This window comes from Aythya ferina (assembly GCF_964211825.1).
Source record: "Aythya ferina genome assembly, chromosome: 2".
Taxonomy (NCBI): Eukaryota; Metazoa; Chordata; class Aves; order Anseriformes; family Anatidae; genus Aythya; species Aythya ferina.
The window spans coordinates 47849154-48137511 of record NC_140297.1 but is presented as its reverse complement, the minus strand read 5'-3'; the positions used below and the strand labels follow the sequence as shown (position 1 = coordinate 48137511).

Here is a 288358-nt window from a genome sequence, read left to right as displayed (position 1 = left end):
TTATCAAACATTCAGCACGCTTAAAGATATTACCACAATATAACCCTCAGATCATAATGAGCAATCTAATACAAGTTACCTGTCATACATGAATCAACAAAACAGTTTAATTGGCAACCAAGCACTTTATTTGTGTTTTACTGCTTGGGAGCAAGTCCCTCTTGATTGAGAGGCACAAGACAGTGATGCCATATATGTCAATCAATATTCCAGCAAAATCCTCTGTGAAATATGAATTCTGGTGGCCTGTTACATAGAGTTTCCATCTTCTGAACTGTGAGGACTACGAGTTGCCATGAGAGGCTTCCCATGATGAAGAAAGCCAGACTTGGAATAGCACATCAACAATGCCTCATCCCATGGAAACTTTAGAGGGAAAGAGTGGTTTTAAAAATACACTTTTAAAGATTTTTGTTTTCCCCTTGCACAAAGTTTCTAATGTATTTTAATCAGACATCTGCATGGACACTTTAGCTCCACAAAAAGTTTGAGTAATGTGTTAAGACTCCAGGCAATAAGAATTTTATTTCTAGGTCTGTGCCACCAGTGATAAGGAACTCTCTGCAGCTCAATTATAAACAGCATCCAATCCCCTCTGACTGCAAAATGATCTAAAGACAAGTACATACATAGTATTTACTATCTTGCAAGTTTAAATCATGTGACCAAGTTGCTTTTTGGTATTTGCTCCAGGGATTTGCTCCTAGCAGATTAAAGAGGGGTTCTTGCTACCTGAATCTGCTAATAGTAGAAGAAACAAAGCATCAAACCAACCCAAAGACAATCAGAATCCAATGGCTGCTTTCCCAAATATTGCCTCTTTTTTTCCCCAGCAGCTAGAGTTCATCATGGTGATATGGAATAAAAATCTTGCTCTGCTTTCTGGGAAGTTGAATGGCAAATCATTTAGCTGGTGAACTGTGCAGACTACAGTGATGAATGCAGTGTAAAAGCCAATGATCGACCATTTAGTGTTAGTATTGTTCTGCATCTGATTATTTCACTTCCAGAAATTCTGACAATTTGTTTTAATTTGGACTGTTTGGGTTTTTTTTTTTGTGTGTGTGTTTGTTTGTTTTCCATTTTACTACTTAATATTTACATCAGGTAGACACTGCTCTCTCCCTGCAATATAAACAATTAATGCAGTGCTATATTTGCATACTTTCATATACCTCTAACAAGGTTGCTGATCTCATCCTAGTGCAGTAACCTTCTTTATGTGAAATATCATTGGAAGCATCTTTTCTGTCTGTGAGCTGTTTCAACCAATTAAAAGATTAAGGAATCTACAGTTGAATAAATATCAGTGGAAATATAAGAAGAACAGAACGGTAGGTTTCAGACGGTTTCACAGAAAGTCAATAGATATCTAGAGGTCCAATTACAGAAAATGATTTTGCAGTTTGAAATAAAATTATAAGAAATAGAGAAGTAAATGAGGATGTTACAGGCACCTAGCATGCTTTTGGTCCTGGCATAATGAAGTAATTAGGAAGAATCGGCATTAAGTAAAAAAGATGAAACTCTGCCATGAGTCGCACTTCCTTAAATCTGGCATAATTTCTAAGACTTCACAGAAATCACACTATATATATGTGAGGAACACAGAAGACTCTCAGACTATCAAGCCAAAATGTATCATCTCTTTTGACCTAAAGCCCACCACACCCTGCCTATTTAGTGCAGTTCAGGGTCTGTTGCAGAAGCCAATGCCCCAAGTTCACACTGAGCAGAGAGATAAAGGACAACATATTCCCACTAAGCTACTTCAGGGTGTCTGAGCAATGAACCAGCTTCTTTCTTTAACTGTGTTTAAAAAATAAATAAATAAATAAATAAATAAAATAAAGCAAGGAGGAAGCCTGCTGTTCCTCTCCTAAATTCATTTTGGGCCATATAATCTTCCTGGCTTTATACTTCTGCACTTTCCTCTGTTTTCTTGCAGACCACATGCCAAAAAGCCCAGCACATCTGGGACTGTAGGGTCACCCTGCCTCTCTACCTGCTGTTTCCCTCATCAGCACCATAAGTGCTGTTTGCTGTTCAGTCTCTGAGTAGCACACTTCTAGTGCTGCCAGATGTGCTCGGTAAAACCTACGGAGCCATTCATTTAAATACTTGTTAAACAGGAAACTGCTGCTGGAAAGTTGAGCACTGTTTCATATTTAAACAACTAGTAGGAACAGGCATGGGTGTCATTTTGTGATGTAGTGGAAAATTTGAATGGCTAACATATCTCACAAGTATCCCCTTGAAAACAAGCCTGAGGGGCTGTTAAGGACCTGCTCCAATCTGTAAACTGATGGGGCTTTTGCATTGGTAACAGCAGTGACAGGGTTAACTCGTGCAGCGTTTTCACTGCAAATGTAGGCGTTAAGGAAAAGTGCTGCACACAATGGTGTAGCCTTAGTGTTTCCCTTGTGATTGAAAGCAAGTACTTAAGGTCAGCTATGCTTATTTTTGGCTGATGTGGAGCCCTTTTCAGCCTGAACACTCCTAAGGAGTGTACCTAAGGTCAAGACAGTTGCATATTTTGCAAGTGAACTAAACAAGGGAAGCAATGGTGGTGTGTTAGGTACCTCATTTATATTGGCTTTGTAAGGCTAAAGCTCAAGATTTTGGTTTAGCCTCTCTCTCCTGCAAAGCTGGGTACAGGTATCATGAAGGATGCCAGCAGGATCTGCTAGCAAGATCGGCTACAGCTGTGATGTCTCCAGACAGTCTGCAGCAGCCGCTGAGATGCCAGCTTACAGAGTTAGGAAGCTCAGAGATGCAGTTGAATGGACTGTGGGTAAGAATTGTTTGGGTCCTCAAGCAGACCTTTTCCTCCTCAGTTTCCAGTGATGGTGTGATAGCAATTCCAGTGGTACCAGCAACTCTTGGGCTGTGGGGACTCCCTGGAGATCTGTAGCCTATTGTCATTCCAGTCCCCAGTCCATGCACAGTCACTTGTGAAGCAATACATCTCTTGGTGGGCAGAAACTATTGAAACGACTGGCAGAGCAATCCTCCTGAAATTGGACTGGAAGAGGCAGAACAGTCATGTAGCTTGCTGCACTGCTGGCAAAGGGGCAAGCATAACACTCAGGCATCAGACAGGCTGAACACCTTTGTGATATGTGGTACTGCCTTTCCTCGCTCTCTTTCAGCTGTCAGAATAGAGAACTATCCCAGAGTGTGGTGTTCAGCCTCAGAGTCAAAGCTGCGTGCTTACTCCTTGACAGTGATGGTCACACTATTTTGCACAGCTGATGGCATCTACTGAACTTACAGTTCTTCTAAGAATGTATCCGGAGACATACATTAGGCTATCATGGAGGCACATTTTTAAGGTCAAAGTGGGAGACAGCCTTACATGTCTCCCAAGCAACCAGCATGACTAGCAGTTCTAGTCAGTTTCCAAGATATATCACAGTATTTTTCAAGTTGTCATCATGCTCCATTTTTCATAATCTCCTTATTTGCCTCTGTCATTTCATGCTGGCAATTGCCACATAAGCTATCTTACTATTAATAGAAATATATATGTGTGTGTATTTTTATAATGCACATATTATATAATTTATATATATTGCATATAAATTTCTATTTATAATTTAAGCTCCACAAATGAAGATGGTTATTGAGGGTTCAATGCCAAGAAAATAATTTCAATTCTAATCAATTCTATTCTTCCCATTTTTTTCCAATCATTACCTTTTTCACTTGGGCATGCATTATGATGTTTTGGAAGTATGCCCTTTTCCTTCTGCCTTAAAAGTATTCATTTGACATTTCATGTATTCTTTCTTGCCTTTCTTTTTACCATGTTAGCCTGAGTTCAGAAATGCATTGCAAACTACAGGCTGAGATATTTCATAGAATCATAGAAACAGAAACATAGAACCATAGAATGGCTTAGGTTGGAAGGGACCTTAAAGATCATCCAGTTCCAACCCCCCTGCCATAGGCAGGGATGCCACCCTCTATATCAGGTTGCCCAGGGCCTTGTCAAACCTAGCCATGAACACCTTCAGGGATGGAGCATCCACAACCCCTCTGGGCAACTTGTTCCAGTGCCTCACGACCCTCTGAGTGAAGAATTTCCTCCTAACTTCTAATCTAACCCCCCCACCTCTTTTAGATTAAAACCATTCCCCCTTGTTCTGTCATTATCTGACTGAGCAAAGAGCTGTTCTCCATCTTTTTTACAAGTCCCCTTTAAGTACTGAAAGGCTGCAGTGAGGTCACCCCCTCAGCCTTCTCTTCTCCAGGCTGAACAGGCCTAGCTCTCTCAGCCTTTCTTCATGGAGGAGGTACACCAGCCCTCTGATCATCTTTGTGGCCCTCCTCTGGACCTGCTCCAACAGCTCCACATCCTTCTTGTGCTGGGGCCCCCAGACCTGGATGCAGCACTCCGGGTGGGGCTTCACAAGGGCAGAGCAGAGGGGCACAATCACCTCCTTCCCCTGCTGGCCACCCCTCTGTTGATGCAGCCCAGGATGCAGTTGGCCTTCAGGGCTGCAAGCGTGCACTGCTGGCTCGTGTCGAGCTTCTCATCCACCAGAACCCCCAAGTCCTTCTCTGCAGGGCTGCTCTCAGTGAGTTCTTCTCCCAGTCTGTTCTCCTATCTTGGATTGCCCCAATCCAGGTGCAGCACCTTGCACTTGGGCTTGTTGAACCTCATTCAGTTCACATGGGCCCACTTTTCTAATTTGTCCAGGTCCTTTCAGATGGCTTCCCTTCCTTCTGTTGTATCAACTGCACCACTCCGCTTGGTGTCATCTGCAAATTTGCTGAAGATGCACTTGATCCCACTGTCTGTGTCATTGATAAAGATAATAAACTGTACCAGTCCCAGGACAGAGCCTTGAGGGACACCACTCATCACCAACCTCCATTTGGACATGGAACCATTGACCACCACTCCCTGGGTGTGACCTTCAAACCAATTTCTCCCATTATTATTTTTCCCATTAGTGCTTTACAGCACAAAAAATATTTTTCTGATCTTGAAAATCTGGCCTGAAAAGGGTGCAAAATATTCCTTTATGGAGCAGGAAAGATGTAAAAGCTCGCTGGTGGCATGCTTCTGCCGGCAGCCTGAGCAAGTGCTGATCACTTTCTACTTCAGAGCCCACCCTGGTTCTGAGATAGTCAGGTGAGATGACGCAGCTGCATTTCATGATTGACCCACAAAGGTTAGTCAGTTGGTTTTTGTTGTTGTTGTTGTGTGTGTGTTGTTTTTTGTTTTTTTTTTCCTAAGATTTTGCCAGAACACAAAGTCAGAATTAGTGCATACAAAACACATCTGAACAATGGAACACATACAAATTAGAGTACCCACCCACAGCGCCTAATGCATAACCAGTGAGTCATGCCCGGAGCCCAGTGTGAGAAATCTGTGTAGGTGGGTTTTATTTAGTTTTCTTTTTGATTGCAGTTAAGTTTCTCTCCAGCTAATAATTATTGCACTCTAAACTAATAAACATAAGGATCTGAGCTTTCCAACATGTTCAAGTGGTAAATATTTCATTTGTGAGGCTTAAAATTTGACCCAAATGGAAATGCAGGTAAATTATGTCTTAGGACCCTAAACAGACAAAACAAGTTTGACACTGACAAAAACTCTCCTCTTCTCTTTACACCTGGCATAAACACCTGAAGGCATAGTCTTGCTGAATGTTTGAGTTGAGGGATTAAAAGTGAGATATTAAACTGCAGGAATGGACTCAGTCCAAGGCAGTAGTGACTGAAACAGTCACCACTAGGAAGTTGTTCAATAATGTATGCAAAATGCGAAATGAAATTAATGGTGATAGTCTCCCATGGATAAAAGTACACATCAGAAATATCACCAGCAGCACTGGCTTCTTTTTTATTCGATTCAGCAAAGATGCCAAAGTTTTCAGAGGTGTGGAGCCTGAGCTGCCTTCTCACGCCCGGCAATGGCCCCTCCAGGTCAGGGCTGGGGCTGGCTGGCAGGGCAGCACGGGAAACACACGTCACCACTCCCTCCTCTCTGATCAGCCTCCGATAAACAAGGAGAAGCCCAGTCTGCAGAGACACAAATTTGGATGCACTTAGGAAACCAGAATAATGAAAGGGTGCGTATAAGCTTAAGCTGTTTTCAACTGCAATTTGACTTTTAGTGATTTCATTAGAATTATTCTCAGAAACCAATTTTTCTAAGCTCCACAATAAAGGTTTGTGGGTTTGTTGTTGTTGTTTTACAATATTTAAAACAAGTAAGTCTTCTAACCAGGCCTCAAAAACTTTCTGTGTTGTAATTGTCACTGGGCGCCCTATTGCCACAGATGTGAAGATTTCCAGGACATATAGTAGACTATCACTATAATTTAGTAGCCACAAGTATTGCTTGACATCATTGTTCCAGGAGAAGTTATAAGAAAGCAATGCAATTCTAAGGTGAGATTTTTTTGTTAAAGTGCTCATTACTAGCCTAACTCTGCTATTTCTACTTAATAGCAGTACTTGTTGCCATCATCAATGGGAAAGTAACTACACCTTTTTGTGGCAGTGAGGCACTTGTGAAAATCCTGCCCTTAATTTACTGCTTCTGCAGTGCTTCCACTTCATTTTTCCACTTTCTTCTTTACTTCTGGTGTTTCATAAACATTCACTCCATCTCCACTTTGATATCTTCCTTGCCTTTGATCTTATTTCTTACTGTCTCTCGTAGTACTGTCCCAGGGCAGTTCTCCTATTGCACTTGTTATTGTCCATAGACAATAAGGTGACTCATTCTGACCCATCATCACGTTGTGACAAGCCACAAAAACCAATACTTCCCCCCTCACTTTGAGCCTCTTTTCACATCCTCACTTAACCTTATATTTCTGATCTTATTAATTGTTCATGTACCCATTACCAAAGCCAGAAAAAGCAATGCATAGCAAAGATGAAATTTTAGAATAATATGAAAAGTTGCTTTCTCAAACACTATGCACTCCAAGGAAACTTCAGGGAATGGATGGAGTCACAGCTATTCAATACTTAATGAGATCAGACTAAGTTCAGTGCTTTCTGATCTATGGAAATGCTCATGCAAGGCACACAGATAGTGTTTAGGACCCCCACAGTTCATGTTTAACATCTGGGTGAAAACAGACAAACTTAACTGCTAGTATGGCAGATGCTGAATGGTATGAGTCACTTGGTCCATGCTCCCCACCCCCAGCCCGACACTGCAAAAATGCACATTAGAGGGAAACCTTTATTTAGTTATTCAGTCTCTTGGACTTGTGTAGCTTTCCTTTCTTCCATTCTGAATAGGAACACAGCCAGGGCTGACTAGTGTTTCCGTGCAGAGTTTCCTTAAGTCATGGTCTAGACTCACTAGTTTTGGAATGAATTGTAAATTATCCTTTACTACTCAGCCCAAAGAGGACACCACAGAAAAGAACTTGGACTTGGGAGTTTTAGTTCCAACTGAAATTTTGATATTCCAGAAGGACAAAAATTATTCCAGAGCAGACATCTTGCATAGCCATAGCTCTGTACTTTTTGCACTTTTTTTAACAGAGCATATGAGTTCAGTGGAAATCTGATAACTCATTACAAGCTACAGAAGCTCCCTCTCATTGGGACACCTTTTGTGGCCAGTTTATAACACTTTCTTCAAAGAGCAAATGCATTTTCTTCCCCTATTCCACTGTAGCTGTTGTACGCCCTCCAGTCTTTTCTTGCAGTGGAAGTGTCAGGTGAAGGAAGATAAATGCTTGGCAACTTTCTCTCAGGCCATGAGAGAGAGCACTTCTGTGGACTCATACAGCTTTTTTATTTGTGACCTGATGCACGCTGTGCATTCATAGCTATGTCTGTTGTAAAAGCAGAAAAGCAACATATCTATTGTACTGAAAATGTCTGGTTTTTGTTTGTTTTCTTTTGTTTGTTTGTGGTTTGTATATTTGTTTGTTGTTTTGTTTTTGAGAGGAGAAGATATTAGTGCTGTCTGGAAATCAGAAAGGCATAGAACCAAAAAAAAAACACAATGTGTATAACTACATATGCCAGGTGTAGTCCACAAGTACATCCTTTATTATCAGTTGTCCTTTCAGTAACCTCTCCCTCTTGTGCACAGAGGAGTGCACACAGCACCTGCTGCTCTGAAAACAGCAGGTAATTTAGCCTCCGTGGTAGTTTTATGAAGCTCTACAGCCAATAGGAAGAGACTTACAGTCCCAAGAGTCAATGTCATCTGGAGCACAAGTCACCTTAAAACGAGGTGATAAGTGTAATGCACTGTGTATTAGACACACACACACACACGCACACATGTGTCTTTTGCCCCACATCAGATGTTTTTCAACTGACCGCAGGAGCAAATGAAAGCAACAGGCCCCAGTGAGATTATGGAGTGCTACCAAACTCTTACAGTGAAGTGTTTTCCAGATGTGCTGAATGAGACTTTCTTTGCCACAAGCTGATGATGCAGAGTTCAGCAAGTTGTTTAGGTTCTGATGCTGCAAATGCAAAAGTCAATGGCAGTTTTGCTATTGATATACAGGGAAACAAAGTACGTCCATATTTTCAGACCACATTCAGCTTTCAATCTGCCTAGCAACATTACTGGGTTTTAGAAGTAGTATGTCACCTGAATAATACTCCCTCTAAATCCAGCCCACGGGGACAGGGTAGACCTGAGTCGCATTTAGGAAGAAAAAAGTAGAAGCAGTAAGTTCAGAGTATAAACCACAAGATGCCAGTGAGGGCTATTAAGAGCTACTGCTGTGGCAAAAATGTAAGAGGAGGCAAGTAGAGGAGAATGAGCGTATCTCTAATTGTGGACGATTGTATCTCTAATTGTGGGTGTCTGTATCATACAGTGACTAGTGGCAGGAGTAGTGGTGGATACATGTAGCTCTTCTGGTGCAGGACTCAGCAAAACCAGAAAATGGAAAGAACTATAAAGGTGGGTGTTGGTATAATGTCATGTATGTGATCACTAGTGAGGCACAGAGCCCCAAGTCCAGTAGTGCTACATGGGATGTTTGCTGTGGGTGTCACTGATGTGGCATAGCTTCTCAAAAAGGCACCAAATAAAAGGTAATAAGCAGCACCAAGTACATCTGGACTGCAGTTATCTGAAAATGAGATGCTCAGAAAAGGATCCATGGTTTTAGTAATGTCACTAGGGATATGTGATCGAACCTCTCTGTGGACAAATGCAGTTGGACAGTTCATGCACAGTTTCAGTTTGTCCTCTACCAAACCATCTTCTGATCTCTTGCACCCTTTCCAAAACTGCTTAGGTGTTTCAAGCATTTTAACATTTAGCTAGGGGAAATTCTATACTCTGCCATTGTAGTCTGTCACTTTCTGTGACAGCCTGAGGTCACTTTTATTTAGTTTTTTAAATCACATGAATGCCCTGCAAAATCAATCAATCAATAAATAAATAAATTAAAAGTTATTATTTAATACTCAGTTAATTAAGCTTTCCAAGAGACAGTGGCATAAAGTGAAAAGTCAAATATGTTGCTCTGCAATCTGTCCCTTTTTAGTGTTTAGGTGTTCTAGGTAGCACAGTAAACAGTGATCAGTCCAGTAGGGTTATTCAGATTGTGTCTGTCTGGGGCTGCCCTTAGAGGGAGCTGTTCCGAAGAATCTACCCCAACCACGGTGTTGAGGCAGTCTCTCATCTGTGATCCAGTGATGTTCAAGGTTGGTGTCTGAGCTAGATGGCTGTCATAGTTAGCTACAGAAAAAAAATAAAATAAAATAAAATAAAATAAAATAAAATAAAATAAAATAAAATAAAATAAAATAAAATAAAATAAAATAAAATAAAATAAAATAAAATAAAATAAAATAAAATAAAATAAACAAACAAAAACTCTTTTAGTCCAGAACTTTGGTAAGTCAAGATGTCAAGATGATACTCTTCCTGATGATCCTTAGAGAGAGGTTGTTACCTCCTTGTTGTGCTTCATCCCATGACCCTGCAGAAGCAATTTTCCTAAAATTATGGAAGAAGTCACTGATATTCTATCAGTGTTGACAGACAGTCTCAGCATCTAGCAAAGGCTGGTAAATCTGTAATGTGTAATGTGTTCACAGCACATTATTTGAGCAAGGTCACCCCTTTGGAACCTCTAAACCTGTTGCCTCTACCAAAGGGAAAGATACAGAGAAATTCTGAGTTAAGTTTCTTTGATTTTTCAGCCTGCTGCCCCTACCTTAGAGAAATACCACTCCTTAGTTCAGCCCTGATGGAGCAAAATTGGAGTTAGACCTTAGGGCTTAAAATGGCACCTGAACAGGTTTACCTGAAAACACAGGACCCTTTTATAATGTTCTTCCAGATGTTAGTGACCATACTCAGACTTGGCTGATCCTGTTCAGAGGAACCCCCTATTAATCTGGTCACTTCCCTTCCAGGGTCCAACCAGGAGAAGTTCAGTATGAAATGTGGAAAGAGCTGGGATGAGGGAGAATTTAAATATGTCAGTGTTCTACATGTACATTTTCAAGAAGACTCTCAAGAGCTACTGAGACGCCTAGACGTCATAGGAGGGAAGGATTTTCATTTCCTATTGTAGTGCAAGAAAGGAATAAGAAATAGACAAAAACTAAGGTGTGATCACTCAGTGAGAAAGTTTGGTGTCCATTGTCAGTCAAGTGAAGACTAAGAGAAAATCCTGCCACCTTTCTTGTCCCAAATCAACATTGCACATCAGGCTACCTCAGCCAGCTACATTTGCCCATGTCATGGGCATGAGGTGGCATGTCTTGGTTTTTCTCTTCTCTTTCATCATCTCAGAGGTTTTAGAAAATACAGCATTTTCTAGGTTTTCTACTGATAAAAAATGTTTTTCTTCTGCTGCAAATTAACTAAACTTCTTGTTTCTTTTACAACCCAAGTCAAAATATTAAACAAGTCAGATGCTTCCTGGAAATTTTAGCTTGCATTTTGCTTTCAGCTGCACTGTGTCCTCTGCTGGCTACTTCAATGTCATTTCTTCTAGACCATGAGTCTCAGGTGGTGGCGAAACATCTTCAGTTAAATGCCACAGAATTGGTTGCTTTTTAACCTATTTTATTTCTTTGCTTTCATGGCTGTTATTTTTCCAAAATGATTATTATTCTAGAAAATGACAATTCGTGTAACCACTGAGGGCTGGAAGCTTCTTATTTGGACAGAGTTCCTGTTCTTCATATTTAATGGAACTTTATTTAATCATGAAATATAGGATCAGGCCTGCAAAGAAATGTGTCTCTACTGTAAATATGGACTCAGTTCTCCATTTAGGACAAAACTAATATTTGCCTGAGATGATTTTCACCTACAGAGAAGCTGTAGGGTTGTATTTTCTATGTAAAACACATAAAAAGCCCCTTTTCCCTCTTATTTAATTAAAATTATTACAGTAGTCTACATTCCTTTTATCTGTCTGTTCCTCCATTGAAGGTCATTTTTTTATACATTTTTCAGCTGAAATACTTGAAGTTACTCTAGATAAACCTCCAATATTTTACTGATGTTATGAAAAGTATCTCAAAGATGTTTTGGTTGTTAGAACTATAATCACATAAAAAAAAAAAAAAAAAAAAAACAAAAAACCACTGTACAGAAACAGTTGCTAAATATAAAAGAATGGGTAGTACCCTGTGTTTGGTAGCCATGCAGTAAGTAATATATGATTTATTATTAACAAGACAAGTACAAGAGAAGACTGTCATCCCAAGTAGTCTCAGGCCAAAGTCTCTGTCATGAGATTTATTTGTTGCTTCTTTCATGTTCCGAAGGGGTGTGCAGCCTCAAGTCCTGTAGGCATTTTGCTTGCACCATGATGAGGTGACCAAAGTGCCCCAGGAATGTGGAGTAGAGAATTTCTTCCTGCCACAGCCCTGCTCAGATTTTTTTTCTCTCAAAAATTACTAACTAGCACTTCTTAATAGCATGACTGTACGCAAGGAGTATGGAAGGGGGCTTTCCATGATATATTATTTCCTTCTGCACACCTTATAGGAGAATTCAGTCCATCCTCACATTAGATAAAGTGATCTTATTAAAATTCCTGCTAATATTTATAGTAAACTTCATACTGATTTTATGGGATATGGATCAAGTATCAGAGGCACAAGGACCTCGAACTAGCAGTAATATGACCATACACTATTTTTGTGGTTTTGTGCATGTGTGTAGATATAAGACAGCAGAGACGCCTGTTAGTCATAGCAGATTAGTTCAGTCTTTACTGACACATGAAATACAGAAGTGTAGTCCTGTGGTGGTGAAGGTTATTGAAAACTCCAAGACAGGCAAAATGAAAGAAAACACAAATGTAGAAAAATAAAGTCCTGGTCTGCGAGATGACTGAATGTGCATTAAGAACAACCACAGAGCACTGGAGAGCAGAACTTCCCCAAAGCTGAGGAGCAAAACACACAAAAGCATGGACAAATGCCATAAATCACTCTGACAGGCCTATCATTAGATTTGTAGGAAAGACCACCTAGAAGGCCAGAGGGAGGGACTCAACAGGGCTGCATCTTCTTCTGCTGGAAAGCATTATGGCTGGAGCTACACTCCTTGCTGTAGAACTGCAGCTATTTTGAAAAGTGATAGTAATGTTTCTTTACAGTTAGTATAAAGTGGGAATTGTTTCTCATGTGAGAGTAGAACTATTTAATTTATTAGAATGGCCTCATTTATTAGAATTGGCTTTTGAAAATTCTGTTTATTAGAATAACCCAAGTGCAAAGAATTATGAAGTCATTTTATTATCACTTCAGTATCAAACTATCTTGATTATCCAGTAAAAATTATTCAATGTTTTTTCTCACAGCTTGAAAACATTGTGTTTATTTTCTTTTCAAGGAGTTGGTTTGGCCTAGAGTAGAGATAAGAGTTTTCCCTGATGAGGATAAAACAGCTTTGTTAAGTCATGTATCTCAGCAGCTTTCCAGCTGAATATTTAAACAGTACACTTTGGCAGAGAGAGATTCTGCCTTTTTCTTCTAGTGGCAAAGAGTGTATCTGACAAATATGTAATCCTCTTCTCCTTTTGTTTTTCAGAAGGACATCTATTCTAAGTTCAGTTTGTTTATTTTCTTGCTTCTTTACTTACTTCACTAGTAGGAGTCATTTATCAAAATGTTCATTTAGGAAAATTAAAACTCTTGTAACTTGTTTATAAATGATCTATTGACAAATGGTCCTGCTTAAATTTCATGAATCATCCTAACACACTATAAATGACATGCTAGAGTGTGCCAGGAGACTATCAAGCATGAGCCGTCTTTTTTTCTTGAGGCATTTCATAAACCTTGTATTGGTTTCCCATGGTTCTTGTTAGTGGACCATGCCTGCTTATGGACACCTTGCCTCTCTTTGAAGAAGAAAACAAACTGCAAAATTAAGCCAAAGGAAATTTAATGTTAATCTGATCACTGAAAACTCTAACATCATTCTTTGTGCATGGGTCATTCCTGATGCCTGGCAATAAAATTCCCCAGACCAGACTCTATATGGCTGTGCTGAATTACACCCAACATTGATGCACAGCAGAGGATGAGGCAGTGCTGAGTATTTCCAGCATCCTAACAAGTGCATTACTCAGCAATGTCTTGTCCTAGAGCCTTGTACTAATGATGAACTGAAAGAAGGGGTAAGGTAGTGTATGTTGGCTTTCTGAAGCATCAGCCTACTGGTTTAACTAATGTTTTTCCATTGTACTAACTTCTACATTTCCAGAATAAAACAGGAATTGCATGTGACATATGTATCAAGCAGTTTCATCTAACAGTTTTACGCATAACAAGATTTTAAGGACAGCGCTTCATAATAAAGAAAGGCTACTTTTATATTTCTTTCACCACGAGTATTGAGGGTTCTGTTTAATACCGGACATAAGCTTCCCAGCCAGTGCTGAGCCCCATGCTGCTGCAGTTCAAGTGCTAATGCTGTCACACCTATCTAATTTAAAGCTGTCTCAGGTGTTGCTGTGTTACACCAGACATCCATAGAGAGGTTAAGTGGCTGGCAGCTTTTCATGCAGGAAGAGAACTGCATCCTGCAGTCTGTAACAATCCATTTAACACCGGTATTGTGTTTGCCACTGGTTTCTGCTAAAACCGGGACACTGGGTTAGATGAAAATTTTTGTCAATAGACTAAAAAAGAAACAAAAGACACTGAATGGTTGAGTAAAGCAATTTCCAGTTTAAAAAGAAAATCAATATGTGAAATAACCTCTGTTGTTGTCCCTCAGTGCTTAAAATAATGAGAATACTTGTAATGTTAGTATCATGTTGGAGAAAAATGGGCAAAATATACTAGCTTTAAGGATGTAATACCATGAAAGAAAAAAACAGGACAGAGCAGCTTAGACTTGGGGATCAGTGGACCAAGATGTGTCTTTTTTCATCTCTGCCACTAATCTATTACGTATACCTAAACAAAACACTTATGTGAGCTATCTGCTTTTAAAAAAGAATTGATAAAACTCTCATTTGAGACATGTAGAATGCATTAAAAGGAGCTCTGTACACCATAATGATAATTTCTTGGAAGTATTTTAAAGTTGCTACCCAGTTTGATGCTGTGTAATTTTAGTTGCGTCTGTCTCAAGCACTAAAAGATGCCATTTCTTTTGATCAAAGATGAAAATGACAGATGCTGAATTTATTCAGGCAGATTTTTTTGGTTTTTTTCCCCCATCTACTTGTATTCTTTCAAAATTAATGGTGGGTCTTGTTTGTTCCATACTTTATATCCATTCCTATTTATCAAAGCAATAATTCGAGCTGGGGAAGGGCTGCTCTGACTTGGGCAACCTATAACACTTTTCCATAGCACATGATTCCTTGAATCAGATGAACCCCTCCTTCTGTTCCATTAAACTTGTACCTTAAGCCAAATTCTGCACATGATTAATCTCTTGTCATATGGACAATGGTTCAGATTTTCCTCCAAGCTTCACAGATGCAAGGAAGATAGGATATATCTATTTGGCATGTTTGATGGCAACAGGGTTGAACGTGGCTGACCTGTGCAGCAGTACTGCCTTACCAGTGTCATCAGCCCTGTGTCTACCCAGAAAGGACCTCCTTCCATGCCAAATTCAATCACCTCTTTCTGTAGTGTCAACCTCTCATAATATGTTCAACAAATTCACCTGTCTTGGACAGTTGCAAAATGGCAGTAGAGTGTAGAGGTTGCTACTTTGAAGTAAAGGGCAGGGCAATATTAGAAGCTGAGTGTTCATTGCTTTAAATTGCAGGGAAGCAGCTGAAACTCCTTTTTTTTTTAAAAAAAAAAAAAAAAAAAAAAACTTTTACTTCAGAGAGCTATCGTTGTGAGGGTTTTGTACTCCAGAGAATATCTGTTGCCAGCCACCACTTCCTATGTGTATAAAGTTAAGCTGAAATTGTCCACAGCTGCAAAAATGTGTGTTAGTGTCAGCAGGTAAGGGGAAGGAAGGAAGGAAGGAAGGAAGGAAGGAAGGAAGGAAGGAAGGAAGGAAGGAAGGAAGGAAGGAAGGAAGGAAGGAAGGAAGGAAGGAAGGAAGGAAGGAAGGAAGGAAGGAAGGAAGGAAATTGGCAGGGATGTTTTGCTTGTGACTGCAGTGGCCATCAGTTCACGCAGACTGAATTCAGAGACTTCAGAACAGCATTGAACAGCACATTCTTCTTTCCTCCAATCAGTCTGTTGCAAGAAGTGTCCTTCTTCTCTGTATTTAAAATTTTCTTCATCAAAATAAGAGCAATTTGAGATTTGCATTGGGCAGCACTAAAACTATGGAGAATGTCAAATTTAAGACCTGCTGTCACAAAACGAACAGTAGCTGGTGAAAAATATTTCTAGCAAGTACGTAGCAAAGCTTCCCTTTCCATGCAAACACAAAGCATTTTGTTCTCTTTCTAGACCAGACCTCAATTGCACAGGGAGAATTTTTATTCCCCTCTTTTGCTTGCAGGGAGCTTTATGGCACATGTTCCACCTTTGTTCCCTGGATGTTAGATTTAGCACATTAACCCTATAGCTCAATTTCCAGCTCTGGGAAGCCAGAAGGACACGCAGTGATGTGGCATTTGGGCGTAGTAGGCTCTCCTGCCTAAACTATTTGTGGCTCCAGCATTCTTGAACAGCGTGGGCTTTCCCAAAGTCCTGCCAGGAGTCTTCCCACCATCCATCCCTTCTTGGATGCGCGCTCACGCTTTCTGTTCCTGCTTTCCCCCACAACACTCGTTATATATGCTATAGGGCTGGCAGCCGAAAGTGTTTATCTTTGCGTACTGATCGCGGCTCTCCTCGCATCATTTTACCGCTTTCCCATCTCCGGAGCCTGTTACCCGTTGGCTGCCGGAGTGCCGCGGAGCGCAGCGGGGCCGCGGTGCGCGCAGGGCCCCTGGCGGCCGCCCCCCGCCGCTGCCACCGCCTCGGCAGCCGCTGAATCTCTGCTGCGGGAACTCAGAGATTCAGAAATCGCCTCCCGACAGTTTGTTTTTTATCTTTTTTTTTTTTTTTCGTTAGGTCTGATCTGCAGAAAGACATCAAAGCCGACAATGAGGGAAACCGAGAGCAGAGGGTAACGCGGTGCCCAGCAAAACGGTAAAATTCACTGCCGCCCAGCCGAGATATGCTTCTGATAGGGAACGGCAGACACAAAACCTCACAGCTTTTCATTTCAACAGTTTTTGAACAGCCAAAAGGTAAAACGTTTGAACCCGAAGCCCATCTTCCTTGAAGTTAAGAAGTGGCCGGTTAAAGCCCGTCTTTCATGTCTGAAGCCTCGCTGATGTTTTGTTTAAAAAGTTTGGTTCAATCTCATCAGCTGCTGATCGCTGCAGCCAGACCCAGCAAATCGTGTAAGTGTGTATATGCTTAACTGCAGGCACATACGCTGACCCGCAGCTGGCAGCAAGAGTTTCAGAGCACACTGCAGGTTTGACACATTGGTGCATCAGCAGGCTTATTGCAGAAGTGGTGAAAGACAGGAAAAGAAAGCTAGAAAAAGGTACTGGAAATTATTATGCAGTGAGAGACAGTATTAAACTATTTTGTTTCCTGTTCATACCATAGGTTTTAACTGCTAACACTGTAAACATTTGGACATATCCTCAGGTGAAGGACACAAAAGGACAGAGATCATACAGTTTGTACCAATGGAGATTATATATTTCCTGTAAATATATAATCTGCATCTTGTTTTCTGTTAACTGGAAAGCAAACTTCAGAATGAGAGGTAGCACCACAGGAGAGTGTATTGAACTTTGAGGTTGTCAATAGCAGTTTAGTTGTCCAGAAGTCTTGCTCTGGCTCATCCCACTATTTCCTTCTCTGGTTGGGCTTTTCTTTTTTTTTTTTTCCCCTGACATATTTACTTATCAACTCTATTCTGAATCCCTGATCCAGGCAGATGTTCCTGTAGACAACAAACTGGAAGCCCTGAAAAAAATAAATAAATAAATAAATAATAAATTATTCTTCCTAAACAAAGCATTTAAGTACGGAATTGATACTGAATGCGTTACTAATTTCATGGGAATCAGTTCATCAATTTAGAAGTCGTGTCCATGATTCAGCAATGTTTCTGCCTTCAGCAAAACATTTAAACACATTCTTTAAATTATATGGATTTCAATGATATTTAAGTAGCTACCTAGGAACCTAGACATTTAGATAGGTTTTTCCTTCTTTCATAGCAGGAAAGACTGATGTAGCCTTTTAGCAATTTAAGATGGAAAAGGCTGTATGGTTATCACAGTCCATCCCCACATAGGCATACAAGAGATTAAACTGGTAGGTGACACAGAGCTAGGATCTAGAGTGAACTCACCTTTATTTCACTGTGCTCCAGGGGCAGGAATCTGAAACATCCTGAGTCTTTGTCATCCCTTTATCACCAAAACACCCCCATTTATCAAAAGGTTTCATGTGTCTCCTAAGACCTTGTAAGCAGAATTTTATTGTTAAAGCCATTTAAAGTTGAAGAAAAAATATCTCTCACTTTTTTTTTTATTATTATTTTTAAGAGGTAGATCTAATCTTTATATGAATAAAAGCAAAAAGTATTTTCCCTAGATACTTTTGAAGTTTCTAAAAATGGTCCTAACTCTTGGCAAAAGTCACTGTTGCTTAGCTTCCCCAGGAGAGCATCAAGACATGGTACTGCTATGTGAAATACTCTCACTGGCAGTTACATTGGTGAGAAACTACAACATCATAGAATCAGTAAGGTTGGAAGAGACCTTCAAGAACATGTGATCCAACCATCCCCCCACTACCAATGTCACCCACTAAACCATGTCCCTAAGCAACATGTCCAAGCTTTTCTTTAACACAGGGACAGTGATGCCACCACCTAATCATATTTTCGTGGTTTTGTTGTAAAATATTTTGTGGCTTGGCCCCTAATTCTTACCTTATTTTTAAAGAAAAGGGTGTTAGGGTGAAGTGAGTTCACACAACCCCCCCCTTTTTGGCATTTATTCATTTTGTTATTCTTTTTATGTTAGAAGTATCTTTATTTTGAAGTTGCTTCTGCCTTCCTCACATACCTGAATAATGCCACAGAGCAACCAGGTAACAGAGTAAAATCCATAGTGATGGATTTCATATTTTTGACATAGTTAGTCGTAACTAGATAGGAGAGTCATTCTTACAAATGCTAAGGACCAGGGGATGCATTCGGTAATATCTGCTTATTTTCTGTAATGGAGAAACTATTTACAAGACAAGCAGTCTTTAATGCTGAGTATTGTAATGTGGAAAAATATTAAGTAAATCAATACAGTAAAAGAAAAGGAGATCTCCCAGGCAGTAGTATCACTGCCATCAATTTCTTTTGAATAATGTAACTTCTAATAGTAGGTAATCATTGGGAAAACTACCTCTCTGTGGCTTTATTTTCAGATATCATACTTATCCACTCCAAAAAAGTAACTTTATGAATCCGTGCTTGCATGTGAACATATAGTTATTTGTTAAGCAGATTTTTTATGCAATTAACATTCTAGTGTTTTTAAAGCATGTCTTTAACATACTCATATAAGCTTCTGTGAATATGTAAAAATAACTTTGATTATTTGTCCATTTATTTCACCGAGCAAAGTAAAGAACAGCAGTGTTTCCTCTTTATAGAAAATTCATGATTATTTTTTCACAGACATGATGGTCACTTAGGTAGGAGTCAGAACAAGAACTGCATATCTCCTTAGTCTTCTCAACACACAACCTGAGACAATGCAACTCATCTCCTTCAAACCATCCATACATCTTCTGAAATTGTTTCACTCTTCAATTCTGCTTCATTACAAATAGGATTTTGTTGCTTCTGTGTCCTGGTTTAAGCTGGACTAGAGTTAATTTTCACTTGCATCGTATATTCTTTTATTATTATTATTATTATTATCATCCATCCTTATATGCCCTATTAAGCTGTCTTTACCTCAATCCACAAGCCTTTACCTTTTCTTTTTTTCATGATTCTCTCCCCCATCCCTTTTTTGGGGGGAATGGTGGTATTTAACTGCCTGCTGGGTTAAACCACAACAAACTTCACCATCATAACTAGGTGCCACTGCATGCTGCAGCATGCAACTGCAACTGCACTTTGTCATTGAAGAAAAGCAACTTTTAGGGGGTAGAAATCCCCATTATTGCTGTCAGTTTCTGCCCCATACAATGTCCTGAGAATTGTTTTTAACTCTGTTGCTACTTCATATTCAGGACTTTCCTTCAGTAATATGCATCAGTGCATTTTCTATTAGCACTGTGGATGGTAAAATCTAGTAGTATAGCTCAGGTCACTTTACTGCCAACATACAGATGCTTGAGTGTTCAGCCATTTCTCGTACCCAGGAGAAAACACAACGTTATTACTGGACTTTACGTTAACTAGCTTAGGTTCTGTTTTTCCACAGGCCAGGTTTGGAACAAGCACTCAGTGCTTGTCTCTTGTGTCCTGTTGACTTGATGCAGACATTTCTCACTGAAGCACAGTAATTAGATTTGCTTTTTAGTACTTTGTAAGGTAAAACAGAGGTTCCACTTAAATTAATGTGTCAAGCCTCCAAGTACACTAAGCCTGCATCTCAGGTGCTGTCTGTAGGCGTATTCTAATCTCTTTCAACTATTGCGAGCTTATTTATTAAACATGGGGAAATGAGGCACACCTATACTAAGCTTTGGAATTAGCTCATAAAAGAGAAAGACAGTCCATCCCTTGGATCACCTTTCTTCAAATTCTCAAGAGAAAAAAAAATACCACCTTAGCAGCATGTCTGGCAATTTATTGCAGTGAACTGCTGAGCCAGGGTGAAATTGGCAAACCATGCCCTGCTGTCCATCTTTGCTGTCCGTTGAGCTCCCACCCAAATGCCTCTGCTGATGGCTGCCTGGTAGCATGCTTTATGGAGAAAGCCTGCATCCAGAGCTTTAAATGTCAAAACCAATACCTTGGATCCTGCTGGCTGCCACCACAGGTCAGAGAGTGCTGGTGTTACGTGCGACCAGATAAGCTCTGATTAAAATGTGACTGCTGCATCTTGGGCTTGCTTTGGATTCTGAATGATCTCAAGAGATAGCATGAAGTAAAGCATATTACAGGAGACTAGTCTTGAGGTGACGAGATGGTGAAGAATCATAGCAAGTTCTGTTTAGAAGGATTTTTTATTATTCCATCACAAATTGTATCACAAATTGTGGGGCGGAAATTAAAATATGCACGCACCTTTTGACCAGCAGCATGTGATGACAGTTTTTGTGCATTGACATGGTCTGATGTTAGACATACTGTGGTTGAAATGAATAGCCTTTAGTCCTTTAGTTTTACAATAATCTGTACAAGTTAGCCCTGACTGTATGTGTCTACAGTTTCTTCCTCTTACTTTCTGATTCAGTGTCAAAAAGATTCTGATTCATGCTCAGGATGATTTGTGAATGTATTGTTTCATCTTTCCTGTCTGCAAGATGAGTATACAGAGATTTTGTTTGTATCCCAATAGTAGACTGCTGCTATTGTTCCAACTAGTTAGAATAGATGCTCAGAATATGTATTAAGTCCACTCTAATAGTCTTTCATATTTCTCACAGCAGTAGATGAGTTGCATATAAAAATGTGCATCTTATGTTACACGCAGCTTTTTTGGAATATAATATCCCACTGACGTTGGCTCAACTCCCATATTCATCAAAGGCCCCTGACTTTTACAAGATAAATGGGGATTTAAATTGTAGGAAGCAATTTGCTGTGTTGCATGAAAATTAATGAAAATCTCACTGCCACTTGCTTCAGCAGTGGTAGGAAGAGTGGTGGAAAAATATTTAGCTCTGGGACTAATTAATAAACCAAGGGATTTGAATGCATTGGGTAGAACTGAGCCAGAGATTAATATGGCCAACGTTACACAAATGAAGTGTGCATACTTTGTGTAATGAAGGACATTAAAATCCCTTAAAATACAGTGATGTAGGATTCCTACACACTCAATATACAGCTGCACCAGTTTCCAGTTCTCAAACTTGAGCCTTTTGCAGAGCTCACAGCAGAGGTATGGCACATCAATTTTGCTTTGTATTGAATTTTGTCTATGGTTTTATTTTCCACTATAACATAATACTTTATGGCCAGAATCTGCTATTCTTTCTAACAATGAGCAGTGTCTTGCTTTACTGCTTTCAACAGAGCATTACACACAGCTATCACTTGAAGACGGCACTGGTGACAGAATGTAGTCCTTAAAAAGGAACTCCAGTTAATCATAACTTAAATGTTGTTAGAAAAATTGGCAAAATGCCATTGCCAGTGCTCTTTGTCTTGTTAGAAGTGAGTTGGCGGGATAGTAACATGTTTGTTTGCTCTCAAGACCGGCCCCAGTGGCAACATATCCTAGCTGAGTTGGAGAGGGAGAGGATCAGAGGCAAAAAAGGAAAGGGGAAGTTTTCACAAAAGCAAAAGATGATGCCAAAAATGAAGTACAGCGTTATAAACCAAGCTCTGCAATGTAGCGGTTGCATGGCCTTAGGCAAGATCCTTTGGTTATGTCTGTGCTCATAAACTATGGGCCAAGGCATAATGCAAAATTATCTGTGGCACTTTTGGACCTGTGCCAACTAACACTCTCCCAAGCAATTTGTAAGCATGTTTTGGATATAAAAGACTAGGAACAGTTCTTAGTAAGTAATTTGAAAGTGTCCACCTTGTTTTGGCTCAAGTCTCTTACCATCTGTATGGATGCAAGATATGTTGTGTCAGTCATCCTGGGGCCAAGAAATGGGCAACGGCACATTTTGTCATTATTTTCTATTAGTATTAGTATTATTGTATGCTAGTCATTCTAAGTCTATGTTAATCGAATAATTAGTATAAGCATAGCCTCAAAGCCCATTCTGTCTCACTTCATTCATTCTGTAATGTAGGAATAATATTGTTTGTCTACCTAACAAGGATGCTGTAGGAATTTGTACTCTTATTAAGGGTAAACCATGTGGGGAGGAGAGGGGGACAACCCACATGGCAGGTAGGTACAACATCAAGTAGAAATTATTGCTTTTCATTAAACTTTGGCATTGCTTATAAGTATGCTAACAGCATCCCTTCCTGCCTAGCACCCAGTAATTTTTGTTTTCCAATATTAGGTGAAGGGGAAGAGCTGTGCTTAATCTTAAATGAGGGGCAATCCATTTAAGAATTAGCATTTTCACCTTGCTGCACAGCTCCTACAGAAATGACTGTCTCCAAAAAAAAAAGGTTGTATGACGGATCTGCCTCTATGAAGGATCTAAGACATCCCATGGGCAGAGGGATAGACACATAGATATTTCAATATGCAGAAAGACCTGCTCATGGAAAGGTCAAATAACAAATATTAGCTATACAAAATAACAAGTTGGCTATCAACTGTCCCTAGAGTCTACATTCTCCAAGACCTTATGAAATCAAGTTGGCAGGATATGAAAGGTACATTGTTGCTCCCACACATCTCATGCAAAACTTCAGGAAATTGCATTCATGTTTCTTACACCAACACTCACAAATGAGATTCACTTTTTCAGTGCAAGGACACTCAGAATTACATATGAAAGAGCTGCTATCCTCATACACTCTGAGATTTTGTATTATGAAGCATAGTCCTGAACAGTAAAACCAAGAATATTGGAAAAACACCAGGAAGAAGAAGAGGAGAGGGCAATCTGTCTGCTGAAGATGAGAGAATAAGAAGAGGAGTGAGGCAGTAGGTCAGACACTCCACAGGGACCGTGCAGACAGGCCCAGAAGAAAAGCCCTGACATTGTGCTTTGTTAAAGAAGAACAGGGCAGGGCCTCTCCAGGAAAAAGAAGGAAGGAATCCTAATAAGAGAAATGGTAAGTGTGTGTGCTTTGTGTAGAAGCTGTGAGGGGAGAAAAAACAAGATGGTAACATTCTAGAAAAGGCATCTTAATTTCCTATTATCATAGGAGTGCTTGAATGTGCTGTGGGCTTTGTGGGTTTTGGTTTTGGTTTAGTTGTTGTTGTTTTCCCTTTACAGCATCTTATATCTACACATACTAGAGCTTCAAGGAAGAGCAAGTTGAACATTTCCCCTTCCCTACCCCCACAGATATCACAGACAGTGTGGGGAAGAATCCCATGCATGTACAGGATTATGTAGAATGGAAGATGCATTAAATCTGATGTGTGTCCCTTCTTTCAGGGAATCAATGCTTTCATTAATTTAATAACCATAATTTATCAAATTATCTAATGCTGATGCCACTTTGATTATGTTTTTTATTTTGCTCTTCTAATCTAACCTCTCTAGGTATCTTTGATGGTCCAGTAAGTGAGTCATGTATACTCCATTTTTGGAAAGCACTGTCTGGAAATTATTAATGTTATGATTTTGTTCAGCTGTGGTGGTTTTTTATTTGTTTGTTTTTTGTTGTTTTTTTTTTTTCTTTCATACTGAAGAAGTCTCAGAGTCCTCACATTGCCAGTGATGATACTCAGATGAGGAGCAAATGGGTGTAGAAGTTACAAACAGGTGAAGCAGGGAGGAGAGGTTAACTTAAACTGCTCAGCTGGTAAAGTACATACACTTAAACTGTGTGAAAAAAAAGCTGAGTTTTCCACATGAAGGTTGGTTAGAATATGGTTAGCATGTACTCAACTGAAACCGCTGTCCCAGTCCAAGGCCAACTTATACACAAGAGAATTTTATGTCTGCGACTGTCTTCTGATGTTGAGGTGCCAGCAGCTGGCATAGTGTGATCTGGAGCATGATGTGTTCTCCTGCTGATGCTTGGAGATCTCTACATACTAGAGATGAGGTCCTAACAGTAAATGGATACTCAAGTTCAACTTGACAACATGGAGCATAGATGAAATCTGAGATGAGATGATGATGATTGTTCCATTTACCCTTCAAAAATCTATGAACTGTAAAATTTTTCAAGCCCCTAGAAATGCTTTAAGAGATTGATTTGTCATGCAGACTCTGTTTAATGCACATGAAGTAACACACACCTCCCTTTGCTGCCATATGTTGATTGCTCAGCTCAGTCTATTGAATTGCCCATGTCCTAAGAGAGTGCACTTCTTGTCCAGAGCATGGGTGCTGGGACAGCCATGCCCAGAAATTGTGTTTTTTGGTGGTCGTTTTGATGCGTGGAGTTTCTGTTTGGTTCATTGGTTGTTTTTTGGTTAATAAAAAAAAAATAATAATAATCTTACTGATTCAAATGCCAGGTTCCAAGTGTCACACAGATACCTGGTAATAAAATAAAATAAAATAAAATAAAATAAAATAAAATAAAATAAAATAAAATAAAATAAAATAAAATAAAATAAAATAAAATAAAATAAAATAAAATAAAATAAAATAAAATAAAAATACTGCTTTATACTTGTCCTTTGCTGATGTGAAAGCTATGAAACAAAGTGACAATGCTGGGTGTTCAGCCAACTGCTAACTACAGCCACGCTGAAAAGAGGCTGAACCACAAGAGCCAGGCTTAATTTGCACACTGAAGGAGACAACTGAGTAGGGTCTGAGTGGAAATCAAGAAAACAAAACTCTATGATTTCATTTCACAGCCTCATTGTAAAAGAAGTTTAAGAAGTCACTGCTGACAGTCAGCTTCACCTAGTGATTTTTTTGTTGGTGAACCACAGGCATATGTAGCATAGGGCCTGAGTGACAGGAAGAGGAAGGTTTGAAAGGTGACTCACTATCTTGTTTGTGAGCAGAGGCAAGCACTCCGTAATTATGGGGAATATGAAATTAATACCTAGACAGCCTAGTTGCTGCCTTTTAATAATAAATAAGGGTTATCTTCTTGTGGTATAATACTGTATATAGAAATAAGCTGTCCTATAAGAAGTCTACGCATTTCCCCAGTGTTGCAAAGACACTGTATAATGACCACGTAGCAATCCATGCTCTGAGCCTCTGTGCTTCCTGCTCACAATAGACACAAAAAGTACCAACGTGGGCTAATTATTACTGCTAGGAATGACGAGATTCGTGCCTAAAGGCCTCTGAGTGCTTAGGTCAAATATTATTAAAAACAAAATTTAAAGGAAAAAAAAATCAGTCTAGTCCAGTAAGCAGAATGATCACAAATTTATTCTGTACATCTAGGTAGACAAAACTTTTCCAGAGTATCTGGGAATGCTTAAAATAACACCCTAGTAGCCTTACTACTCACAAACACCCTGCATCTTTCATAGGGAAGGAGAAAGGAATCTGGCTGCTCGTACATGTTTGAAAATGCACAGTTAAAAATCACTGGAAATCAACTGTGTGGCTTCAGCCTCCTGTCTTCTTAGGGTGACAAGGTTCCAGGGCTGGTTCATCTTTCAACATAGCTGATCTTAATCATCACAGCAAGAAGTAGGTCAATGGCAACACCGCAGATTCATTGGACATTATTTTTGGTTTTACATGCTAAAATGGCCGTGAACTGTGTTGGCTGGCAACACTATTGACAGCAGCTAGTTAGCACAGCTTTCCAAGCAGTGTTGGCATTGCTGATTCATGGCCAATGTGCTGCACATCGTCATCCAGCCATGCTCTGCACTACCCATGGTCTGCAAAGACATCTCTATACCCAGTGTGTTGTTCACATACTTTTGAAATTATTTACCATCTGCCACTTGATTGCAAAAGTAAGAAATAGTTAGCACTTTCAAACCTGGTCATGGATTCTATAGTAATAAGTGACAATTAGCATGCTTTAGATAATCTGACATTTTGTCCTATCTAAAGAAAACGTGGTTTGATAGATTTTAAATTTTCAAAATATTGGAACATTACAGAGACTTTGTAAAGTCTTTGTAAAGACTTTGTGAAGGTTCCTAACTGTGATCTTTAAAGTGCATATTTGCACTGTTGGAGTATTTGCCTACCATGACTAACATCTTGTGGCCCTATCGAAAGTTATGGAGTGTTTGGTGCAATATTGTGAATAAATTTCCTTGGAAAAATCTCTTTTCTGGTTCTTCCAAAGTCCTTTTCAAGAACCTGTCAGAAATCTGTGAGAAAATTAGATGGTGCTATAAGAGAGATCTCCCAATAGCATTATTGACATTGTACTGTACCGTGCATAAACAAAAGATCAGTCTTTAATGCTGTTAGCTTCAGTCATTAAAACGTTATCTAGAGGAAATTAATGTAATTGGGGAAAATATTTTTAAGAAAGAAATTTCTTGCAAATGATCAGTTCGTCTGCTGGCTTATATGCATGTATGTGTCTTCATTTCCTGTGATTAAGCACACCAAACGATGTAAAATTATACACCCAAATAATCACCTGCATAGCTGTTCTCCTTGCCTGATTAATACAGTTTCAGATAACTCAGCTCCGCGTAAAAATGTTTCCTTTAGAATGTACATTCGCAAACTACTTTACACACCTCCATAGACTAGACTAACATGTGACATCTATGTAGTCATTAGATCTTTCTCTTTTTGTTTAATTAAAAAAATAATAATAATAAAAGGGTGTTTAAAAACCACCAGGGACTTTCCTTGTCTGAGTATTGTTTCTTCTTTTACAAAGATGTTTCAGCAACCACACAGAAAGCTATTTAAAGAAAAAAAGGAAACAGCACGTTTAAAGCAAGCTGCAAATAAGCATGATTGATCTGAACTTCTCTTTTTTTTCTATTCAAAAGTTTGTCCTTCCCTTATTGTTCAGGAAAACAGGCCTGGGTGCAAAAGTATATGATGCCTAATTGTTTCTGAAAGTGGAGTTCATCTGTAAACACTTCAGTGGGAGAACACAATGACAAATCTCTCCCGTTACTCATCAGGAAAGAGCTCTTGCTGATCATTAGTGCACAGTTTCCTGAGGTATCACAGTTCTGTTAGTTAAAGCTGTATTTCCAGAGTACCAGGTATCTGGCTGTTTTTTTCCTTAATTTAGTCCAGAATATTTACTGCCAGTGGATGAGTATAGTCTGAGAGTGCATTTTCTTCTGCTGGCACAAAATTAGGAAAACACGGTTAATTAAAATAACTATAGCATTTAAAATTATCTAAAGAAAGCAGATTTAATTATATCTTTCAAATACTCTGGAAAGTCAACAGGATTGCAGTATGTATCTCAGCCATTTTGGAGGTAATTCTGTTCTAATAGGTTTTATTATAACTCAGGCTCTCTCATTTTCCCCACGTTCACCAGAAGGAGATTAGTCTGGGTAGTGCAAGGGAGCTGACAGATGAAGATTGGCCCTGTATTAAGTTCAACTCAAGGAAAAATTGTGTGATCCAAGCTCTTGTCTGTCTAAAGATGGCTCTTACATCCAAACTTTCTCCCAAAACTCTAATTAGTGTCATAACTTGGGGGTAATATGAGTACAAGAAGGGTGGCTTCTTTCCATCTTTCCTTTGGAAATGTTCCATTTCATATAAATTATTAACTACCACTGGTCCAGAAATGGAAGTAGAGGGAAGAGAGAGGGGAGAGACAAGATGCCCTGACTCTCTAGCCCATTAGTTGGGAAATACAGCAGAGTTCAGAGTTCAAATACCTTCTCAAATAAGTACTTAATTATTGATATTAAGTGGAACACCCTTCACAGGAGAAGACAGAAGATTTATCCCCTATTAGCCAGTAGCCTGTGCACCTACACTACAAGAGATCAAGTTCAATGCCCTATCTGAGGCCAAAGATATGAGACTGTGTGGGTGAGAGGGTCCATATTCACCTAACTTCGGTTACCTAAGTTAGGAGGCTAAGTTAGGATCTAAGGGCTCTAAGTTAAGACTAAATGAGAAGTACCTAGGTTAGCAGGCACCCTTGAGAAGCTAAGCTGTTGGCTTGGTTTAAGATAGGTCTTGGTGTTATACTAGATCCTTAGCAACTAAGTAAAAGATTACTTAGACAAATACACTGTGCAGTACTAGAAACCCACTTTTTAAAACACATACTGTATGAAACATATGCAACATTAAAAATGTTAAAATGAATGTTAAATAGTACTAACTACTCTGGAAAAAAAAAAAAAAAAAAAAAAAAGGTTCAATGGGTCAGCCAATTTTCCTGCAACTGACATCTACTAATGCTGTTCAGGGTATTCCCCTGGCATGAGGATGTAACTGTCATCTTGCTACTAAGGATGTATTCATCATCCTCACTGACCACAGAAGTAAGAGTAAGACATCACTTGGTTAACTTCATAAGGAATCTTTGTCTGGAATAACTGTATATGTATATATGTGTGTGTGTGCATGTGTGTGTATACTTTTTTCACAGTGATTACAGAATAAACATCTATTGAAATACTTCCAAGACATGGTACTTAATATATGCAAAAATTCAGACAACTGCGTGCAGATTTTAGCCTGTGAATATCTATGAGTAAGGTCTGTTCAATTGCCAACCAGTGTTCTTCTGTTAAAATATCTTTATTTAAAAAAAAAAAAAAAAAAAAAAAAAAAAAAAAACATAAATGTAAAAGAGGTTGATGGGATGATGTAATGAATTTCTGCTTAATCCCAGTACTGAAAAAAAATGATAGTTACAAAAACCTCTTACCTTTCTCCTCGATGTGTTTGAAATTTAAGGTTAATGTAAAGAATCGGATTGCTATTGGAAGGAGACAAGAGATATACATGTTTCAGCTGATCTACGCTTGCACATAAGAAGAAAGATGAGCCAATGATAGGGAAGAGAATGAAGCTATTAGTGGATTGTCAAAGGAAAGGAAGTGCTGGAGAAGAGGTTTTGGAATTAGGAGACTGATAAACATAAATTCTGGTCAGAAAATTTGGAGAAGGGATTTCCCAGAGGAAAATTGTCATCTTTCAGCAGAGTGACAACTTCAAAATTGTGATCTATAAACGTGAATGCAGAAACTCATTACATGCCAGAACTACCACTTTTTCAATTCTAATCAACATTTTCCATGGCAAGCAGATACTTTTTTCAGGTCTATGCAGCATATACACAAAAAACAATTTTCCACTGAAAACAGACTTGAAAATTTTCAACCAACAATCAGGTCTAAAAATTAAACTTGATAAGAAATTATGAAGTACTTCTATTTTTCAGATAATGTGAAATTTTCGTTACACAGTCAGAAGACCTCCTCAGGAGTTGAATCAATGACATTTCTTGACTTTGTAAAAAGCAACAATCTTCATAATGACTCCTTCAGATTAGTCAGTGAAACCAACTTTTCACTTTCTGATTATCTTTCTGCCTGGCACAGAGAGAGGACAATCCAGAATCTGTCCTTTAAGTTCTTCTGTAAATTGTGTGTTTATCCCCTAACCATCACTCTAATTACTTTAGAGCAACTATGAAAGAAACGGTAAAGAAAAGGCACACCTTTTTTTTTTTTTATTAACTGAAGTTTTTGTATATATGTCACCTATACGTTTAATATCATAAACTTGCCATTGGATCATTTAAACTTATACTTGTTTTTCATGATTTGGAGCTTTGAAAGTCTCAGTGAGAAAAATTATTATCTCAGAAGTAAGCCTTACCATTGAATCAGTACATGTTGCATGGCATGTTTTGCAAAAATGTGGCTAATGTGGGGGTGGCAGGAAGGGGAAGCAAAGCTGATATTGGTTTCTTTAATTTCTAACACAGCTCCATCAAAAAAGCCATCTTGCTCTAAAGTTTCCCCTGATGTTAATCTCCTAATAGCTTGGTTTCCCTCCCCCCCCATTAATTCATTGGTCCAATCTTTCTTCAGATTTGTACAAAGAAAAAAAAAATACATGTTTTCTCATCTGCAGTAGAAATTCCTATGTTGGTTCTCTGCCTCTTACTATCTGAGGCCTATGGGTTAATACTTGACAAAATGGAAGAGGTAGGTATTTGTCTCTTGCCTGGAGAGAAATTCTTTGCCTCTTTGCCAGGGAAAACATCTGATCCTGTTGCAATGATTTTTCTTTTAATTGGAATGCAAAGATCTTATCTTTTTATTACTCCTTTATTGTTGATAACCACTCCACTTGCTCACTCTCTGCAAATGTCCAGCTTATATACAACCAGGGAAGCAGTTCATTTTTTCTCCTTTTTAGCTTTAATCATTTGCCTAACAGCCGAATTGTGCCGGAGTGGTTCATATATCCCTTCCTGTGAAGCAGACTCTTTCTCAAATGCCTGTTCTGTGTCTGCCTCTCTCTAATTTCCAGGCACAGATCAGCCTGGTGACTACCTTTCTCTAATAACTGCCTGAAGTGTGAGAGACCACTTTATGGGAATTCAGTCACACAGGTCTATGCAAAAATAACAGTAAATGAGAAATTTGCAGTGAAAAGGGAAACATTACACGCAAGTCATACGCCCACTACTCTCTGAATTTAGTTTCTTTGTGGCTTTGCATTGCCATACCTTCTGTAATGTCAGATTATTGCATGGGGAAGTGATGGGCTTGTGGATAGACTGAGCACAGGAAATCCGGATTTTATTCTCAGCTCTGCCTGGCTCCTGCAGATGAGCTGCCCAACTCACCTGCTTGCCATCAGCCACAGAGATCTTCACCAGCAACCACTCTCCTGCTGCTCTGTGTTGGTGCTGCAGCTGAAGGAAGCTCCAGGAGTGCAGCTGTGGACACCTCCAGAACCTCTGTGTTAAAGTATCATCTCCACAGGGTGCAGATCACAAGGTATTTGGGGCCTTCTTGTAACCAGGATGGCCACAGATGTTTTAACCCTGCCTCTTGCTCTGTGAGATAGCCTCCCTCCTTCTAACATCCATTTTCCATCAATTCTGAGATGTGTGTGAACAAGTGATTGTGAACAGGTAATACCACTTGGTCTGATGCTCTTTGATGATTGTTTTTCTTCAAGACCCATCCCCATCACTTATAGGTCTTCTCTCAATATCTTATCTCCATATAATCTATGTTTCCTGCCTTCCTCCATTCTCTTTCTTCCTCCTTTCTATTTTCCTCTTCCCTTTGCCCATTTTCAGTTTTACTTTCAACCATCTCTTCCACTCCCCTATTCAGCCCCTAGCTGCAGCTGTCAAAGGAAAACATTAGGAGACAGGCACTGCTACCTTGCAACTTTCTTCTGTAGCACCCTCCCTTCCAAAGGGGGACAACTCAGCTCCAGCTTAAGTAATTAAAAGCATTAGAGGCAACTGGCAGTGTTTGCCCATAGTCGCGGTCTGCCTCCATCTTCACTGTTTACTATCTGCACCTTTCTGACCTGGTGCTGCTGGCTCATCTGTACTGCTGATACCTATGTTGCAACCCCCACCTGCACTACTGATCTGGGCTCTATTATATTGAAAATTCTCCAGAGGTAGAATAACTACTTGCACATATGTTTGCAGGACATCACGCCTAGGGGGATCCCTTATCCTAACAGTGATTTACAAGGAGGCTGCCCCATTCCTCTGCTGCCCCCAACTCTTCCATGTAGCACCCCACATCTCCACACATCCTGCAGTGGTGGCTATTTGCACAGTGGTTTGCATGCGGCAGAACAGCTCCCTGCTTCCCTGCTCCTATGGTGCCTGCAGCCAGCCATGTTCGGCTGCTATGGAAATACAAATCACTGCCACCAGGAGTCAAAATATTTCCATGTGCCACAGGTTTTTGATGAAGCATAGTTCCTTACACGCTGTGTGACATGCTGAGGGTCTGTGTAGTTGTGAAACTGCAGTGTCTCTGTTTTGGGAAACTGCATCTTGAAACATATGAGAGTATTAGCTGTACCACCAAAGGTTACAGTTATCTCTATATCATTAGAAAAGATGGAGAGAAAGGTCCTGGGGAAAAAAAAAAAAAATCTTCTTTATAGACATAACTGAGATTTTACTTGAAGTTACCTTGCAGAAAAAAATACTGTATTTCAGAGATGTTTCTGATACGAGATAAAGTGTAAGACTGACAGTGTAAGAGTAGCTCTTCTCTCAGATATAGCTAAGAGTGCTGGGAGCTACTAGCTATAGAAAATGTATTTTTCCTCCATTAAGTCTTCCAGTGTACACTCCCACTGCATACAGCCTGGTACCGGAGACAGCAAGATCATATCAGTCATCCCAGAAACTGTCTGAAACATAAAACTGCCCATTACTGAGAAGGGGAGAAAGCAGAAGTGCTGCCCTGCTGCAGTTATGTGAAGACGTTATTACACTTCAAACAGCACTGCTGAACTGTACATTATGTTTATCTTTCAGGGGACTATTGGGACCACTAAACACATGTACATAGGCTTTAAAAAGTAGCAACACTGACACTTGAAGAGCCCCTTAACATCAAAACAAAAGCTCAAACTGTCTCTCTCCAGCAACAGCCTGAGCAAATAGGTGACAAAAGCTCATTCCCCCACTTGTGCCTTTCAGAGCTTTTGCTGAATAGAGACCAGAGCTGAGAGTGCCGGGCCTTCTTTTGTCTGTGTTCAAACTGAGATCCAAATGTGCCAAGGGCAAGGAAGAAGACCCTGACAACGACAGGCCTGTCAGTCTCACATCAGTGCCTGGTAGAAATATGGAGAAGATTGTCCTGGGAGTTACTGAAGCACACCTGGGGACAATGCACTCATTGGTCCCAGCCAACATGGGTTCACGAGGGATAGGTCCTGTTTGACAAATTTGATATCATTTTATGATAAGATCACCCATCCAGACAATCAAGGGAAACCAGCTGATGTGATCTTTTTGGATTTCGGTAAAGCTTTTGACACAGTATCCCATAGGATCCTACTGGACAAAATGTCCAGCATTCAGCTAGACAAAAACAACATCCGATGGATGAGCAATTGGCTGATGGGCAGGGCTCAAAGGCTTGTGGTAAATGGGGCAACATCAGGCTGATGGTCAATCACCAGTGGGGTCCCCCAAGGCTCCATTTTAGGGCCAGTGTTCTTCAGTGTTTTTATAAATTATTTGGATGTAGGAATAGAAGGTGTTTTGAGCAAATTTGCTGAAGACACAAAACTTGGAGTTGTTGACTCTGCTGAGGGTGGAAAGGCCTTGCAGAGAGATCTGGACAGATTGGAGAGCTAGGCGATCAACAACCTCATGAAGTTTAAGAAGAGCAAGTGCCAGGTCCTGAACCTGGGACAGAGCAACCCTGTCTTTACGTACAGACTGGGGGATGAGACACTGGAGAGCAGCCCTGCAGAGAGGGATCTGGGGGTTGTGGTTGACAGCAAGCTGAATATGAGCCAGCAGTGTGCCCTGGCAGCCAGGAGGGCCAACCGTACCCTGGGGTGCATCAAGCACAGCATCGCTAGTCGGTCAAGAAAGGTGATTGTCCAGCTCTACTCTGTGCTGGTGCAGTCTCACCTCAAGTACTGTGTGCAGTTCTGGGCACCGCAGTACAAAAAAAGACATCAAACTGTTGGAGAGTATCTAGAGGAAGGATACGAGGATGGTGAAGGTGGTGAAGGGCCTAGACAGGAAGATGTATGAGGAGTGGCTGAGCTCACTGGGCCTGTTCAGCCTGGAAAAGAGGAGGCTGAGGGGAGACCTCATTGCAGCCTACAGCTTCCTCACCAGGGGGAGTGGAGGGGCAGGCACCGACTTACTCTCTTTAGTGACCAGTGATAGGACCTGAGGGAATAGCTTGAAGCTGTATCAGGGGATATTCAGGTTCCACATGCTTTGGAGTCTTACTGGCAGAGTGTACATTAGCACACAGGCCAAGGATGCAATTAGGACAGTAGGTCCCTGAATTCAGAAGACACTCAAGATATATCATCTTTGGAATACAAGTTGTATACTGAAAAGTAAAAAAAAAAAAAAAAAAAAAAAAAAAAAAAAAAAAGTGTAAATTGATTAAATGCGTAGTCAGCATAGAAACAAAGCTGATGTGCATTTATGAAATGTGGTATTTATGGCAATACCTCACGCACAGCATTGTTTTCATATTGGCTTTGTGTTTTCATAATCCAGTTCTAGTTGACAGGAAACTACTACATCTTTGTTTTCAAAATGGAAAAAAGCACTACTGTTTTTAATTTTCTGCCTAACTATGCTGTCACACGCACAAGGCGTGCACACACACATCAACAGAGGCTGAAAATTAAAATCTTGCACTGCCACCATGTGTTGAAAGTTAGGAGAACATGAATTTGTCTAGCTCATGGATTGCAAGTTATCTTCTGTGAAATCTGACAGCTGTGCAGCAGAGCTGGCAACAGCTCAAGTACCAGCTCTGTGGTAATGGTACTCGGCGTTTCACTTTCTAGGAGAGGTAGAAAATTCTGTAAAGATGACACCCTTAGCTTGATGGTTGTGTTCCTCACAAGCAGTGCCTCCCAGGCCTTTCCAAATCTTTGCTAGGGTTACAACTTTTCTGATCTCAGGGAGATTGCTGTGAGCACCTTCCATATACCCCAGGCTTTTACTGACACCCTCGTTTCACTGCTGTGCCAGAAGTCTGCTGGCTTTCTCAGAGTTACACCAGGAATTGCCCCAAGAAGCAGAAAGTAGAATATCAAATACTGTTCTTTTGCATCCAGTATCTTCTACAGAAGACACGTTGTCCATCTCCAGGAATGTAGGTTCTTAATCAAAAGAAAGGGAAAATAGTCTGGGTGGTCAAATGGTGAATAATAGTAGCTGTGGTATGGCAGGCCAGGTGAGGAAAGTACAGATAGCCTGGAGCTGAGTCCTTGGGGATCACTTGCAACTAATGGTCAGCTAAAAGACAGTCTGGGGATTCTCCTGATGTTGATTTGGGCCTATGAAAAGTATAGTGAAGTTCACTTGTAAATAGGTCATAAATTCCTGCTCACTGGCTAAATGGATTTTTTTCCAGTGAATCACCACTAGGCATAAAAAGGAAAAAATGGACAAGCCAAAAGGGCATGAAGTCAGCCAACAAGGGAAAGAGAGAGATTTCATGCAAATAGTGTGCAAAATATGCAGTTGAAAAGTAAAATGTTTGCTAGAAAGTCTTGATTGTACTTGAACTCTGCATGAGGATGGTTCTGATAGGTGCTTTCACATTGAAGGCTTGCTCTTTTTACTAGACTGTGATTTCACTACAATAAAAAAAAAAAAAAAAAGTGAAGTTGGTATACTGAGCACTGTCTTCACCCTCAGCAGACACATACCCTATTCACTTGCATCTCTAAAACAGAGACTTTTTGTCAGACTGAGATGCATACAATACATACATTTGTCTAAAAACCAGTGACAGGGTACCCTGGGATACTGTGGGTTCTTAGCTCTCAGTATGTCTCCCTTAGGAAACACATAGGAGTCTTGTAAAAGACTGCATGATCCAGGACTGTGTTAATTCAGAGCTGGCTTCTCCATCTGTGTAATGTGTCAAAAGCTGTAAGAAATTGGCCCATAGAGCAATGTATACTGACTGAGGCTCCTGCCTGAATCACTAAGACCTTTTTTTTTTTCTATTTAAAAACTGTCTATCATCAGCATCAGGGTGAGTCCAAATTTTGCCATAAAGAGGACAGAATATCTCTCCCACAAGATATTCCTGAAGTAATGAGAAAGAAAAATCTCAGCACTATGTAGAAAGTTTTCAGATAAAGAGGGAAGAAGGACTTAACCCTCATTTTGCACACCCACATTGTTTCTGAGTGTCTCAACATATGATTATGGGTTCCTTAGCAATGAGCATGGAACTGCACTTCCACCAAACCAGGTACTTACACCTAATGTTACTGCCATAATTTATGGTTGGTTAAGCTACCATGCTTGTCTCTTATGCTAATGCAGCATATGGTATGTCTTCTTTGATTGTTTATGCAGCTGTACCATCTTCTCCCCTCCATTTCAGATGTACTTGTTTTCATCCCTGCTTTGAAAAAAAAAAAAAGTGGTGCCTGCCTCACCCTGTTCTCACCTGTTTGTGGCTGTTCTGTTGCCAGGCACATCTTTCCTCAGCAATGCACTATACCAAATGACTTTTTGTTATCACTTCTATTGGCAGCTCTGTTCTAGGTCACTTTTGATTTGGCCTATCTCTTTGCCGTGCTATGTTTTTTTCCTTTGATTAAAGATCACTGCATACAGCTTATTCTTTTTTTTACACCTTTATCCCTTCTTGCTTTTTTTGAACTTTGCTTGATCCACCACAAGCACGAATGTGTTACCTTCAATCCTCTTCTAAACTGGTTTAAATTCTACCTGATCCGTTTTACCTGCTCCTATGCAGATGAAAAAATATACTTCTTATTTCCCAGTTGAGTGGATTCTTCCCTAGTGTTCTAAATAGGCTTGTGGAGATTTTTTCTGGCAGAAATAAGAACTGTTACACTCAGTATTTTCAACTTTATTTCTCAAAGAACACGGCGGCATTTTGCTTAAGGTAAAGTACAGACAAATGTATGCCACTACCGCTGCAGAAAGCAGTCCGGCTGTGCCACCTTGTGGGCACGGTGCACAGCACAAGCAGCGCTATCCAGCCTCATTGCTGCCACCTGCCCGTCTCCAAAAGATGTTCAAAACCTTTTTTTTTTTTTTTTCTTGGGCTGAAGAGTCGTGGCAGTGGTTTTAAAGGGAAGGGAAAGGTAAAAGGTTTTGGTCACAAAACATTTCTCACATCTGTTAAGAAGGGCTTTTCAACTATTTGCTGTTTTTCATCTCTGTACGTTTTCCAGTGGAGGTAGGGACCCCCTAGGACATTCACACCTGTAGATTATTAGGCAGCAAAGTGTCTTTGTTAACCACCACCAATGGACCTCAACAGGTCACAGGAGTCTGCTGAACACAGGCTGCAAATAACTGCTCTAAAGTTTTGCAGTCACAAACAGCTTCAACTGCCTGACAATTTGTCTGTCCTTTCTGGCTGATGGTCTGCTCTAGAGCTTGAATGAATTTCTGCTCTTACGGCACAAAAATTTCTGCTATTAGCTTCCATTCACTTTTGTCCCAAATGAATCAACAAGAAAATGCCTTGATATATTGTCCTTCTGCAGAGGAGGGAAGGGATGTTGAGTTTTACATATCCCTGCTAAGGACAGGGAGAAGCGCTTCCAAGTCACACATTTCAAAAATCTTTGAGCTCCAAGATGTGAAGCCTGACTGTCATGGCACCAGGGGAGTAGCCTCAACAAAGTAAATTATGGTTTACATTATGACTAAGGACAAATACCTGAAGGGTTTTCAAGGGCAGGACCAAAAGGATGTGTCTGTGCTGAGGTATGTACGAGTAGCCATACTCATGTAGGTGTGTATGTGATAATCTCTTGTATGGATGAGCTGGCCTGAGCCAGTTTGTATACTGACATATAGGGCCATGCAAAAATTTTCTGCACTCCTAAAAATATACCTATGCAGATTCATCAGTGTAAAACTAACTCCTGTTGTAGAGAAGGGGCAGAGGGGGAGGAAAGTAACAAACTTTTCTTTTTTTTATATATCCTTTTCTTTCAGGTTGCCCAAGAAAAACAAAAATTGAGAAGCTAAATTAGCCTCTTCTATATTTCCACTGAAGAGCACAGAGCTTTGCCAAATGTATTTGCCAGAAATATCTGAGCATGAAGATTGCATTTTTTCAAAAAAGAGCCAGGTGATGTAAAAGTTGGTGAAAGCACACATTTAAGCTGCCTGCAAATTGATTATTGTGGTGCTAATAATTTGTATTTTCTCCTTTTGAAGGCAATTAACAATATTCGTAATAGTTCAGTGTGAGTGAGATCAAGCCCCAGATGTGCATTTTATTGTATTCTTTGTGTTAAATTCATTCCTTTAGTTGCATCTGCAAAAGCCAGCAGAAAACCTGGCAGAAGGTCCTTGGCTGAGCAGTCAAGAAACTAGAAACAGGAAAGGATTGCCACAATGGAAGCAACCCAAACCTCTTTTACACAGGGTGTTCACATGGAGCAAAAGCTGCTATGGCTTCTGATGATAAGTCCTCCAGGCTTTTCAGGAGGTTAAAGCTTAACTTTCTACTGGAAACTCTCAAAAAACAGGATGACGTTATTTCACTTCCCCAAGTGAAATCTGCCACTGGTTATCACAGTGGGTGCAATGAGGTGTCTGGATGTATATAGCACAGAAGAGCTGTGAGAGCTTTTAAATATCTCCATAATTTCTTGGAATATATCAAAATGCAATACCACCTTACAAACTTCTTGCACTTAGGATGTAAATGACTATTAACTCCCTGCCATAGCGACTGGCTGATCTGGGACTCTTGAACAACCTCTGTGTAACTCCTGAGTAGTCCAGGAGTTAGTCCAATCGTGTAATTGGCAATGGGATTGTCTAGCACCAGGGTAGCTGGTTCATGCAAATCCTCACCTACAGGCAAATGAGGAGAGTGACTTTGCTCAGACACCCTGCATTGCAGCTGCATACCCCGGCTTTGGGATGGAGTGGGGTCCTCAGATTGCTGTCAAGCTGCTGTCACATCCTTCTGCAAAGCAAGCCACAGCTCTCCTGGGAACAGTGAGGTACACACTGTGTGCTTTGTGGCTCTTATCCATTTGCAGATTTCAGTAAGTACATAGAATCATAGAATATCCCAAGTTTAAGGGACCCATACAGATCACCAAGTCCAACTCCTGGCACCACAAAGGTCTACCCAGAAATTCAGACCATATGACTAAGAGCACGGTCCAAACGCTTCTCAAACTCTGACAGGCTCGGTGCCGTGACTACATTCCTGGGGAGCCTGTTCCAGTGTGCAACAACCCTCTCAGTGAAGAACCTCTTTCTGATATCCAGCCTGAACCTTCCCTGCCTCAGCTTGACACCATTCCCATGGGTCCTATCACTGGTCACTAAAGAGAATAAGTCGGTGCCTGCCCCTCCACTCCCCCTGGTGAGGAAGCTGTAGGCTGCAATGAGGTCTCCCCTCAGCCTCCTCTTTTCCAGGCTGAACAGGCCCAGTGAGCTCAGCCACTCCTCATAGATCTTCCTGTCTAGGCCCTTCACCATCTTTGCAGCCCTTCTCTGGACACTCTCCAACAGTTTGATGTCTTTTTTTGTACTGCAGTGCCCAGAACTGCACACAGTACTCGAGGTGAGGCCGCACCAGTGTAGAGTAGAGCGGGACAATCACTTCCCTCAAAAAACTAACAATGCTGTGCTTGATGCACCCCAGGGTACGGTTGGCCCTCCTGGCTGCCAGGGCACACTGCTGGCTCACGTTCAGCTTCCTGTCAACCACAACCCCCAGATTCCTCTGTGCAGGGCTGCTCTCCAGCGTCTCATCCCCCAGTCTGTACCTAAAGACAGGGTTGCCCCATCCCAGGTGCAGGACCTTGCTCTTCATGAGGTTGTTGGTTGCCCAGCTCTCCAATCTGTCCAGATCTCTCTGCAAGACCTTTCCACCCTCAACAGAGTCAGCAACTCCTCCCAGGTTAGTATCATCAGCAAACTTACTCAAAATACCTTCTAGTCCTACATCCAAATCGTTTATGAAAACACTGAAGAGCACTGGCCCAAAAATGGAGCCTTGGGGGACCCCACTGGTGACCAGCCGCCAACCTGATGTTGCCCCATTTACCACAAGCCTTTGAGCCCTGCCCATCAGCCAATTGCTCATCCATCAGATGATGTTTTTGTCTAGCTGAATGCTGGACATTTTGTCCAGTAGGATCCTATGGGATACTGTGTCAAAAGCTTTACCGAAATCCAAAAAGATCACATCAGCTGGTTTCCCTTGATCGACTGGATTGGTGATCTTATCATAAAATGATATCAAATTTGTCAAACAGGACCTATCCCTTGTGAACCCATGTTGGCTGGGACCAATGACTGCATTGTCCCCAGGTGTGCTTCAGTAACTCCCAGGACAATCTTCTCCATATTTCTACCAGGCACTGATGTGAGACTGACAGGCCTGTCGTTGTCAGGGTCTTCTTTCTTGCATTTCTTGAAAATTGCTGCATGTTGCTTGTAGACTCCAGGAGGTTGGCCAACTTGTACTTTACATCCTCCCAAAGTTACTACATAACAGATATTAGTGTGGTTTAAAGATGCTGTGACAGGATTACAGCATCAAAATCTGAGTATGAAAATATTCAGCCAAGTCATCTTTAAGAGTCATTATATAATGCATTTTGAATATTTATTATAGCAAGAACACCCAAAGTAAGGTAACGTTTTTTAAGAGAAATTTCGCTAAGCATGTTTCAAACATAGAATCACAGAATGGTTTGGGTTGGAAAGGACCTTAAAGATCACCCAGTTCCAACCCCCCTGCCACGGGCACAGATGCCATTCACTAGACAGGGTTGCTCAGGGGCTCATCTAACCTGGTCTTGAATACCTCCAGGGATGGGGTATCCACAGCTCCTCTGGGCAATCTGTAAGTGCCTCACCACCCTCTGAGTGAAGAATTTCCTTCTAACCTCTAATCTAAATCTCCCCTCTTTTAGTTTAAAACCATTACCCTTTGTGATAGGTCACTACACTGTCTGGTAAAGAGTCCCTCAACTGTTTCCTGTAGGCCCCCTTTAGGCACTGAAAGACTGCTATAAAGTCTCCCTGGAGCCTTCTCTTCTCCAGGCTGAACAGCCCCAAGTCCCTCGGCCTATCTTCAGAGGAGAGGTGCTCCAGCCTTCCGATCATGCTCATGGCCCTCCTCTGGACTCACTCTAATAGGTCAATGTCCTTCTTTTGCTGGGGGCCACAGAGCTCAATGCAGTGGTCCAGGTGGGTTCTCACAAGAGCAGAGCAGAGGGGGAGAATCACATCCCTTGACCTGCTGGCCATGCTTCTTTTGATGGAGCCCAGGATACGGTTGGCCTTCTGGGCTGCAAGCACACATTGCCAGCTCATGTTGAGCTTCCTATAAAGCAACACCTCCCAGGTCCTTCTCATCAGGGCTGCACTCTAACCATTCTCCATCCAGCCTCTATTTTGTGTTTGGGACTGCCCTGACCCAGATGAAGGACCTTGCACTCGGTCTTGTTGAACTTCATGAGGTTCACACAGGTCCAGCTCTCAGGCCTGTCCAGGTCCCTCTTGATGGCATCCCTTCCCTCTAGCACATGAGCCACACCATATCGCTTGTTGTCATTGGCAAATACGCTGAGGATGCACTCAATCCCACTGTCCATGTCACTGATAAAGATGTCAAATAGCACAGGTCTCAATAGCAACCCCTGAGGAACACCACTCGTCACTGATCTCTACTCGGACATTGAGCTGTTATCTGCAACTCTTTCAGTGTGACCATGCAGCCAATTCCTTACCCACCAAGCGGTCCGTCCATCAAATTGATGTCTCTCCAATGTAGAGACAAGGATATCACATGGGGCAGTGTCAAATGCTTTTCACAGGTCCAGGTAGATACTTAAGTAAACAAACTACCAAATATCTCCTTTACCTCCTTAGAAGTAAGCTGTACTGAGTGCATGTACTTTTTAAATTGCCCATCTATCACTTTCAAGAAATGCTTCCCTACAAGGCTTTATCTAAAACCCCAGTGCTTTCACTTGGCAGTTATATGAAGCTGATATCTACAGCATATGCTTTTGTTCACACAATGTATTCAAATGCATAGGCGTGTTAGAATTCTGATGTTCTTTTTGAACGGAAGTCTGGGAAAAACATCTGCCTCTTGATGGAAGTCATCTAGTATTACCAGACATGAAGTCAAGCATTTTAACACAGTGTATTCCTTAGCATTATACTTAAGGGAATTACAGATTCTTCCCCTAATGTTCTCATTATACACCATCTCAGAAACTTTCCCTTGCACCTACCTAGGATTGATCAGTGCAATTATTTTGTAAAGCTTTGCCTCAGTGCATTCAAAGTAACCAGAAACAATAATTATTACGTAGATTTCATTTGTTACTCTCCCAGCTGAGATTTTTGTCTGCACAACTACAGGTGAAGAGAAAATCACAAAATAGTTTCTGTGGAATGAGAGGCTGCAGAGGCTTTCTGAGATTAACATTGCTGTAGAAGCTGCAGTACCCCCTTGCTTTGTTCCAGAGATAAGTTAATGGATCAGTGTTGGTAAGGCAAAGTAAGTTCTTCTTACTTCATTCCTTGCCTATAATATCACCTATTCTAGCCCTGTGTGGCTATGCACTGTTAGACTTCAAAGTCACTGAATTCTTACATACATCAAGCCTGTCAGTAAGGGATCGAATATTTTCTATCCCTATGCAACCAAGGAGGTCTGATTGGATAGATATGATGCTGAAATACAAAGAAGCTGTGTGGTAGGCCACCTTTCAAAAAAGCACAGGCGTTCAGAAAGCTGCATGAGATTAAATGTGAGTATTGGGTGAGGGAGATTAGCAGGCAAAATGGAAGCAGACTAACCATAGGTCTGAGATATTTGTAGGGCAAAGTGACATCATTTTTATGACATGGCTCTTCTCTGCTGCCAAGACTCACATCACAACATACAATAAGGGGACATTCAGTACCGACAAATACAGTTGTTGTTTTTGTTTGTTTGTTTGTTTTGTTTTGTTTGTTTTTAACTGAGGTCATCTTCAAACAAAGGGCAAAGATGATTATGCTCAGGGAATCTGGAGATAATCTGCTGTCTTTTCTGGTTTCTCTAAAGAGGTTATTTCCTCTGGCAGAAATAGAAAAATAAATATATGTATTGCATGAACATGAAGCTGGTCCTTGATGCTTTATAGTATTTTAGGAGGGTCCTGCCAATAGTTACTCATTCACTGGTGGTTTGTCCAAGGGTCGACACTACGGCCAGTATTGATGTCAACGATGGGACAGAGTGCACATTCAGCAACTTTCCAGATGATACAAAGCTGGGAAGAGTGGGTGACAGTCCAGAAGGACTTTGTTGGGCTGCAGAAATCAGCAAATAGGAACCTCATCAAGTTCAAGCCAAGGAAATGCCAAGTCCTGCACTTGGGGCAGAACAACCCCATGTACCAGGACAGGTTGGGGACCAGCTCTGGAAAGCAGATCTACAGTAAAGGCCCTGAGGACCCTGATGGACACCAATCTGACCATGAACCAGCAAATGTGCCCTTCCAGCAAAGAAAGCAACAGTATCCTGGGCTGCATTAGAAAGAGTGCTTGCAGCAGGACAAGGGAGGTGATCATTCCCCTCAGCACTAGTGACACCACAAGGGCTGTACTGTGTGCAGTACAAAAGAGGCATGGGAATACTAGAGCGAGTGCAGCAAAGGGCCACAAACATTAAAAGACTTGGAGCATCTGTCACATGAGAAGCAGCTGAGAGAGCTGGGACTGTTCAGCATGGAGAAGACTTGAGGGATCAATGTGTAAAAACACATTGAGATTGTGTTTGGGGTGGAAAGGAAGGTTGATAAAGAGAACAGAGTCAGACTCTTCTCAGTGTTGTCCACCAACAGGAAAAGACGCAATGAACACAAAATGAAATATGAGACATTCCAGCTTTTTTCGCTATGAGGGTGTTTCAACACCAGAACAGGTTGCTCAGAGAGGCTGCAGAGATTACCATCCTTGGAGATACTGAAAATCCAACTGGACACCCGTGAGCAACCTGCTAGTTATCCTACTTTGAGCTGAGGGATGAGGCTATTGATCTCCAGAGGTCCCGTCCCACCTCAGATACTGTTCCAGTCTTTCTTTGACTATCATGCCTACCAATCTTGATGGAACAGGTTTTTTTGCTAGACTTGGAAGTCTACAAAGGCTTTAAGAATAGGGAAATACCTGATCAATTCTCCTACTCCTTGAGACTCCCCCTCTTCCTTTGCACTCCTTAATAGGAGCAGTCCCATAAGGCAGGCATGGAATAATTGCCAGAGGTGACTTAGAAATTAAACTTATATTCACATTTTAAAGAAAAGGGACAGGATTCAGGAAGCTTCCAGGGTGGAGTGTAGTTGCATTCCATAGAAGTTTGCTAGGCCGCCAACCCTAGATGTTGACCACCCCAGAGGAACTTGGTGTGCTGACTCTGAGAAGAACTATATGGAGGGTGGAGTGGAGTGAGGAGTGGAGCCAGGCTCTGTGATAAGATGGGAACTTGGTTGTTCTTGTGCACACTGAAACCAGTAAGCTCTGTATTTATTACCCTGGGCCAACAGCCTGTCACATTTTTGACAAAATGCTGTCCTTTTGGTGAACTTTGCCCATTATAATACCAAAACACACCTCTGTCACAAAGGCTACCCACCTCCAAGGCGTAACCACACCTCACTGTGCTTGAGCTTTAATTTTTTTGTCTATACCTTTAAAAGCAAAGTGAGAAAATTTCACACCAATCATAACAAAGGTATGCATGACTAGAGTCACTCAAGCTCCACCTGACAGATGAAAAGTGATATAAATTAGCTTAAGGGAGAGAGGATGTTAGGGAAGATACCCTTGTGAAAGATACCTTCTGACTTCTGGGATCAGTTGATGGGTTGAGCCTCTCTTCCCCACCCCTATCAGGAGACCTTTGGGTAAGATTTGAGCACTTGGTTATGCCAAGGACCTCCCCTACAAACTTAGAAATCTCTATAGACTCACTTCGTATTTTTTAATGCGTTTGTAGCCAGGCTGTGTTACTCATACTCTAGGTATTTTCACGTGCTTTGCAAATGGTGAATTTATCACTGGCAATCCAAAGCACCTGTGTAGCTGTTTCTTCAATAAATTGCACTACTCGTTAATCTAGCCATGGTAGTTCTCATTGAACATGACCAAACTCTTTATGTGTGGCCGTGCTAATTCATGGAACGTGACAAGACTGAGGTTGTATTGTTATTTGTGCACCCATAATTGTGATAGTTCAGTACCCTGAACGCGACCAGACTTTTAACGATGAATTGGGCATCACTTTTAACATGGCAGCAGACCTCAGCCTGCTGCCCCTGAGCAGGACATTAACAATCCACCCCCCAAAAGGAAAAAGCCTGGATGCAAGCTAAAACATTGGCCAGGTGAGAGCCAAGGAGAAATGCTGCAAGGCAGCACTTCCAGGTGGAGCTCCCAGGTGAGCTCTAGTGACTGCCACTGGCCTCATCAGCGGTCACCGGTGGTGGTATAGATGCCAGTTTTCATGTGCAAAAGGACAATGATACGTTTCTTCAGGGCTGATTATTTTTATTTTAGATTAAGAAGTAGAAAATAGAAACAACATAGGTTGTAGAGACTACCAGACTCCCCAGTAAGAATTGTTTGGTCTTGTAGAGGAAGGAGTGGTAGGCAAAAAGGAAGCAGCTCATCTTTTATGAGGTAGCTTTACTGCATGCACGTGACAACATTAAAATAGTATTATTTAGAAGTTGAGGAATTAGGAAACAGCAGAACTAAGGCTCTAAGGCTACTAGTCCAAGCAAAAAGGACGAGGGGGAATGGGCTTAAGTTGTGCCAGGGGAGTTTTAGGTTGGATGTTAGGAAGAACTTCTTTACTGAGAGGCATTGGAACAGGCTGCCCAGGGAAGTGGTGGAGTCACCATCCCTGGAAGTCTTCAAAAGACGCTTAGATGTAGAGCTTAGGGATATGGTTTAGTGGGGACTGCTAGCGTTAGGTCAGAGGTTGGACTCGATGATCTTGAGGTCTCTTCCAACCTAGAAATTCCGTGATTCTGTGATATCCAGCGTTCAGTTTTAACTCCAGTGTTCAGTGTGTGGCCTTATTCTGCGCTGAGTTTCCTGTGCTCAAGTTTTCTTGTAACTCCCTAGAACACTGAGCACTGCACGGCTGGGACGCCATATTCCCCCTCGCCCTGAGGCAGGAGGACTACAACCCCCATCATGCCCCGCGCACCCCGCCCCTCAACAAAAACCCCGCAGCCCACAGGTGCACGCTGGGACATGTAGGCCGGAAGCGTGTTGCAAACGAGGCGGGGGGGGGGGGCCGTGGCAGGAAGGGGCGGGCACGGGCAGCGCGGCGCGGCGGTGCCTTTAAGCCCGGCGGGGTTCACCCCGCGCCTGCGCACGGCGGCCGCGACCTCGCTGCGTGTCGGCGCCGCCGGTGTGTGTCGGGGCGGCCGCGGCTCCCCCGCCGGGCGCGGCGTTGCCATAGCAACCGCGAGGATGGAGGGCGGCGGCGGGGAGGAGGCCGCGGCCGGCGGTGGCGGAGGCGCGGAGGGCCCGGCGGGGCTGGTGACGGAGATCCGCGCCCCGGGCCCGCGGCCGCTGCGGCTGCTGGAGTGGAAGGTGTCGGTGGGGGCGGCCGTGCAGATCGGCTCGGTGCTGGCGCTCTGCGCCCCGCTGCCGCCCGCCCCGCGGCCCGCTGCCCCGCCCGGTGCCACCGCCGCCACAGCCACCGCCACCGCCGCCGGCAGCCCCAGGCCGCAGCGGGCCGCGGCCGAGCGCAAGCTGAAAGCCGAGCGGCCCGGCGTGGTGAGGGAGCTGTGCGCCAGGCCCGGGCAGGTCGTCGCGCCCGGGTGAGTGCCGGCGGCCCCTGGGGGACGGGGGACGGGGCAGGGGGGAAGGGGGCGGGCAGGGCTGCCGGGCACCGCTGTTAGCGCACCTCTAGGTGGAATCGGGCTGGTGGGTTGCTGCCCCGCGCTTCAAGCACGTTTATTTATGTTTTTCCTCAACAGGAAGCCATCAGAAGCCTGCACTTCCTCTGTTTTATGGCAGCAAGCTGTTTTGTTTTACTGCAGGTCTCTGGTTGGTGGGTGGCTGCACCCAAACCCAAACTCTACCAATTGAAAAATAATTCCTCCATGCTAAACCTCTGTGCTTTTTCAAAGGGCCAGGAAAAAGCAATTGTTTTCTTATCAGAGGTTGTGGAGTCTCCTTCTCTGGAGATATTCAACACCCATGTGGACGCTTACCTGGGCAGCCTGCTCTAGGGAAGGTGCTTTAGCAACGGGTTTGGACCCGGTGATCTCTTGAGGTCCCTTCCAACCCCTACAATGTTGTGGTAGGCTGCATTTTGCTTGCTACAGAGAGCTTTATTCTTTCTGAGGTAAGGCTGTGGCTTTCCCGTTTTGCTGCATCAGTGCTCAGCTACCACATCTGCCGTGAGATGGATGATCTTTCAACCTTCAGTTTAGCACAAAGGTGCCGTAAATGCTAGGTCAGAATAAAAGCATCTGGAAAAATGCAGACCAGGATTTTCAAGCAGTGCATGTGTGATGAAATTCGTCTTGATAATGCTGAGTGGAGGGGGAGATAAAGTTGTCTTGTGTGTTTGTTACGTTAGCTAAGCGCTTGAGGGGGGAAAATTGGACCAAGAAGATGGTTAATATGAATGATTTAAAATACGTGGGTCTGATACAGCAGCTCTTTAGGTTTAGCTTTGTGCAATGTAAACTTCAGGACTTGAATGCACTGATTTTTGTGCGCTGCTTATGTTGGTTTGTTCGCTCTTGATTCACTTGACTGTAATTAGCAAGTGCTTCCTTTTGAAACAGTTAGATAATAAATTACTGTTCTTTAGTACTGTCGTTCCAGGTTTCCAAAATTGCTTGTTTCTGAAACCGATAAAAGTTAGGTTTTAGTATTGGCTATTGTCAGCCTTTACTCTTCTGGAAGTCTGAGCTTTCAGCATTATTTCTTTATTACATGCTGTAATGTTAGCTACTGAGTAAATATAAAATAAAACTTCAATTGAAGAGGTGGAAAAAGCGTGACCTGAAGGGAGTAGAGCTGGTCAACAATTGGAGACATCACTGCTTTTGTTCAGTAACTTAAAAGGTTTTGTTTGGTGCATATTTGATTTCTTGCCTGTGACTTGTCATTTTGTGGAATGGAAATGATAACATAAAACTATCAGCAATATTTAGATGTATATTAAGGTTGTTTGTTATTAAAGTACTATAGTGATTAAGGTAGGCAACATAGCTGAAACTTTTTTGTTATTTCCAGAGGATACGCTTTTTTGTCCTTTCCAATCCAAGCTCTCTGGCTTCGCAGGTGCTGTTTGCTGCTTTCAAACAATTGGGTCTGGCCACTTTAGCCCTGAATTCTCTGCAAACCATATGTGCAAATATTTGCCAGTCACTTAAATGCTGTAGGACACTTAAATGCTGTAGGACTCTTTCTAGTCCAAATGTTTTTACTTTTATTTAGAGCATGAAAATGTAAATTGATTAAATCTTTTTTTATTTGAGGATAAATAACATGACTAAGTTCTTACCATGTCGGTTTAGCCATCTTTATTTATGAAAATAATTGTTTTACAGCACAGTTCTCTTAAGAAGATGCATTTCTAATGTTTGGTTTGTGTTTTTTTTAACCTGTCAGGCACAAGATAAAATCTTTAGGCATGTGAAAAGAGCACACCACGTATAGCACTTAATTTTTTTTGTTACTTGGTTTGCTACTTGTTGGAATAGGTCGTGGCTTTAGCAGTCCTCTTCAGTCTGTGTCATCCTCTCTGAGTGTTCCTAGTGTGCACTGTGTTGGAAAAAATAGTTAAAATGACTGATCTCTTGAACTTAAGAGGAAGCTTCTTCATCAGTTTTTCAGCAGGCTCTAGTCCTTGATCCAGTCTAATATATTGGCGTGCAAAGAGGTGTCATCACAGAGAAAGGGGATGGTGCAGGGTGACACCGACAGCCTGAGGCAGGCAGGAGGTGGCTGGTGCTTATACAAGCATAGCTAGGTGTGCATCAAATGCCAAGGCAGGGCTTGAGAGACCAAGTATGACCTGTTGGAGGACTGTAAATAACATGACAGCAAGCAGTTAATGGAAGGTCTTTGATGTTAACAAAGCATAATTTACACCAGTGGCAGAAGCAACAAATAAAATGCCAAAAAGTGTTGCACTGCTCTGTGTATAGTTAGTGCTAGTTACCCGTCAAAGTTAACCAGTTTGGAGCTGCCACTGGCACGTCACAATTCTGGGCTGGGTCAATATTTTATGTATTTGTGTAAATGTTTGTAGTGTGAAACACTTGACCCCTTTCAGACCCTAATGATGGGATGGACTGCTGAAATTCTCTTGCATGGTTTATATTAACAGAATCTTCCAAAAGATTTATTAGCAGTACATTTAAATTGGACATTCTTCTGTCTTGCTGTATACCCCCTAGTAGGTAAAATGTGTTCTTTTACAAATAAGTATATGAGAGTATCAAAGTCATGGTTAAATGCATGTGGATTCTGATCAAGCCAAGGTTTTATCTTTTTGGAGAAGATAGTAGGAAAGAGGTGGGAATGTGTTCTCTTATTTAAAAAAAAAAAAAAAAAAAAAAAAAAAAAAAGGCCAAGTAACAGCACAATAATCTATAGTTTTTAATCTAAGAAAATCTTCCTTTGGTTATCTAATGTTACAAAGCCTCAGGACTTCATTTACCACACAAGATGAGAAGGACTTGTAACCCTGGACCTCAATACCTTTAATTTTGCAGCCTTCAAGAGGAGGAAAATACAGATGAATTATACTTTTTGAAGTTATGGGACTTGTAACAAACTATAAGAAAAATAATTTGCTGTTTTGGTCAGATGCAAATTTTTTCACAATATCCTGTCAAATATCTAATGAGCTTATTAGAGCCTGAAGAAAATCTCGTTACTCAGTACGGTTGAATAATACTTAACTTATTTACTATATTTACTTAGTTCCTTTCTATATTTGGATTCATTCAATTTTTTATAGTAAGTTATGGTATGCATTCTTTGCCACCTGTGTTCTGTGCATCCTTTATTTCTTTCTTATACTGTGAGTGCTGATATTAGGGAAGCTGCTTTTAATGCATCCGTCTGGAGTTTGGCTGAAACTGATATTGAAAAAGGTCCAAGCTCAAAGCCAGGGGCTTCCTTACTTTCTTCTATTCCTAGTTCTCTGGTATCCAACAAGATAGGAGCTCACGTTATAGCGAATGCCATGGGAGGGTCCTGCAGGAAGGTTGAGGTTTTTTCTTATTGTTTTGTTACCATCTATTTTCACAAAATTTGTAGGACCTTTGTTATCTCAGCGAATCGACCTGCTCAGTGATGTTTGGTTGGAATTGGACCTCAGGCGCAGAAGTCACCAGGAGAGAGGCAGGACAATGCACCGTGTGGTTATAGTGGTGTTGTGCGTGTAGTTCTCCTCAGCATGACTTTCTTCGGCCGTAGTTTCAGGATTTTTTCTGGCTGATGGGGGAGGTGGCTGGTAGGCATGCTCACATTTCTGTGTGCCTCCAGTTTGCACCGAATTGTGTGTTGGAAATCATGTAGCTGAAGCTGGCTTGCCCTCCCTTCTTGCTTTTCAGCCTTCCAACCCAGCCTCCTAAATGATCTGTACTCATCAGTACCCTCATTTAGCTCAGTAACTGCTGTAGGAGTGTAGTGTGGGGAAAGGGAGGGCAGAATTAGCTTTTCAAGCAGTAACCAGCATTTAGGTCACATCAAACTGGTTTTGTAAAAGCCATTGCAGTCCTTAAGGGGTTTAATAATACTTTGAAATCAAGAAATAATGTTATTGAGGTTGTATATGTCCCATACTGCATTTCATATGATGGTCTTTAGTAACACGTTGCTTTTATGCTTATAGGGTTTCTCCCAGACCAGGGAAATGTCTGTTCTCAGAGTTCTCACTACAAGTTGGTCATCTTCGTTGGGTGCAAGGACTTTGCCAGTGTGTGTGAGCACAGGCAGAATCCTGTGGGTCAGCAGAGTGACATAGCTCATTGGACTATTTTATGCATTTCAGTGTAGATCTATAAGATGAATGTAGCTCTTTTCTTTTAAATACTATGTGTTTGTAGGTGTCTGTGCTGGAAATCTGTTTTGCTTTTTCCTGGGCTGCAGTGGATTTCTATTCAACTGCTGTCTAGGTAGTTTCTTAGCTGTATTTTTGAGCTTTGCTTCAATACCATATTTGTTCAGAAAACCAGGGTCTTTTCAAAGGCAAGCCTACATGTTGTTTCTTTCTTAATTACAAGACAAATAGTGTCCTGAAGATAAAACGATGACTGTGCGTTTGGTGTTAACCTAAGGTCTGACCCTAGCAGGGACCCTAGCCTTTCAGATCTTTTTAAGTCAGTATTACCCAGTGGAAGACTCTTCTTAGCTAATTTGATAAACCAAGATTTGAAGTCCATAAATAAAAATAAATATGGGTTGATGGTATTGCAAATTCTTAAACACTACCGAAAGTGTACATAAATATTTCCAGCTGGGACTTCATAGCCTGAAAGTTCAGGAAAAGAACTACCAGCCTTTCATTATGGGATCTCTTTTTCGGAAGAATGAAAGATAATTCATAGCAAGTTGTCAATAAAATATTTTTATGAGAAGTGTTCTTTGTTTTGTGTAGTTAAAAATGTTAGTTTTTAATGTCTTCTAGCACATGTGAGTAGTTTAAATATGGAGAGGATGCCTTAACGTATAGGGGAGCATAGTAGAACTTCCTGAAAAGCAAGTGGTATTGTGTTACAGGTTACAGTTGAAGGATCTTGATTGCACATTCTGTTCAGGTATTGTTTTGCTGATCCCAGACCTACGGAATTGGAAGTCTCACCATTGGACAGTAGTGAAAGGATATTCTTGCTAACAGGAGACATTTTCTGGTCTGCAAAGTTTGTTGGAAAGTAGAAAGGCGATCACTTTGTTGGTGTGGAGCAGTTAAGTACTGTGTGTGTAACTTCTACTATGAAACTTGGGGTGAGAATGTCTTGCTGTATCGCCTAGTATGGTGAAATGATACTCAACAATGATGTGTTTTATCCAGAACCTATATTCACGTATCTAATGAAGAAGTGCTTGTTATCCAAAAAGATGAACTCTTTCCAGTTAGTAGAAACTACTTCTGTTGACCTTAGAGTAGCCTTTTGGTGAGAAGGAATTAGCCTGAGTGAAATGCGTGAGAGCACACTGTATCTTTTCTGATGCTTTCTTCATCACTGGCCCTATTAAAAAGAAGGGGGGGGCGGGCAGGGAAGGAAAGAAAGACAGAGGGTGAGAAGAAAACATTAAAGAAATAAAACCAACATACCTTCAAAACCAAGAGTGAAGGCTTTTGTGATCTTTCCAGTTGTGGAATAATTGCCAGAGGTGACTTAAAATGTGAATGTAAATTTAATTTCTAAAGAAAAGCTACAGCATTCAAGAAGCTTTTGGGGTGGAGTATAGCTGCATTTCTTGGAAGCTCCCTAGGTTTCCAACCTTAGATGTTGCCCACACCGGGGGTGCTTGGTGTGCTGACTCTCAGAGGAACTATACAGAGGGTGGAGTGGAGTGGAGACACCACAGCCAGGCTCTGTGATAAGATGGGAACTTGAAGGTCCATCAGAACTGATAAGCTGCATACTTGCTATCTTGGGCCAACGGCCTGTCATGTTTTTGACAAAATGCTGTCCTTTTGGTGAACTTCGCCCATTATAGCACCAAAACATACCTCTATCCCAAAGGCTACCCGCCTCCAAGGTGTAACTACGCCTCACTGAGCTTGTGCTTTAAGTTTTTCTAGTCTATACCTTTAAAAGCAAAGCGAGAAAATTTCACACCATTCATAACAAGGGTATGTATGGCTAGAGTCATTCAAGCTCCACCTGATAGAATTTATATCATTTTTTCATCTCTTAAGGGAGAGAGGATGTTAGGGAAGATACTATTGTGTAAGGGAAAATACCATTGCGAAAGATACCTTCTGACTTTGGGATCAGTCAATGGGCTGAGCCTCTCCTCCCCCCTCCCACCCCCCCCCCATCAGACCACCTTTGGGTAGGATTCAAACACTTGGTTAATTGGGCATTGCTCCCAATGACTAATCTTTAACGTAATACAAGTGCAATGGGAAGGGGCTTTTACTTTAGTCATCTGATGTTATTGAAATAACAAGTCTAGGATAACTTGGCTGATGTTGGTTGACTTGTACAAGATGTCATTCATCAGCATTGTCTGCATCCAGAAGGACTCTTTCTCTTTACACACACTGTGTAAAAAGCTTGCAGTATACCACATAGATTTCTTCTTATAGATGTGTGAAAATGTTTTTCTTAGTATGCTTTTTAAAGTTAAAGGACAGATGGGATACTGACAAGGTATTATTTTGCTCCTAATCTTAAAAAAACAAACTGTTTTTTCTTGCCTTCCTGCAAGTGCTTTGAGAAATGCAGTCGAATACAATAGTGGCATCAGACATGCAGAGTAGAACTGAATAATGCACGTGTTTGCATTGTAGTGCTTCCTTGTTTAAAAGTTGCATCCAAAAACTTGTAGCATTCAGCTGGTGTGTAAGGCAAAACTTCTTGGTCCGAGGTTAGCGAAGTAAACTACATGAATTACCGTTCTCAGGAGAGGGAGTGGATGAGTGGTCCTAGCCAAAGAAGGCATTTTTAAAACAGGAAGGGAACTTAACCTTCTAGGTAACATATCTGTAGATATATATAGTATTTTTCCCTTTTTATGCTGAATACCCTTTTAAACTGTTGCACTCTGGTTTTGGAGTATTTGTCAGAATTTGGCACTTCCATGATGCTGTTGGTTATCCCTACAGCATAGTAAGGCACACGGGTGTTCCCAGCTTTGGAACTGCTGCTCCTTGCCTTGAACAGTGCTATGTAACCCATGACAGTTTTGTTTGTAAACCTTTTTTAAGGGTGTTAAGAGTAATTAAATTTTCCTGTATAGGTGTGTGTGTGTGCAGAAGGATGTATCAAGATAAAAGAGTATCCAAAAAAAAAGGAAAGGAGGAAGCTTATAGACTTGAGGATTCTGCGTCCCGTAATAAGCTTTCTCCTATTTTGTTTGTTGTTTGGGAATAATGGATGAAAGGACCATGATAGCTTAAGTGTGGCCTTCTTGAGAAGGGAGAAAGTAGTCAAAAGTTTGGGGATGATGTAATGTTTCCTTTTAATAGATGCAGCTTTCTAAAGTAGGGGGAGAGGTGTCAGAAAAAAATCTGGGATCATCCTGTGCACTGGAGGTGGGATAAGTCTGGGATGGTTGCCACTTGGCTTTGCAGCAGTTTAGCTGTGACTTACCATTGTCTTGTAACTTACATGAAAGTCAATCGATGTGTGGTTCAAGAAAACCCTGTACTTGTCATCCAAGGTATTTTTAATTGATTGTTCAAGGTCTTTGCTTCTTGGCAGATATTTTCAAGAGTTTAAAAAATAAAATCTGATGGTTAAGTATCTATGGAATTAATCTTTTGTGGTTGTTTCAAGGTGATTAAATACTTGAAAAATCCTTGCTATGAAACTGGAGTTCTATATAATGGAAGCTGTGGTTGGATGTTACAGTGAGTTGGGCTTGAGGGCTCTTTGAGGTGCTGCAGCCACATGCCACTCAACACTGTTCTGATGTAAGCTAACAAGAACATCAGTTTTTCACAAATTTCAGTGGATTAAAATGTAGAAACAGGCTTTAAGCTGAATGAGACTTCAGTTACATGCCACTTTAGTCTTACAACAGCTAAAATACTGTGTATTACTATGTGGTCTACATCAGCTGGATGATTGAGTAATACCTGGTATTAATAATCATGAGTCTGGTGTGTATTTGCTATTTTTACCTGCTCACAATTTGTTGATAACTTCTTGAGCATGCTGCAGGATGGCGCGTGGGGTGGGGGAAGAGTTTGATCAGTTGTTCATTGGAGTCTTCTTTTGATGCATTAGTACAGTTTTACGTCTGATACTAATTGCAAAATCATATGGCATCAGATAGAGGACAGCAGCTTGAAGTGACAACATAGCGACAACCGAGGAGTATGGGACACCTGTGGTATTTCTTCATACTGTAGTGATCCAAGGAAACTCAGAAATTCCTTGGCTTTTGATAGATGGTAGTGAAGTACAAGCAAGTATAAGGTGGTAGCTTTAGGACCTGTAATTGTCAGTTTTCCCACTTACACACTTGACAAATTGCCCTCTTTTTTTTTTTTTATGCCAGTGCTTTGTTCATTTAAAAAAGACTTTGTGAAAGGCACAGCACAGTCTCCAGAGCATGAAGGTGTTCCAGCTAGTCCTGAACAAACAGGGGAGGTAAATGCTAACAGCAGTGGCCTGGTCACTGTCAGGGGACAGTTTCAGGAAGTGAGGTGCTGAATCTGCCTGCATTTTATCCATGTGTTTTGGTTTGTTTACAAATATTTGCATCTTTTCCCCATCAGCAGCCCTTGCTGGATTACTCTGTTGGCTGCTTTGATACTAAACTCAGCAGCAAACCTGGACAGGGTTGACTGGTCTCCCACCTCCCAGGTTAGTGAAGTAGCCATTTCTGGATGTGCTTTCAAGAGGAAACTTAAGGGTGTGGTGAAGCAAAGCATCACCTTTCTTTGACAGAAAGCCATTAGATCAGTTGCCTGTGAAAAGGGTGCCCTGGTATAATGAAAGGCCATGGCTAACTTACTCTCAAGTTGGAGGGGTTTTGAATAACTTAGGATAACCCATCTGTTACCACATCATGCTAAGTGGACAGACCCTTAAAGTACGGGTCTTCATAAGTTTTTCTTAGGAGAGCTGTCATGGCCATAGCCTTCCTGTGCTGGTGTTGGATGGCACCTCCACACCCCACATTACTGCCTTCAGTTTTCATTGCTGGAAGTGTAAGATCATGCTGGGGGGAAAAAAAGAAAAAAGGAAAAAAAAAAAGTAAAACAACAACAAAGCACAAAGCAAATAAAACCTTTGGGGGTTGCTTTTTCTTTGTAGTGGGCTTGCTTCAGTGATCTAGTGAACTGTTTGAACTGAGGAGTAGCAAATTGATGAAAGAACAGATGCAAGAACCTTATGTGCTAACTCTCCCATTGAAATTAACCTACCTGGATCTGTAGCTCCCATTGCGTTTGTTACAGACTGCTGTGTTTTTGAGTCAATGCTAGTGACCAGGCTTTACAATTAGCAAAGGCATTGACTTCCGCTGTTAATGAAAACAAATGCTCATATCAGATTTCATGAAAGCTTTTTTGTTTTTCTTCCTCATGCTTCTGATTAAAAGCAGATGCACTTAAAAGGGTTGTTTTAGAAACAGACAAAATGTAGTAGTGTGGAAGTGCTGGGAGAGCAGTGATGGGCTTGAGGTCATCCAGTGCATCCTGAGGCCATTTACTAATGGTTGTCCCTGATCGTGATTGTTGCAACAAAAATAAAATTTTGCTATAATGGCACACCTAGTGTCTGTTTCTTATTTACAAGCATAAATGGAAAGAATGTGAATAAGATCTTAAAGCAGGTTTCCTTATTTACTTATTCAAGTTTTACTTCACTCACGGTTTATTTTTTTCACTTAAAAGAATCAGTGTGAGCAGTGCATACTGCTGTCCTGTTGCAGTCCTTCCTATTTCAACTTGGATATTGCAATGATCTACCCCCCTCCATATTCATCCCCCCAGTTTTATCTGTTAATCATCTTTGATCTTGGTCATTATATTTTGAAAATCCATCACTTCAATGGTGAAGGGAATGTCTTCAGTTCTGAAATTCACAAAAGCCATTTTTCTTGAGTTCTGTGGCTATTTTTATGCAGTATACTTTTACTAAATCTGCTTTTTTAGAATACACTTAAAACATATGTGCTAAAGTTTATATGGGTAAAATATTTGGATGTGCTTAAGCCTTAGAAGAACGTGGAGGCCTGGCAGTTGTCTTTGAAACATGACAATCTCAGTTGTACAGTGCTCACAAGTTCACAAGGGCAGAGTTCTTCCTCTGTCCTTTGACTTAAACATTATAGTGGAAATGGAATTAGGGAGGGTTTGCTATCTGACTTCTTGGCTCTAGCAAGCATCAGCAAATTAGGTGTTCTGCTCACGTTTAAATGTGCAGGGTCAGAACTGTTATTTAGCAGTGTGTTTGAGTATGTGACGATTTATAGAGATGCTAGTTAGAAAAAATATCAATGAATAATTTAGAACTCTCATTTTCTTATAAGAATCTCTGCTCTGTTGAGATCAAAAGTTCACGAGCTTGTGATCAGAATTTCTTGCATATCCTAATTTAACTCTTACCTCAGTTGAGGGTTACACCAGCCCCTCTGGTAGTAGGCTTGGAGTGTGATGTTACCTCATGTGCCAGGTAGAGAATATCTGAAGACATTTTTGCTTTCTGAGGTGTCATCAAGAGTTTTTGGTTTTTTTCCTGAGTTATTGAAAACCAATGAAGTTGGGGTAAGCACCAATACTCCAGTCATTGTAAGGTTTTTACACGTATTCCCATGGCTTCTGTTGTGTTTTGGTTTGGTTCAGTTTGTGGTTTTTGGCTGTTGACGTGTCTGTATAATTTCAGGTTCATGCACTGAACGCAGGTTAAAGATGAGCAATTCCGGCATGCTCATTAGTGTGACCTGGTAGCCGAGGGTAGGTGAAGAAGGAGCTTAGGGATGAACCAAGGCAAAGGAGAGCAAGGCAGGGATGTTTGTAAAATGGGGAGAAAGAAGGATGAGTCAAATGATGAAGTAATATAAACTTGGGGGGATGAGAGGGGATCTAAGTAAACAAACAACAAATTGCCAGTAGTTAAGGACCACAAAAATTGCTTGTCTCTTGTGCTGTTCCTATGCAGATCAACTGTCCATTACTGTTTGAGATCTAAGAATACATAGACCTTATTTATGCTTGTTTATATATTTGATTTCTATAATACTTTTATGTTTTATAAATATTTAGATATACTATACGTACTCTATTTAAAAAAAATGTAAAATGCTTACAGAGGAAGAGAAGGTGTAATTGGCAAGAAGTTGATGACTGCCATTGCAAAGGGACTGAAGCTGCCCTTTTGTAAATGAGAGTACTAGCAGTATGGTAATTTATGAAAATGTTTATTTAAATACGCCTGATCAGAATCTATCTTTCGCTTTCAAAGACAAAAATAATCCCAGCGTATGCATTAACTGCACTGCTGTTAGTAAGTAATCTCATCAAACTTTTGGTCACTAAGAAATTTGTGAAGTACTGGAAGCAAGCAGCTACATGCGTCATCTGAAGAGTGGATTTCTTCTTGGAATCCTCAAATGCCTAGTAGTCAAATCAATAAATGAGAGACTTGAACAAATGTGGAAGTTTCTTTCCCGGCGTTCTTTTTATTGTAGTGTAGATTTGAAATCTAAGAGAACACTACAACTAACTTATGAATGAAAGAACTTAATTTTTTTTCTACTATTTTTTTGTATTTCTGAAAAATTAGACGTTGCAGCCTATGGTGTTGGAGTTGGGGAAACTTTGTGGTGGCTGAACTATATCTGCCTGTTTTTTTTTTATTTTCTTCTTAAAAGTCTGTCTGAAAGATTAATTCCTTTAACTGTATTGAAGAAAATGGGAGGAGTCTCTTTCGATGACTATTCGGGTACTTGAGAGAGAAGAGATGATGGGTGTTTTCAAGACTGAATTTTGAGAACTAAATTTGAACAAAAGAGTACTTCAGTTGGATCATTTTACTGACAAGCAGATTTATTATTTTCTAAGCAGTTTAGAATAGTAAATATCACACTTACCTGAAGCATTTTGAGTTCTAATTTCTGGTTTGTTTTAGACATTGGAAGAAAATAAAATGTAATTTTGCCTGTCTGCATAAAATGTGACAACCTGAGGCTTAAGCATAACAAAATTAAAATATTTTGTTGAGAAGTCTAAAGAAATATGTTTCTGCCATGACACAAAAAGATAAACTACAACAAAATTGGTGTAGAACAGAAGAGTTTCCATATTTGATAGTCAGTAACATGTTAATGGGAACTGAGGCTAACCGAATGTAATCTGTTTCTGTGCTGTTTAAGCAATGCTTGTTTTGTTAATGCACTGAATTTCTTTGCTAAATTAAGGTTAGAGACTGACCGCTAAATATTTTAGTGACTTTTAAAGGTAGTAAATTGAGTAATTCAAACCAAATATTTAGTGTTGTATTTTTTTTCCCCCCCCTCTCTGTAGGGGGCAAGAGCACATATGTTAGGGGGACAGCATTTGAATCATAACCAAAATTATTTGAACTCTCAGTTTCCAGTCGGTAATCTAAGTGTCTGAAATCAACAGTAGAATTAATATGCTTGTGTTTTTTTTTTTCTCCCCAGGGGTGTCTTGGTGAAACTGGAAGGATGTAGCCATCCAGTTGTTATGAAAGGCTTGTGTGCAGAATGTGGCCAGGACTTGACTCAGTAAGTGTTCCAGATTTTTTTTTCCAGATTATCATTGTTTGTGATTAGGGCTTCAAGCTCTTCCTTTTCTCCTTTACTTCGCTTCTCTGTTCTGAGACTTAGTAGTTGTGAATCATATCTGTAAGTGGAATTGTGGAGGTATAGGTAATAGTAGGGAGGGAGGACAGTATTCATACTGCCTAACATAAGCAGGTCTACTCAGAGTACTCCTGTAAAGCTGAGAAGGAGTTTGCTCTAGAAGTTAAATTTTAGCACAAAGCATTCTTCCTCATTTGATTTTAAAAAATCTGTTGAGAATATCTTATGAAATTCTTGCTTAAAGTAGAGTGTCCTGAATATATTAAGTCATGATCACGTTATTAATAGTATAATCATATATTTCTAATGGGAAAATTGATATATGTAAGTGAGAATTGGTGTTCCTTGTGGATAAAACCAATGTAAAAAGAAATTGGCAAGATATATGCCATTGTTGCAAGCTGCTGTAATTTACTGTTTACACAAGGCACTTATTCTGTTATCCTGAAACAGACTTTCAAATGTGACCTCTTTCTCCTTATATGTCACTGTGTTTGCAGACGCATTGTTTAGTACTATATTTACTTTTAGCTATTACAGAGATTAATAACTAAGAATATGGGTGAATAAAATGCCATGAGGGCCCTTGGATTGCAGTTCACATTACAAATTTACAACTCTATTAACTGCGTACTCTTTCTGTGGAGATAACCTTAGGATAACTTACTATCTCAGAAAAAGTAAAGAGCGTGCATACAGACATGAATTCTCATCACACTATAGTCAAATTTGCTTTTTATGTGTTTATAACTGAGGTTGAGAGTTGGAAGCTGTGAGTGTTTTATCTGTGCAGGTGTAAATAGCTGTGAGGAAGTATCAGTATCATTCATGTGACCTTTCCTCATTTAGATGTCTGAGTGGGAGCTAGTTTGTCTCTACTATTTTCAGTTTAAGGCTTCAGAACTGTTTTCATTTTTTGTAAAATATTCTGCCATGAATCTGAAGGAATTTAAGCCTTAAGCCAAAAAAGCAAATTTGAAGGATGATTTTATTTTTCTTTTGCTCTCATTAGTACAGTTGGTAAAGAGAATTTTCTTGTGCATGTCAAATTACTAATTCAATATCTGTTTTCTAAAATAGACTGAATGATAGATTGGATTTTAAAAATTAATGGTGCATGATCATTCAATTTGGAAGGAAGTACTTTGGTGTCTTTTTAATTCATAGTCATTATTAGGAATTATTTTGTGAACAGCATACCATAAACGAGATAAAGTGGACCAAATATTTAAATTTTTATGCTTTGCATAGCCCAGTTAATGGAAGGGTGTAACTTCTAATGAAAAGTTGATTGTTAATACTTTATAGATGAGGATTTGTCAAAACAACAACCCTAACAAAAAGGTAGAAATTGCAATAATTGCAAAATAGGGCTTTGCCTGTCCTGAATGGATATTGTCATATCTAAATATTGGTGTACTGTTATTATTTCATAAAAATCTACATGAATTCAGGGTTTGCAGTGTATTCGGTGTATTTCTCAGTTAAATACTACTTTGCTTCAGAGAGCATCCTCATTTTATACAAAATGGCTTACATATTTGGTATAATGTATTAGGTCTGCTGAACCTACACATCAGAAGGCAGTGGAAAAGCATCAATGCTTTTCTTGCTTGAAGAAAAGTGAGTGTAGATAGTTCACTCCCAGCATGCCAGGTGTTAACCAATGGGGCATCCTTTCCATTACACAATTCTTAGGTTCATTTGTATGGGCCAAGTGAAATACTACTCATTTCTGGATACAGGTAGTGCTTCCAAACACTACAGTACAGTAGAAGCATATCTTCCTCTGACTGTCTTTTTCAAGCCCCTACATGGCTGAAAAATACTTTCTTCCTCAGGATCTTGTTTGTAAACTATGTGGCACTATTTTCATGAAGTGATACATGCTGGAAATACAATACAGCCCAGAGGAAGCAGTCTAGGAGGTTCTTGGAGTGTGTGGAAGATAGCTTCCTGACTCAGCTGGTTACTGAGCCTACTGGAGGGGTGCCCCGCTAGACCTGCTGTTCATGAACAGAGAAGGACTGGTGGGAGATGTGGTTGGAGCTGTCTTGGCAGAGTGACCATGCAATGGTAGAGTTCTCTATTCTGAAGTAGAAGTATTCTGAACTATTCTATTTTCCTCCTGAAGTCAGGAGGGAGGTCAGTAAAACTGCTACCTTGGACTTCCAGAGGGCAGGACACTGGTAGGGAGGGTCCCTTGGGAGTCGGTCCTGAAGGGCAGAGGGGTCCAGGAAGGCTGGATGCTCCTCAAGAAGGAAGTCTTCAAGGTGCAGGAGCAGGCTGTTCTGTGTGTCGTAAGATGAGCTGGTGGGGAAGAAGGCTTGCATGGCTGAACAGGGAACTTTTGCTGAGTCTTCGGGAGAAAAAGTTTATGTCTGGGAAGATGGGACAGGCAAGTTGGGGAGAGTACAAGGAAGTTGCCAGCGTTTGCAGGGAGAAAATCAGGAAGGCTAAAGCCTAGCATGAGCTCAACCTAGCACCTGTGGTTAAAAAGAGTTTTTTCTGAGTATATTAACGGTAAGAGGAGGGCCAAGGACAACCTCCATCCATCCTTCACTGGATGCAGTGGGGAACATGACTACTGAGGGTAAGGAAAAGGCTGAGGTTCTCAATGCCTTCTTTACATCTGTCTTTACTAAGTCAGACCACTTATCCTTGGGGTACTCAGCCTTCTGACTTGGAAATCTGGGACGGGCAGCAGAATAAATCCCCCACGATTTAGGTGGAAACAGACCTGCTACTCCTTGCTTACAGGTCTGTCAGCCTGACCTCAGTACCAGGAAAGGTGTCGGAACAGGTCATCTTGAATACAGTCACACGGCATATGCAGGATAACCTGGGAATCAGGTGCAGTCAGCATGGGTTTATGAAAGGCACGTCCTGCCTGACATTGAATACTGTGTTCAGCTTTGGGGCCCTCACTACAAGGAAGACATCGAGGCCATGGAGCATGTCCTCCAGAGAAGGACTACGAAGCTGGTGAAGGGCCGGGAGCACAAGTCCTGTGAGGAGCAGCTGAGGGAACTGGGGTTGTTTAGTCTGAAGAAGAGGATGTTCAGGGGAGGCCTTATTGATCTCTACAACTGCCTGAAAGGAGGAAGGTGTGGGCAGCTGGGGGACGGCCTCTTCTTGCAGATAACCAGTGGTAGTAATAGAAGGAATGGCCTCAAGTTGTGCCAGGGGAGGTTTATGTTGGAAATTAGGAGAAATTTCTTAGAAAGAGTAGTCAGGCATTGGAACAGGCTCCTCAGGGAGGTGGTGGAGTCACTGTCCCTGGGGATGTTTAAGGAAAGGTTGGATGTGGTGCTTAGGGGCATGGTTTAGTGGGTGACATTAGTGGTAGGGTGATGGTTGAACCAGATGATCTTGAAGGTCTTTTCCAACCATAATGATTCTATGATTCTGTAAGTGAAAACTGTTTCCACTGGCTTTTATATTGAATCAACAGCCAGAGATTAAAAGAATTTTGTCCTTGGTTGGACAGGTACATGGAAAAATTAAACGATGCCTGTCACATGCTGCAAAACTTGCACAGTAGTATTTTTAGTGTAGATGAACCAGAAATAATGTCTTGAATTGGGTATTACTTTGCTACAAATTTTTGTGTTAGTTGGAAGCTAGTAATACTGAAGCTATATAGAGTTACTTGGTCCATTTTCGAGGAACTTCATATTTGCATGTACATGTGTGTATAGATAGACATAATCATGTATATGAATACATATCCACTTATATATCATTCAGATGTTCATATGAGTGTGTATATATAATTCACACATAGTATACCATTCTGTGCCAAAGGGAGGCATATGTATAAGGTTTTTTGGCTGCTTTTCTTGAAGCAGCCAGTCACATGTAAGTCACTCTGCTACACATAAAGAGTAACGTTGCCTATCATTTGCATAGATTTATTTCACAGTCTGTCTTGGAGAAGAGTAGGCAATAGTTTGCTGAATGATTATGAAAAAAAAAAAAGGAAAATAAATTTTAACTTTAGTAGTTACACTTAACTTATAACTTTTCAAATACTGAATACATACTGCCTTTTCTTTAACCTTAGTGTCATTATACAAGGTTATATGAAGCATAACTAATTACAACGAATTTTTTGGCAAGGTTTTTATGGAGAGCTTCTTTGGTCTTTTCATCTTTTTTTTTTTTTTTTTCCCCAATAACCCACATTGACAAGAATTTGAAAGAGCATATTAGTCAAAGTAGCTCTTTTTAACCTCTTTTTTTTTTTTTTTGGTGGTGACTGGTTTGGTACTACAGGTTTTAGTGTGTTGAACTTTTCCTTCACCAAAGTTTTGCTCTTTTGATGTCTGTTTTCCCTTTATGATTAGGATACAAAGCAAGAACGGAAAACAGAATGTACCGTTATCCACAGCAACTGTGTCTATGGTCCATAGTGTCCCAGAACTGAAAGTGAGCTCTGAGGTAAGTACTGTCATGCTTTCCTTTAATCATACCTTTCATTGTAGCTCCACTGTTGAGAAGCTTAGTTATAGGAGCTTCTTCAATGTTGTATATCTTTATATAAAATATTTGGCTTCCTTTTGAAGAGAAATTTGGTGATGAACATCCGTAGCCCAGGGTTTTTGTGTGTTTACCCTAATGTAGACTGATTGTATCAGGTTTTACAGTGTTTTTTTTAGGGCTGTGCAGTGAAAAGATGGCACTTCTGCGATAGTAGGTAGAAAACTTATAACTTTAATATTTCTGTGTTGAAGAATGGACAGTTGGCAGAAAATTGAACATATTTCAGATAGTGGAAACAAAGTTTGCAAAGTCTTTAATCAGGGTGAACACATGTTTAACTGAAATTAATCCTTGAATACAGTCAAGATAGTTTGTTTACAGTTTACCTCTATTTTAAATTTATTTCATTACTTTTCAAATATTTCATTTAGATGAGTTACCAAAATATTCATGTCAAATTATTTAGAGGAAAAAGTGTGTTTATTTTTACGATGGGCATCCCATTCATCTTTCTTACCAACATGATGCAGACTCTTTTGTGGTGTTTTTACTTTTTATGTTGTTGGCTTTAGCTAGTAACTCTTCAAAGCATGCCAATGAGAATAAATATGTAGATACAAGCAGCTAGAAGCCATCCCCATTGTAGAGGAGTCTTTCAAAGGGCACTTTGTGCTTGACCCCTGCTTCTTTAGAATGCTCCACTTTTATGTTTAGTTGTCTGGTGGCTAGTACTGCGACTTGCCATTAGAAGTGTCTAAAGTGAACATAGAGCTTAATGCATTACTTTGAAAGTTTCAAAAAAAAAAAAAAAAAAATCAAACTTACAAGAAAATGCTTTTTAATCAATGCCTTGCTAGAACTACATGATTAAAATATTTGAAGATACATATACTTTAGGTTTAGAGTTATGGTATCTGTCATTAGCACCTTCAGTTTAAACCTCAACCTAATGTTGTCAACAGCATTATACTTAATGGATATTATGTTTGGCTATTCTTTAACAAAAAATTTTCAGAACTAATGATGAACATGTTTTACCCCAAAGCTGCTAGTCTTAAGAATCTTGGCCTTAAATGAATTTGGTGATTACTTATTATATATAGAAAGCTACTTATTGAGTTAATCAATTTTAAAAGTTGTTAGTATCATATAGGTTAGTATAGACCTTTAGGAATATTATTTTTATAGGAAAAATTGCAGACATGGCTGCGATCATTTATGTTGAAGCATTATTTCTTTTGTAGTTAGCTTGTAGCAACACTTCTTCTCAAGTTCACAATGTACAGACATTTTTATTTCTTCAAAATTAAGCTTAGCCTGTGAATATTTCATTTTAGCAAGCTGAACAATTAGGAAGAGAAGATCAACAGCGACTACACCGAAATCGAAAATTAGTGCTTATGGTTGATTTGGACCAAACATTGATCCATACTACTGAACAGCACTGTCAACAAATGTCCAATAAGGTATGCATTTGGTATCCGAAGAATAACAGAAAATTAAAAATATCTTCTGAAATACATTCCTTTCCCCCAACCCCCATTTAAATTGACAGCTTTTTCTTCCATTAATGTGTCACTTTTCACTTTTCCGTTCTAGTTGCATAAAGCAAAAAAAAATTAAGGTAGCTATTTCTAATCTCAGCTTTCCTTCCTGTACAGCTCAGACTGAATACCTAGTAATAAGACTTTTTTTTTGTTCTTCCAAGTGTGAGATGTATATAGTGAATTATCATCAGAAGCCCCTTTCTGGGTAATTCTGTGTTTTAGTAGGTCTGTCAGTTCTCCCTGAATGTGTATTAATGCTTTTTTTTGTTCCATGTGTTTTGTTTGCTTGCTTTCTTGGGTGTTGCTGTTTAATTTCATTAAACACCTATCATTGAATCGATAGGGGCTCTTACTGTTTATAGTATTTCCAACGTGGAACTTTAAAGCAAGAAGCATGTTGGAATGTGTCTTCAGTGTCTTGTACAGAAAGATGCCAATCCAAAATCCAATTCAGTGTTATGCAACCTGCGGTTGCTTCGTTCATCTCTTTTCTCCTGTCATTCTCTCGTGTCCAGTAAGTTCAGCACGTATTCATACCTGCTAGCAAAACCAAACTGTAAATGTACTTAAATGTAATTGATATGAAAGAGAATAGTGAGTATTCAGTTTGATAGCTCAGAACCCTTGGGTATTTGAAAGGTTGGGCCTTTATATATACAAGTGCTTGGTTTTAAGAAAAGCATTTTTAAAAAGATGTTGAGATTTTATCTGAGACTTTTTCTGCAAAGTTCCTCCGTGGTTTGCTACCTAATGGTATAATTTCATAGATGTAGTATTTGTCATCCAACTAAGTCTTTCCGGAGCTCTAAATTTAATTTAATTAATCTGAGTGAAGTCCATGCAGTAGTACGAATTAAAGTGAGATTGTGAACTTTCTGAGAAATTTTTCAAGGTACATTTTTGAGATTGATGTGGTATAACTAAAACTTATAAATGAAAGTTATTTTGATCATAAACATTTCAACAGTGCAGCTTCCTGAATTTGCAAAACTTTATATTGGACTGCTTTGTCCAGAGCAAAAATGTGGTTTGGATTTTTTTTATTCACATAATCTTTGTGGTAGAAACTTGCTTTAGCCTAATCAAACAGAATAAAAGTAGTGGAAGTCATGAGAGGGGGACATTTCTGTGATGTTGGCATTTTTGTTTGGTATTTTGATTATATTAAACATGCTTTTTCTTTTAGGGAATATTTCATTTCCAGTTAGGTCGAGGTGAACCTATGTTACATACTCGTTTGCGTCCACACTGCAAGGAATTCCTGGAAAAAATTGCCAAGCTGTATGAATTGCATGTTTTTACATTTGGCAGCAGACTTTATGCACATACAATTGCAGGTGAGTAGTATATTATGTTCATCAGTAGCTCAGTAGTCTGCCTTTTATACTCATATAATTCATTGTCTTCCAGTGTTTGTTTTCAAGTATTTGTTCTTTGGTTTTGTGAAAACACTTCCTAAATAGTCTGTCTCTAAGCAGAATTCTTGTCTTGGAATTTAGGCACTACGCATGTATGGCCAATAATAGTCTTTTTTTTTTTTTTTAACCAGACATGCTTTTTATTACTTCCCTGATTAGTTAGGGACAGATTGTAGCACGACAATTACTGCCTTACTGTCTTCCTATTGAATTAAGTAAGATATTTTGTTGATGGAATTTAATAATTATATGCAACATTACTTATCTTAGAAATCTAAAACTACAGTTCTGTGTTGAGATTTTTATGGAACTATCTCCTTCAGGGGAGAGGGGGAGCAGGGGAGAAACCTACTGTTTCCCTTCACTAGAGGAAGCTTGCTCTGTATCAAGTTAAAGAAGTTTTGTTTGTGTCCTGGAGTTGTGATGCACTTAATAGAGGGCTAAGGGAGGGATCTAAAGGTATTTTCATGTATTCTCAAAAACTCACGTTTTCTCCTTGTAACTGAAAATTTCCACTTAAATTCTAAAGTTTATAGCAGTAATAGTCTATGGTGTGGATCATTGCATGAAATGTTTTGCTCTTCCAACATACATAAAAGCAATCTACCCTGTTACACAAGTGTATGGATCAAGGTAATGTTAGGGGTGTGACCACATTTAAACTTTTTTTTTAAAAAAAAAAAAAAGAACTTTATCTTTAGTCTTCTTGATAGAACATCATTTTCACCTCAGATTTCTCTTTATTAACAGCCTGTAACTCAGACAGTATGATTAACAATGTTTTTAGGTTGTGGCTCTGCATGTCAACCTATACTTGCTGCTCTTCAATTTCACCTAGCTCACCCTACCCATCTACTTCAGTTGTCTTTAACATCTTTTCTTTTTGTGTGTCATTTTGCCATGAGTGCTGTAAGCAATACTATCACAATGAAAAATAGCCATTTGGCAAGAAAGCAAACTTTCAAAATAGAGCTAACTATCCTAGTTAGCTTGTCTTAGGTCTTAGTAAGGAATTGTCTAATTAGATAATTCTTCACGCATGTTAAATATGCCAATATAAGAAAATGCTTATAATAACAAATATAAGAGATTGTTATAGTCAGAAAGTGATTCCTATTTGTGGTCTCCAACTAGTTCTCCTTCTCAAAACAAAGTTCAGGAGAGTCATGTCCTCTCCTGCCCATCCAAGTGGATGTTTCTGTTATTCAATATTGACTGAGTTGTTTGAAGTTCTTCCTAAAGCTTTGTCATTCTCACTGATGGATTATATGTTGTGTACTGCTAATGCACAGCACTGTTGCACCTTAGTGTCTTCCTTAATGTGGAGTGTGGTTATTTCTTTTAGCAAAATTGGACTTAGTTTTTCTTTTATAATAGATCTAAATAACTGATATTAAGAAAGCGGATGGCCAATCTTCTTGAAATGGACTTGCTTGGCAAAATTTGCCTATGGCCTAAAGTCTGAAGATGCATACCACATATGCTTCAGACTCAGGAAAAAGAATGAAGTGTAGAGATAAGAAAGCACTTACTATTAACTAATGATTGCTGTTCTCTGAATGTGTGATTTGGTTCTGTTTGCTTATTCTAATCTCTGAGCTAAAGTTTTGTTTATCCTACAGTCCCCATGCTTAACTGCGTGACAGGTCTCTTTGAGGGAATCATACTTGACCTGTACCATCTGCTTCATAGAGGAAGTAGCTAAAATATGAGCATGCTAGGCTATTACAGCTTCCTGACATCTCCAGGCTTCTGCATGCTTTCATGAAGTTGTCTAACCTCATCAGAAGCATTTGAAACACAAGTGGATTACTTTTTTTGCAGTGATAATGATACTTTCTGCTGAAATATGATGGTATGGAGATACAGTTAATACATCCTTGGGTCCATGTGCTCGCTCACCTGCATAACCAAGATGCAGTGAGAGAAATATATATATGTTAATACATATGCAGACCACCTGATGGCAGTATTGGTTAAATGATTTCTCATAGGAAGTTGTAGGCTTGATATTTTACCATTATCCCCATGCTACATAAAGGAAGGACTTGTAACAAAATGCCAGGAATCTTTTTGTGAGGTCCATACTTGTTTTCTCAGCAATTCTATATACAGTCTGTTTTTCTGTGAAATCTGTGAACTGAGCTACTGCTTCCATGTCCTGGAATGCTTTTCCCTCATTTTTAAACTAGATGACATCAAATCAGTCCTTTTCTACTACCCCCATTGACTCCTGTCAGCTGTTAAGTGGGGTTAGCAGATATTTGTAAATACGATTTGTCTGAAGAAGTCATTTATCATAAGCCCTTTCTTAATTTGACGTACTTGCAAAGTGGTATCTTGTACATCCATGAAACTTCTGGATTTTCAAATCCAGAAGTTCCTGTAGTATTTCTCTTCTCTATGATTATTTTGACCAATTTAATTTTTTCTTCTGCATATGAGAAGTTAATTATCTTTTAATAATGACATCAGCAGCATGTAAAAGTTTATGCCATTGAATTTTGGGTTCTGTGTTGACTTCACCCCAATGCCATAATGGGTGGCTAAACTACACTACAAGTGCTCCCCGCCACCTCCAGCAAAGGAAGAGGGGGAGAAAATCTGTTGAAAAAGAGGGTTCAAGGGTTGAGATGAGGACAGGGAGATGACTCAAAAATTACTGTCATGGGCATACCACTCGACATAAGGAGATTTAATATAATTTGTGTATTGCTAAAAGACTAGAGCAGTAAGAAACTAAAAGCAAATTAAAAACACCTTTGCCCCCACTCACCTGCTTTTAGCTCTCCCCCCCCAGTAGCGCAGAGGAGCAAGATCTGAATAGCAGACAGTCCATAGTGCTACATGATCTGAACATCTTAAATGCTGTTGAAAGATCAACAGTTCCTTCCTTGTTCTACCATAGGACCTAAACAGAATGGAAAGTGACTAGTTTCTTCAAAAGTTCTAAATAAGATGATTTTTTTAAAAAGGCTTCTTCAGATTTATATTGGATCTTAGTGTTACATCACTTCTATTTGGAATTACTATTCATCTCAACCTTTCTCTAAGATTTGATACTTCCCCAGAATGAGCTACTTAATTTTGAAATTGTCTTGTATGTTGGGATTTGTTTATTTTTAACTTGTTTACAAGTCTGGTTTTCTGAGGTTTATACAAAATGCAGCTTGATAAGTCTGTATATACAGTCTGAGGTACTCCAAAACAAACAATTGGGAGGAATAGTCTTTGCTAGGTAAGTCTACTGAATAGTCCCAAGTAATATGGTAGTCACAGGATAATGACAGGGTCTTCAATTTGTTTTCAGGAAACCTGAGACTATTTAAAAGCACACTTCCTCTATTTATCAGAATAAGTAGAAGGTGTCAGTTTTGATTTGAAACAGCAAGTTTTGACCAATCATTTTGACTTCTACAAAAGTTTTTATTCTTCTAAGCATGCTTACAAACTGTGAAATTAATTAACATTTATCCTTCTGCTGGAATGAGTCGAGCAAACTGATGCTTCTCCAATTAAATAAAATTCAGAACTGACACTAAAGCAGCAGGCTGTGACTATAATTTTATTTTAGGATGTGGTGGTGGGAAAAGGATAGTAATAAATGAAATGAAGTTAATAGCACATCTTGGAAACATTTCTGCTATTTCTGTGTATTTGATAACGTTTTATCTTTCCCAAGTCATAGAAATTTGCAGCAAAATGCCCCCACAAAAAAAGTGGCATCTAAAAACTTTTTTGACAGTCTGTATTAACATTTCTTAAAGAAAAACACCAATACTTTGCAAAGTATTATCCATTTGAAACTTGCAGCTTTAATAATAAAGGTTAACACCCAGTATGCTGTCATCAAATTCTAAATCTTTTCACACTGAAATGTTGAAAGACTTGTATTTTAAGGGTGCTAGTCTTTCATAATGGGGGTTTCCCAGTTCTTTTTGTTACTGAAAGCAGTATAGCTTTTTTTCTAAATAAAACAATAACTAAGACTTAAGTTCTTTATCTTAGAGGGCATGTCCACATCTACTTATTTTTAATCTAAAGTTTTTATTTCTTCAGACTTGTGTTTTAATTGGCTTATGATTGCAAATAGAAGTTAATACTTTAAATGACAGTATATGATCTAGCCACTAGGCATCATTTGCTCTTGCATAGAATAGCCAGTGTAGCCCATTTAAAGATTTAAAGCAGATATTAACATTCTATTGGGGGGAAAAAAAAAGTGTGATAAATGTTATTTGCCATTTCCATGAAACATGAAAACATTAACATTTGTGTCTATTGATTTGATTTGTTAAGTAACATCCAAAAGAAAACAATTTAAGACATTTAAAGAAGTTACTTACAAGACCAGTACTATCTGTTCATATTGGTATTCAAATATCTTAGTTTTGAAAGACCCACCTCTTTTAAGATGGGCTTAGATGTTTGTGGGTCTCTGGTTACGCATATCCTCAGTGTATTTTCAGTGAATTGGGAGGTGAGGGGAGGCAGAGGAATTACTACATTTGGCAAGTCTTTACTAAAGCCAACCTGGATAGCTCTAGAACACTATTTCATCTGTAATCCGTAGCAGTAAGAAGGGCTTCTGTGTTTGGAATTTCTTATTCAATTTCCATTTTTTTAAACAGTTTTTGCTAAACAACACTGCAGTTAAATGCCTCATTTTGGTTCTGCCATTTAATCAGTACCTTCCAGTCCACTTTACTGTAGGGACTCTCTCTGTATTCAGATAATTAGCAGAAGAGAATCTGGCTGGGGAGAACAGCAACTTGTATGACAGCTAATGTAGTTTGTCAAAATATCTGTGTTTACGGCAATAAATCTTTGTAGCTAATTCTCTCAATTCATTATGCCTAGGTACTGCAAGGGTCTCACTACAGGGGATGATTCTACGAGTTTGCAGCAATTCTTAAGCATAGTCGGGTGAGTTAAGGTTGAACCTCTGTCCTTAACTCGGAATTTTCTTGCTTTTATGGGTTTTAAGTTATTCCAATTCCACAGTAATATTAAATACATACAGGATCAACCTTGCAGAAGTGACTACTTTTTTTTTATTATTATTTTTCATTTATACCTTCTGTTTCTGAAGACCCAACTTAACATACCCCTTGGGAGCTGGACTTCTAAAAAGGAGTTGGATGTGTGTGGAAAATCTCAAAGCTCCCTGAAAGAAAATGTGGGTCCCTAGAGTCAGTAGTCATTCTGAACTCTGCTTCTGGCTATAAGATGGCCACCATTTAATAAAATAAAATAAAAACTTAAAAATTGTTCCTAAGTAAGTATTGACTGCCTTGTATTTTTATAAGAATAGTGAGAAGTTAATGCTTGCTTCAGAGTAAATTTGGTGAAATTACAGATCCCAGTTAGCATGCAATTATGTAGCTGTGACATCTGTTCGTGAAGATAAACTTCATTATTTGAGGATAGGTTCAGAAGCATGTGCATGTGTGTTTGTACACCTAAGTCACCATTCTCCTAAATAATGGTATTTTACTTTACTTTAAAGTCTGCTAGCACAGCTTCTCTTGTTTCTTTTTTCCTTTTTTTTTTTTTTTTTTAAGAGTATAGTCAGACAAGTAACTGCAACCAAGCCTAAATATTTCAAAGAATTCTGAGATATATTCATTATATGTGAATGTATTAAAGTAGCATTAGAGGTACAACTTAAAACCTACAAATGCTAGAGCTCCAGCTAAAACCATCCCTTAACTTGCCCATTGTGCTTAAGTATTGCAGCACACTGCCAAATCTTGTGAGACGTCTCTGCAGTCCCTAGGCATAATGAGCTAGGGAGAGCATTTAGTTTTAAAGACGAGCAAAAAAACTACTCTTGAGGTCTAAATGTAAGTTACAAAAAGAGTGTGTATCTATCACCTGCTATATCTTTCAGCCTAATCTGTTTGGATGTCACAAATTAGTTATTTTCACATCAAATTTGTTGCTACATTGAAAGAAAATGAAATGAGATTTTTAAAATGAATCCCACTGCATTAGTGGGAATATATGATGCACTGTATTTACCTTTTACTCTCTATATAATCTCTTACCTTAAAATTGTCTGATTGTTAAACTGCCTTTGCACAGATTAAAATAGGTGAATTATATAGAACAGTTACAAAGGAACAAGTGTCTTGAGTATTGACCTTGTGCCATCTTCTTCCAAAAGGATTTCTGGACCCTGAAAAGAAACTATTTTCCCATCGGATATTGTCAAGGGATGAATGTATTGATCCATTTTCTAAAACTGGGAATCTTAGGTACGTATATGGGTCTTATGTTTTAAACATAACATAACAAAGAGAGAATACTGTCAGTTTAATTAAATTTACTCCCTCTGTACTTAGCTCATTTATAGTGCTTCCTTATCTGCCTCTTAAATATCAACACTGCCTCAGTAAAACCAAGATGTTATGCTTTGCAGCATTTCATCTATTTAATGTATTCTCTGGCACTGGAACAACAAGTATGTGAAGCAATTGCATGTTATTTTTCACTTAGTTTTTATTCTTGTAATAACTGTATTGCCATTTTATTGCTTGTAGACTTGTGTAATGACTTGTATATTGCATGTTTTTAATTACCTCGAAATTCTCAGTTTGATGTTAGTTCAAACATGCATAGCTAGTCTTTTGGCTTTAAAATATGCTGTACATTCTGTTCTGCAGTGGTGTTTTCTTGTTTGTTACTTCCTTTGAAATTAGGTCATCCATTCATACTCTAGTCTAAACTCAGGTTCTAATCATAGATCGTTATTATCTTTATTATAGGATAAAGACTTTTTTCTAAAAGACAAATATTTATTTCATGAAGCTAGATTAAAAACAGTTGTGTGCTCCTCATCAGACTGTAGCAGATGAGAAGCTTCTTTCTTTTCTTGCTATGTTTTTTCATATGCATTTATATATCTTGGTCACTACTCCTTGTGGTTGATATAAATATTAGTAACTTCTTGCTTCTTTTGTCATGGATTGAATGGCTCTACTCTTTTAAAACTGTTCTTGTCTTTTTTCTACTTATATAGATAGTGTATTATTTGTGTGATAGTTGGCTTGGGGCTGTTTGTCAATGTAAACTGTGAAAACTAGACTGAAATGTAACATTTCGCTCTTGCTCAAGCTTGTTGGTTCTTGCTTCTGGCCTTTGGGATAAGGGTTTAAAAACAGCTGTTTTTATTAACTTTAATTAGCTTGACTATTGTATTTTGATGTCTGTAATTTTAATATAGGTGATTTGTTTTGATAGGTTCGTATATCTGCACATCCTGCAGACATACACATAATAAACCAAAATCTCAGCAATAGTTATTTTAAGCAATGGTATTTATTTCTAAACTGTATTAATTTTATCAACTATTTTGTCTCTTAGAGATCTCTTCCCATGTGGGGATTCCATGGTTTGTATCATTGATGACAGAGAGGACGTTTGGAAGTTTGCACCCAATTTGATAACCGTGAAGAAATACGTATACTTTCAGGGGATAGGAGATATTAATGCACCTCCTGGATCAAGAGAAATTCAAGTGAAGAAGAAAAGTAATTAAACAATTTGTAAATTTTATTTTTTTTTCCACTTTCCAAACATGATTAGTGTAAGTCATTGTGGTGGTCTTCATAGTGTCACTGTTTCACTCAGGTGAATAACTGTAGGCTTATTGTTGTTGACAGACTGAGTACTCGTGCAGCACATATGCAAACAGCTCAGTAGAACTGGACTATTGTTAATAGCTTTCCTCTTGGTGGGGCATTGCAGCTAAAGTGCAGTTTTGGCAGTCCTATTTTGGATATTGGCAATAGTATCATAGACAAAGTTGAATTAGCATTTGTTCTGGGGGGAAAATGTATTTGAAAGGTGAAGTCTAAGAAATAACTGCTTTTTGACCAGTTTAGCCAAGTTTTTGTGTGTTTTTGTTTAATATTATACGATTTTTCATCGTTGAACTAGAAATATCCAGTATGGAAATAATAATAATGTAATGCAGCTGAATCAAGGCGTGGAACTTCTGTCCTTGATGGGTATCATTATTTAAAGGGCAGGGACACACAGAAAAGAGGGACAAAGTGGGATGACTTCATCCAACATTCCTGATGAATATATGAGTGCAACTGTTTGGATGTCTGCAGCTTCTTTAATTATCTCTGTCTTCAGACATCTGATGAAGACATCGTAAAACTACTTTTCTGTTTTGAGTTCATTATACCTTACTTGCATTCCATCAGAACCTCAAATGAACTTTGAGCAAGCAGTATCTTTGTCTAGCTAAAATATTACATCTTTTCAGCTCTAAAAATGCAGTTATTTTGGTTATGAAAACAGGAAATGATGAAAGCCATGGAGTTCTTGTAGCTGAGGTTCTAGACCAGGGCCATCTCAAGTGAATTCTGCCCTTTTTTTGTTGTTTGTTTTTATCCCCTCTGCAGTAGTTTGATTTCCCGTGAAATGTAGTCCAAAGTCATGCTACAAGAACATGTCTTCAATGTTTGCAAGGTTGAAAAATGATTTATGACCTCTGTGATTAATAATAATAATAATCTGCTTAAATAGCTACCTTACAAAAGTGAAGTTTGTTAGGCTTGCTGGTTCTAGTAATAATTGATACATGAAATACCTTAAGAGCTTTGAGTAGTTGTCAGTTGTTATTACTGAGCGTAGCAAAGTCTTAACTTTGTGTGTCAACTGTATGTTTAAGGCAGAAGGAAAATTTAAATAAAAGCTTAGTCAAGATTAAAAAAAAAACTGAGAAAATATGTATGTCCTTTTTTTGTCTTAGTAAACCACTCTACTAAACCAGAGGCACAGGATTCAACAGTGACATCAGCAAAAGATGCTGAAGAAGTGAAGAATGTTACATGTATAGAAGAACAAAGCAATGGTCTCAAGAAAGCTACAAAGGACACTTGCACTGCAAATGGAAATACTTCTGTAAGCAGTGAAACATCTGTGTTAGATTTGAGTTCTTGTGATAAAGTGAATGCCCGGGACTCCTTAAATGATAGCACTGATCACAAAACAGACTGTGAGGTCACTAACAATTTGTCAAGTACGAAGGAATCTACGAATTTTTCTGAAGAAGTTGATAGGACAGTGTTAGAAAAACAGCAAACCCAAGAGAAAACAACAAGTGATTTAGACTTTGAACTTTCTAGTGACAGTGAAAGTGATGGTGGATTGGATACCAGAAAGTCGCCCATTTCTGTATCAGATAGTGAGAACGAGGAAAAGAGAAGTTGGAAGAAATCCAAACAACCTCTGCAGGATGAAAATGTACAGCAAGGAAGTTGCCCTGATGCAAGTGAGAAAAAGGATGGTCAGGTGAACCACTCTGGGGACACACAATCTCTACCTAGTGAAAATATTCATGACAAAACTGATCTTGAAGCACAAGAAGAAAGTGAACAGGAAAGCATTTCTGATTTAGGAAATGGGTGTGCAGACAAGAAAGAAGCAGAAACAGAGTCTCAGAATAGTGAACAGTCTGGAATTACAATGGGTGAGTCCTTAGACCAGAGTATGGAGGAAGAGGAGGAGGAGGATGATACCGATGATGATGATCATTTAATATACCTCGAAGAGATCCTTGTGCGGGTTCACACCGATTATTATACCAAGTATGATAAATACCTGAAAAAAGAGATTGAGGAAATTCCAGACATCAGAAAAATAGTACCAGAGCTGAAAAGTAAAGTTTTGGCAGATGTGACCATAATATTTAGTGGACTATACCCAACAAACTTCCCTATTGAGAAAACACGGGAACACTACCATGCTACAGCACTTGGAGCTAAAATTGTGAAGAATCTAGTACTAAGTGCTGATGATCCTGACAAAGCAACACATCTCATTGCAGCAAGGACAGGTAAGTAAATGAGACACAGGTTTTCCATCAGCTTTTTTCCTGTGAGAATCCATTCATGCTGTATGCTCTTTTTTGTGTAAGCTACAGACTTTAATGTAAGTGATTAAATTTTAAATTAAAGAATAGATCTTAAGTTGGCTTAAAAATTATTGAAAGGCTTTTTTTTTTTTTGCTGCTTTTTGACCAAGTGTGACTATTAATTGTTGAAGGGCAGACCATCTAAATTATCTCTGTAGCATTTCTATTCTTGGTTAAGAATTGTTGATATCAGGATCTTGACTGTTATGTACATTGTATAAAGCTACAAACTTGTATCTGTCACAAATATTAGTGGTCTTGCTATAGTGTTATAGAGGTGGTTTCTTTCTTAGTTTCTCAGATTTCACCTCTAATGATTCAGTTTTGTTTTGTATGGAATACAATTTATCTTGAGTCAGGGATCTGATGATATCCTGTCACTCTCTGTATCATAGAATCATTAGGGTTGGAAAACACCCTCAAGATCATCTGGTCCAACCATCCCCCTACTACCAATGTCACCCACTAAACCATGTCCCAAAGCACCACATCCAACCTTTCCTTAAACATCCCCAGGGACAGTGATTCCACCACCTCCCTCGGCAACCTGTTCCAATGCCTGACTGCTCTTTCTGAGAAGAAATTTCTCCTAGTTTCCAACCTGAACTTTCTCTGGCACAACTTGAGGCCATTCCCTCTACTCCTGTCATTGGTTATCTGTAAGAAGAGGTTGATCCCCAGCTGCCCACACCTTCCTTTCAGGTAGTTGTAGAGAGCAAAATGCTCTGTTCCCCTGAGCCTCCTCTTCTCCAGACTAAACACCCCCATTTCTCTCAGCCGCTCCTCACAGGACTTGTGTTCCAGCCCCTTTACGAGCTCCGTAGTCCTTCTCTGGACATGCTCCATGGCCTCGATGTCTTTCTTGTAGTGAGGGGCCCAAAGCCGAACACAGTACTTGAGGTGTGGCCTCGCTAGAGCAGAGTACAGGGGGACGATCACCTCCCTGGTCCTGCTGTCCACACTGTTCCTGATACAAGCCAGGATGCTGTTAGCCTTCTTGGCCACCTGGGCAAACTGCCAGCTCATGTTCAGGCAAGCATCATTCAGCACCCCCAAATCCCTCTTCTCTGCACAGCTTTCCAGCCACTCTCCCCCAAGCCTGTAGCATTGCATGGGGTTGGTGTGACCAAAGTGCAGGACCCAGCACTTAGCCATGTTGAATCTCATCCCATTGGCCCCTGCCCATCGACCCAACCTGTCCAGGTCCCTCTTCAGGGCCTTCCTGCCCTCCAGCAGAGTGACACTTCCCCACAGCTTGGTATCATCTGCAAACTTGCTGAGGGTGCATTCAATTCCCTCATCCAAATCATAAATAAAGATATTAAAGAGGATGGGCCCCAACACTGATGCTTGGGGAACACCAACGGTGACGGTTGCCACCTGGATTTCACTCCATTCACCACCACTCTCTGGGTCCGGCCATCCAGCCAGTTTTTAACCCAGCAAAGAGTGTATCTGTCCAAGCCATGGGCTGCCAGCTTCTCCAGGAGAATACTGTGGGAGACCATGTCAAAGGCTTTGCTGACATTTAGGTAGGCTACATCAACAGCCTTTTTCCCTCATCCACCAGGAGGGTCACCCAGTCATAGAAGATGAGGTTGGTCAGGCAGCACTTGCCTTTCATGAACCCATGCTGGCTGGACAGGTTAGGGTTGGGGAGCACCATGTGTATGTACAAACACATCCTAGCTTGTAATTTTAAACAAATTCCTCACTGCCTTGAACATTTGTAGTGAATTGTTCACTGATATAGATCTTAGTATAAAATTTGTTTTAACTTTAGATTATGATTGTATTCATGTTTTACAGTATTTGAATCTAGTTCATTAATATGTGGAAAACTATTTTCAGTGCTGTTTTGAATAATAAATGAGTTGTGGCATTGCTCATATTTTTTCCAACTGTTTCACCAAGACCCAGACTCTTGTTCGGGATATTAACGTAACATTGGTCTTGCACCTGAAACTCAACACTGGAAAATCCATTCAAATATTGCAAGCTTTTAAATTAAAACTAAAAATCATCAGAATACTGCTATTCTTGAGTTGTGGGTATGAAAAAACTTTATTGTCAGTATTTAGAAGCTGATCTGTGTCTTTTGTAAGAAAATACAAAATAAGTAACTGGGCAGTTTTTTCTGCCTAATGAGAAAGACCGTTGTCAATTTTCATTGGCACTCTGTAATTATTTCTGTAACAATGGCAGTGAAATAGGAATATTTAGAGTGAAAAAGCTATGTTCTTTGATTCACTTTCCTTGTAAGATTTTCATGGATTGCATGTGGTTTTGGTTTTGCAAGGGAGTGGTTTGTTTTGTTTCAACTGAAGACCTCTGAGACATTTGGTTAGATTGGAATAATTTTGCTGTATCATTCTAATTTCATGAGAGAATCTCTGATGTTCAATCAGAGATTTTAAGGATGTGAATTGTCCTGTCACAGCTGGATTTGTGATAATTCAACTGTCAACATGACAGCGATTCTTGTGGTGTTAGGAGGTAAATTCTGCAAGTCTGTCATTGCACGTAAGCCACACGGATGTTAAATTTCTGGCTCCCATGGTAAACACGTGATGCACTGCTTGATGTCAAGTTGCTTGTGAAAGGGTGGAAGTTTGGGGTTTCATTCACAAATAAATTTCTGAGGTACTGAAACCAGAACAGTTGTGGGGCCAATCCTACCCCATCAGTATGGTGCTTAGCTGTCAGTAGGGTGCTTCTGGATGGCAACACTAAGACTGGCAGACTTAGGACTCAGACCAAGTAAGTTAACTTACAAGATTACTGTTCATTAGTTGCGCTGTAGCAAAATGACGTGTTCCTCATGTGCAGCAGCTGTGGGGGGTGAATAGTGCTAGCTTTTGAATTTCAAAGAAAATTTGACTTCCTTTCATTTCCTTTGCTAATGTGAAAAGAGAGCATCCCCTCAGACTTGGAGGGATGGGGGAGAAGGTCTGCCGCCACCCCCCACCCCCCCCACCAAGTGAACACATCATAGCTTGGTGTATGGAATGGACAGTTAATTAGTACCATTTGGGATTGTGTTTGCAGCATCTTTGCAGCCTATAGCAATAAATAATTTAAATTTCTTTTAGTGTGTTGGTGTGCATAGAAACTTGTCTGTTTCTATGCAGACAGGCACTTAGTTTTTCTGCAGATACAGATGCATCGAATTCTAAAATAAAGAAATCCTTGTTCTTAGAGAAAAGTAAAATTTTAATTTTCATTGTATAGGGGGGAAATACTATTTCCCTGGAATACTTAGATTTAAGAAAGCTGTTCAAATGATGAGTGACTGAGAAAAGGCTACCATGTAATCCTTCCTGCTCTACCCATATGACATTTCATTTTTTGGAACATCTGTACTTTGCTTTAAGCAACAGCAAACCACGCTGAATGATGATGTATTTTAGCCATATACACACTTGACCAAACAGTTGCCACAATATTTCATAAACCTTGTTAGATTCCTTCCCAAACTAATGAAAGATACTGTAGTTGGTTGTGTTTTTGTGTACGTGTGTTTGTTTTTACTACATTTTTGCTCTTGGAGAGCAAAGATAAAGTTGTTCAGGTCGTTCAAAAATTTTTCTACTTGGATAGAAGGGTAAAGTTTTCAGTCAAGACCATCGATTTTTCTATTATTTTTTAAAGTATTTCATTCTGTGTCTTTTCGCATACTTTGAAAGCTATATGGGTATCACTGCCTTACTCTTGGTGACTTAGCATATGTCAATTTCATTAAATATCAGGTTGCTTAAAATGCCATTGCCCTATGAACTACAGCTCCCATTCTTCACCCTTATTTCTGTATTTAATGCTTATGCCAGAGTCTAGCTCTGAGATGCTGAGAGAGAAGAGAAAGCTGCCAGCTATTAGGCTAACAAGACTTCAGGAACGCTGTCTTATGAACTGGTGCAGGAACTCACCCAACATAACAGTAATGTATCTGCAGATTTTTTTCCCGAAGAATCTTTCAAATGCTGTGCCAATAATATAAAACTGAAATCATTGCACTGCTCCACATGTGGGCACTAACCAGTAAAGAGCTGTTCTTCTCACTGGCACAGCACAGTGCAGTGTTCAGTCTGTAAATCTAGGCCTGTTCTCCTAACAGTGTATCTATCAGCACTTTGTGGTCAGTTAATCCTCATAGGGCAAAACCCTGATGTCTGTCTGGCACATCTTAAGTCAATGTCATTGCAAATGAACACTCTGGTTTGATCATGAATCAGGAAGGTTTATATTTTTTTAAAATAAATCTGAAGAGAAACTTCTAGCAGTCAGGTTTTCCAAGTGATGTTCAGTAATCTGGTTACAAGCTGTAACAAATCTACATTGCCTTCATGGTGTTGGAAGCAGGAGGGTCATGAGAGCAGATCTGGTCACTCCCTTCAGTGTGTTTTGGCTCATCCCAAAGCAGTCTCGAGCATGCACGCTGGATTCCTTTTGGATCAAAGTGAATTGGAAGGTGCAGCCAGAGAGCACTTGCCAGCGTTCAGTCCACAGGACCAGGCAGGGTTAATTTAAAGCAAAACACCCTGAAATTGTTATGAGGCAGACATCAGTCCTTCAGCACCTGATCAGCGCTGCAGATCTCTACGTTGGGCTAGGCTATTTGGTAATGAGAACGTATCCAAGTATGCAGTATAACACTTACTAGTCTTCATAAATGTACAGCCTAAATCTCATTTATCTTTGTTGCTTAAGTGCCTTCATACTTCAGAAGTGCCTTCATACTTCAGGTAAGAGAAGATAAACTGTTAGAATAAAACTGTCTCCTGAAGAACATCTGTAGAAGTTTATTTTTACATTGTTGATTTTATATACTTTTAAAGTAACAAATTGTCAAGGTTAGTAGGAGGCTTCTGTTTTTTTTTCTACCTTCTGTTTGTAAGTTCAGTAGTAGAGTTGGTCAAACCCTTGCTTCAAAATAATCTTCTGCCAATATTGTGTGTTTCCAGTTGTACCCGTACTTAGCTGTTTCATATGGCAGGGCATGTATGCCTTAACTTTTTGAAACAATTTTAGACTGGAATTTTAAGTAAAGAAAGGTGATTACAGGAGAATTGGCGGGGGGGGGGGGGGGGGAGGTAAGGAGGTAAGTCCAGAAAAAGGGGAAAAAAAAAAAATCTCTAGTGATTTTTAGCTGGATGATTCAGATATTCCTACCTGTGTTGGAAGTACTGTTGTCTGAATGGATCAAAATCCTTTTTACTAGTCTAATTGTTTCTTCTTAGTAAGCGTGCTTCTGAATGGTCAAGCTGCACCAGTGAGAGGGAGAAGGCAAGGATATTCAGCATTGCAGTACTGTTTCTCCTATCCAGTTAAACTTAGTGTTCTACCAAGTCTTGCTCAAAGAACATCATATGTGTGAAGTTTTATTTTGTCAAGATGCAGAATTGGCAGGCTTCAATTAGTTTATAGTGGGGAAGGGACTGCGTTGTTGTTGTTTTAGAAATAGAAACTAAAAGTAGCGCAATAATTTATTTATAGATGCCCGTGCACTAAGATAATATGTACAAATGAAGGAATTGCTGTGTATTTTAAATAAGATGACATTCTACTTCTAAAGGGTGGAGTTTGTTACTTATATGCTGTGTTGCTGATGGCTTCATATGGACTGTGTAGTAGCCTGCTGTGTTTAATTTTACATTCATTGTTCCCATTTGGCACTAAATAATTCATTTGTCTACTTTGAAGGTGCATCTGTCAAACAGAGGTTGAGTGAGTGGCTGGCTGTCAAGTGATAGTGTACTCTGGTATACAGACTGTGCATTAGAAAGATAGTATGGCAAATCAGTCCTAGGCTATAACAGCATTGAAGAGTCATTGCTGCTTAGACTCTGACAAATATAAATGAAGGAGTTGAAATACAAAATTTGTGTGTTACTTATTTAAAGTAGACATGTAGAGGTTTCCATACAGATTAATTTTAGTGGAATACTTCTATGATGCCAGTTCCTTGTCTAGCTTGAATGGGACAATATCATGTGTTATATAGTCTTATTTTAATCAGTTGGAATTGTTTTGGTGGGTTTTTTTGTATTTTAAGTTTAGTGGCAAAAATGCTTTTTCCTAAAACAGTGTGTGCTTAAAACTGTCTTGTGTATGTATTTGGGAACACTGTTCTGTTTGACTTCGTAATAGGCACAGAAAAAGTACGACAAGCTCAGGACTGCAAAGACCTCCATGTTGTAAACCCCGACTGGCTGTGGAGCTGCCTGGAGCGCTGGGACAAGGTTGAGGAGCAGCTTTTTCCCTTGAAGGATGATTACATCAAAACACACAGGTAAATGGAAGCCTGGGGAAGTAGAGACCATGAAAATAGATTATTCATACAGTTACTTGAACCTGTTAATGCAGCTATAAAATTAGATTCTGATAAGCTCAGTATAATGTCCAATGAAAACTGTTTTTTGTTTATTTCTATGCTTAAGCTGAAGACTGTTAAAGGACTGATACGCAGTTCAGCAATTAACAGAATTAGAAGAATCCTGTGGTACTGCTAGTTTCTTCAGCAGTTGTTTTTTTAGCCATCTTCAGTTGGAGCAGTTGACTTTGCCAGTTCATCTACATGCTAATGAAGAGAATGCCACCAAGATGCAGGAGTAATAATACCAGCAAATTAAAAAAATATATAAATAAAATATACAATACACTCTCACAACATGACACATTGAAGTGTTGCATATTTTTTTCTAAGGCTTGTTCAGGAGGAATGGAGGAACAGAAAGCTAGAACAGAAGAATCTAGTGCTGGGTGGAAAGTGTAAAGGTAGAAGGAAAAACTTGAAGAAAGGGAGTATAAAAGAGAGAGAGAAAGAGAGAATAAGTTTTGGGGATGACTAAATGTGTTGAAGGAGAAGGTGTTATAAATAATCAGTGAATTAGGATGTCAGCAAATAGGAGGAAGGAATAGCCAAAAACTGTATTAACATGGGAAGTCAAAAGGCTGTCAAGGGCAGTCTTCTTTAGGAAAGTGCCATGACTAAAGTAACTTCCAACAGCATATCATAGTGCCAGCCTCTGTGTCTTGGCTTGATCAGTTCAGATAGACTTGCATTAATTAATAGCACCTTCCAAGCCTATTGGAGGACCTTCCCTTCCAGGTTTAAGCAGGAAGGGGCATAGTATATTTTATTTTCTGTATTAAAACAGTATTAGTGTGATCAAATGACTGAACAGGCTAGAGATTTGCTTTCTGAGGGCAAAACATGCCTGTGTAATGTCAAATGCCAAAAAACAGCAGAAGTAAAAACATCGAAAGTAAGGTCACTTATCAAACAGGAGATTAGGTGGAAACCCAGGATCCCTAAAACTTAGTAAAAAGACATAGCTCACTTGTGGCTTGATTAGAACACTTTAAAAAAAAAAAAAATTGCTGTCAGTCTTTTTTTTCTTTAAATAAGACTTTGGAATGTTGATACGTGATGTGTAACTTGTCACAGAGGCCTGATTCTACTAGAAAACTTGGTGCCTGGCAGTGGACAGGAACGTGCAAGGATTGTTCTTGACGTCTAAGTGAACGTAGGACTTCCTACCTATCTAAATTTAGTCTTTTATTTTATTGAAACATGATAATTTTTTCCACTTTTGTTTCAAATTAAATATATTTTAATATCCTACTTTTTCCCTAAATCTTTAATGAGTTAGACATCTATCTTGAAGCAAGTACTTCATTAACCCAAATTGTGCAACTTTTTTGGATGAAGCTGTCTGAAATAGTAATTACTGACCAAGAGCTATAAACTAAGTGAGGGATATACTCTGAGAAAATATTTGAGTATAAATGAGTTTACTTCATCTTTCTCCTATTCTTAAACTTGCAATTGGTTGACCTTAAATATTGATTCTACATCCAGATGACTTCAGAGATGTTATACATGAAAGCCTATGTTAAAAGGTCCTGTGTGGCACTGCTAATATTTGTTACTATGTAATGTAATTTTTTCTATAGTATTGGTTTCATAGTGTATAGCACACTACTTCATCTGATTACTTTTTTTCTTTAATGCTTCAATTTGCTTCTTGTGGCACATAATCATAATTGGATAGTTTGCCATAGTAGTTGTTTTAGTCTCCAGAAATGTTTTTACTAATGCTTCTAAAATTGTTCTAAAATGCAACAGGGTGATCAAATGTGATTTGGTATTTTAACAAATGAGTTTGGATGACTGGCAAATTAATGTATGTGTTTATTTTGTCTCAGGGCCAAGCTGAAGAATAAATATTAAGATATGATACAATAGCATGCTCTTCTCTTTGTGATATATATGCAGGTTATTGTGCTATTCTGGTTGTGTAGTTGTTCCTACCAGGAGGCAATTTCAGTGATTTTAAAACATTTCTAAGGTACATATACTATTTTATTTTTTTTAGTAATGTAAGTATGACTTTGTCTGTCTTTGCATCTTTGTTTTAATCTCAGTGAAACTTTAATGGGGGGAGAAAGGGAATGTTTCCTCAGAAATCTTCCAAAGCATTTTCTTTTTCTCCAAAATAAATAAATACCCACTTCTTATGTTCTGCTTCGATAGTCCATTTCAATTTCTAAAGCAATTTTTTTTCTGAACTTCATCCAACAGAGAAAATAGCCCTGCCACGTTTCCTGATACGCACAGCACATTTCAGACAGCTCTGTTTCACCCAACACCCATCCATCCCAAGTCTCAACCTGGTCCTGAAGTTCGACTTTATGATCCTAACACAGGAAAGCTGATCAGGAAAGGTTCTCAAACCTCTGGCCAGCCTATGTACATCCAGTCTCCAGCTCCTCCCATCACCTTACCAGTCCATGGTGAACACTCGTCCTTCAGGTACATAAAGCATAGCTAAGAGTCACATCAACTGCATTTTCAGATGATATAGTAAATTTAAGTCATTATTTTTGCTTTTGATCATTGTCATCTTTGCTTAAGTTTTTTGTTTTCTAAAAAGAGTGGACTGTTTAAATAATTAGCAAAAGGAAATGAGTGAAACTGAATGAGTGAAAGCTGAAGTGAAATTGGGGTCATAGAATTCCAGATGCTTTTTGTGCTTCACATAGGTGTGAGTAGAAACTTAAAATAAAAAATAAAATAAAATAAATGTAGTGTGTAACTTGTGTGCTCAAAAAGAATATTAGAATAACTCAAATCTAAAGTGAGGCATCCTCATTTTTAACAAGTTTTTGTATACTGGATTTGTTTGTGTTTTGTCTAAAATATATCTGATGACATTTGGCTTGCGTTTGTAAAATTTTCCTCTTGACTAATAATTTCTTCAGTTGTGGCATTAGTCCTGTTTTGTTTTGAGGAATGTAAGTAGTGATGGAAGAGGAGTGTAGCTAATAGTATTTTAAAAAGACTATATTATTGGGTACTAGTTAGTAATCCTTAGACTGTTAAATCAAACATGTGGAGGCCTGCTTTTTGAAGTGTGAGGCTAGCATCTGGACTTTGTCAAAACTCATGGATTTGGCAAAGGCAATGGATGCATAAAGTATGTAAAATTCATTCTTAAGTACCTGTCTAAGACACCCAATTTTCTGGAATACTCAGTGTTCTTAGCAAGTCTTGTGGAATCCAGTGGTACCAAAGTATCCAGCTGTAGGCCAAGCAGTTTTTGTAAACCTTGATTAAAATTCTTTTGTACAATGTAATCAGAATAACACAGTTACTATCAAACAGTCTGTCAATCTGCTACAAAAATACAAATTGTAATCATAAATGCAAACTTCCTATCCTATCTCCTGCTTTTGAGGTGTTTCACTTGAAAATATTTTGTGTATTGTCATAGCTTGTTATATTTCCACTTTCTTGTTGCTAAATTATTTTGGCATACTTGTGTTTTTTTTCAGTTTTCAAGTTTTTGTAGATTTTTACTTACTTCATCTTCATTGTTTCTGTCAACACAGGAGTTTAAGTCTCTTGTTTGTGATGGCGTCGTTTTCAGTTCTTTTTAACTGTCTTTAAAGTCTGTTTTTTTCCCATTCATTTAACATGGCATAGTGAAACATTTTAAATAGTCAAGATGTAAGATGTATCCAGAGAAGCAAAAGCTTTTGTTTTTTTTTTTGTTTGTCAGATCTTGTGGAAAGAGGGGTCTAGAAATACTGCCAAGAACAACTATCACGACGGTTGTATACACACAACCTGAGATGCTTCAGCATGATCGTTTATGTTGATCTTAATCATTCAATGCTTTAAAAAGTATAGTTCTTGATGCTTGTTCTACATTTGTCCATCAACAACTTGATGAGTAGTTGTGTCCATGACTAAACCTTTATTCTTTAATGCAGAGGTTTTTCATTTAATCATTTTATGGAAATGGAGAGAAACAGAATTGTAGAATCATATAATGGTTTGGTTTGGAAGGGACCTTAAAGATCAGCTGTCATCTTAACCAAGTTTTTTCAAAACCCAGATAGGTTGTGGGGGTGGAATGAGATTGTATCTCCTTCCCATGCCCTTATTTAATTTCATTTCAGCATTTTTGACTGCTAGTGCTTGAGGCTGACATGGCTTAATTAAAGGAAGTGGATCAAGTTAGTCACTACTGTAACTTTACCACAAAACTAAGCAGCTATAAGAAAGATTAGTGTTAAGATGTATGCTGGGGGGGGAAAAAAAAAAGGAAATAAACACCACAGTATTTTCATAATGTCCTGGTGATTTAGTTCTAGTGATAAAATTACTGTCTTGTAAACACTGATCCCTGAATTAGGGCATGTCTGTGTTGCTCAGCGCAGTTCATCTATCTTCGATTATGACTATAAGGAATACCTTGATAAAAGCTGAGAGGAGAGAATCACCAAATGCTACTTTAAGTACTTTTAATGTATAGAATGTACAATACAGGCCAAACACCAAGGCTGTAAGTAACAGAAGGCTGTATGAACAGCTATACTGTGTTTTAACTGAGTGAAAGCTGAAGCAGAAGTACGGTATCATCACCTTTCTTTTTGAATACATCAATGCTAATTTAAAAAAAAAAAAAGAAAGCTTCAGATGCAATTTAATACTTGACTTCAGAAAATACTACTGTAGTGCAGCAATTTCTTGGTAAAGGGCAATGTGTTTTGTGTCCTTACAGACTTAATGTGTTAGTATGTTCACATCCGACAGAAATATGTGAGTATTTGTAATTAAGCTATTGAATTTAAGCACAGATAAAATTGTTTTCACTTGCAGCTGCTACTGTTGTGAGGGAGTAGTTAAAGCCTGCAATGATTTTTGTTAATTTCTAAAGATCTTATCAGATTCTGAATTCTGGACAATGGGTAACAAGGCTGCTCTGATGTGCAACAAAACCACCGAGGAGTTAGTAGCCGTGTACAGTATAGCAGTGATACTTAATCATATTCCCTATTCTTCAAGAATAGACCTCCTTATGCTTAAAAGATAACCTGTTACAAGGCTACTTACTGAAAAGTGCTGTGAGTTATCTGAAAGCAATTTCATAAATCTTTCAATTCTCGCTTTTTCTATTTGGATTTTAATATTCTTGTTTTAAGTTTAATTCTGAAAAGAAACTAATCTGAAGTAGGACATGATTGGTTTAAGTATCTACAAGCAATTTACAGTGAACTTCATGTGGTTCTTTTAGTCACTGTCATCAGTGATAGGTATAGATCTTGACATTGTGCTTGGTTCTGTGAGACTCGAGAACACCTGCTTTTTGTCGTAGTTGTTGCAATCTAAATAGAAGGATAGAAAAGAATTTGTGGCTGTACTGGAAAGGATCGGAACTCTTGTTGATTGTTCCTGAAAGCTAGCAATGCTTTTCTTCCTGTGTGAGAACAGTAAGGATAGCTCTTTAAAAAAAAATAGGCAAAGAGCTTTGATGGTGCTTATGTATCTCAACAACTTGCACTTCCATAATGGAAAATGTTCTACAAAAAACATAGGAAATACTGAAGTTGTAATAGCTTGTGAGATAAATAATTTAGTGTTGTCCTAGAGAAGAAATGCTGTTGACATCTTGTAATATCTTTTCTTTATTCTTGTCAAAGTTATTCTAGTGAACACTAATAATACATTCACAGGTAAGGCAAGGCTTAGAAAAAATAAGTGTAACTTATATGTGAGAAGTTAAAATCATCATTCTGATATCAAAAAATGCAAAGATTCACCAAATGTTTGGTTTGAAATGGTGGCTCAAGTAGATACTGATGGCTGAAGTAATTTTGGGGGGATTCATATAAACTTCAATTCTGAAATTTCTTGTCTAATTTACATACTCAGTATTACATATTTTCATATCAGTTTTTACAGCAAAAATACAAAAAGTACAAAATTCAAATGATGAATGGAACTTTTTAAAAACACTTATGATAATATTGTAGCTTTTGGCCCTGGTGCACTGTCAAAGGAAGTATTAAAATGTTTGTTACTTCCACAAATGTTGAACCCAGCCAGCATGCAGAGGGCTAACATATTTTTGTAATTGTGCCTGTAAGACTTAATAAGTATCAACCAACCTATACTGGGTTGAATATTGTGTCACTTCTGAAAAAGTACTCTTGAATCTCATCTCATAAGAAATAAATGTAAATTCCTGCATTTTATGTCCTTAAATTTTAGTCTATATAACAAATGAAAATGTAAAGCCTGAAAAATGTCTTTAATAATAAAAAAAAGTTTGTCACAAACCTCAGAGAAGTCTGTTTTATATTGCTTTTTGGAGTGCTTTCTTACCTAGTGTTTCTTACCTTATAGCTGTTGGAAAATACTGGAAAAAATCTGTCAGAAGCCTTGAAGCTGTTACTAGTTACTTACAGTTAATATTTGTGTGTAAAATGATCTGATCAAGCATGACCTCACCCTGTATTCTTGATTTAATATTTTTAACCAATGGTGAAGTCTTCCAAGACTAACCTGAGACTTGTAATATTTTGGCATTATTATTACTTCAGAATAAAGAGCTTCATAGCTATGTCAGCTCTCTGGAATGCAGTAGCTCCTTTATTAAACTGTCCAAAATAGTTTTCATTTAATAATGATGGAAAATAATTCCTGCCTTGCCAACATTTGAGGTGAAGGTAATGTTCTCTAAAGTACTCGAAGTATATACATAAGAATACAATGATGCAGAAACTGCAAAAAGAGAAGCTCTTTCTGTCATCAGTATATGTTTCTTAAAAATAGACTAGATTTTTCTTCTAGTATAAGAAAATCTGCTTGGCTGCCTGCCTGCTACATATAATTAAGCTGTATAATAGTTGGCATAGTCAAGCTTTTTTATACAGTTCTGTAAGATACTTATACCTTTTTGTTTTGTCATTTGCTGTTTTACTAAGAATGTAAATAGCATCACCACCTTTCTTCTCTTGGCTAGGGTACCTGTTAAAAAGACATGGAAATCATATTATCAAAGACCCTTTTGGAAAATACAGTGGGGTATTGTATTTCTTCCTCTCTAATGAAAAGTATTGCCCAAGAGGAGTTTAATACCAAGGGAAAAGCGTGTAGTCTTGTAAAACACTATTTATTTATTTTTTTGGGGGGGGAGGGAACTATTAAGCTGTGATTAAAATCCCTTAAGAATAAAACAGGTTTGGATAGTTCATTTCTAGAACATCCAAGTCTTTTTTTTTTTTTTTTTGCTTCCTAAAAAATTCTAGTATATAAAATTGACAGAATATGAGGCATCTGATTTCTGCTGTGCTGCTAAGTAGTGTTGAGCTGATGTGAACCTTCTGTAACATGCAGTGCAATTCTTGGCAATACAGCAAATGACTTGAGTTTCTTACCTCCACCCGTAACTTTAAAAATTAATTCACATCTCAAGTATCTGTCCATGGGATCTGACAGGAATCAGACTCCTATTTAGGAAATAAGTCCTCAAAATGAACTCTATTAACAGCTTCAGCTGGCTTTCAGATTTCATGCATTCTGGGACTGAAATACTGATCTGAAAGAAGTCTTGATACTTAGGATACTTAGCCTCATCAAGAAGCTGTTAAGTTCATGACAGAAGAAATGATGCTGTAGAAAATTACAAGTGACTGGATTTACAGTCTTAATTAACCTTTAGTACATGGTTGTGGTGTTTTTTGGATGGGGCTTGTACTTGTGCTCTAAAGCTGCTGCTTGGCAATGCAAGCTCAATAAGAAGCAGTCATGCTCCACTGAGACTTGCCAGCAGACAATTCTTCTCCTTTCTGAATTGCCACCACTGTCAGAAACACCTTGATAATGGTGTCTCACCTGGCTGCTACAACTTGAAACAGTTCCTGATTTCAGATACGCACCTACTCTTATACTTTCTTGTGCTAATCATTCTCCACACACAAGGTCTTGTAGCTAACATAAAGAATTAATGACCCATAAGCTTTTTATGACCTTGAGATCTTTGAATAGGATCCTGGATGGTGCTGAGCTGCTGTAATGTGTTTGAAAATACTAGTGTGATGATAATACCAATATTCTTAGTTAAATGTACTGCATAGCAGTTTTAGCTTCTGCAAGTCTTTATTAGTTAGGTAACTTTTGCCCCCACCATTATTACCTAAGAAAGGTGGAAGTCTTCTGTTGTTATAGATATTGTCAAGATTTTTTATTACAATTATATAGCAATTCACATGAAGTTATGATTATTTTATCTATTCTTATGAATATTTTGAGGTTTTTTAATACTTAAATGTATGGTTTAAGACAGTAACTAATGAGATGATAAAACTCAAATTAAAAGAAAATGCTACCATGTCTAAATACACTAGCCAAAAAGAAATATGGTCTGTTTTGTATCTCATCTAGACATCTAGGAAACGTATGAAGATCGAGGCTGCATATTAGAGCTTTCTACTTGCAAACCTCGTGTTTGAGAGGTTGAGAATTAGAAAGATATACTTTAAGACTGAAGAGTACAAGCATAACATAGATCAGGAAAACTTTATTAGAATATAGGGATTGTTTTATAGATAATAAATGTGTCAGATAGACAAACTTTGAAGTATTTTATGGGAAACACCTCCCCAGCTAATGAAGCTCTTAGCTTCGTGAATGGTTTGATGCTTAAAAGAACAATGAGAAAGACAGGAGAGTACCTTGTCAATGGCAGAATAAGACCTTAAGCTATAAGAGTGAAAATAAAAGCAGTGTCATTGGAAGACTTCTTCTGTTGAAGAACCCTGAAGCCTGTTAAGTAAAGTCACCAATAGTCAGTAGTCATAAAATGTGTGTAGGATTTTATTTCTAGGAAAGCTATAAATCAAGTAAATCTTTCTTATGTGGGACCCCTGAAATTTTTCAGAGTTGTTCAACCACACCAGCAGCAGATTTTCGAAGAAGATGACCTACCAGCAAGTGGAAATGAAGAGCAGCCTGGTCCATCTAAGCGGAAACGCCAGCCAAGTATGTCTGAGACGATGCCCCTGTACACCCTATGTAAAGAGGATTTAGAGAGTATGGATAAAGAGGTGAGCTTAATTAATTGTGACAAGTTTCTAATGTAATAATTGTTAGTTATGCATAAGTTTAGCTTCTGTTGAATTATGCATATATGTGAACAGACCTTATATGCCACTATAGTAACGTGAAACAAAAGCTGTAGCTGACTAAGAAGTACAGTTTGGTTTAAAACAAAACTATGTTCTACAAAGCAAACGTAACTTCAGGAACTGGAGTACTCATATGTGTAAGTAGGCCTTGAAAGCAGAACTTCATTTTAGTATGGCTTTTTATCAAGAAACAGCAGAGTTGCTGTGTGTTAAGTTTTGTGAGGTGTCACTTCAAAATAAATCTTCAAATAATTTGGACCAAGTCAGTGGCAGGATGGGAGAAGAGAGGTCAGGATATAAAGGGCACGGGCTGTAGGGAGTATCAAAGAGCCAGAGAAGAGAATGGGGTCTCATTATCCATTAATCTGTAATTGCAATGCTGTTAAATTACAGTTGTCATAGTTCTACAGATGACGGGAGCTTTCTGTTACAGAAATAATTTTATTTTTTTTTAAACACTACCACACTGTTTGAAAATTATTTTGGCCCTCTACCAGCTTTTTTTTTTTAGTTATTTTTGTGTGCACTTCCTTCAAATGAACTGCCTTCCTGTGTAATACCAAATGATACATAGAAGGGAAAAAAATCCTATCATTGCATGCCATGTTTTCATGAATTCATTACAATGTACGTGACTCTACTATAAAATCTAGTGACCCTGGAACTTTAATTCATCTGTGAGCCTAGATCGTTAACTAGGGCTGGAGACAGGAGTGGATAACTTGCTGGTTTCTGGCAGTAAGTTGCTTATGAGGTTCCGGCAACAACAGGCCTTCAGAGTTATCTTCAGAAAATATAATAAAAAAATGAGGAGAAGACTGCACACTTTGTCTAGGAAAGCATTTATGTATATAACATACTGTAATTTTGAGACATGCTGTTGTTGGAGAGATCCTGGAGGAACTTCAAGCTGATATTTTAGGGGAAGGTCCAATAACTTTTAACTACTGCAATAATCTACCATGAATTTCACATCAATGCTGTTAAAGCTGTTAACTCTACCTAGTAACTCCTGGAGTTGACAACTTTTGATTTCTCTTGTTTATTTGTTGCCTGTTTTATCTAAGACTTTCACAAGAAAAAAATATTTCTTCTTATCATGGTGCCAGTTCCTGAACCCAACTGTTCCTTCTTTCGGTGTTTTCAGTGGCACCTAAAGCACCCTGTTATTATGGGTAGTTTTTGTGTCTGAGTACTAATGTTTTGTAATGGTGTGGCTTTTGGAAAACATTAATGAATTGCTGTTGCAGTGTATGCACTTAGCCAAAAGACAGTGTGCATGTTTTTCATAATTGCTGCAAAAAAAATTTTTTAAGATACCATTCACGAATCTTGATAAAACCCAGAGCTTCTGCTACTGTTTGTTTTGTAACTCATTACTCTTTATTTTGCTACAGACCAAAGGAATTAAAGTTTTTCAACCTATCCTACAAATATAAACATTTTAAACTATGATTTATCTCAAGTTCTCATTTTATTTAGCTTGCATATTTGGAAAACTAAACTAGATGAACTACAGAACAAATTAAGCTTGCTTTCCAGGGCATTGTTTTCATAGTTGACTTAGCATGGGTTCCAAGAATGTGATTTGAGGTTATAGTTGCTGCCAAAAGGTTTTCCTTCCAATGGTCTCTGTTCCCACCAACAATGTCTTTGTATTTCTCTGATCCCCAGGCAGCTGAATCAGAAGAAACTTTGTTGTTGTTGTTGGGCCTGTATGTTTTGGGTTTGTTTGGTGGGTGGCGGGGTGTTTCTGGTATTTTACCTCCCCAGCATGGTTTGATCAGGGAGCAAACGTTAACACTGAGATGGAGAAAAGTGCATTGAGGATGTATAACGTGGAGGCTGAGCTGGAAGTAGTAGTTTTGCTTCTCCCGAGAGCTGACTAGAGAGCCAGCCAGGGGAGACTAATTTTTCCAGACTAGTTTTGTGACTGTTACCTTCATCCTGCTGAAGATGCGTTCATGAAGAAGAAATGTAATTTAAGTAATAAAATAGGATGTAATGGTGTCATGTGGGAATATGCTTTTATGAAAAAGGAGGAATATGTGTGGTAATGTAGTCTGTAAAATGTAAAAAAAAAATAAAATTAAAAAAAAAGCTTATACAAGGTAGTGTGGAAGCTGGAGAGACTTAATTCTCCAATCTAATCAGTTTTTCATTTTCAGTTTGAAGCATTTATTTTCAAGTGGCTTAAAGCAAGTGACAAACTTTAGTCTTGCTGGGTTTCTTCACTCTGAGGTTAGTTTTCTGTAGAGAAATGATGATGCTGTCATGCTAGGAATCACTGTGCTGGTGCTATTTATGTTCGTAGAGCACTTGTTCTGTGAAGTGGCTGGCAGATGCAACAAGTAAAGTTACTTGGTTTTGTAAATAACATGTTCAGTGTTCTGTCACCCTCTCAGTAAAGAAGTGCTGTCTGCTGTCTCATATGCAGTTTGTGCCCATTGCTTCTCATCCTGTCACTGGGCACAACTGATTCCATCCTCTTGACACCCTCCCTTCAGATATTTATATGCATTGATGAGAAAAGGTCAAGTTATTGCAGCAAAAGACACAAGTCTACTGTGCCCCTAAGCCTCATCACCTTACTAGATGAAATGATCATGAAAAATAATGTCAGCATTCTGTTTTCTCAACGTTTTAGGGAAGACTGAGGGCCACTGCGTTTTCTTGTTTCTAAATCAGTATCTATCCCACATCTCCTCTTCCTTTCACATCCCACCTCATGGTTTGTTTGTTAGGCTACCTCAGACATCTCTTTGTCAAGCATATCTTGAGCAAATTTTTGCAGCCACAATTGTACCTCCATTTCCTTGATTCAAATAGGGTAAATCCTGAAACATGTCCATGTATCACTCTTTCCAACTTGCTTATCTTCCTTTGAGTGTTGTCTGCAGTTTGCTACAGTGGAAGGGAGAGAAGAAAGAAGGGAAGTCAAACATTCAAAGGAAACTGGATATCAGTTATTTCTGCTATTTTGTATCTTGCTTTAAAGAACTTAATTTCCATTGAAAACAGAAACAATTCTAAAAAGTAGCTCTGCATTTTTTTCTTTATTTCAATTTTCAAAAGATGTAATATTTATTTTAAATCTTCATCGGTAGTGGTCAAGTTGTAGGTATGCCATCCTGATTAGAAATATTGAGACTGACTTTTATTCAGGCAGTTGAAAGAACTCTAAAAATGTAGTGTAGCTAAAGCTAGTGGAATTAAATTATCAACAAGCGAAACACTTACTTGTCTTTTTTTCAGTCTGCTATTTGTCTGCAGAGCCTTGGTTTGCCCACTAATTGCATAGAGCTGGCTGCCTGATACTTTTTATGTTTATTAGAAGGACGTCGTGGTCTGAACTTGTTCTAAATGTAGCAGCTTTAAGTGTTTGTAAATAGTTCTGTTTTTTGGGTTTTTTTTGTAATGTTTTACATGGAGATAACTGATTACTGAAGTAAGAAGGATTATTATCTACTTTCATATTAACTCAAGTAGACAATTGATTTTGGACTGCTTTTGTTTCCAAAGGTTGCTTAGAAAACATAATTTAAGCTCGCTTTCCCAGTCTCTGGTGTACTTGGACATCTTAGTCTTATTCCCCCGTGCAAATAAAAATTCATTAAAAAATGAAAAAAATATATTGGAACCTTTTGGCACATTCAGACAGCATACTATTAATATATTAATTTTGTAGCTAAAAATTGGATCTACCTATATGTAAGAAAGTGTTAGATGGCACTCATGAAAAAGCTGATAATTAGGTGCTACTCATTTTGCACAAGATTCTGTATAATATGATTACTCAAATTCTTGGCAGGTCAGGCCATTGTTAAGAGAAAATATAAATAATGTATGATTGAGGTTGATTCACTTGTCTTATGCTCAGATATCTTAACAGGTAATTTAATCAGGAGATAAGTACAAATGGTTATGCTACAACAACAGTTATTAATGGGCTGTACTAAACAAACATTAACTGAAGAGGCAGCTGTGCTTGCTTCAAAGTTGACCCCTTTGAGGAATCTGATAAACTGTATGTATAGTAATAAGACTTTGCCTGAGTTTTGTCTGGATTTCCCTGTTTATTCTATTGACAATCAGTCAATGATTGAATGGATTTACTTAAAATAAAAGATATTCCTGCCATCTTGTATGTTTTTCATACTTTTCTGATGCAATCAAAATATTGTTCAGATCCTTTGCCATTCTTCAAAGCTGTTCTCAAAATCGTTTTTGTAAGGAGTCTTAGCATTTCAGAGGGTTTACTTAAAGTACTGAGAAAAGTAGCTGCTTCTTATATATCGCTATCATTCTAGCACTTCTGCTAAGCATAGAGTAGAAATTCTTATGCAAATGAGGTCAAATCTAAGCTCTTAACGTTTTTTAGATTTAAACAACTTCTATTGTCCCTTAAAGTTTTGCCTGCTGTGTAGCAAATATTTTATTCTAATGTTACGCTATCTGAAATAGAAACTGGATCTATTAACATCTACTTACAGAATATATTTACAGAGTGTCAAAGTGAAGCTTGAATATTCTGTAGAGAAGAAAGCATTTCCATACATTGTGTTTGATTTTTCTGGGCAGTGCTGAATAGGACTTTATGTATATGCAGCCTTCTGTGTTTTGCCTTAAAGAGAAGCCATAAATGTTTTTCAACTGTCTGCTTGTTCACTGAAAATGGGGCTAAACTTCTCTAAATGTAGCTCAATAACTTCACTGAAACATATGCATCTAACTCCATATTCTAAATCAAACACAGTTAGGCTGTCAGCGCTACTTGGATTTAGTTAGAAACGAGTGGTCTGAGCAATATAAACAATTTAGAAGCTGATCACTAACATAATTCTGAGCATTCTGTGTATAGGGTCTAACTGAGCCTCATCACATATCTGAGTATGTTTCTACACTAAAATTTTAGTTGTTTTTCCTCTGAATAAGATTTAAACTCTTCTGCTAAATTCTTGGTCCAAGTATGAACTATTTTTTTCATGCCTATTACTTTATAAAGATTTTCTGATATTGGTATTTCAACATAAGAAAAAATATTAGGCAGTATAGCATAATATATGCTAGGTATTGTGGAATACTTTTAGAAATGTGCATATTTGAGGTAAAATAGCTTTACTTTGCTTTTGTAGAGTCTTATATCAGCTGCTGGCATCAGACAGCAATTATATTCCCTTATTGGCTTATAATGGCTATAAGTGAATATAGCCATTCAGTTCTCTCTCTGTGTGCTAGTCTTGCAGTTGCAAGTGTTCTAGCTACTTTGTCAACATTATCAGGAATGTTTGCACTCTGTGTACAACCTTAACAGACTATAAAAAAAAAGATGCAGAACTATAGCTCCCTACTGATGGAAAAGATTCCATGATGTGAGACAGTGACAAATTCAATAATTACCAGAATAACAATGTTGCTCTAAGTTTTTGGTCTACCATAGTGGTATTAATTTTAGATTTTGAGAGAATGTAATTGGTATTGTTCTGTTTTTCATATATGAGCTTGCACCTTTTCATAACAGGGATTATAGTCAACTGTAGACCATGTTCTCTGTCACTCCGCATAGCAAGTTTAATATTGCTTTCTTTGAGATGAGCACAGGCAGCTGCCTATCTCAGATATTTTAGTGCTCTGACATCAAACTTCTTTCATCAGAGGTATTGAGAACTGGATATAGCTGACATACCACGACACATCAATCATCTCAAAACTCGTGTAGCATGCATCACCTTCATATTGAGCCCACCACTTTTGAAACCGACCACTGCTTAGTGCCTGGACTTATCTTTTTTTGTGTCTGTGTTTGGTGGGGTTATTTTTTTTGTGTTTGGTGTTTTTTTTTTTATAAATATCCAGAACTAAGCATGGAATGAGTGGTCTAGCTATGCAAGGCACTTTTTGCAGATGCAGTGCCCATATCACTTTACTGCTTTGTTTAAAAACCCCATGCTTTGATTATACAGGTCAGCAGGAACCATTTGAAAAACAGCTTAGCTTCACTATCTTCTTTAAGCTTCCATTAAAGCTAATTTAGAAATAGTTTTCCTCAATATTCATTATTTCAGTGGCTTTATTAGCTTGAATGCTGTAATAAATGTCTGTTGGCTATTACGATAATGAGACCAATCTAATAAGGTATGCCGAAGAGGGAGGTTCACTGACAACCAGGTTCACTGACAATGCTTCATGAAGCCAGCTGATATCTGGTAATGGTAATGCTAACCTCAGGTAAAATGAAGTCCTGACCCATCCAAGCTGGTTATGCTTATAGATAGCTTGGATCAGGGAGGGTGTACTGGTTGGTTCATAGTATGTGGGAAAAAAACTTACACTGAACACAGCATATCTGTGTTTATGGAGCATGAAGTTTTGGAGCTCATAAGCCGTACCATGTCCTAGGGGATTTACAAAGTGATAATTTAGGTTCATTTGAGCTGTGATACAGAAAATCTGCACTTGCAGATACAGGAAAGCTGATTTTTGCCTGTCTTGTTTTCTTATCTTAGTATTTTGAACTTCTCTTCTTAGACCATGACTTTTGAATAGCTCTTTATGATGCTGAACAAGAATATGGGGTGTGTAATCTCTGAAATGTAATAATGCTTATTTTCGCCAAAATATGTATGTAGTGATGAACATCTCCAGCTTCTGAATGAAAGATACGCTTTCAGTATATCTTAGAATAATAAAATCTAGAACTGGTTTTAGTAGAGATTTTAAAACCTCTTGTAACAAGGATTCGTTGTAAGAAACAAGTAAAACATATGAGAAGCAAAAATATACTGTTTTCATATACATATTGTATATACCAGAAATTTTTCATTTATACCTGAATATATTTTTAAGGTATGGATTATTTGGGTTCTCATACCTATTGGAGTAAAGTCCACAGTTTTGACTATTCTTCTACAAAAGCAATGTTTTCTGGTTATTATACTGTTTAATAATGGACTGTTTCTTTGGTTGCAACATTTCAGGAAGTGTTTGTCTCCTGTGCTGAAGCACATTAGAGCCTTAAATGCAATCTAAATAATCTGTAGTTCATGTTAGAGTAAATTAGTACAAATCAAGTTACCTCCCACCCTTTGATATCTTAAAATAACTGAGTAAATCACAAATGATTCTCTCAGAAGCTTTCAAGGATAATGTGCTAGGTAATAAGTGTACTCACAGCTTTATTTACAGTATTAACTAATACCTTTGCTGATGAATTGAAAGAGAATACGTAGGTTAGTGTCCTGGTGCATTTTTCACAACAGCTGAGAATTTGTTTAGAAGTACAAGCTGCAAAAACAACTTTTCACATTTTTTTTTAAACCTTCTTCCACAAGTTCAGCAGATATTGCTATATAAAACAAAATAATGAGTGCATGGAGAATACTGTAGAAGACTGTCTTGTTCTGTTTTTAAAACCAATTGGACAGACAACAAGATGGATTGATGGTAGAAACCTACCCACACCTCTACAAAACTGCCTGTGTTGAGGAACATAATATCAATTGGACTAGAATGGTTGTGACTTTCAGCAATCGATTATACTTCATTCTAGTCTTTGTTATCTAGGAATCCCATTGTTTGTTTGTTTTTAATTTGGGTAATCAATATGTTGTCCTCTACAAAATGCTTGTGGACGTAAGCACCATAATAAATGTAGTCATTGTCTATGGATTTTGTCATCTTTGTTTTGTTTCTTGGTAGAATTTCAGGAGAATAAACGCTGTCAGAAGGCACTTGAACATTTTTTGTTGATCAAAAAATTGTTGTACAATGAAGCTTATATCCAAAGAAGAAATGCTTTGAGGGAATGGTTGGAAGCAAGACAAATAGAATAAATAATTTTTACATTGATTTGTTCTTTTTTTATAAGATAAAACCAGAATAGGAGCTCAGAAAAAGTATGATCCATTAATACTAAAGTCCTGTTACTGTACTGCCTTCAGCACTTCATTAGCATCTTACTACAAGTGGCTCCCTTGGTAGTGAAATATGTCAGAAAAGATCACTCAGAGCTGAGAAGCTGTGTCCCCTCAAATTGCAATGTGTCATTTTTAGTAGTATGTTATGATATCCAACTTTGTGTCATGTTTTGGTTGTATTTAAACTCCTTTTGCAAGTGTTCTTTCATTAGCAAATTAGATTGATTTATGTTAATAAAAAAGTCATGAACCCTAGACTAGTTTTGCATGTCTCTTGGTAAATGTTTATGAACAAGAAAAATATTAAGACTTACAGCAGAGCTATGCCTTAGGTAATAACTAGATTGTTTTGAAGTTTTGCAAGTTTGTCTCATCAAAGCTTCATACTGTATGTCTGCAAAATACAGTTTAAGTAGGAAGGGTAGCTTTGAGAAAAAACTATTAACAGGTGTTTGGAAGCATCAGCAGACATCTCTGTAGATTTTCTAGTCTCTGCATGTTTAGATAATACGTTTTTTGTATTTAAAAAAAAAAAAAGTGCAATGGAATTTTCTACAAAGACTTCACCTGTAGATTCCCTCACCAGCTCACTCCTCTAAGATGTGGATTAGTCTAAAGTAAAGTCAGGAAGCTTGGTAAAGTATGGTTCTTAAGGGCACGCAGCTAAGGCTTCTGTTCCTCTGCAGGTTTTGGGGGGTTTGTTTAAGATCTGTAGATATGGGAAAGTCTGAAAGATTACCCAATGGCAAAAATTTTGCTATCCATAACATAATCAGCTGATAATGTCAGTAAGTTGCAAAAAGAGCAGATGGTTTGGTCCACCAGTTTATCAAATTCTAAGTTGTTTGAGAGAGCATGTGGCCTCTTCTTCTTGCAGATAGCTAGTGATAGGGCAAGAGGGAATGGCCTGAAGTTGCACCAGAGAGGTTCAGGTTGAAAATTAGGAGAAATTTATTCTCAAGAGGCACTCCTTAGTTAGGCATTGGAACAGGTTGCATAGGGAGGTGGTTCAGTCACTGTCCCTGCAGGAGTTTAAGTACCAGTTGGACGTGGTGCTTAGGGACATGATTTAATGAGTGATATTGGTGGTTGGGGCATGGTTGGAACAGATGGTCTTGAAGGTCTTTTCCAACCTTATTGAGTCTGATTCTAATGCTTTTAATGTAGGTTTTCCAAGATACTGGTCTGCTTCCTGTTGCAGATATCCACTATTCAAGTTCTGGCTATGCATTTAACATAGATGCTTATCCAAAGTCTGTAAACAGTTGTTTGTTCCTGGTGTCATGTATCATGGCATGGATGCTTATGTAGACATAACATAATTGTGAAATGGAACAGGGAACTTGTGTAGGCAATAACCCACCTTAAAAAAAGTACTTAGAGGTAATTAAGCTGTTAATACCACTGAAAGTTGTTAATACCATTGAGACGTAGCTTATCAAGCAATGAGATAATCCAGTCCAGCAGCAGGAAACTGAAGGTGACAGTTCTGATTGCTTCTGGAGGTCATCTTACAAGATCAGAAAATCTGTATTTAAATTTAAACTGATTATCTAGTTGCTGAATGTGTAGTGATTATTTCACTTGATAATAGGTAGTGTTACACAGGGGAGCAGAAAAAAAAAAGGGGGGGATAAAGCAAACTAAATTCCTCCTCCCTTTTGATGCAGAGTTTTCATTCAGTACTTTTTTCTTTGGCTCTCTCACAAACACTGTATCAAACACTGAAATGGTATTTATGGTGTAAATACTTCCAAAAATGCTTCCAGTCATTAATTTAAAAGGCATGCATTTTCTGTCCTGTTGAGAACATGCTCTAAATCGAAAGGCAAAGTATCTTCTCATCTTCTGAGCTCCTTTCTTCTTGCACACTGATTCCAGTGTAGTAGTGTTAAGATTGGAAGGGATCTCAAGAAATCATCTAGTCCAACCTTCTGCTCAGAGTGCAGACAGCATTAAATTAAGAGCAGGTTGCTTAGTTCTTTGTCCAGCTGGGTCTCGAAAGCCTTGAAAGACAGACTCTACTTCTCTGTGCGTAGCTTGATCAGATGCCTGACTGATCTCATGATGAAAACATTTCCGTTCTGTCATGCTGCAACACCCCTGTTTCAGCTGGCGACTGTTGGCTCTTGCTGTGATGTGCTTCCCTCCCTAAGGAGAGCCAGGCTTAGTCTTCAACAAATGTTGTCTTTGGTACTGTAAGGTTGGTACCATAAGGTTGGTCCCTCTTCTCCCCTCCAAGGTTTCACTTCTCCAGGATTAACAGGCTCCAGTCCCTCAGCAAGTGCTCGCTCCCCCACTGTCTTGGTGGCCTTCAGCTGAAATTGCTCTGGTACAGTCACTGTTCTTCCTGTATCGGGGAGTTTGTAAAACTGAATGGAGCACTCTAGCTGTTATCTAATAAGCGCTGAAGAGGGATAGGGACAAGATGATTAATCACTTCCCTTAATTTGCCAGCTACACATCTGTTAGTGTAGCCTGGTGTGTCTTCATCCTTGCTTGCTTCCAGGGCACATAATCAGTGTGATTCTTCCACTTTTCAGACCACATGTCTGATTTGTAAAATGTTTTGTAGTATCATGAGGCAAATACTAGAAACTTCTGAATGCAAAAAAAAATGGTATTTGTGTGTTACACAGTAGACTGATAAGCAAAAAATAAAAAGCATATTAACATGAAAGGAAGAGGAATATGAATTTAATACTACCAAGACTTTTTAAATTATGGGTGCCAAACCACTTTCTTTTGAGGTAAATACAGGAAATATTGTTAAGCGTAGAAACATGCTATCTAGTAAAGTCATAAGATCTTAATTTCTGGATTTGGAATGGTTCAGAGAACATCTTCAATGAGGGTACAGATCTGTTCCTTCAGAGAGGAAGGGAGAGAAAGGATTGGCTGAATCTTCCAAATATTTTTGAGTCCTGATCTTTTTTTCCCTTCTAATGAGGGTGAGGAGGATGACACAGATGGGCTGTGTACAAGTACATCATAGCTTAGAGAGGACAGAGGCAGACCTTTCCCAAAGGTACCTGGTACTGGGACAAGATGGTGTTGACATGAATTGCAATATGGGTTATTTTGACTATATATAAGGGAAAACTTTTCTAGCAATGAGGGTGATCAAACTTCAGAAAAAGTTGCTCAGAGCAATTGTAGATCTCCATATCTGGACATACTCAACGTTATTCTGGAATTCCCCTGAGAAACCTGATATTAACTGGAGTGGCTTCCAGCAGAGTGACCTGCAGAGTTCTCCTCCAACCTAAATCATTCTGTGATTCTAGTTGGTTCCAAACTAACAAACTCTAATGTGTCCTGTAAGGTCTTGGTTTTAAGTAGGGTAAGTGAAATTAAAATAAATAAATAAAAGCAAGATTAATACTTTGGTTCACAGATATTCTGAACACTCAAATGGTTTCCATTTCCAGCTTTTTTCCTTCAAACTCTTGAGATTGTTTACCAGTCAAATCCTGTGATTTTCAGTAGGGAAGCTAATAGAGAAGATGATGCAGTTCATGACCATGTATTAGCCTTTTCTCTAACCTGTTTTGATTTTGCCAACTATTTCAGCAGAGTGCGTTGAAGTTATATGTAGTGATCCAAGACATGAAAGTCAATATTTAAATAAACTACCTAGAAAAAATCTTATAAGATATTTCATAAGGTTTGGTGATATTCCTTAAAATGTCTACATGAAATTTTCTGAATGAGCCAATGGTAATTGTGTTGGACAACAGGAAAATCTGCACATGAAAAAAGAAAGGGATGTTGAATCACATGCATAAATATACATGATTGTATAAATCAAGTCCAAATCTACTTCCAACAATTTAACCTTCCAGTGACATCTTCATAGAAATAAATATTTTATTTCAAAATACCATAAGTCTAGATCTCTTAATACAGATTTTCATTAAATTGTAGGAAAGTTTTATCATTCACACAGTGTTATAATATCACCTCTACAAGCATCTTAAACTCCTATCTTTTCTTGAAGGTATGGGTAATACATGTAAAGTCCTGCTCAAATAATTGTTCCTAAGCATAAGAGTTCAGAAGAATATATATATAAAAAATCTAATCAGTTCATTGAGACAAAGTGCAAAATCAAAAATTTTCATAAATAAAACATTTTAAGATCAAGGGTTACTTACTAGAGTAGCTACCATATTTGGGGGCGGGGGGGGCGAGTTCCAATGTCAAAATTTTTCAATGTCTTGTGGCTAAATGATACAAGTGGTGCAGAGTATGTCAAAGTATTCTAGTCCTGAGGTCTCAGTCTCTTCTGCCGTGCTTTCTGTGGTCACTTGACTGAACTTGGACAGGAGGAATGTGTCTTACTTGACTCTTACTTCATTTTGCTTAATGACTGAGTAAAGTAGTAGTGGGGAAGCAATGAAGGTGGTGTTGCAAAACTAAGCATGACAGTATAGGAGAGTCGAACAATGTTACTACACTGACAGTGTGTTTCTTCCTGAGGAGGCAGCGTTCCTCCTGTGTTTTATGTGAGGAATGGTTGCTTTCCAAGGACACAAGGACAGCACTCTTCATACCAGTCTTTTTTTTTTTTTTAACTGAAAGCCAAAACTTTAAATGAGTAAGGGTCAGCAACAGGTTAAAAACACATTCTTTCTTTGAAGTATAGTTGTAGATCACTTTATTTATTGTCTTTTAATTCATGTCGGTGAAGATTACTTTCTGGAATTTCGGCCTGGATGTTTTCAGGAGTCTAAATTGAAGAGTCATTGCATTTAGAAGCCAGGGATCTCTTATCTCTGTTAAGGTATTGTTGTTTTGGAAATGCTGTGACCAAAGAAATAGAGGGCTCTATCCTTTCTGCCTCTTGTAGACTCGATCTATTCTTCCTCTCCATCACAATCATAAGATAATGTGCAGTCAGAGCTGAACTGAAATGCTGGTCTTGTTCATCAGTGATTCCTGACAACAATATCCTGCTAGGATAGATGAACAGCTGTATTCTGGCCATAAGTATTGCAGTCACTTTTATTCTTAGACTGCAACATTTAAAAAAAAAAATAAATGATGTAGTTTACAAGGTTATTGCAATTTAACAACCTCTTGTCAGAGGATTTCTTATGAAAATAGAGTAAAGAAAAGGAAGATTACAGGTATGAATGGCCTTGTAATCAGATAAAGCAGTAGTTTCCAGGCTGCAGATGTGTTGCTGACTCAGGAGACTTTGGAGAAGCTATTACACTATCTCTCTGGAGACATTTTTTCTTTGGAGACTTTGAATTAAAAGATCATTGTGACTTCTACTGTTAGTAACTCATAGTCCATGGGAATTTGTGTTCCAAAAATTGGTAGTTAGGAAGGGTTTTTTTTCTTTCCAACATCATGAAGTGTTGCTGCTTCAAAGCAATTTCATTATGCTAATAATAATGTTGGTGTTTAGAAGAACTGCACAGAATGCTTAAATCAGCTCTTGAGGCACCCTAATTACCAAGGCAAGACTCAAGCTCATGTTTCTTTCAGTGGTTTCAAGTGTTTGCCCTTAAGATCTCAAATTTTTACAAACTTTCTATTCAAATGTAGACATCGCTTTCCAGCTGGGAAATTCAAAGCCATTCAGGACTTCTGAATGGCATTCCTTAAAGGGCTTATCATAAACTAGGATGGAGAATCGTTACTAGCCTTGCATTTTACTAATAGTATTGTTGTGTAACCTCTGGGTAATATTTTATTTCCTTTCCAGTTTAAGTGTTAATTGTGGAGTAAAAACCATGCAGTGAATTGTACAGTTCTAGTCACAGTTATGTTACCTTTTCATTTGCAAACATTAAGTTGTCTGGTTAAAATATGCAACCTGTTTGTTTCCTTAGTTTTTTTTCCTAGCGGTATCTGCCTTGTAGGAGTATACATTATTGCCCAAGGTTGCAATTAAAATGTATGCAGGTTTTATAGCCAGTGCTGTGCATCAGTACTGTGAGCTACATCTGTTGGGACTGCTGTTGCCACTGTTCATTCCCTAGCAAGATCCAAGTATAATCTCCAGTGACTGCCAATGAGAGCTCCTCTAAGTAACTTTTCCATAGTGCTTCTAAGTTGTTTTTCAAATTTAATCATAGCAGTAGCTGCTTTCAGCGTAGAGCAAAGGCTTAAAGCTTCTTTTCTGACATAGTTGCTTTTCATCCTAAAACTGATATGTCTTTTACTAAAGGCTGCTGGTTTCTATGTGTGCAATTTAATAACTTTAAATGAAAGGAATTCCACACCACAATGGATGGGAAGCACATGTTACAGATTCTTTTGCTCTCATTGTGAAGGCCTTACTCTTAAAGTAACTCAGAAATCTCTCTGCTACTTAAACTAAGAGAGCTATCTAGGGGTATCTACAATACTCCTTCACAGAGGAAAAAAGGCAACAACCGCCACACAAAAATATTATAGAATCATATATCCTGAGTTGGAAGAGACCCACAAGGATCATTGCATCCAACTCCTGTCCATATATACAATAGGATATTCAGAAGAAAAAAAAAAAAAAGGTATTTTAAATATAATACGTTTTGAGAAAGAAGATTGCATTTATTCAGGGACTTCTGCTACTGAAGAATAAGATGGTGATGGATGGAGACTTGATTACTCAGTTAATATTGTTGTATTCAAAAAGCACAGTAAAATGTTTTAATGGTACCATGATTGTTGATGAAGAAATTAATTCTGGGGCTGGTTTTGTGGTGTTTGGTGGTGTGGGCTTGTTTGTTTGTTTGTTTTTTAAAGGTAGAGAATCTGAATCTCAGCATACAAAGGTGACCCGACAAATATTTGAAAAGCATAACAAAAAGTGTATTTACATGTAAATATAAGAACCAAGAGCAGGAATAATTAACCACTATTAATATCAAGAAGAAAAAAGTATAAATACACCACAGTTCTATTTCTTAATTTTATACCATTCTGTATAAAAAGCCAGAATATCAACACTGATACTCAGTAACTATTCCTGTGTTTTGTTTTTTTTTCTTTTGCATTTATTTGGTTTTAGACATGGTTCAGTACTTAACATATGTGGGCCACTGTGGGCCACAGGTTTTCACCTGGAAATTTAAAGACTTTTGAGGTTTTTTAACCTCTTATATAAAGACTTTATGTGCTTATTTTTGAGAATTCAGGTGTATAAGTCTGTCCTTTTTTTTTTTTTTTTTTTTTTTTTCTTTCAGTATTTTAGGGAAGCAATACTTCTAGATAGCTTCCAGCTTTCTGGGTTTTCTAGCAGAATGCTGCCTACCAGAAGACTAATCATAGCTTTAGCATCTAGAGCCTGCCTCACTGGTCTTTTTCTTCCTTCTCCCAATCCCTTCCTTATGTTGAATATTTTGGATGAGATGTTGTTTGATCCTTCTCCCCTATGTTCTTATTAACCTGTTCTTATTTTCCCAATTTTCTATTGTGATTTGATATTTACACTTTGTATGTAGTTCTGTTTGGTCTTTGGTATCTAATATGTTTCTTGCTGTGAATTAACTTGTAAATTTATTTTGAAACAGTTGTTTTAATTCTAAAACCAGTTAAACAGTGGTAGGAAATAAACTAAGGAAGGCTTCTTTTTCTTTTTAGTGCATAATTTTGCATTTTTTTTTACAACTGCTACTCTAATCTGTAACCTGAATGTAGAACTCTGTGTTTTTTAAAAGATTTACACAGATGGGACTCACTATTCAGGAAAAAAAAAAAAGAATATCTGCTTGTGAGAGACATCTGTAAAATACAACTTCTTGGAGAAGTATTGCTTTCGCAATGAGGGTATGCAATTTTAAACACAAGACTTGCTGGAAAGGAGTTGGTATAGCTGTAGATTTCTTCTATCATTTGACTGTCAATATGTGGACATGTTAGTTACGATGAGTATCATTTTAATAAAGATATACAAACATTGTGTTCCTGCCATCCCATCTCAGAAACTGTAGTACTAGAGCACTTCAGATTTTGCATTTTCTATACACACCACTTCACACACTTCGGCAGGATTCACTGTCCACTTATCTCTAGCAGTCTTTCCAGTCTCTTTGATCATCAATTTGCAATCCGTGGTTCCGTATGTGTGACAACTTCTGGTCATGGGAAAAGCAATTTGGATTAAATGAGCTGCATTTTGTCTAATACATGAATACTGATGAACTGTATCTCATCGATAATGAGATCTGTTAATTTGACACAGCAATTCTTGCAGTTTCTACCTGAAAATGTCATCTGTGTTCAGATGCGCTAAGTTGGTAGGTGGTTCTCTTTTATTATGTCTTCTCCACAGCCCTCACAATGAAAGAGCTGAGTATTAGCAATGTTTCATGTAATAAAAATGTATCAAGACAAGGGCCAATGGAGAACTGGATTATACCATAGCTCAAAGAACCTAGTAGATTACTTTTCATTTTGTTTAACAATCATTCCAACCCAGGATACTATAGCATTGATTTTTAAAACCAGTTTGTAAAGCTTGAGCTGCATATCCCTGAAAAAATTAAATGTTTTGAAAATAAAGTTTTGATGACTATACTTTGTAACAAAATGTCTTTGCTTTCTCTTATGCTGGTGAGTCTCAAAATCATCATTCTACATCATTTCTAACGTGTATCTATATAGATGGTTAGAATCCTCAGTGGAAAGTAGCACAAGGAAGAAAAATGTTCAGTCAAACAGGAATAGCTGACTACTACTGCCTATGAGAAAGATTAATAAATCCCTCAAATATGTTTGTTTAGCAGAGGACTGAAGACAAATGCTACATATTTTATCTTTCTGAATTCAACAGGAGAAGTATGGTAGGAGTCACCTACGTGTTTGAAGTTGCCCTGTAGAGCACCTTCATTGTCTTGAGTCATGTGTCTTGTCTCTCTCATAGGACATCGTTTAAAAAAAAAAAATAGGTCTTTTGGTGATAACAAAAATGTATTTTCTATTTCCTGTTCAGTCTTGCTTGCAAACTCTCCCTTGAGTTTTCTTTGTTAAAAAATGGTATTTCATTTACCTCTACCGTATTTGCGATGGAATACTGGAAAGGCGTTGAATTTTGCACTTAGTTTGAGAAACGGAGTAGCTCTGAGTTTCCTGCCGTGCATATCAAGGTAAACAAACAAAAAAATGGAGGTGCATTTATGAAGCACTAGATACAAAGTGACCTTTCTTATTTCATGGCTTTTGTTTGTCTTTTGGAATTTATCTGTTGCAAACGGTGTAAAATCTTTTGGTCTGTGTTCATACACAGAGGTTTTCTTTGTCTTCAAAAAGCAGATGTGGCATTAGTCCCTCTGACTATTAGTCCCTCTGACTATTACCCCCTTTTGATAGTCCAGGCGGGCAGTGATAACATCGAAGAGAGAAGCCTCAAGGCTATCAAAAGGGACTTTAGGGGACTGGGTCGGTTAGTGGATGGAGCGGGAGTGCAGGTGGTGTTTTCGTCCATCCCTATGGTGGCAGGGAGGGGTTCAGAGAGGACACGGAAAGCCCACCTGTTAAACACATGGCTCCGGGGCTGGTGCCAACGCAGAAATCTTGGGTTTTTTGATCATGGGGCACTTTACTCAGCACCTGGCCTGATGGCCGCAGATGGGTCCCTATCTTTTAGGGGAAAAAGGATCCTGGGCCAGGAACTGGCAGGGCTAATTGAGAGGGCTTTAAACTAGGTAGGAAGGGGGATGGGGCTGAGGCTAGGATTGTTGGGGCTGTGCCAGGGGGAACAATGGCAAGGCCGGAGGATAAGGCAATGGCCCAGCTGAAGTGCATCTACACCAATGCACGCAGCATGGGTAACAAACAGGAGGAGCTGGAAGCCATCGTGCGGCAGGCAGGCTACGACTTGGTTGCCATCACGGAGACGTGGTGGGACCAGTCTCATGACTGGAGTGCTGCAATGCCTGGCTATAAGCTCTATAGAAGGGACAGGCAGCATAGAAGGGGTGGTGGTGTGGCTCTCTATATTAGAGAGTCTTTCGAGGTTGTAGAACTCGAGGCTGGGAACGACAAGGTCGAGTCCCTTTGGGTTAGGATCGGCAGGGACAACAAGGCTAGTGTCCTGGTCGGGGTCTGCTATAGACCGCCGAACCAGGATGAGGAGACGGATGAGGAATTCTACAGGCAGCTGACAGAGGTTGCAAAATCATCAGCTCTTGTACTCGTGGGGGACTTCAACTTCCCTGACATATCCTGGAAGCACAACACAGCCCTGAGAAAGCAGTCTAGGAGGTTTCTGGAGAGCGTGGAAGATAGCTTCCTGACGCAGCTGGTTAGTGAGCCTACCAGGGGAGGTGCCCCGCTAGACCTTCTCTTCACAAACAGAGAAGGACTGGTGGAGGATGTGATCGTCGGGAGCTGTCTCGGGCAGAGTGACCACGCAATGGTGGAGTTCACTATTCTTGGCGAGGCCAGGAAGGGGACCAGTAAAACCGCTGTATTGGACTTTCGGAGGGCTGACTTTGAACTGCTCAGGACACTGGTTGGTGGAGTCCCTTGGGAGGCGGTTCTGAAGGGCAGAGGGGTCCAGGAAGGCTGGGCGATCTTCAAGAGGGAAGTCTTCATGGCGCAGGAACGGTCTGTACCCACGTGCCCAAAGACGAGCTGGCGGGGAAGAAGACCGGTCTGGCTCAACAGAGAATTGTGGCTTGATCTTAGGAGGAAAAAGAGGGTTTATAAGCTTTGGAAAAGTGGGCAGGCCACTAAGGAGGACTTTAAAGAAGTAGCGAGGCTGTGCAGGGACAAAATTAGGAAGGCCAAAGCTCATCTGGAGCTCAATCTGGCTACTGCCGTTAAAGATAACAAAAAACGTTTCTATAAATACATCAACACAAAAAGGAGGACTAAGGAGAATCTCCATCCTTTACTGGATGCGGGGGGAAACTTAGTTACAAGAGATGAGGAAAAGGCGGAGGTACTCAATGCCTTCTTTGCCTCAGTCTTTAGCGGCAATACCGGATGTTCTCTGGATACCCAGTACCCTGAGCTGGTGGAAGGGGATGGGGAACAGGATGTGGCCCTCACTATCCATGAAGAACTGGTTGGTGACCTGCTACGGCACTTAGATGTGCACAAGTCGATGGGGCCGGATGGGATCTACCCAAGGGTACTGAGGGAACTGGCAGAGGAGCTGGCCAAGCCACTGTCCATCATTTATCAACAGTCCTGGCTATCGGGGGAGGTCCCAATCGACTGGCGGCTAGCAAACGTGACGCCCATCTACAAGAAGGGCCGGAGGGCAGACCCGGGAAACTACAGGCCTGTCAGTTTGACCTCAGTGCCAGGGAAGCTCATGGAGCAGATCCTCCTGAGAGTCATCATGCAGCACTTGCAGGGGAAGCAGGCGATCAGGCCCAGTCAACATGGCTTTATGAAAGGCAGGTCATGCCTGACGAACCTGATCTCCTTCTATGACAGAGTGACGCGCTGGGTGGATGAGGGAAAGGCTGTGGATGTGGTCTACCTTGACTTCAGCAAGGCTTTTGACACTGTTTCCCACAGCATTCTCCTCAAGAAACTGTCTGCTCTTGGCTTGGATTGGCGCACGCTTCGTTGGGTTAGAAACTGGCTGGATAGCCGGGCCCAAAGAGTCGTGGTGAATGGAGCCAAGTCCAGTTGGAGGCCAGTCACTAGTGGCGTTCCCCAGGGCTCGGTGCTGGGGCCGGTCCTCTTTAATATCTTCATCGATGATCTGGACGAGGGCATTGAGTGCACCCTCAGTAAGTTTGCAGATGACACCAAGTTAGGTGCGTGTGTCAATCTGCTTGAGGGTAGGAAGGCTCTGCAGGAGGATCTGGATAGGCTGCACCGATGGGCTGAAGTCAACTGCATGAAGTTCAACAAGGCCAAGGTCCTGCACCTGGGGCGCAATAACCCCAAGCAGAGCTACAGGCTGGGAGAGGAATGGTTGGAGAGCTGCCAGGCAGAGAAGGACCTGGGAGTGATGGTGGATAGTCGGCTGAATATGAGCCAGCAGTGTGCTCAGGTGGCCAAGAAGGCCAACGGCATCCTGGCTTGTATCAGGAACAGTGTGACCAGCAGGGCTAGGGAGGTGATCATCCCCCTGTACTCTGCTCTGGTGAGGCCGCACCTCGAGTACTGTGTTCAGTTTTGGGCCCCTCGCTACAAGAAGGACATCAAGGTGCTGGAGCGGGTGCAGAGAAGGGCGACAAAGCTGGTGAGGGGCCTGGAGAACAAGTCCTACGAGGAGCGGCTGAGGGAGCTGGGCTTGTTCAGCCTGGAGAAGAGGAGGCTCAGGGGTGACCTTATCGCTCTTTTTAGGTACCTCAAGGGAGGCTGTAGCGAGGTGGGGGTTGGCCTGTTCTCCCACGTGCCTGGTGACAGGACGAGGGGGAATGGCCTTAAGTTGAGCCAGGGGAGTTTTAGGTTAGATGTTAGGAAGAACTTCTTCACTGAAAGGGTTGTGAGGCACTGGAACAGGCTGCCCAGGGAAGTGGTGGAGTCACCATCCCTGGAAGTCTTCAAAAGACGTTTAGATGTAGAGCTTAGGGATATGGTTTAGTGGAGGGCTGTTAGCGTTAGGTCAGAGGTTGGACTCGATGACCTTGAGGTCTCTTCCAACCTAGAAAATTCTGTGATTCTGTGATTCTGTGATTAGTGAGAATTAAGACTAATAAGTTGTATTTCAATTTATGCTGAGAAAAGCTGCTTTTAGGAAAAAAATATCCATAATGGAAGGTGCACAGTTAGCTTTTTTCCATATCCTCCTGTGGGATCTTCACCTATATTTTCTCATGATTTCTTATTTTTCTGAAGGTTGAATGCTAACTAAAAGGATACAAACCTTTGAAGCTCAGCAGGGTGGATCATGAGTATGATTTGCTTTTAGTGTTAGTTTCAGCAGTTCTGGACCTGACATAGCAAAGTAACATGGATTTCATACTCTTCCAAAAACAATGCTAACTTCTTAGAAACAAAGGCCAAATAATTGCTTAATGAAATACATAACCATATTCATAAATTTTCATTTATTAGCATAAGCAGACAAATTGGTTACAGCAGGATTCATTATGTTCAGTTCCATTAGTACTGTAGTATTTAGGAATACACTTACTTAAAGTTACATATCTATCTAGAAATATCTGAAAATATAAGAACAGTTATTAGCTAGAGACTTGAATTTGCCTTGCACGAGTGGTTGTTTATATATGTTATAAATTATCTTAGAAAATATCGATCCCTTTATGTTACAAATACTGTCAATTTGGAAATTAATATAGTTTGTTTACAGCTTCAGTATTACTATAATTAACTGCAAATGCCTTCAAATGTAACTGTATCATGTATGTGAGTGTGTATATATATACCTATCAAGTTAAGCAGACAAAAAATATTTAATTTGAATAGAGCTGTTACAGAAACTTAAAGCTATTTGTGTTTAATACGAATTTTCAAAGAGAAAGTCAAAAATTTGAAGCATATCCTTAATGATTACCTAAGAGCTATCTAGTAATTACAGAACAATAATTCTAGTCTGTTAGAGGATGCATTGACTCTTTACTCTTTGGCAGGTTGATGACATCTTAGGAGAAGGCAGTGATGAAAGTGATAGTGAAAAAAAAAAGCCGGAGAAGGAAGGCGAAAAACCTCAGATTAGTGCAACAGAGACTGTAGGAATGAAAACAGATCAGAGACCCGGATCATCATCGTCGTCATCGTCATCATCGAGTGAAAAAAGCTTAACAAGCAGTGTACCCAGGTATGAGTTTTTTCAAGTGTAAAAAGAAGCGTTAATGATGTTTCACTGTTTTCCTGCACTATTTATTGTGTTTTTTGACAATAGAATCTTTGTTGTTAACCTCAGTGTGTAGGTAACTTGTCTTGGTAGCTAGTTGAAATTGCCCTGCTGATTTCTGCAGTACTTGGGGATTGTTTTAAAGAAATGGTTGTAATAAATATCTATTGAGAACCAGCATCTCATCTGTTTTGAAAGAGCTGAACATCACTAACCTGTACTTATTTTAAAGTAGTCTTGATCTTGAATCAAATTTGGGACAATGTGCTCTGTAGAGTTAATTTAAATGAAATATTAAGTATGGTTTTGGGAAGCTATGGCTTTTTGTTTGTTTGTTTTTAATTCTGAATTTTTGAGATTTTTTTTTTTTTAGTGGGAAATTCATAAAAATGAAGTTAGAAACTCATTTAAACTTACTAGTCCCTTTTGCAAAAATTATGTTGATGTCCCACCGTTGATGGTTTCATAGCCATTGTTCAAACAAATTTGCTGGTAAACTAGAACTTGATGAAATAAATGCCTATTTTAAATACATTGAGGAAAGGTACTCAGTCTGCAACTCCTTAAGTTTTTAAGCCTGATAATATATAGAAGACAACATAAGATGAAGATCATATCAGTTTTAATTTAGAATTGCTGGGATCATCATCCTGTACCACCAAGTGTTAAAAATAAAAAGACATGCACTGTAGCTTTTCTGCTTGTTTAACTGTATAACAACATATTGTCTTCTGTTGTAAGAATTTAAGCTCAGGAGCTTAAATGAACTAATAGTTTTACTTTAATAGTGGGTAATGTACGTAGGAGGACGTAAGCGATTTATTTACATTATTTTAACTTTTTTGACCTATTCATGTGATAAGTTGGAACCACCTGCTTAAAGATTAAAGCAAGTACTGCAGTCCAAGTTAAAAGTTACTGCCTTCTGAACAGTAAGATGTAACTAAACATGAGATCAGCTCACAAAGTACTGATACAGTTGTTGATATTGTATGCTTTCTAGGCAGGAAATTCTGCTTGATAGAAAGGAGTCTGTCATCCTAATTCCATTTTAAGTTTGAGTTTTGGATTGATGTTTTCATGGTCGATCAGTGTTATATGTGGTAATGGTTCCAGAGAGATGATGTAAGAACAGTCATTAAACAGCAGGATTGAAATAACCCGGAGCTTCATCCATTCCAACACAAATAATGGTTACAGTTTCTGGGGGCCACGTTTCTAAAAACTAAGTGCTGTACAACCATACAGAAAGATCAGAAGTTTCTGTTGTGAAATTTGGCATCCTTGAGGTGTTAGGAGCATAACAAGGCTGAAATTATATTTAGTAATTTTCAGTTATTTCTGTTCTGTCACACATGTATAGTCTGGTGTTGCATTTTATTTGTTACCATGAACACCATCACCTCTTGCCACATTGAAAAAACAGGCCTATTGCAAAGGCCCGCCCCAACTATTAATTATGTAAATCTAGCCTTGGATTTAAATCATTGTTTCACAACTTACTTTAATCTCCCTCACGTTCCTATTTTAGCTATTAATGTGTCCAAAGTCTATAAAAGAAAAATAAATTTTCAAAAATCATCAAGAATTGAAGCTTTTACCACCTTCCTTTTTGACAAATGTGTGCATTTCAGTATGTGTATTCCAAACTGGAAAATTTTGGTGTTCCCTGATGGTACAACTTAATCTGAATATAACTGTAGTTCAGACAAGCTAAGAGTATGTTTAAATGGATGAATTTCTTTGCATTTCTAACACTCAGAAAGTAAACATTCTTTGTGTGTAGTGTACATAGGCAACTAAAAAATTACTGCGGCTTCAGCTAGGTTTTTTTTTTCCCAGAAATAATGATGAAACATTCCAGACTGAAGTCCAGGATCAGCTTCTAACGACAAGTGCTTCTGTTGGCAGCACAACTTGCTGTTCTCACATGAGCAGGATGTTCTGCAGAACGTTAATGTCACTTCTGTTTGGAAGTGAATTTGAAGGCTCTGAGAAGGAAGAGGCCTCTGGGCATGCAAAACAATTTATTTATATACTTGACTATCAGGGAACTACCGTTATTGAATGAATTTCCAATGTAAACATTAAGTATATATTTCTATTTAAGAACATTTACTTGAAAGCTGTCGTTATCCTTTTTTTTTTTCCTTAGCTCAGAAATGTGTTTCTAATACACACTTTCTCATAAAGAAAACTTTCTATTCAAGGATCTATGCCCTATCCCCATCTTCACCCCAACTATTGACGTTCTTTTGTACTAGTATTCTCAGAATAACAGTCCTAATTGTCCCTATTTAGACTTGTAATAAAAAACATATGGCTATAAAACTGCCAAAATATTTCCTGATATACATGCAGTTATGTCATGTAACCATGTCTAGTAGTGTAAGGAGGTAAATAGCAAAAAGTTGCTGTATAATTATGAAACTGCAACCTGCTTTTAAAAAAAAAAAAAAAAAAAACTCTTTATCATGTGGGGCAAAGATCTAAAATACTCATCTACCCAAACATTTTGCTGTTGTACTAATTAAATACACAATGCAGTCATGCCTAAAAGCATGACTTAGATTCCCAGTCCTTCTTAGATGCATTTAGCTTAAAGATCTAAAAAGCAAACTGGAAAGGAGGGAAATTTTTGGAAAATAATAATTATGATTGAAGACATTTGTCTTTCCAGAAATTGTCTTCAGATAGCCATCTTAATAGGTGGGATCAGTCGCATTCAGTTGCCTAACACTTTTTTCTTACATAACTCCACTTCAGTGGCTTGTATCGTTGCCAGTCATAAACTGGTAGAGCTAAAACACATTTAGATTTTTTCTATATTTCACACTTCATTGCTTTTGGAAAAATTTAGTAAAAATGGTTCAGCCTCTTGAATTGAGGAGAGAAAATTCTATTTAAACTTTAAATAAAAAATAAATTAAAAAAAAAAAAAGCTTTTCATTATTTGGAAAGAACTTCTTGTGGCTTGTTAACCCTTTATTTTGGAGTGTTGGATCTCAGGTAACAGGTAACCTATGGATCAAGTCCGTACTTTTTTGAGTCACTGATGGAAGTTGACCAAATACAGTCAAGTTCCAAGTATTTGTGTTTCTCCAAAAAGTTTGTTAGGCACATGTTAGGCAATCCTTATTAACACTTCATATGATTAGTAAAGGATTTCATACCCAGTATTTCCTGCTGGAAAAACTTATAAGTAGTCTAATTGAGAATGGACTAGGATTCTAGTGATTCTGACCTAATTTGAGTGTCTACATATACTAGGGTAAATCTCACTCCTTAATACTTCTTTGCTTCAAGGTGCAAAAAGTTATTACGAGAAAACTGTGCATAGGATAGCTATACTTGAAGAATGTAGTTACAGCCCATGCTCTGTTTTGTCTCTTGTTTTATGAAAAATAGATTTGATCAGAGTGAAATGCTCTCCAAACTTCTTAAGTGATTTCCTTCCCAGAACAATCTTTATGGTACAGTATATACTGACAAGTTATTTTAATGGTATCTTTACTCGTTTATTTTAAAAATGAATTACTTTTGTAGCAGGAAAGTTTCAACAATATTAGAATATAATTGCAAATGTCTAGACAAGGTGGGGAACTTAAAAAGTAGAAGAAAAATTTAAAAGAAAGCTGGAAGTCTTACTCTTAAAATTGCATCCACCTGCATGCATGCTTCTGTTCATCATCCATTTTACTATCTTTAAACTAGATTTCTTTTTCATTTTAAGGATGCCATTTGACCACAAACATACTTAAAAAAAAAAAAATAATAATAATAATAATTCTTGTGTTCCATTCTTAGAAAAAAATACAGAATAGATTTTTTCATTTGCAAGTGTAAGCAATGTTGCAGTTGGCTAACCCAGTGCTCCTTTTTGCAGATCTATTTGAAGACTTCTAGTGCAGAAAAAATGACTGTTCAAATGTCATAAGTCTAAATTTGTATGCATGTTTGCCCTAAAATATGGCTGTTAAAATCCCATTTTGATGATATGAAGGGTTACATTATACCTGTGTAAAACAGAAAAATAATCATACTAACTGCCTGAAAGACTTTTGAATTTCAATTTTGCAATATATTGCTCAGTAGACTTGAGTTATTGTAACAGCAAGCGTACAGCCTTCTTAACAAATCAAGAATTTCCTCTTTTGAAATGATTTACATCACTTAAAGCTTTTCCTTGGTTTTACTTGTCATTTGTCTCTTATAAGACAGTTAATCTTTCAGTCTGTGTCTATTTAAGTATCATAACCATATGGAAGATCCAACATGAATTTTACCCTGAAGAATAACAATATTCTTTCTACTTTGCTGTGCCTGAAATGTCTTTTAGCTAACTCATTTATTTGTCTTTTCTTTGTTAGATGCGCAGAAGGAGTTGTAATGCTTCATAAATTTCTTTTCACACAAGAATTCAGAAGTGATTTCTGTGAACAGATTATACCAAATTTGCTGTGCTGTGTTCCACATAACCTTCCTAGAAAGTTTTTGCTAACAGAAAGGTGATAGTCTCTAGAGGTCCTTCTGTGGCAAATATTTGATTTTTCAAATTTTTCTCAATATTAAATTAGGTCACAAATCTGCTATAAAACTAGACAGTTTTTTCCTTCTTCAAAACTATGAGGTATAGCTATGGCATGTTATATCTAGGGGGCTAACTAAATCATACAAAAATGCTGGGTTGAGAAATAAGTACAACCTGCTTTTTTTGAGGTTTTTGCATCACTGTTTTACCAGTATTAAGTGAGGGTGCAGAGGATTGGGTTTTCTATGCCTTTGTAACCCCACAGGTAGATGAAAAGATGCTGAAAGTTATTGGTAGGTAGATGTAGTGGTAGATGTGATCTAAGGAACATAAATGCGTAGTGCTGTTTTATTTGATATCGAAGCTACCCATCAAGAAAAAGTCAGGCATGCCTGACTAAACTTCTTGCTTAAGGAGTGTTAAATTCCTTTAAAAATAAATAAGGAAAGAAAAAGCTAACAAAATTTGAAAGAAATTATCTTGGAGAACTGCCACAAATAGTGTTGTTACAGGTTTTTGGCACTGAACATTTATTTTCAGGAAGACTGAGTAGAAAACTATAATAAAAATTAAGTCTGAGTTTTGAATTTTATTTTTTATTGTAAGTGAAAAATACCTTTCTTCTTCGTTTGCTCTTATGTACTGTCTGAGAATACTGTTCTGCAGGAGGATATTTGAGATATGAGATTAAGACATATATTTTGCATGTTGTTTTTTTTAAGATAAGTTATCTTGCTATTAATATCTTAAAATTTCAGAACTAGTTTGTGTGCTCCTACCCCCACCCCCCATCTTTATTTTTTAGCTTTTGGATTTAATTTTCTTCTGTTGCTGTGGTAAAGTTTTTCATTCTATTCCTAATTTGAAGGAATTAAGTTTTATAAACTTGTATGGAAATTTTTTTGTGGGCAAGTCTAAAAATTAATAAATCATAGTTTAAAATACTTCAGCTGTTCAGAAAAAAAATAGCAAAGCATACAATAAAGTTGTCAGTAATGGGGCTATAACTCAATCCACAGTTGGTTTTGAAGAATCTTCTGGTTTATTTCTATATGCCATTCAGCTCCAAAAAAAGGAAAATTTTGTACCACTGCTGCTTGATGAGTTATCACTTGATCTGTGCAGAATTAGGCTCTTTTATATGCCATCAAATCACATTTTCAACTGTGATTTCATTTATATAATAATCTGTATTCCAAATGTACTAACATCATGACCAGCCAGCATTATAAACAAGTATAATAGCAAAATTTTGCTTTGCTCGGAAATTTATAATAGCCTTCTCTTTGTAAGGGACATTACAAAATGTAGGTTCCTTATCTCTGTGGAGCTGTTGGTCGTTTTTCATTTCACGCATAGGTAGTCTCAGATGTAGTGATTTTTCTATGGTCACTCTTCCAAGTTGGTGTAATCCAGAGAAGGATTAATGATGATGATGTGACTGGGTGGGGAGTAGGGATTCCTGGTGAATTAAAGTGGTGATACCAGAGTTGTGTGGATGTATTTCTTTCATTCAAATTTCTTCAAAAATAAATCAGAGAAGAAACTATAGCAAACATTTGAAAGAAGTAGTAAGAAATGAAGTAACAATCTCTTTGTATATGGTAGGCACACAGCTCTCAGGAGGAGCAAACAGTGGTGGCAACAGTGTGCCTTGGTACTTAAAGGTCTTATCTACATTGATATTTTAGCGCAGGTCAGGAGCAGCGTGCCTTTGAAGCAAGTGGTTGTCACTGCTTACCATGCTTTGGTGTGTATCTCAAAGGGTCTGTCCCGTGCACAAATCAGCTCCTTTAGGTGAATGTAAACTGGGATTTAGCTGCAAGATCTTACCTGCTGTGCTCCAGCTGCTAATGCACATTCAATCCACAAGATGGGAATGTGGATTGAATGATAGTCCAAAGTAAAACTATTTCTGTATTTTCTGTCTTTAATCAGCTGTAAGGTTCATATGTAGCAATGCCAAATGTATTTCTTCCCTACGTACAATGTCAATAAGGCAACAGTAAGTCAACTCAGATACTCCATTTAAACTTAGCTATGTGTTCAGAGTTGTGTCCTAGTTTTATCATTTCTGATAGTTACTATCAGAAGTATACAGTAACCACATTTTTGTCTTTATTTTTTGATAATTTAAACATTGGTACACTGCAGTAAATTGCTTTATTTTAAAATTTATAGTGGGAAATTACTTAAATTATGAGAGCATCACTGAATGGTAAAATCAGCTATATAATGAAATATGCATATGGGTTAGTTTTTTATGAGTACTCAATTCAGTAGATGAGATATTCATATCTGCAAGCTTGTTAATGAATTTAATGGCCTAAATTTTCAAGCTGTTACTAAAAATATATCTACTTGCAAGTTCTGTTAATTTCCAGGTTAAGTTACAGTTGTTTCCAGCTGCTGATTAGTCTTGTTGGTATACAGTGTGCATGTGGGTATCAAGTAAATAGTGAGAGAAATATTTCAGAAAGTGAATCTGAAATAATCAGTAAGTTGGAGTTACAAGTGGTTGCAGTTGGCCTCATGGCTTTTTTCTGAGCAGTGCTACGGTTAGCTTTACTCCTATAACATGTTGTTTGTAAGAATTTTATTATACCAAAAAGTAGAGACAGCCTAGATCTTTGTACTTGAAAATATGCCATAGTTTCTTTTTTTAACCTTTTAGTTGACCGAACTTGAGCTTACGTGCTTTGAGGTTCTTAAATAAAAAGCATATTTACTGTATTTTCTTTAGCAGCTCTTCAAGTAATGAAAAATAGAAACTTCTTGGCAAAAATATTTTGATGGAGAGGCAAAAATTAGTTTTTTACATGACATGTTTGTCAAGCATGTGAGCACATTACTTGTCTTTTTTAAAAATGTTTGGATTTGACATAGATAAAATAATACTTTTTCTGTTGTTCTCAGAAAGCGATGACAATATTAACCTCAAAGCATCCAATTACACTGAACAGATAATGTTTGTTAAAAAGCTTTCTCGTGGCTACCTGTAGCAGCCTTCAGGAAGACATAAAGGTGACCCAATGAGTTCTCAATTATTCAGAAAAATGCCACATTCAAAAGTCAGTTCTCAGTAAACTAAGTTCTTGTTTAGGATGGTTGTCTGGGAAAACAAGCAGCCCAGCAGAATTTTGATGTATAAAGACATGCTTTCATTTTCAGTTTTAATTTTTGAACAAAGCTGAGTTAATCTGTAAACTACTAATATTTTCTTACATACAATATTGTTTTATGTAGGTAAGTCAAATGTTGACTTCAATATTTCATATATATTAGGTTTGATTATAATGTAGTCTTAAAAACCTATCTGACTGCAAAGCTGCATTTTATATCTAGCTCTGAATCAGCTAGAATATAGATCGTTCCAAGAAATTATAGGTTTGGTTTTTGGAAGGATGGTACTTCGCTAGTAATAAATTTACAGCTGAGTGCCTTTTATCTGGCTCTCTTATTACTTCTCAGGCAACTGTTACTGTGACTTATGATTTCATGGACAGCAGGAATACTATGAGAACATTCACATAAGAACCAAGAACAAAGCAGTTCATAATCATCTTCAGTTTTTGGTATGTGAGCTGCAGCTACACTGGGGAAAAAAAAAAAAAAAGCTGGAAGTATAGTGATTCATTTATTCGCTTCTCTTACTGTAGTGTCATAGTCAGACTCAGTTATTACAATAATCTCAGTGTTTTCGGTGCTGTATGTTCTTTGAAATTTAGTTTTATCTGCATACAAAAATATGGGCCTGAAACTAGAAAGATGCTAGAGAAGTCCAGATGAACAAAAGGAATGTTTCACCTAGAAGTAAAGCCAGTGGATGTTTGTGTTCGTTGATTTCTGTAGGACTTTGATCTGGAACTTCAATCAGCCTTTCTGCCTTTTCCATGGTCTACTGGTATGGAGAGTTGTGCAGGGAGAAGCGGTTCAAATTTTCAGGAGGTTTACAAAGATCTATCTGTTAGTATCACATCTTCTTAATTAATAGCCCATGTTTGTTTAGCTGTGTTTTTTTTGTTTGTTTGTTTTTGTACTGTGATTGCTGATGCATCAGTCTGTAAAACACTAGAAACTATGTGATGATTGATTATGACTGGTGTCTCAACATCTGGGAAGCGTGTAATTGGTTTACCTTGTGCTTTTCCATGTCTAGTTGAAAAGATAGTTTTGCTTCTCTCTGTGGTTGCTGTCACTGGAAGGATATGAGCATCAGACTAGCAACATATTACAAATGCCATATATCATAAAAGCTGTTTCCTTCTTCCAGAAGGAGGCTGTGGTAGCTCAGGAAAATGAAGGGGTACTAGAAAGATCTGGAAAACAACAGAAAGCACCAAATAATTTTGAGTGATATTTAAGGCAATGGATGATGAAAAGGATAGGAAGAGTAAATATTTTAGCAAGTGATTTAACTGTCTGCCCATCGTTGTGCTCTAGTACTGTTGTAAACACAGGACCAGCACACAGCTGTTTTTTTTCCAAATGATTTGAAATGTATTTGAGAGGAGAAGAGGTAAGGACAAGGAAGCACCACAGGTGAATACTGCCTCCTCAGAATCTGCTGGCTCTCAGATGTGTCCCAAGGTACTTACCACTTGGATCCCATAACAGGGAAATTGTGCATGATTTCATATCTTTGCAGGTCTAATCTAAGACTTGTTCAGCATCAGACTTTTCACTTGATCATAAGATTTCCGGTAATTATTTCACGAGGGTGCTGAGGGAGCTGGCGGATGTGATTGTCGAGCCACTTTCTGCCATTTACCAGCAGTCATGGTCAACCAGAGAGGTCCTGCATGACTGGAGACTTGCTAATGTGACGCTCATCTATAAGAAGGGTCATAAGGAGGATCTGGGGAACCACAGGCCTGTCAGCCTGACCTCGGTGCCAGGAAAGGTGATGGAACAAATCATCTTGTGTGCAATCACACAACGTGTGCAAGACAACCAGGGGATCAGGCCCAGCCAGCATGGGTTCATGAAAGGCAAGACCTGCCTGACCAACCTCATTGCCTTCTGTGACCAGGTGACCTGCCCGGTGGATGAGGAAAAGGCTGTTTAAAGCAGGCAACTCTTTAGATGTGGATTTTTATTTAACCAGAAAGTAGGGTGCCGGAGAAGTACTGTAAATGATGCGTGTGCATGATTAGTCCTCTAAAATGCCACTGTCTGTGCTGTGATGGAAAGGGCTTAAGCTCAGAATAAACTAGTTTTCAGGGAGTAATACAGCTCTTAGATTTAGTATTTTTTTTCTCAAATCCCCTTTTGTTTTAAATATATATATATACTTGTATATATATACACACACACATATTACATATACATATGTATATATATATACATAATATAATGTTTGTCAGGACTGTATTCTGTTTTTTTTCTCCTTTGTAAAATAGTTGTTCTGTGTAGAAATTTAATCAATGCCCAAGAGAACAGGATGGAAATCCATTGTGCAGGGGGATGTTCCAATACTCGAATTAGTTCCCACTTACAACAAAATCAAACTCTCAAAATTATCCTGAAAGATTACTGAGAAATGCAAATATACCTTGTTGTATGTTGAGAGATGCATAAATCAATAGGAAAACAAAAGCATGTTTATTCGTCTGTTTAGCTGAAATTCCTTGTTCTAAGGCTGCAAGCACACATCACTGATATGTAGCACAAGAGATACTCTCACCTCAGGAGAAATCACAGAAGGACATCATTTACTTTGTCGCTGCTGCCTATAGATTCTGAACGATCAGAGGCCTGGAGCATCTCTACAGTGAGGTCAGGCTGAGAGAGTTGGGGTTGTTCAGCCTGGAGAAAAGAAGGCTCTGGGAACACCTTTCAGTGGCATTCCAGTATTTAAAAGAGGCCTACAGGGAAGCTAGAGAGGGACTGTACCAGCAAGTGTAGTGGTAGGACAAGGGGTTTTAACTAAAAGAGATTTAGATTGGATATAAGGAAGAAATTCTTTACTATGAGGGTGGTGAGGCATTGGAATAAGTTGCATAGAGAAGTGGACACCTCCTCCCTGGAAGCGTTCAAGGCCAGGTTGGATGGGACTTTGAGCAGCCTGCTCTTAGTGGATGGTGTCCCTATCCATTACAGGGGGAGGGTTGGAACCAGATGATCTTTAAGGTCCCCTCCAACCAAAACCATTCTAGGATTCTAAATACTTTGAGCTGCTAATCAATGAGGTATTTCAAAGGCCTAATACAGTATCTGTTAGTTAAAGAGAAACATGCATTTTGGAAAGCATCAGATCGTTAACTGGATAAGAAAAAAGTTACAGGAGAGAACAGCGAGAGTGTAAACTTTCACACATTTAGACTATTAAGTAGAGCTAAAATTAACTGAGGTGCTGGTTCACATTTAGATCATGAGACTGAAATGGGTCTTCTACTTCTCTGTTTCCTACAAGGAGGAAGTGCACAGCTTATGCATGTTTGCTAAAAGTGTCAAGCTGCTAAGTTTCTATTGCAATTTTTTTCTCCTCTAAAATAGATATCCTTATCCTTGAGTCTTTTAGAAAGGCTAATTATACAATCTTAAAACTCCCTGTCCCTTCCAAGCAAGCCTTGGTGCAGAATTAATGCACGAAGCAACTAGCTTTATTATACTGCCCAGGGAAGTGGTGGAGTCACCATCCCTGGAAGTCTTCAAAAGATGTTTAGATGTAGAGCTTAGGGAAATGGTTTAGTGGGGACTGCTAGCGTTAGGTCAGAGGTTGGACTCGATGATCTTGAGGTCTCTTCCAACCTAGAAATTCTGTGATTCTGTGATACTGAAGACTGCCCTACTGCCTGGGTTAGCCTCAAGACAGCTTTATAAAGTGTAGATGGGCCACTCCAGCAACTGTAAGTGACAAATGTGCCCAGTGTTGCAGTTCACACATCATATATCCCTGGCACTTGTCCTCAGAGGGCTGGCTGTGCTCCCTAGCCTGCAATGTCAACGCTTCCTTGGCCTCCAGGAGCAGCCTGCTCATAATTGCAGCCAAAGAATGAAATTAGCATGGGAGTATGCTGATGATTATTATAGTGTGGTCTGTGACAATGTTCTCATCCTTACAAACTTCAGTATTATCACTAGTTCTTTTTTTTTCCCCCCTGAAATCTTACATGACAGGTGCCATAGCTGAATTTCAAGCGAACTGGCAGTATGTCACTGGGTTTTGCTGGCTTCTCCCAAGACGATTCTTTTTTGAGAGAACGTCTGAATTATTTCTGTTAGATGGTATTCTTAAACAATTGTATATACGTTGCTTCTTGGTAGAATTCATATCCTTAAAACATGGTGTGTTTTTTTTTTTTTGTTTGTTTGTTTTTCAATTCAAATCTATCAAATTTAAATAGCAGCAGGATTTTTTTAAAAACTTTTCTCATTTTGCTGGGAATACTCTTTTCCAAAGCAATTCTCTCTCCATATGGGTATGATACCACTTTTGCCAAGTTTCTGTAGAACTTGGTGGTTTAATAAGCAAGGTATTCTTCACTTTAACTATAACCTAAATATGGTTAATATTACATTAAGAACAAAGTATGCTGTTACAGTTCCCTAAATATTTTATCATTATTCAGTAAAAAGCTGAACACTGGTACTTTCAACTTGTGCAAGGCATTTTAACATGATTCTGTGCTATCTTCACATTTCTTTCTACAATATGAAGGGTTCACATCACTGCAAATTGCTAAAAGGCATGTCAACTATACAGCACTGCTTTTCTTGCAGTGCAGGCAATTATCAGTCATTGCTTTGTGTTTGTATTAGGTCACATCAGGTAGAAAGTCTGAAATCCTTTGAAATAATCAGGTTAGAGTGACCATTTGCCTCTGGCTTATTTTACTCCCTGTTGTAATGCCTAGAAGTCGTGTAGATACATTTTGTTCTTTGTTGATACAAACTTGTTTAGATGTATTATACAATAATGCAGTATTATCCAGCAAATGTCTGTGTCTGCAGATAATATAACCGAGGTTACACCTGTTAGTAGGTAATGATTAAACAGTTGAGATTGGGAAGAGAAGTTTCTTTGGAAATGTGAAAAATAGCATAAACCTCTCTTATACTTAGTGTTTGCAGTAACAAATTTTAAAACTAGTGTGTAACAAATTTTAAAACTAGTATATAGAGAAGTCATTAAAATGAACTAAAACATCGATGCCATTTTTTCTTTATGGGTTTTCCTACTTCAATACTATGCCCTATCCTTGGGAGTCTGCACGACACACAAGTACTAACTGCCCTAATCCTTAGGGGAAGACGAGGTGATCTGAAGTCTTCTATCTCTTACTAGAATTAGGGAAGAGCTGTTACAAGAGATCCTTATTTTCTTGATTACTTCAGTACTAAATAGGCTTCACTTAGACATCACGTAAGAAGTGTGCTAGTATTTGGAAAATGAACTGAATCTAAAGTATTTCTTTTTTTCTAGTTTATAAAGCAGCAGCAGTTTGGAACTGTAATGTAGGTTGTCAAGATTTAAGAGTATTTACCTTCTTCTCCTTTTCTCCTGAAATGTTCTAATAACTGCTAAAGCGTATACAGGAATTGCTGTTATTCTTATGTTTTCTTTTTTTCGAACTCTTAACCATTTGTAATGATTTGGTGAATCTGTGTAACTTGAGTTCTGGGTGAAGTAATGAAATTGATTTATCATTAATGCTTCAATGCATTTGAAGTAGAAGTCTTTCTGTAGTCAGTGCCTTTTATCACAGCAGAGCCATTAACTAATAGCTTCTACCCTGGGACAATGGAGTGGCTAGAGCCTGAGGAAAAATAATTTTTTATAATGCATCTGCAAGAAGCACCAGTCCACAACAGCTGAATTTTGTAGAAGTAGACTATAGAAATCAAGTATTTGTTATTGTCCTTTTAGATAGAAACAGTGAGGCCTGAAAAGTGATGAGAGACATTCACAAAATCAGAGAAAAAGGACAGAGAAAAGAGATGTGCTTTTCAGCAGAGGATTCTTTTTTAACTATGGAGCTAGATGAAAAAGTGCAAAGCATTGAAAGCAACACTTCTTCAGTTTGGAGAAGAGTCTGTGCACAGAGAGGAGGGTCTCAGCCACCTTAGAGGACCCCAACATAGAGCTTAGGGAGCATTTTAGACTAATGAGACAAAAAAATCAGGTGAACATGCCTGATTTTTATCTAGCTCAGTTTTTCTTTTGCTTCTGCAGTAACAATGAGTTTGTCGTAGAATCAAGAGCAAGTCTTTTGTTTACTTTAAGTAGCATATCACTGTTAAATGAACTGTAAAATGAGCATCTTTGGGATCAGAGTTGAAGGAAAGGGTACACATAAGCTACCTGGGAGTCAGAAGAGCCCACGACAAGGACTTAGAAGCCTGCAGCAGGCGTGCATGAGGTGAAAGAGGAGTAGAACGAGTGCTGATGAGATCCCAGCGTAACCCTAACTTAAGGAAATCTGGCTATTGACACTGAGCAGCTCCCACATAGGTGGAATCCTTAATATGTAACACTACCCCTTGAGAGTCCTGTCTGTGGGATTGTTCAAAACAATCTTGCAGGTACAAGTGGAGAGTTTTCGGAACAATACACAAAGAGCAGTTAGGTGATACCGGCTCTGTAGCCAATCTGGGAGAGGTGCTACTGATATATTACCTATATCAAAAATTTGCCAAAAGTACTGTTTATGTTTGAAGAAATGAAGGCTGCAAGAAACAAGGAAATGAGTTGGGAGTTCCTAGCTTTGTCTGCTTAAGGTTTTATTGTGTTACTGTTCTGCCATCTAGTATTATCCACAGCTCTACCTTGGCTTGCCAGATTGCCGTAGGAAGAGAGGGAGGACTGGAAATCTGAGTTAATTTGGAAAAAAACAAAGCAAAAAAGAAACATCTGGCTTGGTGGTGAACAGCTAAAGCCAGCCAATTAGACATGCTGGGGAGGAGGGCAAGGGAAGTGAAGATCTCTTGTAATACCCTCAAAATATGTTACCTTTTTTTTTTTTTTTTATTAAAAAAAAAAAGTATTAATTTCCGACCAGTTCTCATAACCCACCCTGAGCTCTTAATGTCTGGTCCCTTTTCACACAAGGGGAACAATAAGAAAACCATTTCACTCTATCTTATACTTCAGAGCACTTGTGCCACAAATAGTGCTCTGTTCCAGTTCTTCTGGCTGATGGTAAAAACCTCTAAGTATCAGATGGTTTTGGAGTTGGAGTTATTTCTGTTTCTCCACAGGAGCAATCAGCTGTACCAGTCTCTGGTATCCTGTTCCCCCTCATCAGTGAAACAGCTCCCCAAGCACTGGGCAAATATTTAAGCACTTATTATTAGCACCACCCCCATTTCAGCCATCTGCGAATATTAATATTCGTGTGCAACTGTGACTTGAAAGGAGTGGTGAGAGATAAAGGAGGACATAAAATTCACGATGAGGAAAACTGGTGACATACCGCTTTAATTTACATACCAGTGAGAAAGTTGACACGAAGCCTCTGAAGAATTGCCTGGCCATAAAGTAATTTAGCCAGCATTTTTCCCTTTAGTGAAGATGAATGCTTCACTGCAATTTATAAGCTATTAAACAATTAAGGTTTTTCCTTAGTAAAATATATGGATATTTAAATATCTCTTGAGAATAAGGAAACCAAGAAGTACATTAACAACTATTAGCAAAGGTTTTTAATCCTTCATTCCATGACACTATTAAGACCTTGGAACATTAACATGAATATTGTGAAGGCAATGTTGTTCCAATCAGGAAAAATAGCTAATATGTTACAACCCTCTAGTTTCCCTAAAGAGTTCTAAAAGTACTTTACATTTCACATAATAATTAATGTACATTAATCTTGACCCCTGACAGACTGTAATGGCTGCTAAACAGCAGTATATATCAACAACTAAAATGATTACTTAAAGCCTGTTCTGAAAACACTGAGAGAAGAAAGGCAGTGCTGTTTCTTAATGCAGGGGATAAAAACCAGAAATTAAAATGGACAGATCACCAACTTGTGAGTGGCTTCTTAATCATACGAACTCCTACTAGGCTTTTCCATTTGGAAAAACATAGTCAGGGTTTGCAGAAAACTTGAGCTTAACATAATGTACTTCTGAAATACGCTGATTGCAGGGACTCGTCCTTGCATTGTTATCAGCCAAGCATGTGAAAAGTAAAATGTAGATGATTTAAGTCCCCACTCCACAGAAGTGTCTTTTGCTATGTGCCTCATGAGTATTGCAACCACATTGTACAGAAGGATTTTTTCTTCATTGAAAGGAGCGTCTCCCTTTCTCATTTTGCCACTTTTAAACTGCTAGTGTGGCTTATGTGTGCCTTCAGCTATCCCAGGAAATATACACTGAGAAATTGAATTTAATAGATGACAGTATTTGATTTGCTGGTTACAAGGAAATAGCCCTTGAGTTACTGAATTTGAATGTTCATAAAAATACATTCATGCTAGACAGGCAAGCGTGCTGTGTTCCTCTTCTAGTTGCTTTGCTTATTAGATGTTTCTATTTTAATATAGCATTGTATTTCTTAAAAGGGTTCCATTAAGATGTTGAACAGACCTGACAGAATCTGCTTTTCAATTAACAGAGAGAAAAAAAGTCCAACACTATTTATTTTCAACTAACTACAAACTAAGGATGACAGAAGCAACAAATACTGAACTTCCTTTCACTGCTTTGTTTCTTATGACTCTTCCAGAGAACTAAATTTGAGTAAAAACTAAGAGAATGGAATTTTCATTTGACCTATAGTACTTTGCAATCATATTGTAGTGATCATTCTAACAGTTCTAACAATGCATTTTTATTTTAAGCATTTTTTCATGGTTTATTTTTCACATGCGTACACAATGTTCAATTGCAACTTCATACATGTAGTTTCTTCTATTCCTTTCTCTACTTTTGGAGTACCACTAAGTGTATTTAGGGCTCAGTAGCATTCTGTAGATTAAATTTTCCTAAAAATAACTTTTTTGCATTTATAATTAAGTGTTTTATATTTTAATATCATCACGGATTCTACTTGATGTTTATTTAAATATGTTGCTAATTCATTTAAATACTTCTTTTCTGAAAATGCAGTTCTCTTTTAAACTGATTTCTTCATCCCAGATAAGAAAAATAAAATAATGCCTCTTTTGGTATGATTTAAAGAAAGGAGGTGAGACTTGAGAATTCTGGCTTCAGAGAGTTTGAGATGAACTGGGCCATAGGAAGGAAAGCTGTAGTCTAGAATTGTATATCTGTGGGCTTCCTAGGACTGATTATACAATGGAAAAATATTTAATGCATAGGCAATGGAAATATGACTTGTACAGGTTTTTCACAGAGCTGTCAGGTATTTAAAGTTCCAAGTTTAGTCTTTTGGAAAACCTAATTGTTTGTGAAGTTAATAATACTTAGTTATTTTGTTGTTGTTGTCTAATAGAAGTCAAGCAAAATTGCATTTAAAAATACAAATCAGGCTAATGGAAACCTATAACGTAGAGATGAATCATACTTCCTAAATATTAAGAAGGAATTCTTTATGTGCATAACTTTTGTCACACAAAAGTGTTATGCACTATGTCTTGGAAGCTTGAAATAACAAGGAGTGGGCACAAAATAATGAGGAAAACATACATTTTATATTGTTTGTTCTCTTAATAGATATGCTGCCATGGGGATATACTGCTTTACTCTGAAGACAGTAATCATTGATATGATGTTATTGCTCTTTACCAAATTCAAAAAAAAAAAAATGCAGCATTATATTATTGATGTTATTACTCCATTTTTTTTTTTTATCAGAGTTAGCTTTGCATTTTATTTCAAAATATGTATTTAGATACTTTTGGAATAACTGTACAGCTGTGGTTTACAGTACACAAGTAGTGAAAGGTTTGTATATCTTAATAAGAGCAATCATTCTGGAGAGATTTTTCCTTTCTTACAGCAGAGGATTAACTCAGATGTGTTTGTTTGTTTTTTTTTTCTGTTATTTTTTGTTCTTTTTTTTTCTTTTCTCCTCCCAGACAGTGAAGAAGTTCTCATATCTAGACTGAATAGAGTTGTCATTCTATGCTTTCAAAAGAACAAGGACTGACAAAATAGCATTCATCTTTTGCATTTCCAAAGGTGATGTTTAGTACAGCTGAATGAGGGATGGAACTATGTCAGGACGTTCCCTTAAAGTTTTCTGGAAAGTCTTCCTGTAGACTTGTACATCATTCTTAAAATTAAGTAGTTAATTGAGTATTTCAGGTCCCTGTATTTTGTTGATTGTCCTCAACAAAATGTAGTTGCTATGGCATGGATTTAAATAAAAAGGAGGGTTTGCTGCAAAGACTAGTAACTTCAAATGCTTTTCCCTTAATTTTTCAGTAAACAGTTCCTAACATCTAACCTAAAACTCCCCTGGCTCAACTTAAGCCCATTCCCCCTCGTCCTGTCACCAGGCACGTGGGAGAACAGGCCAACCCCCACCTCTCTACAGCCTCCTTTAAGGTATCTGTAAAGAGCAATAAGGTCACCCCTGAGCCTCCTCTTCTCCTCTTCTTTGCACATATTTCTGCTTGAAATTTGATCAAATGACCAAGAAAGGATTTTTGAAGGTATTTCTACATCTCATTATGAATTCTGTAGAAAGTCTTAACTTTTATTTTTGCCTCAGAAGTATATGTCTGATATAAAATTCCCTTTTGGCAAAGAAAAGAGATTTTAGGATTCCACAAATCCAAATTCTTTTGCTTATGGCTATGTCCCAGTTGAAGCATTAGATCTTCCTCTGAGATCTTTCACAACCAGCAATATGATTCTTTCAGCAGAGTGTGGTGCACATAAGGTTCCTGTTTAATCTGGTTAGTTCTCTGGAGATGCGAAGAAATGTGTTGTTCAGACCAGCAGTGCTAATTCAAAGAGACATAAAAGAGAAGAATCAGATCCCAGGTTTGCAAGCGTGCAAGTTTAGATGCTAATGCAGTGAGAATGGTTGATCAGTTAAGGTTTTTTTGTTGGTGGTGGTTTGTTTTTGTTTTGTTTTGTTTTTTAAAAGGAAAATGTTATTTTGTCATATGTTTTTGAAATATATATTTTGGTATTCTCTCATTCATATGGTATATTTTTCTTTCTTTTAGTATGTGAGAGGAAAGTAAATCAACTGTGTTGGGTGGTCTTTTGTTGTTGTTTGGTGTTTTTTTTTTTTGAAGCATTATACTTTGTTTTCATTCTTTGTTTGGAGAAATGGGAGAAATAAAATTAGCAAAACTTTGTTTGCACCCACATCAGACAGTAACTAGCAGCAATTAGAAAATCAATTGTGGAGGTAGTAATTAGACCTCTTAAAAGTAATTGCTTTACCTTTTTGTCTAGCCCTGGAAAAAAAAAAAGTGGAGTCCTTTCGTCCTGTTTTTTTTGTTTTTTCCTCCTGTCATATAATAATGGTCTGAAAGAGCAATCAGATACCTCAATTCACAGACTTTCTCTCCGTCTACCCTTCCAGGGGTCACAAGCGCAAACTGGATGAAGATGATGCTGCCAGTGAATCCAGTAAAGAGTCTAGCAATGAAGATGAGGAAGGAAGCAGTTCTGAAGCAGATGAAATGGCAGCAGCACTTGAAGCTGAATTGAATGACTTCATGTGACATTCATGCAGAAGACGGAGTTTGTATTTATATTTTACTTATCATAAGCAGATCAGACTTCAGATGAGTCCCTTATGTCAGTACTCAATGTTTTTCCAAAATATGTGTGTATATTTTGCAAAGCAACACAAGAGTTGACACATTATTTTACAAAATCAGAAATAGATGTTTTTAAGGTGTTTTACTAAAGGAAAATATCCTTTTTTTAGACAAAAAAAAAAAAAGTATTAAATGGGACTTGGTGTGCTATGCCAAAGACATGTTATGAGCTCTGCAGAACCTTCATGTACAGTACAGTTACAAAAAAGTAATACAAAAATTTGTGATTTAACATGCAACAACGCAACAACTTTTCAAAATATTGCAGTTTGTGGTTTATTGGTTACAATCTTCAAAAAAAAAAAAAGGGGGGGGGGGAGGGAGATAAAGTAGATGGAATTGTCTGAGTAATACAGCAGGAACCTGATGAGCTGATCGTCGTTTTCCATGAATAAATGCTATCAAATATAAGAGGATTTTTAAAAGAAAAAAAAAAGAAAAAACAATTTATATTTGTATAGAAACAGAGAATGTGATATGCAAGCTTTGTGAACTCTGCACTTGACCCACCTGTCATTCGCTTCTAAAAGAGTACATAATGATCAGAAGTCATGTTTTTAAGTTACTTTGTGAAATAGTTGGGTTCATTAGGGAAACACTTTAGTTTTTTAACTTGTCTTCTCTGTAACCAGAAATTTAGCACAGCATACTGTGTGATCCTGTACTGCCATAAGAAGCATATTCACCCATTTGTGTTCTTGGAAAGAACGAGTGCTGCTTCAGTCTAGATAGGATTTAATTTCTTTGAAAAGAGATTTGATGTAAAGTTTTTGTATATTCTATTTCATATTTGACCCACAAAACAGATTTTCTTTCATTTAATAAAAATTCATTTTGTAGATCGTTTCCCTTTCCTGCATCACAGAAGTGAGTAACAAGAGTTCATTTGCTTCTGCCAACTACAATGCCCCTTTGCACATCATTTTTCCTGTACTGTGCATGAAAATGATGAAAAACACTGAAAGTGAGTGTGAAGTTGTAGATTCAGGGAGTTAACTGAGCCAGAGAAGAGAAACACTACCTCTGAAAATTACCTTTTCTTTGGTACATGAACTGTTACATTATGACACTTTCTCCTCTCTCTTTGGTTGACCTGTGAAGATACTGTAAGAGTCACTACTGTGGCGTGGGGTTTTTGAGGCTAGAACTGTGGTGTATTCTCAATGGTTAGCAACTGGAGAGACATTCTTTTAAAAGTTGTTAGCAAAAGAATGCTCATTAATTCACATGTTATGGTTAAAGGTACTTTCTGGTGCAGAAATGCTTAGTTTTGCCACTTTAACGGTACAACTGAGAGAACATTTCAGTAGACTCTGCTGGTTTACAAAGAACAGGCTAGTTCCTAAAGCTTCATAATGATGATAAAAGGATGAGAGAGAAAACAGGAGAATCTTCTCAGGTTAATACTGCTTTTCCACTTCAGAATGCAAGGTCAGCATCCATGAGATAAAAATGTTCTCAGTAATAAAATATTAAACTTCCCGGACATTTACATAGGTACCACATAACTGAAGCCTACACTGACCTGTTTCCTAAGCTTTTCATGAAAACAAGCAGGACTTCTCCAAGTGATCTAAACTGTATAACAGAAAACAAACAAAAATACTGCACAAAAAAAAAAAATCTAACAGAAGTCAAAACATTTTTTTCAGCAACTTTAATGCAGCCTCCCCAGATAGCGGAGGATGATTCCCTTCCATTAAACTAAATGTCAGGGCTGGTGGGTATTTTCTGTGTTTTCTTAAATTTCTAGCTGAAATAATGTGAAGTAATACCAACTTTGGGGGTCACTGTGATGCTGCAAATGATTTCACAACATAAATTTCAGCAGGGAACCATTTTGGCTGATGGTCTCTGCCAGTGACACAGCTATGAACATAAACACAGCTAGGGAACAAAATCGGTAGATTGCTATGACTTCGGTGATGTTCTTATCTTGGTTTAAGCTGCTCGTTGGGTACCACGTTCCTGCGCAGCCAGCTGTCTCAGTGCTAAGTGGAGCAATTCCATACGCACAATTTGAAAAGCTTTTTGGTGTGAAAGGCTGTATCCTGTTTCCAGTTTTACTTTATGGCTGCCACTTTTGCTTTAACTACTATTTGCGTCTGTCTGGGCAAGAATCCTAAAAACGACCAGCCCTCTGCTAGACCCAGTATTGTCTGGGACCCTTGTGTAAACACCAAGCAAGAACTCTCTTCCAGACTGTGATAGACCCCATCTATCTAGGGCTCTGGTACCAGCAAAGACTCTTCTGTCTCTATGGATTTTACAAAAGACTACAATGAGTACCATACCCAGAGGCCACAGGGAGCAGGCAGCACACTGCCAGGATTACAGCCTAGCAGTTCCCTAATGACTCTTGCATCACAGACAATGCTTGTTTTGACATTAATTATTCAGGTAGCTCTAATAACCCCAGCTCTTTAATCCTCAGGGTGTTGGGGGGCACCAAATATGTTTTTTTTTTGAGAGGCATTAGCACTGTTCACTGCCAGATTAATCCAGCAATTCAGCTTGCTTGCTGTTTAAAAGTAGAATTGTGCTCCTTTTGGTACCTGCTTTGAGTAAACTGGTCACCAGACTCTGTACAGACAGGGGAGAGAAATGGAAACTGAAAATTGAGTAGATACAAAGCTGAATGCCATGGCCAAAGTCCCCAAAAGAAGCCTTTCAGTGTATGAAGTGGCCACTCCCACTAACATCTTGAGAAGCAGGAGTATCCTAGGAAAGGCAATAAATGCGCTTGTGGAAAACCTTTTAATTCTTTATTAAATGACCCACATCTCCTCACTAGTTGTTTTATCTTACCTTCTTGATCATTGTACTTGCATATATCTATCATACATATCATTGTATCTGCGTGTTAGCTAGCTATCAAGGACCTGCTGCCAGAAAGGGCTCTCTCAGAGCAGACCTGAAGCCTGGGCTCCTGTTGGATTTACTGAGCACTGCTGTTTTCTAAAGGGGTACCAGGCATGGAAGTGAGTATAGAAGAGGCAGACAATGCTTCATTAAGCTTTCTGTAGACATACTAGCACTGCTGACTAGGAAGGATGGCTTCTGATGTCTGACAGCTGTTTAAGAACAGGTAAAAGCAGTCAGTTCAATTTAAAGACTGATAGTTTTGCTTTTTCCTTCTAGATTTGCCCTAAGCAGTTCTTAAGAGAATGGGAAGGCATCCCAGCTCTGTGTAGGGATGTGTTGAGGACCTGTGATGAAAGCAAAAAGCATTGGGTAGTGGCCTAAGCTTTTTTTCTTTGTGCATAGGTGCTGGAGGAGGGGAAGGTGATGGAACTTGTCACTTGACACTGAGATGTGAAAAAACAAGTACGCAAATACTTCCCCTGTCAGGTTTTGTGCATATGTGGAGCGGGCCCTGGAGTCTTCTCGGTGTTAGGTAGTAACATCCTCTGCAGAGGGTGCAAAGTCTCAAGTTTCTTTCTTGGCACTACTGCTTGTAAAATAGGTGACTGTCTTACAAGTGTGAAAATCCACACACTCAAACTCGGAGCTGTACCTAAAGATTTCTCAGTTCTGCCTATTTTTACTACAGCGAACGCTGCAGTAGATGACAAGTCAGAGAATGAATATATAGTAGTCCTGTTAAGGAAGTGGATAATTTCATGGAGTTGAAAATTCAGCATGAGAAGTCTCCCATAAATTATTAAATCAAGCTTATCCGAAATGTAAACATTCATGAACCACTTTTAATTAAAAAGCAAAAGCACAAATTCAAAACAGGGTTTTTTTTAGGAGAAATTTTCCCTAGTAGCTAAGACTGCTAGTCAAGCTGATGCTATGAAAAGGTATGGTTATGGGCATGGCACATCAGGAGGGAGAAGCGCGGCAGGGTGAGCAGGCAGGGCAGAGCGCTCCCCCCTGCCCATACGAACACCTCCTCTAACGGCGGTGTACACCGGGCACAGTGCTCTCTAGGAAGTCTGTACACACCCAGACTGACTGCCCGCTCCAAACTGCGGCAGTTCAGGTATCCGGGTGCAGGGAGTGCCTGAGCCTGCTGCTACCACCTGCGGGGGGCAGAGAGACTGTGTGCATGAGGTGCGAGCAGGTGGATGACCTGGTCTGCCTGGTGGCAGAGCTCAAGGAGGAGGTCGAGAGGTTGGGGGATATCAGGGAGTGTGAGCGGGAGATAGACTGGTGGAGCAACTCCCTGCGGGGCCTGAAGGACAGGTCCTGGGGTGAAACACCCCAAATGGGGGTGGACCCCTTGCCCTGCTGCTGTTGGGCAAAGGGAGGGGACCTGGGAGTTGAGGAGGAATGGAGACAGGTCCCTGCTTGACATCGCAGGGGATGCCCTCCCCTACCGGCCCCACCTTCCCAGGTGCCCTTACACAACAGGTTTGAGGCCCTGGAGCTTGAGAGACTGGTGGGTGAGGAAGAGGTAGAAAGTGTACCCAGGAGGATGCCTAGGGCAAGGAAGTCGACTCCACGCCTCAGGACTGCCTCCACCAGGACAGAAAGAAGGGTGATTGCTGTGGGCGACTCCCTTCTCAGGGGAACAGAGGGCCCTATTTGTCGGCCTGACCCTACCCGTAGGGAAGTCTGCTGCCTCCCTGGGGCCAGGGTCAGGGACATTGCCAGAAAGCTTCTCGACCTGATTCACCCCTCTGACTGTTATCCTCTTTTAATAGTCGAGGCTGGCAGTGATGACATTGAAGAGAGAAGCCTGAAGGCTATCAAACGGGACTTTAGGGGACTGGGACGGTTAGTGGATGGAGCGGGAGTACAGGTGGTGGTTTCATCCATCCCTACAGTGGCAGGGAGGGGTACAGAGAGGACACGGAAAGCCCACCTGATAAACACGTGGCTCAGAGGCTGGTGCCAACACAGAAATTTTGTGTTTTTTTGACCATGGGGCGCTTTACTCGGTACCCGGCCTGATGGCCGCAGATGGGTCCCTATCTCTAAGGGGAAAACGGATCCTGGGCCAGGAGCTGGAGGGGCTCGTTGAGAGGGCTTTAAACTAGGTAAGAAGGGGGACGGGGCTGAAACAAGGCTTGTTGAAGCTGTGTCAGGGGGAACAATGGCAAGGCTGGGAGAGAAGGCAATGGCCCAACTGAAGTGCATCTACACTAATGCACGCAGCATGGGTAACAAACAGGAGGAGCTGGAAGCCATCGTGTGGCAGGCAGGCTACAACTTGGTTGCCATCATGGAAACGTGGTGGGACCACTCTCAGGACTGGAGTGCTGCAGTGTCTGGCTATAGGCTCTTCAGAAGGGACAGGCAGCACGGAAGGGGTGGTGGTGTGGCTCTCTGTATCAAAGAGAGTTTTGATGTCATGGAACTTGAGGCTGGGAATGATAAGGTTGAGTCCCTATGGGTTAGGATCAGTGGGAAGGCCAACAAGGCAAGCATCCTGGAGGAGGGTCTGTTATGGACCACTGAACCAGGATGAGGAGACGGATGAGGAGTTCTACAGGCAGCTGACAAAAGTTGCGAAATCGTCAGCACTTGTTCTTGTGGGGGACTTCAACTTCCCAGATATATCCTGGAAGCACAACACAGCCCAGAGAAAGCAGTCTAGGAGGTTTCTGGAGAGCGTGGAAGATAGCTTCCTGACACAGCTGGTTAGTGAGCCTACCAGGGGAGGTGCCCCGCTAGACCTTCTCTTCACAAACAGAGAAGGACTGGTGGGAGATGTGGTGGTTGGAAACTGTCTTGGGCAGAGTGACCATGAAATGGTAGAGTTCTCCATTCTTGGAGAAGCCAGGAAGGGGACCAGTAAAACCGCTGTCTTGGACTTGCGGGGGGCCGACTTTGAACTGTTCAGGACACTGGTTGGCAGAGTCCCTTGGGAGGTGGTTCTGAAGGGCAGAGGAGTCCAGGAAGGCTGGGCGCTCTTCAAGAAGGAAATCTTAATGGTGCAGGAGCGGCCTGTCGCCACGTGCCCAGAGACGAGCTGGCGGGGAAGAGGACTGGCCTGGCTGAACAGAGAATTGTGGCTTGTGCTTAGGAGAAAAAAAGAGGGTTTACAATCTTTGGAAAAGAGGGCAAGCCACTTGGGAGGACTATAAGGATGCTGCGAGGCAGTGCAGGGACAAAATTAGAAAGGCCAAAGCTCATCTGGAGCTCAATCTGGCTACTGCCATCAAAGATAACAAAAAATGTTTTTACAAATACATCAACGCAAAACAGAGGACTGAGGAGAATCTCCATCCTTTACTGGGTGCGAGGGGGAACTTAATTACAAAAGATGAGGAAAAGGCAGAGGTGCTTAATGTCTTCTTTGCCTCAGTCTTTAGTGGCAAAACCAGTTGCTCTCTGGATACCCAGTACCCTGAACTGGTGGAAGGGGACGGGGAGCAGAATGTGGCCCTCACTATCCATGAGGAAATGGTTGGCGACCTGCTACGGCACTTGGATGTATTCAAGTTGATGGGGCCAGATGGGATCCACCCGAGGATACTGAGAGAACTGGCGGAGGAGTGGCCAAGCCACTTACCATCATTTATCAACAGTCCTGGCTATCGGGGGAGGTCCCAGTCGACTGGCGGCTAGCAAACGTGACGCCCATCTACAAGAAGGGACGGAGGGCAGACCTCAGTGCCAGGGAAGCTCATGGAGCAGATTATCTTGAGTGTCATCATGCGGCACTTACAGGGCCACCAGGTGATCAGGCCCAGTCAGCATGGGTTTATGAAAGTCAGGTCCTGTTTGACGAACCTGATCTCCTTCTATGACAAAGTGACGCACCTGGTGGATGAGGGAAAGGCTGTGAATGTGGTCTATCTTGACTTCAGCAAGGCTTTTGACACCGTTTCCCACAGCATTCTCCTCAAGAAACTGTCTGCTCGTGGCTTGGACTGGCATACGCTTCATTGGGTTAGAAACTGGCTCCCCACCTGAAGCATTGTATAAGAACATACAGCTCACGTAGTGCCTCTTCTTGTCATCACATCACCTACCTGTTCTCCCCATAGAAACATCAGAAACAGGCCTATACATAAAGGTTTCCTCCCTCAGCACAGCCCCATCAGCAAGATCCTCCTCATCCTGGTGTACTGCTGCTCTCCCAGCTCCTGGTCCAGCATTGTGATCCCCAGCAGTGAACCCAGCAGATACCAAGGCAATTCTCATTCGTGACCATGCAGGTAAGGTACTCCTGCTTGGGAGCAGCAGGAGGATGAAGTCCTCAGTGCTCCACCTGTTGCACACGTGGTCACTTCACAAAGCTGGTCTAGGTAAGTCTCAGTTTCTTCCAGGTGGGCAAGTACCTCCCACAGTTGTTTTTAATGAAGAGTCTTAGACTATCTTTATTTTATATGTATGAACAACAGCGACAGCAGTCCAAACGTTACAGATTAGTGGAACCACTGCCTCTCTACAAATTCCTGAGCAGGGGAAGTGGAAAAGGAGCTGCTGGTCTCTCCTCCTTGGTGACCAATGACAGGACACACTAGGAACGGCACAAAGCTATGCCAGTGGAAGTTCAGACTGGGCATTAGGAAAAATTTCTCTTTTGTGAGGGTGGTCAAACACAGGAACAAGCTTCCTAGAAAGGTGGCTGATGTCCCGTGCCTGTCAGTGTTCAAGAGGCACTTGGACAATACCCTCTGTGAATGCTTTCATGTGGAGGGAGGAACGTCTTTATTCCTCAGTGTCATACACATCATTATGACAAATGAAAAAACTCACCTTGCTTCTGGTCTACGTGCCCATCCTTCATCTGGCTGATTCCCAGCAGCTGCATGGTCATTTTCACCAAAAGCTAGGACAGCTGCTTTCCTGGAGCTCCAAGGGGAACACATGTACTGCTGTGATCTTTCTCCTCAAAGGACAAAAACTGTCTATTGTCATCAATATGTGCATATACACAGAGAAAATCACTGAACTGTAGTCGTGGCTGAATTAGGAAAGGACTTCTGGAGTTCATCTAGTCCACGCCCCCTGCTCAAGCAGGATCAGCTGGAGTAGGTTGCCAAGGACTCAAAACCAGGCAGGTTTTGAGTAACTCCAAGGACGGACACTCTGCAGTTTGTGTGCAGCCTGTTCCAGTGCTCAGACCCCCGTCACAATAAGAAAGATTTTCTTTTTTCATGATTAATGAGGGGATGTGCAAGGGAAAAAGAATGAGCAAGATTGTTATTGCATATATCACATGCATCTCTTAACACATTCCAGTATTTCTTCCAAAGAGGAATTATTAAGTAGATTTTAGTATAATTGTGGTGGCATTTTTTGAGCCACTTGAAATTTCCATATGGGAAAACAAGTTTTGAGAAGGTTGCCAAGCATTTGGTTGGAGGGCAGAATTGCTAGAACGGTGGAGAAGCAGAAATGAGCTAAAAGCTTGTGTTTTTGCATAAGCGCTGTTTCTGGTACAGCCAATTATCTATTTCACGGTATTGTGGCACTTTCTCTTTTCACTAGAGGAACAGAGAGAACCTGTGACCTGATCTCAGGGCACAATGGCTTTGTTCATATACCCCAAGCCCAGAATATTAAGACCATTTACTTGGCAAGGTGGGAGCTGATGTTGACACAGATCATGTTTGTTCATGCAGCAGGAGACAGGTTTGATGTGTTTGCATTACTCTGCGTTGCTGAGATGCTCTGGCACTGTTTAAACCCACTGGAGTTCTCTTACCTTGTAGTTTTCATGCCCAAAGTGCCTGTGCTGTCACAGTAATGAGTTGTGACTGATTTCCATGGGAAAGAGCTCCCTTGTCAGAGGATGGTTCCTGTGTGACGAATTCTCATTCTCTTTCCAAATTCTGTTTCCTAACAAGACACGGAGCCTCATCCAGTAGACATAAGCATATATGGCATTTCTAAGTATCTCCACCCCAAGAAGAAGATGGAATGATTTAGCAATCGGATAGGTTTGGAGGTGCTTTAAATATTAACCTTTAACACGACAGTGCATTTTGTGGCCACATACATGGGATGGACATCTATGTCTGGGGCTCGTTATGTGCTGCCCTGTTCCACTGAGCTGCCAGCTGTGAGTCAGTGTGTCTCACGAGGGGGGGACTGGGAAGAGGAAATGGGATGAGGCTTTCCTCCTCGTGCATCCTTTCTGCTTCCCTGTTTAGTTACCCACCTTCCCGCTGGTATCTTCCAGAGCCAAACTCTCACCATAGCTGGTAGACAGCAAGTGTGTTGCAAAGTCACATTGGTTTAACACGGGGTGACAAAACATTAATCTTTTTCTGAATTTGCTGCAGGACTTCAGCAATGCAGGCATCTCCTCTCTGCTCCTCACAGGAACAATAAGAAAATGCCCTACTTATTCCCAGAACACCCCAGAGAGCTGAGTTCCCTTCTACGTCCCTTCATTACAAGAGACCAGCACCCCCAAGAGTGTTTGCCTGCCTCGTCTCTCAGATTTTGGATGTTGTCACTCTTTCACAACAGCCAAGCTGTTCTCACCAAAGCACCGCCCACTGTTGCTATTGATCAACTGTCAGCAGCAAAGCCTGGAGGCAACAGCCTCCTCCTCATCGTGCTGCCTTCAGACCAAGTGCCGGTACTTTTTGGCAGGGAGTATAGAAAGAAGCCATAAAAGCTTTTTATATTTTCAGATCTACTGCTATGGATGTGTATGACCCTTTCAGGACAAAAGTATTAGATGTGCCACTTAGTGCCTATATAAATGGTCCTTGGTAAGTTCTCTGTTTTAATTAAGAGGATATGTTTGGTCCTTGGAGAACTCAGCATGCACTTGGGTGAATAAATGTTTTAGTAACTCATCTTTGTCTCGCCTAATCTTATAGCTGCAACCTACAGCAAAAGCTTTCTTTTCCCTGACACAGAATACCAAATGAAAAATGTCCCATTTTATTTCCCCATTTCTTCCTTTCTGGCCTTGAATACAAATCCTTAGCCAGCCCCTCAGACCACACAGAAACCCCAGTGCAGGGACAGGACCCCATGCACAGCAGCTCCCTGCTGGCTCCAGAGGCATCCTCCCTGGCTTTCACTCGAGGGACTGCTCAGGAAAACAGTGGCACCTCCAAGCACATCTGAGAGCAGTGGCTGCGTGTCTTCAAGCACTGCCCAAGACAATTGCTGTCTGCTTCACTGACCATTGTCTTTTTCTCAGTGGTGGAAATATCATTTCAGCTGGTTTGTGTGACACGGTGAGCTTCCCCCCCCCCCCCCCCCTCCACTGGCTCCTTCTGTCAGTAATTCACTGACAGAAATTCTGTCAGTAATTCACTTTCCAGCACTCCTTTTTTTACATTACACTTAAAAATTTCTCTTGCATTTTACACTTCAGAAGTCAGATAAGAGGTGAAAGCAGAGGCCCCAGGTGGACTGTATGACTTGAAGAGAAAAGCAACTCAACAGTCCTAAAGTTACGCATTGTCTAAAAGAACTTGTCTATTGCAACAGAGGCTGTGCTTGGCATGCATTTAATCTGAATGTACAAACCAGGCAAGGGAAGATATCAGTCAGTCATTTTTCCAGCTTGAGGTACAATCTACAACTATTTCTGATAACTATGAGCTGTGCATTGGATTTAGAATTGGGATTTTGTTTAATGGTTTTATTCTGTAAGATTGTAAGATTGTGATTTAAGGTAGCCTGTCCACACAAACAGGCTAGGTGTGATAAATGTCTGCATGTCAGAAACCTGGGATGCTTTTAAGGACAGGAGGAGGAGAAATCTGAAGCAGTGAACAAAGGCTGCACACTGTTTCATTACACAAGAGGGTTGTTGATCCATGAGAGAAAGCAGAATGGCAAAACAGCAGTTCATTGGACTAAAAATTGCCCTCTGTAGCATGTGCTCATGACTGCAGTTCAGCAAGCCTGTATTGGCCCAGCACCTATTACTGTCATTGTCACTTGAGCCAAAGTCTGTGATTAGGCCCTCCAGCAGAGCCTCCTGATTTGGTTTATCACTGGAAAGCAGCTCAGCTCATCTGTGCACACTCTGCCCGAAAATGGGTACAAACCAGTGCACAGCATGGGTTAATGTCTGCTGTGACCTTTCATTACTTTTATTGTAACTGCCTGCCTTTGACAACTGTGAGGCTAAGGCACTAGCGGACACAGCATCAGTGCTGAGTAGTCTGTGAGTAATTCTTGTGTTCTTCCCATCTTGTATCATGTATGTCACTACAGCATTGCTTGGTGCCTTCAGCTGCTTTTTGCTCACTCTGAGCTAACAGGTTTCACATCCAATAGGTGCCACATCCTTCTCAGACAAGCCAGGTCTCACCTTAGGCACAAGGAACTTGCCCCTGTGTCCAGGCTGCAGTGATTCTGGTGGTGTGCAAAGCCAACCCAAGAACTCTATAACCGTGGCGCAGCATCTGCACAATGAACATTTAAGATGTTCAAGGAATATTACCTAGCCATGTTTCATTGTCGTGACACTTCATGTGCTGTGGCACTAACAGCAGCACAGAAACAGTTGATGTTTTCGTGCATCCTTCAGTAAGCAAACACTAAAAATGCTGCTCATATGGGCGAGGAATGGTTTACTGAGCTACAGCTTGTTCACCTCTGGTGCACCTAACCTGGTGCAGAGTGCTCACCGAGGACCTACAAGCTCCCTATCCTTATGTCTTTGCAATGGATTTGGATTTGGATCCAGTTTCCCAGTGGCCACATATGAAACTCAGGCCTTGTTATTAGGTCTATAAAAATGTCTTGTTTTTGCAGGTTCCTCCTATTGCTTGTTGTCTTTGTGATTACCTCTAGTGCTGCAGGATGTTACAGATTTCCGAAGGGGCAGATCCTGCCCTGTGAAAACTGCCCTGGCTCCCTTGACATGAGCCCTGAAGCCCTCCAGCAGGGTTGTGCTGGCTGAGAAGGTGCTCTCTGGCATTTCTGGAAGCTGTTGCACACTGCTGCCTGGACAAGTGGAAGAAACTCAGAAGTCAACTCAAGAAAGATTGCTGGGTCACTGTGGAAGAATACAGCATCTTGAGACCTTGAGAGCACAACAGAGAAAATACCTTCATTGCTCAGATTTTCCTGTTGTGACATTAAAGGCTCGATGCTTTTAGTTCTTGTGTTTTTATATTTGCTTGGCTTTGCTTGAAGGTACTTAGCTAATCAATCTAATTTAGCATATTTGTATCTATAAATGCGGCTCTGTAACTCTTGCAAGACATGCTTTTGCTACAAAGCCTCAGGTTACCAACTCTTTTTCTAGCTAGAACTGTGGTTTCTGGAGTCCACTAACTTTAAGAATTTCAATTTGCACTTTAAGAAAATACATTTTTTCTTCTGTCTCCTTCAGGTTGTGAAGCAAAGTTTGAAAGTATGACTTGTCTGCATAGCAGCAACATATATACCTGGTCATTCTGAAAGCTAAGTTAATGGCTTTGTGAGGTTTTACTTGCAATTTTGAATGTGAGGGGCTATGAATTGTAGTCTTGAGGCAAGGGGTTGTAAAGGTATAAACAAATTTCCCAGCTGGGCTGAAATGAGACTCCTTCAAGTCTTTTGTGAAATCTCAGCACAGCTCAATAAAAAAACATATATATGTGCAGCATGTGGGATGCAGTGTTGGAAACAGGTTCTTCAAGTGTTAACAAGTAAGCATCTTGCCTCGGAAATTACATTCAAGCATTTTCTTAGCAGAGGGTCTTATAAATATATTCTTTATGTTCTGATATGTGAGATCAGGCACTGGTGGATGCATCTGTTTTCCAGCAGAGAGGATCTGAACAATATAGTTTGAAGAGTAGAGCTAGGGCTCAGAAATAAAGTCTAGCTGTGTATTATCCTACAAAATAACAAAAAAATAGACCAAGATTCAGAGACATTTGGGTTTAAAGGCATGCAAACCACCCCAGATACTAATGACTTTGATATAGAGGCATGGATATAGGTCTTTTACAAAATTCATAAGCATTCTTCATGATTTAGGTCATTTTTTTCCACTGTAAAGACTACCTGAGATAAAGGCTCTGATCAAAACTTGTGCAATTAGCCAAATTCTCACTGCCTGTTTGCTATACATTACATAGGCATTTTGGACCAAATATTTTAAAATATTTTTCATGTCCCGTCTTGTTTGATTTAATATGCAGTTCTTCACTGGTTCTTTCAAAAGGTCCAAGTTCAGCTATTTAGCTGTTGTGCACACAAACTGACTAATTCAAGCAGCAGTATATTCTTGTTTGCACCTGCAACCCCTTAGTCTATTCAGGACCCAAACTGAAAGTCCAAAGTGGCCGATTGTGTTACAAATATCAATGTCCTGAAGTTGAGCTGTGTTACTGAGTTGATTCAAAGCCCAAATTTTGAAAACATAAAAATTGGCTTTTAGTAGCCTGCCTGACAGAGGCAGAGAGATTATGTTGGCAAGATGACCACTGTGGAACAGTTGTAACGAGTTGTACTTCAATAATAACAGTGCTGAGAAGTTCCCTTAGTAAAGAGTGATAAGCAAGCTTCATCCTCTTCCTCGCTGAGATCTGGGGCAGCACTGTGTTTGGTTAGCTTTGGTGCATTATCTTTTAATAGCTAAGCAATATACTTCACTTGAAGTATGAATAATAGAGTGTTTTCTTCCCCTCTCTTATCCCCCACTCTGCCACTTCACTTTCAGTATAGCATCTTCCATTGTTGGTTATTGCCATTATCAACTAATTTTCCAAACCACCGCTTTAACAATCTTTTCCTAGCTCCTAGGCATTAAGCAAAGATTGCTGCAGCATAATTGGATTAATTTAGAGACTGACTTTGAACAGCATAATTGATTTGAATTTTATTCCATTTCCTCTAGCCACTTATTTCACTAAAAAATCACAGCTTGGCAAAGCCTATGAGCCCAGGCGTGGGCTCAAGCCTTCCCCTGGCAAATCGCTGGCCGTGGGGCACTCCCTTGCCAAGGGGTACCTCCACCCATGCTCTGTGCACCCCAGCTCTGGGAAGGGGTCTTGAACAGGCTTGCTTCTTCCACATTGCTGAGGAGGAAGTCACTGCTGCTCACGGGGGAGAAACTGAAGTGCAGAGAAAGCAAGGCTCATGGCCATGGTGGGCATGGCCCTGTGACAGTGGCTGCCTCTTTGTGGAGAAGGCCATGAGTCAGCTCAGAGTCCATAAGGCAGGCACCCATCCCAGGCATAAAAAGGACCAGCAGGAGCCGTTCAAAGTCTCCTGTGCTGGAGCATTGCCCCTCACAGCACTGTTTTTTTTCTGCCTGCATCTGTGTAATGCACATCACTTCTCCAACCTGGATGGTAAGGGCCTTACAAAGGCCCAGGGGACAAGGGGCACCAGAAATGCAAGCAGTAGAGCTCACAATGGGAGGAACGCCAGGCACTAGAAATGATGTTTTTTCATCTGCTGATAAATACCACCAAGTGTCTTGGAATGAGGAGGTGTCTCACCAAGGCTCATACAGCCCTCTGCGGGTCCCAAGGGCTCAGAGGTACCTCCCACAGGGACCGTCCCACTGCTGCCACCCCATCACCATCACCACTGCTCTGCAGGTGCCTCACCAGGGTCCTGAGGCAGGGTGTGCTCCATGGGAATCCCCAAACACACTGCCTGGTTCACTCTCAGTGCTTCCTTTGTGCAGCATCTGCTCTTCATTTTGGTGACTCATCTTCACGGGACTGCTAGAGAGAATGAAAAGCTTTGGGTTTTCAATTATAAAACAGAATAATTACAAAAATATCAGCCAAGCAGTGTGGCTGCAGCCCATCCTCCTGTGTAGCTCTGAGTTCCCAGTGCCTCGTCAGCTCCTTTCAGAGCTGCACTCACAGAGGCATTTGGCATTTGCAGTTCCTGCTAGGTGAAGGTGCTTGTCTGGGGCATTACAGCAATGCCTACCTCAAAGGTAGATTTTCCCAGTGCTAGGTAGGATTCTAGCGTGAGCTACCCAGTCTTGTGTATAGTACCTGTCGTGACTTCTACACAGTGGATGGGATGTCTGAATTCCCCACAAAAACTACTTGTCATAATATTTCCAAACACATTACAGACAGTAGGGATGGCAGAAGTGCACCCTTCCTGCCCTGGTGCCTGCAAATGCCACCAGACAGGAAGAAGACTGCCCTAGTGTCTTTCCTTACCAAAATGCATGTGGGCATTTACACTTTGAAATTGTGTCCAACAGCACACAAAGGGGAAGATAGCTGTAGAGACATTCATAAAAATATGAGGGTGATGAGGCCCTGGCACAGGCTGCCCAGAGAAGCTGTGGATGCCCCATCCCTGGAGGTGCTCAAGGCCAGGCTAGATGGGGCTTTGGGCAACCTGGTCTGGTGGGAGGTGTCCCTGCCCATGGCAGGGGGTTGGAACAAGATGGTCCTGAAGAAAAGAAGAGAAAGGGGGACTCCCAAATCTATACAACTGGACTCTTGTAATTCCCCTACGATAACTCCTCCTCCAAGTAAGTAACGTGGCTGTTTGTACAGCCACACTCATGGTGCCAATTTGCAAAGGCAGAACTGTGAAGGGTGAGGTGAAATGACTCTCATCTTTCCCTTAATGAGTAGGCTGATCTTTCAAGCACCTGGCCTAGCCTTGGCTGTTGCTTTTTAACTTCTTACTGCACTGCAAACCTGCTCAAGCAGCTGCCCCCTGGGTGGGCCCTGCTGCCATTCAGTCAGGCTGTGGCTTACATGGTGGTTTCCTCCTATGGTATCACCTCAGCTGAATGTAAGGATCTAGCAGTAGGTGAGGTGGCTTGTGCCTTTTCCAGTAACTGGAGAACTTTAGTGTTCTTCCATGTATTCCCTCTTCATTGTTCTCTTCCTTGATTAGTCATTCTCCCCTATTCAAATGCAGGCTCTTTCCATGCAGATATTATGATTATATACAGTGGAACACGCTGGAAGACTTATTTTCCCTCCTCCACAAATATCTAAACTTATCCCTAACTACTTAGCTAATCTGTCTATCCAATCCAAATTGTCCCAGCATTTGGGGGTGTTTGGGTTTGGGATTCTGATTCAGACTTACAAAAAAATAAATAAAATAAAAATTGAAAGGTCACTGCATTTTATTTCATCCAGTAAATGAAGCTGAAAGACATTCAGAGCTACTGTATAAATGTATCTCCTGAAACATATATCTACCTGCAAACAGTGTGACTAATTTGGGTCTGGAAGAGTTTTATGTAAGTATTGCTTTACTTTTAATGCTCTCTTTACTTTACATTGCTTCTTTAAATCTCATCAAAGGCAAGATTCCTCACAAGATGATGTCTTGGCATTTTCACTCAATGATATTGTCTTTTTAACGGCAGTGGGGGAATAAACTAGTAGATTAAACCATCCAATCAATTGCCCTCCTGCCTGTATTATGCGTATTATTTCCCACAGTACGTATTCAATGTTACACTGTATGATCATTAACACAGTGGGTGCTGTTAGACAATGAAACCCAGCAGCGTGCTAATAAAAGATTTAATGAATAACACGATATCCTTTCCAATAGCAACAGAGAATTTGTTTTAGGAAAACAGAAACTGTGAGCTGGGGCACATTGTACGTGAAGCAGGGTTGTCTGTGCTAATGAGACTCCTTTATCACAGTGCTGGTGTGAAATGCTGGCCCAGAGAGAAAACAGGGTTTGAGGGAAATATCCACTTGGATCACAGAGGTGGGCAGAGAAGACATTACCTCCCAGCAACTCACTTTTGATGCTGTGCAGCTTAACTGCTCATCAGAACATCAATGCCAAGAAATTTAACAAGCATTTTCCAGTTTCAGAATTACCAGGTTACTGAGCCATGACATTGCTCTTAGCTCCCCAGATTTGTAATTCTAATCCTACCTGCTGGTCTCCTCTGCTTTGTGAAAGAGGACAAAATGTTGTACCTCTTCCCAAAGAAGACCACTCCTGCAGTTGCCAGAAACAGCCTCTTGTTCCCAGCTAACACAGTTTCCACTAAGTCTTGTACTTGCCACGCTTAGAAATGCCATTAGAGTATGCTGGACTGTCTTACCTGGGCACAGTTAAATCTGCAAAACAAACATAGTACATAGTCCAAAGCAGTGTCTGTGCTAGAATTTAACTTATCTCTGTCAAAAAGGGGCAAAGAAAATATCTGGGTTTAACACAGAGACTGTGCTGAGGGAGGGTGGGGTATCAGTCACTGCTAGCCCAGCAGCCAAATCTGCTCACTCCGTGTTATTTTCTCTAGCATATTTTGTTCTTGGGTTTTAAATGGGCCTAGTGACGTTTCTTTCATTATGTCTCCTGCAAGATCACTGCAAAAACACAGAATTTTCTGCTAGGGAAGGGACTGTTGACACCCACTCCGAACTCCTCCTGTCTTAATTTCACCTATTAATTCTTATTTTAACTTTGCTTTCAGTTTGCTAGCTATGTCCCTTTATCTACACTATTTATAGTTTTTGTATATTTCAAGACTCTTCTTTTGTTTCCAAGCTGTATTTGTCTCTTAATCTAATTATAGGTTTTGAAGTCTTTTCATTCATCCTTATAAATCAGACTTACTTTGGACTTTGATAAGTATGTTTGCTGCTCTTATCTGAATTGTCTCCTAATATCAGATCTTTTTCATCTGACGCAGAAATGAACAGATTATTGAAGGTGTGACTGTGAAAGGATTCTATTTGTATCTTCCAGTCTCATTATATGTTGCTCTGGCTATTTTATGTTGCTATAGGCTGCACCGATGGGCTGAGGTCAACTGCATGAAGTTTAACAAGGCCAAGTGCCGGGTCCTGCACCTGGGGCGCAATAACCCCAAGCAGAGCTACAGGCTGGGAGAGGAATGGTTGGAGAGCTGCCAGGCAGAGAAGGACCTGGGAGTGATGGTGGATAGTCGGCTGAATATGAGCCAGCAGTGTGCTCAGGTGGCCAAGAAGGCCAACGGCATCCTGGCTTGTATTAGGAACAGCGTGACCAGCAGGGCTAGGGAGGTGATCGTCCCCCTGTACTCAGCTCTGGTGAGGCCGCACCTCGAGTACTGTGTTCAGTTTTGGGCCCCTCGCTACAAGAAGGACATCGAGGTGCTTGAGCGGGTGCAGAGAAGGGCGACGAAGCTGGTGAGGGGCCTGGAGAACAAGTCCTACGAGGAGCGGCTGAGGGAGCTGGGCTTGTTCAGCCTGGAGAAGAGGAGGCTCAGGGGCGACCTTATCGCTCTTTTTAGGTACCTCAAGGGAGGCTGTAGCGAGGTGGGGGTTGGCCTGTTCTCCCACGTGCCTGGTGACAGGACGAGGGGGAATGGGTTTAAGTTGAGCCAGGGGAGTTTTAGGCTAGATGTTAGGAAGAACTTCTTCACTGAAAGGGTTGTGAGGCACTGGAACAGGCTGCCCAGGGAAGTGGTGGAGTCACCATCCCTGGAAGTCTTCAAAAGACGTTTAGATGTAGAGCTTAGGGATATGGTTTAGTGGAGGGCTGTTAGCGTTAGGTTGGAGGTTGGACTCGATGACCTTGAGGTCTCTTCCAACCTAGAAAATTCTGTGTAATTCTATTCCACATTGCAAATAAAATCCCCTAACATTTTTTCCATATAATTTATTCGCAGGTTTATCTGATTATTTGATTGTGCGTGTCTTAGATTGTTCTTTCCCCTTGTGAATAAGAATAGGTTTTTAGGTTTTTAGTTTTATTCCATAAATGGTATCACATTTTCTCACTTTCTCCTTATATTTATCCGGTTGAGTGCTTTCCTATTTTTCATGTCTTTTTTGTTTTTGTTTTTGTATTTTTTTTTTCATATTCACAGTTTCCTTCAATTTAATATATCTGGAACTTTCATTAATATGTTCTTTACTCTTTACTTTAGATCATTTGTAAAAGTATAAAAAAAAAAAAAAAAAGTTGTAAGTTATTTAACAAAGGTCTCTATAGTGTTCCTGCCACCCTTGAAGATATTACTTCAACCATTTGTTTAGAATGCTAACTTTTATCTTTAAAAGTTTTTATCTTTAAAAGTTTTATCTTAACCCTTATAAATGATGTTGAGAAGGAGATCAATGAGAGTCTCCTAAACAAAAAAAACTATAAATATTTCCAAATATTACAGGAGGAGGTTGAATAAGACCATTTATCTGACCATCTCTTTTGTCTTCATATTACATATGTCTCCGTATTACATAAGTTGTATTACTGTTTCTGATTGTTTTGCAAATTTGGTTTGTAACATTGAAAAAAAAAAACGATGCTCAAAAGACATGAGATTTCTGTTCTTTGCATTACTGACTCTTTTTATTTTTATTTAAGTTCTGTGGCTCTGAAAGGACTTTAACTTTCAAAGGAAAAATAGATTATCTTTCTTCTGTGACAAAATGACATCAAACTCATAGAAACTTTAAGTGACTTTTTCTGACTTCAGAAGCTCAGCAAAGCTTTTTCATGAATAATCTATTTCCAGTGAAATCAGTCAAAACTCTGTCTCAATGCTGACTATGACTAGAAATCTCACTCATGAAAGGTAAAATCCTGGTGGGCTTTCTTTTTTCAGTGTAATTCAGTTTTTACACCAACTTCTTGGAAAAGTATTAGTTCTCTCTGTGTTTTTCTTTGTTTCAAACCCTATATACAAGAATAAAAAAATGTTGCAATGCACTTCAAGTACACTGTCCCAAAACTGTGAAAAGGGTCTTTAAACCCAAGTGCTTCAAAAGGATAAAATTATCCCAAAGTTTCCCCATTTAGCTTCATATTTTCCTTACTGGTCGATAAGTGGTTGATCCTATATACCTCTAATCTCTCTCCTCGTGTTTTTGTGCTTCTTCCTGCCTTCATTTTCCCAACTTTCACGCTATCAGAATTGCTCTCCAAGGCTTTCAGGACCTTCATGGATGCACACCAGCTGTTTCTCCATTGTTGTTCATACCATAACTTAGCCAGAACCAGAAAGCAGACCTCTTCTGAAAATCCTGTATGGCTTTTACTGATCTCTAACCTTCCACAAAGCCTTGCACTATGCCAAATCTATAAGATTTACATAAGTAATATAGGGAGTTTATTGGCTAATAATGATAGAGAGTATTGGGGTTTCACTGACTTGCTGTTTAGTGGGAGGACGCTCTCAGACCCCCAAAATATAACCCTTGATACCGGATGACTTCTTCAAAATCTCTAGGTCTTTGCAAATCAATTTCTTATCAATATTCCTTTTCATGTTTTTCTCCCTGCCCACTTAGCCCATACTTCTCACATTATCATAGCTTGCTTATTCAGAAAAAATGCCTGCATTTTGTGTAAGCAGTGTATGTATACCACTCATTTCCTTTGCCTGCTTTTCTTTGTGATGGAATATTTTCCTACATTGGTATTCAGTATCTCAGCCAATAACCAAAAGATGGATTAAAGTACCTAAAGTACCTAAAGTCTAAGCTGAGAATCTTCACCTGTACAGACAGTTGCACAATCTGTAACTCTGAAGGCCCTAAAACAGAATCAAGTGTTTTCAAAGCAGAATTGATTTGTTTCTGCAAAATCAAAGGCACAGCAAAAATGCACTGCCAGAAGCATGTCAACTTAATCTAAAATAAACAATGACACTGAAAAATTGTTGCAGTGACACGTGATTGACAGTATATGACTAAAGTGGTCCATGGGCAGTGAGTTGTTGCCAGTGTACCCATATTTATTTTAGCTTAGGTTAAATGGACTGGGCTGAAAATAATAATAATAATAATAATTCATTTTAGTGAGTATTTACTCCCAAAGAGAGATTACTAAATGATAATGCATAACTGGGAAAAAAAAAAAAAAAAAAAAAAAAAAAAAAAACACTAATGCATCAAATAAGTCTACTGTAGTAGTAATAAATAAGATTATATTGTATGAGTGCAAAACATAAAATAAAGCTTCATCTCAGCCTGGAAAATAGTTTTAAATTATATACATTGTATTTTAATACATATAACCCTTAAAATTGTTTCCACATTGTAACAGGAAAAAATACATAACAAAAACACAAGAGCCTATATCTATGTTTTTTGTCTAGGGAGAGTTTCTGGGGTTTATTCATTTTTTTCTGTTTATTCTGTTTCCCTTACCATAAAACAGAAGCAAAATTTTAATTGCATTATAGAAGGAATGGCAGAGAATACTGCTGTTCTCGCTAGGTTAAAAAATAACTAATCCCTGCATGTCACTTTGACTAAAGCACATTAGCATATAATGCAGGTGGGATTGCAGGTGGTTTGGTCTGTCCTCTGCTTCTTCGCAGCCTTGTAGACTTGAGTCTATCCCAAGGACTATGGCAATGCCCCAGAAGAGGAGCAGCCTGAGGAGAGTTGTGCACCCTCCAGGGCACCCAAAGCTGACCAGCTTCTGCTCTGGCTGGAGCAGGCTGTTCCCACTGCTGAGCTTCTGGCTGCAAGTCCAGTGCTAATGCTGGTCTGACTTTTCTCCAAGCCCTCACCTGCTCTGGCTTGCAGGTGAGCCTTGCCTTCAGCTCCCACTTGATCTGTACTTCCTACAAGCCCCTCACGGCTCCCAAATCCAACTCCAATCCCAATTGTGATGGCAGACCCCCTTCAAAGCCTGACACCACTCAAACATTGCTTGGGAAACAAAACAACAGAGCGAGTTGACACTAGTTTAAAAAACAGCCACACTGCACCCAGACCTGCCAAAAACATGTGCTGAGCTTCACTTCCCACTCTGCACAGATGACTGATTTGATTGGAAATTTGTACCCACCTGCCGCTGAGGTGCCATCTCAGCCATCCAGACACTGCCTCCAGAGCACAAATGTTATCCTTTGCAAACAATTTTTATTGTCCACATACTCTCCTTTTTGAAAATAATACAAATTTTAAGCTGTCAGAAAGAAAATAAATGGAGACATATATACTAAAGCTCCAGGGGCTGGCGTGCTTTGTCTTGTACATGGGAGGATGACATTTCTCTGTTTACCTTTACTGCAGTAGCTCTCTGGTAGCAAGCAGCAGCTTCATCTTTTCTATCATAACTGTGAATCCACTTCTGGATTCAGGGTGTAACTGCTGGCTAATATTCAATTGGATGGTATTTTCCGAATGAGCTGCATGACAGAGCCTGCACACACCAAGTCAGAACCGTGCAAAGGCCCTCAATGTGTACTTCAACATACAATGTACGTGCAAGTGCTCTGCTGACCTGGAAACAGAGATAGAAGACAAATGACCACAGAAAGGGAAATTTTTTTAAGGCAGTAGATAACTCAGAATTGTACTGTCTCCCTCTGCACAGAAATTCTTGGTTGGTCCATCACTCATTCCTCTGGTCAATGCTGGGAGCTGCTCAGAAGCAGCCACCAGCATATGCCTCCCAGAGCTCTGCTGGTAACTCTGTGAGAGTGGCAGTGAGCAGCTCCAGAAGTTAGTCAATGTACTGTATTGGTTGCCCTGGCAGAGGGATAATTGTGAGGGTGAAAACTAAACTAGGGAATCCAGGAGGGTTTCTGAAACAGCCAGGCAAATCAGCTTTGGCAGGTTTCTGACTCCTGTTTTAGAATACATTTGTAGTTCCCAAAAGAGTTTTGCAACTGAGAAGTGACCTAATTATTAATCACTCTTCACTGAGGTCCTGTCTCCTATTTGCTGCTCAATGGGTTTTCTGTTTGTTTGTTTGTTTGTTTGTTTGTTTTGCTTTGTTTTGTGAATTCTACTTTAAAGGCATTTTCTTTCAGTTATCTTTAATCACTACCCTGGTTAGTGCTTGTGCCAACAGCCCCCAGGCCTTATCTCTAGGGAGACTAGAAATCTTTCTTTCCTCTCTCCCCAAGCCAACCATATTCAAACAAAACACAATGCTTGTGCAGAGGTGCTAATGTGTTTTCCTGGCCTTTTCAGACATGATTTAAGAGCTGGTAGTTAAATGTGGTAGTTAAAATTAGGAAAATGCACTTGCAAAAGGATACATTTTTCTCCCACCTATTTTGTTGAAGTAGGACTATCAACTTTTCTCTGAGAAATTGGAGCCAAAGCTCATTTTCCTTTGTGCCTATTTGGTTGTAGTTGAATTACAATTTAATTATAGGTTATTTATTTATTTTGCTATTCACCACTATTTATAAGCCTATGGTGGCTCTTCAGGCTTTACCTGGGTGTCCTCGTGTTCTCTGCATCCACAGGTCAGTAAAGCATGATGCATAATGCGATTTTAAGCATGATGGTGCCATCAGTTTTAGAAATAAAATATTTTCCTGGTTTTTCACTGTCAATCCAGGATTTTCTATAGTATCCAGCTCTTCAGACATTTTGTTCTTTCTTTTGATCCACTCCTTCAGGCCATATATTTTTCTTCCTGTAACTGTAGTTTCATGTTCAACTAATGCCTTGGTATTCAGACTTCTGCAGGAGACTGCCAATGATATTTTATGGTTAAATTTGAAATTTTCAGATCTGAAATAATCTGCTGTCCTCTACTCCACTGAAAGTGTGCCTGTCACACACTCTTCTCCCATTCTGCTCTTATGAATGTCCTGACACTATTTTTTCCTCAGGATGAAACTCATCTTCTCTTGCACTTTTCCAGCTGCTGTTGCCTTGAACCTCTCCCCACCTTCCTGATACATTATGCTGGGGAGTCAAGCCACACGACCTCTTAGTGGCATCTGATTGAGTAATTTTTATTATTTTCACACCTGCCTTTAACATCTGGACTTAGACCACTGATTACTTTCACATCCAACTATTTGAGTAAAGGTATTGGTGCCTTGCTGCTGTCTTATAAATGAATGGGTTGAATACAGTTTAGGCTATGCTGGATTTTGACTCTAAATTTCTTATTCTATAGCTAATGGCCCATAATTCCTATGCTAGAAAGAGCTACTACAGAGTATTTTCAGATAAAATCTTTTTGTATGCTGTAATAAACTACATGGTTTTATATCACAAGTAGTGCAGTACAGGAGAGGGTGCCTTAAGTATGAGCTTTTTGTCACCATTTTTACACAGGTGTCTTTTTTTGATGATGGTTGAGAGCATGTTGTTCTGGGGAAAGACATTTGGTTTGTTTGTTTTCGTCAGCAACTTACTGAGTTTGTTTGCTTTCTGCACATGAATGTGTTCGTGATCCTGGGAAATTGCTATATTATTGTATATTGAATTAAGTAGTAGGATAAAAAGACCATTTGGGTGAATGTTTCTTACATGTGCAGAAAGTACAATAATCTTGAACTTCATTATGCTGTTTTTTTGTGTGTGTTTATTGTTGTTTTTGTTTTGGTTTGGTTTTTTAGTTGACATCCCAGGTAATTATTTTTTTTTTCACAGACAAGCTAGTTGACAGATGCTGCAGTGGCACAAGAGTTAAGTCAGTCATGTGGTGGGGCTCTGGTACACCATGTCACCCTTGATGTCACTGAGCTGGTTTCCCTGTAGAGCTCTGGGTCAGGGAGCAGATGAACAGCTGTCAGACTGCCAGTCTGCACAAAGTTCCGGTCAGGAAACTGGGACCCTCAGACCCAGCTGTGGGACATCTTCTCTCCCCATAACAGTTTGCCAGGCAGAATGACCTATAAATTCACAATGAGGAGATGGGAGGTGAGGAAGACAAATTGGTCATGTGAAATACATTCATTTGGTGTTTTAGAGTTATGCAGACTTCAGAGAAAGATCAACGTTTTCTAAGCCAGAGGAGATGCAAAATGAGAAAAATGCTGAGCACATGCATAATTCTTTGGTGTAAGCTCAGACAAACCTGTTGATTTTAATAAGATTATAGGAAAGCATGGTATTTTTCTTAAAAAAAGAAAGAAAGAAAGAAAGAAAGAAAGAAAGAAAGAAAGAAAGAAAGAAAGAAAGAAAGAAAGAAAGAAAGAAAGAAAGAAAGAAAAAGAAAATTAAAGGAAGAATAACATCTTTGGTAATATCTTGAATGAAAGAAATGTAAATATTAAACACTAATTATAATTTATCATGTCTCTTCTTGGAATAAACTTGTGGAAGACAGGAAGAAAAATTGCAGCCCTGAAAGGCTATGTGTTGAGATTTGTACCAGCTGGCCAACTGAAAGCCAGCTGCTATAGCTGCTTCCAGCCCTTCTCAGCAACAAGGTCTAACCCTCAGATCTTCGTAGTAACTTCTAGAGAACCCCCCTCATTAGAAGAAAATAAATAAATAAACATTTCTAGATTGTGAAGATACTTGTGCCAGTTTCCATGTAGCTTTTGGCAATGTACTACGTATTTAATCAACTTTAATTTCTTCTTGGGCTTTGAAAGAGTGTTTTGCAAATGTGTACTGTAAGGAAGCAACCGCACCATTGAACTACAATAATGAAATAGGTTTTAGTAGCAAATTACTCATAAAAAAAGATGAGTCTTACGTGTTTGCTGATTCACCCAAAGAATCATTAATTAAAAGGAAAAGTATGAAGGTTGTTAGTGACATTTTATCTGTCACCTTGGTTTTACTGAAGATAGATAACTAGAATGAGGGATACAGAAGATAGATAGCTAGAATGAGAAATTACCTTCTTCAGTCAAGTAAACCATCTGTTTCCACACTGTACCTAGAGGTGTTTCACCTGAAATTCATATGAATTTTTCAGGTGTCCTGTTGGTCTCTAAATGAGGTGTTACTTTCCCATTAAAAATAAAAAATTAAAAAACAAAAAAATCCTGGGGAGATATTTGTGAATGGTTAAGCAAAGATGTCTGCTCAATATGCACCATCAAACCAAAAGGCTTATGGGCTTCTGGGGCGTGTCATTCTGAAAAGGGCTAAAAAACAAACAATAAATAAATAAATAAAAATAGCTGTTGGGTTCTATTTGAATTTATAAAACCACATCTCAAAACCAGCTGGCTGAAAGAGGGCAATGAAAAGTGAGTGACATCTTTTGCTTTCAACGGTTCAACACAAGAATTTCCCAGCACAAAGTATGGTTTGATTCTGCTGCTGTGGATGGTGTTGGTTGCATTGTGACTTGCATAAGTGAGTCAATTTTGCACTTTCCAGCAGTCTCATCTCTGTCATGACCATTAAGTGACAATAAGCATTTCACAAAATAGCAGCCTCATCTTCTAACTCAAGTTAATTGCTGGTTGAGGAGAGGCAGTGTGCCAGCTCCCAAATAGCCTAATAACTACTTTTTTTTTCAAAAGCTACCTTCAGTCTGAAACTGAAAATGAGCAAAAGACAGCCGAGATGGCTGCTGCTCCTTGACAAAACACTTCACTCTGTCTCCTTCCTTGTCCTCCCTTCTCTTGCACAGCAATTCCTGCTCTATGGAAATGGAAAAGGTTCCAAAGAAGGAGGAGGAGCCAAAGGCAATTGGCTTTTTTTGTAACACTTCCCACTGGCAGAATCCCTGCCAGTGTTTCTGAGCAATCACCTCCACCTCTGGGAATTCAGAAGTTTGGTGTTTGTTTGCTATTTGCCAGAAACACTGCTGGTGACTCTGGGTATTCATTACCTGGTAATGCAATCACTCGACTTTCCTGACAATTTTTTGTTTGTTTGTTTTGAGCAGCTCCATCGCTATTAAGCAGTAAATGTGATAAGCAGAGCAGAGAAGACATCAGTCTTACCCTCATCAAGCCTAAACACTATGAAAATAGCCTCAGCTATCACACAAATCCACTTAAATAATTCTGCAGATACCACCACTGAAATTACTCATGTTCTTCACTGCAGTGGCTTTTTTCTGCTTCATGCTATGACCCACTGTCATTTGCAAATAGATATTTAAACATCATTCAACTTCACAAACAATGCAACATACATTAAACTTTCTTCTATAAGTCTTAGTGGAATTCTGGTGTTTGTTTTTTTTTTTTTTTTTTTTTAAGACACATTGCTTATGTGAACTACACCAGAATTAATGGGGTAATAGCATTCTTCTCCCCATCCTTCTACAAATTCTAACTCTCTTTTTTTTAAACCCATAGCTGACAGAATCGCAGATAACACAATGTGCATTTTGCTTTTCAGAAAGCCCTTCACCTATCTCTTATGCACACCAGAATCCAAAAAAGTAGCTGCATAGTATCTTGGATATTTGAGATTTATGTACAGAACATAACCACATCTATTTGGGACCCACCTGTAGCCATCTGTTTTCTTTTCTGTCTTAATTGCTATGTAAAGAGGACAAACATATTTGCTGAACCTCGCAGTTTTCTCTAATTTATGTTGCAGGCTGCTTGAAGTGTAGGTCTGTTTTCTTAGGAATAAAAGCCACATATGCCAGCACTACATTAAATATTAATTGCAACATAAGGAAATTATTTACCTGTTTCTTTTTTGTTCAGTGGTGAGAGATTAAAGGCTGAAAGGTGATCCTCACAGCAATGTACATAGCTAACAAAAGAAACGCTAAAGTCAATGGTAGTACAGTGGTAATAGATCCCTTCTTGAACCTTTAAATCTGTTTCAAAGGCTCTGCAGTAAGCTAACACAGAAAGCTGCAAATGTCATTAATAATATGAAATCTTTAAAAAGACACAGTCAAATTCATTAAGCCCACTGACCACTTGCCTAGTGAATTCTGCAGGCAGCATGTTTATTACTTACGGGAGTCCAGTGTTTCCAGTGCTATTTGATTACTGTTTCTCATGGCAAACAGACTTGGGGAGGAAGAGCTTCAGGACCAGTTCTCAATGCAGCCTTTATGACGTGCTTTTTGTAACAGAGTGCTATGCGTGCTCTTAACAAAGTCGCTTTTATTTCCACATGAAGTGCTGTGACAATTTGAATGGTGCCACAGGCATCAAAATAAAGAGTGCTCTTCTGCATCTTTGTTCCACAAAATGGAAAATGTTAATGCAGGGGCTCCCCGAGCCATCCTTTAGCAGGTCTCTAGGACATTGGTCAGCCCAGGCTCCCGGTGAGCCCAGGCTGGCATCGGACTAGCCCTTCTGTGTACAACATGCATTGCTTGGGCATGTCTGCATTAGCATCACTGTTCAGCTTACGACCATGCTTTTGAAAACAGTTCTTTTTACTCCCCATTTACTCTTCTGGGGTTCACACTGCCTGACCTGGAGCTCTTCTGCAGGAACTGAACTGAAAGACACACTTCAGCTACTAATGGGCACTGTGTCCCTGTGTGCATGCTGCAGCTAGTCTGAACTAAAAACTCCTGAAACACATAGAGTGCAGATATTGAGTCCTCCACACCATTTTCCCCCTAATGTTGGCATAGCCATCATTTACTACTTGTCCTCTGATCTATTTTGTACCTGAAGTGCTGCAATTTGTGCAAAGCAAGCTGAATAATGTGTACACTGTATCTATCCTATCTATTTGTATGCAGATCTATGCAGGAAGTTACTGTGAAGTTAGAGTGGGATTGTAAACACTACTGTATATTAACTCCTTACACAGACCACTCCCAGTGGTAGTTTAGTCTTTTGTGAAAGTACAATATTGTCCTGCAATGAGAATTTGAAAGCTGCTTTACAGTACCTTAAGTTTCCCATGCTCATAAACTTCCACAAGGCTGCAATGCTGGAATTATTAAATATTAATCTGAATCAACTTTCAAAATGATTTTGTTAAACTGTTTTAAATTTCTGTGTATTGACATTCAGATTTACTTCTCCTATTGCATTTCCCAAAATGAACTACAATTTAATGAGAAAACCTGAGTTCTGATTAAGAGAGTCAACATAGAAACCTACCTTGGTTCAATGATCCATTAAAAAAAATCTGAAACTGGTTAATTTGGATTATTTTTTGAGTACAAAAGTGTAGATAAACCCCATAGAGATCATCCTGATATTATCCTCTCATTGTCCTGGATTTTCAGCCAAATTTCTTAAGAGTCTTCAGACTGCAAAGCCTGTAATACAACAAATATAATACTTCAGGTGAATGTTGAATTCATACAACAAATTGTGTTAAAGAAGCATTAACCCTTGAGGTTGAAATTTTGCCAGAAGCAGGGTAGGATCAACACTGTTGGATTTTTCCTCGTTTGTTTGGCTGCCTAAGCATGTCTTTATTCAGTAAGCATCATTTCATCTCAGAGTCTCAGGTGCCTATGTCTGCTTTGAGAGATGAAACCTGTTTTCAAAATTCCTTGCAGTTTAGGCACTGTATTTCTTCCCACTTACAGAATGTTTTCTGTCTTGGTATTTTGAGTGGGCAAATCCTGACACTAGCAAAATATCTTTTCAGCCCGAGCCTGGCTGATGGGATTTGTTGTGCCAACATGGAGGCTGACATATGCTGATTTTTACATTTGAACCTTTTGTAGAAAAGAAATTTCTGAATGTGTGGCACAGCCTACAGTCAGAACAGCATTGCTGCCTGGATGGGAGGAGTGCTGTTATCCACCTGAGATTGGCAGTTTGGTCAGATCTGTACATGGGGACAGTCACAGCATAAATTTTCACCCCCGCTGGAAAAAAGTAGCTGAAATATAACTGTACATTTCATTCTCCAGAGGCTTCTGGTTTGATAAATACTGTTAATATGTATGCCTAGGTCTCATTTTCAAATCAAAGAGCCAAGGAGCTAGCAGTTACTTGCTTGGAAGAGCTACACTCCCCTCCACCCCACCTGCCCTCTGGAGATAAACACAATGAGGAAAAAATAAACACTTCCATACATAATGAGTTTAATGAGATTTCCATTTCAGTGTAGATTTGCATATACTGCCTTAAATCCAAGTTTAGCTTTAATTGGGAAATAGCTTGTGTTCTGTTTGTTACAACTGTGGTCTTGGAACTGGATACGAAAGATTGTAGAGACCCAAATTCATTGTTGTGACTCTCAGCAAAGCTGCAATAACATAACCTGATGTCTAATAAAAGAGGAAATACCAGAGCTGTAACTCACAGCAATATTATTTCCACACAGAAAGGATATAGAGTGATTATGAGCCCATCACCACAGTAGCTCTATGATGTCTTGTCTTTTTCTTAATTTCCTTTGTTTACTTAACTCTTGTGATTTTACAGCTAGGGTAATTTTCCCTGAAATACTTTGAAAAATTGTCTTTAATATAAAAAGTACACCCTGCCTGCAGCTGGTTATATAATTCCTATATATAGGTTGCAGAAATCTCTACATCCTCCTTCTTTAACAAAAAAAAAAAAAAAAAAAAAAAAACATAAATACACAGAAAAAATATTATATTTATATATGTCTGGCCACTGTTATAGCAAATTGTTAATATTTTGCACATGCACATGAGCACTTCACTCACAAATAGCTTGAGGGAAAAACTACTCTATTTTCTTCACTGCTGTCACTGATACAGTTACATTGTCCCTCCCCACTGCATTGCTATCTGTAGTATAATTTCTCAGCTCCAAGAACTTCATTCACATCAGGTACCTGGAAAGGAATCGGTTGCAGTCATGCAAACACAGTTTGAATTAATTATTTCCTATTTGAAAAATCACTCTTACCTGAAGCAAGCGATGCTTCATTTTCCTTTCTCATTTTTTTCCTATTCTTTTCCTTCTTTACAGCTACAGAAATAATTATCTCCATGACAGGTAGCAAAATTTTGCTGTCTGTCTCTCTGTCCCTTCAAAAGCACACTCAGCAATACTTGGTGACAATCTATCAAAATTATTGCAATAATGGTTCTTGACAGTCTTTGCAGACACTTTCACTTGCCATCTCTGGGATTTCTTTCTGCTATTAGAGTTGAGGAGTGGGAGTCAGGCTTCCTGGGGCTTCCTTTTATCTCTGTCACTTATTCTGAGGAGTGAGTTTCTATACCTGTCGACACAGTCTACAACACACCCCAGGCAGTCAAAATTCACGGTCACCCATCACCTTTCCCTCTCTTTTGGGATTCATCTTTTTACGTGAGAACAACACATCAGCTTCAGCTTCTGCTTGATGCTGGTGTTTCTAGGCATGTTCCCTGCAAAGACTTCCAATTTACTCTTTGAGACAGACGGAGACAACTCGGTTTCCAGATAACACAACCTGGCTGACTGGGCCACCAGGATGAAACTGCAAAATCACTCTGTAGCTTTAGTACAGGTTCTTACTGCCTAAAGCTGTGTCCCATTTCTTTGGTCACCAGTGAAGTAATTTAACCATGATGTCTCAGTTTCTCCCTCTGCAAAACAGGAGTACTAATACCTATATAAACCTTAATCCCTAATGTTACTTAACCCAAAAGAGTCCCAGGAAGGTGAAAGCATTTACAGAGTGTTTTTCAACACCCATCTGAAACATCTTATTGACCCACAAAATCCATTCTAGATTAGATAATACAAATACTAAATCAATTCATCATGGCAGTAATAACAACCAAGGTGATAAAACAATCTAGAGAAATCAACAAGCCAGTAGTGTTAAGGATGACCCTACAGTAAATCTAGAGTATGGCAGCCTTTCCCTCTTCCTAGCTCTTGGATAACAGTCTATCTTTTCTCAGTTTTCAGATAATAAACCTTTAAGGATTGCGCTACAAACTTCTTTTTCTGCTTTATGAAAGTAGGTCTCAGTGAGCACTGCAAGCATGTAAGGTGTGAATGATTTTAAGTTTATAAGTTTATTTTCTAAATGATTATTTAAGAAGTTTTAAACTAATTAAACAAGTTAAACTGATGTATGCCCTGGCGTTGGTGTTTGCCCTGTCGCTGTGACAATAGCTTTTGTGGAACAGAAGCAATGGTAACACCAGTAGAATGGATTGGGAAGAAATGGGCAAACATATCTGCAAAGCATTTAATCATACTTTCTTTGACATAATTGGGACTTCGGGTGATAATTTTATTTGGAGAAGAAGCAACTAGACCAACTAGAAACTGGAAATTTTAAACTGTAAGAATGATGAGGCTGTACCTATATATTCATGTAAAAATAGCTCTTCAGAGAAAACCATAGAAATGTCTTTTTAGTTGCAATAGGAAGGCTTGATTGTAAACAAAACCTGATACATTTACTTCAAGCAAGCTCTGGAACAAGAGTAAGAAGGAACAGTAGCTCTCCCACTCTTCTACAGGCATAGTATGAAGCTAAGCTGCCATTCTACATTTTGATTTGTTGCCCAGTATTTCTGCTATGGTCTTCAGAAGGATTGAATAGGAGTCTACAGCCTCCCTGCTGCAGTTGTGGGTGTGGTGTGAGGAGGCATGGAAAGACACACATGAGATTGCCCATAAGGAACACAAGCACGTAGCAACACAAAGGCAGCATCACCATGTGAAGACTGGAGGTGGAGACTTGGCTTTCAACATCAGTTCTGCCATAAATGTACAACTATGGTCCTATCCAAACCAGTGAAGTGCTCCATGCAACCTTTTCTCCACCTGTTTGTAAAAGCAGGTTTGTATTTTTGAAGGTCAGTGGCATGGACCCTATAAATGGCATACTGCCCTCTTCGCCATCACAGTTATTGAGTCCAGTAGAGAATTTTATTCAGATGTCTAGGAACTCAGTGGAATTTGGAGAATAAAGACATTGTTAGATACTTTGGACATATTCAGACATTAAATTACACTTGTAGAGTCTTGTGCAGTCATGCTCGCTTTTCACTTCTGGGACATCCAACTAACTGCATGCAGAATGGCTTGGCCCACTGCAAGCCAAAAGCTAACTTATGAAGTTCACCTGCACATGAACAGAATCAGGCTCCTAATGTCCATAGACTTCTCAAATTACTGGTTAGGAATTAGAGGAAGAAATAATAAAGGTATGCTTCAGCATTTTTTAACTCAGAACATTTTGACAAAATGCAAGCTGTATATGGTGAAGGTAAGTAGATAAATAAACAGGAGAATGTCGAAAAGTAAATGGGTAGAAATCTCATGCCAGCAGAAGTATGTCCTGGGCTGCATGTGCTGTCAGGCAACAAACAAAATAAAAAAGATCTTGCTGTGAGAGAAATGTGAGTGGTTTTGGATAATTCTTTAGTATGGGTAAAAACAAGGTCAGATCCTGAGATGCCTGTCTCACTGCCACAGACTTCAATGGGAGAGCTGAGGCAATGATTCATGGAGAGAATGCAAGAAGGAGTGCCAAGAAGGAGCTGAGAAGGACACAGGGAAGGGTGAATGGGTGGTCTTGTTTGTCCATTATTTCCATAAAGCAAGAAAAGAATATGAAATGAACTTAGGAGGCAATATATTTAAATTGATGATCTCTTCTTCAGTATTACCTTGAAAATCAGATACTTAAGAACAACGAAGTACTCCCTTGAGACTTGATGGACTTTTGTATTAAATGTAAGCAATAACTTGTAGAAGGATGAAATGTATGTACAAAGAGAACCTCCCTAATGCCTACAGATTGTATAAACACAACTAAATGGGGACAGAGAACATCAAGCAGCATGAGATATGCAATCCACTGGCTTCTTTCACCACGCTGTAAGTGTAAGTGGGCATCCTCGTGGCTGCTTACAGCAGATAAGGGTTTGCTTTTTTCTCTGAGACGTGCAGAGCTGGCTCCTTGCAGAGGCAAGGGGCTGCCAGAGACTGGCAGTTTTTAATCAAGTTTGATGGTTCCTATATTCTTGCATCAGATTCACTAACTGAGAAAAGACACTAATAATACAAACACAATCTTTGCTTCGGTCTTAAGAGGCAAAAAGCATAACAGAAGCCAATAATAGCCAGAAGGTTCCCCAAGGAGATGGGGCAGAAGAAGGACTAAAAGAAATTGGAAAGAATGATACCATACACAGTAAATAAATTAAAAGGTGTAAAGACTGACAAAAATCAGGAGCCAGATACTAAGCACAGAGTCATTTTGAAGAAACTGGGAGATAGGGGGTACCTCAGGAAAAGTATTTCAATCCCTCTTGCAAACAAGATGCCATGGCCTAGAACAACTTGACGGAGGGAAGTCCTGGACATGTTCTCGTTATTAAAAACACGAAAATTGCAGGCATTGTGTTTCCTGTTTGCACGGCAGCGTGGTACACGTGGGCAGACCCTGAACACACACTGGCATCAAAAGGCTCTACATCTTCCTGCATCCCTGCATGCAGACCAGAGGCTTCGGGCAGGGAAACGACTGTCCCTGTCCATATGTGAACGCTGCTCCCGGCTCTGCTGGTCCGAGGAGTCCTGGAAGCCCCAGAGGCACCTGGAAGAGGGTCTGTGCACACCCACCCTGGGGCGTGCTTTGCTGGGGTCCTGAGGCACTGCTTCGAGATGCGTTTCCTTGCCCGGCTCCCCGCACGTAGGCGCACAGCAGGTGCGCCAGAGTTCAGCAGAAACTTGGGAAGAAGACAGCTCTCCCGAGGCGTGGAAAGCACTTCGCTCGCGGTGCGGGCTCGCTGACAGCTCTCGCCTGCCGGAGCCGAGCTGCATCTGCTGCACCGACCCTGCGAGAGGCTTTCTGAACGGGCTGAACTTACCCGAGATGGACGGCGTGACCGGGGCGAACCCGTCAGCCGGGAGGGCGCCTTCACCATTTCGGAAGGTCCCTGCCTGCCTCCCCGCCTCCCCGCGCCCAGCCCGGCGGTGAAGGGCTCGGGGCAGCCCCTCCGCAAGGCAGCCCCGGCTCCGTGCGGCGGCTGGCACGGGAGCTTGCCCCGGGAGAGGCGTGCCCCCGGCGGCAGGCGGCGCTCGGAGGGGCGCCGAGCCCATCCCCGGCCGGCGGGGCTCGCCATGGAGCGGAGAGCGCCCGGCGGCGAGGAGGCAGCGCCTGAGGTGAGAGGGGACCGCGGTGTGCGGGGACACGGGGTCGTGAGGGACCTCCCCGCGGGCGCTGAGGCGGTGCCGGGCTCGGGGGGCTCAGCCCGGGGTTTATCGGCGGCGCCCCGCTGGCTGCCGGCCCGTCCTTCCGCGGCTGAAGATAACGGGGAGGGCTCAGGGCGCACGGAGATAATGTGCTCTGGAAGGAGACTGCCCCCGAGCCCCAAATCCCGTACTTTTTTTTTGCATAGGCAGAGTCCCCGCTGGGTCCCGGGGTCTTAATCAATATCTAAAATACTCGGTCGGGTTGCCACAGCCGCTAACTAGCATGTAGAGCCAACGCGATTATGAATTTCAGTCGGGATCTTCAGCAAAATTTGCTCTGAATATGCATGTCAGTCGCAGTCATGATTTGTTAAATGTCTTAGAAAATGTGGCTGTTGACAAATTCTCGGTAAGACCTGGCTGTAAATTGAGAATAATTATGATTATTACTGATTCAGAACCACACCATACAGTCTTCATGTGCCGTCCCAAAAGCAGGGGTTAAGATTTGTCCCATGGAAGATTTTTGTCTGTGAGACCCTCGATAACCTTGATCACTTCCAATTGCATCTTTCCATAAGAGACGAGCTCTCTTTTCCTGGAAGCCTTGGTGCCAGAGTTACTTTTGTACAAAGGAACTTTTTGTCACTTTTTTTTTTCCTTTTTTTTTTTTTATTTTTTTTCATGGGGAAAATTGGTCAGGTCCTTAAAAAACGGGAAACCTTCACGTGGAGGAATATTTTTGGCACAGCCTCCAGCACCAAAGCCGTTTCAGAAGGATTGGTGTCTTCCAAGTCTACGTTTCCACCCATGCTATTTCCGTGGTTCTGAAATGACTTGGGGATGGCATTCAGAGGATGAATTCAACTTTGTTTGGAGGGTTTCAGACCTCTTCTATTTGCTCTTCTTAAGGCTTCCCTAAAACAAACAAGTAGAGCGTTTGAAAAGAAAGCTACGACTGAATATTCAGCACTTCCCTTCCCTTGAGGGAAAGCTGACAGACATCCCCACTTGTTTTGGATCCCGGGAAGGTTTCTAGCCAAGCAAAAAAGATCAGATTTGATACTGCTAAAGGACAAAATGGGGCAGGGGAAGGGACAGTGGTCATTTTTTATGCATCATTCCCTACATGGAAAAAGAGGGTTTAAAACGAGCAAATTGTCTCAGATTTTTTCCAGGTCAACATTATTTTGGTTGCTTAATCAGCGTGTCAGTTTCTGTGAAATCTCTAGACTTCTGCCTTTTAAATAATATTAGCAATATTGCCAGATACTTTCACGCAGTGTGTATCTGAGACACGACTGCACTTGTTAGGAGATTAACAGCACTTGCCCTTGCACCTCTGTTCCTGTGCCTATTAGCAGCAGTGCATTAACTGTCAGTAAATGTCTGTCATCTCTTAGGGCTTAATTATGAAATGGTTTTAAAATGGCATGCAAGGGAAACTTTCAGCTCAGCTTTTAAATGTGATACAGCCCTGTGTATGAATAACTCTCGTGGTGCCCAGACCTGCTGTCCTTATTAACAGAGCCCAGCTCTGTTTCTGTGGCTTCAGTTTTGAAGCCCTAAAATGTGTGTTCTACTTATTTATTTTCTCCTCTAACAGCTCTGTGCTGATAGAACAAAAAAGTGAACAGATGCATTTTTTTCTGGAACAAGATGCTTAGGCAGGATCACAATGGTCATTGCGTGCTTTTTGCCTTTCCCCTTTCTTTGTTGTTGTGTTTGATTCTCAGAGAAGTAACTTTAAATGCCTGACTATGATTTCAGGACAGTCTGAGATCGCTTCTAGGTGATCCATCTTGCATCAGGCACTGAACCCATTTCTGTCTGGAAACATACAAGCCAGCGTTGGCTGTTTTTTTATATGCTGTGAAAACCATCTATAAAAAAAGTCATACGTTTGTAGGTATGGTCTCAGGACCTGTCTAATTAGAGAAGCTAGGGCCAGAAAAGCTGGTGAGAACTGAATATGTGGTATCTAACCTACACTAACACCATGCACCAGCACTATTGCTACAGGGTGAGTGTATCCAGACAGTGAGTAGAATAAGCAGAATAAGTATTGTCTTTTGAAGTCTGAGCACAGCTTTTGTCTTGTTAACTTGCTTGTAGGCAACTGTTTGGTTGCTTATTTTGAGCAACTGGAAGAAGGACAGAATTGGATGTGATTGCCATGTCCTCACATAGTTTGCAAGGCAGAAAGATGGGCAGCAGCATCTTGAGACTGGACAGACAGTAAAATAAATTTTTGATTTGAATGTTATTAAGGGAAGAAACAGAAAACAGGAGATAGTGAAAACTCTAAACATTTCCTAAATGTCTAAGTGATTGAGGAGGCATTTTCCTATTTTAAAAATTACATAGGCACTCTAGGACCAGAATTTTTGAGGTTTTGATACAGGTAGGTCTCATTAGGGGATTCAGATACATCTTTGTCAGATGTATGTAGAGATGTATGTAGGTGATGAGGATTAAGATTGTTTCTTTTTCTTTTTCTTTTTTTTTTTTGTAGTTTTCAAAAAAAAAAAAAAATTTGAAAAAGCCCTGTCTGCTCTGATCAGGTACCTCTTTAAACAGACAGTGTATATTACATGGCATTGAGTAGTTCATTTGCTCAATTAAGGCATCAGTTCAGAGTTATATGATTTACACATTTCCCTACTCAGATTCATGTCTTTGTTACAGTGAATACTACACCGTTTATATTCAATGGACTTTAATGTTTTGTTTTTGTCAGTCAGGCATTTTTAAGTACTCATTAATTAAACTGAAAACTTCCAGTTACCTCGTGCTTCTTTCCTGGTGAGTTTAGTTTGTATTCTTATTCTGTATCACAGCTGAACCTATCTCCCATTTCAGGATGCAGTTTAGCTGTGTGGAAAATCAGACTTTTCCTTCTTTTCCTCTTGCATAATCTTGTGGTCTTGTCTTGCTCTGTGGAAGACTTTTTCCCTGGTTCCACTTTATTTTTTTAATTTTTTTTCCAAAGATACTAAAGTGAATTCAGGTTCTGTGCAATGTGTTTAAATGTTGAGCAGAACCAAGATTTATTTTTTTTAAAAAAAAAAGGGTTTTGAAGATGCTGGCACTGGTCATATTGTCTGATGTGAGATAAGTGCTCCCTGACTGCCAGTAGCTTTCCCCTGGCTTGCCAGCAGAACATATGGATGTTCTTCTTGTTATTAAAGATGAGAGAGGGGCCAGAGTCCCTCTGCTATCTTATAATTTTCCTTTTGCCCTTATCAAATCAAAAATCATTTATGGTATCATACTAAAAGCCAGTGTGCTTTTAGTACTGCTTCCAGTAACTTTATGTGCATGTATTCCATTGAAGAGCAATTTCTGGAGCATCGTTCTAACTAAATATTTACAATCTCTCTTTTATTTATTTTTTTTACACCCTGGAAAAAAAAAAAAAAAAAAAAAAAGATGAGAAATATACAGTCTCTCAACTTCCTGACATGAACTGACTTCTCTGTTAAACATTCAGGTTATATCAACAAATTTGCCATTTCAGAACCATAATGATGATAGAATCTAAAACATTAAAGTGAAATAGATGCTGAGGTTTGTGGCATGTTTTCCTAGTGACAGAAAACTAAAGGAGGAGCTTAAACTACTGTAACTGAATGGAGTCACTTTAACATGTTTCTACTCCTGAGTAGAAAAGGTGACAAGTGATCTCTTTCTCTTTGTATTTCTTTTGTCTTAACCTAAATTAAAAATAATAAGGATCATTAATACTGGTAACTGTGATGCCAGCTATTGGGAAAAAATATCACAACGCTGCTGTTTACAGGACATCTACACAAATAATGGTCCTCCGTGCTACTTGGTTAACCAGTATCTTCCATTTTCTGAGCAATCTTGGTAGAACTTGTGAATTTTGTTGAAAACAAGGGATCCAACTAAAGTGTGTTAAAGTGGAGCTCTGCACAGCTGGCAGGAGGTAAATCAATATTAGACAAATGGGAAAGAACATGAATATTTAAAAGGAAAAATACTGTGCTGAAGATTTCAGGAATACTAAAGCAATAAAGACTAAAAAATAAAGCATTAAAAACATATCCTTTCAGCATTGCTTCAGAATGTGAAGAATTACACATCAAAGATTATACAGATTATTATAGTCTTGTTTTTCAGAACTTCACAATTCTTGAAGAAACAAATATTGTTTAGGCTGAGATACTACCCACAGGAAGCATTTTGAAAGACCAATGGTGTTGGATTTTTTTGACAATTGAGTTAGAACCATTTGCCTGAGCCTTCTATTGATGATTCCATTAGTAGAATGAATAGATTGATATAAATAAGTCAGGGAATAATTGGTCAGCTTTAGGGCTGCCTGGATTCAGGATTGTCTTGTGCCAGGATGGCCAAGTGTAGTTCTACACTCCCTTTACTGAACAGGAGCCCCACCAGAACAGCTGTGGGTGTGCTGGTGATGCCTTTGTCTGAACTGTGTTTCAGATCCAGTCATTGCCTCCCTTCCTCCCCAAGTGGAAGGGGAGCTGACAAATATGTTTGTTGGCTTTGCTTGGTCCACCCTGAATTTGAGCACGGTCCCCTGGAAACTTGGGAGAGGAATGATAAATTCAGCTTTCTGAGAAGCCAGCCTATATATGTGTACCTTTTGCCACACTGTGATTTTTTGTTTTTATGTTTCCAGTCAGACATTACTGTAATGAGCTGAAAATGCAGTTTCTAAGGTGTACTGTAAAGCAGGCATTGTGTGTTGGCTGCAAGGCAAATTCCTCACACGTTTTCATTTTATGTATATTTACTCCACTATGTGAATTATAAGACATCTTGAATTTTAAAATGTTTGGGAAGAGACTGGACAGATCAAGGAAAGAGGAGATGTAAGAGTCAGATTTAGGATAAACCTCTTCCTCTTCAGTCTATCCCTTGCCATGGCTCAGTCAAATCATGAGCTCTGGTTTCTGTGCCTTACACTGCTGCAGGTTCAAGTGGGTTTAGGATTATTGAGCTGTTACTGGCCTGAGCTGGAACATTCAGAGCTAAACTGAAAAATCTGCTACAGCTAAAGTGATGCTCACTTGGGTTAGTAATAATGTAACAACACCATATTCAGCAGCAGCAGCAGGAACATGCCAGTTTAACAGTAGAAAGGATGTAGATTAATGATGTGTATTGTAAACACTGGAAAGGTCAGAAGAATGAGGGACAGATTGAGCTTGAGGAAGGTGAGGGTCTTTGAACTTCTCAGAGTGAAGTGCAAGAACCTTAGGTCCTCCCTGCTGAGCAGATTGTGGTGGACAGCAGTAGAAACAGTTGCTTTCCTTCAGATTCAGTGCAGTTTTTTGAACTGATAAAGCCATGAAGCTAGAGATTCTGCAAATCATAACATGAATCCATTCAACAGAAGTCTGAATGAAAGCCAAGTCTCTTTAGTTTACAGCTTTTCAAATATTATTCCAAGGCTGAAGTCTGTATAGGTTAGGATGCTACTTTATTCTGACCTGTTCAAATGAAATTTTTACATGGCTGTCAAGAATGATTTCTCATTCTTTCTAGACTGCCTTTGATAATGGGATTGATTTAAGGGGGAAATACATTAAAAAGCAGTTATTTCCCAGCAGTTATTAAAAAGCATCCTCAGAAATTCTAGTTTGTGATTCTGACATCAGAAATTATTCCTTATGGTGGTCACTGTGAAGTGTTTCTGGGTTATGAAGATTTTGATACATTATCAGGATTGATACCATATTTATTTGCTTCTCACTTCCTTTCATCTTTTAGTTTTCTCTGTAGTGAATTTGCAGTTATATTTTGATGGCAGAAATTTGCTATGTGTCTCCACAGGAAAACTACTACCATCACTGTTACTGAACCTTTTGCCATCTTTTCAGGCTGCACAATGTTGTTGATCAGCTGAACTGGTAAATTTGTTTACAATAAATAAACCTGGTTCTAAGGTAGTTCTACGCTTACCCCACTGTTCAGAATTATGACTGATCTTAGTGATCTTACCTGCCAGCAGTTGTCAGACTTAAGCAGTCAGTGAAGCCACAGGAAGCTTGTTTGGGGTTTCTGTTGATATGTACATATGCTTACCTTGCATTATATTCAAATTAATTCATTTTAATGAATTAATTCATAATGAATTAATATGGATTTAATTCATATTATAATTCATTTATATGGTATCTCTCAATGTCCAGAAGTACACGTTAAAAACCTTGACCCTGTTATATTTAAACACGGAGACAATTCCTGTGGCAGTAGTCACATTAACATATAAAGCCTTACTTCTAAGTTAAGTTTTATGTATCTCCTCCTACATTCCATTTAGCTGATCTTGAATTTGGTGAATTGGGTAGAGTTGTGGTTCCACAGCCGTGCATTAGACATACACTCTTCAGCCTACAAGAAAGCAAGAATAACTCCAGGCATACCAGTTTGAGTTCACATACAATTGGTTTCCTCTAAGTTCTGTACGTAGAATAATTTTCTTGCTGTGTTCTTGTTTCTCATGTTTTTCAAGGTCATTTATTCAGGCTTGCCTTTCAACTGTATTTTTTACTGTTATTAGATGTCTGTTCTGTCATCAAAGGTGTTTCGGGAAGGACTTTCGGGAAGGACTGAGTAGGACTATAGATTGTGAATCTTCCCTTTTGTGTGTCTATTCTTTAATGTAAATGTCACCAAAATATTCTCAGTTGTTTTGTTGTTGTTGTTGTTTGTTGTTAGGGTTTTTTTGCTTGTTTGTTTGTTTGTTTGTTTTATGTAAATCAAAAGAGCCTGTCCAGAATTACTTTGGTATAAATGAGAACACATTCAAGGTTTAGATGTTTGTTCTAGTATTTCTTTATACCTGTACTGTAGTCTACAGCTAAAAACTTCAGAGTCATGGATTAATAACATACTGTCCTTGGGCTAAACAAGGGTAACACTTCTGATTTGATTTCTTTTCTAACATTAAAATAAAAATTTGTGAAAAGAGCTTACATTCAGTGTCTGATCCTGCAAGACTTTTAGTCTTTGTTGGTAATCCCTATTCAGACAAACATTGCTACTGAATACATAGGTATCCTGAACTAAGTACAGACTCCTGAAGGAAGGATTTTCAAGAGTGGGTCCTTACAGAACATTTAGAAACCTTATATTTATTAAACCTCATGCATTTTAATTACTAGTTCACAGTTCCTATGCTTTGTCATGTTAATAAGTGCCGAATCATTTTTAGTGCATTTTATGCATTTCTCTGTAGTCTCTAATAGTCTATGTGGTAGACTGTGACAAATAACACCTGTTCAGATTCTGTAGATGTATGTGTGCATACTTCTCAGAAATATACTTTTTAGTTTCATATTAAACAAGCTGCTTATGCAACAACATATTATTATTCTAAATAATGCTGTGTGTTGTTTTTTTTTAAGATTGTCTAGAATACATTTATTCTCCAAATGAAGGTGTCTTCCTTCAGCTTAAGTGAGAGAAGACCAGTGTATGCACCCAAGACTCATACATCAATGAACTGGGTTAACTGCACTACTTATATAAATACGTTGTAAGGGGGTTACCTTGCTGTATGCATTTATCAGCCTGAAAATCCAAAGACAGATAGGGATTTGTCATATATAATGGTGGCAGCCTGATTCTTCTCTTAAGCCTCTGGAGGCAACATTTCCCTGGACTTTTCTTGCCTCCTTCTTAGTTGAGAAGATTTTTCAAGGATGACCTAAAAATCAATGTGTTGCTGACCTAAAAATCAATGTGTTGTTGACATGATTTTCTTTTTGCCCACCAACCCCCCCTTTTTTTTTTTTGCTTCCTTGACACCCTTTGTTCTGATTATTCATACTTGAATATCCTTGCAAATATGATAGTGTCTATTTGTTCTTCTTTTACTCTGGAAGTATGGCTAACTTGGTGAATTACAACTATAAAGTAAGGTTGCTGCTCATTGTAAATAAGCACAAGAAGTGAGATAAAACATAAGCTCAATGGTAGCACATGCAGCAGTGAGCTCTGCAGATTGATGCCTGTTTACACTCTGATTGCATCTTTCTGGAAGCAAGAAAGAAGCCAATTACTACCGTCCTGGCCATGATGGGGTTAGCAGTAGCTTTGACAAGACAGATTTCATCTTTCTTTCCAGTACTCTTCCATCATCATCACTTAAGAGATCTCTGCAGGATCCTGGCATCACATGCTGCAGTCACTGCCCTGAACTTGGTCACAAGAGCTATATGAGGCCCATAATGACCTATTTAAAGGATTTTGATAGTACCTTCCTTCTCAATAACCTAGTTATTGCCTGCATACTTTCCATAGCTTGACCAACCTCAATTGCAGGCAGAACTGTTGAAGAGACAGAGTGAAGATCTCAAAGGAATTCACAGAAATAATTTGCAGTCCTGATAGAGAGCAGTATTTTCTTAATTATCTTTTTCCATGAATCTTAAGAATACACAGGAGTATGTCCGTTTATGCCACAGGAAAAGGAAAAGGAAAAGGAAAAGGAAAAGGAAAAGGAAAAGGAAAAGGAAAAGGAAAAGGAAAAGGAAAAGGAAAAGGAAAAGGAAAAGGAAAAGGAAAAGGAAAAGGAAAAGGAAAAGGAAAAGGAAAAGGAAAGGAAAAGAAAAAGAAAAAGAAAAAGAAAAAGAAAAAGAAAAAGAAAAAGAAAAAGAAAAAGAAAAAGAAAAAGAAAAAGAAAAAGAAAAAGAAAAAGAAAAAGAAAAAGAAAAAAAGAAAAAGAAAAAGAAAAAGAAAAAGAAAAAGAAAAAGAGAAAGAGAAAGAGAAAGAGAAAGAAAAAGAAAAAGAAAAAGAAAAAGAAAAAGAAAAAGAAAAAGAAAAAGAAAAAGAAAAAGAAAAAGAAAAAGAAAAAGAAAAAGAAAAAGAAAAAGAAAAAGAAAAAGAAAAAGTAATTGTACTACAGAATAATCCTACACTACAGTTTTTAAGTTATTCGATGAATTACTGGAGATTTCAGTGCAAAATAATGGAGCAAGGGAAACGGCTGCAGTTATATTAAATAGTATAGAAAGGTATAAAAAAAATCAGGCCATTTATTTTCAGAATGTAAATGAAAATGCAGTGTCAGGGTTTGCCCATCATAAAGGCAATATACCCATTACTGTGCATTACTTGCCCTTATGAGCAAGATAGCCATTGCTGTGCATTATGAGGTTCCTTGAACCTTCCAGTGAAATGTGTTATTTTATATACTGATTTTTACCTCTTATTTTTATTAATGAAGGCTAGTAGGGGAGGTCTGACTTTGATCCATTTGTTGCTGGTGTTTCAGATGGCCATCAAATGTATTAAAATTGGCATAATATAAGCATAACAATAGGAAGCTAGAGTAAAACTGCACAGACTGATATTCTGGCTTCAAATGGTACCAGGTCAAAGTAGAACAGTATTCAGGCTGTTTATCCACACATCTGGCAGTATATATAGTCCTCTGCTGTCCTGAACATGAAGAACAAGTTTTGTCCCCATTCACTTAACCATTCAGAGAGTTAACTGATGTCTCAAAGAGCCATCTAAAGTGGCTTTGCAGCCACCAGCTGCATATTCTCAGAAATATGATGTAGGTGCTTACAAGCTAGGGTCTGCAATGCCTAACTTCTAAATCAACTCCTAAACCCAGGACTGTGCCCTAGATGTTAGCACCTGTATTAGTGGTGGTACATAGCTTGCTTCTCATCTAGTGAGAGAGGATGAAAAATAATGAATTAACATGATAAAGAAATGGATTTCCCAAGTGAAGGTGGTGAGAGGAGTGCTTTCCGTGACCTGGCATGGAGGACTTGGCAGGAGAGAAGACAGGTGAGGTTACGAGAGGGAGGTCTTGGCTGGAGCTTCCATTTCAAAAAGTTTTTTTGAGGGTAATAGGTGATAAGGTTTATTTTACTGTGGAAGGGCGGGAAGCTAGTGTTTGGGGAAGCTAGCATGGGAGGCTAGAGGAGAATAGGGACAAACCTGTAAGGGCTTTCAGTAGTATTGCACGACACAGTTCTGACTCCACATGGGTGTTGATGTTGTAGAGCACTTCAAAGAGTCTGTCTTTACACAGAAGGTACTGCTCAACTTTAATGATACGTAGTGAAGCTGTTGTTTTGTTATAGCAAGTGTTAAAGGGATAGACTTGGGCTGGGCATAGCAGAGGTTTGGCTCTTCTCCCATTGCGTTTCTCTCCAGCTCCTTTGATGCAGTGCAGGGAATCAGAACAACACTATGGGTTCCCTCCACCACCTCAACCCTGTGTGCTACTCACAAAGAGTCAGAGACAAAAAGACAGTCCTAGCAAAAGACTACCCCTTCTCCCTATCATTTGCTTTGCATCTTGGACTTAACTTACCATGGACCCTCACATGAGCCCATGTCCCTGTTGCATCACCTAACACAACATCTGTGGAAAAGATCTATATTTTTCTTTTAAAGGTGCCTAAAGCACTGAAAATGTATTTCAGCACCATGGGGCAGGGTGAGAAGATACATCAGTCTGCAAGTAGATACCAGTTGTAAAGTACAAAATTTTTAGGAAGTCTTAGTGGACTTAAAGTACAGAGAGCTGATTTCCTCCAGAGAGGATGTGAGTGAAGGAGAGTTAAACAACATCATATGGCATTTTGGCTCTGAAAAGGCACTGTGCAAAATGACACCTCCATATTTAGCAGATTCATTTCCTCTGTGTGAGCAGGACCATGTGCCCTAACTTTCATTTTGTAGAAGACCTAATTCTTTCCTTGACAACTGAATGGTTTGAGTCTGGAAATGGAAAATCTCAAGGTTCTGCTGACTGAAGTTTTTTCCAAAGTGGAAAGATGCTATCAGCTTCAAGGCAAATAACATACGTTAGAGGAGAATTTTAGAAGGCAATATACCAAGATTTTAGGCCAAATCCTTAGAAAACATTTCAAAAGCATTTCAAGAGTAACTGCATACAGAAGAAAAAAATATGAAGAAAAAGTCCATTTACTTTCATAGAATTATAGAATGGTTTGGATTGGAAGGAACTTTTGAAGACATCTAGTTCCAAGCCCCTTGCCATGGATGAGGACACCTTCCATTAGATCAGGCTGCTCAAAGCCCCATCCAGCCTGGCCTTGAACAGTTACAAGCGATGAGGCATCCACAGCTTTGTTAGTTCATGTTCAGTTTTTCATTCACCAATACCCTCAAGTCATTCTCCTCAGGGCTGCTCTCAGTCCAGCCTGTATTCGTGCTTGGGATCACCCTGACCCAAGTGCAGGACCTTTGCACTTGGCCTTGTTGAACTTCATGGGCCAACCTCTCGAATCTGTCAGGGTCCCTCTGAATGGCATCCCTTCCCTCCAGCATATCAACTGCACTACACAGCTTTATCTCATCCACTAATTTACTGAGGGTGTGTTCAGTGCCACTGTTCACGTAACCAGGAAAGATGTTAATTACCATTGGTCTTAATACCAACCCTTGGAGAACACCACTTGTCTCTTATCTCTACCTGGTCATCAAGCTGTTTACTGCAACTCTTTGAGTGCAACCATACAGCCAATTCTTTATCCACACAGAGGTCTATGCATCAGATTCATATCTTTCATCTGCTTCTGAGCTGGACAAAATCAAAGGAAGATCTTTACTTAACCACAGACACATCTCAGAAACATCTGCAGGCTGATGCTTCAAATAACCTACTTCTTCCTGCTCTGAAAGGAAGCAGCCCTACTTCTTCCCCTCTGTAGGGCTGGGAGAAGTACAGGTAGGAGGAAACTGGGACTTAGTAGAAAGAGAAGTTATGTTTGGTGTGACAAGTTGCAGATTTTATTCTCACTTGAAGTTACCTTGAGCTTGGTCTCATGCTCTGTGAGCCACCTTGAAGAAGTCATGGAGTGCTGCCTTGAGTTGTTGAGCAAATGATAGATAGTTGCTGGTGCAAACTAGAGTGATGTGGTTTGAGGAGACAGAAGGCCAAATAAAAGAAAAATAGCTCAGTGTAACTAACTGAGATTTTGTTTCTAATATACCTGGCCCTTTTATGTTCAAATCAACATGAGAAATATTCATTTCCACATCAAAAATTAGAGCAGGAGATGTATAGAGTATTTCCTTAAATTTTGCCTTTTCAGCATGTTGGTAATCTGGTATAAAACTTGTTGGCCTCACCTCCTAAAGGAGAAAAAAAAAAAAAAAGAGAAAGATATTCAAATAATCTATATCCAGCTCTCTTAGGGAAAGTAGTCAGATAGTGTGATTTCAGTCAGAGTACTTGGAATCTTATAAAAGCAAGGACTAGAAGGAAAACCTTAGAATTGCTTGTTTATCCATTGACTAAGGAATAAAGGAATAATATTTTTTTTTCTAGGACAGGCATATGTTTTGGGGTTTTTTTGGTTCATATAGTGTGCCTCAGGTATACTTTTAGCCATTGAATGGTAAACAAAGTAAAACTAGTCAGGGCTAAGCAGAGCTGTGTGCTCAAAATTTACCATACTGTTATGTCAAGATTATAAACTGTCCTTATGTCATCCCATACGGGTATTGAATTTCAGTAGACTAAATTCTGAAGGTTTTTAGAACTCCAAGGTGTAATCAATAGAGATAAATCTATGGAGGGAAAAGATGCTGAGGGAAGATGAAAAGTGCTGACAGTTTATTTAGTTAGTAAACTGTAAGCCTAAAGGTTACATGTGCCATCTAACAGGAAGAAAGAAAGCTAGTGAAAATAAAGGAAATTTGATGCTTTTCTTTGTCCTAGAAGGTAAAAGATGATATGGGAAAAAGGGGCGTATGGAACATTAAATGTAAGTATCTGTTACAGATGCTTACAGTAAGTTTCAAGCAATAAAATTTGCAGAACTGAACAAAAAGAGGTGGGAGGACTTAGAGTAACATTAATTAGAGCATAAGATAACTTATAGGAAGAAGTTCCAAGAACAGAAGAAATACAAAGTCAGTAAAATAAGTTTAAAATAGTCTCTATGCACTCATCAGGCAGGTCTGCTTGTTCTGTTTGTGGGAGCTTTTGCACATTCTAAATTTTACAGTACTCTCTAACCAGATTTATTTTCAGTGAATCGCTTGTGATTCTTTTCATGCACAAACTGCAAATGATGAATGGGGTACTATAGCAATAATTTATAATATTAAAATGCAGATTTTGTTATTCAATATGCAATATCCTCTAGCTTTAATAGCCAAATTTTTGTTGAGGTTCTGTTTTGTGTGTTTACATTCATTCAGATATGAAAAATCTGTATTTGCGCATACAGAGCTGCACTTGAGGAAGCATTTGAATAGCTGCTTAGCTAATTAGCTGATACATCTATGTGGGCATACTTTGTGTATACAAACAAAGAGACAGTGAAAAATGTAACCTTAAATATCACTTACTTTTATCACTGTTTGGATAATTAAAAAGCTGTTAGTCACTGCTTATTTAAAGTGTCAGGAAATTTTTGTTGCCCACGTATTCCCTCTGTGGTAATAGTAGCTCACAAATCCAGTTGTGTCAGAGCACACAGCAACAAGCAAAGAAGAACAGATGACATCAGAGCACAGAACAGTAAATGAAAGGGCAGAGTTAACTTCTAAAACAACTACCAAATAAAAGTTCATCATTTGAAAAGCTGATTGAAGTGCTCTTTCAAAAATCAGTTTCAAGGCCTGTGTGGATCAAATCACAATAGCTTAGAAGGTAGGGCTTAGGTAAATAAATGACAATTTTTCAAAACCCAGCTTCAGTACTTCACATTCAGTCAGAGCAACCGTAAAGAGCAACCTTTATGGCTTAGATTTGATGGGTACATATAATTGTAATAATTGTGATGAATGAAGTTCTGTTGTAGAAAACAGTTGCAGGACTATTTTTTAGAATGCATGACCAAGTTATATGTGATTTATATATGCTAAATGGTATAAACATAATTATGAATGTCTCTTTGGAAGAGAAAATTGATCTGATAATGAGGAGACAGAACTGATGCATGATGAGTTCATACTGTGAGATGTTTATTTGGGGTGAAAGGGTCTGTAAAGAGAGTATAAGTATGTTGCTGTAGTGGAAAAGGACTTGGAGAGAGGGTGAAGAAACTGCTGCACCCTCATCAAGTTTGCAGATGATACCAAGTTGGGGGGAAGTGTTGTTCTGCTGGAGGGTAGGAAGGCCCTGCAGAGGGACCTGGACAGGTTGGGTCGATGGACAGAGGCCAATGGGATGAAGTTCAACATGGCTAAGTGCTGGGTCCTGCACTATGGTCACACCAACCCCATGCAGTGCTACAGGCTTGGGGGAGAGTGGCTGGAAAGTTGTGCAGAGGTAAAGGATGCAGGGGTGCTGATTGATGCTTGGCTGAACATGAGCCAGCAGTGTGCCCAGGTGGCCAAGAAGGCCATCGGCATCCTGGCTTGTATCAGGAATGGTGCAGCCAGCAGAGTCAGGGAGGTGGTCGTCCCCCTGTACTCTGCTCTGGTGAGGCTGAAACTCAAGTCCTGTGTTCAGCTTTGGGCCCCTCACTACAAGAAGGACATCGAGGCCCTGGAGCATGCTCAGAGAAGGACTAAGAAGCTAGTGAAGGGTTTGAAACACAAGTGCTATGAGGAGTGGCTGAGGGAAGTGGGTTTGTTTAGCCTGGAGAAGAGGCTCGGGGAGACCTTGTTGCTCTCTACAGCTACCTGAAAGAAAGGTGTGGGGAGCTGGGGGTCAGCCTCTTCTCACAGATAACCAGCAACAGGACTAGAGAGAATGGCCTCAAGTTGCACCAGGGGAGGCTTAGTTTGGAAATTAGGAGACATTTCTTCTTAGAGTAGTCAGGCACTGGAACAGTAGGGTGATGGTTGGACCAGATTAAGTTTTTTTCCAACCAACTCCTAGATTGAAAAGTAAAAAAAAAAAAAAAAAAAAAAAAAAAAAAAAAAAAAAAAAAAAAGTAGCTCCATGCCTTTTTATTAGGAAAGTAGCAGAATGAGAAATCACTACACAGGATTATTAGAAGAACAGAAGAAGAAGTTTTATTCATTAAGTAGGAAAAAAAGAAGCTCAAGATTTCCTTGGGAGGAGGAGGCATTAAACACTGGCAAGGGTGTATAAGTCAATGTCTAAAAGGGAGGTGCTTGGCAGCAATTATGGCACATCCGGGAAAATTTGGCATGAAGACGTCTATGGCATCTATAGGATTCCTCTCCACTGTCCTCCTGGGACGACTTGGCTGGGGGCAGTGGAGCTTTTGATGTTCCACTCTTTCCAGGAAATAAAGCCATTTGGGAGTGTGACACTGGGGAGTGAAAAGAGGATACGTGTTGTCCTGTCCCTTACCTTGCCCTCATCTTATTGCTACTATTTTGCACTCTTCTTTCAGGAAGGCTCCAGTGTAGTGATTTCTCATTCTTTGCTTTTCTCTTTTTCAGCTCATTCAGTGGGGCCTCACTGAATCCAGTAGGTCTGCTGGAGCTGAAGAAACACTGGTTTTTCTGTGTGCAAATTAATCAGAAATCTGAAAATCTTAACAAGTTTTACAAGAGTGAGGACATTCTTTGCTGTATGCTGTTCTGTATATCCAGAATTAAAATGAACCTTCTATATTTAGATGCAAATAAGCAGTCCATATTGCGAGACTACATGTACAATTAAGATCTTTATTAGCTGTGCATTTATAACATTTTATGACAGTGTGACAAACAGCACAATATATAAGCATTCTGAAACAGCTACCAATTAATGCTTATTTGATGTTTTTTATATGCATTATGAAAAGTAGCTTTTATTTTTTATTTTTTTTAACTGTTGTGGGCTGGTGAAGTCAATGACCCTGACTTTCCTATAGCTGTAACAAAATGCAAGTTGCCTTTAATCAAGTGGGAATGCAGAGAATGCATAAAACAGAGGCAAAAGGTAAAAGCATGAGATTCTCACATAGGTGTTACAGAAAAAATATATCTATTTGATTAGTTATATTATTTTTATCACTGAGCTTTTTTTCCATATAAGTAAAATGAATAGAGTGATTTCTAGGGTTTGAAGGAAACTTGCATTTTTTTTTTGTTGTGATTCCTGAGGAATGCAGTTCGAGAAGGGTATCTCCTATTTTTAGATGACAACATTTATCCAGCACCAGAAGAGGTGACACCAACTGACAGTCTTTGACCCTTGTGCTGGCTTCTCTTCTGCAATATGACTCTTCTTTATGTATATGTACCTTAGAATGAATGTGTGAGCACTGTCTGAAAGGAAAAGCACAGCCCTTTTGTTACATGTGGACTGTCAAGGTATGTTCTTTCCAAATCCAGGAATAATGTATTCTGTTTTCAGCTTATATGCATATATATTGTCATAAACACAAATATACATATTTCCACCTGCTTCCTGTGACAAGTACCTGTGTAGACACTCGAGTAGACACTCAATCAAGCTATGCACATCGGAAATTTGAATGCATAGGCTGATTACAAGCAAAACCAGTATCTGCAGCAATTACATTTAACAGAAGAATTAAAAGGGGATATACCTCCTAACAGAAATTCTGGGAATATGTTCCGCTTCAATAAAACAAGAAACATTTAGTAATAAATATACCAGCCTATTGTGAGTCTTACAAAAAACTTCCTCAAGCATAGCACTCAGTTTTAATTACAGAATATTTTAGGTTTATGTGCACTACAAAAATGTAGAAATCAATTGATTTTTAGTAGTATTTTTGCTATTTCAGTCAGTATCTTTTCTGAGAGATCACTTGATACTCAGTGCTGACTTCTGATGTCAGAGTGGCATACTTTAAAAAGTTATAAATTTGAAGGATCTTTTGTTATGGAAATGGAAAGAGAGGGAAGGGAAGGGAAGGGAAGGGAAGGGAAGGGAAGGGAAGGGAAGGGAAGGGAAGGGAAGGGAAGGGAAGGGAAGGGAAGGGAAGGGAAGGGAAGGGAAGGGAAGGGAAGGGAAGGGAAGGGAAGGGAAGGGAAGGGAAGGGAAGGGAAGGGAAGGGAAGGGAAGGGAAGGGAAGGGAAGGGAAGGGAAGGGAAGGGAAGGGAAGGGAAGGGAAGGGAAGGGAAGGGAAGGGAAGGGAAGGGAAGGGAAGGGAAGGGAAGGGAAGGGAAGGGAAGGGAAGGGAAGGGAAGGGAAGGGAAGGGAAGGGAAGGGAAGGGAAGGGAAGGGAAGGGAAGGGAAGGGAAGGGAAGGGAAGGGAAGGGAAGGGAAGGGAAGGGAAGGGAAGGGAAGGGAAGGGAAGGGAAGGGAAGGGAAGGGAAGGGAAGGGAACTACTGGCTGAGGATACGTGGGTTGTCTGGTGTGGAGAAAAGAAGGCCAAGAGGCAACCTCATTGCTCTCTATAGCTTCCTGAGAAGCAGAGAGGTAGGCTCTAGTGCTACCACACACATCACACCAACATCACATCTGCCATTCTCAGATATCCCAGGGTGTCTCAGATTGCCCTCTGGGTGGGCACCAGATTCAAGCTTTCTTGTTTCCACTGTAAGCTGGCAGGAGCTGATGGCTGATTTGACCCTTGTTCTTTCCCTGCCCTGTGCTCCTGAGGGCTGTACTTGGAAATGCACATGTGTTTCATGTCTCGAATCTCATGTCTGTCATTGCCCTGTGTGTTCAGGGGAAAATATCTGTATGTGTGTGGATATAAGTGTGTGTATGTGTAATATATAGATGTATGGGGAAAATATATAAGGGGAACACACACACACATTTAAGCTTGTCCTTAGTAGCAGTTATGCATTTACTTAGAAACAGTTTTCTTAGGTGGTATTGCACACTAAAGGCCTGATTCTGAGAAGGTAGAGAGCTTACTACTATTATATTTTGCTTGGCAGTTACTAATTTACATGTGCAGGGACTCAGCATACCCTTGGATTATGCTCTACAATAATGAAGTAGCTGCTTTATACCGTATTTGTCTCTATTCAAAGCCTTTTATCCTCCACTTCTCCTTCTTCACAGCATTTCAAGAAATTACATATTTATTTTTGACTTATTAGTTGTTGTAAGCATAAAACCACCGAGCGATCTTAGTTCATTATCACAGTTTCTCTGGAACAGTGCGATTTACATTTCTTTGTCAACCACAAGAGGTTTGGCTAAGTGATTTCTCTTTCCCGTTCTTTTTCTGTAAACCCGTTTATGTTAGCTTATGTCATATATTTATTTTACATTTTGCTTAGTTTCTAGATCATGAGGCTATTCTTTATGGCCCCAAAAGATCCATGTAATGACTACAAACACGGATACTTACATTATGAACCAGACTCATTGTATGACACTGATAGGATCTTTTCTACTGATTAGCTCTATCAGGCAGGCATTGCCAGTGATCCCCCCTGTTCCAGCCTGAGGATTTACATCCCTAGAAGCCTGTTTCCATAGCCTTTCAATTCCTGTTGAGTCAATTCAGGCTAGGGCTTATGGAGTATGATGTTATACTTTGGCACAGTGTTTGAGACCAAATGGGGCTGCAAATTCCTGTCAGGATGTAGAATTATTCAGCAGCCTAATATTTATTTCATGTAGTTGTATGGGATTGACTTTGGAGAGCTAATTCTCTTGTTAGAAAGGAGACTGAATAAACGAGAACAGCTACTTGTTCAGAGCTTAAGCTAAACAATTCTGCATCAGTGTAAGCTACTGAGACTGCTAAATGCATTAAATAAAAGTGTAAAATAAATTATGCAAAAAGAATTATACACTACAAATCAGATTACATGCTTTCCTTTCAAACATCCTCATTAAGTAGCTGTTATCTACTTATTTACTTATCTTTACTTACATTTGTAGATACTGATATCCATGTTTACTCTTCACTTGGTGAGAAAGCAAAGGGGATATGAATTTATATTTTATGAAATGTTATATTTATTGAAAATTTTCAGGAGGACAGAGGACAAAAGGTTTTTTTTGTGCACATTTCCTCAATGCCTTCTGTATGAGTAGTAGAAGTGTCTAGCAGGAAAACAATAACAAAATATTGAAGTTTTGTTTGGGAGTAATACCATAGGATAAGTAAAATAGAGGTAGGTAAATCTGGGGTATTCTGTTTTATTTCATGATGCAAATATCACAGAGCTGTTGAGCATATAAACACTGTGCCATAGAAACACTTTTACTCAGTACTTTTGTTATGGAGTGAAACTGCCTTTATAGAGACCAGGCTCTAAATTCCTTAGTGGACAAGGCATATTAGATATTTGCCACTCACAATACAAACTTGAAACTGAGATGTGTCATACCTTCCTTTTTGTTGTTATCTGTGAAACTCTGCTTTCTCAGTTAGTCAAGCATCAAGCTACTCTCCCCAAGCAACGCTGGTAATACAGCACTTCACCACCAAAAAAAAAAAAAAAAGTGACCTGATGAGTTAGACCAGCTTATTCACCTGCAGAACACCTTCTAGGGAGCCTTCTTTGGCAGTCAGGAGCATTGGTCTGAGAAAAAGAGGTGCAAAGTTATGACTGCATGTGGCAGTCTCCAGGTCTTCTGAGAGCATGCTGGAGCTTCTGGCAACAAAGAAAGTTAAAGCAGCCTTCCACTGCTGAAAATGGAATAGTCATATATACCCTCTTAGTTGAAAAAATAAAATGGCTAGCTACTATGCTGGCCTATCAGGTAAAGGTGGAATGAAGAAGGAGCAAGCAACCTGGAGTTGCAAACTGGGAAGAGGGAACTTAGAGAATCAATTTCCACAACTCTACAGGCCCAGATCACCAACATCTTAATCACCTTTTTCTTTTCCATTGGTAATGGGGTTCCCACAGGTCTGTTGCCCTTTGTACATACAGTTGTGAGCAAAGTCATCAAGGCAGGCACTAGGGTGATCATGCAGTACACGGTATTTATGTTCAGACTTGAAGTGTCAGATATCCAACATAATCCAGGTGCAGGGTAAATTAGTTTATGTGGTCGTAGTGATTTTGCTTATGTGAAATCCATTGTGTGTCTGCACAGCACCACATAATAACCCTACACCTATGGAGTTTTGTTACATGTAAGTTGCACTGGGAAGTTAGAACTGAGTGAGAATGATCAGCTACTGGGAACCCTGAAGAAGCCCTGGATTCTGCAGAAGTCTTACACACCTTCTGAACAAAGCCCTTGGATTAATAACCTCTAAATTTCAATTTTAAAATGATGAGATAGTGCAGCTCATGGAGCCTTCCTCACAGAAGGAGAATTTTGGGTGGTAATGGACTGCAGTAGCTTTAAATTCCTGGTCATCTTTCTGATGGTAATGAGATTTATGATATAGGGGAAGAACAACTTGGAGAAGAAATCCATGAGGATTGGAGTGTGCCAGAGGTACTGGGATTTCTCCCTCTACACTACCCTTCTGAGTCCCCACCTGGAGTACTGCATCCATCTCTGGGTCCCCCAGCACAAGAAAGACATGGACCTGTTAGAGCAGGTCTGGAGGAGGGCCACAAAAATAATAAGAGGGCTGGAGCACCTCTCCTGTGAAGAAGTGCTGAGAGAGCTGGGGCTGTTCAGCCTGGAGAAGAGAAGGCTCCAAGGAGACCTTTTAGCAGCCTTCCAGTACCTAAAAGGGTCTCATAAGAAAGATGGGAAGAGACTTTTTACAAAGGCATGTAGCAATGGGACAAGAGTTTTAAACTGAGAGAGGGTAGATTTAGATTAGATGTTACAAGGAAATGTTTAACTCAGAGGGGGGTGAGGCACTGGCACAGGCTGCCCAGAGAAGCTGTGGATGCCCCATCCCTGGAGGTGTTCAAGGCCAGGTTGGATGGGGCTTTGGGCAGCCTGGTCTAAAGGAAGGTATCCCTGCCCATGGCGGGGGAAGGTGAGCTAGAAAATCTCTAAAGGTTCTTTCCAACCCAAACCATTCTACAGTTCTGTGATCTGGCAGAAGGATTTATTGTTTGCAGCACTTGCAGAATAATGTATGCTTTGTGAGTAACAACATGTTCTTTCGCAACATGAAAATAACTGCTCAGAAACAACCCCCTGTTGGTAGCAGTAATGCTGTTAAATGAACCCCATAGCTTTATTTTATCCTGATATTTCTGTGTATCTGTTGACATTTCAGGTAGAACAACAGTGAACAATTTGGCACAAGCAGAAAGTGTTCTGAAAAAAAGGAGTGCTTTCTCATGGAGGGCATCAATTGTACATGTGCTAGCACAATAAAATACCTGCTAAAACAATTAGTAAATAAATTACCAACCTGAGCATCACCCAAAGGCCTGGATTGTTTTCTTAACATACTGTTTTCTCACCTACTTTCATTGCCCCAAAAGCTCTCCTTACTCAGTAGTTCTTATAAACTTGTTGGGTCAAAAACCCCTAGACAGGAGGCACGGTTAGAGCTGAGCTTCTTGTGTTTCTGTCACTGAAGCAGTTCTCCCTAATGTTATGCCAGAGTCTGTATTTGCAACCTCTGGTCCACCAGTGTTCTCCAACAAGATGTCACTGCAACGTTTTCATCTGTTATGCACACAATTATTGAGTCTGTCACCCTACCTCTTGCACCTGTTCCAGGGTTTTTGGAAAGGGACATAATTTTTGAAGGGTTCAATGTGATTGTTGAAGATATTGCACGTAATTGGGACAGTCATATTTTACTTGATTTTAAAGCCGTCATCTTCACAGTGAAATTCCCTCATTGCCACTGTGTCACTTAGAGAAGTCCATCAAAAATACAGACGTATAGAGAGCAAGGTCTTAAATTCTATCACCATTGTTCCGCGAGCTCACTGAAATAAGAGAAATGAACAAACATGTTTAGTGAATTTAAGGGTTTCTCTGCAGAATGCAGCAATGGCAAGTCAGGGCAAGGAGAAGTGGGATGCTGATGAGATGAATTACAGAGATGCCTTGGACTATTCTGGGTCATTTTTCATCCTCATAAATTTTCATCTTCATTTTCAGTAGGTCAAGATTGCAAGATCTGTTACACCAAACTGCCAAAGGTTTCTGCTGTCACCTGACTGAGGAAAAATATCCAAGCCATCTACTACCATTCCAGCAGCCAAAACCAGCAACATTTCCACCCAGAAGCTCTAACTTCGTCCTGTCAGCTTTTTTTAAGTAGGTTAATGTTGTTAGTACAGGCACCTGCCTAGGAGGAATTCAGAACAGAAGATGTCATGAAATTGAATGGTGTTTCAAAATGGTATTTTATGTTTAAAATAATATAAGCACATGAGGGATACTTTCCTAGTTATATTATTCATTTTCATATTTAATTCAGAAAAAAAATAAATAAATAAATAAAATTAATTTACTTCAAGCTTCTGCAAAATTTCCAGTTCACCCCACATGAAAGCTGCAAAATGTGAGTGTCACTTGGTAAAGACTACACAGAATAGAAAGGCTCTGGGATCTTCATCTCCAGACAACGAAGCTTATTAGTTGTGAAAATGGAACATGTATACAGGGCAAGATCTGGAGAGCCTTTTCATTTAAGAACATGTCTGGCAGGCAGGATTTCCTAATTCTGCCCACAGAGCAGAGGAAAGGGAATGCTCACTGCATTATGCAGCAGTTAGTTGCATTTTTTTCATTATTCTTAGTGTTCAGTACATGGCACCATGCCTCATTGGAGCTCTACTGTAGAGTTAAAAAACCCTCTCTGTTTGAAGGTCACCTCATAGAACAGTTCTAAAAGTGCAGCCTTATTTATATTGTGCTAAGGTATTTGTCCCTGTGCATATGCACAGAAATGGGAGTGAAGTTGAACCCGGGAAGAAGAGAGGGTGAGTGAAAAGTGTTTTTCATTTTAGTTCTCACTGTCCTACTCTGTTATTAATTGGGCATACATTAATCTTCCCCAAGTCAAGTGTTTTTCCTGTGACAGTAATTGGTGAGTGATCTCCCTATCCTTACCTCAGTCCATTAGCTTTTCCATTGTAGTTTCTCCCTGCCTTCTTCTGAGGAGGGGATGTGAGAGGGCAGGCATCTCATGGCCAGTCAAGGCTAGCCCACCACAGGTAGATTATCATGGGTTCAGCTGGAAAGAGTTACATGTCATCCCTGTTTTTCCTATGTGGTCTCTGTGCTGATTTGATACCATGCTCAAATGGCTGAATTTTAAGATTTCACTTATGCCTTAAAATCTGGAGTATGCTTTCATCAGAAAAGGGAAGTGAGGGAGACTAAGTAGTAAAAAACTGGAAGAATCTACGAAGTTTAGGCAGAAAAGTTTTTCCCTACAGAATTATTTTTACTTAAAAACAGAGCTTCATGTCCAAATTGTGTTTTATTTGTTTAGGTATATTAAGCCTTAGTTTGGTTACAAGAAGACAGTATGCTTGTAAAATGTGTTTTCATAATCAGTTCTAGTTTCCAGAACACATTAGCAAGGTACCAGGTATGAACAAAGCCTAGCGATGGCTAAAGTGAACAGACTTCAGATCAAGAAATATACTTTAGAGTTCGAGGCAGTTAGATTGTGCATGGAGTACTGTTTGATCCTGTTAACTACAAACATGGATCAGTCTCAAGAGTTTAAAATTAAAATGTGTTCTTTCTGCATTTGCTTGGTCAGTGACCGAGCCATGCTAACAGGGTACCTTTGATCCTGAATCCTGGCAGCCACTAGACGATGAAATCTCTATCCTTCTATGAATCATGCATGAGTTTGTTCTAGGAAATTTAACAATTAATCCTTTTTCTATCCTGTTTAATCGGCCAGTGTAAGAGACTCAGATATGGTTGTATATGAGTACTAAACTTTGCTACTTAAGGTGGTGTTAGTTGCCAATCTGAAATATTTCTTTCCATGCCTTTAGATTGCTGTATTTCAGCATAACTAATCATCAGATGTGTGATTCTGTGTGATCATCAGAATCCATTTTTTTAAAAATATGTACTTCAGTCACGATTATGCATCCACAGCTGGCCTAAGGTACAATGTGAATGGTACTATCATATGCAAATGACAGACTGTGTAGGGTGTTAAAACAGCATTGTTTATTCCTCTCACCCAGGAAATTAAACAGATTATCTCATTTCTGTTGCCAAAATTCTGGCAGCATGGAAAAACAAATGAGTTACGGTGTCTTTGCAAGTCATGGAATTATGATTCAGGTATTCCAGTGGATCTGCATCACTGCAGTAGGGAAAGCAGTTTATAGCTCCTTCTCTAATGCAGATACCAGTATCTTTTATTTCTGATCTATCCCACTGATTTTTGCAATTCTATTCTTAGCAATTTCCCACCCAGAAGACTAATATACTTGATTTAATACAAAACGTAGCATTTACACTCCTGACTGGAAAGACGGAGTTCAGACTGTATGACACCACTCTCGGCCCAGTTTCACATCCAGATGTTCATGATGATTTGCTGGGGCACTTTTCCTAGTAAAAGGGTGAGTGTACCTCTTCTTATGTATCTTTTTGGGCCATTTACAGGTTTGTATGAATGGTTATTAGACATATATTTTCAAATACATGTTCTTTATCAAGTACCTGTAGGTTTTAAATGAACATTAGGCTTTTTTATCTTCCATATGAAATCCTTTACAGAAAAGATAAAGTGTTTGTATAAAGATGTGTCTTGCTCCTTTTGTTAGATTTAATAAGTTAACACTGGATCTTATGCGTTTTCATTGGTTTTTTTTTTGGTTGTTTGTTTGTTTTGTGGTTTTTTTTGCTGCTGACATTCTTCCTCTCATGTAATTCATAAGTTATTTGTGTATTGACCTGAAGAATATTCCCATTTTCTCTGTTTAAAGAGAAGTTTTCCTTTGAATTCAACATGATTTTAGTTTATTATTAATGTCATTGCATACAATACCTTTTAATTTTAAACTCATGAGACTGTATACTTCATCCATGTTTGTAGTTAACCGGAACTGTAGGGAAAAACTTTTCTACTTTGTAGAAAATCCTTGTAGGATCTACCCAAATCTTTTAGGTTCTTCTATGTTTTTTTTTTTTTTACTGCTTAGGATCTATCAGTTCCCTTTACTTAAATACACTTTGAAAGTGCACTCCAAATTTTAAGACATTTGTGACATCTTCAAGCTTGCTAGCCTGAACAAAATTCTGTAATTGTGGGGAGAATGTAAAAGCAAGCATTAGTTCCTCTCATTTGTCTGTTTTCTAGCATGTCTGTCTTCATCTATTGTGCAGTTGAAATGTGCAAATAGCTTCACAGAAAAAATAAATAAATTCTGTTTAAGAGCAATGAAAGCTTGTGGAAATGCAGAAAAACATTATTTTATGCTATGGAGATACAGATAAGGATCCTATATCTTAAGGTAGCTTGTTGTACCAAGTCTGTGATTTCTTAAGAATTTCACAGTGATAATGCTTTCACTGTACAGCTCTGGCAAGTGCAGTACCACTAGATAACTCATAATCTGCCTAATGGAGCTATTTGTATAGCTATGGATACATGTCAGAATAATTAGTGTTGAGTCAAGTTATTTGACTTGTTCATTTTAAAAATTGAATTATTTCAGCTAATTGTGCAGCATGGCAAAGATGTAGTGAGAGAAGATGAGAAAACTTCCTTTTTTCCTCTACTAAATTAATGAAATTGTTAAAAGAAAATGTACGTTCAGGATGCGCCAAAAATGTCCAGTTTCACATGCTGAATTTTGCAACTACCATTGCAGTATGACTCTTCCTGTTTTTGTTTTGTTGTTGTTGTTGCTGGGTTAACTGATACAGCATCTCCCTGTAGCCCCAGACTACTCTGGAAAAGGCTATTTTAGCTTTTCTGGTCTACTGTGCCTTTCTCCGTTAGATCCTGTAACTGATGTAGAAATTAAAAAAATAATAAAGTATTGTTCATAATTTCAACTTCTTGGACTACTGCCTTTTCTAAGTGTGTTTAATAGGTTATTGATAGTAAACACAAAAACATATAAAGTTCAACTTTTTGGAGTTACATAGAAAATACTCTGTGTGAAATTAACACATCTCCCCTTTGTCCTTTGTGGTATACCTTTTACTAGTTTATAGTAGTTTGTGCTGATTTTCATTCTTTCTTTTTTTTTTTTTTTTCTTTTCCTTGAGTCTTTTGAGAGTGAAGCCAGCACCATACATAGGAAACAAGTTGTGTTTACATGTCTTCATGATTTTTGAAATCTAGATTAATTCCAAAACTGCTTTTATCAATGATGTCTCTGCTCCAGAAAATTTGCAGAAAGGTGCTTTAGGTGCTTATGGTTTAATCAGTGTTACAGTCCCACTTTCATTCCTTATGAAACAACATTTTTTTGTGATGTGAAAGTAGGAAAGCAACAGGCAGAATTCAGACCCCTGTTGTGCTTGGAGGGGTACAAATACGCAGTAAGATGGTTCTTGCTTAGAAAACTTTAAACAGAAACTCGAAGAAAAGTGTGAGACAAATTCTGTCCATGTCTTTGTATAAAGATACTTTAACGTAGATTGGAGAGCAGAGGTACAAAGTCTTGGATCTGTCTTGCTGTGGTTCACCTCTTTCCAATTTTGTGTCTAAGTTGTAGTCCCTTGTTGACCTCATTGTATATGTCTTGGCTTGTAGTTTGGTCTACTTGTACACATGTAGAGTAGTTCCTTTATCAAGGGAATTTGAATGTAGATATTCAAACACTGCTGCCAGAAGTAGTCTAATGCAACCCTTAGAGTTTTGAATGCTCTGCCTGCATGGACGAGTATCAGACTGCAAAAATATTTGATGTGGACAAACTCAGAAACTCCCCAGATCAGGAGAAGTCTGCTTTTTTGCTAAGATGTGTGTTTTATTGTTTCCATATCCTCCTAGTCTCAGTTTTTGTTTTTGTTTTTGTTTCCCATTTGTCTATTGCATCCCACCTGTTCTATATTGTTTAAGCCCCTGGAACAGGTGCTGTCGTCTCTTCATCTCTGTCATCTCTTCAGGTTTCACAATGTCTGGCAGGGAATCCAGGTTCTACCAAAATGTAGTAAGTGTAAGGATAACATGGATTTCCTGAACATTTTCATCCAAAGCATTAGCTGTAATACCACCACATGTAAGGTCAACTGCATGTGTAAGCTTTACAGTTAAAATAATTGTGTACATGGTAAATTATAAATAATGTCACAGCAAGCTGTGGGTACTGCTTTGGCAGTAGGCAGCAATGTCAAGTTTGTCTCTGACGGAAAATGGCTGAGTGCTGCAGAATGAATTCACTGACTCAACTCTCTTTGGACTTGAGAGAAAGCATCTTGTGTTCATCCTAATTTATGCTTCATGTCTGCGACTTCAAATTATGACAAAGTAACCTGTGCTCTGTCAAAGTGTGTTTCATTTCACAAGGAAAATTTTAAAACTTTAATTACTAAAAAGCCTCGTGGCTTCCTTTTGCTGCCATAGTATGAGTATAAACCTTCAGAACTTTGTAACTTAAAGCAAAAGTTCAAAAGAGCATATTCACAAAATCACAGAGTAGTTGAGGTGGGAAGGGACTTGTGTAGTTCATTGAGTTTAACCTCCACTTCTCAAAGAGCAATCAGCTAGACAGTCTCTCAGCATTGTATCCAGTTGTGATCTGAATACTCCAGGAGAGCCCACAGCCTCTCTCAGCAGCCTGTGTGACCACCCTCACAGTACCAGTTTCTTCTTACATTTAAGAAGAATACAGGAAATGCAACAATTTCCTAAATGTCTATTTGTGCCCATTGCCTCCTGTTCTTTCACTGGGGACCACTGAAAAGAGCCTGGTTCCATCTTTACTGCCTGCCATCTCACAAACATCAATCAGATCACCCTGAGCCTTCTCTTCTCCAAGCTGAACAGCTACAGCTCTCTTAGTCTTTCCTCATATGTTGGATGTTCCAAGCCTTTTATTGTCTTTATGGCCTTTTGGTGGATTTTCACCAGTACATCCATGCCTCATTTTTACTGGGGAGCCCAGAATTGAATGTGGCACTCCCAAATGTGTTGCACCAGTATGTCACCTCCCTCAACCTGCTGACAGCAATCTTTCTAATGGGCAGTCCACCAGGACCCCCATTCCCTTTTGCAGTCTCTAGCTGATTGGCACCCAGCTTGTACAGGTGCACGGGGTTATCCTTTCTTATTCTTTCCCAGGGGAAGGACTTTGCATTTCACGTTTGTTGAACTCTTAGAGGTTCCTGTTGATGTATTTCTCCAGCACGTCCAGGTCCCTCTGAATGTCAGCACAACTATTTGATGTATCAACAGCTCCTCCTGATTTCATATAATCTGCAAACTTGCTGAGTGTGTACTCTGTCCCATCATGCAGTCATTAATGAAGATATCAAAAAGTATTGGACATCACTATTGACTGCCCTCCAGTTGCACTTTGTGCTATTGATCAGAACCCTTTGGGCTCAGCAGTTCAGACAGTTTTCAGGCCGCCTGGCTGCCCACTTAATCGAGTCTGTATTTTCTCCGTTTGTCTGAAGACTCAGCAGGCATCCCTGTCATTGCTAAAGTCAAGATAAAAAGTATCCACTGCTCTCCTAGTCCACCAAGCTTGTCATCATCTCAGAAGGTTGTCAGGTTGGTCAGGCACGTTACCCTCTTCATAAAGCCCTGCTGATGACTCCTAGTCACCTTCTTGTGATTCCTTCGTGTTTTTAGAAATGTTTTCCAGGATTATTTGTTCCATCATGTTCCTGGGGATCAAGATGAGGCTGACTGGCCTGTAGTTCCCCAGATCCATCTTGCCCTTCTTGAAGACCAGAATCAGCTTTCTTCCAGTCCTCAGAAGTGTCTCTTGATTGAAAGATTGTCAAGGGTGGCCTCAGAATGACATCAATCATCTCACTTGGTACTTGTGCATGCATACTGTCAGGTCCAATGGACATGTGTACATCTAGTCTGTTCAGGTGTTTCCTAGCCTGATCCTCCTTCACAAAGGGCAAATTTTCCTTGCTCCATACTTTACCTTTGGTCTTGACAGCTTGGGATTCCTGCAGGCAATTCTTAGCAGTAAAGACCAAAGCAAAGAAGGCAATAGATACCTTGGACTTTTCCATTGTCACTCAGTTCCCTGTACTATTCAGCAGCAGGCCAGCATTTTCTCTCCTCTTCCTTCTGCAGCTGATGCACACCTGCTGCAGCCCTTGTAGCTGTCCTTCATAACACTCATCAGATTCAATTCTAGGTGGCCTTCAGCTTTCCTAACCATTTTCCTGCACATTCCTCCTGGGTTCCCCATTCCCACTTCTGGCCCACCAGCCCTATCAAGACCCCTAAGCTCTTGATAGGCTCATTGCCATTGCTAGCCAGAGCCCTGTGCATTCCCTCTGCTCTCTCACATGCAGGACAGCTCTTGCTCCTTGCCACCCCAGTCTGTCATTCAAACTGAAGCATTTATATGGCATTTCTTCTGCAGCATTTTAAAATGATGAACAACAAATACAGAGCCAAATTCTGTCCTGTGTCATTGTACAGGAAGAGTATTACAGGCTCTGTTTTTTTTCTTGTCCTTCCTGCACCTACGTGTCTGATCAAATGGTAGGAATGGATGATAATGTACCATCATTTCTGGAACTATTGGTTTTTAAAGTTAATCTTAAATGGGATGCTTTCCAGTAGGCATGCAAAAACTATTTTAAGACCCAAATAATTTTGAAATAACCTTTAATATTCACTGAAGGTCATGGTACATTCCATGCATGTAAGATCAGAAACAAACTTTCTAGGGTTATTTTACTTCTTAGTATAGAGTTCAGATTGGGAGCCTGCATTAATGTCTTTTGTTTTTCTGTAGGGCAGTTACAGTGGCACAACAAGCTCTTTCATGCCATTCCACTGACATCTCAGCCCTGGTCTTGGGCAACCACTTCACAGAGGTGCCAAGAAGAAGAATAATACAACTTTATACACATGCTTATCTTTTAGCTGAGATTTCCAAAACAATTGCTGCCAATTAATAATGTATACTGTTATGAATTATGGAATCTGGAGTGTTTGTCTTACAAAGAATGAGGACAAAAAATTTACTTTAGGAGCTGAACAGTCTAATGTCCAGAATCAGCCTATCAAACTAAACACAGCAGCATCTGTAACTACTTCTAATATTACTTTCTGTTTGTCTACTGATGATCCCAAAAAATAAAAATAAAAATGAATAGATACATCCTTAAGCTTTACATTTAATCAACATAACTTTATATTCACAACATAAAAAACTAACCATCTGTAAGCCCAAGATTTTGTAATAAAAAATATACTTCCAGATTTTCACATTGAATTAGCTGCTTCTTGGAAGAAGGAAGAAGCAGATATAAGGTTAGATTCAAAATAGTTCTGTGAAATGTATCTGATTCCTTTATGCAACGACTTGCTACATGAGGGAGAGGAGAAAAGCAAATCCTGGACTTGATGTCAAAACAATGTACATTACTTTTTAAATGTTGACTTGTGTAACAAGCAAGGCATGAAAACAGAAGCACAGTTCCCAGAGTAGCAGCAGTGAATATTTTATCTTACTGACAAAAAGAAACAAGAAAGTAAATTCTTAAGGCATACACTGTGCTTACAATGCGCTCTTATTGTGACAGTAATGGTATTTGCAATCCCAGCTGCACTCAGGCCTGTGATATGAAAGCACCTGTTTCTCAGAGTGAATGTTGCTATCATTTACCCTTTACTGGCCCTTAGTGAGAGGAATGAGATTTGGTCTGTTTTTTGTGTCGGCACGTGTAAAGAAATCTCTGAAAAACCTTTTTTGCCCTAAATTAAACTGGAAACGTTTTGGCATCATTGGCTCTTCTTAAATTTTCTCAGTGCCAAAAAGTATCTTTTGGTGACTGAGCACCCTTTTTATATGTAAACCAGCCTTTTTCTGACTTCTTACGAATATACAACATAAATGACTTTCTAAAATTTTATGTCTGTATCTGAAACACAGAAGTGGGAGTACCGCTGCAATTGCCATGATTCAGTTGGATGTGGTTGGTAGTATTTAGAGGGTGACTCATGGCCTTGAGTAGCAAACGTTCACCACTTCTTTTTGGAGATTGTTTTGATTAAGTCTAATGAACTCAGAGATAGTGAGTTGATTATGGATAAAGGAATATGCGTCTCTGGGAATGTGCTCTAATTTTTCTTGGCACCCTCTTGTTCAGTATCCTCTCCAGGCTGAGACATGAGACTCAAAGGGAATTAGAAAGATGTTGCTTATAAATTACGGAATTACAACCTCATGGTTACCATCTTGTCATCAGTAACATTAGACTATCCTTCATACTTCAACTTTTTCTCCTGTCCTTTGTCAGCTTGCAAGGTTTGTACTCAGCTCTGTTGAGGCCGCACCTCGAGTACTGTGTTCAGTTTTGGGCCCCTCGCTACAAGAAGGACATCGAGGTGCTTGAGTGGGTGCAGAGAAGGGCGACAAAGCTGGTGAGGGGCCTGGAGAACAAGTCCTACGAGGAGCGGCTGAGGGAGCTGGGCTTGTTCAGCCTGGAGAAAAGGAGGCTCAGGGGTGACCTTATCGCTCTCTATAGGTACCTCAAGGGAAGCTGTAGCGAGGTGGGGGTTGGCCTGTTCTCCCACCTGCCTGGTGACAGGACGAGGGGGAATGGGCTTAAGTTGAGCCAGGGGAGTTTTAGGTTAGATGTTAGGAAGAACTTCTTCACTGAAAGGGTTGTGAGGCACTGGAACAGGCTGCCCAGGGAAGTGGTGGAGTCACCATCCCTGGAAGTCTTCAAAAGACGTTTAGATGTAGAGCTTAGGGATATGGTTTAGTGGAGGGCTGTTAGCGTTAGGTCAGAGGTTGGACTCGATGACCTTGAGGTCTCTTCCAACCTAGAAAATTCTGTGAAATTCTGTTTCTACATTCTCTTCTTAAAATCATTCACCATCATTGTATCCATTCTCTGTCCAAATCTTTCATGTGGAGTCTCAACACTCACACCAGTTTCTTGTTTCCTACTTTGCATTTAAGCAATTGAGGAAATTTTAGGTGATTCACTAATGTAGTTACACGGTAGCAATTCAAGACATCCTAATACTGCTTTAGAGAGACAGCCATGGAGAACTTTCGTGGAAAACTCTGGAAAAGGTGAGGAAGCAACATAACAGGTGAAAAAATGTGTTCAAGAGATCTGTGGATGATTATGTGGTAAAGGATGTGTAAGCAGAAAGCACAAACTGAATCCTGGAGTTACCATAATGCTTGATTGGGTAAGGCAGAGTGCAGCAGCATATTAGCCTACTTAGCTGTCTGAGCAAAACTTCTTGCAGCAAGAATCTTTCACCTCACATTAAAAAGCTGCAAACTTCCCTTTTGTCTTGTAGCCTGGCTAGAAAAGGAAGGTAAAATCCATTTCCCAGCCCCTTGCTTTCTGCCACCCCTTTCAGATCAGTGGAAAAATCCATCTGATTTCACCCTGGTTATTTGTTCATGAACATTTGTCAGGAAGAGGGCAGAGCAATCACTACCTTATACCTAACTCTATTAAACTGGGATCAGCTAGATTCTGCATTACCCAGAAATAAAAGCAATGAGCTGGTCGCTTCCAGCTCTGCTTTGTTCTGAGGTTCAGCTTCCCATTTCAGAGTTGCTGCTGGGCTGCAGGGTATTCTTTCTATCTCTATTAGTTAGTCTAACCACACCAGAATCTCCCAAGGCTCCTGGAGTGATTTCTATTCCAGATTGCCACCTCTGACAGCCTCCACTCAGAGGCAGGATGTGCACCTCCCTGCAGGAGATTTCTTTAGACTGTATGGCAGTTACCTAGGCATGACAGCACAGCTTTTCTGCTTTTATCTACTGGTAGGTATGCCCAGTATAGCTTTTAATGCATTTTGATGGGACAACAGTAGCAAATGAATCTCAGTAGTACACACTTTGTGCTCAAGCACCCAAACTGGCTTGGGTGCTGGCTGCAAACTTGATTCTCAGCTCCAGCATATTCATTGCTATTAGTAGCTAAACTTGGCAAATTTAAAATAGCAGTTACCAGCATTACTGCAATCGCATTTCTGATGGTACTGTAGACATGCATTTTATCCTCACACTTCAGGCATTTTTGTGATGGGTATTTTAAATAGATGGGTCAAAATAATCAAAAAAGATTTGCAACTAAGTTCCTTCCTTAAGTTGCTAAAATGTAAATTCCCATTTATCTAAAAGCCCCATTTTCCTTTCCCTAGGCATCTGGGATAGAGCTTGAACCTGTAGAAGAGATTGCTGAAAATGTAACACACTTTTTTTTTTTTTTTCCATTCATTCAATTACTAAACTATAGAAGTGTGGACATGGCTTTCAACCTTACTGCAGTTTAAGTTCTTACTCTTCAGCGGGCATAGGACGAATATGGTTCTAACATAATAGGGGGGAAAGTAATGTCATGGAGAAAAGTTTAATGAGATGAGGTTGTTTTTCACCTAGCAAAGTATTCATTTTGTTGTTGTTTAAAAATTCTGTTTCACAGACCAACTCTCCAATCAAGGACCAGATGCTCTTGTTTGAGTAGCCTCTACCTCCCTATGAACTCCATAAATGTATTAAGAAATGGCATTACTCACTGGAAATGCAGATCCTGCGTTCAGCTCCTACTCCTTCAATAACTTGGAAAGCTTGTGTGAAGTGCAAACCAAGAAAGGACTTTTCTACAAAAAGGCCAAACTTCTGCACCCTGGGGAAGACTTGTGCTGCTTAGCCCGCCTGGATGACCGGACCAGGTTTGTGATCATCAATGTAGGTGGCATTAAATACAAAATCCCATGGACCACCTTGGAGAACTGCCCCTTGACCAGGCTTGGGAAGCTAAAATCTTGCAACAATTATGATGAGATCATGAACATCTGTGATGACTATGATGTTAGCTGCAATGAATTTTTTTTTGACCGTAATCCTTGTGCCTTCAGGACAATCATGACTTTCCTGACAGCTGGGAAGCTGAGGCTGCTCAGGGAGATGTGTGCTCTTTCTTTTCAGGAGGAGCTTGTGTACTGGGGAATAGAAGAGGACCACCTGGAGTGGTGCTGTAAAAAGAGATTGCGACAGAAAGAGGAGGAGGCAGCTGAGGCCAGGCTGTATGAAGGGGAGATGGTATTTAGTGAAACTACGCAATGTGCCTTCCAGGACAATAGCCGACTGAGTTTGTGCATGAGAAAGCTCAGGGATATGGTGGAGAACCCCCACTCAGGGATCCCAGGAAAGATCTTTGCTTGTATTTCAATCTCTTTTGTTGCCATCACTGCAGTCAGCCTCTGTATCAGCACCATGCCAGATGTCAGAGAAGAAGAAGATCGGGTGAGTGCAGCTTTTCTCAGAGTAAAGTGTGTTTTGCGTTGTTGTCTCCTCATGGAAGGTGATAGGCAAAGTCGCTCTTGCAGGTATTGTATTCAGTATTTGCGATGTGGAGAGCTGGCCAGAGTTGAGCACAGCAAGCATTATGCACTTAATATTGAGGGAAGACGGGGCCAAGCTCTATCTTGCCAGCACATCTTTGCCAGTTTACACAAGTCGACAGCTTTATCTAACAGATTTGTTTACTGTTATCATGACAAGATGAAAAACTAGCTGTTGTGGTTATCAAAATTAGCCTTGCTTGGGAGTTAATGCTTTGAAGAGCATTCAGAGTTAAGAGCTAACAGATCAGTTTTCCTTAGAAGAAATTTAACGTACTCATTTTAATGAACCCTCAGTAACTCACTGTAAAAAACATATCTAACAATATTTTAATACTACAGGTGAGTTAAAGGGCAGGGAAGCTGAGGCAGAGATTTAACTGTAGAAACAGAGTAAATTTCCCAAGGATTTAGTGCTTTGTTTGTGCAGAAGTTCAGATTCCTAGAATTAACTGTATGTAGGCCAAAGAGGGTTCATGTGAAGACTGATAAAGGAGGACTTTCACAACTGAACTCAATGCATGCTGGAATGCAATCTAATGGGTTTGGAGTGGCAACTTTTAGCAGAGTTCATGGCCTCTTTAGTTTTATCCAGATCATAGAATAGAATCATAGAATCATGAAGGTTGGAAAAGAGCTCCAAGATCATCTGGTCCAACCATCACCCTACGAGCAATGTCACCCACTAAACTGTGTCCCTATGTGCCAGGTCCAACCTTTCCTTGAACACCCCCAGGGACAGTGACTTCACCACCTCCCTGGGCAACCCAATACCTCACTATTCTTTCTGAGAAGAAATGTCTCCTAATTTCCAACCTAAACTTCCCCTGGCACAACTTGAGGCCATTCCCTCTTGTCCTATCACTAGCTACCTGTGAGAAGAGGCCAACCTCCCAGCTCCCCACGCCTTCCTTTCAGATCCAAGCAAGATGCTAAAAGTTTGGGCTTCTTTTCTAGCCCAATGATCATTAAATGCATTTCTGAACTTCACCTCCCAAGACAGTACTTCATCCAGTCAAGTTCTGTCTACTAGTTGAATACTAAACTCACCTTAAAGCAGATCTCTTCTTGTGTGCCATCTCCTAGGTGCTGAATGGCTCATCACTCACTGCTATTAACAGAAAGAGAGTGGTCATTAACTGACAGAAGACATTTAGTGTTTTGTACTGTTGGAAGTAAAAGCATGCAGATGGAAAATGGGTCCATCAATTCCACAGCGACTCACGCTGCATTTGACTGAGTACTTTGTGTGCAGTTAAACCAACCTTTGCTTATATGCTTAGGTTAGATATCAACTGAGTTGTTTGATTTGAATCATTTAATAGCAGCAGTTCATGCCAAGAAAAAAGAAAAATATTTATTATGTTGCTTAATGGTTGATTCATTATGACACCTTTGTTTTCAAGGCTTTTTATCATACAAAATTTGAGGATAGTAGCTAAACTGGGTAACAGGTAAAGCTATACTGTCCTAATAATTAAAAATAATAATAAAAATTTTATTTCTAAAATGTATGCCTTTTACTCTAATTAAACAATAGTGCTCCAGTATGCTAGAATTTTAGGCACAGGAGGGATATTTTACGGTTGAAAACTGAGATGTATTTTATATTTAGATGTTCCTTGCTTTAAATGAGAGCTGAACAATTGCTTTCAGAATACTCTGTTGGAGTTTAGGCTCCTTACATTTTTACCAATGATCAGAACATGAATAGGGACTATTCACTAATAAAATTTTTTGGGAGGAAAAGCGTAATAAGAGGGACAGAGCAAACATATGAGAGAAGCATGGAGTTCTTGGTAATCTGTGGCCATTAAAAGGAGCATATTTTCATACAAGCAGGTACAAAATTGTGCAATGAAAATGAAGGCAAACTTACTCTTGCAAAAGTGGGGAGCCTCTAAACAGGATGTAGAGGACCATCAATGAAATATAAGTTCCTTTTGCAGTATAAAATCAAAAGGGTTAATACAATCCTTGAATTTGCAAGCTTAGGCAGTAGCGATTAGAAGGTGAAAGATAATTTTGTGCCTCTGTGCAGCATAGGTGAGAGTGACACTAGCATACTGCAGTCAGTTCTCACATTAACGTTTTTAAATGTTTTGAAAAATGGAAGAGGATGAAAAAAACTATCAATATTAGACACCTAGAGAAAATGCCATACTGTAAGAAATTTGAACATTTTCATTTATTTAGATTATCAAAAGGAACGTTGTAGGGTGACTTGATTAATCAAAAAAGAGCCTTTTATTGGGGGAGGGAAGTATATAAACTACAAGACCTTTAAATTAAGAAGAGAAAGGATGTATGGTTAAAATCTGAATACTAGTAAATTCATATGGGAAACTTGGTGTCAATGTTCAATGCCACAGTGATAAATTACTGGGGCAGTATGAAGAGAATTATTGGATTTTGTATTTTTTGATATTTTGAGTTCTAAGCTCAGTGCCCTGCTGGAAGGTAGCCCTTGGCGAAACAAATTCTAATTCATTTAGATATAAATTACTGATTTCAGTTCAAGTTGCAAAGGTGAAATACTTGTGATATAAAGGAGATCAGAGTAAATGATCTGATGTTTTCTTATGCCCTTAAATTCCAAAAGCACAGACCTTCTGCAAATAAGCTTTGTTCTGTCCTTTCCACAGAGAAGGACTGTGGACAGACTGGAAGCTGTTATTTTTTTTTTGAGATAAAAGTAATTCTGTAGCACAGAGCACAGGTGAGATATCACTTCTTACATAGCTTACTTCATGTCATGTTCCTGGCCTACTACTGAGTCAGAGCAAGTCAGCACTCTGAGTTGTAATTAGTCATTCCAGGAGTTATACACAATGACTGATTTTGGTCCTGCACAAGTGGATGTGAATACTTGTGTAGATCTTTTCAGCCTCAGTAAAGCTGGGCAAGGAGTCAGGCATCTGCCCACGTGGAGTGGCTTGTCGGAGCAGAGACCTAAGTTACAGACTCCTTGTGTGTCATCTGTACATGGCTCAGCAAGGCAAAGCAGCTCCTCAAATAATAGGTGTGGAGAGAAGAGAGCTCATGTGAATTCAAAGGCATGTTAATCGTCCTGAGCTGTATCCTTTAGAACCTACTATAAAATTCGTACCCATGGGTAGCTCATTGGTCTGATTTTGCAGTCTCCTAACAAGCAGAAATGTGTCTGCATCTCTTCTGGCTAAGGAACAAAAACAAACAGTAAATATTATTTCAAGGACGTGCAGTACTCAGTGTGTACATTTTCCAGGCTGTCTGGCTGGAGTTATTGTTGTTATGATTCTGTGTCAGAGCTGTTGCGGTAGGTACTCTGATTAACAAGCAATGGTCTTTTCCCTGAGCTGGCATTTTCTAGAAGAGATTTATATGCCACCTATCTGTCCTGTTATTGCTGCAGGGAAAGAGAGGACTTTATAATGAACCAAGTGTGCTGGAGAGCAGTTTTTCATACCCTGATCTCTTAATATGATCTGAAGGGACCAGCTGTTACTACCAGTGATGTGTTGAAGAGGTGTAAGTAAATGTGGGATCTTAAAAGCCTTAATTACCAAGTATATGAGGAAATCATAAAATCATTAAGGTTGGAAAAGACCTCCAAGATCATCTGGTCCAACCGTCACCCTACCACCAATGTCACCCACTAAACCATGTCCCTAAGCACCATATCCAACCTTTCTTTGAACATCCCCAGGGATGGTGACTCCACCACCTCCCTGGGCAACCCGTTCCAGTGCCTGACTACTCTTTCTGAGAAGAAATGTCTCCTCGTTTCCAACCCGAACCTCCCCTGGCGCGACTTGAGGCCATTCCCTCTATTCCTACCACTAGTTATCTGCAAGAAGAGGCTGACCCTCAGCTCCCCACACCTTCCTTTCAGGTAGTTGTAGAGATCAGTAAGGCCTCCCCTGAACCTCCTCTTCTCCAGACTAAATAACCCCAGTTTCCTCAGCTGCTCCTCACAGGACTTGTGTTCCAAGCCCTTCACCAGCTTCATAGTCCTTCTCTGGACACCTTCCAGGGCCTCGATGTCCTTCTTGTAGTGAGGGGCCCGAAGCTGAACACAGTACTCAAGATGCATTATTTTAGGTATCTGCTTATCTCTTTTAAAATACAGAAAAATAATCAATGATACATTTTGTTGTCTTTATTAGCTGATCCAGGTGTTCTAAATGACAGTGGCAATCCCTAGTGTCAAGAGTGGGAAAGGATAGTGTTCCCATGCACTGCAACCATCTTATCCTCATTAATGGTCACCCTGATTCATCACAAGTTTTACTCTTTTTGGAAATAGTATCAGATTTCAGGTGCTATACTACTATTAATAAAGCTGGCAGAATCAGATTCTAAACTACTTTTTACTTACCAAATTAGGACATACATTCTGTGATTTTTTTTATCATTTAGCTTTTGTTTACTAATTAAATCAAATAAATCCACCAATCCAGTGATGCACATGCTAACTGCTTCTGAAATTTGCAGGAAAGTGAAGTGGCTTAACCAAGTTGGGAATACATTACAGTAAAAGCTTTCAGAACACAGTAAGAGCTGAACATTAAGACATTAAGAGATTCATCTGAAAGCCAGGTGGTCATCATACTAGACTCTTCTTTTTTTTTCTTGGAGAAAAAAAGAAATTTCAACCATTTCTATCTAAAGAAGAAAGCTTCTTTCTTTTGTTAGGCAATCTTCCTCATCACAAAAAAAAAAAAAAAAAAAAAAAAAAAAAAAAAAAACCACGGTGAACAAAGAGATTAACATCAGCCATTTTGTCCTGATTCACAAAAGCATTTGTAGGGCTGAGTCCCACTGAGCTCAATCATTTGTAGTGGTATTGTGTAAAAAGCAGGAGAAGAAAATCAGATGGAACTTCCTTCTTCACTATGCTTTCTAATGCATTGGGAAAAGCTAGGCTAATTAAAGATGCTCTGATAAGAAGTTACAGTTCAGTAACCTTCAGCTGAAGAACGTTACAACAAAGAGAGACTCATAAATAATGAAGTTAATAATAGCTCATAAAGAAGCCTGAAACTATTTAACCTTCTAAGCTTAATTTGCACACTGTGCTTCGACTTTCATGAAGAGTAGATAAATTTTGAATGTGTGTTTTAAACAAAGTTGTGACTAAAGACTGCGGTTTGCAAAGGTACATGACAAACCTAATTTCAGACAAGGTTAAGAGAGTCTTGCATAACGAGTCATCAGGAGAAGCTGTTGATGTGTGTACAGGCTGGATGAGCAGACAGTGAGATGCGTTGAAAACTGGTTGAATGGACAGGCCTAGGCTGGTGATCAGTGGTGCAAAGTTTGGTTGGAGGCCAGTCTGGTCAGGGATCGTGGTGAACACCAAGTTGAACATAAGCCAACAATGTGCCCATGCTGCCAAGAAGGCTAATGGTATCCCAGACTGCATAAGGCAAAGTATTGCAAACAGGTTGAGGCAGGTCAACCTTCGCCTCTACTCAGTGTTGGCAATGTCAGTCCTGGAGTACTGTGTCCACTCCTGGGCTCCACAACTGAGTACAAGAGAGACATGGAGCTACTGGAGAGAGTCCAATGAATGGCCATAAAAATGATGAAGAGAGAGATGGGACTGTTCAGCCTAGTGAAGAGAAGGTTCAGAGGGAGTCTTATCAATGATACCTAAGGGATGGTACAAAGAGGAAGTAGGCAGGCTCTTTTCAGTGATGCCCAGTGACAGGAAAAGAGGCAGTGGGCACAAAATGGAACACAGGAGGCTTTGTCTGAACATCAGGTGACTTTACTGTGCAGGTGACTGAGCACTGGTACAGGTATTCCAGAGACCTAGTGGAGTCTCTCTCCTTGGAGATATTCAGAAGCCATCTGGACATGGTTCTGGGCAACGTGCTGTAGGTGGCCCTGCCTGAGCAAGGGAGTTGGACCAGACGACCTTGACCAGAGGTCCTTTCCAACCTCAACCATTCAGTGATTCTTTGATGATTAATGTTGATTTCTTTAGGTTTGTAGTCTAAATAGGTCATTAAATGAGGAAGAAATATAAGTATTTAGGGCCTCGGGGTGTCAGAAATGCCAACATTTTGTTGAATGAAAGATAGATACTACCTCATCTCAAAAGTCATGTAGTTTGAGGTACTTCTAAATGGGGAAAACTGTCATTTTTACATTAAGTCATCCACTGATTTCAGTGAAAAAGTATTGTAGAGGATTTTAACTCAGCAGCATTTGTGTTGCATAGATCATTTGTTTTCATGAATGAAAATCTTAATAAAATTGTAGCTTGTGTTTTTCTTTTCTTTATGGAATAAACTGTTACAGGAATTACGACACAGTCAACATAAAATGCGTATTTTTAAAAAATCCCATCTGGCATTACAGATAACTATTTACAGTATATAGGCACAAAGGGTGAGTTATTATAAAAAGAATCTTAAGCAATTGAACTAACTTATTTCCCTAGGGATCATCTGAGAATGTTTTATACCATTTCCACAGCTCTGCTGCTTAAATGCAAAAACAATGAGCTTTGGCAATATCAGCAGTTAAGGCATCTAACTGTCAGTACATCATACTGATGTAGTCGTCTCCCATATTGCTAGGTTGCGTTTTGTGTTCACTCTGGGCAGTCCACACCACAGCTAGCTGGGGGGGAGGAATGGAGGGGACCAAATAACTTGCTAAGATTTGTGACCTGCCTTTTCTACAGCATTGTTGTCAATGAAGTTCCTGCAGACTCCTAAGATTCATGTTCAGTTTCACTTTCACACAGTACTCACAGCACTGCAGAGCTGTATGTGAACTATAATTGAAGCATTTCTTATTTTTTTTCCATCATAAACTTAAGGTACATTTTCTGTTCAGATGGTGCTTACATTAAAATGTTAACATAAACACCAAATTATAGGCTTTGAGATAATCCTTTACCCACCACTTTAGTCATCAGAAATAAGCAAAAGTTTGTTTCAATGTTTGCATGCTCCATCTATTTCATGTAGTTTGATCTCCTGTAGTTCAGTTAGATTGTGAATGCTTTTGGACAGAAAACCTGAGTATGTTTGGAGACTTTATCATCACAAATAAAAATTGCATCTGTAACGCTATTCAGATACAAGTGCACATTCATCATATGTCAGCCTCGGAGCTAGGTTTCTAAGTAAGAATTTTTTTAATTACTATTTTCATCAATGAGACCATCTTAGTTCATACAAGATGCAGTCGCTGTATGATATCGTTACTATCTCAGACTGAGGAGTAGCTGCAAGTTTTCTCACAGTGCAAGTCTGAGTCATCGTGGTGTAGTCTCCCAGCTCCTATCTGACGGTCAGAGAAATTTGCTGTGCATGTTGCCTTTCAGGCAGCTGAAGGCTGACTGAAAGCAGTTGAAAATGATGTGGTTTGCTTCTGTGGATCACACACATACCTTTAAAATCAAGGAATTAAGGATCTCTCCACAATCTAAACTTTAAATGTTGAGTTATGTGGGTTGTTGGTTGTTTTTTTTTTGATTTGTGTTCATCATAGTTTAAACTAGGTAGGAAGGGGGATGGGGCTGAGGCTAGGATTGTTGGGGCTGTGCCAGGGGGAACAATGGCAAGGCCGGAGGATAAGGCAATGGCCCAGCTGAAGTGCATCTACACCAATGCACGCAGCATGGGTAACAAACAGGAGGAGCTGGAAGCCATCGTGCAGCAGGCAGGCTACGACTTGGTTGCCATCACGGAGACGTGGTGGGACCAGTCTCATGACTGGAGTGCTGCAATGCCTGGCTATAAGCTCTATAGAAGGGACAGGCAGCATAGAAGGGGTGGTGGTGTGGCTCTCTATATTAGAGAGTCTTTCGAGGTTGTAGAACTCAAGGTTGGGAATGACAAGGTCGAGTCCCTTTGGGTTAGGATCGGCAGGGACAACAAGGCTAGTGTCCTGGTCGGGGTCTGCTATAGACCACCGAACCAGGATGAGGAGACGGATGAGGAATTCTACAGGCAGCTGACAGAGGTTGCAAAATCATCAGCTCTTGTACTCGTGGGGGACTTCAACTTCCCTGACATATCCTGGAAGCACAACACAGCCCTGAGAAAGCAGTCTAGGAGGTTTCTGGAGAGCGTGGAAGATAGCTTCCTGACACAGCTGGTTAGTGAGCCTACCAGGGGAGGTGCCCTGCTAGACCTTCTCTTCACAAACAGAGAAGGACTGGTGGAGGATGTGATCGTCGGGAGCTGTCTTGGGCAGAGTGACCACGCAATGGTGGAGTTCACTATTCTTGGCGAGGCCAGGAAGGGGACCAGTAAAACCGCTGTATTGGACTTTCGGAGGGCTGACTTTGAACTGCTCAGGACACTGGTTGGTGGAGTCCCTTGGGAGGCGGTTCTGAAGGGCAGAGGGGTCCAGGAAGGCTGGGCGATCTTCAAGAGGGAAGTCTTCATGGCGCAGGAACGGTCTGTACCCACGTGCCCAAAGACGAGCTGGCGGGGAAGAAGACCGGTCTGGCTCAACAGAGAATTGTGGCTTGATCTTAGGAGGAAAAAGAGGGTTTATAAGCTTTGGAAAAGTGGGCAGGCCACTAAGGAGGACTTTAAAGAAGTAGCGAGGCTGTGCAGGGACAAAATTAGGAAGGCCAAAGCTCATCTGGAGCTCAATCTGGCTACTGCCGTTAAAGATAACAAAAAATGTTTCTATAAATACATCAACACAAAAAGGAGGACTAAGGAGAATCTCCATCCTTTACTGGATGCGGGGGGAAACTTAGTTACAAGAGATGAGGAAAAGGCGGAGGTGCTCAATGCCTTCTTTGCCTCAGTCTTTAGCGGCAATACCGGATGTTCTCTGGATACCCAGTACCCTGAGCTGGTGGAAGGGGATGGGGAACAGGATGTGGCCCTCATTATCCATGAAGAACTGGTTGGTGACCTGCTACGGCACTTAGATGTGCACAAGTCGATGGGGCCAGATGGGATCCACCCAAGGGTACTGAGGGAACTGGCAGAGGAGCTGGCCAAGCCACTGTCCATCATTTATCAACAGTCCTGGCTATCGGGGGAGGTCCCAATCGACTGGCGGCTAGCAAACGTGACGCCCATCTACAAGAAGGGCCGGAGGGCAGACCCGGGAAACTACAGGCCTGTCAGTTTGACCTCAGTGCCAGGAAAGCTCATGGAGCAGATCCTCCTGAGAGTCATCATGCAGCACTTGAAGGGGAAGCAGGCGATCAGGCCCAGTCAGCATGGGTTTATGAAAGGCAGGTCATGCCTGACGAACCTGATCTCCTTCTATGACAGAGTGACGCGCTGGGTGGATGAGGGAAAGGCTGTGGATGTGGTCTACCTTGACTTCAGCAAGGCTTTTGACACTGTTTCCCACAGCATTCTCCTCAAGAAACTGGCTGCTCTTGGCTTGGACTGGCGCACGCTTCGTTGGGTTAGAAACTGGCTGGATAGCCGGGCCCAAAGAGTCGTGGTGAATGGAGCCAAGTCCAGTTGGAGGCCAGTCACTAGTGGCGTCCCCCAGGGCTCGGTGCTGGGGCCGGTCCTCTTTAATATCTTCATCGATGATCTGGACGAGGGCATCGAGTGCACCCTCAGTAAGTTCGCAGATGACACCAAGTTAGGTGCATGTGTCGATCTGCTTGAGGGTAGGAAAGCTCTGCAGGAGGATCTGGATAGGCTGCACCAATGGGCTGAGGTCAACTGCATGAAGTTTAACAAGGCCAAGTGCCGGGTCCTGCACCTGGGGCGCAATAACCCCAAGCAGAGCTACAGACTGGGAGAGGAATGGTTGGAAAGCTGCCAGGCAGAGAAGGACCTGGGAGTGATGGTGGATAGTCGGCTGAATATGAGCCAGCAGTGTGCTCAGGTGGCCAAGAAGGCCAACGGCATCCTGGCTTGTATTAGGAACAGCGTGACCAGCAGGGCTAGGGAGGTGATCGTCCCCCTGTACTCAGCTCTGGTGAGGCCGCACCTCGAGTACTGTGTTCAGTTTTGGGCCCCTCGCTACAAGAAGGACATCGAGGTGCTTGAGCGGGTGCAGAGAAGGGCGACGAAGCTGGTGAGGGGCCTGGAGAACAAGTCCTACGAGGAGCGGCTGAGGGAGCTGGGCTTGTTCAGCCTGGAGAAGAGGAGGCTCAGGGGCGACCTTATCGCTCTTTTTAGGTACCTCAAGGGAGGCTGTAGCGAGGTGGGGGTTGGCCTGTTCTCCCACCTGCCTGGTGACAGGACGAGGGGGAATGGGTTTAAGTTGAGCCAGGGGAGTTTTAGGTTAGATGTTAGGAAGAACTTCTTCACTGAAAGGGTTGTGAGGCACTGGAACAGGCTGCCCAGGGAAGTGGTGGAGTCACCATCCCTGGAAGTCTTCAAAAGACGTTTAGATGTAGAGCTTAGGGATATGGTTTAGTGGAGGGCTGTTAGCGTTAGGTTGGAGGTTGGACTCGATGACCTTGAGGTCTCTTCCAACCTAGGAAATTCTGTGATTCTGTGATTCTGTGATCTTTTATCTAATTACCATGGAATGTGCAAATAAAAGACTAACAGCATGGTGTTCTCTGCAAATACGAAGATGTGGTGATAGTGGTGATAATGTCCTTTGGCCCCCAAAGATTCCCACAGGGAACTGTGCTTTGCCTGTGGTTCACCTGAATGGTACAGTCCTTAATGTAAAAGGAATATGTGTGTTAATCTTTCTTTTGTGGATCTGAATCTAAATCTGTATTGGTTATCTGCAGAGTGTTTCTCTGCACTGCTAGCTTGGGGATGAAGTAAGAATTGGGTAAGGCAAAATTCCTATTGACTTGTTCATAACTTTATGATGTACTAATGAACTCTGTCTACAAGGTATCTTCTCATGAATAAATAGCAGGCTTAGGTTTTCTTTTAAATATTGTATAAATATACTGCAATATAACATTAGTGATAAATAATTAAACAGCTAAGACGCTTCCATAAAAGCATTGGTAATTATGTCATGTTAACTTGTTTATGTTTTGTGCAATGTGTCTCACCCAGAAAATTGTACTCATATTTAGTTTCTTTTAAATGTCTGTGGCTCCACTGCCATAAACATCAATACCTACCAGTGGGCTTGAATCATCTAGGTAAATCATCCAGGGAGTCTTTGAAGCAATCTCATGATAATAGTTGTGTTGTCTCCAGTCACATTTGTAAAATCAATGCAGCTACTCAGTATAGCCTAGATTGTAATATTGTCAGGGAACAGCATAGCTTCTTCACCCCGTGGTTTGTGCCACTGCCTTTTGCAAGAGAGTTTGTGCTGTATGAGTATGTTTAATATTGTCCTAGTGTTTTTAAAGAGAGGAATCTTTCACTGATTTGTAACAAAAACAAGGTCTCTGTATTCATCTCAGATCTCCAGGGCATGTTGCTGTCCATCCCAGAGGTTTCAAATAACAGAAAGCAACCAGAGTTTTGATTGGCTAGATCTCATAGAAGTAGGCTGAGGTAATGAGCTGACTGGGCTGTGTACTAAAGCATTTAACGTTATACTTAGATTTTCATTGCTTAACGTGTCATGACTAAGATGAAGTATAGACATTCTTGAAATTGAGGACTTTTTATAGTGTTCATGGAGACATTTAAGTTCAAGACAAATTAAGAGAGGAGTGAGTGGTATACAAATCAGAAAAAAAAAAAAAAAAAGAAAAAGGTTAAAAATTTTACAATAGCTTTTTAACAAAGGCTTAAGAAAGGGCTGGAAGAAAACTACAAGGTTGATAGACTTTAAAAAGATAAGCATAATATTAGTTCCAAGTAAAACTATAAAAAATAATTCTGTTCAGAAGATGCCTCATTAGTCAAACAATATAATTTTATAAAGTTATGAAGTTTTCTGGAAAAAAATGACTTCTGGTGCAGGTACTTATACTTCTGTAAGATGTTTAAATCAGTGCCACATATCCTTTAATAAAAATGACATTTTTCAAAAACTTACCTCTAATATTAAATGTTTTACAAATTTCTATTAGATCTCAAAGTAGCAGAAAACTAACATCAGAAATCATCACCCAGTGACAGTGTATGTGGAAAGACATGAAACTGTTTCTGGTTTTGGTTCAGAGCTGCTTAGGTGTTTTGTTGATGGTTTGGTACATCCTGAGCTGTGCTTGGAACAGAAATTCCAGCACCTTTCTGAAAAGTTCACACACACACACAGAGTTTCTGGGGGCAGAAGCTGTGGATATTTTCTCCAAGTCCCTAGCTAGCTGCCTTTGTACACGGCAGAATTTCTGCCTAATTAATTCTAAGGTAAGTCACACAGCTTCAGCATCACAGGAAACACCATTGCCTTGGGCAGAAAGAAGAAATGTAGAAGAGTGCAGGGCTTCACAGTGGTCAGATTCATCATGCAAAAAATTCACCCACTTCACAAATTCAGAAATACAGCTCAGGGTGTTTTAATGCAAGGGCAATGCAGCAGCAGATTGCCAGCTGCAGCTGAGCCACTACACAGCAGGGGAGCAAATCTGCCCAGAGGCAAGACAGGCAAATCCTTCGCTTGTTTTCAGCTAATAGGATAAAGTGAAAGAGAGGGTTAAAAAAAGCAGGTTTGGAAAAACATGTAAGAGGAAAAGAATAAGCTTGACTCTGTCCTTCATTCCTCCAAGTTGAAAAAACAGACACCCCCCAACTTCTATAGCAGGTTGCAGGGTTGCAGGAACCAGTAAAACTAATTTGGGTCAGTAACATAGAACCAGCAGTGAGTGGGAGGCAGTAGGAGGAGAAAAGCCTATAAAATGGATTGAAAGAAAGGGAAAAATAGGGAAAATAAGAGGGAAAATAAGCTTTAAAATGCTTTAAAGAATCAGTTGTTCTCTTTAATCCAATTAGCAAGTTACAAAATGTGTGTGTGAGAGTGAGAATAAGAGTCTCTTTTAGTGTGTGAAGCAATCTTGAAAAGAAGAAAAGAATATGATGCTGGGCTTACAAGATTGAGAAGTGGGCCCACGTGTTAAACCACTAATGAGGTTCAACAAGTCTAAATGCGACGTGCTGCACCTGGGACTGGGCAACCCCGGACATGAGCACAGGCTGGGAGAAGAACTCACTGAGAGCAGCCCTGCAGAGAAGGACTTGGGGGTTCTGGTGGATGAGAAGCTCAACACAAGCCAGCAGTGCTCGCTTGCAGCCCTGAAGGCCAACTGCATCCTGGGCTGCATCAACGCAGGGGTGGCCAGCAGGGGAGGGAGGTGATTGTACCCCTCTGCTCTGTCCTTGTGAAGCCCCACCTGGAGTGCTGCACCCAGGTCTGGGGGCCCCAGCACAAGAAGGCTGCAGAGCTGTTAGAGCAGGTCCAGAGGAGGGCCACAAAGATGACCAGAGGGCTGGTGTACCTCCTCCATGAAGAAAGGCTGAGAGAGCTGGGGCTGTTCAGCCTGGAGAAGAGAAGGCTGAGGGGGTGACCTCACTGCAGCCTTTCAGTACTTAAAGGGGACTTGTAAAAAAGATGGAGAACAACTCTTTGCTCAGTCAGATATTGACAGCATGAGGGGGAATGGTTTTAATCTAAAAGAGGGGATTTAGATAAGAGGTTAGGAGGAAATTCTTCACTCAGGAGGTGGTGAGGCACTGAAACAGGTTGCCCAGAGAGGTTGTGGATGCCTCATCCCTAGAGGTTTTCAAGACCGGGTTGGATGAGGTCCTGAGCAACCCCACCAACCAACTAGTGGGTGGTGTCCCTACCAATGGGAGGGGATTGGAACTGGATGATCTTTGAGGTCCCTTCCAACCCAAACTATTCTATGATTCTTAGGAAGCTCACAGTTGTAGAAATGGTATATCTGTATCAAGATAAAAAAAGAAGACCTGAAGGTCTGAAAAGACCTCTAAGATCATGTGGTCCAACCTTTTAAAAATCATCATTCTTTTATGTGTTGCTGTCGGTAATACTGGCAGTGGCACTGATAAACAAATCCTTTGCACTGAGCTCCCTGAGGTTAGGCTGGGCAAGCAATGCCTGGTCCAAGCACGACAGGCTTTGTGGGAGCCACGTACACACATTGCCCTTGCGTGCTTCCCACAGGGAGGATCTGCTGCAGAACAAAGCCGCTAGAAAGAAAGAGATATGGGCAGTGGCCTGTGAAATCTTGCTTTGAATGCTGTGGCAGCTCTTAAATTTCAGATATAGTATCTTATTCTCATGGACCTATGTCTACTTGTGTAGCTGTTAATCTTCAGGCAATTTCCAAAGGTCACTGAGAGATTATCAAATTGCCAAAGCAGAGCCCAGATACAGCTCACTGCTGTTTTGACTCAGAGTATCTGTTCACAAAAATGATGGCAAACAAGTTCTTGAACACAGAGGTCATAGGGCTCTGAATGTCATTACTAGCCCACTTACTGTCTTACACTGTCCTTTAGATTAATAACAATCACAGAATCACAGAACGGTTGAGGTTGGAAGGGACCTCTGGAGATCATCTGGTCCAACTCCTTTGTTCAAGCAGGGACACCAAGAGGTTGCTCATGACCATGTAGAGATAGCTTCTGAGGGAAGTGAGGGAAGTTTGAGTTATCCTGTTTGACTTTGTGCTGAAGAGGACTAGAGAACAATAATTAAGGGTTATGCAATAAAGAATTAAAGAATGAAAAGGATTAAGTCCTATTCTGTGGACTGAGATGGGGACTAAACATCCAGGCAGTCAATTAAGATTACAGTATTTTCAGCTAGTCCACATAAATCTGTGTGAGAACATTTGACCACACCATTAAACAGTGCTTCTCTTCATCCCTTTGTAATATTTACAGACAGCATCTGTGCCTCTTTTCTACCTTCATTTAATGGTGGCAAACAACTCAAATGCAATTAATTGTCTGTTTCTAAGGTAGTTTTTCCATTCTACTAATCATCCAAGTAACCTTGGGTTATTACTTTCTCAACTCATTCCAGTTTGAACCATCCTTCTTGAACATGAATGGTTCTTGAAGAAATCAAATCCTTCACTTACATCTTGCAATCTGTCAGTGAGCTCCACATACAAATGTTGTTTATTTCTTCTGAAGTAGTAGCGTAGCCCCTCTCTCCTCGTGTGTAGTGTGATCAGACTGAGAGATAGCAGCAGCTGGCTGCTGGGGCACATACCATTCCCTCAAGTCAGTCACAGAGTCTGAGGAGTTTTTAAGGTCTTAGATGTCTTTACATCCCCCCCAGCCTCTCCAGATGAGGTATTGCTCCATTACTGATAATCATCTGAAGAACAGGGAGGTTGATCATGTTCTATTTCATGGATATTTATGGTCTCTTTTATTCTTTACATACTTCTTCTTCCTTGGAGTTCACAGTTTTTGGTTGCTTTCCATAAAGCACAGCCAGATAACACTCTTTTCCCTCCAACAAATGCTGTTGCTTTTTGAGATGTGGGTTTTAAAAGTAGGTGCAGCTGTGAGGAAAACTGGTTGAGAAGAAGATGCTTATGAGAGGTTGTTCTGTGCACCTGTAGGACGAGTTATCTGCTTTCCATTCTTCCCAGAAATTCTTGTATCTTCCTCCAATATTCAGATACATACACCCAATCTGTGCAGTCAGAGTGCAGCTGTTAAGAGGTTTACAAGATTTTCAGGGAAAAAGGGTAAATCGGTCTCAAGGTTCAACATTTACAGCTTAGTAACATTTATGGCTGGCAGTTACCATAGTCTGTAGGCACCTCTTGTTCCTGTTGGTGTTCCATGGTTATTTGCAGCTTCACCAGCAGATTAAAAGTTACGGGCTGAAAGGTATTGAAAAGTGGTGATTTGTGGCTGTGTTGTATTGGAGGTCAAAAGGAATTCAGAGAGAGAGCAGGTATAGCTCCTGCCCATCTCCTCTGTTCTCAATAAAGTTCTGTGGAAAAAAAAAAAAAAAAAAAAAAAAAAAAAGCTATTTTATATCAGTAATACCACTGCAAACTGTTAGTGACAATCCTCCTCAATAAAGGCAAGACTTCTGTTATCTCTTCTAGCAACTAGCTGAAGCACAAACTGAGCTCTAGCTCCAGATCAAAGCGTCTACAGCAAGAACTAGAGGGTTGTACTGTGGCCCCTTGGTGGCTTGACAAACAGATAACACTACTTTGAATTCACAGCCAGAGAGCTGTGAGGACAGACTGTGCAGCATCTGAATCATCTTTGCTCAGGAGCACAAGAAATGCTCAGAGCAGGCTGGCTGCCAGTTCAGGCTGACCTCAGTTTTAATGGCAGAAGTACTAAATTGCAGTAACTGAGTCTGTCAGTGGCCACCAGGAGAGGGGAGCATGCCTGTGCCCAAGGAGGGGGGTTGCTCTGCCATTCCAGCACTCCAGTGGTGGGTCATGTAGCAGAAGTCGTACACCCATCCTTGCTGTGAAAATTGGCTGGGTACTTTTATCAGAAAATCGCTTTTCATCCCGAAATTGCTTTTCATCAGAAAATGCCAGTGGGAGCAGAACCTTTGTGTCTTCTTTGTGTGTATGCCTGGTAATGCTGCTGGCTTTGCCGGAGCTTCTGTCAGGAAAGGGTTCTTAGTTTCGGAGTGATGCTCAGGACCTTGACGCAGTAAGGCCGGGCCACGCTGGGACAGGGACAGGGGCAGGTTTCCACACTCGTGTTTCAGAGCAGCAGCTGGGTCTCTCATCAGCCAGGCAAGCACACTGATGATTAGGCCGCTGAAGTGTGTCTGGGGAGGGAAGGGGATGTGGGAAAGGTGTGTCTGTCCCCCAGACCTCTCTGCAGACAGTCAGTAAAGCGAGCAGCTCAGCCTCACACCCAAATCTGGCAAGAATTAGATAAAGCACCGGGCTGGGGGCTGTCTCGCGCTTTGCAGCTATAGACAACCCTTGTATAAGGACCTTTGTCTGCAGGTCTCTGTGATGCTGATCTCCAGTGCTGAGACTGTCGTTCCACAGAATCTCTTATTTAAAAAATAACTTGATTTGTCATGCACAGAGCAGCATTCAAAAAACAAGACCCAAAATGCCCAAGTGTCAAAAGGCAAGTAAACAAGGATCCCAATAATGTTCTAGAAATGTCATGATTTTAAAGCTTATGTAAGGATTTTTTTATGCAATTCCTCTCATGGTTTTGTTGTTGTTGTTATTGTTTCCTTACCCTACAAACTGGACAGGGAAGGAAATCCTTCTCTATACGGGTAAAGGGGGTGGCACTGAAACTTCTTCCTTGAAAGTACTGTGGAGCTACTGAACATGCAAAAATGCATGCAAAACAACACAAGAGCTGGGATGGTTAAGAGATGATCTGGCTTTTGGCATCTTCTCATACCAGAGGGGGGAGATGGCATCAAAGCCTGTGAGAACCTAGAGAAAAGTCAAAATTTCTTCTCGGGAAATCAGAGGAAAAATCAGGGGAAATCAGACAAAACAAGGATCAAGAAGTCACGTAACAATGTCTAGAATTTTTCTGAGTCACAGTCCAGGGAACGCCAGTGGAAGGAACCCCACAACCAAACCACAACATTTCTGAGGCGGATGAAACTTTTAGGCTATGTAGAGCAGTGAGTACAGTCGGGTTTGAACTCCAGTGACACCAGCTTTTCTTTATGTAATTTTCTCAGTAGTTCTTTTGGCAAAGAGAATCTGTCCCCAGAAGAAAGGCACTGCAGTTGGCTTTTTGACAGCAAATTTCTGTAAATCCTAGTGAAAGAGACTCACTTTAATTTGACTGCACAGAATTATTCACTAAGACATTCTGTCTTTTCTTTTTTTGTGTCCTGAGTTGACATTAGCACGTGTCCCCAAAATCCTGTGTAACTGCAGATGTATTTTTACTATACCACTGCTTTTTGTAATCAAAAGTCTAAGACATTATTTATTTAATGTTATGGTTACATATGTATTAAAAAATACATATGTTAGGTTTTTAGTATTAAAAAAAAAAAAAGTGTAATGGGAGTGTCATTTGTGATTGCTGTTCATTTATTTTTTTGTTGTTGTTTAGACCCCTAAATGACAAGAAGAAATCAAACTGTTGTGAAAACTAAAAAAACTTTTTTTTTTATCTGTGGCCCATCTTTATAAAACTAGGTATGAAAATGTAACCATAAAAATGTATCAGTTAGATTACCAGACAAAGAAATATGGTTAGTCAGATTGAGAGCTAGCTAAGAGCTTTTTTACTTTGAAAAAGTAAAAAGCAATATGTAGTTGTTGATATATGTGTTTATAGCTATGATATAACTTCATCTTTTTATGAGAACATGCAGCATTGATACGGATCTGTTTTGGGCAGGACACTATCCAATTCTGTTAGGACTTGTTTTTCCTATATTCCAATGGCTGGTTCATTCTTGGTTGCCCTTTTTCCCATGTGTGTGTTTCTGTACTTTTCTATTTGTTTTCTTGAGTAGAAAAAAAAAAAAAATCAAAAACCTAAGCACAGTTACAGCATCTGGATGGACTCTTAAATGCATTGTTAAAAAAAATTAGAATGAGAATATTTGCTGTTTTTTTACAATGTTGTTATCAAGGGGAAAAATCTGCAAGCAAAAGCAGCTGCAGCCAAAAGAAGCAAAGTGCAAGGAGCATGAAACATGCGTTCGTTGTTTCTGTTTGTGATTTCATCTGAAGATTGTAACAGGTCATGCGTAGATGTAATTGAAACATGGTCCAGAGAAGGGGAAGACATTTAATTAATGCAAAAAGGCCTGTGGCAGGTTAACTGACACACAGGTCTGCTTTCTAAGACCTGCTCAAACCCTCTTATCCTCAGGACAGTTTTTGGACAGAGCTGGGCTTGTTTAGATTGCAATAGGTTAATAACGATACGGAGAAGGAGTAATACTTTGCTGAAGATAATTATGCATCAGCTAAAAAAGGGGATTGTTTCATCCCATTAAAGTGAGCTCCGTGTATCAGAGCATTATCGCTCCTCTCTACTGAAAGTAAACATCGCAGCATTTGCAATGTCAGCTGCAGAAAGTGGGAAGAGTGGGGAAAAGCCAGAGCCCCCCATCAGTTCCGGATGGAGTACATTTCGGCTCTTCATTACAGTGATGGGTAAAGATGCTGGTTTAATTCTGCTGAATTGGATGGCCCAAACTCCGGATACAGCCAAGCGTTTCATGCTGAGCTGAGTGCAGCTTGCCAGGCTGCTCCTGCGCTTGCTTTTTTGATGTAGTTCTGCAGGAGACTGGAGGCATAAATAGCAAAGCTGTGGATTTGTGAATCTACCCAGGATAAACATGTCACAATGTAGGAAGGCAGACAGAGTCTTATGGAAGACATCTCCTCTGGTATTCCATTAATGGAGAACAATGTTCACTCCTCTTTGCTCCTATACCAAAATTCATAGACAGAATTACTTGGGAATGTTGCCTTCCCTTCTGCACCACGTGGGATGGAATACTAGACACCAAGTTAACTATTAAATATCTTAACATCTTCATAGGTTTATTCCAAGGCTGAATTATCCATAGGCTTCACTGACCTTCCTTAAACTTTTAATGGCATGGAAAACACATAAAAATAAAGACCACTTCTTGTCAGATAGGTCTGTTAAAGCAGGCTACATTTTAGTCTCCTTGCATGGTGGTCCAGGTAGTGATCTACCATTCAGAGAAAGGAAATGTGCACATTGGTGGGTTTTTGTTTTGTTTTGTTTTGTTTCCTTCTTGTCTTTTCTGCTGCTTCACTTTAGCCAGGATTATTCTTCTGTAGGTTTTCTTCAGAAAGCCTCAGTTTGATCCTTTTGTGTAAGAGCAAGGATAGTGTCAAGAGCTGCAAATCGCCTGCAACCATTGCCCTTAGGAGTGAGAGCAAGCATATCCTGATAAACTAGATTTGTGCAGTGGGATGAAAGCTTCTTTGTTCGTTACCTAATGGAAGAAGAACCTCCTAACTTAATTATGACGTGAGAGGAGCCCCTAAAAACAGCATTTTGTCCCATGTGTTATGTCTGTGACAAAAATACTTATGACCATATTAGTGTAGTGAGGCAGATACAAATTCTAGTCTTCATACCTATCAAAATTAGAGAGGAAGTTGATTACAGGCTGAGCTACTACATCAGGAAAACCAGATTCTCTCCTCCCTGTGATATGCTTAAGATCTTGGCAGGGCAGCAATTTCAATGGGACAAGTAATTAATTTTCTTTCCATACCAGAATGCCCTCCGGGAGACAATGGGAGGTACATGTACATCATGCCAATAGGAAGCTGATTTAAAAACAGCTTGAAGTACAAAGCGCTGCAGCCTTTCTTGGTGTTTTATACAAGGATCACAAAAGCAGGATCTGAGGATTCCTATCTTAAATGTGAAAGGGGAAGAACACCTCAGCACTTTGGATAATATCTTGGGGTAGCAGGGCTTTTGTATTTGAAATGTGTATCCAGTTACTCCCTCGCAAGTTGGGGAATGCTGTAGTTAGCGACTGAAGAAAAATCTGTTACTTTTTTTGCTGTTATGTTTAACAACAAGAATAACAGAATGTATAAACACTTAGAGAAGTGATGAAAGTAGGATGTGTCACTGTGCAGTAAAAATTTCCTCAGCTCTGTCTCACAGAAGACACCTGTGGTGAGCGTGTGGGCAGAAGTTGTTTATAGATGTGCCAGATTCTGAGATTGGCCATTGGTGAAACAGGCCTCTCCCACTGACACAGCCTCACAGCCCTTTAATGAGATTTTATCGCTATGATTTAGCATAGGCAAGCAGAACGATGTTTTACATTCATACCTAATAGCTGGTGTGTTCAGTGGGAGTTACATATCCCTCCAGTGTGGATGTATTCCTGCATGGTTACAAGAGTTTTCATGAACTCTTCCAAGTCAAACTGATTCACCAAATAAATATACACTTCCCATAAATAAATATACACTTCCCTTCCGCTCAAAGCCACCAGTGTATTAACACTTTTATGTGAGCATTTAGAGAGAAAACAGCGCTAGCCCTATAATTGTCCACATCAAAATCTATTTAAAGAAGCTGGTTATTATTCAGCTGGAGTTACCAGCAGTGAAGTAGAGGAGAATTGCCACAGTATTTCTGCTGTTGAATTAACAATCAAAGAACAGTCATCATCACCATTATTGTTTGTTTCTGTTCACATGTTCCAGATGCTCGTTTACAGGCTTTGTAAGGAAAGAAGTAAGGTTCTGTTGATTTTCCACTCATTGAGCCTGGGGCACTTTTTTTTCCAGTGCTTTTCTACCTCAGAAAGCTTGTGGGGTCATCATGGTCATTGGTTGTTATAGGTTAGGTAATTTTAAATGGTCCATGGAGTTCCTCCTATTTTTCTTTTAGAAATACCTACATTTGTCAGTACTTCCTATGAGCTTTTGGCTATAGGGCTAGTGGGTTAATAAATGCTCACTGGCGTTTCAAAAACATTCTGTATTCCGTGAATAATAGATTGTAGGTGACTCCAACCACACAACATAAAATCTGTGGGTGTTTATCAGCCATTTATAAGCAATTTATCATTTATCAGGAGGGGATGGTGCAATCTTCCATTTATTAAGGTCTGTGAATCATGTACTAATCCTTTCTGCAGAATGTTAAAGGCTTGCTCAGAAATGAGACGTGAGACGCTGGCTTTTCAGCAGGGGCTGTCCGACTGGCAGCTGATAACATCACAGCAAATTCTTGGCAGCCCTGGGACACTCCAGAACATCGTTAACCTGTCCTGCAGCCAAGCACACAGTTAGTTGCTCTGTTTTTCAGTCATTCATTCCAACTGCTCTTAGCAGTAATGATTTTACTTTGGTAGCTAGCGATTTGTATCGATGTAACATGCTATTGGTACTTGCCTTCAAGAACTCCTACTTGGTGTTTCTTTGGTTTGCTCTCTGGCTAAATCTTTTTCTTCCCCCCTTTTTGTTTTTCCTGCTCCTCTTTTCCCCAGGGTGAATGTTCACAGAAGTGCTACAACATCTTTGTGCTGGAGACAGTGTGCGTGGCTTGGTTTTCGTTTGAGTTCCTCCTGCGATCCATCCAGGCAGAGAACAAGTGTGCTTTCCTGAAAACCCCACTCAACATCATCGACATCCTGGCTATCCTGCCTTTCTATATCTCTCTCATTGTGGATATGGTCTCTACAAAAAACAGCAGCAAGCCTGGCGGAGGAGCAGGGAACAAGTACCTGGAACGAGTGGGCCTGGTGCTGCGCTTCCTGCGGGCTCTGCGCATCCTCTACGTGATGCGATTAGCACGGCACTCGCTGGGGCTGCAGACCCTGGGGCTCACCGTGCGCCGGTGCACGAGGGAGTTTGGGCTCCTCCTGCTCTTCCTTTGCGTTGCCATGGCCCTCTTCTCGCCACTGGTATATCTGGCTGAGAGCGAACTGGGAGCCAAGCAAGAATTCACAAGTGTCCCCACCAGTTACTGGTGGGCTGTCATCTCCATGACCACTGTTGGCTACGGGGACATGGTGCCTCGTAGCATCCCTGGACAAGTGGTAGCCCTGAGCAGTATCCTGAGCGGTATTTTACTGATGGCCTTCCCGGTCACCTCCATCTTTCATACCTTTTCCCGTTCCTACAGTGAGCTGAAGGAGCAGCAGCAACGAGCAGCAAGCAGGCAGATGCGCCAGCTAGAAGAGAGCACCAAGCTCACAGGTGGTGACAGTGTTGCATCCCCAGTAGATGCTGCCAGGGAGGTGGGTCAGCCAGCAGTGGACCAGGAAGCCAAAAGAAGTTAATTCTCAACAGTTAAAGTGAGTTGGCAGTACAAGAAGCAGTAGACATGAGGTGGAGGATCAATTCTGCAACCAGAACCTCCTGAATTGCATAAATTAGGGGCAGACACACACAAGATTTTCCCCAAAGACCAACTTTTGATCTTAAGGGCCTACTGAAAAGTGTCCCTAGGAACTCTACCAAGTTCGGCTCTGCTCCATCACTATTTGTAGGGCATTTCTTTTCTATTGAGCAACTGGTTTTGGCAACCTCAAGGAGCAGCTGTTGAATGCAGCCAGCCAGGAGGATATATTGAAGCACCAAGAGTCCACACCGGGGTGCTGTTTGGTGGGGCAGTGAATGTGCTGCCTCCTCCCTGCTCTGCGACACCGTGCTCGACATGCCGAGTGAGGGGTTTCCCCTGGTGTGCTCCATGCACAGGGAGTTCGTTTTGGCAGCTCCACGGAGGAACATGAATCTCAGACAAGCAAAGGGATGAGGGGGAGAGAAGGGCAGAAATAACTCTTCGGCTTTCACAGGGGCTTGGTTTTGTCTGTCTTACAAATCAGGCACCGCCAGCTGCCAGCTCCAACGTGTGCTCTAGCTCAGTACGCGCTATTTAGTAAATATGCATATTTACCACAGTGAGCTCTGTATCTTAGCCCCATGACAGAAATATACATAGAAAATCTTCCCGACTGTTGTACTGAATTTTGAATTGTTGGTTTTCTTTTTTTTTCTTACAGTTGAATATAAGAAATACTTTTACAATTCACAACATTTCTCCATTTTCTTTTAATGCTTTCCATCTCCCATACATCAAAACCACGTTTAACAGAAGAATAAACCTCAAATACGTCCTGCCCAAGAAGGGGAAGGTGATGTTATACCGGCAATGACTCCCAGTTCTGCATACTCTTCCTCAGTGACTGCAGTCAGGACCAGTTCAAATTGAGTAAAGTCAATGAGACTCCTCCAGTGGCCTAAGCTGCAGCATAGCAGCTGTGAGCTACGTTAGGAGTAGGCTTTTTTCCCCACTACTAAGAAAAAGATGATCCTGTCATCTAAAAATCAATATTATTGTTCTGTCTGTTCCCCCCAGCTCTCAAAAAAAAAAAAAAAAAAAAAAAAAAAAAAAAAAAAACTTGTCAGTTGAAAGGGAAAATGAGTATGGTGTCATCTGCATGTTGTTTACTGCTGCTCGTCTCATGAGCTTTCCAGTCCTCTAATGGAGCCATGTAGCTGGTCTAAGTCAGTGCACTGTGTGCATTTTTAAGTATTCCTAGAAGTGGGATACTTCAGGAGACAGCAGGAAACAGGGCACAAATGTCTCTTGTACCTACAGCTCCATTGGTATTAGCAGAGCTGTAGGACCAACCCCGTGGTATCGTCCTTCATATTCACCTCATACCAGGAAGGGAACAAAATATTAAAGGTGGGTTTGTTGGTTTTTTGGTTGCTTTTTTTGCCTCAGCTTATAGCACCAACCCTACACTAGCAGAGTTCTGTATTAAGCCATTCCTTATAGGAATGGAGCAAGGGGGGAAAAAAAGGTTACACTTGATTTTAATAAAAATGGGAAGCTGTGTTGCAGAACAAGTGCCTCTAGTGATGCTTACAAGTTGCATTACGGGGGGAAGGTGATGTTTCTCTGTGCTGGCATGTGCCTGATGGAGTCAGCAGACAAGACACACACACATACGCACACACATGCAGCCTCTGCTCGGGACAGCCACGAATGCATTTTGCAGGGAGGGGAGGGCTCGATTCCCTCTCAATGCCACCTGCCTAGGGAAGGGAGCTTCGTGTGCCTGTTTCTGGGGATGGGAGCAGGGCTGTGGAGGCACATGGCTATGGGAGGCTCCCAGCATCAGGGCTGCAGGACACACTCTGGGCTTCGTGCTTGCAGCCACCAGAGCTGCAGCGCTGGCACTGCTCCCTTGCTGCCGCAGCAGAGGGTGCCTCAGGGAAGCACAGCCATGCCAGACACCCCTGAGCACTGCTGTGAGATGTGAAGGGAGCACACTGAGCCCAGGCACTCAGCAGGCTGTATCTGGGTCTCCAGTCCCCTGGCTGCACTGAGTTACAAACAAACTCAGGGCTGTGCCACCAGTCACAGCCTGCTGCCACACGGAGCTCGCTTTCGTGTGCCAGGCGAGGAGGGTGATGGATGCCACCTGTGCTGACTCAGACTCCTGGCAAACCAATACCAGCGTTAGGTTGCTGTGACTCACTGAGAGATTTGAATTTATTTTTTCTTAAATCCTGACAGAGGAGTTTCTTGCATCAAGGCTTATTAAGGTTTAACACTGAGGTTCAGCATTGCGGCTGGGTAAATCCAGCAAAGCGAAGAACGTGGGTGGGCAAGGCATGGCACGGCGATGAGGGGGGGACAGCGCATTTTATGATGTCTTGGTGTGCATTCAGGTGAAAGCCTTCCGTGGTACTTATGTCCCATGCACATCCCCTTCAGTTCAGAGCTAAATCTCTGGTGTGAATGCAGTGAGCAGCGGCCCCTCAAAGGGTGCAGAACACATCTCCTCAGGGGGGTAGGGCCCATGAACTTTCATCAGTACTAGTTTACTCCTAACAGCTTACTCACCTTAAAGCAGACATCCTTGCAGAATGAAGAGCTTCACGCTTGCAGTGCTAGCAAATAAGCTTTAATTAATGCCTCCCATGGTCCTACAGCGTGAAAAAACTACCCTGAGACAGCTAACTGCAGCTCTGCAGCTGTGCAGCAAAAGTTGACACCCATTATTGCTGCGGTCCATCAAGTTGCTATTGTCCTACAACAGCGAGTTCTTTGTATTTTCAAAAGGCACATAATTAATTCCAGCACACACGGATTTTTAATAAAGTGACAAAACCCACTCATCATGTTTGTTAGTTGAGGTCTGACTTTTAATAAAGTTTCATTTTATCTATTGAGATGACAGATGAGGAGACAAATATAAACCAGGAACCTTTTAAACAAATTATTTTTGGAACCTGTATAAAGTTCTGGTGCACACATTGCCAGACATGAAAGATACCCAGAGGACAGTGAGTTCCCCCCAGCATAGCTGTTATTATGAGTGATGGCTATTACTTTTGATCAATAGCTGGAGAATTGTTGGTTTTGTGTGTGGTTGTTTTCCTTGACATGGCACATGAATGATTTAGGGCCATTTATCACTAACTAGAAAAATGCTGTGCTAGTGCCTGCATGCATGCCAGTGCCAGTAGATAGCTATATATACTTCTTGTGAAGCACAATCTAACACTTCATGGTTGCAGCACATTCTCTTTGCATCAAAGAAAAAAAAAAATGTCCTCTCTGGCATGGGACTGAGATGTCTGAGAGCTAAAAATGTGGTAACACGCTTGTAAAGGGACAGTGTTAGAGGGAGTGGCACAAAGTCAGGCACAATTCCTGCTACTGGTATGGCACGTGTACAGCCATCTTCCACCTCAGAGCAACCTTAATTAAGAAAAATTACTATCATAAGAAAACCATGACAGTCGAAACACTCAGTGGTCACCCAAACAAAGGTTGCTGTCACAGCAACAGGGCCAGAACAGGCATAACCTGTGGCAGCCTCACAGCAGCTGCTTCACAGGGAGCACAATATCCACAGCTCTCACAGCACCTCACTCCAACTAACTATAGCCTTAACAGAGTTTGAAGCACTGGAGCAGAAGAGGGAAGAGGCAGACGAAAAGAGTAAAAAAAATCCCGTGTGGTTCTGCTGGCCCGCCTGAGGCTGAGCAAAACCCCTCAGCTGCAGCTTAGCACAGGTAGGACAGTACCTGTGAGAGTCAAATCCAAGTAAGCTGGGACACAGAAGGGGCAGGATGGAGGTCTGGAAGTCAAAAGCCTTACTGAAGTCAAGGTAGACCACATCCACAGCCTTTCCCTCATCCACCAAGCACGTCACTTTGTCATAGAAGGAGATCAGGTTCGTCAAGCAGGACCTGTCTTTCATAAACCCATGCTGACTGGGCCTGACCACCTGGTTGCCCTGCAAGTGCCGAGTGATGACTCTCAAGATAATCTGCTCCATGAGTTTCCCTCGCACTGAGGTCAAACTGACAGGCCTATAGTTCCCCGGGTCTGCCCTCCGGCCCTTCTTGTAGATGGGCATCCCATTTGCTAGCTGCCAGTTCACTGGGACCTCCCCTGATAGCCAGGACTGCTGATAAATGATGGAAAGCGGCTTGGCCACTCCTCCACCGGTTCTGTCAGTATCCTCAGGTAGATCCCATCCGGCCCCATCAACTTGAATACATCCAAGTGCCGTAGCAGGTCGCCAACCATTTCCTCATGGATAGTGAGGGCCACATTCTGCTCCCCGTCCCCTTCCACCAGTTCAGGGTACTGGGTATCCAGAGAGCAACTGGTTTTGCCACTAAAGTCTGAGGCAAAGAAGACATTAACACCTCCGCCTTTTCCTCATCTTTTGTAATTAAGTTCCCCCTCGCACCCAGTAAAGGATGGAGATTCTCCTTAGTCCTCTGTTTTGCGCTGATGTATTTGTGAAAACATTTTTTGTTGTCTTTGATGGCAGTAGCCAGATTGAGCTCCAGATGAGCTTTGGCCTTTCTAATTTTGTCCCTGCACCACCTCACAACATCCTTATAGTCCTCCCGAGTGGCGCACCCTCTTTTCCAAAGATTGTAAATCCTCTTTTTTCTCCTAAGCACAAGCCACAACTCTCTGTTCAGCCAGGCTGGTCTTCTTCCCCGCCGGCTCGTCCCTGGGCACGTGGGGACAGACCACTCCTGCGCCATTAAGATTTCCTTCTTGAAGAGCGCTCAGCCTTCTTGGACTCCTCTGCCCTTCAGAACCGCCTCCCAAGGGACTCTGCCAACCAGTGTCCTGAACAGTTCAAAGTCGGCCCCCCACAAGTCCAAGACAGCGGTTTTGCTGGTCCCCTTCCTGGCTTCTCCAAGAATGGAGAACTCTACCATTTCATGGTCACTCTGCCCAAGACAGTTTCCAACCACCACATCTCCCACCAGTCCTTCTCTGTTTGTGAAGAGAAGGTCTAGCGGGGCACCTCCCCTGGTAGGCTCACTAACCAGCTGTGTCAGGAAGCTATCTTCCACGCTCTCCAGAAACCTCCTAGACTGCTTTCTCTGGGCTGTGTTGTGCTTCCAGAATATATCTGGGAAGTTGAAGTCCCCCACAAGAACAAGTGCTGACAATTTCGCAACTTTTGTCAGCTGCCTGTAGAACTCCTCATCAGTCTCCTCTTCCTGGTTCAGTGGTCCATAACAGACCCCCACCAGGATGCTTGCCTTGTTGGCCTTCCCACTGATCCTAACCCATAGGGACTCAACCTTATCATTCCCAGCCCCAAATTCCACGACATCAAAACACTCTCTGAAACAGAGAGCCACACCACCACCCCTTCCGTGCTGCCTGTCCCTTCTGAAGAGCCTATAGCCAGACACTGCAGCACTCCAGTCCTGAGAGTGGTCCCACCACGTTTCCATGATGGCAACCAAGTCGTAGCCTGCCTGCCACATGATGGCTTCCAGCTCCTCCTGTTTGTTACCCATGCTGCGTGCATTAGTGTAGATGCACTTCAGCTGGGCCATTGCCTTCTCTCCCAGCCTTGCCATTGTTCCCCCTGGCACAGCTCTAACAAGCTTTTTTTCAGCCCCGTCCCCCTTCTCACCTAGTTTAAAGCCCTCTCAATGAGCCCCGCCAGCTCCTGGCCCAGGATCCATTTTCCCCTTAGAGATAGGGACCCGTCTGCGGCCATCAGGCTGGGTGCCGAGTAAAGCGCCCCATGGTCAAAAAAACACAAAATTTCTGTGTTGGCACCAGCCTCTGAGCCACGTGTTTATCAAGTGGGCTTTCCGCGTCCTCTCTGTACCCCTCCCTGCCACTGTAGGGATGGATGAAACCACCACCTGTACTCCTGCTCCATCCACTAACCGTCCCAGTTCCCTAAAGTCCCGTTTGATAGCCTTCAGGCTTCTCTCTTCAATGTCATCACTGCCAGCCTCGACTATTAAAAGAGGATAACAGTCAGAGGGGTGAATCAGGTCGAGAAGCTTTCTGGCAATGTCCCTGACCCTGGCCCCAGGGAGGCAGCAGACTTCCCTACGGGTAGGGTCAGGCTGACAAATAGAGCCCTCTGTTCCCCTGAGAAGGGAGTCGCCCACAGCAATCACCCTTCTTTCTGTCCTGGTGGAGGCAGTCCTGAGGCGTGGAGTCGACTTCCTCACCCTAGGCATCCTCCTGGGTACACTTTCCACCTCTTCCTCAGCTGCTGGTCTCTCAAGCTCCAGGGCCTCAAACCTGTTGTGTAAGGGCACCTGGAAAGGTGGGGCCGGTGGGTGGAGGCATCGCCTGCGATGTTTCCATTTCTTTTCAACTCCCAGGTCCCCTCCCTCTGCCCGACAGCAGCAGGGCAGGGGGTCCACCCCCATTTGGGGTGTCTCACCCCAGCACCTGTCCTTCAGACCACGCAGGGAGTTGCTCCACCAGTCTATCTCCCACTCACACTCCCTGATATCCCCCCCCTTGAGCTCTGCCACCAGGCGGACCAGGTCGTCCACCTGCTCACACCTCACGCACTCAGTCTCTCTGCCCCCCACAGGTGGTAGCAGCAGGCTCAGGCACTCCCTGCACCCGGAGACCTGAACTGAGTGGGCAGTCGGTCTGGGTGTGTACAGACTTCCTAGAGAGCGCTGTGCCCGGTGTACACCATTGCAGCTGAGCTAGCGGCAGACCGCCATCAGAGGAGGTGTTCATATGGGCGGGGGGGAGCGCTCAGCTGCATCCTGTCTTTGACCTCTTTGTGCAGTTTGCCTGACATGGTTTTGTTTGCTTGTGTATTTTTGTTGTTTTGTTTGTTTGTTTTTAATCTACATAGTAATCTCTTGGTAATTGGTTTTTACTATGAACATCACAACCATACAAGAGGGTAGGTTAAAAAAAGATAGTTAAATTTGCCCCAGAATGTATGAAAGAGCTGAGGACAGATATGCACAATTCCTGTCATCCTCTATCATGACCTCCCAACAAGCTACACCTTGTGCTTACCCACCCATCAGGAGGAAAAACACTGCTAATTATTTTGATGGATGATGCTCTGTACAGGATGAATTACAGTAACAGTTATGAAACATGTATCTTATATCCGAACAAAACACAGCAGTGCTGCAGTTTATGTATAATAGGTTTCTTTTATTTAAAAAGCATTGCAACTGACAGAAAATAAATTCGTGAAATGTGCCATACATTCAAAGAGTTATTTAAAGTAATTGATTTATTTTTCTCCGAGGTGATCATTGATACAGATACTTCATGACAACTAAGGAACAAAGTTCTGTAACATCTTCTCTGTAAAGTATCTTGCAAGGTGATGTTCAACAGTTCCCAGCCGAGTCCTACCTTATTAAATGCCACATACAGAAGATGACTTTAGATGTGTTTTTACTGGCTTCTCTTCCAATATTTGCACCTCTAGTGTGAATGAGACTGCACACTGGTTTGGGTACTGGTGGCAGGCTCAAGAAACTGCCCAGGAGAGAGTCCCATATGGAAAAAACAAGTTATTTTATCAATAATACCTGTAGATTAAAGCCAAAGGGGTGGCCAAAAGTGTGCACTCCCAGGTGAAGCTGTAACATACAGAAGCGTATTTCTTAACAGCCATTTAATTTTTATATCCCCTTTTCATAGATTAGAAAAGACCACCATATACAAAAATCTTATCATTACAAGGTATTAAAAAAATCAGACCATTAAAACACACAGGAAAGTGTTCATTTGCATACAGTAGAAATACAATCCTCATTAAAGCAGCATACCAGAGAAGCCAGTTGTTAAATAAGTCTTCGATTAAAAAAGACAAAAGCCCAGATGTTCATTTAACATAACCAGAACACTGGAAAAAAAAAAAAAAAAAAAAAAAAAAAAAAAGAGGAACAAAACATTCATAGTCTGCCATGCCGGGTACATTGTCGTTGTAAGGTCACTTCAGGCCTAAAAGAGAAGGGTATCGAACAAGGAGCATTGAGGCAGTGCCCAGGCAGAGCATCTGTGCCCACCCCTCAGAAAGAGCAGCCTCCCTCCCTCCTGGTCTGCTGCATCTGCCTGGGCAGGAGGAACTTTGCAAGGATGCCCCTTACCTCCACCTTCAGCAGTGTCCCACAGAAGGGAAGGGTGGCCCAGCCTCAAGGGACAACCTCTGCTCACAGGTTTGGGGCTCAGTGCTCTGCCACCGACATGGCAGTGCCAAAACCAAATGGCACGTGCGGCACGAGCCCCGACGTCAGCCTGGACTGCCTGGGGAGCAGCAGGGGCACGGGTCTGCAAAGCAGCACAGACCGCGGGGCCAGCCCACTCCCCCCTTTCCTACAAGGGACATTCCTAACCAGGCGTCATGCAACTGCTGCTGTGGCCTGCTGCTGCTTTCCCAACAGAGGGGAGTTTGCCACCAGTGAAGACAGTCCAGACTCAGGTCATGAGATTCCCAAATAACATAGGGTAGGGAAAGTACCTGATTTACTCACTGAAGTTATTAAACCTCAGACTTGCTCCCGTTGATAAGAAAACATAAGCTCTTGTGCTAATCTTGGAGAAAAAAAAATGATTCTCAGAAATCTATCCTAGCTTCTATGCCTTGCCTGCAGTCACACAGGGCTCATCCCGCAGCAGGGAGGGAGGTTCACAAAGAAGAAAGCAGCACAGGCATAAATGCTCCTGGGGCTCTGCATCTTGCTGTAGTTGTCTCAGCCCAACCGTGGTGGTTTCCTCATGGCAACTGGCAGAAGAAGCCCATGGGCTTGGGCACAGCTCCGTGAGGGTCCTACACCACCCACAGCTGCTAGACGTGCAGTGCTCAGAAAGGGCGCAGTGATCTATGCTGGCAAGCAGCCAGTACAGCCAACATCTGTGTTTATAAATAAACTCTCTGCCCTATCAGCTTTCTCAGTCCCTCTGTCCAACTACAGACTTTTGATTCTCCAAAGAGCTTGGAAGATCTTAAGCAACAGAAAAAGGAAAAATGTGGACTCCTTCCTTGTTGGGTCAGCGCAAGAAACACCCCCAAATACAAACTGCTTCTTGTTTGGCATTAAACAGCGTGAACGTGACTCTCAGCTTCGACAAATCAAGTGGTCAGATGCTAGTCCTATTCCATAGGACATGACTTTGTCTCAAACTTTTTCACTTCTCCCTCTAGGGCAATGAAAGTGGACTCACTTCCACCTGTGTGGCTCTGATTTGCTGCCTAGAAGTACCTGCCTGGCAATGCACGTCTACTGGCCCCTGGGACAGGCATCTTCCAGCCCAGTCCTATCCTGTGCATGGCTGCAGCAGTCAGTCTGCTCCCAAATCCCATTGAGCAAGGCTCTGTTAGAGCCCCTCACACAATCTCCTGTTCACTTCTCCTTTTGTCTGACCACTTGATCGACTGTGCCTACTTTACACATGGTGCCTGTGCTCAGCCACCATTCCTCACGCTGACATTTCTGCCTGCTGCACTGATTCTGCAGCAGGCATGTGTTACAGTTCACTCTTCGGCATGCTGACACTTCATACTGTGTATGACTTGCTCATTTTTGGTAGTTCGCCTCTTTGCAGGGCTTCTCTCCCTTTCTGCTTAGCCTTCTTCAACAAAAAAAGAGAAAGCTCCTACATTTGCTCTCCAATACTTCTTCCTACGTCATGGAGATACTGAATGCTAACGTATGCCACAACCTTCCTGCCAATATACAGACTTCATATTATATAAATAGGTAAAAGTCTCAGACAAAATATCCTATCATTTCTGTGGTGTAACATTTTTAAATAGCATTAAAAACACAAAACATCCAGCCCTTGTGATTAATATACAAACCTATGTGAATTGATAAGGCTCATAGGTACATATGCAAAAATAAAGTGTCCCTCCCCCCACCAGGAACCAGTTCTGTACAGCAAAGCCTGAGAACAGAGAGAGCAAGTTATTTAAAATAAAAACCCCAGAGCTGGAAGTGCAACCAGGCTTTCGATCCTTGTTCTCTTTTCTGCTTTCAGCTCAGCAATGCAGGAGTATTTACAAGTGGAAGAGGAGGTGCCGTGGCTGACCCTGCAGCGCCACTGACCTGCAGCCTGTCCTGCCCAGTGCCTCACAGGGCCTTGGTGCTGGCAGGGTGTGCCGTGTGGGAGGTGGGCTTCTGAGGGTAGGAGCTGTACAAGTAAACCTGCAGCAGGATAGCGATGTCCACGAAGACCTGCAGGAGTCCACAGATGGAGAACTGTAAAGGGGCCTGATTCAAGATAAAGTAAACAGTCTTGAAGGTGTCCCCACTCGTCCACATCAGCACCATCTTGACACTAAAAGATAGAGAAGAAGGGTATTGGTATTTATTGCAAGGAAGAACTCGGCGTGTGATTAGATCAGCTGTACCAGAGGATCCACCTACATCAGCAAGGGTTTATACTCTACGGTAGGCTGAGGTTCCTCTCTGCTAGGACACACAGCTTAGCCTCGCCATGAGGTGTGGTGCTGTACTTGGAAATTCTCCACCCCACAACCTCCGGTGCTCTTACCTCAGCAACTATAGCTTCAAATGCCATGGCTATGAAGGTACATTTTAGACATCCAATGTTTTAAAATGCCAAGATAGGATATTTGACTCAGAAGTGCTCTGTAAACATGACCGACACGCTGACAGCACTGACCATGAAACAAAGTAATCCAGTGCATGCAAAAAAAATCAGTTAACCCCAGCTTCTTCTTGTCTGTACAATTTTGTGCTTACACCATGTGAAGTAACAAGATATACCTGCTCCCTCGTGCACACACACTTTTTTAGCATCTTGTAGAAACAGAATAGCATCATGTTACTTTAGCATCAGGGAGAAACACACGTTTCTGATAGATACAAGAAATCTTTTCTCACTGAAGAAAATAAAAACCTAAAACCCAGAAAGATAGACTGTCCAGTAATAGAGAAAGAGGGGAAATCATGTGCCTGCAGCTGCTTACCAGAAGGCTGAATATCAACAGGGATTTTCATCAAGGACACAGAATAAGACCAATGCCCACCCAGACTTCCTTTTAATAAGCCATCTTTGCTTTTATCTTGCTGTCTCACCAAGACACCTCCTGTCCTGCAACCCAGCTCATGCATCACAAAAACTCTGGGGAACAGGAGCAAGTTCTTCAAACAAACCATTTTTTTCTATGCCTTCAACAAAACATGAACAGCTAGCTCCTGAAGGCTGTTTCTGAGGTTAATGTGCTTTAACCGGAGAGTTTACAGAGCAGCTGGATAAGCGGCAGTAGACAAAAGCTTTGTAGTTCACAGTATGAGCATTGTGCATGATTTGTCGTAATTAGGAACAATTATGTTTTGCCAGCACTGACTTCAATTCATCAAATGCAGTCACGCACGCACAGCAGGTTAGGAGAATGTTCGCTTCCCTAACATTCAGCCAGGGAGCTAGCACAATTTTTGTTTTGGACACAAGTACACAACACTGTTTTGCAAGCCAAATGCTGCAGCCCACTCCCTCCCCAGACGGGAATGGTGGTCAAGAGCATCAGCTTATATTGACTCAGGGCACTACAGAAACATAGGCTTTTGTAACTCATGTCACCCGACTGACAGCATAAAACAAGAAGTCTGCGATGTTACAGACCTTCCAAAGAGAAGCAGTGTGTGGAAGTGCAAGCAATGACATGGGGCTGAGTGAGCAGTCACTCCCCAATCAAAGTAATTCTAAAAATGTACATAAATGATCAGAGAAGAAGGAAAACAACTGCTGAACCCACAGCATCATCTGTGCTCAGCACAAATAGCTTGCGCCACCTGCCTTGCATCCATCCCCAGTCTCAACAGATCACGTTATGTCCTACTTACGGGCGGTTTACACATGTAGGGGGGTGGTGGGGATTGTGTAGGATTTTAATTAGGTTGGATGGTGAACTCTGAGGGTAAGAAAACTGCCAATTTGCTTGCAGGCAGCCAAGATTCCTCCTCTTCTGCTTTTAAGCTTGTCAGTGATTGCTGGGCAGCTGATCACCATTTAAAAGCATGGCTGGGGACCAGCACTAGAGGTGCAGTACGTGCTAACCTTGGCAGGCCAGACAAACTGTTACGTCACCAACATAAAGTTAATTTAGGCATGCCACCAAAGATTTGAATAGGAATTTAACATACATGGGATGTTTGGCCTATATTCCACACGGAGAAAGCTAGCCAGGTTTTAAAAATGACCCCACAGTGCAGTGAAGACGTGGAAAAAATGCACTGTCAGGAGGTTTATAGTTTTAACAGTTTCAACACCCAAAGAAGGAATAATCACTGGGTGAAACCTTGCAGATACCTGCAGTTCAGCAGTGCCTTAGGAACTAAACTCTAGACACAGACTTCTAGTTGTGTCACACATTGTGCTGAGTTTTGTATCGGGCTCACATGGCAAGGTTTTGTTAGCAGAGGGGGCTGCAGGGGTGGCCTCCATGAGAAGAGTCAAAAAGCTGCCCCATCTTAGATCAGAGGCAGCTCCAGCTGGCTCCAAAGGGGACCTGCTACTGGCCAGAGCTGAGCCAACGAGCAATGCTGGCTTCACCTCTGTGAGAGCGCATTTAAGAAAGGCTAAAAAACGCTACACAACAGCAGCTGGGAGAGAGAAGAGTGAGAAGATGTGAAGAGAAGCAGCCTTGCAGCGCCTGATGGTCAGAGCTGCAGGAGGGCAGGAGGTGCTCCAGGCAGGCAGCAGCAGTTCCCCTGCAGCCTGTGCAGGGAGAGGCCCCTGGTGGAGCAGGCTGTCCCCCTGCAGCCCATGGGTCCCACATGGAGCAGATCTCCACGCTGCAGCCCCCCCATGGGTGGAGGAGCCCCCGGTGGAGCAGGTGGATGTGGCCTGGAGGAGGCTGCAGCCCATGGAGAGTCCCCGCAGGAGCAGGCCCCGGGCCGGAGCTGCAGCCCGTGGAGAGGAGCCCACGCAGGAGCAGGGGGCTGGGGGGAGCTGCCGCCCACCCGTGGGGGACTCGTGCTGGAGCAGTTTGCTCCTGGGGGATGGATGGACCCCATGGTATGCAGCTGTGTGGGAGCAGTGCTTGAAGAGCTGCTGCCTTTGGGCAGCCCCTGCAGGCTCAGTTTGGGAAGGACGGCATCCCGTGGAAGGGACCCCATGGGGAGTAGGGGCAGAGTGACCATGAAGGAGCGGCAGAGATGAAGTGTTAGGGGCTGACCGCAGCCCCCAGTCCCCATTCCCTTGTGTCACTTCAGGAATGTAGAAGAGGGTGGATGGAGTGAAGGTGTTTTTAGTTTGGTTATAGTTCTCACTGCTCTAGCCTGTTATCAGTAGGCAATAAATTACATTCATTTTCCTTACACTGAATCTGTTTTCCCCATAATGATAACTGGTGAGCAATCTCTCTGTCCCTATCTCAATCCATGAGCTCTTTTTATCATTTTCTCCCCGTCTTTTTGAGGAGGGGGAGTGAGAGCATGTTGTGGTGGTACTGAGCTAGCCATCAGTGTTAAATCACCAGAGTTTACTAAAGCAAACTCAGGGTTTTGCTGGAAAACCACCTGTGAACTCAGCAGCTCGCAATACCAACTGGGTAACTTGGTAGGTATTTCACGAGCCTTCGCATGTTCTCGAGTCCCTCTCTTCAGCTGGCATATCAGATGCTCAAGAAAAGCAGCAACATGCCGGGGATGTTCACCTAGATCTGGCAAAATGCTCTATACACAAGAACATCTCAATTTGTCCTTTTCAAAAATGATTTTAGAAACATCACAGACAGTTTAAAAATCTAACAACAGCAATCAAAAAATGTACACCCTTCCTCTGTTGAATAGCTTGAACAAAACCTGCAAATCACCAAAGGACTGTAAAAATACAAAATATTATACAAAAACACATAAAATATTAGGTGTTCCTCAAACATTTTGTATTGCAGCTGCACCTAGCTTGCCAGAACCCAGGGTTAATGCAGCACAGTGACAGGGAGTGCTGGCTGCTCACTCTCCTCTGCTTCCCTCAAGTAGAGACTCGGTCTGGATGAAAGGAGCATGTACAGCACGGACCTGAAGGTGTGGGGGGTAACCCAAAACAGCTTGGCAAGGAAACGGGGACGAACAAGAAGTGAGAGGAGATGAAAAGCCCTGGAGGAAAGCTGGTAAGATACCAGAGGTTGGTTGGATGAGAAGGGGAAAAAGAGGCTACAACAGTGCAGGGGATGACAGCAAATGGAAGAAAAAGGCGAACTTGTGGTACAAGTCTTTGGGAAGAATGCAATAGTCATGGTCCTGCCCCCATACTTAGGCTGTGCAGTTGCTTCGTCCTTGCTGCATACGTCATTCACAGTAATGCAAAGGTGTGTGCATGATTGTGCATGACCAATTGCATGGTTATACCATCACTGCTCTCTAATTTCCAGCTACTGTTTCACTTCCAGACTGTATAGAAAAGCCAGTTTTTGTCTGCAGCTTCTCAACACTGCCCACTTGTTCGGGAAAGGGAAGTAATTTGTGAATTTTTTCTTACTTTTGGAGTAGAAAACAAAGAAAGCAACGAACTCTAGTCAGATCAGCTGCCATCCTACCTGCCTCAGAGGAGAAAAGAGCAGAGTGTCTGTGCAGAAACGTGGTTTTGTTGACCAAATAAATGTTTTTTGTTTGTTTTTTTTTTTTCAGTTGGTTGTGGGGAAGAAACAGGGAAAAAAGGGGAGTACACTTGAGCCTTTCCTCCAGTGTTCTGCTGTAACCTCTGCTCCGCTTGCTCCAGTCCCTTCCTGTAAGATGTCTGCAGTTCATTTTTAAAAAGCCACCAATATTCTAAAGGGGACAACCCACAAGTCCCTCAGCTTTCTTTCCCTGCAGGACTCCGCATGCCACATGACAGATGTGCAGGATGACAGTAACAGCCTGAGCTGTTACACAGAGCCACGTAATGCAGCAGCGGCTCTAGTGCAGGCTGTCAACAGTGGTGAGCAAGCCCTCTGCCTGGCTCTGCATCTCCAAAACACCACGCACCAGGTGCCACCAGCTGCCAGATCACAGCATCACAGTGCAAGAGGAGCTGCCATGGTGTTAACACAGATGAGTTTTGCTGCAAGAAGCAGGCAGGCCCTATCATCACCACTGGACAGCTCAGCACGTGGAAGCTGCACACAGCAAAGCAGGATTTAGGAGTAAACAAACTGGTATCCCTCCAGGAACAGCCTAAAGCCACACCGGAGAGGCATGGAAGGCAGGAAATGTTCACTTTGTTGATATGAAGGATGTAATAATTAGGAGAGCATAATGTCCATTCTGCTCTTGGCACAAAGGAGTGAGTGGGTTACAGGAGTGCAGAACCACAGAGCAATTTGAGGAGGCAGAAAGAAACAAATGGTAGCGTTGGGTTCTGTAATAACAGAAGTGCCAACTGGAGGGGCAGGAGGAAGGAACTGCACAGAAATAGATGGTACTGCCAGAGGCCAAAGCAGATGTGAAGTAAAAATAGCACCTACCTGTAATGTAATGTAATGTAAAAGTAGTAAGTACTGCAGTGCCCAGTGACAACAAGCCTCGTAAAAGCAAGCACCTTCCTTAGATCATCATTTCTGATGACGACTAGGGTTGCGTTGCTAAATTCTATTGTTTAATATGGCAATATAAAAATGCCCTACAGTGCTTCTGTACTGTGCCACTGATAGCACGTATCATAAGGACACTGCACCAATATCATTTTCTAAACAAATAAATGGCATGCCGGAAAACAGCATTCATTTTTCTCAAGAAACAAACTTGCCTCATTCAGGTTCCTTGTACTTTGTGTATTAATTCTGAGGTGACAGCAACTCGAGATAATGTCGATGAGTACACCATTATCTACAGTCAGCCAATGAATCATGGTTTTTAAAGAATACTCAACAAATTATTCATGTGTAGAGTTTGTAAAGTGTATTAAAAAAAAAAAAAAACATTGTGTTTATTCTCTGTGAGTAACTGTACTAAAGTCTGTGTAATTTACAAAACAGTGAGATTAGCCAGATATTTAGGCTCAACACCCACCCCAGCCCCATTATCCAGAATTAATTCTGCTGGACTCAGAAAAGCTTTTCATTTTTTTCATTCCTTCTGCTGAAAACCTGGCTGTCACAATCTCAGATCTTTGATTTTCTGCTGGAGTCTGTTGAGCATACTCTGCTCAACATTAGCCACTTCTTGGTCATTACACCTTTCTTCTGTCTTCATCTGGAAGAGCAAACTTGTAGAAAAAAATACACAAGAAGCCTCCTCCCTTCCCTCCCTGCTAAACCACTCCGTCTTAAGACTACTTGCAACCACCTATCACAACAACTTACGAACTGTGACACATTAGCAGAGCTGCAGAACAGCACTTTGCAGAACATGGGCTGATATTGGCACCAACCTACACAGAAACAGAAACATGGCAGTGCTCGCTTCCTGTTTGCTCTGTAGATTTTCTTACATCAATGTTATAACTGCATGTTTGTATCTTAACACACAAACCCAAAAATACGCTGCATTCTGGAAGGCACAAAGAGAATCAGACATTAGACAGTGACTTCTGCTGCGAAATTCTGTAGTGGATTGAGCAAACATACCGGCACAAATAGCAACAGGAGGTACGTGTTGCCCTGATGTAATTGCATCCTGTGATGGCCACAAACTTGGTGCCAACTGTGCTCAGGCAGTCAATGATCACAAAAATCCCAACAGTTATGTTCAATAACAGAAAAACGAATAAGATTTATTAATCTTCATCTACTTCACAAGCTGTTTTTTTCCTTCTGTCTCAGGCAAGTGGACCTAAAAAAAGGAGAATTAGCTTAGATTCCTTTTGTTCAAGACTTCTTAGTGGAAGGTGACCACAACTTCCCCAAATCATGGCCAAGAGTTAGACCAAGACACAGGCAATGCTGGATTCAAAGTCTGATTTTTGTAGATTGCCACAATTTCAGGCATTTACTCATATACTGGCAGCTGGCTTCCATATATACATGTATTAAAAAATGCAATAGTTCTTGGGATATAAAAGCAGAATAAAGTCATTTGAGAGCTGACAAGCAAGTATCCCCTTTGGGGGATAAGGTCCACATGAAAATAGCTTTTCAATGAACGTTCTGAACACGGCATTTGCTCTTGGGAAGTGAGGAAGAGGGGACAGAAAGTCTCTCTCTTGCAACCTTTTAAGCCGCTACCTCCCCCAAGCCATTTGCATGGGAATGTTTGGAAGAGAAAGCAGATTCTGTTACAATACCCTGACTCTGGAAAACTTTCAGCTCCCATCTGCAGCTCCAAAATAAGCTGCTTAGAGAAGACAACAAGTATCCCGAACACTGCACTTCAATCAGAGGCTGGCCTGCCTTCAACAGTGAAATGCAAAACCGGAAAACATGAAATCCTAATGGCGTGGTATTTTTAACACTGTACAAAACAAACAAAAATCAGTAAACACAGCATTTGTTCCTAACAAAACAAACAAACAAAAAGGCTTAACAAAGAAGGAGCTTTCCTGATGCTAGGCAAATCATTCAGCATGCCAAAAGTTGGGGGGGGTAAGCAACTTTGGGATCAGCTATACAAAGGCTGGAGTTTAAAATTCTGGGAACTAAATGTGTATATGGGTCCTTCTATGTATGCAAGCATAGATTTCTAATGCTCTACAGCCTTAGGCTACATGATGCTGCAGGAAGAAGGGCAGCAGATCTGAACAGCCTCAAACACCCTCAGTCTGCACAGCAGGTGTTAAAATAAACCTCTTCTGTGGATCAGAGGAAAGACTTGAACCACATCTCACACCAGTGCCCTCCTTCCAGGAAATGGAGAAATGGACACCAGCCAGGCTGCGAAGCCCAGGGCTGCTCAGACAAGTGGCACAAACATGCATCAGAAAGACTCTGAGTTCTGCTCCTGATGGGTTTGGAAGTTGCAAGAATTGTCGAGACAGGAAGATGCTTTCCTCAGGTCAAGGGGCTGGGAAACAAACCACATCTTGCACTACTCACAGCACAGTCTGCTACCACCACAGGGCCCAGTAGTGTCAGTTCAGTGGAGATGGTCTAGAGCACACCTGTATTACAGCATCCTTTAGGATCTCCCTCATGAATTTGTTCTAGAGCATTTGTCCCCCTTTACCGCTCTCTCTTTCTTTTTATACTTGTAAGTAAGTTGGGACACAATCAGTTTAAAGAGGGATGAAATCCAAATGCAATCCAAAAGGGACAGACATCCTCTAGGCTAACTTCATCCCCAAACTCTTTCCCATCTCCTCCTTTGCCCAGTATGAATCCTGCTTTAGGAAATTCTCTAGCACAGGATTTAGTATCTGAAGGGACAGTTCTTCCACCACTACTGTGAAAGCTTATATGAAAATGCCAGCATGCCTTTCTTGTCATTTGATTCCATTCCCTTATGTTCACATATACCATTTCCAGCCATCCTCCCTGGAACAAATTATAACCCTACCTTTGAGCACTACTGAAACAGCTTTTTTTTGACAGCAAGTTTCATTTCTTTCATCATCCTACTCATGAATGTTACAAGCACTTCTTTCCCTCTTTCAGCTTTTGGGCAGACCATCCAGCACATCAGACGCAGCACTGCTGGCTCTTGTTCTCTTTGTTTTTCCCTCAGTATCTGAAGAGCAGGGACCAGATGCACCATTGAAGGTCAACTGGAAACAGAAAATCCCATCTTTCTGGACCATTCTGCAAAGTCACTTCCCAGCCTAAATTCCACTAACCCGTTTTTTCTGCTATTCAACTATTTACCACTTTAATCACTCGCACTTTACAAATCTTCATCACAATTAATATCACCACTCTGGATATTTGCATCCTCACATCTCAATTTACATTTGTCCCAAGCAGAATCTCATTCTTCTTCCCTTCCAGTTTCCTTATCCAGCTTGGTCCTACTGCATGGAGGGGGGCAATTTTGTTGCCACATAAGCAAACAAATCATCCTTCTTATACAACTGGCTGCTGTGAACGACAGCAGAATCATCCAGGTGCTGGAATTCCAAGAATCAAAGCATTTTTGCTCCCAAATTTGTTAGGTGTCAAAGGAACAATGCATTTTTTAGAAAAGTTTCCTCTCTCAGGTTCCTGTAATAAGACCAACTCTGACCTTATGTGATTTGGCAAGACCGGGCCTTAATTATGCAAAATAACTTGCATGAAACTTCCTTGCCAGCAGAAAACAGTGTGACCAGATTTAATGGAATGCTTTTGTTACAGAAGTACAAAAATTTTTCTCTTGTATTTCAAATTTTCAGGGCACAGAGAAAAGCACCAACCGAAGAGAGCATTGCTTGGACATGCAGGCAGTGCTTTATTCCCTTTAATGTGATGAAGCCTTGAACTATTTGTAAAAGATGAATGCTTTTGGTTTGAAGTCATTTTCTTTGAATTTGCTTTTTGAGCTGATGGGATTAGGTGCCAGGGGAAGAGAAAAGAGAAAGAGGTTCAATATGTACACGAGCTTTAGCAATCCATACCACGCTACAATCTGGATGATGCATAAGGAAGCTGATACTGCTGCTCATACACCGTCAGAAGTGCTGGAAGGGCGAGGGAAGGAAGGTCTCACACTCCCTCCTGTGTTTTTTTTTCAACCCGCCTCTTCCTTCAGTTCCTGAAATTCCTATGTGTTGGGTACACAGGGCACAAAGAACTGTCTTTGGAGCGTCACACTGAGTGACTGCAAGTCTCCAGAGACTGAGTGACTGCAAGTCTCAAGAGAACAGCTCTGGGGAGACATGCCAGGCAAGAACAGAGATGAACATGGTGCTGGCCTCAGCACAGCAACCTGCAGGCAATGTGTCCACAGAAAGCCTGCAGACACTGAAGCACAGAAGAGGGAAGGGCAAGGACACAGGACCAAGGGCAGAGAGATCACAGCTTTGCTGGAACTGAAAAGAAGGGGTGGGAAAATAGGAGAGAAGCTCTTAGCTTGAAAACCATTTTGTTCCAATCCCTGGAAGCAATCTGTTTACCTCCTGAGAGAGGACTCCATGCCATTCTGAGGGCACTAAAGAGAGACCAAGCCCGTTTATTTTCCTGACGTAGTAACTCTTAGAAGAGGCTAGCAATCTTCTGAGGACTTACACTTGCTTTACCCACTTAACTCTAAAGAAGGCAGACTCAGAAAGGGAATCTGATGTTTCTGGTGTTCTTTAGAAACTTAAATGAAGAGGTGAAGAGAGAAGAGGTAAAAATAGAAGTGGTAAGCCTTCCAAAATCTTGTCATGAAAATTCTTTACTGGCTATTCCATAAATATCTGCAAACCTGGATGTATATACAAAGACCAAAAGCGATAATCCCCAAAGAATAGTTTTTATAAAGGTCACTATAAAGGACAATAGTAACCAGCTAATCAGTGGTATAGTAGTGAAAGAAGAAAAGTCAGCAAAGCAAGATGATGAAAGAACTAAAACCCCCAGAAAAATCATGTGAATTATACAAGTGAACCATACAATTACAATTAACTCTCTTTGTACTTTCATTGGTGAAAGCACCAGATGAGACACAAGGCATTACCAACTCAGGTAACCATCATATTCAAGTGTCTACTTTAAAATTTTTATACAGGCATCCTTTATTCTTATCCTATTCTTTTTGATTTTGCTATCATCCATACAAGTTCTGGCAATGAGAAACAAGAGCTGGGGTAAAAACAAACAAACAAACAAACAAACAAACAAACCACAATACTGCCATTGACTGCATTCTCTACTCTTAATTTTCCTTCTTTTCAGCACTTTTTAAATCCTTTTCCAGCTTATTTCTCTTCCTCCTTTACTGAACTGCCCCAAGGAACCACAGATATTAACAAAATTGCTGTAACAGATGTTGATGGTATCTGACATCTCTTTTCAATGGAACTAAATTTATTTATTAGTTAAGACGCTAATGTATAGTTCATGCCTTGGAAACATCCACAACTTTTGCCAGTTCTCTCTAATTTAGGGTTTTGTTTTCTTTTAAATACCATAACTCCAAAGATAACTCACTTGAGTTGTTTTACCTACTTGCTATTCAAAAATTCCCTCAGCCTAACTTAGCAGTACCATTTTTAGAGCACTTGACCAAAATGCCTAAATCCAAAATCTCACTAGTGTAGGTGACCAGATACTGGTTAACCAGTCCTAAATAAAGCCTTCTACATGTGTTTATCATGGCAGCTGACCAACCTAATGCAAGCAAAAAAGTCTAGCAGCTTTCATTAACCTTCAAGGAATTTGGATAAAGCGAGAACTTGTCTTTGGGACAACCCAAAGAAAAGACTTCCTCAGAAGCCAGAAGCTTCCCTTCAAAATTATATAGAACTGCACATGTTATAAAGGAAAAAGCTATAGAGCAGTTCTGAATAAAAGCAGCCTACAACAAAATTCTGTCTCCCCCAAAAATACCAACTTGTGTTTTTTTAAACTTGCTAATCACAGCGACCTACATCGCACTCTAATCTGACTGAATGCCATACCGAATTTTTCCTCATTCAGCCTTTTCAGGTCAGCTTTCTCAAGACAGATTGAAAGGAACAGAAAAGCAGGCTAACCGATTGTGCCAGCTGTCCCTGAGTATCAAAGTTTTGAGCCTTTTACCCAGTGTTGGCCAAACTTGGCAAAGGATGTGCAGAAAGGTCTACCTCTCAGGCAGACTCCAAGATACGCAGCCCAGCTCAGTCCTACTGCCGGATCCCCTTCCTGAACCTGGGGAGTTTCTACAATGCAGCAGCTTTGAAACTCCAAGCATTGCCTGGAAAGAAACCACAGCTCCACGGGGCTTGAGCAGCAGTTGACAGGCAAAGAGGGTCACTGCCAAGTGATTTTGATGAGCTTCTGTGAAAAACCTTCAATGATGGTCAATTATTGTCCCAGAACAGGGCAGGACAGCGGACAGGAATGCAAAAAAAAGGACTGCCCAGAAGCAAACCCACGCCTTGTGCAGTACCAGGGTTAACACAGCCCTGCGTAGGACAGCACACCTACAGCTTTTTCATAGTACACAAAGAGGAACACCCTCCACACTCCTCCTTCGGTACAGGCAGGTCTAATGAGATTATGAAGGGTGCATAATAATAACACCAGTGCCTGCATGAGCCTGAGCCTCCGCAGAGATGAGATTCTTCCCACCAAAAAGCACACAACTCCCACTGCAGGAGTTCTGCAAAAGCTGCTTTCCCCATAAGGGTGGGATTCTCTGTCCTATCCTCCTGTCCAGGAGGTCCCTACCTTTGTGTGCAGCAGTGCTAGACCTAGAACCTCCTTCTCCGGTGCCTCACGTTGAACACTGCCTTTTCTCTAAAATACAGCTTATTAGAAGGGGAAAGCATCTACAAGTCAAGTATGTCAGGAGAGGGGACACACAGATAAATAAGCAGGGAAATTCTTGTCTTTATGGTTTTTGTCCCAAAGCAAAAGCACTGAGTAATACCAGGAGCATCTGATTGCAACTGTAGCAGAGTTGGCATCGCTGCCTCTATTTTGTTGGTTTACACTTAGGAAAGTATTTTTTTGCTAAAATAGAAATATATTTAACATATCAGCTGCTGTGCCCTATTCTACCCTAATTCAGTGACAGATGCATGTTGCTGTTTTCCTCAGCCAAGCCATGAGGGCGTTCAAGGAATCCCTTCTCTGACCCCAGTAAATTTTGTGATGCACATTAGGGACGTGGACTCCACTTATGCAATGCGGGTGACAAAATTGCTGTGGTTTAAAAAGTTATCATCTCTAACCAAGACATAATTGTCCAGAAGGTCACTAAATACAATAAATAGGCTAAACAGAGCAGCTTAATTCTCACTGCCCTCCCCATTGAGTTTAAAGCCACAAAGGTGCTTGAAGCTCATCTATTTTACTTTGCCACTGAGGACTGCTGCGAGAATATCTGGCAGCCAGCCATTATGGTCCAACTGACAGGGCAAAGGCTCACCAGCTCAATTCCTTTTGACAGTGTAAACATCCACATGCACACTATTTCTGCATGGAGTGGTAAATAAATCCCCATGGGCATCAGCAAGTTCATAAATTCAGTCCTGTGAGTAGCCTGGCTGGACTGCTGCATGCTCAGTTCTGTCCTTCCAGGACTGGTGTATCTTCTCTGACATGCTTTTAGTCAGAGAAGTAGGCACAGGAAAGCAAGTTTAGAAAAAAAAATTTCCAACAGCTTCTTCGACAGCTGTTAAAATAGTAGCAGAAGTCATTTTAACAGTAGGAACAGCCTGGTAATGCTTATCATTAAGTCAACTCAGTATTGCATACAGCTAGAAAGTATATGTGGTTCCGGCAAGATATATAAAACTACAGTACAACCTGAGAAAAGAAAGATATGAACATCCACATTGGCACAAACATAAGTACATGTACACTAAGTGGTATACAGTCTCATCAGTACCCAATGTCATACAAAGTACTGCTTTGGGAGTAGAACCCACAGCAAACCCATCGGCACAGCTGATAAGGAGCATGGACCTTTGGACCCAGTTCTGTTTGATGGCAAGGGAATGAGAACTTTTACGCTGTTTTCTCTTGACTAAACACAGCATTCTTTTCTGAAGCAGTTTTAGATGAGAATTCTGCAATTCTTTGCTTAATGCTTTACATGAAAACACAAAGATTTTTTTCCTTCTTTTACGAAATAGCATATACAGGAGACTAGAAAACTAAGCTCAGATCTCCAGAGAGGAACTAAGGAAAAGCTAAACTCTACCTGGCAGCAGCTATTATAATATGGCATTATGTTATTACAACTCATAGGTAAAAAACATACAGGGAAAAATCAAACCAGCGTATGAACAAGGTCTAGCAGGTAAATTGTTGTCTGGGTATCATGGGTACAGACAATACCAAGGCATCGTGTGCATGCAAAACAATCAAATATTTTGGGAGAAAATCCTGACTCTGTGCCAAATGTACTCCCAACCAAAAAATGCCTTGAGCATCAAAGCAGATTTCTAAACATTCCCTCAAAAACATTTCAAGCTGGAAAAGAACTTAAGTAGCTAACATAAGTGTTTCCAAGCCAAACAAGCAAGGGAAACAATATCAACACACAAAAAACATAATTACTTTGAACTGAGAGAGGTGGGGAGTGGTTATTTGTTGTGACCAAAGTAAAAATTAGGCTAGCAAGCTTAAAATCAATGAAAGAGAAAGTGTTTCAAAACAAGGAAACAGAAGTCAATCACAAATGACCAAAGCACTTAGTGAATTGAATTTGCAGCTGAATTGTTTCTACAGACCTGTGCAGTGATGCACCACAGTGAATTTTTCCTCTCTTAAAGATTTTACAAGTTGCCTTTGCAATTTGGAAACCGTAGTGTTAACACTGACATATCCAATAAACCGTATGAAACAAAAATCTAGTTTAATGCCCCAACAGTCGGCACAAGATTAAAATTTTCTGTCCCACACTTGTTTATGTTACTGTAAACTTCTCATGTTTGAGCTTTTTAAAATATCAGTATTTTTAAATACACTATTACATAAAAGTGATGAATAAATTTGTGAGAAAAAAGTGACGAGCAAATATGTGAGTTACACTTGACAGTGACAAGCTGCAGACTCAAAATACTTTCTCTTTAGTCCATTCCTAATCAGAAGTGTGGCACAGCTTGAGTTGAACTACAATATGTTGCTAATGGCAAAAGCAGTGGTTTTACACATTTATTTTAATAAAACACATTCCACCTTTGAACTGCCCAGCTGGACTTGAACAATGGGTCCAACCTCAGAGGGATAAATGAGGTCAGCACCAGCATGTGCTGACAGAGGACCTACTCCAACAACTGCTGTATTTTCAAGCAAAATTTAAAAAGATGATGTCGCCCCACACAGAAAGTATTATACCCACACTATACAAAAGTTTACCTACACACACATGCACACACTTTATTGTTTTATTTAAGACAAACACTGTACCTCATTCCTTCTGTAGACCTATTCTGGTAGTTACGGTAGAGCTGGGGAACACCTAACATAGCCTCGGTGAACACTGCAAGGAAGCCCAGTGTCTCCACGAACAGAGATGAGTCAAGCCAGAGGTAAGTGATGTAACCGGTGACACCAGTGAAGGTCAGGACACACTGCACGTAGTCTGTAAACTTGCTCCAATGCCAAAAATAGTTCAAGTCAAAATCTGCAACAGAACAGGAATGGAGGAATTAAAACAGGTTTTTCCAACCTAACTCGAAGTTTATCAGGGTGGAATTGAGAACCAGTACAACTGTCAGCCTTTGGGGAAGGGGAGAAGCAGAAATAAGAGGAAAATTATTTATTTTAAAATAAATAGATAAATAAATAAAAATTCAATACATATATATAAACAGAAAAAAAATGAAAAACTTGATTTGCAAAATAGTTTTTTGGTGGGGATGTTCAATACGGGAACAATAAAACAAAGACCTGCAAAACCTTTATTTTTAATTTAAATATTACTTTTTTTTAAAAAAGTCATTTTTGTTAAGACAAATCTTTGACCTTCAGGTATGAAACATAAACTCTGGAGATGAATGTAGCAGAGTTGGCACAGGAAGTGCTCCACAAAAAATTTCACAATACCAAGCATGGGTCCCAAGCACATCAATGCCAGTGTGCTTTCATTTAGTACCATTATCTTTAGCTTCAAACTGCCTGAATGCAGGCTGAAAGAAGGTCACCTGAAGTCCGCAGCTCTGTACCCTGGTGTGGTACTGCTGCCTGCAGCCAAGGGCAAGCTGTGATGCACAGGCAGTACAGGTTTACTGAGGAAGATGCACAACTGTGAAGAGAATCCAACCTGGAACAAGACCTCCCACAGACATCACTTTGCTCTCCAAGGGCAAAGTGTACTTTTTCACATTTGTACTTTGCCAGTACAAATGAGTGTAAGGTTTACATTTATTTTTACGCCTATGAGAACACTATGCCACAAAATACTCTCTCTCAAGAAAGAATAAGACAAAGAACAAACCAAGTGTGATGTTTGCTTACATTAACAACATACCACTGGAAGATACACATTTATTTTATAGATGAATAATAAAATATACAAACCCATAGTCAAGTCATTGACAGTATAGAAAAACAACAGCTGAATTTCCAATAATAAAAATCCTGAAATAACTGTTCATTTGCAGCTGCTGATCGTGTCTTCCTTTCTAAGAGCACTTTAAGTTAAAAAAGCTATTAGTCTGGTGGACGCTCTTTATTAACTACTCTCCCTTTTTTAATACTTGGCAAAACCATGCCTCAAGACAACTACTGCACCCAGTTAAATCCTTTCTTTGCCATACAAAGAAGGAGGCAAAAACAGCCAGAAGCCATACGCAACCTGCTGCATAATGCATTTTTGTACGTCAGCCATCACCTACAAGAACTACACTACATTAAATAATCATTACATTACACTGACAGAGCCACTGTCAATGTAATGTTGACCTTCAGTATTTTATGGCAGTGCCTCCTCAGCCTCAGAGTTCAAGTTCACTTCCAGGGACATAAGACTAAATAAAATTAGTCCTGGTGCTGGCACAGCCAACCCAGCATGCGAGCATCACACACGCACTTCTGGAGCTCTGTGAAGGCTTTTGTTTGTGGGGGTGAAGGAAGAACAGAACAGAAAGCAGCAGAAAAAGGACATCACAAGACAGCCATAACCACCAAGGCAGGAAATACATTATTCATTTTACTTTACCGCATTAAGCACAGCATAGCCAGCTGGTCAAAAGAGACGATTGCCTCACTGTATTTAGTGATGGCGTGGCCTCGCCTTGAATACTGTGTACAGCTCTGGGCTCCGCAATATAAAGTGAACGTTAAGGTACTTGAAAGCATCCAGAGGATGGCAACAAAGCCGGTAAGAGGGCTGGAAGGCATGTCCTGGGAGGAGAGGCTGAGGACACTTGGTCTCTCTAGCCTGGAGAAAAGGAGGCTGAGAGGCAAACACGTTGCTCTTTACAGCTTCCTGAGGAGGGGAAGTGGAGAGGGAGGTGCCCGTCTCTTCCCCCCGGTAATTGATGAAAGGACACGTGGAAATGGCACACAGCTATGCCAGGGCAGGTTCAGACTGGACATTAGGAAAAATTTCTTTATCATGAGAGAGATTAAACTCTGGAACAGGTTTCCCAGCATGGTGGGTGATGCCCCATGCCTGCCAGTGTTCAAAAGATGTTTGGACAATGTCCTCGTCAATACGGCTTCACTTTTGGCTATCCCTGAAGTGGTCAGGCAGCAGGAATCAATGACCACTGAATCAATGACCCTTCCAACTGAACTACTCCATCCTATGCTATCCTTAGTCTAACACTAATTAGCAAGAGGGAGAACAGAGTAAATTCACTGATTTTCCCACTATGCACTCAGCTTCTTGAGCAATCCCAAGCAAATGGCCTAACCCACCAAAAGAGACCTGACACTATACAACTGTTAAAATAGCAAGAGACCCTCTGGGACAGAGGCATTTGGGCTGACAGTGGGGACAGAATAATGAACAGTAGAAAAAAAGTGTGCAGAGATAAACTGTGGCAAGATTATGGATCATTTAAAAAAGCAACCTCCGTTCTAGAAGAGGAGAGCTACTAATGGCTTTGGATTAAGACATAATAGCTACTTTGACCAGATTACTTCTTTAAACCCAGGTTCTGAGATGTTCTCAAAGAGACTTTAGTTTGTTGGTTTGTTTGTTTTTTACAGACACCTCAAGCACTGGCTTTCATCCCTTAAAGAGGCAATTATTTTATTATAATTCAGACCTCTTACATTCAAACACATTGGGTGGAAAACCTGTGTTTACTTTCCATCACGGGTCATTCAACCTTATACAGTGTTGATCAGACAACTGACACAGACCACTACCAGAAGATTAATAACGAGTAGCAACCATAGACAAGAGCACACCAGCCACGCTCCTCCAGCCCTAGAAGAGGCCCTTTTGGCTCTCAAGCTGGGCACATAGTTGTTACACCTCAAAGGATGGACTCAACAGCTTAGTTTGGAACTTGCTTGCATGTCATCAGGACCCTTGGCCCCTCACTTACTGACCCCTCACACAGCTGCCACAGTTGCTCTGCATACCTTGTGTTTTTCCTCCTGCATTCTCCACATGCTCAAAGACCCTTTTGAAGATAATCATCACTGTACACCAAATTTTTATTTCCCCAAATTCATTGTCATAACAGAAATGAACAAAGCACATCTCTAAAATAAAAGAAGTCAATGTTCATAGACCTACCATGAGGCCAGCTACAAGATCCATGGCCTTGTGCAAGCACCTGAACACATGAATACCTCCTACTTTGTCAGCTGTTCGTGTGCCTTTTCAGTGTTTTTACCCTGAAGTTCATTTCCATTCACGTAAATACATCTCTGAACCCAGTATTAGGCAGACAGGAAATCTGGTAATGGCAGTAATTTAGCCATCATCCTTTATCTGAAAACCTTAACTATTATTTCTGTTATAATACACACACAGATGAGAAAACCATTGCGTGAAACAGGACTTCAGCTGAAGCAATTAATTAATAAACAAGGAAAGAGACTGAGATTCTTCTGTTTCATCTTTTGCTCAAAACTATCATGATGCTATGCAGTGTCCATTTTGCTATACTAAGTTATGAATAAATTCTAGTTTCCGAAATTTATGAGTACATTTCTTGTTTATAACCAAGGTTACAAATTATTTTTGAAAATATTTACATCTGAAGAAAATTGTGAACGATAAAGAAAATATTGGCACTTCTGCTCCCCTGCAAACATCACCCTTTTTCTTTAAAAGGATGAAACAGGAAATTCCACTGCACCACAGTTTATTTCCATCATTCATCTCAAAATCTGTCCAAGTTAAGCCCAGATGCATACCTTTCTATTCCCTGAAATAGGAAGGCACTGTTTGCACTGTTCACTCCTCTCACTAGCTCCCCCTCCTCCTCTTTATGTTTGAAAATCCTATTGATGCTAGGGGGGAGGGCAGATGCAGAAAAGCCAATGTAGATTAAGGATGAAGAAAGATGAGATTAAAATACTCCTTTGAGAGGCATGTTGCAGGTAAGATATAAAAAATGTTAAGCAGGCAGATACACTATTACAAATAGCCATGGTTGGCATTAGTCAAGACAAACTGAAAGCAGAAAATTCAAGATTCTGGGGTGGTGTAAATGCCAACTGACATAAAAAGTCTACAGTGTTGGCTTTCAAGAGAGGGTGAGTGTGACACAGAGGTCCAAATGGTTAAATTATTTTTAGCCAAGAAGCATTTTACAACATCAGCTATGTTAGTTTCTTTTGGGAAGCAAAGGCTTTGACATCCTAAAACTGGTGCCTCACCATTCTCACAGTAAAGTATTTCTTCTTAATGATTAAGCTAAATCAATCTTTTATTAGTTTAAAATCATTACCTCGTCCTATTGCTATGCTCCCTGATAGGACATTTAGATGTACTTCCCATCTTGTTCATCCTCGACAGCTCCCCAGTCAGCAGGTGCATTTCTCCAATCCCCAGTTCGGAAATTCATGAGCACCCCACTGGGCACCCAAGAAATACCTGGAGGGCTTTGCATGACTCTTCCTAGGTGATCCATAACCAATTCTTTCATGCTCATTAGCAATGTATCCAGCTAGACACTTCTTTTCTTTCAGTAAGAAGAAGAAAGGAAGCAGCACAAGACACATACAGTGAATACTGGTGCATTTAGGATTTTTTTCTTTGTTTTTTTTTTTTGAGAAAGTGATAGAAACCTGCAACATACTGTGTGAAGCCAGAATTTCTTTTACACTTTCTGGGACTAAAGAGGCACTTGCTATGTTTCACGCAGGGTACAAGAGAAGAAATGAGAGTTTAGCACCAAGAACTTCTGGCTCTGATCCAAACTCCTCTTCTTCAGAAAAAAAAAATATATAATAAGGAATCCTTCATCATGCACAGATGAAGATGCTACTATCAACACCCTCTGTATCGCCATTCCTTCAGGCTTGTGACCTAGGAATTTCTGCATCTCTGTTTACGTTTCAGTATCTGACAGCCCTGCTACCACAGTACACAAGCATCTCCTTGTGTCTCTCTTACAATGTTCCTGTCCTACAGATTCCTACTATCTGGCCTTCACACTCGGTAGTACCCAAATGCTGTCTCTGCTTCTTCTCTAGAACTTCTAGGATGGAAGCAAAATAATCCAGAAAGTCTTAAACCTTCTGGAAGTATCAACCAAACCTATACAAAACAAATTTTTGTCATTTAATGAAATCCATTTTGGGGATCCTTTGAAGGCACATACTTGGCTTATTTTTCTTTGCCTCATTTTATGTGTTGTCACCAGCTTTTATAGTCTCTTATACTAGCTCTCTGCTTTGTCACATCAAGTTCATTTCTTCCCCACTATCAGGTTGTCACCCACTCTTCTTCCTCCTTGTCAACAGAGCTATACAGGAGTGGGGTGATATGTACCTCTTTTTTTTCCAGCACTGTCCCCACCTCAGTGTTACGCTCATACTCCATACAGTTCCTCAGTTCCTCAGTGTCCTCCTACAGTTTCTCTAAGGTCCACTCAACCACCTCACCAAAGGAAATTAATAATTGCAAGGTTAACACATTAGTTACTTAAAAAAAATAACAAACATGCAAATGAACTGGTATATATTAAAAAGTCACAGAACCACACTCTATTTCGTAACACCTCACCTTTCCCATTATTTTGCTCTTTTCCTGATTTTATGGCCTTTGGCTTAAGGGAAACCCTTGAATATCACTTAGCACAGTGGTCTTTACCAGAGATAATTAGCAGTAACAGCCCTATTGACTATTTTGTGAACCTTAAGGATCAGCAATTTAAAAGTTAGACTTAGTCTGAAAATTTCACCCCCTGCTGCTAACAATACACAAGACAGCTAAGAATGAAAACCCAAACCAAAACACTCTCCCTGGGCAGCTGACAAACAGCCTTTGCTGTGCTAACAGTGTAATTTGCTTTGTACACAAGCTTCAATTTATGGGAGGCTCACACTAAAAAGAATAAAAAACATTCTAGAGAAAAATGCAGTTGTATAAACCCACAAATTTAAATTAAAAAAAAAAAAAAGACAAGTCCCTGAAACTACCTTTAGCTCACCTTCAGCATTTTATGCTGTTTTTGCAAAAAGATAAAAAATTGTCTACATCACTTGTGATGCCCGACAACCAGCCTCTGTTGAAATTTTCATGTGTGTTTTCATATGTACACATACATGCATCTATATTCCTCATGGCACTACTGCTAAATTGAAGAGAAAGCAAAATTATGAAGTAAGCAGAGGAGAAGAAAGACTTTTTGTTTTAATACAGATGGCAGATGTTTTCAAGGCAATCGTGCAGAGGGTATTCTTGCAACAACCTACCAAGTTACCTTGTGAAACACATGCATCCAAACTTTTCCTCCCAATTCCTGCTGAGAGAAAACACCAAGTCTGCACTCCTACAGCAGGTCAGTCAGGTTAGAAGAAAAAAGAGAGGCCCACCGCCACAGATACATACTGATATTGCTACTAAGGCAAGGCACTTAAATTTATCCTAGATATATCAAAATGAATAGGAAAAATAGGACTGCATTTCCTCTGTGAAGACTGGCCTTCTCAGTAACATTAACACAGAAATAATCTACTGTGATCCTGCTACTTTGGCCTGTTCAGAGCAGAAAAAGGCTCCCTTTTTCTACTTCAATGCACTGACCATTCTTCTTACTCACTGCCTCTATGAGATCATCTCAACGGCTGGAAAAAGCAGCTATTATCTGACCTACAAGATGACTGATGAAGGAGAACAGCTTAATAATTAGGCAGATAATGGAGCTAGGAAAGCCACTGAAATGTGGTAGCTGTGACCCAAAGGAATTAGCACTGTGGAAAACAAACTATGCATTTGAAAGCTGGAGTGAAAGCAGCACGAACAGCTTTATAAACCACATGAGACAGCAAGCGTGGACTTCAGGAGGAGCATCTCAAGAAGCGGCCAGGGAAGAAGAGGAATGGCAAGCCCAGGGAGCAACCCAGAAGAAGGAATTTTGATGACTACGGGAGGCAAACATCCCTGATCCTGCTCACCTCCTGCCAAGAGCATCAAAAATCCCAAAGTACCACAGGATCACAGGAAGTCAAACTAAGCAAATAAATCCCCCAGCCCTTTGCCCACAAGGACAGCCCTGAAGTCTGGCCTTCACTCCAAACGACACTAACCATGGAGGCAGCAGATTAGAGCTAAATTCTTCTTTCGGCTAGATACTACGCTAACTATAGAAATCAGCTTCTTTTTTAACCAGGGATGAGGCGAATGTCACAGCAAGAACGTATAGCACCAAGTTACTATTTTTACAATCATTTCAACAGCATTTTACACTACCCTCAGCACGGCTTCTCTAAGTGACCACCCACAGCCCTATCAGGCAGTTCACAAAGGTCTCCAGAAAAAAGACTTCTCTCTAAGAGGCAATTGGTTAAGTACTGCAGAGCAGGCTGCCTTGGCTCCAGGTTCTTGTAGCTGGAGTTACAAACTCTATTGGAAACAGTTTAATTTATTTTCAATAGTACCGAGGCTAATTTAGCGTCTAATTAGCACAGTCTAATTCTCAAAAGATATTAAGCCTACTATAGTGAGTCTAATTCTCAAAAGATAGCAAGCCTACTACACTGCTAGAAACAATGTGTACACGTCATACTCCATTCCAAGACTACAATTAGACTTACAGAGATTAATAAAAATATTAAATACTACAAAAACAAGTTGTTCATTAGTCTAGATGCAGGCTGTCTCAGTTACCACAGCACCAGAGACTACAATGCCAGGCTGCACACACAATACAGCAAGTTACCCCCAGAAACTCTTGAAGTGACTGTCAGACAACAACACACCCCCCTTTTGAACTGCACGTCGCTGGGGAAAACACTAAATACCAACTGACTTGCATAAAGAGAAATGATCTCTCTTAATTAACCCTGAGCTGAGGTACCTGAGGCCCCATTTCCTCTGTTGTGAAGACACCACAGAAAGAAAGCATTTGTGTGATTTTTTTTTTTGTTTTCTGAAACCAAAGTCGGGCATGCATTTGCAAACGTGTATACAACACAAAGCTAAACTGCCTTCCTAAAAATATAAACTCCTCTCTTCATTTAGGATCTTTTTTTGAAAGTTTAGTCCTTGTTGCCTAGGTAACCCACCACCAGGCAAGACAAATTCTAACCCCCAAACTGGCCCTACTAATTTAGTACCCAAACAGAGTCATGCGTTGTGCAGCTGCCTCCTCTGCTCAAGTATGCCGTGTGGCCTGCTAAACATCTCCTGGCAATTGCCTAAATTAACCTCAGAACGACCCATTTTCAGTATCAGTAGTTTAACACCTCAGAATCCTCAGATGCACGTAGGAAGCTGTAGGAAGCTTTTGGATCTTTTTTTTCTTTCACGTGCTTCTCTCCTTCTGTCCATTCTCTGACTGCCATATGACAACCTTAGACATTTTCTTTAATAATCAGAACTCATTACAAAGATGCTAGTACCTCAAAGTGACCGCACAATCTGCTCTGTTTCATAGTGTATCCTTCTAAATATCAATTGCAAATAAGAACAAAAGGGGAGGGTGGTGAACAAGATTTCTGTTTTGAAAAAATAAATTGGTATTTCTGGATTTTTGCTGTATAGCAGAACAAAACTTTGAAAACCTTGTGAGGAGGAAGAGAAGCAAACATACAGATGGGATTTGGGAAAAAGATTCAAATTTTTTCCTTCTATGGTTTGAAATAAGAACCTTCAGCACAGGTTTTTCTACATCCTAAGGGACCACCCAGTCACTAGACCTATTCAGGTCAGAAAGCATCTTCGCTCAGCATAAATCCTACCCTTTACAGATGAACAAATCATGATGATGAAACAAATTCGTTGAAATCATTTATGCGTGTGTTTGTGAACATGTGATCATCCGCCAGTGACAACCTTTTTCCCCAACAATCAATTCACAAATTTCTGGCCAGCACTAACAGAAAAATCTCAAATATAATTTCTGACTTGCTAGCATAAACATCAGGTAAGCATACTGGCACTTGTAGAACTAACTGTGGAAAATCATTTTGAAAAAAAAATATTTTTTAGGTAGATGAAGTTAGAAATAATTTCATTCTCCATATGATTTTTTAAGGAAAGGAAAAAAGGGCCTTCTGGCAGTGGAAGGTTTTCCATATCCTACATAGCCTGCAGTGTTCTCTTACAACATTTAAACCAAAACTTACTCTATTTACCACATGTCTGCAGAGATCTAAAGTACTGTATGTGGTGACCAAACAGGAGAAATTTCCATACAAGTGACTTCATTACATTAGCAGGAGGAATTTATAGGGAGGGAGATCCATACAGAGTTTCACTTGAGTGCTTGCAGGCTGCTTTACTGATTACAGCACTTGTAACTGGAGGAGCCAAGTGAAACAGAGCCACCCTGAAACAGAATTTCCCCTTCAACTTCCCAGCTGTTTAGTCTGACCGCAGATAAATCCCTGCTTTGACAGGAGCAGTGATGGTTAAGCAAGATGCATTTTTGAATACCACAGGGTTTCTGAACACCTCGTGTCTACAGTTTAATGTTGCATTAGTCAAGGTGTCTTCAAGATCTGGAAAGAAAGGTAGCAGTAATGGATTTAAGGAGTTTGGTTGCAATGCAGGTCATGCACTCACAAACTGTTCACATTTGCAAGCAGAAGTTTAAGCCCCTCTCACCCCCCTCAAGCTGCAACAGGACAACTGTTTAGTTTCCTGAAGCAGCTAGTTCTTATTGAAGATGAAGAATGTGGGCTTTTTTTAAATTAAAAAAAAAAAAAAAAAAAAAAAAAAAAAAAAAAAAAAAAAAAAGCCTGCATCATCAGCCAGATCTGTTCTTTATTTGGTTCGAAACATAATCCCAGGAACAGTTTTCTCAGTACCACTGCGAGAGCAAGAAAGTGGGGGCGAGGAGGTTGGGATGAGCAGGAGGGGGAGTATCGGGAGGAGAGGAGGAGGATCAGGACTATCTTAGGCAGGCATTGCTGCCAAAGGGTTTGGCACCCAGCCACTGCTGGAGGCAAAAGCCTTCGGCTGTTATGCCCCATTATAAATATAATTAGTTTTTAAAATGACAACAAAAAATTCAAAGCAAACAGAAGACAGCACGCTGTCAGTGTCTACCAGTTAGATGACTCTGTCCCCACAGGTTTCAGCCTTTGTTCTCCTGACCAAGTGATGCAGGACTTTGCCTTCCTTTGCCACATCCTTTACACATCCCTTACTCAGGAGTGCAGGGGATGCAGCAATGACAGCTGATGAACCATAAATAATTGACTGCTGAACAACAGTCTTACCCACAAGTTCCTCGTTAAATTTCTGTGCGCAGTGGCTGTCAAAGAACAGCCTTTGACAGCCACTGCGCACAGAAATTTAAAGAGGAACTTGTAGATAAAGATTATCTTAAGTCATTTTGATATTAAGTTTGCTATTTTCCCTCGGTGCACAGTTACATGTTCTGCTACATCCTACTCCCAACAGGGAGTGAAGTAAGGCATAAGAGAGTAAATAGTGTCTCTGAAGACAAAGTAAGGAATTTAGAGCAAATTAAGTTTTCTGAAATAACTGCTTTGATTTTTTTACATGCCAGAGTACAAAGATTAGAGAAAGTACAGCAATGTAAAACTTCAACATAGGCGAGGAGTCATTCCCAGTTTTGGTGGTTTGTATAAATGGACAAGAAAAAAAAAGGGGAAATGAAGTAGAGAATTTTTTAAACCAGCAACAGTTTGTTTTGTATTGTTTTGTTTTCTCCAAAGGCTATACAAATCGGAGATAAGGAGAAAATCCTTTTTTTTGTCAAGTTTTATGTGGGGTGGGGTGTGGGCGGGTGTAAATAAGTAAGTAACCCACAGAGGGCAGGAAACCCACAAAGGCTAGCGTGTATAAAAACAAAGCAGTCTCTCTAGTTTAGAAACAGCTATATTGGTCCTGGTTTTGATGTGGGGAAAAAAATCCTAAATCTCATAAACCTTCATTGAAGAAGCAGAGATATTTTGAATATTTAAAATGTTTAATCTCCAAAGTTCTCATCAGGCTTTTCAGCTGCACTAAGTAATAGTAAAAATGACAGCTTTAAGCAGCTATTAAAATTAAATAGCGTTTCCCTGAAATTATGAGGATCTGTCTTCATTTCTCTAGTTCCTATGTCTCCATGGAATCCATCCAGGTTGAACAAGGCCCCCCCCTTTTTTTTTTTAATCTACAATGCAAGTAAAACTAAATGTCAGAACTGAATTCTGGGTTTGGGATTTTTCCCCTACCCATGGGAGGGAACATAGGATCCTGATGCAATATGTGTAATGCATACTGATCACAGAGCAGCACAAAGAGAAATTAGGGCACATAATAAATGCATATGAAGGGAGACATGAAGAACTTCAGGATTACTGGTGCTAGACTTCCCTCCACAAGGAGTAAAACATGCTGATTACTAGCCATCAAAGTATCTGAAGGGAGACTGCGTATGCCCTGACTCTCACCATAAATTCATGATTTGCAGAAAAAAAGCTACCTTATCTGTTACTGATTCAAGAGGATACAGGCAGCACCTTCTCACGGACAGCTAGGTTACATTCTTCCCCCATTCTTCTAGGTTACTTTCTTCCCCAACCTCACTCAGCACTGTCATCTCCTCACACAGACAGAGTGTATATAATTGTTCTAGTAACATGATAAAATTAAATTTTAACATTTAAAACTTTTACTCTGAAAAACAGAATCAATTAAAAGTTTAAAATATGATTGCAAACATTAACTGAGGCCTGTGATTACCAAGCTATTATATTACTTAAATCACTGTGCATCTACTGCATAGCTTTAAAGAGTCAAATACTAAACCCCAAAAATTACCAACTATTTCACTGGAACCAGACCTTAGAAAGCTTTGTTTGCTCCTGCGAGAACATTTTTTTACTTTTTAAGATTTTTCTGTAAAAATACCTCATTTATTCAAATAATGGGAAACAACAATTGGGAACTGAATGAACACGTGTTTCCCTCTCTGTCTTTGAAGAATGACTGAGAGTAAAAAGAATGAGATAAGAAAAAAGATGAGCAAATTAATTTTATTGAAAATTTATCAAAAATAGATATTTAAAAAAGTCTTTTTAAAAAAGTATGTTCCCACAAAATAAATATGCAATATACTGTAGCTTATTTACTATTTATAAATTTAAATCAATTATTCTGCAGTTCAATTGAAATCAGTTTTTAAACAAAAACTGTTTGACATAAGTTGCAAGTAAAAGCAGTCTAATACATGAACATCTGATGCATTTCTAACATGATAAAAAATGTAATTTCTCACACCATAGGCAAAAACTTGTGTTTATTTCATCATGCAGGAGATGGGCAAGTTCTTCTTTCCAGACACATTACAGTGCTATTAATTTGTATATCTCAACTTGAACATTCATTTTAACTTTTTTTTTTTTTTTTAACCATGCCTCTTAAAAATACTCATTGCTACATGTCTAAACCATTTGTCCTGATATCTACTGCAATTCTTTCTTCTAAAATTGTTTATTTAGGGTGCATGTAATAATAAAATGTTTCTTGCCAGGAGGGAGGGAAGGGAGATGATAACATACTGCATTTCTTCAAAAGTTGACTGTCATGCTGAGACAGAGTACAGGCATAGGAAGAAAATATTTCTTCTAAATTCACTAAATTCAGAAGAAATAGATTCCCTATGTTATCCAAAGTACGACAAACCAAAAGTTTAGCTATCAGCTTCTATGTGCCAGCCAAGTCTGTGCTACCGCAGCATTCCCATCAAACAGCCACTGCGCTGAATGCCTAGCTCTGTGCTGTTTTCCTTAGTGATGCCTATCTCCCCAGCATTTGGGAACAGAGCCTAGGACTAATTCCTAAACAAGTTTCTTCTTGTCAGCATATGTAAGTTGCTCTTCGGGCAACCTGTTAATTTGCCAGCATCAAAAGTGACAATTTGGCACTTTGTACCAGAGGGGTGCTTGTTTGCTTTTTGCTCTTCAGTATGCCTTGGGCCTGCAGGTTCATAAAAAATAACACAAAAAATAAACATTAATAAAGACAACTGTGAACTCACTGTCTTAAAAGAATAATTAGTAAGCAAAACTCATTAGTAGAAAGGGGGAAGTTTTATACAAGGCGCTGCTGATCCTCAATACCACAGAGCACAGTCACTATTCATCTCACCAAACCTGAGCAATATCTAGATAAAGTCTAATCCACTGCTTAGTTTTCTGGTTTCAGACCTCAGGCATAACATGGAATTTCCTGCATCTCCTCCCAAAAGCAAACAGCCCAGGAAGACTGGCTAACTGGAGCATACCAAAGATTTTTCTTCTTACTTGAAAAATCTACCTAGGGCTTGTAAATCCTTTTCTAGTCAATGTATCTTTGGGAAATCACTGTTTTTAAAGTGGGAGTGCATAGGGGGTGAAGGTGGGAATCTTTCAGTAAAATAAAGTTATCCCTAATTGTTTTCATTCAAGGATAGTCGGTGTAGTCCATTACAAGTTAAAAACATGACACTTGGGTTTAAATAGAAAATGTCATTTTTTCTTTTTTCCCCCCCATGAAACAGCAATGATGCTGCAGTGATACGTGCCTTTCAATATCCAGCAAGAGGAAATGCCTTATTAACACCTTTATTTATATATAAGAGCTTCTGAATGGCAGTCTTATTAAATGTGTTCCCTATTTCTAGCTTAGCAGAAACTATTAATTTTACATTCCTGGCACACTTTAAATGACAGAAGGCTAATAAAACGTAAAGAACACAAAATGCAGTGGAAAGAATAAATCAGGCTGAATGCAACAATAAGGATATTCCTTTACCATCAGCTCCACATACAGCTCACTTCATAAAGTGCATTATGCCAGCTCAGACATCCTACTTAACATCATTGCAGTTGGGACCAAGTGAGAGCTGCCACCTAGCTCAGCACTTCTATGTGCCCACCCTTTGGGTCACCTCGTTGACCATTCCTCCCACTCCACATACTGCATGGGGTATGGTTATCTCAGGGGACTTACTTCCAACAGACTAAGACAAATTGTAAATGGAAGTAGAAGTCTTGAGTATGTATCAGACGAGCAGCTTTCCAGAGTGACAGCATGTCTACCTTTCATATTGAGTCTATTTACAAAAATCAGCAGCAGCAATTGGGTGCAAGCTATCCCTCCATCTCTTGTACAGGACGTAACTGTTGATGTATGGGCCCAGTTGAGGTGTTGAACTGCTGATTCTAAATCGCTTATATAAATGCAAAGACAGCATTCTTTAGAAATACATGAAATCTACAAAATATAGATGTGCCAGGATCTATAACAAGATCCTAAAAGTGTGCTGCAGCCTGATTTTTTTCCCTAGCAAGCTGTCCAGCCAATCCATTATGTCTGAACAAAGTTGGGTAACAACACTTCCTTAAGCGCATTTCTTGTCACCCAGTGTTACAAACCACTGAAAAAAACAGAGCTACCAACATATCTCTACTAAGAACTAAAAGTATTTCACCTTGGAAGATTTTTTTGGAAATCTGCAGGGAGATTAGTGTCTGTCAACTTGGCTATCATATAGAAAATAACAGTTTCTTCTCACCTGCCTGCTTTGCTTAGAACTGAAATACATGAGACAGGCAGCAAAGCAGGGTATCACAATGAAAGCTGGACAACTAATTCTCTTGGATGTAAACTTATATTCTGCTTTCTTGCATTAATAATACTTTAATGAGCTTTCACTGGTAAGGACTGCCCTCTACAGTTCCTGAGCCCTACTAACAGGGTTGAGTGCATGAAGTATTACCCACAGATGATGAAGGTATGAGTTTGGAAGCACTTCCGTTAATGGATACTTCTAAGGATGTGAAAGTGCAGGCTTATGTCTTTCAAGGATGTTTTCAGTCACCTCTAGAAGTTCATGGTGATTTGGATGGGTTCTCAATGACAGGAAAAAGGAAAAGGAGAAAAACAAACAACAAAAAAAAATCACACCCATCTTCGATGAAGAGTATATTGTGGAACCAACATGCCAGTCACCCTAACCTTATCGCTAGGAGGATTATGGAAGAAATATGGAAGAAAATGGTTCCTCCAATCCATTTCAAAGCACATGAAGGACAAAAAGGTGACTAGTAACAGACAACACAGATATACAAAGGGCAAAGTGCATTAGAACAATGTGATTACCTTGTGTTAGGAGATGACTGACTTTAAGGGAAAGAAGAAAGGATTGGATATTGTTTATATTGCCTTTAGCAAAGCAGTTGACAGTCTCCTACAGTATGCTTACTAGCAAGATACCAACTGGTAAGTGGAGAATAAAGAGTGCAGAAAATTGTCTTGGACCATCAGGCTCTACAAATTTCTCCTCTCAATGGAAAAACACACAATTGATGGTCAGTTACAAGGCAACCTGCTAAGCAATCAATATCAGGGCCAATACTCCCTAACATTTTCTTACCAACTTGGATAAGAAGTTCATGAACGACACCAAGTTATGGGGTGCTATTCTAAGGGATAGAGATACAAGCTGACAGGAATACCATGAAGTTCAGTGCAGTTGCACACCCGGGGAGCAATAACAACATGCCACAGGACGGCTATAGGGGACTGCCTTACTAGAGAGGAGGCTTGTGGAAAAGTGGAGGGGAGCCTGGCAAACTGAACATGAGTCAGCCCTTGGGGCAAAGGCAGCCAATTGCATACTGAACTATACAGCTGAGTAAGCGTGCAGCCAGCAGGTGGAGAGAAGTGTTTATTCCTCTCTGTTCAACACCCTCGAGACCCTATTGGGAATACTGTGTTCAGTTTTGTGCCACCAGGTACAAGAAAGGCATTGCTGTACTGAAATGAGCCCAGGAGTGGGTCACCAAGATGACTAAGGAGCTGAGGTACATGGCATACATGAAGAAACTAAGAACTGGTTTTTTCAGCCTCCAGAAGAGAAGGCTTCAAAATCTGTTTATTCACTATTTCTACAGGTAGCACAACAGACCTGAAAGCAGGATCAGTCCCCCACAGGCTCCAGGTGAGTGGCTCTGCTGAAGACTGGGAAACCCGAGAGCACCCTCATGTGGCTGGATGTTGCTATGAGCTTTTCTTCTATATATTTTAAATAAGATTCTACAGCTATCAACGTAAGTTTTTTTTTATAACAAATTGCCACTTTATCCTTCGACTCTCCATTTCTGATTTTATTTTCAATGTCTTATGAAAAGGATTAAATACTACTGCAGAGAAAGAAGGGGGGAGTAACTGCCCCCACCACACGCAGAACCACAGCCAAACTGCGGATGCAGCTGGATGTCATTCCATCAGGCAAACATCCTAGTTTCACACAGAGACGCTGTTACAAACCCCTCTCCTAGGCTCCCTTCCTAAAAGACCAAAAAAAGCACTTTAACACGAGTCTAACAATGGAGTGTGTACTCCTGGCAAGAAGGTATTTAACTCCCCTCATGTCTACTTGCAGTTATGCAGGGACAGAGGCAGCTGTGTACCAGCAACTGCTATGCTTTTGCTACATATTTAACTACCCAACAGTCGTACGGGGAATTCAATAACTAGAAACTACGGTGTGAAACACACACTTTCAATGAAACCAAAGCGATGCCCACATAACTGGCAAAGAGAAACTGTGTCTGTGGCTCTGCTCAGGCTAGCGAGGCCTGGACAGAGCAGCATGCTGTAAGCACTCACAGACAACCACATTGCACATCTGCTTGTCTGCTAGCTGGACGCTCCTGTTCGACTCAGACAAATTGAGTACTACGACCTGAGGGAGCCAGAGAGCTGACTGAAAAAAGTTTACAGCCGTCACAGTGCATGCGATGTGTCAGCTGCGTCCCAGAGCGTGCCAACTCCCAATTTATCATGAGCCAGCTGATCCCCTGAGTGAAGTGAAGGGACAAAAGAAGAGGTGAACGTGTAAGTTACTCACAGGGCTGCCACGATGACTGTGCAGTGGTTTAACTCGGCAGGCAGCTCAGCACCACACAGCCAGTCCCTCCCGTCCCCGTGGGATGGGGGAGAGAATGGAAAAATGGTAAAACTCATGGGTTGAAATAAAGACAGTTTAAAAGGAAATGGAAGAGGAAAATATTATTACTATAATTATGATAAAATAATACACAAAGCAATTGACATTCCGTGCAATTGCTCACCACCCACTGATTGATGTCCACCCAGTCCCCGAACAGCAGCCAACCTGCTCCCTGGTTAACCTCCCCAGTTTTATTTTTCAGCATGACATCGGGTATTATGGAATATCCCTTTGGCCAACGTGGGTCAGCGTTCCTGGCTGTGTCCCCTCCCAGCTCCTGGTGCACCCACGCCCATCCTCCTCGCTGGCAGGGCAGTATTAGAAGCTGAAAAGTCCCTGGCTTAGTGTAAGCGCTGCTCCCTGTCAGCAACTGAAAACATCAGCATTATTCTCATACTAAATCCAAAACGCAGCACCATACCAGCTACTAGGAACAAAATGAACTTTATCCCAGACAAAACCAGGACAAAGTGGAAACAGCACAGAGTAGCAGATGTGCCTACTTCATTCACATTGCTCTTTTGTCTTCATTACTATGCAGGTTCCTACTTCATTCACATTACTTTTTTGTCTTCATTACTATGCAGGTTCTAACTTTGAACTTACCTGCACAGACATTTTACATTTTTCACACAAAGAAAATAAGTCATTTTGAATATTAATGCAACAGGTAGATCATCTGCATTTTAGTTATTACTGTTGCTTTAAAACTCGTTACTTGGATAACTTTCTGTTTGGGCAAAAAGCAAGGTTCAGGGTTCAGTAGCATGGAAAGTTTTAAACCCAGCTTCACAAAAGGGAGGAAAACTCTTGTCATCTACTGGAAGCGTCCTTCAAAGTGTTTAAATATTTACTTGGAAAATCAAACAAATCACATTCACTTTGGGATTCATCTGCCATGTCAATGAGACCCTTTGAAACAGTTTCACACAATACATCTTTGGAGCAAAGTCTTGCTTAGTGTTTTGCTACTTCTGTGACGACAGCCTCTAATTCTTATTTTACTGCAATTCGGTGAAACAGATTAAGACATTTATTCACAAACTAGATGACCTTTAGAGGACCCTTCCATCTCAAATCATTCAATGATTCTATGATTTGTTCTAAAGCACCTCATCAAGAAAAATAAATTAATCAGGTCCTTAACTTTCACAGTACATTCTCGGATTAATGTTTCAACATCTACACTAATAGTTTTTGTGGATAGCCAATCTTCATCTACAAAAAGAATAGGCTGAATGTTTACTACATAACAAGAAAAAGAAAGTAATACAATGATCTCTGGAGTCTGAAAGCACATTGAAGAATATTTTCAGAAAACCAAAATAAACAGGGAAAAGGAAGAAGCCAATCTCTCCTCGAACAAAATTTTTGTTAAAACTCATTAGAAGACATTGTGAGAATGTCCTCATACCACAGGAGAATACAGCAAATATTCCCCTTAACTACTCTCTCAGTGAGCTTTCCAGAGCTGTAGCAAACAGAGCACCTGAGGACATAGCTCACTCAGTTTAATAACCCCCTGCCAGTCAAAGTATGACTTATGCTGTGATGTAAAGCACTGTATAGCCCACTTGTACGCCCGCTTGGGCATACTTCTGCATGTGCACTACACACAAACACCTCAAAACATCTCTTACTTTGTTTGCACCAGTAAGAATTACGCCATTTGAACAGAGAACAGACGTGCCAACCTATCATTAAACCTCTGAGCATGAGACTACCCTTTTTCCTTAGTGATAATGCGATTCATCTCATTATTTTGCTAAGCAGTTCCAAAATGACCTTCAGTCACCATTTATTAACCAATAGTTTCAGATTTAAATCAGTTAGACTAAGATTAAACGTTTTTTTTCCTTACAAATGTCAACCTTTTTAAGCACTTAAAAAAAAACAGAAATGAATAAAAGGTCACATTAAGTTACTTTTTTTCTGTTTAATTTTAACCACATGAAGCATTTTGAAATAACCCACTCAGTCATATCTAGGAGCAGAGGCAGCTGATTCTAACTCTGCCACTGTAAATAAAACATTTCTGAGTACCAGTAAAAGACAATAGGAAGATAGGTGCGAAAAGGATAGAATTGTTTAAAGTTTACTTTCCATTGGTTAGTGTTGCAAGCCAGTGAAAACCACTACAAAGTAGAAAACAAACAGCAAAATAAAACAGTTTGATACGAAGTCCAGAAAAAATGTTTTGAAAGCATACAACGAAAAGGTACTTTGCAAAATACTGCCATCAAACCAATTTAAGATGCGTTTTGTCCCTAAATCTGAAAGGAAAGATCCAGAAGATAAATGGTAGAATCTATTTAACCCTTTCAGGTTTGGTCTTACAGATTCAAGACAGTACTCAGGTTAATGCTTCTCTTTGTGTTTCTCAAAGCTTGCTCCAGTTTAATTAACTGTTGATAAATATAGTAGAGACTTTTTTGCACCAGGAATACTTTTCTTTACCCTGTATGTCTTTAACTGATCCTTTATTAGCTTGAGAATTGCAATAGAAAATAACTAGTATCAATGTGAGATTCTTCATCAATTCATTTTAAACCAATATAAAAATTGACTTTGGACAACTTTTGTGTCTGTGGCTGGTATAATTACCTTAACATGATACCCACAACTAATTTTAAAAAAAAAAAAAAAATGAGAGCTGAAAACGCTACGAGGTTAGTTTGTGCCTAATACTTCCTCTTTAGAAGAATACTTCTAGAATACTTTAGAAGAATTCCTTAGAAGAATACTTCTTTAGAAAGTATTCTTCTAAATACTTCCAATTTAGAGTGTTACTAATTACCAAGAAACAATTTTGAGGCTACTCTAATAAAGAGAGGAACAAGTTGGGGGGGGGGAAAAATCGCAAAGATGCAGGCATTTTGCTGAACATCAGATGTTATGGGAAAATTCTTATCTAGCATTCTGAACAATGCTGAAAGATGCTCCTGTATTTTCCATTGTTTCCTCCAGAGGCAGGGCTAGAAGAGGAGGAATATGACTATGACGATATGTATCACACAGTATTTTGCTTTTCTACCTTGGGGAAGGAAAAAGAGAAAGATGTGAAACACACAATGCAATGAATTCAACTGCCTTCAAAAACTGATTTCTGAAGTAGAACTGTAAGCACGTTTTCCACTATGTAGGTTAAAACTGAGGAAGGGAAAATTAAAACGAAACCATGCACCAGGCTTTAGTATGTCACAAAAACTTAATGCAAACATTTAATATAGTAGTGATCATGCAATTGTTTCTAAAAATGGTTACAAAAAGTGGCAAAGCATGAAATAGGTAGTTGAAAAGGCAACTTCATGCAGAGTGAGTTTGGACAGTACATACCCAGATAGGATCTCTTGGGAGGTGCTTTAATTTCTTCATCCTTACTATCTGCAGCTATATAAAAAAAGTTGAGGGGGAGAAAAAAAGGAAGGAAAGACAAAATAGACTTGTATGATTAAATGAAACAGTGGGTCTTTTAGTTCACGTTTAGTCAGTTAGTATATTTTGCTTATAAAACATACAAGCCAAAAAAAAATATGACAAATTTTAGTCTCCATGCTTTCTATAATGCTTCCACCCAGTGACATTAAGATAGGGTCAAGCAGCAGGAAGGCTCAGAACAGCCTCAGTGAACATCCCCAACAGCAATTTACTCAGGGGGAGAAAATGAAGACTTAAAAACAGTGGAAGAGAAAGCTAAACTCTCACTTCATATGTTTCTCATGATCACAGAAAACAAGTTGTTAGCCCAGCAACATTGAATATATACACACATGTATAATCAATTAAGACAATACAGTTGCATTACCTCCTGGGAAAATACTGCTCTAAAATAGCTCCAAAAAGCCTCAGCTCAAGCTACTCATATCAACAAGGACAAAGTAGACCCCATCTGCAATCATTCTGCATCCTAAAATCTTTAACTCTCCTTTTCCTGCCAGTTGAAAACCACGTATTGTGCAAGAGTGTTTTCCAGTGACAAAATCAGAGCTCTTCAAGAGATCAAGATGCTATAATAAGATACAAGTTATAAAGCAGTTTAAGAAAATAAGCAGCTGGAAGGAAGATAAAACTGGACAAATGACCAGACATAATCATCTTTGCATAACACCAGATAACCATGTAAGGAGCCTTCACTGTACTGTAAGAAGAAGAGATGTCTAAGAACCTGTTTTTAACAAAAGTTGCCTGCTGGCTTTCAGCATAGTTCATGTACTCAGGGTTCTTGACATCTGGCACAATGCCTTAGGCATAACTGCAACTGAATCTTTGTTGAGAAGAGGGTGAAGGCTTATACTGGGGAAGAAAAGGAAGACCCTTAGTAGAGTGCCACTCCAAGCATATGCAGTCTCTGTCCTGGCCTGTCAACGTTTCCAAGAGTGACTAGATGCTTTTAGCAGTCTGTATTTGTGAGCAACTTGCTTCAGCCTCCTGAAAAGGCCTTGATTCTGGAGTCAAGAAATGAGTTAGGCATGTGGATGTTGTTCTTCTGTATCTAGCTCTCTAGCATGGTAGCATCATTATGACCCAGAAATAATACAGCATTTTGAACAAAACCACCTTTAACAAAATAAAGCAGCACTGAACCTTGAGCCTTTCTGTACTGAGTCAACAAGACAGCATAAATACAACTGGACAGACACCAATTTAAATACCAGCAATGAATAAGGAGAGCTGTTACCACAACAATGGTGCCTGGAAATCTACATGTAAAACATTCAAGATTGAATTAAAATGGTGTTAAATAAAGTATAAAAGATGGTAAGCTATTATTCATGCCTGTTGACTTCATTTGAGGACTTCTTCACATAAACACTACCTTTCAGAGGTAGTCACATGCCAAGAGAAAACTGGCCTATCATTAGAGGGTTTAAAATAAAGTTTTTGTTGTTCTCTTGATGTTGTTTTTTTTTTTTTTCTTTCAATCCAAAATAGTTAAGTTAAAAACTGGCTATACAGTCAAGTGTAAAAAAAAAAATACAACAATTGGACATATAAAGAGGGCTTATTCTCTTTTCAAGCAGTACCTGCATTTTAAGGCTAAATTTATGTATCCAGAACAAAAAGACAGAGAAGACAGCAGCAGCACAAGATGGGCTCTGCCACTTTCAACTTGCTTTCTCTTTGCAAGACTATTATTAAGTGACCTTACTTTGAGAATAATGAAAAGAAAAAAAAAAAAAAAGGAAAAGGAAAAGGTAACTCCGACATAGTTCAAGATATACCGATAAAAATACACTAATGTGACAAGGGAAGAACCACAGCATCTACTAGTAATACAAGAAAGCAGTAAGAACAACTTCATTTTCTAAATATTTTGGATTGTTTTGTAGAAACATTCAGAGGGAGGATAGAAATTAAAGAAAAAGATTTAAATCGAAGACCAGCCATCTGAGGGATTATAAATTACACTAACATACAGAAATCTTGCACTTTCCACTCAGGATTCTGAAAGGTTCATGAAAAACACTGACTTCAAACCTAGCTTCCCACTAACCTGGTGAACTATGAGGAAAGAAAGTAAGTACACAGATTTATCAGCTTGTCTGAATCACCATAAAACTTAAGATAAGATTAGAAGTAGGATTAGAAATGCAAATCTCACTCGACATGCTTGAAATATAAACCCTCTTCTGCCTCATTTGAAAGGAGTTTAGTATGCAATTAAATGTTCTGAGACATCCCAGTAGAGCTCGCAGAGGGTCAATGTCCTCAGTGTGTCTGTTCTGTCCAGCCTGATGACATTTGAGATTGATTTTTAAGTAAGAGATGAAAAATTATCACACATAAGAAAAGGATTTTAACTGGTCTCAAAGTCTGTGGGAAAATGCAAGCATTCCAACAAAAAGAAATAATTAATGTTCACAAGTAAAAATCAGTCTCTCTAGCTACTAAAACACGTAACAAGCTGAGTTTCAGGAAAAAGGATCAAATGACACAACACAACCTTGAGGAGTTTCCATTACCTGGTATAAAAAACTGTATGTCTTTCAGGAAGGGATGTTTAAAGAAGGCTATATGCTAAACTGAATAGCCTCCCTTTTTGTCCAAAGGTTACTGAGGAAGCCTGCAAGAGCGTGCATAAACGTGCACAAGGATAATTTCACCTCATAAAGTGCAAACAGAGAAACCTTTCTGCCAGTTCATGAAACGCAAGCATTGAGAGGCAGAAAGCATACACATCCCTCCTAAATACTCCCCGGATTTAACTGCTGCTAAATATGGATGAAACTAAGTTTTTAAAATATTCATCCTGCCAGACTAACAATACTAGAGGACACAGCAACTTTTGTTCAGGAGGTGCAGTGCAGTCCCCTTTCCACATGAATTTACTTAACTGAACAGTTTCACACTACACTCCATAGTAAGCAGGGATAGAAGTAGTTTCCTCAGGTATTAGATACATTACCCTACTGCACAGTCAGTATCCACTGCCTTGAAGGCCATGAATATCTGGAACTAAATCAGACCCTCAATTTTTAGGGAGTGAAGGAAGAGAACAGATGGAGAGAATAAATTATGCATCCATATTGGTAAAACAACTGCCAAAATTTTAGCTGATAGTATTAATTCTGATCTTGTTGGTAATAAGCTGTAATATAAAATGTTGTAAGTCAAAGTCATTCTAGATAAAAAACAAAAACTATCCCTTTCATGTCATTATCTGGGGAGGGGAGAAAAATCAAAGACATTTTGCATAACAAAAATATTTGATTACATAAAGGATAATAGTCTGGTCCCAGCTGGAAGTATCAATGCCTAAAAATGAGATAAACAACTATATAAAAATATATGTGAAAGTTCCCATAACTCCCACACTAAAAAAGTATACAAAAAGACAGTTTTGCATCTAAAATATGACAACATCTGTTTTGATAGCCAACAATTTATTAAGCAGAAAATAAATTCTGTGCAAAAGCAAGTGTTGGCAACTGCAAAATAAGATCTCAGATAATAGCGTATGATCAGGATCTAACTCCCACCTAAGAACATGGTAGAGAATACACTAGAAGAAAGTTTCTTATGCAGGACAAGATCTTAAAAAATATCCAGGCTAGCATAACTGCATGACAGCCAGCTCTGTGTCCTAGGGCATGATGTGAAACATTAAGAACTACTTCCAGACTGAACCAAGACCCGTTTAAAATAAAGTTAAAATGTTAAACATTCATCTAAACATTCATCTGGGAGGAAGTGGTTTCAAAAAAAAAAAAAAAAAAAGTTGAAATAGCGCTACACTGATTCATCAAGAAAGGAGACTGGGTTGCAATTCAGGCAGAACTTCTGTCCAAAACAAGTGCAATACACTTTCAAAAAGGTTCATTCTGCAACAACTAGTTCCTGTCACTAACCTGCAAAAGAGCGGCGTTTTATGTTTAGGTCGTTGGACACACGAACTTCAGTGCACAGTTTCAGCATCAGTAACATAGTAATGATCATGATAATGCTTTGCCACAAAAGAGGGGATTCAAAACGCCTTCCAAACCTAAAAAACAAAAACAAAAAACAAAAAGGAAAGGAAAATATATAAAACATCTCAAAGATGACAAATGTTGCATTCAGTTACTTTCATTCTTTCACCCTAAGCACCTGAAAAAGGAAATCCTAAACTACCTTTACTGTAACAGTTGTGAAAGGCCCATAAAAAATACCCACAGCTATTAGTTTAGTAGGATTAACATAAATTCCTCCTATAGAAAAAGAAAAAAATATGTAAGCCTCATGCTTTGTCTGCCTCCAGATATCTGAGCAGCAGGTCAGAGAACCACACCAACTTACTCATCAGGCTGTATCTAATTTGGACCAAGGTTTGGGAAAGAAAAATATCTAAAAGGTACTAGAACTGAACATTCACACTTTGTCCTCTCTTGCCCTCTCCTCTTCCACCCCCAGCCCCAAACTGAATTTCCATTGTCTCAGAGATGATGTGTGGTGGGGCCTACTGAGCTTTCCTGAACGTAACACAAAAAGAGAAATTTGGATGGTGGTGAGTCTCTACTGAAGGGCTTTCTCTTCCATGCTTGCATAAGGTTCTGCCAGGTGAAAACAAGACCCTTCAGTGAAGACTCATGACTTCAAGTTTCTCTTCCTGCATTGCTTGATGGAAGTTCAGCAACCCTCACCAGACATGCTCCCTAAATGGATTAGGGGTAAAGGGTGGAAGCTTTACACATGCAGCTCTTGAAGGATATTAGATTAACAACAGGAAGGCTACACAACACATGGAGTTCTCTCTCTGCTCAGCTCTTCTGGGTTTTATGCCTTGAGGATGGAGATGCTGAGAATGGTGAAGACGCATTGCTGTACTCCCCAGCTCCTTCAGCCCACACCATGTTACACAGACCTTCCAAAAGCATTTACTGACACCTTTATCCAAGCACATCAAGCTGCCAAAGACCTCAGCTACACTGCCATCTGCAGCCACGTCCAAGGCCACGATAACCGCCTCTAGACAGCACCTGCTCTGTGGTAAAATATAATTTCTAATAATATATAATATGACTGGGCTAATTCAGTGGCAGAGCTCTGTTGGTAAAAAACAGGTTCATCCTCACACTCTCTTACATGATACTGAATTTACAGGACAACCATTCCAACAGAGCTATATTTTTTTTCTTGTTATGAACCAACTGATAAGGGACAGGAGACCAGCTTCCTTGGAAATCTTCCTGTACAGAGCAGCCAACCAGCCCACACCAAGGAAAGTGTACAAGTATTCCCTGCCTAATGGCACAGCCAGAATACTACAACGTCTTGAGCCTCCACATCACTGTCAAATACACCACTGGAAGAGTAACAGTGACATATACTTCACTAGGATATAGAAGTCCTACCCTTCTTTCTGCCATCTTTGTGGTGGGTCACAACAGCCAGTATCTTAACACATTTGGAGGACATCACGAGGAAGGGAGTAAAGAACACAACTGATGCAGATAACTGCAAGCACTGAGTGCTCTGGCTTTTATTGTGCTGGGGAAAATGTAAGGCAGAAGGAACAAAATTTGGCCCAGTCTATGTCCCATGCCCCCGATACCAAAGCTCATGCAGCCCCTGTTGCTGACTGTGGCCAAGGTCCCCCAAACCACTACAATCTGCTGCTGTATGTGTCTCCTATTCAGGGAATGAGGAAGAAACAGCTAAAAATTAGTTAGAATTAACACGCAGTCAAAAATTTTTACACCAAGCTTAGAAAAACCCTCTCCAATTACAAATACATTTGCATGTAAAGTCATAAGGTATTCAAGAGGGGCTGAGCTAGCAGTGCAATAAGCTAGAAACTATTATGACAGTAAATCCAGCACAGGTTGCTGCAAGGTTAGTTTCTCCCCGCTGATGAGACCATCGGTGATTCAGTAATGGCTGTGTGACAAATGGATGGCTTAGAGTACAAACATCCACCCACATAAAACACACATAAGCAAGGCCACCTGCTGTCTCGTCGTAACAATTTGCCATCACTACAGCCTTAATGTAAATGAGACTGGAAGTATTATGGCAGATTTTTCATCTCTTTGACAATTAAAAAAGCACATCAGAACGCTCAACACACAAGAATCGTTCTGTAAACAAGATTTGTGAAGATTTAAAAAAAAAAAACACAGTGGTTTCCTAAGAACTAGTACTAGTTATATGTGTGAAATAAAGAAGAGGGTAGGGTCTTACATTTTATTAGTATTTCAACAGCTTTAAACTAGTTATCACATGGTCAGGTGATGAAGACAAGAGGAGGAGACATTCACAGCAGAAACTGACTAGTCATTGTAATGTAATTCCATCAGTATGCCTCAATCCTACTGCAACAATCCTGCTAATCCAGTCCTGTGAAAAAGCAGCCCAAACTAGACTAAACAGTATCTCTTTTCCTCAAACATCTCCCAAAAGAAGTTGGTTGCTGTTGGTGCAACCAGATCACCACCATCCCAACCGCATGGTTTCCTCCTACGCCCACGGCCACCATTCCAGTGCTGTCTGCTACCCCCAGCAGTGCCCAGCCCGGGGCAAGGCTTTCTCTTTGTGCTGTGCCCATCACAGCACTGCCTCGGCTCACAAAGGCAGTTCTGCCCACTGTGATAGTAGAAACCACCAAGCAACCAAAGCTACCACAGGTTTCACCACCCTGGATCAATTTTTCCAACTCTTCGGGAAGTTAAAGATCCTACGGAAGATGGAAAGCGTGCAGGACACTGTATGCCACCAGCTGGGCCACAGGAAAGACACACAGTGCCTTTCTGAAAAGACAGCCCACACAATCACAGAATGTAATCAGCAAGAAGCTCAAGAAAAAAACTAGTTTAACAACAGGATTTCTTTATGTGAGCTCCTCCTTGAGATGTAAACTTCTGGGATGCTACAGAGCACCCAAAACAAGCATCTCACTTGGGCATACAAAGTCCTACTTTACTCTTCGTGCAGAACAGCAGTGCACTTTGTACTTGGCATTTATGAGGAGGAGGAATTGCATAGCACTTTTGCTCTCAGTACCTGAGCAAGACTCCACTAGCAGACCACAGGTAAAGCAATCTCTCAACGTTACATTTCCAGCATCATCTCACCCTCCCCGTGTGGAAAAAGCTACCAGTATTCGTTTTAGTAACAGAAGTCTTAGAAGTTTCTCCTTCCCACAGTACGTCCTGCAGACCCCACTGGCCTACTACCTGAAGTCAAAGCATCACCCGACATCAGGAGCTGATCCACAAGCAGCACCGCAGGTGTTGCAGTAAAATAAACAAATGTGTAGGAGCCTACCCCATCCAACAGCAAGTCCAACACCTTCCTACACATCACCTCCCGCTGCATACCTGTCTCAGTAAGCCTGTTACTAACAGGCAGCTGATTCTACAGATTCCAGCACAGAGAGCTCCCAATTCTACTGGCATTAGCTTTCAAAACCGAGCTTGTTTCAGATGAACTGATATGGAACAGGTAGTAGGGTGACTTTGCTCAGAAATAACAAAATCAGCAGCTTCCACTGTTTCCCTAACTGTCACAACTTGTTTTCAGAGCTTGCCTCAAGGCAACAATTTTGCAAGAACTCAAAAATGGGAAGGTTGTGTGTTACTTTCTGTTGTTTGGATTTCTCTGACGTTGCTGCATGACGCTTAGGCCACTGGCCAACAGAACTACATCTCAAAACTCATGGAATACAGATCATCTTCCTGAAAAATATACAAGTCATGTTATACTACTATATGAAGCATTTTATTAACTGCACAACTGAAAAAAGTCCAAAACCCTCTGGAAACAGCAGGAAGCTTTTGGCTGAACTTTCCCAAGATACAACTAAAATGCCTACTGCTGACTTCTAATGAATCTGTAGTTCTTTTTCCTCCAGCTATTTATTTATTCTGGTTTTAATAATATAAGAAACCATAATTTATTATAAGCTGCTTTAAACAAAAGAAGAGGGCAAGGAGGGCAGGGAGAGAACTCTCGCAAATTCTTCTGCATACTCCACTCCCAGCTGATTGCACAACTCTTCACCTTCTTATTCCTGTTCTCGATCACAGTAATTCAAAGCTAGTCAGCTGGCAAACTGAAGGGCAGACGCACCAAGAAGGCACGTTCATCTTTGTCACCGCCGTGTTCAAGTGCCACAGTGAGCTCTGAAGCTGGCAGCCAGCCCTCAGCTTCAAAACAGCACAAGACAACTTCACCAGATCACTGACCACCCCAAGCTCAAGCACCAGTAAGACTGCACATCCCTTAGATATTTTTACCAACCAAGCTAGAACAAGAAATCAGAGCTAACTCTAGCAAGTACAGGAAGAATCAGATAACAAAAATGGTGCTGCAAAAAGTCAAAAGACTGCATGCTCAGACTTCTACTTTCTTTTTCCTAAATGAAAGCCACGTATGCGTAAACAAAGTGAAATGGACTCATGCACACCGCTATCTGTATGCTGTTTTCGTTCTTGCAGGCCAGTCCTCTCCCACTGCTTTTCCATAAAGTTCTGGCATAAAGCTCACTATTGGCACAGACGAGGCCAAACACCCCAAAGTGAAAGCAGAACTCTCCTTCTAAACATGAAGTTTTGAGACGCTCTGAAATAGAGAAGCATGAAAAGTGGTTTAGTAGATAATGTGTTACAGTCATCACTAGCAAATGTACACTCTTCTCTTTGAACACGCCATGAAACTAAGGGTTTAGGTGGGAGGAAGATGAGGAGAAGAAGCAGTGTGCTAAGTCCTCCAACTTTAAAAATTGCTTACTATTATAAACAGTGTGATCAGAGGAGAAGAAATTGAAAAGAGGAATCAGGATTGTTATCTTTGCTCTCAGAAGTACTTTGTTCATTAGCTACCATCACAGTGTTATCACTCCACCTACAAAAATATGTCAAGAAGAATGGGAAATAAATACCCTATTTGGAGAGGAGGTCAAACTCCATGACAACATCAGGGGGAGAAGAGTAGAGTTCTAGGAACGCGTGGAATCTGCCCATTCACAAATAGGAAATGAGGGAATAGTCCCAGAGCTTAAGTGAACAGGCAGAGTAGAGCCAGGAGGGGAGAGCTGGGACTGAATGCCTGGACATCTGTTACGACTGACACAGATACAGAAAGACCAGCATATAGAAGAATGAAAACACATAGTAAACATGGCATAAAAGGCAGGAACTGTCTGTTCCTGTTATGCATGGATTGAAAAAAATGTGACATTCCACTCTGTGACCCTTGTATTTAAGAAAAATATATGAAATTAAGGAAGATCTGGAAGTAACAACAGAAACGATCAGCAAATTAGAGAAACGTCTTTGAAGTTAAAATAAACAAACAGCCTTCCTAAGGAATAATTAGAGCCTGCAAAGCAGCAGAATTAGAACCTGAGAGTTTTTAAAGGCTACAATTTTAAGTACTTATTTTTGGATCAGGATGGAGGGGAAGTCAGGAAGGATGAATCTGGCACATACGTGATAACAAAGTAATGAAGAGAAACTAAAAATAATTGAAAATAACAGCCAAATGTCACTGAAGATTTCAAAAGAGAGACCTGTGTTAAGATCTGGATTGATTTGCTAAAGAAAAGGGGGACTGGTCTTATCAACTGGTACTTTGAAAGTCAGATTGGGGAAAATTATAGGCAAAACAAATTATAGGCCTACAGTATAAGCCTGAAGTGGCTGTATCACAAGCCATCCGCATCCCTTATGCTCCTGCTGTAGCCATGCCAGATATGTCTATGTATATGATGTATGAAGCCATTCAGCATCACTGACAAGCTCTGAGATGACCAGAGCACACACAGAACTACTGTGTGTCAAGGAGTAATACTTTTATACAGCTTAAATACACACAGCAAAAAATAAAACAAAAAAAATAATTAAGAAAAAACACATAACCAATGTAACTGCATTTTCTCTCTTTTCAAATGCTGACAAAGCTTTTAAGGTTAATATCAAATAAAATTTTTCACTATTCACAGTATTTATTCTTCCACACATCTCTTAATGAGATATACTTAAAATCAACTCAAAATAAGATTTTCCAGCTCTTCCATACTCCATATCTCATTTAACATATGCACTCTCTCGGATTACCTAGGAACTGCCAGCATCTCCATTCGGCTGTAAATCATTTGTATATTTCAGCTTCCTTAGTAAAACAAAACAAAAAAAATCTTTAATTTCTCCCCTCCCATCAGCTCCTCTACTTTCCTTTTGCTTTTTCCAATACCTGTCCCATACACTTCTCTTTCCAATGCTTTCTCCCCAAGAAAGCAGAGTTCCAGCGCAACAAGTAGCTCTGATCCAGTGATGATTCCCCCATTCAACTGCTAGCTATGGTCTCAGGAGAGGGTCCACAGGTTTCCCTGCTATACTGCAACGCTGATTTTGCTGGAGAAGAATCCAGAAAGCTGCATACACTTAAGGAAGTAGAGAAGCTTTGAAAAGAAACTGGAAACCAACAGAAGGAAGCGGCTTTTCACCTATCAGCCCTTTGCAGACTACAAAGCGCTATTTTAAGTCAAAATATTCTTAGAATAACTGTCCTTAGTTGCAGTCATTTCCCAGACTTTCTCACCATTGGTTTCTCAAATATATTACCAACGCTGCAGCATCTACACTATTAGAAGTAGCGAGGAATATAAGTTAATAAAATTTATTCAGGGAAATCATGCACACCCTAATAAAACGTTATTTGCTCAGCAGCACCAGATCAAGCTATGAAAACAAACACGCCTTTTAACGCTGAGAAGCGTGCTGGAAACAGGAAGAGCGTGCTTTGGGCAACAGCCCACCATTTTCCTGCTTATCAAATTACGATGCTTTCATCCATGGAGCTGCGGAAGCGAACGGGAGCTCCCCTGAAGCCAGCTGGCATCGCAGGAAAGGGCGAGCACATCTGGCCAGCGTCCCAGCAGCTTTCAGACCTGCTGGAGGTTACAACGAGCGCGCAGGACCGGGGCCTTCGCTCAGAGCTGGAGGGAAAGGGAAAGATAAAAGAGGAAGAAGAGGTCTGACTTAAAATAATTGTGTTTTTTTTTTTATTTAGCAGCAAGTCAGAAAATGCTGTTTGGAACGACGGGCGAGGGCAACACGCAGCGCTCCTGCGCCCGGCTGGTTACACTCGGTGCAGATTCACCCACGAAGCAGCTTTTTGATGTTTGAGAGAGGGGCAGAAAGCACATAAAAACGGCGTTATTTCCTCGGGGGATTTCAAACGAAGGCTCAGAAGCGGGCGCTTACCAGAAGAGTATCCGCAGGATGTTGGCCACCAGCAGCACCAGGCACACGTAGGTGGAGAAGCCCTCGGCGTTCTGCGTGCGGCGGATGTCCCGGTACTGCGGGATGTAGGGCACCACGCCGCCGAACACCATGGCCCCGGCGGCGCCCCAGGCCACCAGCTGCCGCACGGGCACCAGCAGCCACTCCAGGCCCTCCGTCTCCATGGCGGGGGCAGGCAGGCAGGCAGCAGGGACGGGACGGAGAGAGCCGCTCTCAGCCGCACGCCTCGCCGGGACCTGCGTGGGGGGGAGACGGGAGGCGTGAGCGCAGCGCCGAGCACGGGGCGCGGGCAGCCCCGCAGCCCCTCCGAGCGCGGCCCCGCCGCCCGGCCGCTTCTCGGGCGGGGCCTCCCCGCTCCTCCCGCACGCCCCAATCCCCCCCCCAGCCCCCCGGCTCCCGGTTCACGCCCGCCCCGACCTGGTCGCCCCGCTGCGGCCCCCGCCATGGCCGCGCCGGCAGCCGGCGGGGCCCCGGCGAGCTCCGTGACGCCGCGGGGACCCGCAGCGCCTCCGCCAATGGGCGCCGGGGCCGCCCCGCGGCCGCCGTGAGGGGAGGCCGGGCCGGGAAGGAGGGCGGGTGCTGTTAGCGTAAAATACGAGTGGGTTTTGGAGAAAACGCCGTGGAATTGTTAAAAGTCGTTTGGGTTCGTTTCAGATGAAGACGAAAATGTAAAAATAATAGCTCGTCGACACGCTGCTGCTTGAACGTAGCGCAGATCTGGTCCCTTAAAAAGGCCCTCCTTGTTCAGGAGTTAGTCACATAACCTAAAATGATTGCCGGTGCCAGGCTGGCTGACAGGTGCGGTGACAGGTTGGCTTCAAGCTGCTGAGCCGCACAGCAGCTTGTGCCAGCACGGGGGGCACAGCTCAGGTGTCAGAACAAGCAGCTGAAGTAACATCCTCTGGCAGCGGTGCCAACCTACGGTGCTCCCCGGCTAACCATAACACACAGCCTGGCACGCAGAACATCCCACCACAGCAGTCCCAGCAAGGCTCTGACAGGAACATCCTGTGGAGAAAATCTACAGCTCGGGACATAGCAGCTGGTTTTAAACATTGCCTCACCGAGGAAAAGTTCAGCAGCCTACAGGCCTGGGTTCAGCCAGATGAACCCTTGTAAGGGTTTACATCCAACTACTTTTCTGAGGGAGCTCAGGAGGACCACTGCCCTGGTGTAAAAGCGGAGCCCACCATGGAAACAGTACTGCTACACTGCCAGAAATCAATCCCAGTGAACTGCAGACAAAATAGATGTATTTAGGTTTCCCTATGGACTGGCAAAGTTCCCCCTTTAAAATATCTATCTATCTATCTATCTATCTATCTATCTATCTATCTATCTATCTATCTATCTTTCATTTGGTAGAACTGTGTTACCCATTCAGAAAACAGCAGCAGATAGGACGCTTCACGCCAGGTCTTTGAAGACTAACATTAATCTTCTATGATAACTGCTGTAAGAGCATTGAAATTGAGTACATGAGCAACTTTAGTCGCCTAGTTACAAACTAGCTCCCAGCAGTTAGTATTTGGGTAACAGCACAGGACCTAAACTTCTAATGGGAACATGAACTTTGATTTATTCCAGATTAAGAAATCTGATAGAGATGGTACCTATCCAGAATTGCCCTGTCTTTGGATACAGTTTACACAAGATGAACGTGTTGAATAGATATGGGATGTTTTTCAAATGGGTTTTAACATTGGAGAGGTAGAAAAGTATTATATAAGGTTTTGCTTTGTAGATAGGTCTACTGAATTAGAAGAGTTAGAAGAGGCTTGTTTCTACAATTGGATCCACGTAGCCATATTCTCAGCAGAAGAATGCTAGGGCCTTCTGGGACACTTGGGACGCAGGAATCAACCATCCATGTTCAACCAGTTTCAAGACCTTAGCAGTCTTAGCAACTTCTCTGCAGTTTGGGATCTTTTGTTCATTTGTCTTCTGGGGATTGGGGATGCTTCACAGTTCATCACTGCAGCAGCAAAAGAAGCAGATTGCTGCAAGTCTTCTACCTGGTCTGTGTTCTGACAATTCATTTTAAAAGATGAGTATTAAAATAATTTTATAGTCTACATTAGGCAAATGTTGTTACACTGAAGCAAATGTAGGAAGTCCCTGAAAGACAGTCTAAAGACACAATGCAGATAAGGTCCGAGCCTTGAATGCATTGCACAATAAATGCTGTCATAAGGCTTATGTGAATTCCTGCAGTAGCCAAAATTCCCTTCCGTTATCACATTTTATCTCATCCTATAAATAGAGTCACAGTGAGATTAAAAGGAAATATTCACTGTACCATTCATAAAACAAGTAAATGAGTCTTAAGTACATTGAAATTGACCGTTCCTACCAAGATATATTATCACTAAATCAGCTGTCCTCTTCACTCCACACTTGATTTTCTAAAGCAACCCTGTTATAGCTGGTGGCAGAAGCTACCTCCTGGACTGTTCAAAGCACAGGTGAGCCCGTTTTTGTGACTGATAGAAATAATTAAACTAACATTAATAGGAGAGGCTGTTTTATTGCTCATCTTCACCACTTTTTCTTTCTCCTTCTGTACTGTTCTTTGTAAACTGACCAAAATCTCCACAGACCAGTGAGTATAAATGTGGGTGCAACACCCACTGGTATGACAAGGAATTCTCTCTCCATTTTCATGGCAGACCTACAAAACATGTGTCTGGCATACAAGCCCATCTCTCACTCCACATAGCAGTGGCATGCTCCACTTTGCTGTGTTGTGTCGCCGTGCCCCTTGAGTGCAGAATCACCTCAGCCAGCTCCCGGTGGCAGAGCAGCCAGCGGGCAGCCCCCACTTGGCACCAGTGACCCCTCCACCTGTGTGGCCTTGCCTTTATCTAACAGTGCGGGAAGGAGTTGTCATGTGAACAACTTTTAGGAATGGAGTTGTTCACTTGTAGGAAAATTATTTAATAGCTCGAAGGACCAAAAAGAAGGCACTTCTCTCTACGGACAGGAACTGCACAGCGTCTCTTGGGAATATCCATCCAGGGTCCATCTGATGCTGCATGAACATATGGTGCCCAGCAGCTGAAGGGGCTATAGATTTACTTGCTATCTATATTCCCCTTCTTATTCAGTCTTATAAAAACAGCTGTTTTATTAAGCCATTTGTTGTCATCAGGCCTTCATTATTGAGATATAAAAAGAGCCCTGTACTGTCTCTCTCTCCCTCACGTCAGTCCCCAGTGCAAAACACTTACTAATTACAGGATCACTGCATTCAGCAAGGGGCTTTTGATACCAAGGAAAGAGCGCAGTGGGCTGACCCCAGGCAGCTGCAAAGACCCTACACAGCTGCTCACTCCAACAGGATGGGGGAAAGAATCAAAAGGGCATAAGCAAGAAAAAAACTAATGGGTTGAGATAAAGACAGTTTAATATATGGAGAAAAACAAGTGATGCAATGGCAATCACTCACCACCTCCCACCAGCAGAACTATTCCATCTTTTGCCCAGCTTCCAGCCTCTTCAGCACAGGCCTTTTCAACAAATTTTGTACTCTTTCCATCATATCCCTGCCCACACCCATACCACGTTTAATCTCTGCGTATAAAACATACATTCTGCAGTGGCCATGAGGCACCTAAACAGACAGGCAAGGCTATGGGATTTGAGCAGGGGGCCTTTCCACGTGAAGCTGGATCGCCATCCCTGTGCTGCAAAAGCTGCTTTGCCTCACCAGTGTGGTGGGACACAGGCAGATCATTACCTGTCACACTTTTTTTTTTCTTCAGGAAAGCTCCATCTGGCACCTACAACATCCAACTAGGTTGGAGCAGAAAACAGCACAAATAGCATCTTTTACCAACCATACTTGAGAAAGAGCGCTAGAGATTTCTGGATTACAGCATAATAATTTGTTCAACAGCAGGTGATTCCACACAGCTATGAGTTATACAAAACTCTTCACACAGCCAAAGGACACTGCCACTCCAGTCTCCATACCCGAAGCATCTGCAGGTGGGCGTTCTGCTCCTCCTACAAACGCACATTTATCCCCAGTGCAGAACACTTAGAGAGAAAACCATACCCTGTTTTCTCTTACAGTTACTTGGTGATACATGACACCCTACTTCCCACAAGAAACTTCTCATAAAGAGTATCTTTAACCCTGACAGTTTTGTTTCTGGAGAAATTTGTAGAAAGGGACTGACTGAACAAGCTTCACATTTAGGGCATTCACATGAGCAGCAGAACCAAAAAGCAACAACCTCACTGAAGGCAGAACGTGGCAATCAGAAATCAGGTTTCCTGACCAATGGAATTACCTCTTTCTCCTCAGAGACGCAGAATTTGAAATTTGAAACATGCACAAGTTTTTAATGTTCACCTCAAATGACTTACCTTTCAAAGAAGTGTTAGATCTGTCAGACACTGCTGACCTCAACTCCTCTTCTCCATGCCTGAAACATTTGCATTTCACTCACCACACCTTTTCATACTTTCAAGTAACAATAACGTAGCTTCTACTGATGTTACCAGATTAAAGAAAACTGATGCCTTCGACACTGAGTATTCCAGTGGAACAAGTTTTCAGTGAACTAGATTATGCCGAGTCAAGAGAAATAAACATTCACAGCTTGCAAGAAACACCAGCTACATTTAGGATTTCAACATACAAAATCTGATTACCTAGCAGTGCCAGATGCTTTTTCTGCACATTGTATCCTTCCGAACAATGACTGAAAACTGTGATGTAAGAGAGACTTCCTAAGAGACAGGGAAAGACCAAGCAAAGCATGACTCAAACACCCCACTGTACAATTTGGTAGCAGAAATAGCACATCTGTGGTGCAAGAACTAGCTTGTACCTAGACCACTTCTCTTCACAATAAAATTTTAACAATTGTTCGTGCCTGTGCCACCCTCCCAATAAAAAATGCAAAACCCCCAAAAGCTGCAGCATGATTTGCATACCGCCTTCTGACCTACAGTATGACAAGCTGCTACCACACCATGGTGTCCCAGGAATGCTTGCCTTCCTGTCTCCTTCTAAGATTAAATTACCTGATCTCTTTCTTACCAAACACATGTTTGGATTGTTTTTTGTTGTTTTGTTGTTGTTGGGAAGCTCTCTCTCCATCACCACCACTGCTCCAAAGCAGCCTTCAGCCAGATGTGCTCCAAGTATACAACTGAAAGATTCTTGACCCCCGTTACATAAAATCTCATTTGTCAGCAAAGAGGAGAGGGAAGGGACTTTACATAACATCTGAACAGCAAGAATAGCACTTTTCTACAAAACAATTCCTTTCTCTCTCCACACTGCAGGCTTTTACAGCATTGTGTCTTATAGTAATGGCATTGACAGAGTGTAGAACTGTAAATGCTTAAACATATTTTTACTTCCTATCTTGCTGCCCTGACATCTCCTTCCAGAATGAGATGGACTGGAATTTCCCTAAGAAAGAGCAAGAAGTACGCTCTGGCTATCATAAAAGCACAGTTTGAAGGGTTCACAGTACAGGCCTGCAATTCTGAAATAGGATGTAAGAAGATGGCTCCCCAGTTTCTAGGTCAACCCATTTTTATTTTTACTTCATGCGCTTCATACCAAGGACTTTTTTAAATTGAAAGAGACTAAAGTCCAAGACTTTTTCTAAAAGAAAGTAACACAGAGCCTATTTTGGATGGGAATTGAATTTACATTGTCAAATCTCTTCCTCTCTCTGGCCCCCTCAAGATCTATTTTTGTATTCATTACCAACATCAACTTCCCTTTTAATAAATGAATTGTTCTTTACTTATTGGAGTAAATACTCATAAATACTAGCAGTACTGGCTGTTTATTGGTTCTCATCTAAACCTATGCCTTTGAAACCAATAAAAAAATAAAAACATTTTTGCTCAGGTTCAACTAGTCCATGAATGCACTCCTAACATGGACAACTGTTTTTAAAATATGGTTCATTTATATTGCTGGATTTCAAACCCTGGAAATGAATGTAACAGCTCAACTCTGAGAAACTAAGCCCTCTAAGGAGGGAGAGAACAGTGGATAACAGGGCCAAGCTGAGAATGCTATTTTAAATATACTCTTTGCTAAGCAAAACTGTTTGTCCTCTGTTTGTCCCCTCTGTCCTTAGGTTTGCTGAACTTTGGATCTTTTCCACAACCATTTTTTTTTGGATTTATAAACACTTTTATTTCTGCTTCATAAAAACAACTTTGTATTAGCCATACACAGCTACATGTTTCAGAGTCACAGAATATCCTGAATTGGAAGGGACCCACGAGGATCATCGAGTCCAGCTCCTGGCTCCATGCAGGACTGACCACCATATGTCTGAGAGCATTGTCCAAACACTTCTTGAACTCTGACAGGCTCAGTGTCATGACCACATCCCTGGGGAGCCTGTCCCAGTGCCCAACCACCCTCTGGGTGCAGAACCTTCCCCTAACCCCCAGCCTGACCCTTCCCTGTTCCAGCTCCATGCCATCCCCTCGGGTCCTGTCGTTGTCCCCAGAGAGCAGAGCTCAGTGCCTGCCCCTCCGCTCCCCTTGTGAGGGAGCTGCAGGCCACCATGAGGCCTCCCCTCGGCCTGCTCTGTTCTGGGCTGGACAAACCAAGGGACCTCAGCCACTCCTCATATGTCTTCCCCTCTAGACCCCACCTAGCCATTGCTAAAATGTTGTGCTAGAGATTTAGTGCAATTCTCACAAGCTTGTTGTTTGTATGATGAATCCTCCATACTTCTAGATGTTTCTGTACATCTGCAAGCTCTTCACCACAAACAGGACTCTATGCCTTTATTCAAGATAGCCTGACCCAAGGAGCTTTTCAACTTTTCAATCTTTTCAACTGCCTCAAGGGGAAAATGCAGCTGCATAAGAGGGAAGCTTACGTAGTTGTTCTGGCAAGTGGGAAAACCAGCAAGACTATTGTTGTTATCAGAAGTAAAAATGGAAAAGCAGTACAGCTCTACTACCTACTCCTAAGGGAAGGGAGATCTATTAGCAACTAATAAACATGTAAAAACCAAAAATTGTTTCTTATTATTTATGCAACAGAATGAAAAAGCTATGTGGATGCAGTGTCTTGCTACGTACAAATGCAAAGAATATCAACATAGATTTATTGTTCACATTGTTTTATCTGGAAGCCTTCTAGAGCAGTGGGATGCTGGTAGATTACTTAAACTCTGAAAAACTTGCTTGATTTTTCTTTCTACAACAAAAAAAGGCAAGGAGAAGAATCTGCAAGAGTAGGAAGATAAGGATGTACAGGGGAGATGCCGTGATAACGGGAAGCAGGTAGCAAAGGGGAGATTTGTTTTGATGCCAGAATCTCACCACAGACATTACCTCT

General features: G+C 40.5%; 3 protein-coding genes and 1 long non-coding RNA gene across 10 annotated transcripts; 2 read left to right on the top strand and 2 right to left on the bottom strand.

Moving 5' to 3' along the window:
* The first annotated feature begins 46191 nt into the window (after positions 1 to 46191).
* Positions 46192 to 133890, top strand: CTDP1 (CTD phosphatase subunit 1). Its single transcript, XM_084508918.1, has 13 exons — positions 46192 to 46644; positions 59150 to 59233; positions 63661 to 63754; positions 65134 to 65262; positions 66530 to 66680; positions 72931 to 73021; positions 74130 to 74296; positions 75532 to 76617; positions 82843 to 82984; positions 85280 to 85510; positions 91929 to 92094; positions 113597 to 113784; positions 132813 to 133890. Exons 1-13 carry the CDS (start codon positions 46292 to 46294, stop codon positions 132952 to 132954), a joined length of 3024 nt encoding a protein of 1007 aa, XP_084365044.1. The 5' UTR covers positions 46192 to 46291; the 3' UTR covers positions 132955 to 133890.
* A 20909-nt stretch (positions 133891 to 154799) lies between these two features.
* LOC311431453 lies at positions 154800 to 167454 on the bottom strand. Its single transcript, XR_014689438.1, has 4 exons — positions 167200 to 167454; positions 161543 to 161703; positions 160153 to 160220; positions 154800 to 157429 (listed from the first exon to the last, which is right to left on the bottom strand). It is a non-coding gene; the product is annotated as an uncharacterized lncRNA (long non-coding RNA).
* Positions 167378 to 241444, top strand: KCNG2 (potassium voltage-gated channel modifier subfamily G member 2). Of its 5 annotated transcripts, none has more exons than XM_084508923.1 (4): positions 167378 to 167494; positions 200801 to 201624; positions 223509 to 224318; positions 238924 to 241444. In XM_084508923.1, exons 2-3 carry the CDS (start codon positions 200881 to 200883, stop codon positions 224301 to 224303), a joined length of 1539 nt encoding a protein of 512 aa, XP_084365049.1. In that variant the 5' UTR covers positions 167378 to 167494; positions 200801 to 200880; the 3' UTR covers positions 224304 to 224318; positions 238924 to 241444. The 5 variants fall into 5 exon arrangements, with proteins under 5 accessions (XP_084365049.1, XP_084365045.1, XP_084365046.1 ...); XM_084508920.1 differs by lacking the exon at positions 238924 to 241444 and adding an exon at positions 189362 to 189517 and having other exon boundaries at positions 167421 to 167494; positions 223509 to 225876; XM_084508919.1 differs by lacking the exon at positions 238924 to 241444 and having other exon boundaries at positions 223509 to 225876.
* Positions 231446 to 281542, bottom strand: SLC66A2 (solute carrier family 66 member 2). Of its 3 annotated transcripts, XM_084508925.1 has the most exons (7): positions 281437 to 281542; positions 280981 to 281255; positions 273646 to 273779; positions 269633 to 269686; positions 249168 to 249384; positions 234373 to 234604; positions 231446 to 232267 (listed from the first exon to the last, which is right to left on the bottom strand). In XM_084508925.1, the coding sequence occupies exons 2-6, from the start codon at positions 281181 to 281183 to the stop codon at positions 234397 to 234399; spliced, it is 816 nt and encodes a 271-aa protein (XP_084365051.1). In that variant the 5' UTR covers positions 281184 to 281255; positions 281437 to 281542; the 3' UTR covers positions 231446 to 232267; positions 234373 to 234396. The 3 variants fall into 3 exon arrangements, with proteins under 3 accessions (XP_084365051.1, XP_084365050.1, XP_084365052.1); XM_084508924.1 differs by having other exon boundaries at positions 231446 to 234604; XM_084508926.1 differs by lacking the exon at positions 269633 to 269686 and having other exon boundaries at positions 231446 to 234604.
* Between the last annotated feature and the right edge of the window lie 6816 nt (positions 281543 to 288358).

Excerpts from the sequence above, each read along its gene's own strand:
- CTDP1 (XM_084508918.1), top strand. The coding sequence starts at position 46,292 with ATGGAGGGCGGCGGCGGGGAGGAGGCCGCGGCCGGCGGTGGCGGAGGC. Across the intron at positions 59,234-63,660 it reads TGTGGCCAGGACTTGACTCA|GATACAAAGCAAGAACGGAA; the intron begins GTAAGTGTTCCA and ends CTTTATGATTAG. Across the intron at positions 113,785-132,812 it reads TTAACAAGCAGTGTACCCAG|GGGTCACAAGCGCAAACTGG; the intron begins GTATGAGTTTTT and ends CTACCCTTCCAG.
- KCNG2 (XM_084508923.1), top strand. The coding sequence starts at position 200,881 with ATGGCATTACTCACTGGAAATGCAGATCCTGCGTTCAGCTCCTACTCC. Across the intron at positions 201,625-223,508 it reads TCAGAGAAGAAGAAGATCGG|GGTGAATGTTCACAGAAGTG; the intron begins GTGAGTGCAGCT and ends TCTTTTCCCCAG.
- SLC66A2 (XM_084508924.1), bottom strand. The coding sequence starts at position 281,183 with ATGGAGACGGAGGGCCTGGAGTGGCTGCTGGTGCCCGTGCGGCAGCTG. Across the intron at positions 273,780-280,980 it reads ATCCTGCGGATACTCTTCTG|GTTTGGAAGGCGTTTTGAAT; the intron begins GTAAGCGCCCGC and ends TTTGTTTTTTAG. Across the intron at positions 269,687-273,645 it reads AAAACGCCGCTCTTTTGCAG|CTGCAGATAGTAAGGATGAA; the intron begins GTTAGTGACAGG and ends TTTTTTATATAG.